Source organism: Strongylocentrotus purpuratus, unplaced genomic scaffold, assembly GCF_000002235.5.
Source record: "Strongylocentrotus purpuratus isolate Spur 01 unplaced genomic scaffold, Spur_5.0 spur5_scaffold_6, whole genome shotgun sequence".
Classification (NCBI taxonomy): domain Eukaryota; kingdom Metazoa; phylum Echinodermata; class Echinoidea; order Camarodonta; family Strongylocentrotidae; genus Strongylocentrotus; species Strongylocentrotus purpuratus.
Window position 1 is genome coordinate 55,866,361 of NW_022145612.1, and position 212,287 is coordinate 56,078,647.

Consider the following 212,287-nt stretch of genomic DNA (forward strand, 5'->3'; position numbering starts at 1 on the left):
CTACACCCACTATCAATGCTTCCGTCCATTTTACCAAGAAAATAATGAATATTGTATAATTATCTTCTTTTTTAAAGTCATTCCTTATTTCTTATTCCTTATTTCCTAGTTATAGAGAGTGTTGAGGGAATATCGAAATTAATTCAAACAACATGCATCATTCCACTCTATCTGACATTCTCTGTATCGCTCTCTTTATCTCATCAATTCTCTGTTTTCCTGTCGTTCATTTCTCCTCTTCTCTTCTTCACGTTTGTCACTTTGATTTGATGCCTTGTTACGCTTGAAGAGGAAGACGCCACTTTCTTTCACGTGATTACACCACACCACTCCACCAATCTTTAGCGACTAATCGCCAGAAAACTCCACGACTCAACTGGTGTCAACCGAAATCATCCAGTCGTAGACGCAGGCAGGGACGGACTTCACGACTGTCAATACTCTGCTCTTTAAAAAAATGAGGCTGAGATATATTCATAAACGAGCGCCAACACACTATAGGTTCCAATATACACCTTCAGATTCATTTCGTTAATATTTTGATTACACTCTTGATACCTCAGGCATACCGCCGCACCGACCCAAGACCTTTTAGATACAACCAAACAGCTTAAAAGCTGCGAAACGGATGTGAAGTTCGTGCGATGCCCCTCCCCCCACCCCCATTCCATTCGGAATTGACGCTCATCTTCACTCTTTACATAACCTTCCTCCCCTCTTGATATTCTCCATCGCTATCTCTTTCGGGCCCCTAGCTCCCCTCCATCTATCCACAACAACTAGCTTGTAGGTTCATCACAGCGCAAATCTATCCTCCCTTACTGATAAACAAGAACGCGCATCTTTTTTTCGCGAATGGCTGACACATTCACGATCAGAGAACCAACATGAGGGTGGAAAAAAATGGAAGATTTATCACTGGTCATAGGAGAAAGGCGTCAACGCAGAGCGAGCCTGGATGCCACTTCAACTTAAGATAAACGGCCCGTTTGAACGGAAACACGAATGAGAAAGCCGATACTCGTTTAATAATTGAAAGAAAATCGACCGGGGATGAGAGCCCAAGTAGGACCATAACATGGATTTTTACGACACTCTTTACGTAATTTGAGGATAACAGATATCTTCTTGGGGGAGACAAACAAACTCTTTGAAGCGTATTTTTATTCGTGTGCGTGAAAGTTGTAAAGTAAAGCTGTCAGTCGAAAAGGCAAAATGATGAGGAAAAGAGTGTTAACGGATGTGGTTTAATGATGCAGCACGTCACCACACTCTCTTTTCTCTTTCAAGTTAAAGATTTTTGTTTTTAAAGAGTAAATCGTCATCAAGTTGACATAATTTACGAAACACAAAATCAGATTGGATATGTTATTGTTATGGTCATTTTCATTTTCATTTCAACAATTTCGCAAAAAATGTATATAACGCATCGATGCAGTTGGAAAGGCACTAGTATATCAAATGTACAAAACAAGAATGCATTCTTTTAACATCTCTGAATATGTTGATACAGTACATCTTAGAGTTGATTAAAGCCCTTTTAAGTCTTCCCAAATCTCTGTCGAGATTATTTTCTGCATAATTCATTTTTTAACCCCCAAATGCAGTTAAATTTGCTCTTAAACCAACGCAAGCGTATTCTCGTAGGCGTAAATAATCAAGCCAAGCTGTGTATCATCTAGGATAATTTGTGCATTACCAACACTAATTAGATCATATCTTTTAGAAGAGTTACAGAGAAAATAAGTAATTAACTTGACCTGCAAAAAAATGGTCTTCTCAAAAATATCATGGGTTTAGTTATAAGTATATAAGTTATAAGTATAAGTTATAATATCTTTAAAGCGCTCAGAGTCATCGTAGATGTATTAGCGATATATAAAAGCGGAATATTATTGAAAGACAAATTGAAGCAAGGCAAATGCATGAAATGTCCACGTTGCTTTGAGGAATTGTGAAATACTAAGTGAAGCCAATATAAAACGGAAAAAACAACCACGCTTTCACAAGTACTTTGGAGTTTTTAAAAATAATTATTTCGTGTATGCAACATTCTTTAATACTTCAATTTTTGTTTATTATGTTGAAAGAGTTCTTCTATATATAGTTGTTTCATAACATCGACGACAGCGCTCGTGTCAAGAAAATGTATGAGGTAAGGGCGAACACAAAGTGTGCCCAATTTTTCGCTCGCCTCGGGACAGGGCAGTGTGACAGGACGGAAATTAGCCATCAGCATCGATTGGTCAACTGAATAGGGTGTCTTTCTTATTGACAGGTCGACAAGATCACGTGATCAGGTCGTCAATGTGAATCAGATGGTCAAAAACATAACTATTTATTTCCCTTTAAAGAAGTCTGCGTTTGAATTCTTCTTTATACTTCAAAGTTAAAATGAAAATAAAAACAAACAAATAGAGAAACAAACAAAATGTTCTTAACTTTGGCATTGTAATATGATTTCGCCTTCGTGGAATTGGTATATTCCTACAGGATAGTCGTCTGAGTATGTAAGATGACTTAAGATGACTAACTCATAAATAAACATATTCATCTGGCATCAATAACGCTAATAAACTAAAGCACACTGATTTTTAAAAATAGAGGAATCATTACGGATTGCACGATTAAACCGCCCTTATAGTATTTTCTCATCCTCATTAGAGAAAGTAATCTGCAATTCATTGGTTTTCAAGGGCAGTGTAAGCTCATTGGTTAGGCATTAATCACCAGTGGTTTTAAAGCTGTACATCTTTAAATTATAAATTCATCATGCAACCAAGGAGTTGTCTTCTTCCATAAAATGTTACATTATAATGAAGTCAATACAAATTCTACAAGCATGACAAGAGGAATAGAACAAAAAATATAGAAGAAAAACTGGTTGAGTAAGTGGGGAAGGGGGAAAAGGTTTGGGAGGGAAGGAGAGAGGGGTAGAGATTCCGAATCGAAATAGGAAAAAAGTGAGGATGAAAGCAAGGACCATGATGACATGACAAGAGAGAGGGATGGGGACAGACAGACAGACAGTAGGTGGACATACAGACGGCCATAGAGACATGTATGCAGTGAGATATAGAGACATAGAAGAGAGACGGACAGAAAGAGGGAGACAAACAGAGACTACATGCATAAGGAGGACGAGAGATAGAAAAGGGGACGCCGCTGAAATTAGGAGACCAACCACAATGCACGCGATATTTTCTATTCACGGAGAAGCAAAAAGCAAGGTAAGATAAGAAATACCAAGGCCAAATATTGCATATTCATTACAATATGGTTAAGGTGTTCGTCTAATCGACAGGTAGATCATCATTTTCTACCATTCCCGTGAAGTATGGCTCGTTTCACTTCGGACTCCGAGACAAAGTGACAGTCGTGACGAGAAAAAGTCAGCCAAATTCAACTGCTCAAGTGCTTTTGAGATGGGGTTTCGATCTAGCATAACCGTTCTGTCTGTTCGTTGCATACCGCTATGCACTCAGTGGCAAAAAGGGATGCGCCGAATGATTTACGCCCCTCCCCCCCCCCCCCCCCATGCATCCATCGCCCCTTTAATAATATTCCTCAAAATGTCGATTACATCTTTACTCCGTTTCTCATCTCTCGCTCTGTCCATTTACTTTTTTACTTAGCAGAATAGAAATTATTCTTTTTGAGAATCCTGTTTATGACGGTGCCTTTATATACAAATTTCGATATCTTTATCGGTCAAAATGTGGTATCTAGATTTAGAATTTCATCTTGCATGGGTGCAGAATAATCTACTTTATAAAAATGCGTATGGTGGCTATGATGTTCCAATAGCCATTATCATATTGATAGGAGTGTTTGTATGTGTTTTTGTTTTGCCATTAATGTCATTTAATGTTGATTCACACCCCCACACACCTAAACACACCCAAATCCCACACCCCTCACACACATCCACTATCCCCTCCCTCCGACCCTAGCAGTCGGACGGACATGTCAGAGCATATTTTACTCTGCTTTCCGAGGCCGCCACCGCCGCTCCACTCACCTCTCTCTGATAGCTAATGTTCCTCCCCACATCCATTAGTCGGCCATAGATACATATAACTAGAAGATAAAAAGCGGGGAAAGATAAAATGAGCGAGTGAGGGTACGGTATCGATTCACCCCTGTTGACCTACTCAAACCAGCCCACACCAGGCTGACTTTACGCAAGTCAATTTCAAACAAGAGTCGAACTTCGTAATGGCATTAGGGGTCGTGATAAGATTATTGACAACCCTAAAGAGATCAAACTTGGCTTGACCTCTGGAATATCATGGATTCTGAAGCGTTAAGCTGGTGATTGAAATCCAAAGTGAGGAGATAAGTGGCGCCTAAGTTGTGTACCACCTCTATCAGCCTGTTCTTCATCTGCAGGTGTGCTGATCTGATAATGTTGGAAAGGGTAATCTTGTTGGTTTATTCTGACATGCATAATGTCACATGTCGGTCGTTCGCAGAAAATTCAAACTTTGCTCTTTTTTTTTTCTTCTGAATATTCCCACCACGTAGGCTACTTTGGATGAATCAAAATTCTCTATTTTTTGCGAACTGTTTCAGTATTTCAGTCAAGTTTTTTTCCTGCATGGGCATCGTTTCTTGAACCGTCATAAGAATAATTACACAGACATCCAACTGAAACGCGTGTTAGATCTAATACACGCGTTTCAATGGGTTGTCGACGAACTTGTTCATAATTATGACGGTTTCTTGAAACGCTGCCCTTAAAATTGATATCGATGGTTTGTGGTTGAATTTAAGTTCATTCACCAGCAGAGACATATTTTGCGGTGCCATTTTTACAACAAAGTGAACAAAATATGTAATACACTGTCTATCGGTTTAATCACTTTCTTTCAACAGTCCGTTCACGAGATTTCTCAAATGCATTCTCCTTCTAACAAAAAATAAATAATAACATAAATTTGCATATGTAGGGAGACAGAAGAACTTTTGTGTTAATTTCAAACATTTAATGGGTAATTAAAATCATAGAATCTAACATTGAGGGTAACCGTCTCCGAAAACGACGAGTCATAATTTGAAAGTAGTGCCTTATTCGAGAAAAAAAAACACTTCAAAATGATTCAGAAATGACGATTCCTTTAATTCTGATACTAGTACAACAAGATGACTAAAAATGACTTCCTATTAATCACAACAGCGACTGTTGATATCTAAGCCCTTATATCTGCTCACTTTGCTGTGAACATAAATATGGGTAGTAATCACATATTTTCACATCTATTGTAATCTAATTAAGAAAATTAACACTTGCCAAATACCAATGCACAACTTCTTTAAATTAGGTTAACAGCATTCCTTTATTTATATTCCCACTATTCTCCTAACCGCAAAATTCAATATCCCAACCACCATAATTGTTCATGTAAATTCGGAAAATCGTGTGGTCTACACACCAAGCGAAGTGACGGAAAAGTTCCAATTACCATGATAATGACATATTATATCCTTCGAGTGATCCATCAAGAAGTATAGAGCTTTCTGTTACCGGTAATTTACTGATGAAACAAGCGTAATTACCAACTTCAATACACCGGAACTGAATTAGACCATTTCCCGCCACTCAAGGCACGTGATACCACTTTAGTGATTGAACGTCAAATTTAGGATTGTCCAAGAATAAAGCAACGCCGTGTATCGTATGACCATTACTCTACATTAGTTGTGTTTCGGGGAACATTGACAATGTACTGTAAAATGATTGAGGGTGATTTAGCATGAGATCAACATTTTACACAAGTTGATAATGAGCTACGCCAAGGCCGAAACAAAATTCATGAAAAATGAAAGCTTTTCCCTATAACCAAGGGATAAATTTGCAGCAAATTTGTATTAAAAGCTATTCCTTTTTAATTCAATCCTTTTCTAGTGTAATGATCAAACTTTCATTGAAATAACTCTTGTATTAAGTTCATTGGGCATCAAAATATCTGAGACATCTTTTTCTTCATACGAAGTATTATTGTTCTTAAACACATCTTGATTCATTGTACAATGCAATGGTATAGATTATATTACCCGTTTGTCCTTTTGAGTGTATTGCAGTGCCCATTATAATGCAATAGCAGTGTAAAGGAGAAGACACCAAATAGTCACGTGGTCACCGGGGACCCACCAATGAAAGAGGTCGATGAGTCTAATCACGCTGTATATGCGAACGCATATTATCGACGCGGTGCGGGGGAAAAGGTTTCATGGTTCTGCACGTGTTTTTTTGTTTGGCACCACAGCTACTCTCTATGATATATATTCTTCAAATCTTGTTTTGATACTATCGGGTTTGTTTTAAAAAATCAGTCATTAGGCACTAAAACCATGATGATTGATGGAATGAAATATGATTGTTGGGTTGTGAATGAAATCTATTTACTACGGTTGTGTCATGAATTTGGACTATACTTAAAGGAACTCGCATGCTAGTCCATCGATGTACATCAGACACAATGCTGATATAAACATTTTAGGCTCAATAAAAGCATGATATCTGAAGATTTTATTGCAAGCTTCTCACATTGAAACATTTACCTTTACATGAATATTAAAACATCGATGATACAAGATGATTTTGTTATTCTATTTATAGAAAATATTTTGAAAAAAGTATTTGTTTATAGGTTTTACATGTATTAGAACATCGATGACAGAACTGGGTGATTTAATTTTATGAATACAGTCTGAAAATTATCTGTTTATGGGTTTTACATTAATATTTAATAATAATAATAATAATAGTGGGTTCTGGTAGATCGTTTATGTCTGCCAGACTTAACATACCTGGAGCTCCACAATATATATCCCGGCCTTAGCATGTATGGGTGCCATTATGTCGCTCTAGCAATATCAAGGAATGAATTCCTGCCAGACATCCATTTACCTAACCTTCGTGAAGTGTGGCAAATGTCGATTATTGTCTTGCTAATGGACATTAGTGCCGCGACTCGAACCGCGAACTTGAACTATGATCCACAGTCCGATGACAATGCCGCTAGACCATACGACACCCCCACTGTGAATAAAAATAAATATTCACCACAACATTTCGTGTCCTCTTTTATGAAATGTATCGATAAAAGGCATATTACATTCACGTTAGCAGAGCTCTAGTGTGAGAGATGGTTTGATTGAGGCCCATGCATATCATGCTCTCATTAATTTTAGCTCACGGGTTTTTAAGGCGCGGGTAATGCTAAATAACCACAAAAACCACATCCATTACACGTATCCCTGAGCACAAATCATTTCACCGGGTCATCAAAGTCCAACATTTCATCAAAATGTTGCATTAGTCATGAATAAAAATGGTATTTTGCAAATTACGATTTTTCCATGGACTGGGTGAAATACAAAGTGATAATAGGCTAATTGGATATTGGACAATCATGATGAACAATGAATTAATCTCTCAGTTTTAAACCGTGGGAGTTGAAATGGCTCATGAGTCCTGATATCAGGAGTGCAGACGTATTCCTTAAAATCGCATATTTAGCCTTCAATTTCAGATCTTTGTTCTAGTATTAGTCTTGATGTCTTGAAGTCATGAAACAAGATCAATCGAAATGTATGAAAGGGGATGAATCGTGACAAACTAAGGAGTACAAGCACTAACACACTAAAGTGTAGTCATAGAAATCGGCCTAAATAACCATCAAAATTATGAACCCTTTCGCGTCTTTGATTCGCTCTTTTTGATGTCCGACCAAGCATCAAAATGGACTGTCCTGAATTCTGAAATGGACCCTAAAATCTAATAAGAAAAAATGAAATGGAGAATAAAAAAGGAAGAAAAAAGAAGAGATCACAATGGTGTTCCATCCAATTGTTGGTGTATTTGGATTACGGTGAAGTTCATCGTTAATCAGAAAGCGACCGCATCCGTCGATTAAAGAGCGGAAAAGAGAAACGAGAGCGAGCTGAGCGCGAAACCCTAAGGGAGAGGAAACCCAAGACTTAACTCCTCCGCCTAATCACACCCAGACTCAAGCATAGCTGCCAGACACTGCATCCATCGGCGATGGAGCCCCTAAAGCCCTCCCAACAGGTCCGCGTATGATTTGTGAGCAATCAGATTTGCTGCTCCCGACATCATTTAAGCACGCTAGATGAGATTGGTAATCTCGTAGAGGGTATTAAGGAGTCGAATCGCGTTCTGATCGTTCATGGAGAAAATCAGTCACTTTTTGGAGAATGATCTCGCAGTCGATCTAGCACACCGGCGTCATCGAAAATAAAGAACTGAACACTGTGCGCAGCAGATCGTACTCCTTCCCAAGACCATCAGAGGTCACGGTTAGAAAATGAGGCCATTCTTTTTTGTTAATATTTGATGTTATTTGAATCATTGGCGTTGGGGCATTTTTTTAAAGAAGTGGGTAGCGTCAGAAAGGCACTTGTGGAAAGAGAGGGTCACTGATGACAAAAAGTAAACAGTGGACAGTTAATCCATCACAAACATTCACTTTAAACCCCTCCTTTTCTTATTCATGCCGTCTTTTATGATACAGGGCAGCTATAATTGCAAGCAAGCAAATAATAGAGAATTGTTTGGCTGACAGCACAATTCTAGTTTACATTTATCATTTGCTATTTTGGTGTGTGTCCCAGACTCCCAGTGCTATAAACAAGATAATGTCTGGTGAGTAGAATGGGTTAAAGTGCCCGATTCAGAGAATGCAAAATAACGGCTAGAACGCATCAGAAAATTAGTTGTTTTTTTTAACCCGGAAGCATGGTAAAAAAAAATGGTAAAGGGTAAAGAAGAGACGAGAGACGAACTGCTTTTACGTAATCCGACAGTATCTATTCCTCGATGGGAAGTATCATGTGCAGTTATGAACCATCATGATTGTGAGGTATACGTGAACCATCATGATTGTGAGGTATACGTGAATTATCATGATTGTGAGGTATACGTGAACCATCATGATTGTGAGGTATACGTGAACCATCATGATTGTGAGGTATACGTGAACCATCATGATTGTGAGGTATACGTGAATTATCATGATTGTGAGGTATACGTGAACCATCATGATTGTGAGGTATACGTGAACCATCATGATTGTGAGGTATACGTGAACCATCATGATTGTGAGGTATACGTGAACCATCATGATTGTGAGGTATACGTGAACCATCATGATTGTGAGGTATACGTGAACCATCATGATTGTGAGGTATACGTGAACCATCATGATTGTGAGGTATACGTGAACCATCATGATTGTGAGGTATACGTGAATTATCATGATTGTGAGATACATAACAGCAATTTTTCGCGTTCGAACATCTTGCCATATAGTTCGTCACCAGAAAGCAATCATGGGGCAGATATTGGCACAATAGTCTTTTTCTATAACAAAGTGTATTGTACAATCCAAATAGGAGTATCCTTGGCAAGGAAATGTGCACAAAAGGGTGCGGGGAGGAAATGAAAAGAGTGTGATGGCCTGCGTGTCATGTGGTGAGATGGGAAAGGGTAGAGTGGCCATGTTGAGATGAATGTGTAGCGACTCTTCAGGCAACATCCATTTTCGGGTCAACGAAATAGGATCGTACATCACTTCCTGGTTATAATTTGTTGAGATTTATCGACCGACTTATATACAGACGATATGAAATTAGAATGTAAATCCACCTATGATTTCCGCCGCATGGTGGATAGGAGAAGGGTGATACAATATCCGAGCCCCCTTTACCTTCCCCGGGCGATTAACCCGCCTTATGTTGCCGGTGAGTATAAGCACATATTGTGATTGAAAGGCAAACAGCATGGTCGTGCTCTGAATGGCTTCACTGTTTGACGTGTACTCCCCTTGGACTAGTTATTTCTTACACCTTTCTATTCACCAGGGCGAAATAATGAAGCTCCCAAAACGTAACATTGTATTACCTCTGGCATTCCGTTACTCTAATCGAGAAAGCGATATACCCCAAACACCGTCAGGCTACACCAAGTTTGACGGACCCTTTGACAATTCCATTTTGAAGAATTCGAGGTGTCATGGTTACGGCCGGTCTCTCGATAAAACTTCATACCTCACGAACTTGTTGTAGGTAATACCGATTACCGGTATTAACGAAAAGCTTCGCGATGTAACGTATTCTATGTCATCCTAGATGACGATTAAGGTCTACGATCAAGCGGAAATCAGTAGCGAAGGCGTGATGGCTCAAATATCGTTGAGCAGTGTTCTGCTCTACCGGGTTTCGAGAGCTCCCGTATGGTGGCCCTGAAGGGACATCGCGAATAGACTAAATCGTGAAAAATATGCGATAAAATTCACGATATCGTCAATTTTATCGCATATTTTTCACGAAGAAATTCACGAAATTGACGATATCGTGAACTTTATCGTGAACTTTTCACGATGAAATTGACGATATCGTGAATTTTATCGTGAAAAGTTCACGATATAAAGTTCACGATATCGTCAATTTTATCGTGTACTCTATCGTGTACTCTATCGTGTACTCTCCTGACGGGCGCTTCGTAAACAAAACCAGCCCTAGCTGGGGGAGACAGAGAGAAGGAAAAAAGGGAAAGGGAAAGAGAAGATAAAAGGAAAGAAAGAATAATAAGAAGAAAAGAGGGAAACGGGGGGGGGGGCGAAGGGCTCTTGCCTCCTCCTCACTCCCCCCCCCCCCTCCCCGCCAAAAAATAAATCAGAGAGAGAGAGAGAAGGGAAAGGGAAAGAGAAGATAAAAGGAAAGAAAGAAGAGGAAGAAGAAGAAAAGAGGAAAACGGGGAAGGGCGAAGGACTCTTGCCCCCCCCCCCTCCCCCCCCCCCCGCCAAAAAATAAATCAGAGAGAGAGAGAGAAGGGAAAGGAAAAGGGAAAGAGAATATAAAAGGAAAGAAAGAAGAGGAAGAAGAAGAAAAGAGGGAAACGGGGGCAAAGGGCTTTTGCCTCGTCCCCCCGCCCCCCGCCAAAAAATAAATAAGAGAGAGAGAGAGAAGGAAAGGGAAAGAGAAGAAAGAAAGAGAAAAACGAAAAAGAGGGAGAATAGGAAAGAAAGGAAAAGAAAGAAAAGAAAAGAGGCAAGAGCCCTTCGCCCCTGTTTCCCTCTTTTCTTATTCTTTTTCCTCTTCTTTCTTTCCTTTTATATTTTCTTTCCCTCTCCCTTCTCTTTCCCTTTATGGCGGGAGGGGGAGGGGGAGGTAAGAGCCTTTCGCCCTTCCCACGTTTCCCTCTTTCCGTCTTCTTCTTCTTTCTTTCCTTTTATATTTTCTTTCCCTTTCCCTTTCCCTTCTCTCTATCTCTCTCTCTCTCTCCTATTTATTTGTTGGCGCGGGAGGGGGGAGGAGGCAAGAGCCCCTCTTTTCTTCTTATTCTTCTTCCTTTCCTTTTTTATTCTCTTTCCCTTTCCCTTCTCTCTCTCTCTCTCTCTTATTTATTTTTTGGGCGGGGGGATGTAAGAGCCCTTCGCCCCCGTTTCCCTCTTTTCTTCTTCTTCTTCCTCTTCTTTCTTTCCTTTTATCTTCTCTTTCCCTTTCCCTTTCCCTTCTCTCTCTATCTCTTATTTATTTTTTTGGCGGAGGGTGGGGAGGGAGGAGGCAAGAGCCCTTCGCCCTTCCCCCGTTTCCCTCTTTCCTTCTTATTCCTCTTCTTTCTTTCCTTTTATATTTTCTTTCCCTTTCCCTTCTCTCTCTTATTTATTTTTGGCGGGGGGGGGGGGGAGGAGGCAAGAGCCCTTCGCCCTTCCCCTGTTTCCCTCTTATTCCTCTTCTTTCTTTCCCTTTCCCTTTTCTCTCTCTCTCTCTCTCTCTCTTATTTATTTTTTTGGCCGGGGGGGGGGGAGGTAAGAGCCTTTCGCCCTTCCCCCGTTTCCCTCTTTCCTTCTTCCTCTTCTTTCTTTCCTTTTATATTTCCTTTCCCTTTCCCTTTCCCTTCTCTCTCTCCTTATTTATTTTTTGGCGGGGGGGGGGGAGTGAGGAGGAGGCAAGAGCCCTTCGCCCCCCCCCCGTTTCCCTCTTTTCTTCTTATTATTCTTTCTTTCCTTTTATCTTCTCTTTCCCTTTCCCTTTTTTTCCTTCTCTCTGTCTCCCCCAGCTAGGGCTGGTTTTGTTTACGAAGCGCCCGTCAGGAGAGTACACGATAGAGTACACGATAGAGTACACGATAAAATTGACGATATCGTGAACTTTATATCGTGAACTTTTCACGATAAAATTCACGATATCGTCAATTTCATCGTGAAAAGTTCACGATAAAGTTCACGATATCGTCAATTTCGTGAATTTCTTCGTGAAAAATATGCGATAAAATTGACGATATCGTGAATTTTATCGCATATTTTTCACGATTTAGTCTATTCGCGATGTCCCTTCAGGGCCACCATACTCCCGGGTTCGAAATCAAGTCGATGTGCTAAATTGCCCTTTGGTATTGCATCAATCTATCCTCGTTACCAATTCACTAACCTACAAGTCAAAATAAACGACTTTCTTTCCCAGCAGTCAGTTGAAATTAGTCATCTTTCATTCATCATTGGACACTGACACCATACACACTGGAACAAAGAACAGAATGGACTTCCATCTGAAATGGGTTATCACTAGATGGAGACCAAATCTAAACAGCGTTGGGGAAAAATCGATAATTAAAACAAACGTTGACTGTAATATTTTACCAAAGAAATTATGTCTCTATTACATTTCGGCCATTTTAATCGTCTACGTCTGCCAAACTAATTCTGAATTGAAAAAGATCACTCTTTTCACCATCCTCATGGGACTACATTTAAGACATCGTTGATTGACACGTTGGTCTGCAATGTATCATAGCCATGATGTATCATAGGCTAGCCAAACACCCATAAAAATCCAACATGAAGACACTTTAGGATGATTTATCATCTTTGCTCGAGGAAAAATAATCGTAGCATGTTTGAGACCAACGGCATACGGGCCCAAAGTTTGCTATGGGGGCATGGAGAGGAGGGGAACTGTAAAAGTAAAACGTATACATTTTCTATGGTGATAGCCACTGTTTAGTATTAAGCTCAGCCCCCACCTTCCAAGACGGAAATAAAAGGAGATTGCGCATGTGTGTAGGTGTGTATGCGTGAAAGAGAGAGAGAGAGAGAGAGAGAGTGCGAGAGCTTGAGGGGCTCCCGAATCGAATTTAGTTTTTTTTCTGTGCAGCGAAGTTATTGGGAAAATGGCATATCTTGCCGGCAAAAGTTCTTTCTCCTCTTGTAAACGTCCTGGGGACGCTTCTCGCCATTATGTGCCATGCAACAAGGTTTATTGAAAGTTTATTATACGGTTGTAATTTCCCAATGTATCGCGTTTGGTGACATGAAAGATTGATGGGGTGTAATAAAGCAATACCCCATTCCCAGTACACGTACATGAGGTACATTGATCTGTTTGCATAGTGTGCATAGAATTTTACCCGTGAATAAAGAATGACATTTAAACAAAAAAATTATGTGTGCATATCTGCTGATTTATAAATATAAATATATTTTAATTGAAACATATTTATAAAGGATAATTTTTTGTAAAGATCAGCTGTTTTGCATCATGGTTCTTAATGTTATAGAGCCAAACTTAAATTCGTGGATACAGTTGCGAAACATCATGCCAAGTTGTTGAAGGGCAATGGTTGTACAGAATAGAAGAAAGATGAAAGGACAAAGCGTTCCATGTAGAAGAAGTGGAAGCTTGAATATATATTGTTCTTTCCCCCTTCTCGCCTTGTCCTCCCCAATCCTCTCTCTCTCTCTCTCTCTCTCTCTCTCTCTCTCTCTCTCTCTCTCTTGCTCCCCTCCCCCTTCCCCTCCCTCCCCTTCCACCCTCTCTCTTTGAATCCGATAGGGCACGTGCCTCCTATAAGCCCCACCCCAGACGCTACATCATTGTATTAATTGTTACTGGCATCTCGTATAAATTAAGTGTCGAAATATTTAATGCAAAATGAAGGATGATTATATTATGTGAAGCACAATAGATGTGAAACGAGAGATCACAGAGCTTCGAGCAAAGAAGGTGCTACTTTACGTCATTTCTACACTCTAAAAGTGCAAAATTGCTGTTTAAAAATGTTGGGTAAAGTATTACCCAACCTTGTGCCAAACAACAAGTCCCTTCGAAATTTCATTACACTTGCCACAGTGTCATATCAAAATTCGACTGTGCGCATTTCCGGGGTAAGAAAGTAACGATGCAGATTAATATTTGAACCACGCGTTGGGTAAACACAAGTTTTGACACCTAAACGTTGGTATATGACACAACTGATGTTAAAAACTTTGATTGTAGCGCTAGCGTGGTCGGTCGTTCCGAATTAGCTGTTTATCGAATTAATCGCGTTCAAGATCGACAGAGGATGGACGACTTTGTTCGAAATAGACTACGATCATGCACTTGTGTCTTTCCGCAGCATTTATTTGCATGAATGCGTGTAAATCTTCTCAATATGGACATGAAATTCCTCATAATTCTGGACAACACATTATTCGTATGGAGAATGTCATCCGCGATGCAGTCACCTACTGCGAGCACGCCAAGCGAAAGACTGCCTAGCCAAGAGAGAGAGAGAGAGAGAGACTTATGACTTCAATAAATGATGAGATACGCGTCCTAATTTTTTCTCTCGAAAAGTTCGAAAAAAACCTTGGTAAACAGAAATTGGCCATCATGTTTTACAGATTTCTGTTGAAAATGTTTTTCAAAAATGTCTAACAAGCAAAACTCCTCAGGGTTTTAAATTTTCCATACTCTATACACTCTTTTTTTTTAATGGGAAAAAGAGAGAACCGTGAATGTTTGTTGGGTAATCTAATCCAATATTTGGTCAAATAATGTTACCCGATATTAGTCGATTTCATTGAATATTGGGTAACAAAATGCATGATATCTTTTTAAAACCCAATATTGGGTAACATTTTCCCACTTGTTTTAAATAGTGTTCAGCTACGCTCCTCAGTATGTTTTTAAACGTGACCCTGCATCGGAATGTGGGGGGGGGGGGTGGTCATGCAAGTATAGGACTCATTAAATGATACCCCTTTCACCTAGTTTGAACTTGAAAGCAAACATGGCGACTATACGATTTGCAGCTCCCATCAAATATTAACTCGGCCTAATCAATCAGAGCAATAGAGTGGTTACCCGTGGAGTCATCCCTGGATCACATGCGTCTTGAATCACTAAAGACCCCCTCTGATGACCCCTTTCCCTCTACAGCGCTTTGATTATGATGTTCCTGCTATTATAGGTAATACACAATGAAACAAATTCATGGTACCACTGTTTCGTTGAAAGTGATTTTTTTTAAAAATCAAAGTAATAATACCGAAAGACACGTAAAATTCATATTCGCTATACAATATACCATAATTTGTTTTAATCAACTATATACAAAATATAACTTAATTTTTAAAGGAATATAAAGTATGTTGCATATTATGTAGCGTCATTTCGATTGCGTTGTTTACTTGCGTTAATCAAGGCTGTGAATTCAGATATACGCCAGCAATTCAAAGCAATGTTGGCAATGTTCATTTTACGATCACTATCGTGTACGGCGTGTCACTCTCCCGGCGCGCGTCAAAGACTGGCCGTTGACGCAGTCATACGTACGACAAAATGACACCTCGTGTACAACAGGCATAACAGCGTGCATCCGATTCAAATTAATCAATGGATCTTAACCCATTGCCTACGGGAACTAGGTGGTTCCTGTACGAAACCTATGGAAATTACGGAATTCAGTAATACACGGGTAAACGCTATTCAGTTTGTATGTGCGATAGCATCTCTATGACAGCATCTCCAGGGGTAGAATGCATCATCTGCACATTATTTGTTGCTCTGCCGGGCAAGCCGCAGAAAAGCTTCGGTTCACCAAGATTCCTCAAGGAATAGCATATTCGTGAAATCAACACCCTACCTTATTCCTTCCTAGAACAGGGATCGTAATGAGAAAAGATAGAAATGTAATTCTTGAGGTAGTCTTCGATTCCAATGTCAAGTGTCGTCATCGTATGGTACGTTTGTTCTCATGGCGTTTTTTCCCTATTGATTCTCCCCTTTTTAATCGACTATTATCATCACCTAACTTTATCCTAAAATATAAATCGATACTGAGTGAATATCATTTCAGCTGATTCATGTTAAGGATTTTGTTGTTGGATTTGATTAAGGTCTAACATGTGTATATCGACATTTCAAATCATGATGTTTATCTTATGTTTTTGTTCATCACTTTCTGGGATGCTGTGATGTTCTGTGCACCATCCAGCGATTTGTGAGAAGTAGCCAAATTGAATCGTCATTATGTTACTGATATTATTATTATTATTATTATTATTAATCATTACATCCTCATTTCGTTCTTATTTCATTCTAGTCGAATATTTATCGGTAGGTGATAGAAACATTTATTTACAATTTGCATTTTAGATCGGAAAGTCTTTCAGTTCAGTACGCTATGCATAACCATGGACTGGCGGTAGTGAGACGTCAAACTTAGTCGTAAATTTAAAAAATTAAGATATCTTTGAGCACAAGCATAAAGCCTTGGAAAATCACTTCCCAGAAACCAATTCACAGTAGACCTGACATTTAATCTGATCGAGAGATCGTGCACTGAACAAGTCATGAAGGAGAAGAAAAACATAGAAAGTAATGATGATAAAGCAATTACGTGTCGTAGATCATAAATATATCTTTGATTTCTAGAACTATGTAGAATAGAAGTGGCAAAGCACTGCTTTTTCGCAGCAGTTTATTGAACAACTAAGAATCACTTCATACTCTTTTTTCAAGATTCCGATTTCAAGATGGTATACTTCTCTATGATTATAACTGTAATGGAAATTTACGATATAGTTAATAGTTAATAGTTAATGTCAGACAAATAGTTGTGTTTGATGTTATATTTTTTTATGAGAGATTGATACTATCCAGAAGAACAATTTTGTTTTTTGTTTTGTTTTGTATTACTTGCTTGGTAAAATAACCTTATTCTTACTGAGTAGGACTTGTTTCATGTAATTACACGAACTTTTACATCGCCTTAAAAGATTATCCACGTATCACTGAACTACTTTATGATTTTACTCTGTAAAGATGAGCATTTTAAGACATCAAGACTATTGTATAAAAGACAGTTATACGAGAACACAAGCACTTAAGCATTTAGCATTTATAAATTGGCAGAATTTTAAAATAAGCATATTTAGGATTGAGCCTTGCAGCAGCAAACACATTTACAGGTTCATGTAGTTTCATATGTATATAGAAATCTGACATTGATATTGTTCATACTTGACTGAACTCCATCCAAACATCTGAATATAATTGCCATGATATGTCACTAAATAATGTGGCTGAGAGAGAATGGCGCAAATACCTATCACCATCTTCATTCAAACGTTAATGAAAACGAATATATTAGCGTCACTTTTCACTATTCTTCTTCCCCTTCTCTCACTCTCTCTCTCTCTCTCTCTCTCTCTCTCTTGCTCTCTGTCTCTTTCACGCACATACACCCCACACACGCGCCTTTATCACATACTTTTGTTTTTGGTTCATGTTTTATTCCTCCAAATAAATAGAATTTTCGAGAACATAATTACGCATCATAATATACACCCACGCGCACCCCACACACACACATAATTCTCTCTCTCTCTCTCTCTCTCTCTCTCTCTCTCTCTCTCTCTCTCTCTAAATCAAGCATCTTCTTGTCTCTGTCACAGTTCCCCCTTATTAAATGTGCCTAAACTCCCTTCTGTGCAGATTCCCATACATATTAACAAAATACTTCACACTGTGCATTACACTTTGCTCAATAATTATGTATATCTTTTTTAGCAATACCATGTTAACCCCTTCTAACTTTACCCTTTCTTTGGATGAATAATTGAGGGCGGGCGGGATTGATACCGCGTTGAAAGGAAACAAAGTTGCGACCGTGGTCTTGTTATGCGCAGGAAATGTAAAAGTTTATTTGAATTTTTGAAACGAGAAGAAAAACTATTTCAGCAGTTTAAATTACCTGATGAATATCTTTCATGTTTGCCTGTTCATGTAAAAGATCCCACAAAATTTTGAGAGAGACTACATAATTATTTGCATCTCCTCGGCATGATGTCAGACATTCAACGCGACATGGGGCCGCCATTTCTTCCTAATTTGACGTGCTGCGAATAGTATTCCATTTAATAAGGCCGCTGGACACGAGGCCTATTTTTTTTCTTGTTTAAATAAGGCACAAAATAGGTCCAAGCGCAATGTAAGTTTTAAGAGAAGGTTGAGTTCTGGGAAGAGGTGAAAAATAATTTGTGAACGTTATCATTCTTATTATGCAAGTGTGAAAGAACATCAGATAAGACATGTTCCCTGAAAAGCATGGCTCTTCAAATGCCTTCATATTCTAAATAAAAAATTATGTCATGTAACATCGTAAAAATCCAGGGTAGGATTATTACGCCGCGCGTTCGTGTAGTCCCATATACATCTTTCTGTGTACAGTGTTTGTAACTTTACCAAGACTTGGCCAAATTTCTTATCATTTTGATGATTCCAGAACCTTGCAATACACACAAATTCTTATATGCTAGATGATCAACTTTTTCTGGTCGATTCCACACCGTTTCTTTCACAATGCAATCGCATGACCAGAACTCAACTTTATCTTTAAGCAGCCTCATGAAGATGCCATCATCATTATTACAAACAAAAAAGTCCTATATGTTGTATGCTAACCCTCTTTATGTGACTAAAATTAGACATGGACTGTTATTTATACGATAACGATTTATTTTTGTATTCTCGTAAATTAGCATTTGCTTGTAATGTCATTCAATGGTTCTTCAATATAATGTTACATCTAGACTACGTATATACATTCATTCCTTTTAGACTCAAAATATTGAATCTTTATTTTGTTTAATCAATTGTATGATGTAAATGTGTAATATCAAATGTAGAGATTGTATGAGGATAGCAAACGCGGGGGACGGTGTTGCATTTCACTTTTGTGGGGGCCGACAACAAATCTGAAAAACCTTTGACAAGCGAAATAAGAAAGGTTATTACATTCTTTAGATGCCCGTTCATGGTTTTAAATGGGGGCACATTATAATAATAAAGACCTACTTAAAGCCCCTATTAAGTGCTGGCAGTCTCAAATATTTGATGGCAAAATTTCACTTAAATTGTATAAAGATGTGGAGGAGGATGTCAATTAACACACAATTCTGCAAGGATTTTCAAAATATATAAATTTTAAGGCGAATATTTGGTGAAAGAATACAAAACCCGGATACTTGTATTCTTTCATCAATATTCGTCTTCAAACACATTCATTTAAAAACCCTAGGAGATTGGTGTGTTAAGTGACATCCTCTGTCACATCATTATATAATTTAAGTGAAAGTTTGCCATCAAACTGTTAACGCTCCCAACATTTTAGAGGGGCCTTAAGGTATGCAAGATTATGTTCTGGGAGCACATGCCCCCCCCCCCCCCCCTCACTGCCTACATGGATTCGCTGCTGAACTTGGCTGAAGGTTTTTTAAATCTTTGAATAATAACACTGCTTCCGTATTAGACGTCGACTTTTTTCCTTGCTCTATCTTTTTCAGCAGTAAAAGATAGAGTCCGGTGGTTGTAGGTGATTCCCTGGGCTCTCACGCGGTGAGCCGACGGCAGGCGAGGTGTGGCGATGAGTCCTATCATCTTTCACCGCTGATCTCAGGCGAAGTGGTGCCTTATAACCATAATCAAGCTATCACTTGACCGTCTCCTCTTTCAAAGCTGCGAAATAAAAACACCCTGAGAAGTCACAGACAATCATAAAGAAACAAACGTATTGGTTGAAGTTACAGACCTCAAGACTCTTAATACAATTTTCACCGTATTTCAGGGCGATTCGCGGACAAGGATACACTTTATTCGTGGAACAGTGCCTGGCTTCGTCCAGCAGGCAGAACGAGATGCCAAAGGTTCTCAATAAAACTGAGGTTTCCAGATGAATTCAACTGGTTGAATCGCTGATGTTCTCTTGAGCATTAATACCTTGAGCAAAAGAAGCGTCATTTGACTGGCGGAGGACTGCGTCAGCAACTAAGCGATTGACGCAACCTTTGACGCACCGTGTTGTCAAACAACAACATTGGTTTAAACGAATGGCGTATGCACTAATATTATTTCATTTTTTTAAAATTTAATATTGATTTTCTTCTGCATTCATGTAAGTATACAGTTTTTCGATAACAATAATGATTTTAAGTACAATAAGTATTTTTGTGACAATGAATCATAAATAAGCAAATACATATATATATATATATATATATATATATATATATATATATATATATATATATATATATATATATATAAAAAATTGTTATTTATAAAAACGAAATGATAAACTGTCATAAATACTAAATATCCTCAAACATTATAAAATTATTTGCTGAAGAAGGACTGTCATTGTATGTTTATGTTTTCCTCTCGTTATTTTTTGTATCAGCTGTATGAATCTTCCTTTCATTTCAGTCTCTCCTCATGTCTCTTTCTTCCCCCCCCCCCCCCCTCTCTCTCTCTCTCTCTCTCTCTCTCTTCTTTCTCTCTCTCTCTCTCTCTCTCTCTCTCCTCTCTTTCCGCCTCTCTGCTTCCATTTTACTCCTCTGATTGTCAATGTTTAGTTTGTTCCTCTCTCAAAAACTAGTTGCTGCTTGTGTTGCTCCTGGATGCGTCTATGTAAATACATTTAGATCCTGGGAAAGTGTCGAATTAACACTCAGCTTGTTGCGATGTGGCACTTTCAATTTTCAGTTATGTTACCGGCCTTTAAAATACCCATCCTGAGGATATTACATCAATAGTATATGTTTTCGTCATGCTGGAATCTGTTATATGCAAATGGTTGGATGCAGGCCCCATGTAGAGTTATCTCATGTCTTTGAGTGGAACAGGTGTCTGATGGGTTTGTTTACACTCATGTGTATTATAACGATTACAAAACATCGACCATCATATTTCATTTCGATCTCATGAATATCGACTTATTGAGGACTGGCAATCGACAGTTAAACAAAATACGCTGGCTTTCTGTAGATATTGATTTTGAATGAAAATTTAGTATTTAGTGCGAGTGACGCAAAAGACAATGTTGACAAAATATTATAACCTTATTTGCACTCTCTGCCTGTTGCCCCTTAATATAAACACATGCCTCACGAGTTATTTTTTTTGTGTTATACCTAAACATCTCTCAAAGTACCATCGAGAGTTCATTGCTATATTTGAAAGGCAAAGCGACCCTGAGTAAATTGATGGACGAGTCTAAAGTAGGCCTATTTGGTAATTTGGTATCTCATAAGTGTTGTTGAATTGTGAACATAACTTGACAGAAAATGTAACAGATAACTATATAACGGTATGATTCGAGTTGTATAACATGACGCAATGATCAGATGTACTTTTTTGTTGTTGTTAAATTATCCCTGAATAAAGTATAAGTTGTTTATCTTTACTGTGTGTTCCGTAACATATGGGACACAATAGCTCAGACTTTGCTTATCCCTGAATAAAGTATAAGTTGTTTATCTTTACTGAAATGATTTGTGCTGCGCCCTTCTCTTTGACACATCACAAAAAGATTTATGTGGTTGTAATGAATTATTGTATACTGCCGAAAGTCACAGTTTTACAAACATTTATTGTTCCGGCTTCCAGCAAGAAGGCCGTTCCATACTGCCATTGACAATACTATTAGGGATGTCGATACATAGACTATTTGCTTACGTATCTTGTTATACATGTCACGTACTGTCCTGTTAAATTTTCCAGAGACCGCGAAACACGACGTTAGCGTCGAAAACAATCGTCTGCCGTCAAAGACACCGTTGCTCAATGTGATTTACAATTTATATTTAGAGGGAGTATGTAATGTGAAATTAGCATGTGTTTGTTTCATACCACGCACAAATTCTTCTATTTTTCTCTCTTCTCAGAACCCATGAGGAATACATACAAACAACCAAGACAAGAAACGTGATCGAAACACAATTTAAGTACATTTCTGCCATAAACATGGAATTTAATGTGAATCACAGCCATCAATTATTCTTGTCTATACATTAATGCTACAATTTATATTCATAACCATGTGGAATTTCGCTGAAATTGTGTTTGCTAATGTTTTCAAATTGAGCTTCGACAATATTTTTATGTAACTATACAGCATTAAAATGACATTATACGCCGAATACACTGGCTAGCAGAAACCCAGCAATCATTTATTTTGTATCCGTTTTTCTTTTCATCTTCATGTTAGAATGCAAGTAGAGGTCAATAATAAATGTAGCTAGTATGAAGTCGGCGAAAGTTCTAGATTCAATTTATGGCGATATTACATGGGAAAATGTGCACATTTACAGCACATAATTACGTGTAAATATTGACAACATGGTTTGTACATCCACACACAACAATGCACAATCAATTTTCCATAGTCCAGGTTTTGTTAAATCTTACGTCTTAAAGCACTACAATCTGGTTTTAAGGGACACAATTAATCTGTCTAAATAAGTCGATTTATTCGAAAGCTCTACGTCATTAGCTAATAATCATGAGTATGTACACAGCTAATGATTGGAGGTTAGAATGGAGATGGAGCACATAAATACATCGGGCGACCTCTAAATGTTTCATATTGCACCATTTCTTACAAACTTCAGAACCTATACCGGCTCGGCATGTCGGATTTCTTCAACTCTTTCGGTCGTTTTTGTTGAATACTCTTTTAATCGTTGATACATCAATTTGCACTTTATATATGTATAATATAACAATCTGTATACATATCATTGAATACACATCGCCTTGTGTACATGTTAAGCATACATCATAATTCACCACATAAACTATATTTACATCGCTGTACAAGACATTTATCTATCCTTCATTGTATTATGAGAATCGAATAGAATATAATGAAAAATATCACTCTATTTTGGCATAATATGTACATTCATTAAACCGTTTATCTTGTAATGTTTGTGAATAAACGGTTGAATTAACGACCATTATTTCTACTGAAATAAAAGAGGGAATAGACAGCAAATGTTATAATTATTATGTGTGAACAGAAAAAACATACATGATTGGATGAAACATGACATATGTCATAACCATTACTTTGTTCTAAATATTAAGGTTGTTAAGTTGGGCAAAAAATGAAAATCTTGATTTTTAACGCTCAACATTAAATATTTCTTTGCAGATCTACAGTATATATACAACCTAGTTCATTTCAAATGATGGCACCAAAACTTGCAAAACAAATGTGCATCCTTCCCTGTGTCAAATTCTTTTTAAAAATGGAGGGCATATTGCTCTCATATCTGTCTGCGCCCTACCATACCATAATCCTCTCTTGCGTAAGGAGAGTAAAAATGTAGAATGGTGTCTTGCCAAAAGTAATGACCACAACTTGGACTCAAACTCGAATCAATCGAACCATAAAATTGCCCTATCTTAGACTTCGATACACTATACCCTATGTATATTCGTTATAACTCCAAGTATGAGTAAGTAGTAAATTTATTGAACTCAACAGATATACATCCGTAATACGATTAAGGGATTTATTTTTGCAGTATTACGTCAAAGGGCATTGAAAGAAACATCAATAGCGAGTACGAAATTGAAAAATGCTATGTCTTAGATGAGTTCAATTCATGGAATTCATCTTAATCACACAAAAACTTTTTTTTCTTTCTCATCTGAAGTATTGAATACAAACTGAGCATCAGTTGTTATATTCAAGTGATTTATAGATCATCAAAGTTAGTTAAAGTAATAACCAATCTATTAATCCCGCTGAAAATGTATATTGAATGTAATTAGCTTTGTAAAATATCACATTTGATAACAACGCAAAAAGAGAAAGGGAAAGAGAGGGGGAAAGCATAAAAATAGAAAACTAATGGTCCCTATGAGTTTCGAAAATGGTATTAAAAATATATCAGTAATAGAAGGAGTAACAGTAGTTCTACGGGGAGCAGGAGTGATAACAGTGACAATCAATGTGATAGAAGTCGTCGTATTTGTTGTAAGAGGAGTATAGTGTGGTGAAGTAGTAGTATAGTAGTAGTAGTAGTAGTAGTAGTAGTAGTAGTAGTAGTAGTAGTAGTAGAAGTAGCAGCAGCAACAGGCCTAGAAGGCCTTGTAAAAAGAAGTAGCAGTATTTGCAGCAGTATAATAATATGTTTTAGTAATATAAGTAGCAGCAACAACAATGGCAGTGGTGTTAGGGGAACTAAAAGTAGTAGCAGTAGTAAATGTAGTTGTTGATTTAGTAGTAGTAGTAGTAGTAGTAGTCGTCGTGTCGTCGAAGTTGTTGTAGGACCCGTAGGAAGAACATGCAATCTTAGTTTTGTTTGTTTTCTCTATCTTTTATCATTTTTAAGAAGAAGGTCATTGTAGGTCAGATGGAAATAAATGATTGAATCGTGAATAAGACATTTTATTGTCGCCATGTTCATGTGCAACTCCAGTCTCTTGACAGAGTTATCTTCAAAATTTACGATTCTTTAAGGTACTATGTCCCATTTGCAGGCCAACAAAAATGAAAAAGTTAAATTCCAACTGCATTTGAAAGATAATACTTATTTAGAACTTCCCTAAAAAAGGTGGGGCTTGAAAAGTCTTCAAGTGGGAAAATATGACTATTAGTTGTCAAATCGACTTTAGGGCTATAGAGCCCAAAAGTAATAGTCTTGATTTTCAGACAATTGTACCGAATGGTCATACGTTTTATGCTGCGCAAAGATTCAATCATTTTAATCTTGGCCATCACAAGAAGTGGGTTATTGATGTAGACAAATGCTCATGTACCCTTTACAACTATTTTCATGTATGTTATTACCAAAGAAGAAAAAACAGCCAGTCAGTCACTCAATAGTGTCTGACAGTGAAGTCTAGCAAGTAAACGGGTTTCCTTGCATAATTTGAATATGAGGACACTGCTAACGTTTAAATTTCACAGATAGGACATACATGACATATTCATAATTCCTGCAAAGTTCTACAGAATTTGAGGTTGGCTGCAAAAGAGACATAGTACCTTTAACAGAATAATCATTAGAAACTGGTTGCCTTAATTTGTACTTAAATGGCGAAAATCACAAAACGTTGGTCGTGCCTCCAATAAGTAATTCAGCAGTACTGACACAAAACCAATTAAAAGGGAGAGATAAAGATACAGAGAAAGAGAGAGAGGGGGCGGTGAGCGAAGAGTGTGAGAGGGAGAGACAAGAGAGAGAAGAGAGAAAGAAAAAATATTCAGAAAGGAAGACGAGAGCAAAATGTGTGATTGTTTTCTCTGCGTTTTAAAACCTTCAGGTAGATTGAATTCAAGCTAGACATCCCATTCTAAACAGAGGAGCATGAGTTATATGAAACAGAGGGCTCAGGGGCAACAGCCACCTGAGAATTTTGAGAGTCAAACCTGTCTATAGCGACCGCCCAAGGGAAACACAATAAGTGGTCTTTGTAGACAGGTTCCTTTAGTATACATTTTTTAATGAGAAACCGTTTTCAAGGGAAACAAAAAATGTGGTCTTTGTAAATAGATGGTCACTAAGTCAGGTTTTACTGGTACCAGCATTCAAGCAACTGTCAAGTATACTCGGGAAGCGAGAAGCAGCTTCGTTGTAACTTTGATATATTGCCTGATATGATCACTGACAACTTTCCATTAACGCATTATTATGTATACATAAAGCACCATCAGTGGTTGCGACACAAAAAGGTCTAGAGTTTTGTCTCGCTCGCTTCGTTCGCTTGTCATAACATTTCAGAAACCACAAATACATAGATGACAGCCCTTCAAAGAAAATGTACCCGTACATCCAAGATCCCTACTGCTTTATTATTATTTCTGATGCATTTATTCAAGCCCCGAGTTTTTTCGCTTATTGTCCTTTCTCTTGTACGTAATTCATTGAGAGCTCAATTTGGGGGTTACGTTGTGATCTCTAATGCTCATGCGACTGTTAGCTCATTTATTTTCGTCGAATAAATCCTAACTGTCTCCAACTTTTTTTCTAAGTAATGGATTTGTGAAAATGCTTTTTTCTTGATGTATCTAAATGATATGTGACCGAATTGATAAACTGCTTTCCCCAATTAATTAAAATCAACAAAATACTAATTTCATTCCTGAATTCCAAATTTTTCGAAAAAACATCATCAAAAATGCTATCATTAACTGTTACTTTCAATCATTCATGAGCAATAATATGTTGGAAATATAATACTTTAAAAATGTAAGCACATTTAACTTATGTTCATGTAAAGTTGACAAAAAAGCGTCACATGCCAAACCAAATCAAAGCATTTTAAATCGAATTTCGCAACGAGGGATGATTCCGCCAAACACGAGAAATGTCTTGATGACCGGAAATTAGAGATGATCGCTACAACTCACCGCACCACCTTCTAAATATTTATTTCTACTCCCAGGCAAAACTGGTTCTTTCTCCGAAAACTGGAGTATTTATCTCTCTTTGACATGTAAACTAATATTACAGGATGACATGCAGGCATAATAATAATTCATTACAAAATAAATCTTTCAGTTGTTTTATACATGTAAGAGTTGTTGTCTTAGACCGACTGGTAAATTAAACTCAAGCGGGCAATGATGAAAGAGAAAACGTATGTGCCTATTCATTAACTTCAATATTTGTGTGTCCAAATCTTTAGATTATATTAAAGGGATTACCAGACCGGGGAGATTTAGGAAATGATAGTGAATGTTAATAACATATAACAGGCACGACACAACCAACCTCAAAGAATGAACCATAATTATGATTTGACAAAAAATATAATAATATATTATGTGATCTTTTATGCCATATTATTTCCTGCATCTAATACAGTTTTATCTTACTTTGTTTTATGTCAATCTTATTTTATTGGACCAAGAACGTCAATAGGCAACTTCTTGTAAGAGATACCCAAATTAAATACGATTGAACATAAACTTTCAAATTCACATTTTCAACAATTTTCAAATTGCTCGACATTCATTTATGTTTTATGCTTGCAATTTTCTTTTCAGCATCAATACATTTCGAAAACTTCTTTACCAAATACTAACTACCGCTTTCTTGTATCTCGGGTATAAGGGAATATAGTGTATAGTCTCGGACGCTGTCTTAATTATGAATGGCCGTACGGACACAATTAAAACATTTTCCAAGCATTCATTTTACACTTTCCAAACCAAATTAGGTAAAACAAAGATTGTTGAAAAGGGACACTGCTATTTCCCCCCACATGTCCTGACCAGTTTAATCATTGTCAATCGCCTTCCGTTATTACATGGTTTCAAACTTTCATCGTTAATACTTACCGGGCAAGGGAGGGAAACATGGGTGCGAAACGAGCGAGTAACACTTTAGAGACTTCTTTTTAAGCTGAGAGTCACTGACGATTTGTATTATGTATTCATTTATACTAAAATTAAGATTAAATTATCAGTTGAAGGTATCAAGTGAGAAATTTCTTAAGTTTGTTACTGTACACCTGCTATTCCAATAAGCATTTCGGGTAAATGAACTACCATGAAATAAATAACGCTGTGGCTTACATACATACATGTATGACGATGATAACTCGTGTGCCATTAATTAATGGTATGTTTACCGATTATTTGTCTTTGATACAGAATAAAACGACGACAACTCAAGTGGTGAGAGTGAACATTAGAGTCGTATCTTACGATCCAAGTCAGATTATACCATTTTGCTTGTAGAATTATCTACCAAAACCTCTTCAACATTGTGGATTGGTATATTCGATTTCCTTAGTAACTTAAAACATGTAGCATAATTGATTGTGTTATGTTTAAACAATCTCTTACTTTTGAGGGAGATGATAGCTCAGAAATATTACATGTAAAAAAAGAATACAATTATTTATACAATGCGTGAATTACTTAGCAATGGACTGCTTCATCCCAATCCACCCCCCCCCCCCCTCCACACACACAGACTTAAAAAAAGGAGACGTATATCATTACACTTGACCACTCATTTGGCTATTCTAAGTTTACGTAAACAAAATAGAGGATAAATTATGTCAGTACAAAAGAAATATATGCACATTCCAAATTTGATAGCTATTGCTGATGACAGTGCTAAGATAAATTAACAGTCAAATATACACATTTAAACTTTTTAATAATGCGTATCCAGTCATACCTGAAAACAAATTTGCTTTTACGTTGAAACGAAATTGTGACATTAATGCTCAGTAAATCATATTTAATGTCGTGTTTTTATGTTCTGATCAACTTATCTGAGTTCGTAGTTATAGTTCCGTACACCTGGTATTACGGGATCCCGACCTGCTGTCGATAGGCTGCTTGACCTTCTCTCCTGGAATCCCGTTGGCCGATCGCGTGTGAGCCACACTGGTGATGGTGGTTTCTGCTTTCCTACACCTAACACAAATCATCAAGGCCCTCCGATGGCTCGTGCTCATGGCAAAGATTATAATGGGGTTGAGGCAAGAGTTGGCTAGAGCCGAGAAGTAGTAGAGATTCCGAAACTCAGCGACGCCGGCCATATGGACGAGCGAGGAGTGATCGAGTTGGAACCAGACGATGTAGATGTAGTAAGGGAGCCAGAAGATTCCAAAGAACAAAGCTAAGATGAGGACAGTCAGGGCGAGTCGTCTGCGGGCCGAGAAGTGCCTCGCTCCGGGCTGCGTCTCACCTGCAAACGCTCCTGCACTTTTCAAGAGAGTCTGTGCAATAACTGTGTAGAGAAAGGTGATGATAGCTAGCGGTAAGAGGTACATTACCAGTGATCTTGCGACTTCGTAGATTTTTGCCGCTCGGCTGAAGAGCTGTGTGTACTGGCATACGGGTGCATCTCCACCGGAGATGTGAGCGTAGGCTAAGATGGGTGACGCCACTACTGCTGCGATAAACCAAACGGCGAAGGCAGCGAGGATGCCTCGTCGCATACGACCACCGTGTCTGATGGTGCCTCCACGAACCAACACCGAGTAACGCTCAATACTAAGGGCAGTCAAGGTGTATACACAGACCCCTTGCACCATCACTTGTGTGAAATTAACCAGTTTACACCCAGCCAGTCCGTACTGCCAACAGGAATGCAGCTCATGCTCCAGAAAGAAAGGTCCAGATACCATTACGTAGAGTAGATCACCCATCGCAAGGTTTGTCAGAAGTATATTTGCTGATGTACGTAGACGCGGGCTGCTTAGGATCACCATCATTAGACAACAGTTTCCTAGGAAACCAACCAGAAAGAAAATGCCCAGAATGGCGGCATCCCGCATGAATTTGGGTCCCTTGGACAGACAGAGGTCCCCTTCAAAGACGATGCTGTATTCGTATAGTCCATCTTGGACGTAGGAATCGTTAGAATCGAACTGGTCAGTATTCAGACCCTCCATTGATGTCATTGGCAAAGTTGACTCCATTGTTGTAATCACAACTGGCAGATGAAACGAGTTTAATATTCTCACTCACTTGTCTTTCTTTAGAAAAGTGAAATTTTGGAAGCGAAATGTGTTGGTGTTAACCTGATCACTTAATAATCTCTAGATGCTCAAGAACATCATTTTGTTCCTTGGCAAATACAAACCTTGCTTTCCCGGTCTGTTTCAGTCTTGCCACTAGTTTTTGTAATGATAAATCTTGTAGAATACAATGTCCACACATCAGCACACTTTGCGAAAATATATACGAACGTGAATTCGAGGTAAAATACTTAATGAATTGAGTTCACCATACTGTTTGCAAAATTACTCATATTCCAACTCACAAACAAAATATACAAGATGTATCGTCATATGTTGGAAACTGAAATCAATCCCAAACTTTTTAGTCAGCAAAATGTTGTCAGTGACCATCTACATACACTCTCCATCTCTCCCGTGACACTTACTGAGGCAGACTGTTGAATTGAGATACTCTTTCGGTGGTACTGGTGCATTGCGAAAGGCATGTCCATAACTGAGGTGGATTGCGTTAGAGCGTCGCACTTGCGCCGAGCGAGTTTACCGCTTTCGGCGTCGAAGGAGAAAAGGAGCTCTCCGATCCAATAATGCTCTCTGATTGGCTGATTGGCATCATTCACATGAGCTTAGTTTACTCCAGATAAGCCCCGCCTACTCACGAAACTGCTCACTTTTGATGTCGTCATCGGTTTCCTTTCTGAGAACTAGAAGCTGTAGGTGACGTTGGTTTATGTATTTTTGTTTGTTGGTTATGAGATTGTGTTGGGTATCTGTTTTTTCTCATTCGTCAACCCCGATTAACATTGTTTTTCAGTTTTCTCGAAATATTAGGTAATCCCTACGAAATAAGTCTGTTTTGACGAATCTAATTTCTAAATTGTTCGTATTTCTAAAGATATCACTAATAACAATTTTACCATCTCTAACTTCCATGAAAATCCGTGTTCGACATCAAAATGTGTTTATTCCTGACTATATTTGTGACTTTCCACAGACAGTATCAACATCAGCATCTTTTTTTTTAAAGCTTTGAGCTATAATTAAATAATAAAATAATAATTGATATATTTGACGAAAGAGCTCATCTGGAAATGAATTCTGTATTTCTAGATGTCAATAAAAACATGTCCCTTCAAATAGTCACGTATACTTCTTCTTCTCCTTCTCCTTCACTTCTTCTTTCTCCTTCCTTCTCTCCCTCTCTTCCTTCTTCTTCTTAAGAAAAACAAATCTCAACTTACCCTTTGATTTTTTCTAAAGAGATTTTGTGTAGGCCTATTTTGTATCCATAACCAGAAAAAGATATTCTATTTTCTTATCTTTGACCCGCTTAAATGACTTTACTTGTGATGGTAGATCTACTTGTCTGTTCCCACAGAAAATGTGGATCTATATTCAGTATATCGAGACCCCCCCCCCCCCCCCCCCTCGTCTTTCAGGCAACAGAATCGAAAATGGAAGTGCTTGAAGAGGGAAGAAAATCAATTTTGAAATTTTGAAATCAATATCAAATTCGTTTATAAAATAGATAGAAATATTCCCATTTTCTTATGAAAATTATATTTTCATTTCTTTTTAGCTTGTTGAAAACAAATATGGAAGCACATTAAAAAAGTTGAATATCTGGGGACCCTTTTCACTCCCTTGTCGGCGACCACCCCCCCCCCCCCCCTCAAACTAGCGACGGCCCCGGATGCCCGAAGTCAGTTAAAATTCAACTCCTAGACCGAGTTGTCTTGACGAGGGCGGAAACTACTTGCCAATGCCATGATATAGGACGGTCCATTACATTAATGGTGTGATATCGATAAAAAGATCGCTCTCAAAGGGGCCTCTCTCAAGAGCCCTTTGGATTGCGAATTAAATTGTCAAAAATGACGGACGCCCCTTGTTTCTTCGATTTAATTATTCATTATCATTTTGGGGATAAGTTAAGGGGAGTAGTTTATTGTCCCTCTCTCTCTCCATTTCTTTTGTTTTTGATTTTGTTTGTTTGCTTGTTTAAGGGAGGGGGTTGGAATGATTTTGCTTCAAATGAATTAATTTGAGGCCAACATTTGTAAACCTCAAAGAAGTAAACTCCGTGTTTATATACTTTATACTTAGAAAGGGCTTTAACAATTTTAAAGGTACGTCAGTCCAGTCACTTTACACGACATTTATTGTCTGCTAATGATATATTGGAAAACTGCAAAATTGGTTTTGTGTTTCTGATAGTATGACTCTATTATCAAATAAACATTTACTTTACGTGTACATGTATTAAAGAGAACTGTTGCTGAGCTAGCGCCATAATCGTCCCTGGACGGTGTGTGCGCTCTTTAAGTTTACACTATTATATCTTTCATATAGTATCCACCTCCTTCATTTCTATATATCTCTCATTCTCGGTCTTTATCAGTGTCCTCGTAAATTATGCATATGCCATAATATCGCCGCCGGGGAGAGGGGCGTATCAACTTTTCGCTTCTAAATTCCGCGAGCAAGTACGGAGAACCATAAAAGAAAGACACTTTATCATACTGATAATATAATTTGTATACGGAGAGGGCAATACGGAGAGGGCAGAAACAAAAGGGAAGAAATGATGATGATGATGACAATGATGCTGATTATTAAGAAGGACAAGAACAAGAAGAAGAAGGGAAAATAGAAGAGGAAAAGAAATATAAGAAGAAGGGGGTAAGGAAAATAACAGGCAGACTAATAATCATTCTCAAAATGAGAAGGAAAAGAAGTTAGAAAAGTAGGAGTACAATGAATATCAAGAAGCTAGAAAAGAAAAAGAAGTAGAAACATGAGGAGGAAAACGCTGTTCTTTCGTGAAAACTGTGGTCTCTAATTTCAATATGTGAGATATTAGAGTTATGATTGCTTACAAGATTATGTGTGAGATATTAGAGCTATGATTGCTTACAAATCGGCTTATAAACTTCAGAACATGTCCTATTAGGAGGGGTCAATTACAGCCTGTTTCAAAACATATACTATACAGCGGGATCATTATATGTGGGGCAAAGTCTAACGAATTATTTGATAACCTGAAATAAAACGATAAAACAAATCTCGTCAGTAATCTGTTGTATAAATAATCATTCAAAACCCTGATGCTGTGTTGCACCGCTTCAGCTCTCAAACATAGTAAATAACATATAGGGTATAACTGGATATTCGTTTTGCTCTTATTCATTATTCCCCCGCCTTAGACCAGTTTTAATAGAAGGAACGGGATGATGTTGCGATTTGTCTCCATTGGGTTATGGCTGGTTGCCCTGGGGTGGACCTGCAGTGGCCAGCCCGACCCATGTGACGTTCCGTTAGTGACGGACAGTGGGCACAAGGACAACTTTACCGTGGTGGATCTAGCCCGAGAGCTCTATGCTTGTACTATGATCAAGATGATAGAACGGGCGGGACTAGGACCCATGTTCCGCGAAAAAGGTGCTATAATTATATTACTATACTAATAATGAATGAGATTTTCCTAATATTAGAAACTATTAAGCATAATGAATAATGATAGGTTTAAGTTTTGAAAATGTTTATCTCTTTTAAGTATAGTGTGCTAATTAATATTGATTTAACATAATGATTAATAAGGATATGAAATACATAAATGTGTGTGTACTTGTCATCTTATTTATATAAAAGATTAAGAACGGAAACAGATCAAGGGACGAACAAGGGAGACGTTAGAATATTTCCAACAAGCGGTGGTGGTGGAGTGTTGAACCAAAGTTGCCTAATGCTTTTGGGCATCAAATACCATGCCCCCACGCCCCTGAGGAAGGTAATACAGGGTGTAAAACAAAGCCATCAGGCCTTTCCCCCAACCCAGGATGATCCTGGTATATGGTATACATGCAGTTGAAGACATTCGATCAGCATAGAGGAAAACACACCTTAAAGAACAGTCACCCTAGCTTAGCCTGTAAATCAAGTCTTTCACCTTATTATCAATACAACGACCTTTTCTTTTACCAGGCCCCTTCACCCTCTTCGCACCGTACGACCTAGCCTTCGGTTTCCTGCCTGATGACATCTGGAACAAGCTGATGTCAAACAACACTTATCTTCGTGAGCTCCTCCTCTTCCACACCGTGCCCCGTCTCATCGGGAGCATCGACAACGTGTACAATGACGAGCTGATCGAGACCATGCTCCCCGGCAAGAACATCCGACTCAACGTCTACCAGATCGGCAAGATGATGGTTGGTGGGCGTGGCGCAGCTGATCAAGCAATGGGGGTAACCGGTGTGAGTTGGTGGTGAATTGGTGGTGGGTTATACTCTACTGGTAGATGGTGGTGATTCGGGATTGGCGGGTGAGATGATATTATGTATGAGAGAGTGGGAGTAAATACGGTGGGATGAGAGAAGAGAGAGAGGGAGAGAAAGAGAGAGAGAGTGTGTGTGTGAGAGAGAGAGAGAGAGAGAGAGAGAGAGAGAGAGAGAGAAAGAGAGGGAGAGAGAGACGAGAGTGGCAGAAAGAGAGAGAGGGAGGGTGGAGATATAGACAGAGAGACAGAGAAAGAGAGGATAAGAAAGTGATAGAGAGGGAGATGAGTAGGGGCGGCAGAGAGAGGGAGAGAGAGAGAGAGAGAGAGAGGGGGGGGGGGTCGTTCAACTCGTTTATACTGAGATAAGTGGAGTTGGAGACAAACGTTTGAATAATTCGCTTCGATTATGCAGATTGAAATTTTGTCGATTTAAAGCTCCGAACAGAGAAAGAAAGTTCATGAGCTAGATGGATGAGACCCTTGACTTAAATCTCAATCTTACTATCATATTTGATCACTATAATTAATCTATAATCTGGTATATATATCTTTTCTTTGTGATTATATCTAGCGGATTACAGCATGTGGTGGGCCTGTTATTGATGGTGGAAACGCTACTAATGGTGAGGTTCGCATCATTTCGAATGTGATGCACCCAGTACCACCGGGTGATATCATGGATGTTATTGACAATGACAAACAATTTACCGAGCTCAAGAAACTGGTCTACCTGGCAAAGCTACAGGATTACCTAAAAGGTATGTGTGATGCCCAAAAATTGCAGAAATTAGTTTCTTTAAAACAAAAAAATACACGGGGGCTCGGAGCAAATTAGCCCCCGAAATGCCAAAAAAGCCCCCGAAAGTCAAAAAAGAGCCCCCAAAAATATGCATAGAGTTCAATGCAAAACAACTTAAAGAGTGTTATTTTCATGCAAGCAAGCTTGAAAAGTAGCCCCCGAAGTATTTTTTCCCTGATGTTGTCTGTATAATATATTGTGCAATTGAGAACAATAGCCAGTTCAGGTATCAACAGATAATTGATCAATTTAAACCAGATGATGGGTTAAGGCTTTTTGTTCAAAATGGGATTTGACAAAGTTAGTTAGTCCAGGGAGGTGAGACTTTTAACTCACATGCCCTGGTTAGTCTGCTCTCAAAATTTTCCTTTTGTTAAACTCGATAGTAGAACGAGGCCTAGAATACTGACCAAAGGGTAAGTGTTATAGTCGGGATATTAGATTAGGGTTATGGTGGTTTTCGCACATATTCTCTCTCATTTCACGTAGTCTCATTTTCTTCTTCAAATTCCTTCTCAAACAACATGTTTATTTCTCTAACTGCATTTTCGATTTAAAAAACAACATTGATGTTACCTTTCTTTTTGGTCGGGGTCGAGTACCATTACTTTCTTTTCATACCCTTTATGTGTTGTTTTGCAAGGTTTACCCTATTACAGGGCAAAAATATACAGCTTATGTACGTTCTATACGGAGCTTTTTTCATTCTTGATTCCGAAATAAAAGGGGGCTGTGAGAAGAAGTAGCATCGATTCTGTTTCCTGACATTACTCGTTTGACATTTCCTAGGGGCTTTGTGTACACATAGGGCTCGGATTGCGACGGGGTGAAAGGTAGACCGAATTTTCCGTCTCTTTCGTTCGTTAGCCTCTTATTATTGGGGTAGGGTCGGCTCTCTCTTTAGAGACGGAAGCCGTTTATACACATGTCCTTGCTAACGCCACGGCCAGTTCTGGTCGTAGCGTTTTGCCCCCAAAATCCCCCAAAATGTCATTTTACCTTGAGCATGTTATATTGTAAATTAGGCCTAGGCTATAATAAATCAGTTCCACTTACCAACTTGACTGAAATAATCAGTTTAATAGTCCCTTTTTAGGAAATTATGGGTCAAAATCGGAATCCATGTTGAAAAAGATTTTCAAAATGGATTTCGATTTTGACCCATAATTTCCTAAAAAGGGACTATTAAACTGATTATTTCAGTCAAGTTGGTAAGTGGAACTGATTTATTATAGCCTAGGCCTAATTTACAATATAACATGCTCAAGGTAAAATGACATTTTGGGGGATTTTGGGGGCAAAACGCTACGACCAGAACTGGCCGTGGCGTTAGCAAGGACATGTGTATAAACGGCTTCCGTCTCTAAAGAGAGAGCCGACCCTACCCCAATAAGAGGCTAACGAACGAAAGAGACGGAAAATTCGGTCTAGGTGAAAGGTTGCTTTGGTATCACGTTGGACCCTGGGTTGAAGTCAGGAATTGACCGAGAATCTATTGTCGTAGGAGCGTAATATAGTGATGGACGTGTACATTCGTGTTTTCTAATATATTCTCATGTTTATGAAATCTTTTTCTTCTTTTCCTCTTTCTCCTCCTCCTTCTCTCGTCTTTTTCTCCAGCAGGGGGTCCGTTTACGTTCTTTCCTCCAAATAACAATGGCGTTGATAAGCTGTCTCGTGACGAATTGAAGAAACTCGAACATAACACCACGTTACTACGCGAAGTGTTATTGTACCACCTCTTAGATTGGACGCTCTATGCGTCTGGGAGCTATGATGGGGAAGTATTGGTCACTGTGCAGGGAGAGTCAATTAATCTTACTGTGTGGTATGGTATGTACAACAAAAACTACATTAGCAGTTTCCATGTCTTGTGTTCTTACAAATTAAATAAATATCTGTGTACATTCACAAATATATGCAGTGTATTTCATGTACATATGATGAAATACTCATGGCATCCCTATGTGATCTAAAATAATCAACCACAAGCTCTAGAAAACAAAAAATATATCAAGAAGCACAAGGAAAAAATACATGGATGGGGCCTCGAGGCAAATTAGCCCCCGAAATGCCCAAAAGTTTTAAAAGAGCCCCCAAATTTTGCTTAGAGTTCAATGCAAAACAAATTAACGAGTGTTATTTTCATGCAAGCAAGCTTGAAAAGTAGCCCCCAAAATTTTAAAAGTAATGTTTTCCCTGAAGATGCAGAAATTCACTACACCATTGCGGACTATTTTACAATTGGTATACATGTATGGTTCTAGGACACCTACCCCCTGGATAACCACCCCCCTAGGGCAACCCACCTCTAGGACAACTACCCCCTAGGATGGTTGTCCTAGGGGGTAGTTGACTGGGGGTGGATATCCGGAGGGTGGATGTCCAGGGGGTAGGTGTCCGGATACGATACATGTATATGTGCAGGATATGTACTGACATACATGTATGTTCATGCAAGAGGGTTTATTCAAACCATATTATGAGATTTGGGGGAAATAGGGAGGGGTGATTGCTCTTGCAGATAACTGATAAAATACGATTGAAACGTGTTTCAGGCAAATTTGGGAAAATTTAATTTATGTTGACATTTATCTAATCTTGTCAATTACCATCATTTATCTCTTCTTCTCTTTCCTATTCTGTTAAAAACATATGCTCTTCACCAATTCCCTTGTCCCATAACTCTTTATCGCCTTTATCTCTTTCAAATTGTCTCTCAAACTGTTCTTGATTTCACAAACTCTCTAATCGGTCTTCACGTTCATATCCACATTCTTACTTAAAATTGTCTCTTTCTAGCTCCATATTTTCTCACAATTGTTCCGTTTCTCTCTCTCTTCCCTGGTTTTATGCAACACATCAGACAGTCTATGGGTGAATGGACACACCAACGCCAGGGTAGTCTACCAGGACTATAATATCTACAATGGTGTTCTGCACATCATTGACAAAGTGCTCATACCACCTATCATCTGGCAGAAATACAACTGAGAAGCGTCTCGTTTGCTTACTAAAATACACTAATGATGATTCCCAAAGACTCATTTCTATTTTGATACATCTTCATAGAGCATCAAAACAGCATTACGATATGCTCCCTTGAATTGGATCGTTTGTGCGCACATCAATTTCATAAAGAAACTCCAAGTCCTTATTATTAGTGGATACCATGTAAAAAATTTAATTTGTTTTATTTGTATTTGTATTTTCGTTTAACTGTTTGTAAGGAAATTTGGCAGCACATGCAATTTCAGTGAACACCATTAAAAAATATAAATCAGAAGATGTCGCAGAAGCTCACAAATTGAAATGAGATATAAATTTCGACATATATGTATTCTGGAATATTGTCTGATAATAGTTTGTAGCACAAACAATAACTTGGAAATCAAGAGTGAAACGTGTTTGAAAGTACGGTGTGAATAAAAAATCTTTGCTTCTCAAATACATGTAGAATATTCATGTAGAATGTCTTGTGAATTCAGATTTCTCATCGATAAATCCTTCCGACATTTTTTATTTGCTCTTTTACTCTACACTTGTTTGGTTCTGGCTACATACTTTTTGATAATATTGGAAGAACTTTTTAGTATGTCATGTTAACTCCATATACCTGTAGAACCAGGATTATAATTTCAGAACTGAACTTCACAATAGATTCTAATTACTGTTTTCCTACCAAGGATCTTTCTTAAATTCCAAAACCTTGTTTTTTTAATCATTATATAACAAGACAAAACTTATGCAGTTCTAAACCACTTGTGAATTTAATGAGGTTTCTGGTTTTTACAGTAATGAGACGGTGTTTTTTTTTCAAATAAAAATTTGATTCTGCTATCACATTTACCGGTAATGGGAAACCACAGACCTGACAAACAAGTCATATATTGCATGAAACAAAACTGTGATAGTTGATAACCAGCATCTCTTTGCACGGCTTTAATTTTAGGGTTAGTTTCCGTCAGAACACAACAACACTCACATACCATGAACTCAAACCTCGAACCTTGCTGATGATCACATGACAAAGGAAAAACAATCTTGACCACATGATTGCATTTTTTGTAAGCCTTGTTTATTGAATTGCTGATCTTACAGTCCTGTTGGTGTTGGGTCTTTTAAATTCAAGGTCTCACATGACACAGTGTAGAGTGAGGATAATAAGAGTCACTATGTCCATCACAATGGATATCTATGTGGTTGGCTTTCTACTTCTTTCCTTTGCCCTTGGCTGCCTTTGCCTTGCCTTTGCCCTTAGCTGCTGGTGCTGCCTTCTTGACCTGTAGGCAATTGAAACAAAGGAAATGAACAGAAAATGAATTATGAGTTGAAAATAACACAACAGGCACCAATGGCAATTATGAATACAGACTCAATTCTGAAATAGAATGTGAAAAGTGTACTTTGTTGATCTACTATTCACCCAGTGTCTTTGCCAATCTCATGTACTTTCTACTGCAGCAAACAAAAATAGAAATAAAATTGGTATTGGAATAATCCATATGAAAGTAGACAGGCAAGTTACAATGGCAGTGTTTCTGTCCGTTGTGCATGTCGATCCGATTTTGACATTCAATCAAACACTATGAAAAATTGGCAGTTTTGGAAATGGATCTAGTGTTCACTATCGGCTGTCTGTTCAGGCATATGAATCCGCTTTGAAGCATCTTGGATATATTTACATGTGCATAACAATTGGTATTCCATAGCAATGTCAACTAACAAGTAACATCACTAGGCAGATGCATTAAAGTTCTAGAGTAGGCTTGCGAACCAAGGTTATGAATACAGCATTGCAGTATATCCCGAAAGTTTTTAAGTACAGCAGGACACAAAGTATATTAGCAGTATTTTCTATTCTTTCAATTTCTGCTGAAGAAGTAGCAGCCTGGAATTTGTGACATGATACAATGCCTTTCAAATGTTATGTGTTTAATTTTTTCCGCAACCACAACTTTGGCTGTTTTTTTCCCCTCAACTCTTTGGTAAAAGTGAAACAATATTTGAAGTCCCACTTATCCCATCAGTCTCATTAAATCAGTTTTCTAACCTCCATATTCAATGAATTCAGGTAGAATGGAACATCATTTGGGATACAGACTCTGCAATACATTTACACATGCATAACAATTGGTATTCCATAGCAATTTCAACCGACAAATAAAATCACAAGGCTGAAATACTATTCTAATATGAGCACACAAAGAGTAGACTTGCACAACGAGGTTATGAATACAGCATTACAGTATATCCCCTAAGAACACAATACATACCCCCCTCTTCTTGTCGAGGATCTCCTGCCTCTTGGCCAGTGCCCTCTCCTCATCCAGCTTGGCGTTGCGCTTCTGTGCCTTGGCATAGGGGTTGAGCTTGAACATGACCCTAGCGTTCTTCAGAGGGTTCTTCTTGAGGACCTTGCGCTTGGATGACGTTGTGTTGACCTTTCTGAGGGAGCGACGGATCTCCTGACTCCTCAGCAACCTCCTCAGGTCGGTGTTGGTCATCTTGGGCATAGGGAGGCTAGGAGAAGAGAGAGGGTGATGGTGGTTTACAATTAAAGTTTGGAATATTAACCCTACAACAGCATAATATGAGATGTGCAGAAGCCTACAACACTTTTCAGTGCAATTCTTATATCAGTGAAAGGGTTTTCATTTCTATTTAGGATGATTTACTAAATACTTCAAGCAAGCCCTTTCTATAACACCACTTGCATTTAGGCACGTTTTACCGGACTGATGATTAAGAACAATTTAGATATTCAAAAATGAACATTTTGAGTTGCTGTTTTCCTGTGATTCGAGTCCAAAAATTTGCTATGTCAACTATTGATATTTATGCATTCTTGCTCCTCAGGTCACGATCACTTATTACTATTAATCTTTGCTGCAAAATAATGAGTATAATACTACCTTACAAAGAGGATAGATCTATCTGATTTCTTCATAATTTAAGTGGCCTTTACATTACAAATGTAATAGGGACACCAAATGCAAGAAGTTTTATCCATATAAATGCATCATGTGTTTAAAAAAAACAAAAAAACTCTCTCAACTGTTCGTTATGATTCAATCCCTTTGTCACATAAACTTTTACAAAACCACTCTAAGCAACTCTTTTTTTTCTAAACCACTCATTGAATTTGCGAGCATTTCATGCCACTCTGTGAACTCACTTCCAGTTGGACTTCTCTGAGGAAGCCTTCTTCCATGTGCCGTAGAGGCCATCAAGCTTGTTGAATGCAGACTCTGTCCATACGCAGAACCGTCCAACATGGCCACCGGGAGCTAGCCTCAAGAGGTTCAGTCTTGAGACCTGGAGAAGTGTCACACCTAAAAATGAGAAAGGTTTACAATCATTCCAGCCATGTCAACATTCTGTGATAAATAAGAGAGCATCATCTCGTTTCTATTGTCACATAGTTAATTCCCGGTATTTTCTTTTCTTTCAATTTCTGCTGAAGAAGTAGCCACCTGGAATTTGTGACATGATACAATGCCCTTCCACAGGTTATGTGTTTATTTTTGTCCCCTGCAACCAAAACTTAGGCATTTTTCTCCCTCTCAACTCTTTGGAAAAAGGGAAACAATATTTGAAGTACTATTTATCCCATCAGTCTCATTAAATCAGTTTTCTAACCTCCATATTCAATGAATTCAGGTAGAATGGAACATCATTTGGGATACAGTCAGAGTCTGCTATTGAATACTAGTGTAAGGAATTGGTCCAGCCCTTTTTTTTTTAATCACTAGCTAAGATTTGGGTATGTGATACCTGTTTTACAACTGCTAGCACTGACTATGGATTGAAAAAACCTTCACGAACAGGAATGATCAGATATCTCAAAATGTCATCTGACAGTTTCCCTTCTTACAGGTTATCTTGGATAACCACACTGTAACGAGTAAAACAAGTCCAAAGAAATGAATATTTTGTTATTGGTTTAGCTCTTAATTTGTAATGTGATGAGCAGAGGTGCTGCAAATAAAACCAAATATTAAGCTGTGCACTCACCTGGGATGTTCCTGAAGGCCCTTGTGATGCCGTTGTCTTGATCGTACACAACCAGGGGACCGAGACGTCTGACGAACCTCCTGTTCCTCATCTTACCCTTGCCTGCCCTCATGCGACGAGACTTGTACACCTAAGGTACACAGAACAACAAGGACCAACAACATGGTAGATTTACAAATATCTTCTTTCTATTAATTTGCATTGTTACACACGCAACTGAAAACCAGTTTTTTCAAACTGGCATACTGTCGAACCACTTCATGCTTTTATGAAATGGTACCTAGTTGTCTCATTCAAATGGTCTTGGACAAGAACAACACAAACTGGTTATACAAAGCAGTTGTCAATGAATCATTGCTTTCACCCTCTAGATCAAAAGCAATGCGATGGACAAAGCATTCCCACAAATCCCATCAGTCTCATTAAATCAGTATTGTTATCCTCCATATTCAATGAATTCAGGTACAGATAAACATCATCTGGGATGGGAATACAATATAAATGGATCATAGATAAAGGTCTAAGAATTTAAGTGACTGCAATGTTGAAATAAACATTTTGAAAATAGTTCATGAAATAAAGGGAGAGCATGCACATTAGATTCAGAGAGAACCCTCTAACTAGTTTCCAAGAAGTGACAGTATTCTCACAAAGTGTTTCCATCTACTGCAAAATATGAGGTTGTGAGGGGAAAACAAAAAGTCACTACCTAATCACTACCTATTTTAGTTTTTACCTACAGGTAAAGGGCCTCTTAACTATAATCTTCTTCTTAAATTAAAATAATTTGTTGGTATTTACCTTCTTGATGTCTTCCCACGCCTTGAAGCGCTTGAGGAAGTAGACTGCTTCCTTGGTCTTCTTGAAGTCTTGGACTTTGTCACTGACAACAAGGGGTACTTCTGGTGTGCCCATGATCATGTGACCTGCAATTAGCATTTAATCAAAGAATGTTATTAACAATCACCATGATAAAAAAGTGACCTCAAAATGTGAGAATACCTTGCAACTACCAACCATCATGGTCAAGGATTACTTAGAAATGTGAATTGTTGAGGCATATTCATGTAGAATATTCATATCATGGTGATGATCAAGCTCTCCTTTGTGTCAGGCAGATACAAAAGAAAACTGAAGGAAATTTAAATCTTGTTTCCGAAACAGAGCGCATCTAGTTTGTATTCATTTTGTTGCCATACTGAATGAACATTTAAAAAGACAGCAAAACTATTTAAAGTTACAAAAAAAAACTGTTATGGCAGCCTTTTTAAAACATGCAATTACGCATGTCAAATATACGATGACAGCTGATCTCCCTTCCATTACCTTTGGACATGACGAGTGCTGGGACTGCCGAGGCAGCGAGAGCGGAGCACATGGCGAAGCGCTTCTGGCTGATGTTGGTGCGTGTGTGCCACTTACGCCAGATCTTGGTAGGGGCAAACATGCGTCCGCCACGGCACATGTTACCGAAGGCTCCCTGACCAGAGCGGTGGGTACCACCACCCCGGACACGGGGGATACGGGCGACGGCACGTCCTGTACCCCAAGATTCAGCACTGGTCTGGTGACCTGAAAGAATGGACGTAACCAAGGAGCTCATATTAAGTTTGTGGATGTTTTCAACAAAATAACACATTTATATTACGATTGATGAAGTTATTAGCAATATGACCAACTTCCCTGCAATCAAATGTACAAAATCCAATTTTGTTGTCCATCATACTAACATTATGAAAGCTATCAAAAACCCTTACCCATCAATCTAATGTTTGAGCAGAAGCAGTTCAACTAATATTAATTTTAAGTTTTCCTTGGAAATTTGCTTAACAAGTGGGCATAATTTCAACTAATTATCTCCCTACAACCTGGCATAGAGTGTCAAGATCACTGGTTCAGAACTTCATTATTATCAAGGTCATTCAAAAACACGGACCTGAAGTTGAAGTATCATCATACAATCTGTCCAGGGGGGTGTTTCACAAAGATCCTAAGTTGAACTTATCTCTAAGTCGGACTTAAAATTTATGGGAAGCCATTAGAATCCTTGAAAACATTTTGTAATTTTTTGTTTAGAAGGCATAAAATGTTGATTCAAATCATTCATATTTTCTATTATCATGGGAGATTTCATGTTCTTGATGTGGAATTGATGAAAAGTCTAAAATACTCCAATTTTTGCTTTTGAATATATTTCATTTTAAGGCTCCAATGGCTGTCCATACTTTTTAAGTCCAACTTAGTGTTAAGTTCTACTTAGGATCTTTGTGAAACACTCCCCAGGGCTCGACACAAGCAGGTGCCCGGGGCAAAAGGGTACAACAACAAAAAGAAGTCGGGGGCCCTATAATTTGATGATTTTTACCTAGGGCTCATGCACACCGACTCTAAAAAGTGAAATCTGACCCCCTTTCCAAAATAGTTAGTGTGGAGTCCTGCCATCACTCACTCACTCACCACTATTCAAAGTTTTTCGAATATCTGCAAACTGCATTAATTGAGATACATTACTCTCTATAAACAAAATTCTTTTTCCCCAAAAGCTGGACTTCACAAATTCCACATCTAAGAAAAGGCTGAGCTGTGGTGACGTAACTACAAACAACTTACCAGCGATCCTCTTGACAGCGTAGGGCTGACGGCTGTTCTTCCTCATGTTGGTGTGGGCATAGTTGACAATGTCAGGCCTGATTGGTGCCTTGAAGACAGCTGGGAGGGTCACATTGGTTCCGGTAACCTCATTCTTCTCATTGTACACTGTAACAAGTGGTCTTGCAGCTGCAACAGCCTGTAGAAAAAGTGATAGTGAAAAAAGTCAGTCTGGTTTCAAGAGTGAGAATCAATTGGGGGGGGGGGCAGGGTGGACATGTGGAAAACTATTAATAATATTAAATCATCTCGAGGGATTTGGGGATTGAGATTACCAGTAGGGGCACTGGTCTGCAAAAAATCTGCAAAAATGTGACCGATCCTTTTTTTTTGAGAAGCGATTTGCCGGCGTTTACGAAGTTGATCCTCGTTTAGGCGGACAATCCTTATTCTCAGACCAGCGCCCCCTACTAATCACAGTCAAAACTCTTTCCAACAGACCCAAACCATGTTTTTCACCTGTCAAACATGATTAAAAAATGTTGTAACTTCTGTTTACACAATTTATCGGAAGACTTGTTGTGCTATCAACTCTCAACATTCCAAAAAATAACTAGAAATCTAACCAAGCACAAAAACACTCATCGTTAATAAACAAACCTCAAAATTATTCATCATTCATGCACACATCACTTAACACAATTTAATGAATCAAGCACAATTCACAAAAAAAAATCATTTTCAACATCGTGTTCATAATCTCTAAAGCGTAATGTGCATTGTGCGAGGTCTGGAGGTAGCACACGTGCATTTCGCACTGCCTTTCATATAACTGTGCTCAGCTACGTTGCCTTGCAAGATAATTTGCATTAGAATACCCGTACGAAAATGAACGACAAGAACGTGGCGGGACATAACGGTGCAAATGTGGCCTAAAATTTGAGCTACAAGGGCGTTGACATTAAAATACCACGTAACATAGAAATATAAATTCATTCATGATACAGATTTTATACTATTTTTTCAAATCAAAGAAGATTAAGTACCATTTTGACTGTATTTGCTAGCAGCTTTCGATCGTAATTTAGACACGAGAGCCACCACAGGCGAAAAGATCGTACATGAGAAACATGTGATTGGGCTGAAACAGTCGGAACTATTTAACAATACGAATACAAATCTCGCCTTATTTTTGCGTTTATAAGATAACATTTAATACATCTAATGTCTAAATTGACTCTTTATTATCAATGGATGTTCCACAGTTACATATCTGGAGCTGAATTTAGAGGTTAATCAATTAATAAATGAACTAATTTAATGCGCGATATGACAGTCCTAAAGAAAACTCGATCTGATAATTTCTCGTCCCGTATAAGTTCGACCTACTGAAATTCGAATGCTCCGCCGTTCATCGAACATCACATCAATCTTTTTCTACATCGAATGGTTAGTTTCTGGCGGGGTTTCTAGTACACGTTATCCCTCTAAATATTAAGTCAACATTTTTTTTTTGCAAAGGTTAAATAGTCAAAATGTAGATATGCTGGCAGGCTTGACCCGGGGGGGGGGGGTATAACCCCCCCCCCTTGAGTTTTTTTTTTTATATGTATGTTTTGTGTAAGTTTTTCTGAAAATACCCCCCCCCCCTTTTGATTATTATTATTATTAATAGAAGAAAAAAAAGAAAGATGATGCCAATGGCTGACCTAAAAAAGGTGACCTTACCCCCCCCCCCCCCCCAACGGAACAAAATATCAAATTTTCAAATTTTAAAACAAAAAATATGCATCACCAACACTCTTACATGTTATATGCAGGCGATCAGGTAGAGTGCAGTTAGCAATGCGAGTGGAGCATAAATTGGCGTGGGGCCGGGGGGGGGGCATCCACGGGAAGTTCAGGGCTTTTAGGCATTAAATAACGGTCAGATATGCATATTTAGGCATACATACCTTATTTGTAGCGCTGGCATAATTATGGTCAAATGAGCATTCAGAGGCCGATATTTGGGCCCCTTGTAGGGTCCAGGGGGGGGGGGGAGCCCCGGGAAGCTCAGGGGTTTTAGACATTTAATTACGGTCAGATGAGCATATTATTACCTAATTATTTGTGACACTGACAGGGCACTAATTGGCGGGGTGCAGGGGTCTAAGCCCCGTGAAGCTCAGGGGTTTTCCTTCAATTACGGTTTAGATAAGCATCCAGGGGCCTTAATTTTTTTCTTCCAAATTCGTGAGCAAATATTTAGTGTCGAATCAACACCTACCCCCCCCCCCCCAATGCGCCAGGGAGAGGGGGCCCGCTTCTTTTTTAATTTAAAGTGTAAATTTACTTGTTTTTAGGTCAGGGGAGGGGGTCCAGGCCCCCTATTGATTCGCAACTGCCCATCAGTACGACAGTGTCCACCGCTTTCCCATCCTCTCACAACAATTCTGCGATATGCACGTTTTCCCTGCATTGCTAAGTTTAGGGTCCTGTGGAATGTTTAGGAAATTCAATTCCTGTTTATTCTCTTTTTCTTTGGATGGAATATAATTTTTTATGTGATTCATGTTTTTGTTTTTTGTTTTTGTATTTGCTAAAAAAATATAAACCATTTTCACTCCTTTACTGCTAAATTTATTTTCGGGGGGGGGGGGGCAGTTTTTTTTGTTTTTTGGGGGGGACGAAAATGTGTTTTGCCCCCCCCCCCCCTATATAGCCTTATGCTAAGTTATTTCTGTCACTCGCGGGAGCTGCAAGACTACCTGTCGCCGCCTCTGATGATTAGTGAACCGACTGCTAAACTATACTTTTCAGGCCAAACCCAGGGCCAGCCACTGAGACGAACAAAGGCAAATCTGCCATATGCTTCCTAGAAAATATCAATGCTTTGTTAAATCTCTTATTTTTAGTATATATGGAAGGTAAATTGGCAAAAGCATAAGAGAGCCTTGAGAGGATACCATTATAACACGAGGAGAATTTTGAGGCTTTCGCTGGGGAACAGGGGGGGGGGGTGGTGGGTGCGGTGGATATAGTACTAATTTGACACCGAAGTTATATTGGCCACATATAAGAAGTTTGACATCAATCAATTGTAATAGTGAATTAATCGAGATAAATCATGGATTCTAAAACGCAGTGCATGTTTATGAGAGGCTAAATGGTGGAGCCGTAAATTAGAGTGAATATCAGGACATAGACCGTATCAACCCCCGAAACCGGAAAATCCCTCATAAAATTCTACCCCCCCCCCCCCAAGCATGGTTCTAGGGTGAGGTGAATCGCAAACTTAGTTATCATATCGCCCACTCCCCGGAAAATTACCATTAGGTACACTACCACTAAACTACCACCCGAGGACCCTGGAAAATTCCCCAACCCTCCGCGGGACCAGTAGTGTACGCAGGATTTTTTCAAGGGGGGGGGGTGTAACATTTTTAAATCTGGACGAAAATTTTGCAACGACTCAGCCAGCCGCTGAATAAGGGGGAGGGGGGGGGTAAAGGATATATATATATATATATATATATATATATATTTTTTTTTTTTTTTTTCTCGAAAATTGAAAATTTGATATTTTGCTCCGTTGGGGGGGGGGGGGTTGCTCCAAAATACACACATTAAAAAAATGAAGGGGGGTTTAACCCAACCCCCCCCCCCCCCCAGAAAATTACCCTCCCCCAAGGACGGTTCTACCCCTGGACAATAACCCCGGCCCCCCTGAAAAATTACCCCCATGGACAACAATATTACCGGCCAAGACAGTTGCCGAGCAATTGGACAAGATATCATGTGAGACCCCCCCCCCCCCACCCACTCACACACACACCCACACCCGGGATTGATTTTCATAGCAGGTAATTGTCCTCCGGGTAATTGACCGTGGGGGGGGGGGGGCAATTTTCCAGGGGAATAATTGTCCTCCGGGAGTGTTTTGATAGTGGTGGTAATAAGTGGGGGATATGATAAACCAGTTTGCGATTCGCCTCTTGTTCTAGCGCTGTTACGTTTGGTAGGCGAATTTTCCGTGGTCGATGTGTGTAGCTTGCGGAAACAATTCACTACTACAGTACTAGTCTGCAAATTCAGCCGTCACGCTCGAGCCGAATAAATAATCGTATCGAATCGAGGCTGATAAAGGCAGTTTCTCCATCAGGCACCATGAGCAAGTGGCCGAAAGTAGTTTTGTTTGGTGACTCCATAACACAGGTAATGGCTTCTAAGTTCTAGTTAGATCACTCAGCTGAGGCTGAGCTGAAACGCTGGGACATTGGCAAGGCCATGGCAGCAGTTCCCGCGATCGCGAGCGCTGTGTGCCGTGAGCTGTCACCTTCTGCTCCTATCCCATGCAATCTCGCTCTCAGATCGAGTCGACAGGGCAAGGCCCATTGACCAGTGTTGACAGCGAAAAATTCGTTGATTTTATAGCAACAATTTCAATGTTCATCATGGATTAATAATCAGGGCTGAATCAGGGCTGTCATCTTTAGGGCACTGCTTCGAGGGAGATTCTATGCAAATTTTTTTTTGCTCAATGGGGGGGGGGGGGGGGGGGGGGGGGGGGGGGGAGGGGAGGGTACCTTTCGTCCATTTTTGGAGACATACCAAAAATCAACTAAATCTTCATCAATTGTTTAAATAATGGTCATGATTTAAAAGTTGTAATGTTTCTTACCTGTTTTGTGTCAATTTATTCATAAAAACCAAGTCCTTTCTCACACTTCAGTCACAGGTTTCATGCACTCCGAACCGCTGCACAATTACAATACAAATTACAATTGCATACCGACAAAGGGCTGCGGGCGCTGGGCAGGCCTGCGTGTGTGAAGTTAGGGATCATCAAAATGGTTGTCATCGACATGATGTGGACTACATAGAGTCTACATGAATATAGATCTAATGAGGATCTGAGATTACAGTTGATAACTTAACGCACACTTGTGCGCCCGCACCACGCGTGTCGGTCGGTATGCAATTGTATTGTAATTGTGCAGCGGTGAAACCTGTGAGAAAGTGTATATTGTAATGTCTTCGTTTTTAGGAAAAATACTCCGCAAAATATAATGACTTTATATCATGACCATTATTGAAAAAGATTTTTCTTGAAAGCCTGCAAGTAGTGGGTCATTTTCAACTCTTGTAAGGACTAATGTCTATTTTCATGCTGACACCGCTTGAATGGCTGTTCTGAATGCAGATGCCTTGCCAGGTGCCAGCATTATTGAAAAGGGGTCATAACAATCTGTCCTTTAAGAGTACTAAATCAGAATACATTACAAGGCATTGGTATTAAATAAATATGTTAATTTCACCTCCAGTTTTACAGAGGGCAGTATGATGATATGTGTAAAGAGCTAGACCAAATCGAGTGGGAATCTGAATTGGAGAATAAAAGTGTAGAGGATGCTTGGGAGTTCTTTTTAGTCACCCTGACTGAAAAAATGGAGAAGTTCATACCGAAGTCAAAACCCAAACACCGCAGAAAGAAACAGAGATGGATGACTAGAGAGGCACTGAGGAAACAAAGCCAGAAACATCGAGCTTGGAAAGAGGCACAGAGGACCAAACATCCTGTGGACATTATGAGAGCAAGGAGATTAGCCAAGCAGCTGCAAACTCTGACCAAGCAGTTATGTAGGAATTTTGAGAAAGACCTGGCTATGAATGTGAAATCAAATCCCAAGGCATTCTGGAGGTATACAAATAGCAAACTCAAAACCTCTTGCAGACTAGGCGAACTCAGAACTCCGGACGGTGAACGAATATCAACTGATAAAGGAAAAGCGGATGCATTGAACACCTTTTTCGCCACTACATTCACTGATGAGGATAAAGGGCACATTCCAAAACTCCCACCAAGACACAAAGGAGAGACATTGACATCTATCTCAATCTCTGAAGATGATGTTTATAAGAAGCTTGTCCACCTGTCAAAGTACAAATGTGCAGGACCTGATGGCATTCACCCTTGCGTTCTAAAAGAAACAGCCGCCTCAGTTTCAGAGCCCCTCTCCATAATCTACAATGCATCATTGAAGGAAGGCAAACTACCAAGTGCATGGAAGGTCAGTCATGTGGTACCTGTCCACAAAAAAGCCAGTAAGATGGATGTTAAGAACTACAGACCAATCAGCTTGACATCAGTACCATGCAAAATTCTGGAGTCACTCATTCGAGATGAGATAATTGCCCACCTGATGGAAAATGACCTACTGTGTGATGAACAGCATGGCTTTGTTCCAGGACGCTCTTGTGTGACACAGCTTCTGACTGTCATGGAGGCATGGACTGGGATGCTGGATAAAGGAACCCCTATTGATGTGGTATACTTAGACTTCAAGAAAGCTTTCGATAGTGTACCTCACCTTCGCCTTCTATCAAAACTTGAGACATACGGTATATGTGGCCAAATTAAGGAATGGATAGCAGACTTCCTCCAAGGTAGATGCCAGAGAGTTAGAGTCAATGATAAATTATCTGACTGGACAAAAGTAAGGAGCGGAGTGCCGCAGGGTAGTGTTCTCGGCCCAACAATGTTTGTCTTGTGCATCAATGACCTACCAGATGGACTTCAAGGGTCTGTCAAGATCTATGCTGACGACACTAAACTGTATGGCAAAGCATCCACCAAAGATGATCTGTGCTCAATCCAATCTGACCTTGATGCACTAATGGAATGGAGCAATACATGGCAAATGCACTTCAACACACAAAAGTGCAAAGTACTACACATAGGCCCAGGAAACGTCAAACACATCTATGCCCTTGGAGATGATGTCCTTGAAGCTACATCAGAGGAGAAAGATCTCGGCATCCTCATTGATGACGAGCTAAAGTTCCATAACCATGTGGCATATGCTGTCAAGAAAGCCAATGGAGTACTCTCCTGCATCCGTCGCAGCTTTGAGTGCAGAGACAGGTCCACAATTCCAAAGCTGTACAAAGGCCTTGTCAGACCTGTCATAAATTACGGAGATTCCATATGGTACCCTCGCTTCAAGACAGACTCCAAAACCATAGAGAGGGTGCAGAAGAGAGCTACCAAAATGATTTATGACATCCGCAACCGTCCTTACATAGAGAGACTTCGGGCGCTCAACCTTCCCTCCCTCGAATATCGCAGACGGCGAGGCGACATGATTCAGGTTTTCAAAATCATCCATGGACTTGAACGCATCCCAGTTGATACCTTCTTTGAACACTCGACTAGCAACACAAGAGGCCACAGTCTAAAGATCGTAAAACAAAGATGCTCAACGAAGATTAGACAGGATGCATTCAGCCAACGTGTCATCAATGACTGGAACACACTTCCTGAAGAGGTAGTCACTGCTACCACGGTGAATGCCTTTAAAGCCAGACTGGATCGAGTATGGAAGGACAAGTGTTTCTGCTCCCCATATGAGTAGAATACCCGACGCAGAACTGAGCCAGACACTTACCAAGAAGACACCCAACTACGAGAAGGAAGAAAATGAAATTGAACTGGAAGCCCGACTGCTGAGAACACAGCATTCTTCCAGAATCTCGGGTAAAGGTAAAGGTAAAGAAATTTTATAAAACAAGGCAATTTCAGTTTTTACCTACATGTTGTTCGAGATACCTTACCTTATAAATCCAATTATTATTACATTTTGCTTAACTTTTTACAGCGTTCCTTTGAGCTAGGAGGATGGGGTGCATCGATAGCTGATCAACTTCAGAGGTAAACTACTTATGATTTTTATGATAATTGTGAATGAATATTAAATGTTTTTTAGGGAGGCAGCTCAACCCATTTATTTCTGTTTAAAAATTAATTTAAGAGTTTGCACCTTTGAATAGATTAAACAAAATATAGCATATGAATGTCTAGAATCATCACAACCATGCAACACAAGTATAATCGTCAATATACTACACCCAGTACTACCACTACAATCATCATTTGCATCAGCATCAACATTGTCATCATAATTGTCATAACCATCATCATTGTCATCGTCATTTTCATCATCAATATTACCACATATCATGCTTACATCATCGACATCATCATCATCAGCATCATCATCACCACCATCATCATCACCATTGGTAATGATCACTACCACCACCCTTAACAACATAACCATCACTATTACCACCATTATCATCAGAGAGCAGCAGTACCATTGAACATACTCATTATCATCATCACTATCAACACCACCACCACCACCACCACCACCACCACCACCACCCCCCCCCCCACCACCACCACAACACCACACCACACCACACCACACCACACCACACCACACCACACCACCACTACCACATCCCTTCTAATCACCATCAACAACAAAACTCTGTAATACATTATTGATCACTACCAGAACATAACTTGTAATCAGGACAGATATTGAGATAAACATTCTTATTTTATTTTTACTACATTCATTTTTCATTTCCATCTCCAGAAAATGTGATATCATTTGTAGAGGAATCTCTGGCTACAATACTAAAATGGCACGTACTGGCATTCAGTACATTCTTCCGCATGAATTGCTGCAAAATGTTGCCATGGCAACTGTATTCTTTGGTGCGAATGATGCATGTTTACTAGAACTGCAGCCAGATAAGCATGTGCCTGTGGAAGACTATACAGTAAATATAAAGGTATGATTGTGTGATATCCAGACTAGAAAGCAGTCTTTCATTTGTCAGCAGTAATCCTAGACACCTGCTAGGGATGCAAAATGACATTTTGAGCAGGATGATGTAAAACTCTCAAAGATTCACTCATATTTTCTCAATCTCCCTGGCTGCATGTATGCTTGCATTTTTTGTATGCTGTGCATGCTTGTTACTTTTGTTAGCACCAATATTTGATGATATTGTACTGAATTGAATAATGGAGATACTGTAATAAGTGATCAGTGTTACATTTTGTATCCAAAATGGATATATAAAAGACTTTTAGAGCAATCACATCGCTAAGGAAATCTCCTTTTTAACAGATAAAGCTGATCTATGCAGGTATTTATTTATCAAGCTAAAACATGGCTTAAACACATTTGATTTTATTGAGAGAAAATTAAATTTCTCCTATTTTGGATCTTTCAGGAAATGTGATATAGTAAACAGAGGGTTTAGCGGGTACAACTCCCGTTGGGCTCGCATGATCATGCAGACTGCCTTGCCTACTGAACTCCTCAAAGATGCGGTTGCCATGACAGTGTTTTTTGGTGCTAACGATGCTAGCTTGCAAGAGGTGTGGCCATGCCAGTTTGTAGGTGTTCAGGATTATGCTGATAACATGAAGGTACTTAGGATTTAATATTTAATGCTTTGTATGTGCTTTTGTACAATCCTGGTGTCATTGGCCCAAATTCACGAAGGAGGCTTAAATTTAACCCTTGGTTTAAACCCTCATTTACATAACCCATGGTTTGAAAATTAGCGCAAAATAAGCGTACCTTGCCTTGCGCATGTCTAATATTAGACCTCTGATTGTCACGCTTATTTTACGCTAATTTTAGACCATGGGTTATGTAAATGAAGATTTAAACCATGGGTTAAATTTAAACCTCCTTTGTGAATTCGGGCCAGAGGGTTCTACAGTACTTAGGTTTCACTAGTCAGCTCGCACTGACTCTATTTCACACTAAACAGAATTCCATAAAACCAACAAAATTTTGTGAAGCGTGCCCTAGCTGAAATTCATCAGTCTGTGGCTAAGCAGCTTTAGCGCAGGGCATATATGGAACAGAGCCTATATTCGTTTAGCTGAGATAATGGGTTTTGCATAATGGCTGGCAAAGAATTTTGTGTGTAAACTAGGGTTCCAAGGCCCTGTTAAGCTATGTTTATATTAGGGTAAGGTATAGATTTCATGGTAAGTGTTGTACAAAATCATCTTAGCACCCTGTTTGCACCTGGGTAATTGTAATTAGAATTTGTTGCTAACTGTACTGTTCTTATTTATTAACACAACTCATTTAATCTATCTTTAAGTATCTTCGGTTTTATAGTATCCTACCAATTCAAATTATTTTGGTAATTCTGTTGCATTTATTTTATGCAGCCAGTTGGCAGACTGACTATGAAGTAATACATATCTAAGTCATTTGGCAATGCAGGACAGTATGCTCAGCTAGTGATTATTGTCATTAAAACCCAAATACTAATTTGATTGTTCAATTGTTGATACATTTTTGCTTTGACTAAAAAATACAAATGCCATGTTGATTTGGTAGTCTACTGACAAAATTTGAGAAATGTAATTAGAGATCCAACTTTTAACTTTTGTTACAAATACTTTCCAGTGCTACTGATCTCTTTTGCTTGCAAATAAAAAATATCTGATAATGTGTGATCTACACTGTATGAAAACTAGAAATTCTTGGTCTTTCTTTTCCTTCTTACAGGCAATCGTGAACTATCTTGAGAGTAATGGCATCCGCAAGGAGAAGATACTCCTGATCACACCTCCTCCTATAGATGAAGCATTGTGGGGTGCAGGCTGTAAAGAAAAAGGTATATAAATCTATAATTTCCACTCTCCACCCAGGTGTAGTAAATGGGTACCTGGCAGGAAGTACTCTTGAATGCTGGGCTTAAGCTTTGAAGGCTCCTTGAGCACCCCCTGGGATTGATATGTGTGCAATATAAATTTCATCTTTTAGAAATTGGCAGAAGCCTGGACTGTAGGGAATATTGTTATAAATTTGTCAACATTGCTTGTTTTTTTTATTGAAAAATCTATCACAAACATGCTGTCTAGTCACCTTGCAGCCTTTTCAAAAGTCAGCATATATGAAGTCCATTATTTTAGAAGTTCCAGTGCCTGGTTAACAAAATGCCTGTTGAGAAACTGAAAGATATTAAATCAGTCATTGGCAGATGATATAACCTAGTATGTCTGAATGGATTTAATCTCTGTAGTCAATCTTGGTATGAAATAAAAACATTTTTTACAATAAATACTGAAATTTGTTGTGACATTTGTATATCCTACTGAGAAATTTATTCTGTGAACTTCAATCCCTGTGAAGTACTCAAGCTACAGATGGTTTACTCTATTCATCAAGCTATGGATGATATACCTGAACTCGGCTTAGACTGTGTTTTTCATATCACTTAACCCCCCCCCCCCCCAGTAATTCATTATCCATTACAAAACAAACTGCTAGTTTGGTGAAAGAGTCAATCAAAGACATTTGAAAGTAATTTCCATAAATCAAGACTCATCAAATCATTTTGATTTTGTCCCAAAAGTCTCCTACCAGAGAGGCATGTACTGCTGACCCAAACCATCTTTGCTTATTTTCCCCCACCAGGTACAGCTCTGAATAGGACATTAAAGAACTCAGGGATTTATGCCAAAGCTTGTGTGACCCTAGCTCAGGACTTAGATGTGAAGGTCATTGATATATGGACTGCAATGCAGAAAGAAGAGGTAAGGGATGCAAGAAAAAAGGTAACACCATTCTTAAAAAGCACTTGCCCCATGGCAAAAATTACCCCCTCCCCCCCCCCCCATGTTTATGATGATCTAGGTTCCAAGCCCCCTTTGTGCAACCCCTTGTAGATAGACTGTACCTTTTCATTCTCATTCCAGCAGTAAGAAGGAATAGCCTACAACTCCAGACTCAGTGAAACTTATTTAGAATAGATAACAGTTTTATTCCTCCTTATATCTTTGCCGTGCAAATGATAAAGTAACATACTATACAATTTATTCACTTTAGTAACTCACGACTTGATATTATTTTATGAACTAACCTGCGGCATGTTTCATAAAAGTGTTTGTGAATAATAAGGAAATATTTTTAAATTGTCTATCTTCTTAAATTTTTCAATTCTGGATAGCTAAAATATGGTCTTTTTTATTTCAAGTGTACATTAGGTTTTCTAAGAGCATCTTCAAAAGATGATCTCTCATTGAATGATCTTAGCAGGTTAAACGCCCTCCTCAACAAAAAGACAGCGATCAAAATTGTCAAACTCACACCCAGTTCTTGTGTTTTTATTTTTAATTGATTCTCCTTTCCCTCGTTGTTATTTCTTGTAGAACTGGGGTCCACGATTCCTTTCGGATGGTCTTCATCTCTCAGCGGATGGAGCTGGTTTCCTCTACAAGCAGCTCTCTGGTTTTGTAGAAGACTGTACCTCCTCTCTATCTGAGCAGTTCCCTGACTGGAGTGAAGTAGATTATGCTAATCCAGAGAAGAGCTTCCAGCAGAGTTGACGATGCGGTGCTCCCCCATGTTTTATTTTCTCTCCTCAACAATGCCATTGACGGAGGCCATTAGATCAACTGAAATCTTATACTAATTACTGTGTATCCCTCTCTGAAATTTTCTTGTCTACAAATTGGTCATGAGCGAACATAGAAGAGCTATCCCTCAACTATTTTAAAAATATTTGTGACAGCAAAGTAAGATATATATATATATATATATATATATATATATATATATATATATTTTTGAAACTATACTCCCCATTTCCTTGGCAACATATTCAGTGGACAGCCATGCTCTGGCTATTCCACATAATAACTCAAAGAGGCACTGGCTGAGATGTAGGTTCTTACTTTCTTGTATGATAGTCTATACATGAGATAACTTGTATTTCATTATTAAATCTATTTAGAGTTTTGTGACAATATTTGTTGCTAAAAGCAGTCTATGAATGTCTCAAATACCATTTGTGTGTCTTTCAACTTTTTTTTTAAAGCTCTTGTTTTAAAAAGAAAATTAATCTTTGTATTCATAGTGATCTTTTTCATTTTGCCAATTTAATACCAAGCACTTGGCTTGTCCATTTCATGTGAAGATAACAAGATACCACTTTATTGAAGTATGTACCATGGTATGTTACAGTCCTTATCAGAATTCAAAAGAGCACTAATTGTGGCTTATAGATTGAAACTCTATTGTAAAAATGTTTAAAGTATACCGATCACCCAAAAAACATATTTTGTTCTGTATATTAGTAGTTCCCTGTCATAATACTATGTTCAAAATATTAGTTTCTAACCTAACTTCTGTAAAAAGATTTCACAAGTTTGAAGTCTCAATTAACATTAAAGCAACAAGTGAGGGTAACAAGTGAATAAAATAGGACCCACGCGGTGCACAATTGTGTTATTCTTTATTTTCTTCATCTGGTACTCCTTATCCGTTGGCCCATAGAAAGCCATGTGAAGTTATTTGAGGTTGATTTTATACATTCTAGCTGTGCACAAAATATTTTTTCTAATTCACAGCGTTTTGAAGTGTTAAATGAAGTAATAAAATCTGCAAGACCAAAGCTTTTGTTCTTTTTTGGATAGCATCACATTCTGTGCAGCTTCATGGAATAATAAATGGTGTGAAAGAACAAGGCAGTATTGCATCCTGTCTGGCCCTAGAGAAATTCAATCTGGCTCTATAGCAATTTAGATTCAGTAGGTGTTAAAGGATTATGATAGGCAATGGTGAGGAAGTTTAACAATATATCAAACTGAAAGTCAGAGTCATGGATGTGACAAATACCTGCGTTTGTTTTCGATCACCTTTGTAGCAGGAGTAAAGGGCTGGTGACATCTAATCAAATAATAATGATAACACTGGTAAAGTTATGTCACTTTCCAGTCCCAGAAGAAATAAAATGTTTAGTGTGCTTTAACCAGTGAAAGTTCAATGTTCCGCGTTAACCGTATGCACAGGGTAGCTAAGATGGATTTGTTATCTTTTTCGTCGGCCGGCTGGCAGAAGGGCGTTAGTGCGCGAGCGACTCGAAAACTACTTTTCGAATTATTCGCATTTAAAAATTTGTTTTATATTCAAACTGCTTTCCGTCTGGAAACGTGGTTTAAAACTTAACAGACTAATAGAAATGTTATAGTAGAACACGGCCACAATTTTTTTTTTTGAAGTAAGTAAGTTTTATAAAAGTTTGTGGTGGTTTATTGCTAACGCCCTTCTGCTTAATGTTTCATTTTTGACCTGAAATTCGAGCTAACGCCCTTCTGCCACCCAGGCGACGATTTATGCAGGGGATATTATGTTCAATGGTTTTATGGTCATAAAAACTTCAGTGAATAAGGATTAAGGTCCTGGTAGTAGGCATTTCATTTACATCAGCACAAATTGTTTTTCAAATACGTGTAAAAGGTATGTGACTAATTCCATCATTTCCAAATAGATATTTCATTGAACATTATAACAGGTTTTGTGAGGGTTATATTTTTATACTCTTTATTATTAGACAACATACATGCCAACTGTTCAGATTAAAGAGGAACATTCCTCTTTTTGGGAGAAGATAATTATCATTTTAATGCAGGTGTTCCTCTTCCTGTACAAATTTGTCTGTAGTATTGAATAGGAGAGTTAGGATTGTTCCTCTTTTTTTTGAAAATAGCATAATTTGTACAGATTTCTGATTTTCAAATGTTGGCATGTATGAGACAATATTTTATACACTGAAAATTTTGTAGAAAGCTATTAAAAAAATGATTATACAAAATTACCTGTCTTCCAGTTTACATTGTTTCTGTCTGCATTTGTATTTGATTTATACATGTAGTGAGCAAGACTAGATATTGCAGCCTGCAAAGTTAAGTAATGCACTTTCAAAGTGAGATAATAAGTGCTTTTTGTCTGTGTGATCAGTAAGAAACCAAAATTAGATTTTTATGTGGCAAAAATCTCATTTCCTTCTAGGCATTTCCTTTCGTCTGTCCCACTTTCTTGTTATCTTGATATCTCAAGAACCACTAGAGATATGGGGTTCACATTTGGTAATAGTATGTATCATACATAGGAAGACATTCTCATTAGATTTAAGGTATGTATTTCAAAGGTCACAATGATAAATTTTTAAAACTAAAGGTTTTGGGCCCTGCTACTGCAATGTCTAAACATGGTGACAGTATTACTTTAGGAAGATGATCAAAATTCAATACATTTTGGGGCTAACGGGTCAAGATCATAGTCGTCAGTTGACATTTGATTATAGGCTTTGGGTGGTATTCTCGAAATCGGACTAACTTTAGTCCATGGTATAATCCACCGACTAAGTATGGAATGACAAGTGTCCATAAGAATTTATTTTTGAATAATTTGATATGTCCCTAAATTACAATAACATAATTATATCAGTTATATTGTTGTTTATTAATTTAAGTTATTACATTTTAGTTTAGTTGAGTGACAGCTTCAATTATTCAAAAACATATAGACTCTTGGCATTCCATACTTAGTCGGTGGATTAAACCATGGACTAAAGTAAGTCCGCTTTCGAGAATACAACCCTTTATGCTTTCATTGTGATATGTCACGCATAATTCCATCTATTCCTAATGACTAATTCCTATGCTGAATTTGGGTTGGAAGCATATACATGTATACATGTAGTAGGAGACGCAGTTGCATTTGTTGTGTCTATTACACTGACTTCAGGGTATTTGATCCCTACCCTTCACACCACCCTCTCCCTCCACCCCACCCTCCCCTCTCCCCCTTCATCTCTCCCCTCTCTCCCCTCCCCCCCTCTATCTCTCTCTCTCTCTCTCTCTCTCTCTCTCTCTCTCTCTCTCTCTCTCTCTCTATCCCTCTCTCTCTCTCTTTCTCTCTCTCTTTCACTTTCCCTCCCTATGGGTTGTAAAAATTATTATTTTATTGTTTAGGCCAAAATTTCTTGTTTTAATCAAAATCAAAGATTGAGGAGGCGCGTTAGCTCAGTCGGTAGAGCAGTGGTCTCGTAATCCGGTGACCTGGGTTCGAATCCAAGGCGATGCGCTAGTGCCCTGGGCTGGTAAGGCATTAATCCTCATTACCAGGTCCCTCAGAGAGGACCTAAAGCCGTCGGCCGTCTGGTTGCTTACATACAAGCATTTATGCTTTCTTAGCAGTCAGGTAAAATAACCACTACCACCACCAAAATGAAATTTTCTTGAGCATATTATGCTCTTGTAATGAGCAGCATCTTGGAAGTGCAGGCAATTCAAGTTTGAGGATATTAATTATTATCCCGACATTTACTCAATAATGTACTCCCTTGTTGAATCGAACAAGAGAGTAGATGCAATATGCCCTCTGTTCTTGGCCCGATCCTGGCTTTCCTCCGATTAAGGAAGTCCTGCATGTATAAGATACAAACAAAAAAGAAAAATCTTGAGTTGGATACCTGGATAACATTATGATTGATTATAACTTGAATTCATTGTACCTCATCCATAGGATACATAGAAGTAGAGGTAGAGGGTGAGAGGAAAAGAGGTAGAGGAAGAGAGAGAGAAAGAGAGGGGGAGAGAGAGAGAGAGAGAGAGAGGGGGTGAGAGTTGGATGTGCAAACCCATCCCCCTTAAAAAGTAATAAGATGAAAACTTGGACGACAAGTTTTATAATCTTGGATTCATCTACAAGACAGAGGTATTATGATTGTTGCTAATGAAGAGAGAAATAGTGATGGAGCTATAGTGACAGAAATGTAGATGTGATTCGTTGTCTTGTGAAACAAAACAATACAAACAAAAGTTCTGAGGTTGAAACTTGGATAATGTGATTATATTATGAAATACATAATACTTCATCAAAATGTTGAAGCTATGGGTTGAGAGAGAGAGAGAGAGAGAGAGAGAGAGAGGGGGGGGGGAGGAAGGAGGGAGAAACGATGAGGATGTTAAATTAAAAAAATGCATCAAGCATGACATGAGGATGAAATTACAAATTTTATGACTCGTATGAAACGTATTAAAAATGAATAAGTTGCAATTTAATTAGGCCTAGCTAGTGCCTTTTCCACTACTGATACAAAGCACTAAAAATTCATTCGTCTCAAAGCATGAGCTTTTCCATTGGCGTCGAACAATTTATTGCCATCATTTTGACAAATTACAAACCTCCACTGCTACCCAATGCACCCCTAAAAGGCGAATTGGAAACAAACAGTAATTTGCCCCTCCCCCGAATAAAGTCATTTATGAAGAGGTCTTCAAAATGTACAATAATATTCATTTTTTGGAAAAAATAAGCATATATACGGCCTACAAGTTTCTTGAAAAATGAACAAATGAATCATTGCCATTTTTTCAAAATGTTGATATTTGTGGGTTGTGAGTAATTAATAGTAACCTATTCTTTCTTTATGGAATATAGAATAACAATCATTTCTAAAATAATCACTATAATATGCTTCATATTGGGGTGATTATTATTTTTCTTCTCCAATTGCAAATAAGCCAAGAATCACGGAGTGAGAAGTTTTTAAAGAAAATTACAGAAACGGTAAGCGGTTCTCCTTAGTTCTGCTTTATTCTTTCGACAGATGGGTCTTGGAATCATAGTAGAGTTCGATTTAACAGGAATATCATGCTATGGCCATGCTTGGTAAATATCTATGCCATTATAGCCTAAGTTGGGCTATAACGGTTTGTGGGATTTTGGGAAGCCTTTTTGTTCACTTCAGCTAGTCATGGACATGGTTGGATTATTTGTTTTGTGATGTCCTTATCATCGATTTGAACTAACTCCCTCTTCCGTTGAATGATCAATACAATAGCAATAATGACGTCACACATTTGAAATCGGTCAACATGGCGGTACTCTCGATACTAGTCAAAACACTAATGGCTAGCTACTAACGACGATTGCACTCGGCTTCCAATGAAAATATGCACGAAATTTGGAGCTTAACAAGAGGATTGCATTCTACAGTGTTAACAAAGGAGGGTGAGTAACCATCATATAAATGCTATGACCAGTTTTTTTGGGTGGTAACCAATGTTAAGTCCGTCAAAAAAAAAGCCAGTGTCCGTGTACAGCTGCCGTGATGAGAGACTGTGTGTTGTGTGTGATGTATATGTGCGAGGCCGAGGGAGGGCATCGGAAGCGGATACCAGCGCGGAGCTAAGGCCAACTGCCCTGGGCTTGGGCCCGTCTCCTCCGAGTTCCAGAGCGGGTCACACTGGTAGTTAGTAGCCGTTGTTGCCGACTTTGGCCCGCCTGAGCTTTGGGTTAGCACAGCCGTACTAGGAGGTCCACTATGCTCTACATCAATTTCAAGGTTTTAATGAGGGTGTTTCTTTTTTCAAATCTGCATTCAACGTGTTTTCCTCAGGTTGATTGGCAGATGTTATCAAGTCGATTTGGTAAAAATTATTTCAATAGGGTCTAGAGTAAAGGAGCCGGTAATCGGCCAGCTCCAGTTTTCGGCCGATTGGTTGGATGCGAGGTAAAATCACTCTAAAATACATCGCATAATAGCATAACACATATCCCACACATACCATACCATGCCAGTGTCACTGAAGAACCACATTTGCAATGAAAAATATATCCTAAAATATCACGTTTTAGCGATGTAATCAGCGGTCCCGCTACCCGAATCTGAAAAATCGAGTATCTTACGCGTGTCTGTAAGAAATATGGGTACCATAAAATGAGCTTTATTTCAAGTATTTTTCAGATTTAGAGCCCGATTTTGTGCTAGTCGCAAGCTCAAAAGTATCTCATCGCATGTATTAAATCAATGCAGCCGCACACCGCAACGCACACACGATATGTCTGTCTAATTCAGATTCCAACTTCCGATCACCGCTGTGCCTGTCTTTGGCCAGGCAAGCACCAGGGAGCTCCGGCGTGGGATACCTGCTCCGCCCGCTTGTGCTGTACATCAGCGCGGAAACGCACGGCGCGCGCAAGCGCTTCCTATTGACTTTGTACATGTGGCTGTAAACTGAAACGCTCGGCCGATAACGCTCCAAAACAGTGAAAATTGAAATGAATATTGTCATGGCAATTCGTGATTTTTTTCTGGGATTCTTTTTTTGTTTAAATAATAATAATATTTGCTTCATGATTTGAACAAGAAATGATAATAAATAGGAAGTAAAGAGTCCAAAAAATAGGATTTTGTCTTAAGTGGCCGAAAACGGGCTCCTTTACTCTATTTGTTTTGTTTTGTAAATTTGCCTATCTGTTTCGGTGGTCAGAAGCCCAATAATTTTTTGAGTGGATCATGTTACAAAAGCTTATGAAAATACAAAGTCGACAGTTAATATTAAAAGTAGAGTAAAGGAGCCGGTTTTCGGCCACTTAAAACAAAATTCTATTTTTTGGACCCTTTACTTCCTATTTATTATCATTTTTTGTTCAAATCATGAAGCAAATATTATTATTTTTTAAACAAAACAAGAATCGCAGAAAAAAATCACAAAATGCCATGACAATATTCATTTCAATTTTCACTGTTTCGGAGTCAGTTTTCGGCATAGCGTACCAGTTTTCTGCCGCATGTACAAAGTCAATAGGAAGCGCGGGCACGCGCCGTGCGTTTCCGCGCTGATCTATAGCACTAGCGGGCGGAGCAGATATCCCACGCCGGAGCTCCCCGGAGCTCGCCAGGCTGAAAACTAGTACTGCGGTGATCGGATATTGGAATCTGAATTAGACAGAGATATCGTGTGTGCGTTGCGGTGTGCGGCTGCATTGATTTAATACATGCGATGAGATACTTTTGAGCTTGCGACTAGCACAAAATCGGGCTCTAAATCTGAAAAATACTTGAAATAAAGCTCATTTTATGTTACCCATATTTCTTACAGACACACGTAAGATACTCGATTTTTCAGATTCGGGTAGCGGGACCGCCGATTACATCGCTAAAATGTGATATTTTAGGATATATTTTTCATTGCAAATGTGGTTCTTCAGTGACACTGGCATGGTATGGTATGTGTGGGATATGTGTTATGCTATTATGCGATGTATTTTAGAGGGATTTTACCTTGCATCCAACCAATCGGCCGAAAACTGGAGCTGGCCGATTACCGGCTCCTTTACTCTAGACGATCAAATATTTGATCTAGATGATTATGATAAAAGAAATGTTTTTGAATATGATATTTCTACTGACTAGATATTAATAAGTGTATGTTTAAGGCTATTTCAATTCGGCTGATAAAGATTGCGCTAGTGTACTTTCATATTCATTTTTTTACCCGTAACTCCGGCGTAGGGTCTACTCCGTACTAAAACATACCAAAAATCAACTAAATCTTCATCAATTGTGCAAAATAATAGTCATGATTTAAAATTCGTTATGCTTCTTACCCATATTGTGTCAATTTTCTTATCTTTTTTGGAGTATTTTTCCTAAAAACAAAGACATTATAATATGCACTTTCTCACAGGTGTCACGGCAAGCTGCTGCACAATTACAATTGCACACTGTGCGTGAAGCTGGCGACCATAAAAACTTCACACACGCTCGCAGGCCCGCACCCCTTCTTCGATCGTTACAGTATTATGCAATTGTATTTTGGACTGTGCAGTGGTTTGGCTTGAAACCTGTGAGAAAGTGTATATTATAATGTCTTTGTTTTTAGGAAAATACTCCAAAAAAGATAAGAAAAGATAAGGAAATATCGTTTTGATTTTAATAGGGTCTAATATCCAAAGAAAAGAAAGATGTGTACAGTGGGAGACAAAAAAAAGTTTACACCTAGAAAATTGCTAATTATTATATTAATCATCTATGAACAGTAAATTAGTATACATCCTATGAAAGAGTGCTTTATCCCAAATCATTTAGTATCATTTTTGTGTGGTATGACTTATGTGTTCATGCTTGGATGAACAGGAGGCATTGTTTGCGAGAGTGCAAACATCGACTTGCGCCAAAGTTGCTTATGTAATGTTTGAATGCAACAATTGGGATTTGGGTATTAATTCGGTCATTGCAGATCCAAATAACATCCCTATTAAACATAATGAATCATGTCACACATAATATCACATAGACGTAACAATTGTGCGCGCGTGTGTGTGACTTTGCTTCTGCAAAAATATGCAATGCATCTCATTTGATACATTCAATTCATTCTCTCACTTTAATCCCAACATATCACATACTTTAGGCCTCACTTTGGAGCAAGTTGATTTGTGCACCCTCGCAAACAATGCCTCCTGTTCATCCAAGCGTGAACACATACCACACAAAAATGTTACCAAATGATTGGGGATAAAATGCTCTTTCATAAGATGTCCAACAATTTACTGTTCATAGATGATTTATAAACTAATTAGCAATTTTCTAGGTGTAAACTTTTTTTTGACTCACACAGTAGTGACAGAAAATCTTTCCGCTTATACATTGTACATGTACAAATTAAAGGGTTCATGATTAAAGACCATTTAACAGAAAAAAAACAGGATTTGATATATAAGCCTGTATGAAGGTACCTTCAGAAAAAGTTGCCAGAAGTAATCATCAGCAACAACAAAAAATATAAAAGAAAAAAAAGAAGAAGAAATTTTAGAGAAGAAAGTGAAGAACATGGATCAAGTTGTTTTGGATTTATTACTTAAAGTTAAGGGATGTTATTTTGAATATTTAAAAAAAAAAAAAAAATCTTTATTTTGGTGATATAATTTCAGTTTGGCTCAATACATGGCTTCCCAAAATTCCTAGCCAATATTTCTGAAAATTTCACAAATTTTCTTTTCTGATATTTTGCTGTCGTGTAAGGTCTGACTAAACCATACATTTGTAAAACTATTATATATTATAGAACACATGTTCTAATGTTTATACAGGCCAGTAGATAAAAAAAGTTGGACTGGTATTTCTAGGCTCCATAATCAACACAAACAAAATAATACTCTAGATTAATTCTCAATACAAAAACAAAAACTGGGATTTTAGAAAATAGTTCCCAATTGCAGCAACTACAAAGGGTAAAATTTTATTTTAAAATTCAGTACAATACCAATATAGAACCCATGCAGGAGGTCAAAGAGTTTCCAAATTGTTGCATTGATTCCAATGTAAGAAAACAAAACTTAACTTTTTAAATTTACCTTTCTGATTGTTATCGGACATTCCACAAATGTTTACTGAAATGTGCTGCTTTTACTGTATTAAACTTAGGAGGGAGGTTGTCACTTAAAATGAATACCCGGTATGCATTTCCTAATCAGTGTTGATTTGTAGTTGAATAGGAAAGGTGGGTCCTTTACACATTACTAAATATCAACTAAACTGGATATTCCTTAGCATTACTAGTATCAGACGAAATAAAATTGAATTGAATTATACAACATTTATCAAAGATCAAAAAGTGTCCCTGTTTGTTTTGTTTTGTTTTGTTTTGTTTGTATGTTGATAACATCCAGTAGATTATTAGGTGCACACCCTACATGTAAATGTCAAAACTCATTCTTCCACTCATAGTACTCAACCCAATGAACCCGTACAACAGAACGTATGATAACTTGGCCTCAACTTAAATATCAGCATGCTCATGGATAAATAGATTCATCAAGAGCACTATGAAGTCATGATCAAAGTAAAGGGTTGCCGGTGCAGACATCTGGTCTTGTCACACAGTGTTGATCAGCTGTTAAACTTAATGGCTTTTCGTCTGTGGCAAAATGATATTCAAATCACTAGCTACATGTACATGTACATGTACTGTACATTGTAGGTCTGTTTAAGTTATGAAGTAAATCTACTCTGCCATGGCTCCATAGTTCAAAATATGATCTGTAACTGAAAGTATTTTATTGTATATTAATTTAAAACGTATTGTGAGTTGATATTTGGAGTTGTCATTTGTAGTTCTACACAAACTCTTTCAGAAAGGATTTGGAATGGTTTGTCTGAATGAAGCCCCTGTTTAAAATTTGAGGGAGTCATAATTTTGAGACCATTTAAAACTGAACCATTCAATATTTTGCAAAATGTTTAACAGGAAACCGAAAAAAATAAGAGATAAATTAAAGTCTGTCCATAAGGAGTACAGTATGTGGCTATGTGCATGAAGTACATTAGAGGAATGTGTACGGTACTGTATGTCAGTGGCGAAGCTTGTTAGATGTTGCATGGTTTCAGGAAAAAAAACATATGACTCAGCCCTAATGTAAGTACACATATTTAAAGCTGATGTCACTCAGCATGAATCCCCAAACATTAATCAGTCATTGGTCTTCTATTAAAAATAAAAACAGCCCTAAATGGAACTGAGGTTGTTTAAAAGCTTTTTTGAATTACATGTAAGAGATGATTTAATCAGTACATTTAATTGCCTTCAGGATAAGAAGTCTGGTCTTTAGTGATCCGTGATACTGCTTTCTTAAACTCTTTTAAATCAAAACTAAAAAAATACTTCATCTGTTTTTAAATCTATAATAATATTTGCATGTTAATACGTCTCCTATGTTTTGAACACTGTTTTGTTATTGTTATACTTTTTATAGCCAATTGTTAGAACTTGTATATGTATCTTTTAATAAAAGGGAGCTGCCTCGACAGAACCTTATGGTTTTATTTGCAGTTTCCCCAATTCATTTCTATTGCTGTTTAACTTTTTATAACTCCGATATATTTGTAGACATGTTTCCATTTTGTGTGTATTTTGTGTTTTCTATATTGTATATAATCTGTATCATATATGTTTTTATGGATTTGAATTGAAATAAAACTTGAACTTGAACTTGAACTTGAACTTGAAAATTCTCTATTAAAATTGTTGGATTGTATGAATTTCAACTTATTAGCAGACATTCATACTGTTGAAATGTTACACTTGTTGACATTAACACTATTTTTTCTTATTTCTACAGATTACATGTGAACACCCTGTTGTCTGAAGAGGGAAATACCTTCAAGTGCTGCTATTTTAGGTTTCGTTTATGATCATCAAACCGGAAGTCACACAGGAAGAGTATCAGTATACGTCCATCTAATCTGAGAGAACATTAATAGTTCATAGCTGCTCAATAGTAGGAAGAAAATAGATCAGACACTGCAGAGACAAGATACATATAAACCATGTAACAAAAAGGGTTTCCTGTCAAACAATTTCCAGACTACATGCATTTTATTCTTTGAGCTCATCGCCCTGCAGAGGAAATATCTATCCTGTAGTGCTGCAGGATTTTTTATACTCGTGAATTTGCCTCCTTTGGAGGGGCCAGACTGTGGACATGGCAGGGAAGACGTTGGATGACATCTTCAATGATGTTCTGAAGCAGGACACTACGTCCAAGTTTCAGGCTTCAGAGGATTTGCAGAACTATCTCCAGGACAATGAGAATTCTATGCATTGTGACAACATGGACAGATTGGTGGATGCCCTGGCAGGATGGGTCAATAGTAGCAATTTCAAGGTGAGCATTTTCCCATGCAACCCCTTCTTAGTTTAGAGCTAGAAGAGCAATAACTTCTATACTTTTTAACCTAAAAGTTAAGACTGAACCGCCAATAAAATAATACTCTCTGTTTGTGCAGTATTATTACCGGTAAAGAAAAGGGACAATCATAGAAATAATGACAGCGAAAGAAGAAAAAAAGGAGGGAATATTTCTGGTACACAAGTTGCAGCAAGGAAAAAATTTGTTTCATTTTTGTGAATATATTCTTTCCCCCTGAGATGCCCTTCATTATTTTTTTTTGCCTACAGGCAAAGCATTCTAATATATAATTTGTCAAATGCTGTAAATTATGCCCAGTCGCAGTGCAAGGCATGCACAACAAACAACAACATAAAGGGGAGGAGAGGACTTTGGGATCCCTAAACTCCAAATTCCATGATTTTCATAATTTGTGTGCATAAATGTATGGGAGGTAGAAGCTCCATCACAAATGTGATGCTATCAGCTGATAATGCATAATTCTGCCTGGCAGACAGGTCGACATCTAGCCAAAGTGTGAATAAAATGGAAATGATGCATTTAGCTTTCAGAGCTCTAGTAGTACGGTAGCCTAAATTCAAGACCCTGGTTCATATCTATTTGATGATAAAGCTCCCCAGGAATAAATCAAGTGTCTGCCTCTATTACATGTAACATAAGTACATAACCTCTCTTCTTATTCGTGCACTAGTCTAGTACACATGTACAGGTGTACAACGTACATGTACATTTTGCACACAAAGTGAGAATTTTTCTATTTCTATCTTCAAGCAGATTCTTTCACTTTCATTATTTTGGACTACATCTGTCGATTATGTATGTAGCATATAATTGGGTGTACATATCTGGGTAGAATCTGTATTTACATGTAAGGCCTTCACATAGCCATGCAAATCTCATGCCTTTCTTTTCAAAAGATGGATGATGGATCTCATAGTACCATGAATCAAAAGAAGGAAAGCATTCTTGAATGACTCATTTGTTATATTAAACATGAGAGTGATAATTCGCTGTGCATGTCACTATCCACTATGTCTCCAGTACATAATGTACATCATGATGTATATTTGCGAAGGTGTGGTTGAAGTACCGACAGGGATGAATTACAATGCACTTGCCCGACCTTGACAGCACTCTATGTGTGTAGAACATACACTGTACGAAAACTACTACATGTACAATAAACTACAAATATTTGATTTCTAAAAATGAAACACGCATCTAAGATGTACGTGTAAACATCTGATTTTTTAAAGTCAGAATTTGTGCATGTGTACTGTATGTACACAAACAAACAGTCAAACAGTCCTGTTTGGGTAAATGTACAGGGTATACAGTCGTACATGTATACTGCAAATTTTGTACAAGGGGAAATGGGAGAGTCTCATGCTATTGCAGGTGTCATTCATGAACCAACATAACAACTTATCTAAAGATTTTGATGTACAGTTTTTAATGTCAGAAACTGATATTTTGATGACATGCAAAAGTGCTGACGGAACTCTGTGCTTGTAGTCCCCAAATTTCATACCACAATACATAATTTTCAAATCACAAATCATAATTTTCACATGACAAACATTACATTTCAACATACGCTTTGAAAATTATGTTAGCTTTTCAACAAAAATGTTTATTTTCTTAACGTTCTTGTTTTTTGCTTTTGTATTCAATTATTAATAAAATGATTTATTAGTACTTAAAATAAAAAATGTTAGATTAGTTGTATTTACAAACATGTACATGTACATGTATTGTATATTTATTTCTTTCCCACATAACATCTTGCAGTAGGATACAAAGCTTACATGAACATGTATGTTTTCAAATGTTCTTGTGATTGTTGGGTTGAGTTTGTATTATTGTATTACAGTATTTACATGTTTATCTTATTTATCTTGTTTCTCAGATATCCCTCTGTGGTCTTGAGTGTCTACTGCTGCTTGTCGATAGAATAGGAGAAAAATTCAAGAATCATATAGGAACAGGTAAGTTTATGACATCAAATTTTGTTTTTTTCAACCCTTTAATTAAAACCCTGCATGTGAAATACAAGCTCACAGTTATATATATGTTCCTGAGAATTTGTAGGATTGACACAGTAGTGGAGGTGCTCTAATGGTAAGGGATTAAGGGTGTGATTAACAAAAATGCAGCTATTTCTTGGCAATATTTGAGAAAGTATTTTTCTAATAGGTAACATGTCATCTTTTGGGAGCTACATCAGAATGGTAAAACTTCTAACTATTTTAAGTTTATGCCCTTCAGTTCACACCAGACAATCTGCCTAGAGAAAATGTATATTTTGATCCCGTTACAGCTGTCATTAAGATGAACAACCAGCCGTACATCTGATCTATTTTATTGTAAGAAACAGTGAGATAATGTTTATGTACACATGTCCACTGCATATACAATGTATTGTAGCCTTAGATTACCACCTTAATGTACAGTGGTAGGGAAATTTCCGGTCGGTAACTAATCGTTATAGGTGTGGAGGTTGATAATGGAGAGAATTTAACTAATTTCCTATTTACTTCACTTCAGTGCTAGGCCACTAACCCTTTTGCACTTAAAAATAAACTGACCACTACATGAAAGCATTTAGTTGATAACGAACTAAATCTTATGTGTAGGCCTTACATTGGAGGTGAAGAGATCGAGCAAGTGTCATACAATTTAGTTTTTTTAAATATCTAAATTTCTGAATATGAAGTTACTTGAATAAAATCCTTTAGTCATACATGTATGTATTTGAAAGTACTGCAGAGATGAAAAACTAAAGAAATTTATGAAGTGAGTTGGAGGATTTGACCTTGCTTTAAAATGTCACATGCCCTCACTGAAATAAAACAAAATGTATGTATTTGTACATGTGTGTAAATGAATGTCAAATATTGTAATAAGGTTAATGTGATTGCATACATTTGGATGATTCTGTCAAAGTTATTTAGAATTGTAGCTACATGTCTGTTGATTGATATGGGATCACAATTGAAAATTAATACCTGGTAAACCCTCTCTGCCATTGTGAGAATTTTTTCATGAATAATTTAAACTATTTTGATTTATTGTCTCATTTGTCTGAAGGGTATTTGTACATATAACAAAGCATTGCCCAAACATTTGCATTCAGCTAGCTCATAAGCAGTGTTATGAACTGTTAGTATGGCAACTACAAAGTGACAAGTGGATTCAATTCAAAACGTACTCTTACATACTGTACATAAATGTTCAGGTAAAGCTAGTTATTTGAGCCTTTAAAAGCAAATACAAGTTAAGAGGGGAAACCTGCACAAACAGATCTATCAATTCAATTCCTTGTTTTGTTTTCCCCAGGGAATTTGTGTGTGTGTTAAGTACACATAGTCAAATTAATAGTAGGTGCAGTTTAGTCAGGCCTTACTGTTCTTTCATTGTTCAGGTTTACAGTGAATTAAAATATTAAAAGAATTACATGTAGGTTAAGCATGTTTTTGGAAGTTGCTTCTGACTTCAAATAACAATAGGCCATGCTACATGTATGAGTATGAGCCATGTTCTACGTCATGATTTTCAAAAGTAGAATTTCCTAATGATTTATGTTTTTTGTATTGTTATTGTTATAAGTATTGGTGTGTACTGCAAGGTTCTGGAATCATCAAAATGATAAGAAATATGGCCCAGTCTTCGTAAAGTTACAAGCATTGTACACAGAAAGATGTATACGCACACGTGCGCGACACGTGCGTTTATCTCTCACAGACCATGTAGATAAACTAATTTACCAAGTATATCAATTAGTAGGCGGTTTCCCGGCAAAATTGTTATCATCATGTATTAGTCAAAACATATTCTTTCACATGATTGGTAATAAGAGCTTCCATTTCATTTTTTGAAATTGGGGCGTTTCCAATACTGGTCTTTACCTTTAAGGAAACATTTATAAGGAAGCATTCATATTTTAAAATGCATTAAGATCTGCAGACTTGCAGTGCAACATTTATTTTAATTGTACATGTTCCCTTGCCGCTAAAGTGTTGATTGTAATTCACAAAAAACATTCATTGCAGTGTTTTGATCAAGGGAACTACCTTTGTTTTATCATAATTTGATCATGAATCACATTTTCAGTGATTGGAAATTTATGAATTATGAGTCACCACCGTAGCAGACTTGAGACGGAGTGGGATACTAATATGTACAGTATAGCAGTCCAGGGTGAATCATGTTGTGACGATATTTGAGAAGCGGTGAAGTGGTCTCCCTTAGGACCACGATTCTGTGGGTTTATGGGGTGATAGCTGATCATTATCATGGAATACATTTGTTAGCATTAAAAGATGGATATACCTCTGAAACAGACTTTTCAACCATCATTGTACAAAGATTGAAAAAAGAAAGGAAAGAAGAAAAGAAAGAAGAAGGAAAAAGGGCCTTTTTATGGGGGGGGGGGGGGGAGAGGGAGGTATACTTTTCAGTGTTCAGTGTAGTCATAGTATATGATTAAATAAAGCAAAACAAAAGAGAAATCAAACAAAACATCCCTCCCCCCCCAAAAAAAAAAAAAAAATAATAATAATAATAATAATAATAGTAATAATGATAATAATGCTAATAATAATGCTAATAATAATGATAATAATAAAAAAATCAAATGAAAAAAAGAAGTAAATAAAAAAAATTTAAAAATTCAACATGACAAAATGTTTGACCTAAAACAAAGTATGCATGTTTGATTCAATACACCTGCATGGGTGACTACAGGTATCTGGATTACTACAGGTACATGTATCTGGATTCTGCAAACTACATGGACATTTTTACACAGTACTTGTGATGGAAAATATTGATTCATACTGTACATGTAGCAGCCTAGATTTTAGTTAAGGTGGATACATGTAATGTATTGTATCATGTCCTTGTACATGTACTACATGCTTGTGTTAGTATTTTTAAAATAAAATGTAGTATGATTTCCCTCAATACAATTGGCAGTAATCTGTACATCTTTTTTTTTTTTTGGAGAGATTTATGCAGTTCTTACACAAATCTTGAACCAAAATGTAAATTATGGATTGTTTATTTTGTGTACATGTATATGAGCTTTAGCAATTCATTAATGTTTAACATCGATATTTGCCTGCTGCTACTGTACATTATGAATGTGCCACAGTATTGGTGTCCTCACATACACAACCGTGGCCGAGACTTGTAAGAGCATCTTTTATGCAGTCAGCATACAGTTTACGGAACCCTAGACAGAGAAAGAGATAGAGCGAGAGCTCAAGACTGTTGGTGAAATGCTAATGAGTCGTTATTGGGGCACGTACAAGGTTGTTCTTCTCCAAGCTCTCATAAACTCACAGAAAGATTTGTCTAAGCTTCAACAATGATTCCTTTTCCTCAACTACTGCTGATCAATTTGCATTATGGCATAAGTAATCCACAGTTTTATTCCACTTGAATTACAGGTGTCTCTTTCATCTGAAGTAACACATATTGACTTTTCTTTTTTCACAGAATAATGTACATGTGTACTGTATTTTATTCATTTTCTTTTAATATCCTTACAGTTTTACCGGCAGCACTTGACAGATTGGGAGATAGCAAGGAGCAGGTGATTATAACATTATGGATTTAATTGTATTAAAGAAAATCTGTCTTGACATTTAGGCTATGGTGTGAATTTGAGTAGAGGAACAACCATATAGAATAAATGATTAACCATGGACATCTACATGTAAGTCTAAGAGAGGGGAAGAAGTAGGGAGGGCTGTGAGGTGCCTCAGAGAGAATGTGAGGGAAAAGAGATGAACAGATTTATAAAAAAGTTAATCCTAAAGAAGTGTTTTCTTACAGAAGGACAGTACAGGAACTACTTCAGTTCCTCTGGAATCAATGTTTTAAAGATCCATATCTATTGATTGATTCCACTATAAATATGACAAATATTTGAGGTTCTTTAGAGATCGTTAAATTGATTTTTCTTTCAAATATGACTTTCAAAGGTCTGTTTTCAAGGTATTGATATTAATACTGTGTTATAACAAATACTGTTATTTTCAGACTTCTTGATTTAAAACAATTCTTGTTTTCCATCCAGGTTCGAGAACATTCTCAAGCTCTCATTCAAAAGCTGATGTCACCTGCTTCTGCACCACAGGTATGTCCAACAATACTTACCAATGAATTATTTCTGTCAACCAGTCGGTACATCAAAAAGTAACCTGATAAACAATTCTACCAATAATTAAGCAGATTTTAAATCACCAACCACTCAAACAGGTACCATACTGTATATGCTTTATACTTTCATTTATTTAAAAAAAAGGCTAATTATGATATCAGAGTTATTCAAACTGATTCTGGTTGAGTACGGTGCATTGTATTATTGACAAGATATCAATTTAGAGTGCACCAATGTTACACGGCAAGGTCTCTGTAGTTACCAAGCATAATAGGCTGCTTATTAAAACAAATGAGGCCATATGGTGCACTCAAAAGAAGTACCGGTATACAAAATTATTTTTAAAAATGTTGACAGATTATGGTGAAATGTTACACTTTTGTGATTCAACTTTTTGAGCAGACCTGAATGCAGTTATTAATTCAATCAAGTCCTTCAAAATCTGTCAATTTCTCTGTACTGTCAACTCCACCCATCAATTACTCCTTCACACATTAAACTAATCAATATGTCTACCGGTAGACAGGTAGATCTTAGTAAGGGCAGGAAGGAAGGGGGTGATATCATGTAGTTGATCGGTCTATTGTACAATCTAGAAAACAGTTTGACATCTACATGCGCCCAACAAAAACCTAAAAATCAGATGTCAGGGTCAGTACCATTTTTCTCTATTGCAATCTATGAAATTCATGCTGGGCTTGAGAAAATAGCTTCAAGGGTGGCGCTCAATAGTTCTTTGAAAACTTATGGCTTTTCTGGGTTTTCACCATTCAAATCAGTGTGCTAAGCAGCATATGGGACACATATTTTGAAGATTAAAAGTATTTGGAGCGACAGTGTATGAAACTTCTAGCCATAAGGTTATAATGCATACATATCTTTCCTGTATACGGCTTCATGCTGTGTAAAATTGTACTTTTCAGTTCATTTTCAATCAGTCACATTTGAATATATATGTGTATATACCTGTATATACCTGTACAGTTATAAATGTACATACTATACTTGTTCCATCTTTACAAAAAAGGACTGTCTCACTCTCTGTGTCTCATACTAAGGATGAGTGGATTTCAATAACCAGTACAAACATCACACTTCATTAAACAGGCCTACCCATAGATGTAAATGTATGCCTACATTTAGAAGGTATTTGAAGGAAGGACAAGAGGGAATGGGTCCTTGGGTAGGAGATAAGAAGATGACAATTGAATGAAGAAAAACCCTGATGTGTGCATGTAAATCTCAAATTCTATTGCATGATACACATATGAAGCTTATATTAGGAACACTGTTTTTAGAAGGGAAATGGTTGAACATGTATTTTTCCAACATTTTTACTTTTTTGAGTCCTCCATAGCTCTACTCCCACCCCTTTATCAAAGGAGATAAGGGATTTAGAAACTCTGGGATTTTATATGTTTGACATGAGTCACATGACTCGTTCTAAAAACAGTATTTTTGTTTTGGTGTACATTAGAATAATCTCAGTGGTTGGGTTTTGTCACGGTCTATTTGCTTAAAGGCACGAGTGAATTTTGTTTGGTGTTTGCATCGTCGACCTATCTGTAAGAAAGGGCGTGAAGTGGCTCTATGTGAAAAGTTGACCTTTATCACTGTACAAGATCATAATTTATTTAACTCCTGCATGAAACAGTAAAATAACCCTTTATTTTGTTTGTAAACTTGGAAGGATTACAAATTTCAGGAATTATATGAGATTATTACTTTTATAACCAGCGGGTCACTCTTGTCATCTTGTATTCCTGCCTGCAATGTTATGTATGGCTTAGTTTCAAGTCAGACATTTAAACTTTGGTAGATCTATGAAAAGATATGGCTGTCCTGCTGAAATTTGGTCACCTGTAATATATTAACCCCCTTCTTCTATTATAATGGAATTCAACATCAAGTCGAGGAAATTTCTTCACAATGTTGTGATAGTGAATTTTCATGAACGCCTTGGGTCCTATCATTGAGTGCCTCTTCTATGCATTGTAAATGCAACACACTGTTTGCCTTTCTGCTTGGTAATATTAGCTTGCTTTTCATCCAGTATCAAGCTCCATCATGCATGTACCTCTTGAAAACTTCTTTACTGTATTGTGATGTGTCCTGTGTCCTATCTTTTATTGCCTCTGTGCATTGTACACAAACACACACTGTTTATCCTCCTGCTCTGAAAATATTTTCTTACTTTTCATCAAAGTGTTGAAGCTTCAACCTGCCTAGAATCAATGATCAAGTTGCAACGTCCAATTTACCTTAGGGATCTCACTGATCTGGGTCAATCAATATTTGATAGCGCACCAATATAGACAGGTTCTTTTCCTCTTCTGACTCTGCATGTTTGGTGGTGTCATTTTATTTGGGGGAATCAACATTGTGTTCAAGAAGTTGTGATGTACAGTGTATACACTCTTTTGCAGGTTTGGGGCCAGGAAGAGGGATGGCAGTTATTATTTGAAATCATTGATTCTGTCGGATAGTTTAAGTGACTATTATTATGTAACATGATGGATAAAACTGTTTTGATTTAAGTTTGCAAGAGTAGATTGTTTGTTTATAGTGTATGTCAGGATATTATTCCTTTATAGTGATTTTTGTTAAGATAAAATGGAATAAAAACTAAAACTGAAATGTGGCCGTAAAAACGGCATATTGCACATGTTATTTTAATAAATACATGTACAGTGTGAATATTCAACTGTAAAATATAACAACTGTCTATAAGAAAAGTAAATACGTTTATTTGCAATTCTTGCCACAGCTCAGTATCAAAACACAAATTCTGTTAAAGAGGAATGCAATGGTGTATTGCACATCAATTGTATCTTGGTATATGAGAATAGTTGTAATTGTCACAGTTGGTATGCAGCATAGAACTTTTAGACATTTTACCAAAAACTAAGCCAATATGTTTACAATGAATAAATCCAAACCTCTAAAAGTAACTGTACTATGATGAAAGCAACCGCTTCCGAGAGCAAATTTCAACTTCATGGATCAATAAGCTCTAATACATGTAAAATACTTGCACTTCATACAGGTGCATTGACAAGTGAATTTACCTGCATGTGTTTGTATGAAGCAGTGTTCATAATAAATGGCATTAAGTGACAATGAAACATGAGATTACTTGGATTAAAATTACTGTGTACATGTATCCACATTACCTGGATATAGACATGTTTTGGAAACTTCCTGAGCCCGTAATAAAAATATAGACCTGACATGTAGTCTTACATAGTTGCATTGCATATTCTGTAAATTTACAGTATTTTTCATCAAATTAAATGTATCTGATATGCTTTTATCCTGTTTTCCTCTTCCCTGTTTATTTTGTTTACAAAAAATACATGTAGCATATGCTGTTATGTAGTTACGGTACACATTTTAAAGACAGTTCTTCTAGAAATCTTCAAAGGGCTTTCTGTATAGCAACTATGCTTAGAGTTACAATGAGGAATATTAATGGTAGTCACATTTGTAGGAGACTTGTTGGGAACGTGGATGCAATCAGAATTCTTGCTATCACATTGCAGTCGTGCATGCTCATTTGCAAGGGGGCACAGGTATGTCTTCTATGTTCAGGGGCATAGATACATTCATATGTATTGGCCTGATGGAGAAGAAAAACGCCTGCCCAAAGGTATTACAAGGGATCCCTATGATGTGTTTCATTCATGTTGGGCTGTTGAGATACAAGTATGTGCCGTGAGCGTTGGTGAACGATCCCTCCCACATTAGTCAGTGGAGTAGATTGAGAGCTCTTCCAGTGTAAACATCTTGTCTGTCCCATCATTGGACCATGAAACATATAGTCTGATATCAAGACTTCTTAACATAAGTATGACATTTAGAGTAAAAAGCTAATTATTAACCTGCTGAATACTAATGTGGAGATAATTTGGGCCAGAGTAGTCTATGGAAAGTGCATTTTTATAAAAAAAAAAAATTGTAACTGAAAGATTTACATGTTATCCCTTTTCTTTTCTTTTTTCAATTGGCCAACATATTTTTGAAGAATGTAATTTCATTTTTTTCTTGATCTATTATCACTTCTTCCATATTAAAAAGCAGTGAATTTAGGCTTATAAATTGCTTTAGTTCTACATTGATATTATACTTTGCTTCTTTCTATCTCTTTACAGTTTGTATTTGAGAGGCTGATGAAAGGATTTTCGCACAAAGGCTGGCGTGTTCGAGAGGAAGTTCTACTATGTTTAATGCAGACGATTAATGTGTAAGTATTCTTCTTTTCCTGTATTTCCTTTCAATGACTATTGACATGTCTGACAAAACTTCTTTATCCTTGAATCAAGCTCTTTCATGAACATTTTTATTTCATGCATTTTACTCCCGACAATGGGGATGATTCGCTTGATAGTTTTACTGAGAAAAAAACTAACAAAAACATTCTAGCAACGAAATAGCTTCCTGTGTGTGTTTTTCTTTCATTCTCCTCTCTGTCTTATTTGTACACGATTCAGCTACTTTGAGATCTGCATGTGCATGTTCTCTGGTGTATCTCCCTTATTTTGCAGCAGTGTATTTTCTGTGATTTCTGTTTTGGGTTTTTTCTTTTTTTACATGTGTTTGCCTGATACATGTGTATGATTAGTGGGAGACTAGGAGTATTTAATGAAATTTAAGAAAATATATCTTTTTGGATGCCTTCGGATACCATTCCAGTCATGTAGAACCGGTATAAAGATTTTTGTTCAAACTTATTTTTTCAAAACAATTGATCATTTATAGAGTAGGCCTTAATCTAAATAGCATAGGGAAGATTCCTTATTCCTTCTCATGATATGGTTCAAGAAAAAGATGTTTGTATCAGACTTTAGGCATTTCCAGATTTAAGCCCTTTTTTGGTTGCACCCCTGTCTTCTTTCAGGTTATAAGGCAGGGCACTCAAAATAATGTCTTTTTATACAGCATACTTGTTCATTGAATCCTAGAATAGATACATTTTCCAGAAAGATGCATGTTCAAATTTTAAGGCATAAAAATTGATTATTTTTTTAGCAATATGCTGGGTTTATTCTATGTGCACCTGTGTGCATTCACAATAATTTGAATGATAAATTGTCCTGAGACTTGGGTTATTTTGTGGAATGTATTCCCCCTCCCCTCAGTGTTGAGTTACTATCCTCTAATGGATCCCCCACAGAGAGAGAGTCACTGAATTAAGATTCTAGTCTAGTCAGGTAATTGCAGACATCTTATAGTGAACACGTTATAGTGGACAGTTTATTTCATCTCTATGTAAGGAAGGGTGAAACTATGCAGATCTGAGTGAAAAACCTCTTTTATAGTCAAGTGTAACGCATGATGAGACAGTCAAGATGATAATTGATAATTATCTGTTTTGTTTTATTCATCCCCATATCCTATGAAGAATAAATAATTGAATAGTATGGAAACTGGACTGGTAAACCCGGATGTAAATAAATGTCATTTTGAATAACCAAATATTTGTGAGGTTGTACATTGACAGATAATCATAGTCATTAATTAGTTTCAGTGATTAATTACTTTTTCATTTAAATGTTACTCTACTGTTTAGGTACAAAGGGAAATAAGAAAGATGTTCTTAAGCTTTTCATGTTCATAGCTAGAAAACCGGTCAAGCAATGATTTGTCTCTGTGGACCGCAAGTCATTACCCTCAGCTAGATAATCAGCTTTTTTTGTTAGTCCTTTTTTTATTAAATTTTCAATTTCAATGTACAAGTTGATTGAGTGATGATGTCATCCTCCATAATCAGTAGGGAATTCCCCTTATGGAAAAATCTCTTCTACCAAAATAAATGATAATGAGAAATGGGGATTGTTATTTTGATGAGCTTTGAAATAAAACACCAAACTCATCTGAAACAATCTCTCGAGAGGAGGAAGGGGGAGAGAGGTAGAGAGAGAGAGGGAGAGAGAGAGAGAGAGAGAGAGAGAGACGTGAAGGCTTCCATTATTCAACCCTCCAATGTCAAGTCTTTAGAGAGAAAGCCTAGATGGAATGAATTTTGAGTCACCCTCTTTGGCTGTATTGGGCATCATTGCAGCTTACTGATTAACTGCACAGAAATGGGCGGCCTGCCAGTACCTCCTTCATGCGTTATTTGTTATGTTGATTGAAACGATCATTCATGTAGTGAAGTGCCTTGTGTGGGGAATGGGTGTGCGCTCATTAGCTCTATAATAATGCAGGTGCATTGAGCCCCAATGTGAAATTGATTGAAAACAAGAAACGTTACTGTGTCTGAAAATAAATTGTCCTTTCATATCAATAAGTTTCTACCTGTGGTGAATTCATAATTTGGGCCTTTTGAGTCATAATTCCCCATGCCTTGAATATCAATCACACAGCCTTTAGAATGAGAGAAATGGGAATAAAATGGTACTCTATTGATTGCTGAAATGTTATGACAAGTCATATTCAATGAAAAATGCTGGAAGGCGAATACTTAAGATCTTAACCTTTATACAAGGATATATTTGCACTAGTGTAGGATTAATCTGATATTATTAGAATTAATTAACTATCCTATACTTCCTTCTGTTTTAAAGGGGTAAATACACTCTGATATCAAGTATGGTTGAAAGACAGCCGAATAATTTTAATATAAAGGCAAATCCAATAAAAGATAGTAATAAAGGTACATGTGTACATGGTTATAGTATTACATGTATGTATAATTTACAGCTATAGTGATTAATGAAAAATGTAACTATGATTTTCTTTGCAAGATTTAGCTATTTTGTATAAGAATTTTGTGAATTCTTCTCCTAGGAAAAAAGATTCTGATTAGTATGCCTGACTATATCTTCTGCTGAGGGCAAATTCTAATACTCCATCACAGAGTTAATACTCTTTTGCCTTTCAACAGACGAATAGTTTGCTGTTCATCCCATTTGAAAGAAGTATTTATCAACCATGAAATACAGAAATATTTGAATGATTCTCTGGAAAAGAAGATAAAAAAACATGCAGAAACCCAACAAACAAACAAATGGAGGGTCACTTATGGAAAAAAAATATAGAATTTTCAATTTCAATAGTGATCTTCAAGCCTCCATTAATTTTGTTATTCTCTTTCTTATCCTTTGTCTGATTTCCCTTTTATTCACCGTTTTGCTCCCGCCATTTTTCTCTTATTCATGGACGAAACCAAGCCTAGAATGGACATCCACTCAGTATAATTGCTATCGACCTTCCTGTACATAGTAAATCTATGGCAATTACTCAGAAATGCTAAATTTTGCTTTGAGTCCTTTTTTCTTGTTGGTATAAAAATACCAACGCAATAAATAGACAGTTGCAAGGTACAGTGACTCGATAGAGACAGGGCAAACATCTGAATTAGTGTCCTTTATTATACCACAGGGTATGGGTATCTTCACCTGGAATTAATGGATGAATCACATAATTAATGAGTGTCTCACCTAGATAGCATGCAATGTTTGTCAAAAGAAGCTCTTTTTGCCTCTCCCTGAAAATTGACATGTCTGGAGGCTTAATGACCAAGTGTGGAAAATCAGTGCACTTTATGATTGAAGTAATGGCCAGTAGGACATGTAAATATTGACTACTGAGAGCCAGATGGGTGTTAATTCATATACTTTTACATGTATTGAGAGTTAACATCCTTCTGGTTCTCGGCAGATATATGGAATAAGAATTATTTTTGTTTCTATTTGGAATGATGGAAAAAGAAAGGGTTATGAGTCATTACATAAACCCAATAAACTTGTGTTTTTTCTGCAAAGCTTCTATGTACATATATGTAAGCCTACATCAGTTGATAGGAAACTGTTTATGATGGTTTGTATTTCACATAAACATTTTTTTCTTTCTAGATCATTAGTGATTTCCTGAACTTCTCTCTCTCTTCCTATGAACGGTCTACATGTATGTTTGTATCTTTGTTGTATAATGTGTAATTGCATTTTCTACAATGCCTCTGAATGTCATGCAAAACGAATATATTATACAGGGCACACAGTGTTTATAGCATAGCTAAACAACTGCTTGTTGTGTAGCATCCCTCCATGAATATTATGCAGACTCTCCTTACATTGAACTATGAGGGCACACTTTGCCTGGGTTCTAATGAGAAGGCTCTTCAGAATAACGAGTCATGACCTTTCTTTAGCAGCCCCGCCAGGAATGATTCATTCAAACTCGGCTTGTAATAGGAGCTACCGATATCATACTCTCACAGCGTTGCTGTACATTATGCAGTGTAAGCGGTGGTGCGATGAACACTGTGAAATGCTTCCTCTTCAAACTGAAATACTGCCCTCTTTCATCCCCTCTCTGTTCAATGTCTGCACACACATACAAACATGCAATACACAGAAGCATCAGCTACATGTATCAATGTACATGTAGGCTAGGGAAGCAGGTGTACTACAATGTATTATTTTCTCAAGAGATAAACAAATTCCGCCTATCATGAATTTGTTGATATTTATTGTGGCTTAACAGAAACATTTGGTACCTATAAGCAATTCCAGTAATGATATGTTTTACATATAACGCTTTTTTGATGAATTATGATGAAACCACTATCTAACTAGACTGTGTGCGCATTTATATTTGTACATGTACAAGTATGCATTTCATCTGTGTCTACTGGTATTGTATTTTGTGGTTAAATTTTCAAGGCTAGAAACATTCTGTTATGTGTTAATGTAGCGTGAGAACATTTCTTTTTAGAATCTGCAAATACAAAATAGATTTATAATAAATAAAGGTGACTGGAAACATAGCATGTGCATGTACATTGATTTATGGTCTATTTGATTCAACTAATCAAAGAATTGTTAAGCCAACTGTGAAAATTACAAGGACAGTGTACAAATGTGCCTACTCAAGTGTGTATACCTTTACAAGCATTTAGGCATGTACATGTACAAATGTAGCTGCTGTGTACTGTTTGTATACCGGTAGTAGTTTCATTTTGATGACAAGAATTGTACACATGAATTAAGAATTGGTGAAATGAGTTAAAGTCATTAATTTTTTTTTTAAATTGCATTCTTAATTGATTTAATTCGTCTGTGTGTGGGGTTTCGCTCTAACAATTTTCTTCATCTGTGAGGAGGTTATGCTTGAATTTAGATAAAGTCATTTCATATCGTTCTTTACTTTATTAAAGGCAAAGACCAGTATTGGACGCCCCAATTTCAAAAAATGAAATGGAAGCTCTTATTACCAATCATGTGAAAGAATATGTTTTGAATATTACATGATGATAACAATTTTGACGGGAAACCGCCTGCTAATTGATATATTTGGTAAATTAGTGTATCTCTTGCCTGTTGAGAGATACAAATGCACGTGTCGCGCAGGTGTGTGTAGTCCCATATACATTTTTCTGTGTACAGTGCTTCTAACTTTATGAAGACTTGGCCAAATTTCTTATCATTTTGATGATTCCAGAACCTTGCAGTACATCTATGCTAGATGATCAACCTTTTCTGATCGATTTCACAACGTTTCTTTCACAATGCAATCGCATGAACATAACTGGTCTTTAGCTTTAACCAATACTCAACTCCCGCCCCCCCTTCTCTATTCCATGCTGTACAAACATACTGTACCATTTAGATATAAAACTGCCTGATTTCAGATTTCAGATTTCCCCCCCCCCCCCTTTAGTTGTCATTTTTCTTAAATTAAAAATGCCAGGAACATTTAAAGGCTCCCTCATTAGATTTACACCCCTATAATTCAATTATAGAATTATATGTTTGTGTGCTAGGTAATGTAACTACATGTTCATGTGTTTTTGTATTTGGGAAAAAAACCCAGATACAATGTACTTGTCTAGTTTTTTAAAGCAATTCTTACTTTTTTGTTATAAATATTTTATCTTTTCACAATTATGTAAGTTATATAATTTCTGATAACCTAATAACCAATACATTAATTCTCTTTTTATCTTCCAGATTTGGTGCTAATTCATTATTACTAAATAAAATAGTTCCATCAATATGCAAGCTTCTCGGGGATCCCAACAGTCAAGTAAGTAATCTACTTGTTTACTATACATGTATGTCTACTTGTTTTCTTTGTAAACCATAAATAAATGATTGTGGAAGGCAACTGATTTATTTTTTTCTTTCAAGAAAAACATATTCTTTCTATTTAAAACAAGAAAATGATGGTCGAATTGATCTTGCTTCAATGTTTATTAATTCTACTTATCAAAAGTCAATTTTGTGTTTTTTTTAATAAAGTTTTATGTATTCTGCATCAGAATGTTAGGGTCAAAGCTTTTCATTACTCTTTTGCAATGTATATATGCACAGTTAGTGTCCGCGATTGAAAAAAAATGATTAGACATGTGTACCCATATGTGGATATATGTTTACATAATCCATTAAATCTTAATGATTCATGTTAAATCTTGTTCATTTGCAGGTAAGAGACACAGCAATCAACACTCTAGTTGAGATATACAGACATGTAGGAGAGAAGGTTAGGATAGACCTGGGAAAAAAGGGCATTCCATCATCAAGGTTAGTCACTCTTTAAAGTCCTCTTTATTTTCAATCATTTGTAATTTTCATCATAACTTTTATCACTATTGTTAATATTTATAGATCAAGTGAAACTCAACTAAAAATACATATTTGTTTGTCTTTGTCAACTTGCTATTGGCAACAATGTGTATATGTGCATCTTCTGTAAATGATAATGAAAAACAAACAAACCAAAAGCAAACAAAAATAAAACCCAAATAAACCACACACACAGAAGTTTTATCTCTTCAGCTGTATTTTCTTCATGTTTGTATAATTTCATCATATTCTGGTTCTATCATCTGTTGGTTTTTCAACTGTTTACAACCTGTTTGATTGATTTTTTTTTCTATAACTATAGGACAGTGTAAATATATTATGAAAGTTATTATGTATATTCTTAATATGCATCTGATCTATCGTTTACAGGTTATCTATTATTTATGCCAAGTTTGATGATGTGAAGCGGTCTGGACAAATGTTGGTGCAGCCTGAACAAAGTGGTAAGTTATAAGAATGCAGTAAAATAACTAGATTGATATGAAGGAATTTAATGCAAGAATAGAGCCTAGTTTTTGCATTTCTTTTATAGTGTAGCATTACTTCATGTCCTATCTTGAGAGGGTGCGTGTTTTCTTCTTTTCTTTCTGCATATGTGAATCAGTGTAGCATAACTTGGTTTATTGAAAAACCATATGATGAGGTGCATCTGCTCATCTTGTTGTGCGTGTTTGCGTTAGGGGATTCAATACTTTAAACCAGAAAATTTTCCTTCAAATGACAAGCTCCTATTATGACAGTTTATAGGTTCTGTGAATATCTTGACATTAATAACAATGCTTAGCCTTACCCACACATACATTGTCACATTGAAAGACTGGAACTCAACTTTGTCACGATGAAAGACTCATCTAGGTCCTTTCCTTTCTAATGAAAAATTTTCTTGTGAAATTGAAATGCAATCTATTTCTATGCTTGCATTAAGAAGAAAAATATATGGGGGATTCCTACCATTGCAATAGAAACCTACAAGTGTGAGAGAACTGTCAGATCTGACTGAGACCATCCTTGAATCAAACCCAAAAATTTGTGTTTGTCAGGCCCCTCCTTTTCCAAGCAAACAAATAATCTTCATTGTTAATGCAACCAATAAAGCAGCCTCATAGGATATACTCACCTATTGTTCTGTCAATGAATAGCTTGAATGATTCCATTGTGCTTCTTTACTATATCCCCTTGTCTAATTCTATGGCTGAAATAACTGTGTTCTTGTTAGTTTTTAAGGCTTTAATATACTTGGCACAAAACCCAACCAACCTTCCTTCATAGCAAGTTATTCTGTATAAAAAAATACAAAATTAGAGAAAAGGCTAACCAGCGAAAAATAATTCAACTACATGTACATCCACAACCGGGAAGAAAGTTATCACAATTCAAAACAAATGTCCTAATTTGATTATTAAATTGAAGGTCATCCTATGATTGTGTTGTCAGCAGGCCAATATTGGTGTGGTTATACTGGTTTGCTTTATAGGAGATTTTACATCTACACTTTTTTAATATATTGGATACAACTTATTTTTGTATAACATACAAGATTCCCGATGGGTTTATCTCATGCTCTAATAGTTGTAGCCTGTATGCCCTGTTGTGTAGGCTATATGAAGACACTATAAACATTTTTTTAAAACACAAAACAGGTTTTCTTACATATATGCACTCGAATGCCTTGAGCCCAGCTTGAGACACACAACACTTCATAGTTGAGAGCGAAGAGCGTGTTAACCTTTTGTTATATGTTATGTCTGCTACCCTATCGGCTTTTCATTTCATGGGGAGAAAATATCTTTTTGTGATCATACCGTGACCAAAAAAGTTAAAAGAGAAAGGTTTCTAACCTTGGGATTTGTGGCTGAGTATGAAAGGCTTGAAAGTGTTTAGCTGGTGTGGATAAAGAAAGGTGCGAGGACTGGTAGAAGAATAACAAAAAGGAGACAAAGATGAAGGAATAAGAAGATTACATTCAAGAGATGGATTGGAGTGAATAAAATGAAGGATTTTAGTTCTGAGCATTACCAGAATCTGTATTCTAGCAATGAAGAAATATAGATCAAAGACATAATATGGACACACAATGAAAATAGATCATATAGACATATACTGTTTTTTGCATGCTTTGTGAATAGTGTAATATCACAACTGAATACAATGTAGATTTGTTCTGTTGAACACTGCATGATCAATGTCCAAATATTGTATGCACCATGCCACCATTTGATGCCTGACAGTTCCCAATTAATGGGAGATCCCGCTGATATTTAGTTCTAAAGATATCCCTGCATAAATTCTGTAGCATCCATTACTGCAAACAAATCTTAGAACATGGAATCAACTTACCCAGATAGCTTTCAAAGCGAAAGTTCTGAAGTTGAGCGTGATGATGGTGTACATGATGTAGTACTGCTGACATGGCGAACTTGTCAGCCATGTTGGTTTGATCAAATACAGCCATGGTTCATATGAGTCGCTATTTAGCACTCATACTCTGCCGGCATTTGACAAGTGTAGATGGACCGTACCCAAGCAAAGTGTCCGCTATGCAAACATCTCTGGCCAATCACATCACTCAAAAGCGAGGAAGGGGCAAAAAGGTGTCGCATGGGGGTCTCTTCCTGGATGCGGTAATTTGTAGAGCGGAAGTCTGCCGATAACGAGTAGCGGCCTGACTGAACGAGAGGATGCCACTGATTCTCCCCCTCACAGTAGCAAAGACTAAAAACTTTTTATGTATCTTTCTAGAGAGCTGCATAAGGGGGGCCAGCGTAGTACCGTGTGTGTTTGTGCCATCATAGATATACGCTTGTCTGACACTGTAAAGTCTCTCCTAATCACAATAACAGCAGTGAGCATGAATCGATTGGCCTCACATGGCTTTCACCCCAAGTACTGTGCCAACGTCATAGGATTACTCTGATAGGTCGATTGGCTTAATGTTCTTTCTATCACACTTGGATCGGAAGAAAAAAAACTTTCACAACTTGACCTTGTCAGGGATAGTTTTGTCATTCTTTTGGCAACTCTTCTCTTAATCAGCACATATTGGTTTGAAGTTTGGAAACACAATCACTATACGATTGCTTGGTAGACTACTTTTTGAATGAAAATAAAACCTGATGTCATTGTTAATTTGTGGAACAACAATAGAGAGGGAATTATAGATTTATATTTCATGCAGTGCTGTGTTTATGGAACTTTTCAGAGGAGAGACTTCAAAGATATCGAACTATACGGTATGCATATTTTTTTTGCTGAACTGAAATAGTGGTTTACATAGACAAATAGAAAGCCATTCCTTTCTTTATTGTGTGGTGTTTGTTCTAGACAACACATTTCGGACAAAAGCAAGGGTACTTTATTTTGAAAAATGGCTTCTGGTAAGGATTCTGGTGGTAAAGATGGCAAGTTTGAGAAGGACATTTCACTGATCGTCAAGTGCCTCTTGAAAGGACCGCTTCCATCCAAGAAGAAAACTATGAAGAACGGAAAGGGGCGGGACCAGGACAGCCCTGATTCAGGATTTGATGAGGAGCAGACAAAGAGACCCAAGAAGACACCACCTCCACCCCCTCCCAGACCCAAGCCAGCCCCACCCTCACTGCCCCCTCCCCCTCCACCACCTGCTAGAGAGAAGGAAACCCCACCTCCCTCTCCAAAGCACCCCACCCATCCACCACCAGTGCCACCACCTAAGAAGAAGGAGGACAAGAGCACAAATAAACTAGCAAAGGATCAGCTACAGAAGAAACAAGAGGAACAAAAACAAAAGCCACTTTACATAAAAAAGAAAGGTATGTCATTATATCTAAAGATTTTTGTATGTGTAATTACAGGAGGATATATGTATATCATTAATTGATTCTTTGTTTTCTAAATAGTTACTTCATGGAATTCTCTCTTGAACAAAATAAAGGTACAATGGTAAATTGTTCTTTGTTATTTTCCTGACTTGCGGGTTAACAAATAGTATCATTTTTCTTCAAACAAATCCTATGGAAATAAATATCTGTAGATATGCAATGATTTTTGCAGTAAGAACATACATATTACACATCTTTTGAAGGCTAGAAAAGATATACATTTCTTAATCTTTGTATCATCAATTCTTGGATTATTTGCATTTTTTTTTTAAATGGAAGTTTATCGAGATATTCAACTTATTCATGTAGAGTAAAACTCAGTCCATTATATGTACAGTGTGGAGAATAGTCATACAAGTTTAGAAGGAGAAGGCTAGCCATAGACATTTTTTTAAATTTCAAATTTAAGGACTTCTTTTTGCTGTCACAATCTAAATTCAAATTAATATAAAATAATCAGAGATATAAAGGTTAGGTGTATATCTTGCCCTGTTTCTTTTTTCCTTTCTTTTAACGGAAAAGAACAGATGTATCTGCATCACTACCGGCTCTCCTTTTGGATGGAAAGGAAGTGATACTAATAATCAATTATGACTTTACATGACACTCCTGTTCCATATAAAGCCACTATCACATTTAATAAGTAGTTGATTTGTCGTAGCAATCGTTGGTCGCCACTGGAGTCACCAGGAATCAAACAGGAGACCAATTCATAGGATGTGATAATTAAAGTGTACCTTGTACAGTCTGTGCAGGAAATCCCTTTCAGCTGATGGGTGTACAATTTTTAGTATTCCTCACAAATGAGAAGACTTGCAGTAGAAATGATGACTTTTATAAAAAATGTTTTTATCAAAAGAAATCATTCATACCCATGGCTTGAAACTAACAAGAACAGGGTGCCCAATTTTTAACTTCGGACTCTTAATGTAAACAGACCCTAACCCTTCAATTCTGGATCCCCTTAGAATTGAAATGATTTGCTTATTTCATTGAAGTGTAGAGTTAATTTTTTGGGCCATTGTCCTTTGAGTATTTCTGAGTATATGTTTTTAAACTGTAAATAGAATCATTCACATTTTAATTGCACTAGGATGGAACCTCTTAAAAACTTCTTGATCCTCTAATTTGAATTATTGAAATATAAGCCTTTTATATTTCTTGTATTTAGGAGGGGGTGCATATACTCAAACATAAGCAAATCATATGTGCATTGACCTTGGTCTTATGAGATCATAGTTTATTGGCAACAACGCAACAGTTGTTATTCACATGCATGATAAAGAATGAAAATAGGTTAATGAAATAACCTTTAAAATTACGCACAGAAATTTGCTGATATTGATTGACACTTGTTACTAGGCAATACACGTAGCTTCTTAATGAGCATAAGGCAAGCTGTTTCCTGTCCTTAACTCATTATTTTAGGTGGAAGTGTGCCCCCTCTTGTCAAGATGCTGAACATAGAAATAAGTTGCTATTGCCCTTATAATCTGCATTAAGAAGAATTGGGATATCTTTGCTATTAAAAAATTATTGTATGCTTCTCTCATTTAACCATGGTAAAGTTTCTACAGATAATTGTGTTATGAAGATATAGATTGTCTTAACTTTCTGGTGAGACTGTCTTAGTGAATCAGAGCAAAATGTTCAAAATTTAAATGAAAACATACATGTTTTGAGTTTACATTTCTCTACTTAATTGTAAATGGTAATAATAATTCAAACAGTTATGTTCCAGCCACCCATGCAAGAGTTTATCATGATCAGAAACCAATAAATAGGCTGGAAATGCAAATGTAGTTCTTTATGTTCAACTACTTCTGCCCCTAGGCCTCTTCCTCCATCCATCTGCCCCCCCCCCCCCCCCTCACAAAAATAATTAGGGGAAGGGGGTGGGGGTGGGTATAACAATTTTCTTATTGTTTTTGTACATGGTTTGTGTTTATCCCATTGCAACATGCAGCCACCCATCCATCCATTGTAGCAGGTGTCCTTGTTTCATTGTCTAGACAATTCTTAGGTCCACCTGTCACCAGGAAAGACAATAGCCCCTTATTTCATTTTCACACCTGACACATCACGATTGTTTGAGGCCGGAAATCTGGTTCTTGATAAATTTTGAGTCATGGGATGACATCGGGTATCTGTATGCCTATATTTATATATGCTAAAAATGGGAATTTAAAGAAGAAAATGACTCTGTACCACATACTGCTTCACCCATAACGCATGATGATATATTGTCATGACAACATGTTTTTTCTATTGATGAGATATCACAAGATTCTCAGGCTTCAGATAACGACAACTTTTCTGCTATTTCCTTGTCATCGTATTAAAGTAAAACGTAGTTCAAAAGATTTTGTAAGACAACTAGATAATGCGCATGTTTCGATGATGAAAGCAGATTTTCGTTGGCAAAATCTTTATATGGGGGAAATATTTGTTTGCAACAAAGGAATTCCCAGGCCAGCTATAGGGCTGCCACGTACTGAAAGCGCTATATCAAATCTAGGTACACTTGAAGATCTGCAGTCTGCATCTAATTTCCATGGAGATTTCCAGTCAGTAGCAGCCTTGCTTCAAACGCTTACAAGACGGGAAGCTCGCGATTTCACTTTGAGTGAGGCAAAGTCTCAAGAACTTCCTGGCCCCCCAAATTACGTCTTGGCTGTCTTCCTCGGCTTGCAATGTCTATTTCCTCCTATCGCTAATCTCTCACCCTCTCTCGCTTTATCGCAGTTCTGAGTGCTCCATTTTTAGTACTTGTGAAATGTGTGATATAGATTCCAATTGTGAGAGACATTTGTCTTCGTCATAATTTCCATTTTCACATAGGCTAAAGATAAAATTTTGTACAGTCACGTCATTTATGATACGTGAGTGTCTGTGTTTATTGTACATGTTTATAACACTCTTACTTTATCAGCAGTAGGGCAGATTGAATGAATAAACAGTTGCAGAATACAGAGAGAGAGAGAGAGAGAGAGAGGTCCAATAGATAATGACCAAGTGAAATATACTAATGTGCTATGTTTGAGCTGTGATGCAGATGAGTCACCTGGCTTGGATGCCAAATGTAATTATGTTTCTGCTGATATCACAGTGTGTCAAGCAGCTTGGTATCGATAACCCAGAATGGTAATAGGTCATTATGCAATGGCCTGTGGGAGTCTATAGAGTAGTAGGAGGATAAGGAAGTCATGACCCTACATGATGGCAACATTGTTGTGTCTCTGTTAGGCTTTTTCATGATCTGATTTCATCCATGAAGAAAACATTCTAAGTTTCCTTAAATGTGATCAAAAGTTCTCCTCTATAGTAACATCTGTAAAGTAACCCTTGAAGGCAGACAAAAACAAAAACAGAAAAAGAAAAGAGGCAACATTTTCTTCTGCTAGCTAGAAGGGTTTTAACTCACTGCACTTAAGATACTCACCTTTCTGGCTCTCACGAGACGATTCGTCTTGATAAATGTCCACAGTGCCACTTTGGGGCACTTTCCTATCATTTTCCATAGAGTTATGGAATATAATCATGTGGTACCAGGGATAGGGTTTGACACTCAACTGACTGATCAATGTAATCCATGATTTCATTATTACAGATAATTATATGCCCATCATTTCTAACTTCTAAGATGCAGAAAACTTGCAGAAACTGAATTTATGAGTTCATTATTATTTCACCCCTTTAAACAAAGGCTAACCCAATACCACTCCAGATGTTGAAGTATTCTGCTCTGTGGAAGAATCCACAGACTTCTGGAAAACCGATCCATTCTATGTCACCTTAGATCTGCTGCTCCCTTAGTCTGTGTTTGAAGAAGGTGACACAGTGTCAGTTTCAGTTAATAACAAGAAAATGAGCTCCTTTGTACACCCGCACTAGTTTATAAGAGAGTTGAAGTAAGATAAAAGTAAGGTTAGAACAAGATGTTCAAAATTCTATCAAAACTTTGCTAGAAATTACATGAAATGTAATTTTGAGTTATAGTGACGGCAGCATGACTGCTACATGTACTGTATAGTGTTTTATGTGAATCTACATTTTAATACATTTGTTGTTGTTGTTCAGGTAGTGGATGCAATGCAAGACAGTCACTGAAATCATCATTGATTGTTGCAAGTTATCCATTTGCGTTTTTAATTCCTTCTCTTCCTGAAAACATGCTATTTTGCATGAGTAATCGATATCTATTTGGCAAAGGAAAGAGGGAGAAGGAGAATAAAAAGACAAGATATTATATGGGGGCAGGATAAGCAGAAGAGAAAATGATAGGGGCTAAGGGTGATTTGCCCTCGACTGTTTTTTAAAAGCCACTGAATTAACTGAGAGAACAACATGGATGAATGATATTCCTGCCAATGAGTTTTATTGTACAAAATCTTTGAAAACAACATTTTGAATTAGAAAATAGTCGTTGTGAACAAACTTGTAATTCATGTGGGTGGAAGAGTCAAGACTCAAGGATGTAACATTCATTAGAGGAGGGAGCTATAAGTAGATAGAAGGGGCAGTTACACTGTCATCCAAACACGCCAAAAAATGCCAAACCGGAGCCTGGCCGCGATGTTACCAAGGGCAACTAAGCTTTACCGGCAGACATGCCAAGCTCTAAACATTCCAAAACGAAGTGTGATCTTTTGGCGTGTTTTGGCGTGTTTTGGCGTGTTTGGCAAGTATAACCGCTCGCAGTTGTAACATCGCGATGTTAGGCACGTGACTTCCGGCACTTCCGGATTGTTACCCGCGCTCTTTTAAACCACGTTCTTCCCGTGTGATATTTATAGCATTTCCAACGTCGCGCGTGTTATCCGTTCATTCAGCTCCGTTTGTTCCAATTCCGTTAACTCATCCTTTATTCAATCTTCGTTATTCCCGTCTGGCCATATCTGTCTAGTAGTAGTATTTGAGTGTTTTGTTAGATTAATTAATATGGAAGTGAACAATTCCCATTGGACTGATGATGAGATGAAGTTCTTGATTTCGATGTGGAGGCAGGGAGAGCTCCTCCACCAGACTTCCAAGCGTCCCTGCAAACGTGGGGAAAAGGGCTTCAGAGAAATGAGTGAAAGCATGAAATTAACAATTAACAACGATGATTTTCTTAACCTTCCCATATCGTTTTTACTACTAGATTTCGATTGAATTTGGGAAAACTGAATCAGCAGCCGTAGTCCGTACTTCGTAACTTATCCACTCTTGCCTCAAATACTACACGCGAGATAAACAAAACATATCGCATGCATGCGCATGGGATGTATCGCTATTTAGCTAGCTATAGCGCTAGCTGGAAATTGCGCGCGCTAAAAATCTTATAGCAGGCCGGGGTCAAAGGTCGGGAAGACTGCACATGCGCATTACCGACCGAAACACGCCAAAACATCGCTGAACAGCTCCGTCGGTGATGTTTCAGCACAAGTGTAACCGGGTGCACGAAACATCGCGACTTTTCAAAATGAGGTATTTGACAGTATAAATGCGCCTAGAGAGAGAAAGAAATGAATGAGCAATGTGATGGAGTGGAACAAATGTGGGTGGAGATATAAACATTTGTCATATATTGGTGTGAGATGCGACACCAAACATCAAGCCCTTAAGTACACAATATATCTGTCAATACACCAACCCAACAACAATAAACGGGTTTGAATGGAATTTATAAGAGTACAATATAGATTAAAGTCCATGTTATTTGGTAATCTGGCCATTTAAGTGTTGATTTAATTCATTACCTTCTATTATTCTACTGTTTGTTTTTAAAGTGACAGGTAAATGAAAAGATATGCTCAAATGCACTACCTATCTAAGTTGCCTTTCAGTCAAAACTTCATCTATGGGGGGGGGGGGGGGTAGTTATTTATTAGAAGTAGTTATTTGAAAGCTATTGAATATTTATGGAGATGCTTCACTTTACAAGAATTTGAAAATTCCTGTCATGAGTTGCATGATAATATTGCCTGTCAGAATTATTGACAGGAAGGCCCCAAATTATGACCTAAGTTAATGAAAAATATGTTATCAACTCAATGCAGTGTGAACAGTATTTTACAAATTATGTGTACCCACTTTTGCTTGCCCTTTATTGATATGTTCGCATATTTAATGTTCTGTTTTTGGACTGAGAGCAAAATTTGAGGTTATTTTGCCAAAAAATGCCAAATTGGCAAGAATACGCATAATTTTGTTTTTGAATGCATTCATGTCTTGGTATACTGTGCACTATCATAATGTCATTGTATTTTTTTTTTAAATGGCAGCTGTTTTGTTATAACAATGGAGTAGTATCCAATTTGTTTTCACCTGGGACATATTGATCTGAATCATCTGACTCATATCATAGTTGTTTGCGCTTTGCAGTGCACAACTCGCTTTGTTTTTACTTTCAAATGATAAATAGAAAAATCACCAGCTGATGAATAGGGGGCCCCCACTTGTTCACCACAACAACACGTCCCATTGCCAAACTGCCTACAGATGTGCTAGAGAAAGATAACTGAATACATTTGTGGGTGTCGCATTTCTGGCATGCAGACTGGAATGTAATTGGATACACTGCATTGCTGTGTTTGTAATGTAATATGTTTCATTTTTCATCTAAATCGTAGAGTATTACTTCGAAGGAGTTGATATTTTTGTTTTGGCATTGAACTTGATGCTAGTTTGTGACTGTTGGTCTTTCGAGCCACAGGGGCATTGCTGGAGCGCATACTTCACATTGTTATTTAGTACATTTACATCTATATTTCGTGAGGCCATCACCCAAGACGATTACTCAAGACGCTCAAAGTTGAATCATACAAGCAAAGTGTGAGAAACATTTTTTCCAGGCACTTCATGCTGTATGGACTTCAGAACTAGATTCTTCTCGATTTGTTTCTCGTTATTGAATTAGAGATTCTGTTTGAACAAGCCTTGTGGACCTTTGAACAACAAGTATCAGTTTACCAACTTTTCAAGCCTTTTGCATATGAAGTAATAAGGACTTCAAATAATCGTTCGTGACCGTCCCATCACTCACGCCTATTATCAAAGGACAGTTTTTCACTCTTGCCTATTTCAGAGAACAGTTTTGTTTGAGCTCTTCATGACAGTGTCAAGTAAATTGGATAAGTAGATCTAGTTTGGGATGGACAAAGCTCAAGAAAGAACTTGAGAGGCAGCTATCCATAGTTAGGCCTCTCTCTCAACTGTGGTAGTAGTCTTGATGTGGAAACTTGAACTTGATATGCTATTGTACTGGATAGAAACGATAATACCAACATCATATTTTTCTCCTCAGTTGTCATGCCTTGTTACAGCTCAAGAAGTTTGGAATAGGCCTACGTTTGGTATCTTGGAATAAGACTGTAACATCCTTGTTTGTTTATTTGATTTTTAAGAAAACTGGGAACCGTAAAGAGTCTTGCAACTGGTGTATGAATTGGGGAAGGGAACCCAATGACATACATTAGCTCATCTGTTTTTAATATCAATCAGACCCATGCAGGATATCCAATTTACTGGTCGACACAAAATTAATGAGATGGACAGTGTTTATTTCGTTGAACCCTCGGTAGCCACCCCTCTGCATCAATCAGACAAACGTGTGAGATTCCATCATTGTCTTTGCACCGTTTGCCCATCTTCTGCCTGTGTAAGTGAAAGGTCAGAAGCCCTCAAGATTCTCCATCGATGAGTGACTGTCGTAGGGGGATCCTTCCACTACCAATATAGAACTCCCCCCACCATCTGACTCTATGTATCCCCATTGGATGGGCGGGCGTGTGCATGCATCATTCTATCTAATAGATTCTATTGCTCGTCACATCCAGTCTGAGGTGTAGGAGATGCAGCCCATGGTTTTAATCAGCTCACTCTTTTTTTGGATTTGATTGATGTGGATGCCGTTCCACACAAGGTCAGACTTTTTTTAAACTAATCTAATCCTACAAATTTGAGGACTGAAGTTTGCCGAATCCAGACTATCTGTGATACCCCGAGCATTTGAGCACCTTGACTCGACATCGTGATGGTTTGACTCAGAGGGGATTTACCATACCCATTTTATGCCAGAAATTTTAAAGACAGGATTATGGATCATAGATTAAGACATCTCTTGGATTAAACGCTTAGCTCAGTCATGGTTCTATACTCAACCGTGATCAGAGGAAGTTCCAGCTCGGTCTTTGTCTTACGCGGAAGCTACGTTGAGTTATAACTTACTGCCAATAGTGTTACTCTTGTCAGTTTGATGTTTAAAAGTACAGGCGACTTCAGTCATTCAATTTACCTACTTCTCATGTTGGACTGCCCTTGTTTTATTTTGACGAGGTAGAGATAGGATGCAGATAATGAGGACTGAGATTGAAACGGCTTCATTCACAGCGAGTGCTGTCTCAATCTGAATACATGCCAGGGAGAGATAACATTGCTGCCAGACATATGTGAATTCAATTTAGTCACCTTATTCTCCCAATTTACGCTACTCCCATCTGAATTTGTGTTCCAGCTTGTGAGATTCTTCATGACAGTCTGCATTCGGAAACCAAATTGTGTTTTTGGCTGTGTGACAACATTTTAGTTTGAAGAGTTGTTTGTTTACGTCGAAACTTAACAGTTTTTCCATTCATCAAGATAATTTATTCACCATCTCATAAGTTTTCAGGAAGAAGCCCTCAATGATGTCAGTTGCTGCATACTAGCTTCTACTTGTATTCTGCTGGTGATTTTAATTCAGAGCCATTTTCCTTGAGGCAAAAGGAATCAATCAATACTCTTGAGGGATAGAAAGGTCTCATATATGCAATCGTCTTCCCACCAATCCTGTGAAATATTTATTGGATTCTTGAGAAAGAGCTTATATGTTGCTTTTTAGGCAGTGTATAGAATCTGTTGAGTTACTTGTGCAGATTTTATCAAATTTCTTGGTGCTTTGACAATTTTATTGGATTATACCAAACATGGATTATAAGTCTTCGGCAATACCAGTGTCACGCAAGTCGCTGTTCACTCCTAGATATCGTAAGTATATCCTGGCACTTTTTCAGTGCAACCTTAAATTTGACTTTTTTCAATTCACCCTTGAATTTCATTTTCTTCAGCTGCATTGATGCTACATTGTATCTTTTCCCCTTGATATGTTTTTGTTGATCAAGGATGCATGGTACCTGCAGAATTCTTTTTATCATTCCCATAAACCAACTTGTCATTAAAAATGAAATTTATGAGGTGATAGTTATGATTAGATTTATTGTTTTCTTCACACTTAAAAAATCTACCATGTGAATTGTGAATGCTGTGTGATAGAAGAGTAATAGCTTGAAGGCAAGGGCAATAATGACATTGATGTCTTTTGAAGAAAAAAAATGGCAAAGTTATTTGGAGTGAGTAATTGCTCCTGTAAATGCATTGAAGGTCTCTGAAGACATATTATCGTAGAATTTATTAATGACAGACCCAAAATAATCTTCTCTTTTCATGGGTACGTTGCACTTCCCTCTAGAAAAGTCTCTTTCAAGAGGAGACATTTGTTTGTGTATAGATGTACAAAGTGCAATGGATATGAATAATGGCTCATTATAACACAATTATTTCTGTGGATGTCACGACCTTCACGCTATTTACAGGCGATAAGTCATCGCAATACCATTCCAACAAGTTAAAGGAATGCAAGGTTGGTTTGTTTGCAAAGTGCAATTTTATCCACTCGTAACTGTCAAGTCTCGTTTTTGTCATCTATTTCAATGCGTCTGTTTAATTTGACAGGCCCAAGTTTTGCAGATATTCCGCAATCCCATGAAAAAGCAATTTGATTTTGACGTTCGTTGACAGTATCGGAGTAATTGACTCACGAATAGATGAGCCTGGGCAGCTTGGTTCTTTCATTTATTTTCCATTATCTGTGAAATTGTCATTTTTTGATAAATTTCTGATGACGATGATTCATGATATTATTACTGAAGCAGATGCCTATGGTTAATAGACAATACTGTCCCCATAGCCAAACCTAATATTATCCTTTTGTTTGCTTGTTTGCTTAACATATACTATAGTTGTTATTTACACTACCGGTATACAGTGTAGATATTAAGTTATTTATTTTATTTCATGATTTTTCAGATAAATTACATTGAGATCCCTTTAATCATGCGCATTAAATCACCTTGCTGCATGTTTAGCTGGAAAGCAATTAATTTTCCTGTGGTCTGAATAATTTCTTGCATATTAATTAAACCACAGAGATGAATTTTCATCATAGCTATGGAATTGTCTAAAACAAATTTTCTTCTTTCTGTCTTCTTAAAACTAAACCAATATTTTCCCTATTGAAATAGTCATTGTGTTACCATTTTGCTTACTATATTTTTCAGATTATATACAATATTTGTATGAAGTTTGTATTATGTGACAAAGATTATAAGCAACAGGATTGAGCTACATGTATCGGCTTGTACATGACACAGGACATTTAATTGGAACCATGGTAGATGTGAGCAGTGTGTTTATTGAATACAGACCTTTAACCATGTGGAGTGGATATATAGGAATGCACACGCGACTGACACGATGTCATAAGTCTGCTAGAGAGATCCATCGTGGAACATAACACCCGGGCTGTAATTAGCTCTCAATATAGCCTGCCGAAAACCTTGATTCGGTTAACCCATTAGAGACCATGCCAGAGATAACTATGTTGAATTTCCATTGAAATGGCAGCCACATGTGTGTTATGTCCCATTTGCAGCCAACATCAAATTTTGAGTGTAATTAAATATGAAGAATCCAGAAGCAGGTTATCAATTTCTTTCAGCTGATATGTATTGGTCATGAGGATGTATATGTTACTATTTTGCTGCCAATTCAGAAGTACATTTCTTAAATGATTATTTCTTGTGAGAGATTGTCTCTTGGGTCTTATTAGTCCATTGATTTTTTCAGTAATATTTATCTACACTGTGGTTATCAATTTCTTTTAGCTGATATGTATCGGTCATGAGGAAAACCTGTCATACAGCTATATGTTGCTATTTTGCTGCCAATTAAGGAGTACATTTCTTAAGTGATTATTCTAGTCAGAGATTGTCTCTGAGTTATTTATTAGTCCATATATTTATTTCAGTAATATTTATCTACACTATATAAATAAAGCTTCTTAACAATCATGCAGACAAACCCTTTTAAAAACCAGTAGATTCATGGCCTTTTCAAAAATATTTTTTAATATTGTTAATTGAATAGTGCATGTGGAAATAAGCTTATTTCTATTTGAACTGATGTCGAGTAATGATAACCCAGATAAAGTATTTCCTCCAGATAACAATCTAGAATACAGCCTTTGATAGCTAGAAGTTCAATAGTATTGCAATCATTCTAATAATTCCTTTCTGTTGATAAAGATCTGTGATTAAAGTAGTGTGGTAATGCTGATTTATGTTTTTTGTGCCATTTAATAGACTCATTAGTAATGCTAGAAACTGAAGCTCAATTATGATTTATTCTTAACATATATTGGTTGTAGGATTGCACTCAAATTTATTACAGACCTGAATACCATGCAGGCATGCGAATTATTTCATAATCATGCATCCGATTATTAAGGTAAAAAAGAGTCATTATCTTTCGTTACAATTAAAATACATTTTGCATAAAATGTCATGGAAAACAGATCTCACTAAGGGTTAGGGTTGGTACACAAAATAAACTGCTCTTTACTCCCGTACATCATGTTTAGAATAATTGATTTAGGCAGAACATTCCTTTTCTTCTTTGTTAGTTACCATCATTCATAAACAATAGTTTTCATTTGTATGCAGATCTGGAACTGGGGCTTCAAGTTCAAGACCAGCAACTTCTTTGTATAAATGGGATTCTGTCAAAACAACATATCAGGCTTTATTTCATAGAAGTAATCCTTTTTTTCCTTTTCTCTCTTATTTATTTCAGCTCCTGCCAAACCATCAGCATCACAAGATGAGACAGACAGTAAGCCTGTAAGTATTCCATAATCAGTATAGTGGTTGCTAACTTAGAATCATTTGATGAGGAGTGCATGAGCATTGTGTCTGCTGAAAGCCAGAAAGGTGTTCACTCTGTTGAATGATATGAGTTACTGCCCTTTTTGCTCTTGGCTTTAAAACAATATTGATAACAAATAGTTTTAAAGAGATTTAGTGACATCCCATAGCAAGTTGAAAATTTAATTATGATTGAATACTATGACTGGAACATTGTGCACCATTGTCATCATCACCATCAAAATCATTGCAGACATGAATTTACAGCATTCTTTACATTTATTTGTTTTCATTATCACATTAATTCACCTTCAATTTATCACATTCATAATCACAGATCATTCATAAAAAAGAAAACAGTAGTATTTGTTTAATTTTTAAGAAATCAAACTCATTGATGAAGAGGTACAGTGTATATTGGACTCGATCTTGCCTCCTCCCTCCCCCCAAAATGAAAATAAACATCCTCACCCTGACACCTTTTAATAAACTGATCACCCATCATCCATCTTGTGTGCTTATCTCATCAATTGATGAAGCAATAACTTCATTTATGAATTAATCACTTGTTCACTGTGTAAATTGCAACACCATAAGCTCATCTTGTAGTTCATAAACACATCATTAGTGTACTACTTATAGTTCTGATCACTAGACTCCATACATTTCATTAAGTGCATGTTAGCCAAAAGATAAAAACCCTACACTATCAGAATTTTGCAGCACTGATACCTAGAGTTTGAAAGATTTGTTGCTATTCTTTGTACTCCGCTGTCTGCTCACACCTCCAGAAATGATCTAAGAATTAATACCAGTCAAGAAAGAAAGAAAGAAAGACAAGAAGAACAAAACTCTTTTAAGCAGAAAATAGTAGAGTTACATCATTACGGTTTGAGAATGAGATATTGATTGGCAGTTTGATTGGGGTCCAGACAACTCGCCACAAAGACAACCCGCCCCAAGACAACCCGCCACAATACCCTGGACATCCCGCCACAATACCCTGGACAACCCGCCACAATACCCTGGACAACTCGCCACAGCCTTTTCGGACAACTCGCCACACTTTTTCCCATCATGATTTCTAGATCTAAAATGAAATGAAACTGTCATTTTTCATGATTTTCGTGCTTTTATAAACACAGTCATTACAAAGAATAAAGAATAAAGTTGATTTCCCTAATTGTAACAATAATATATATTGAAATGAAATTGTCATTTTTCATGATTTTCGTGCTTTTATAAACAGTCATTAAAAAGAATAAAGTTGATTTCCCTTGTAACAATAATATACTTTTGATCTAGAGGTCTATAACAGCTGCATTTTTCTGTCCCAGAATTTTTTTATGGTAGGATACTGGAAGCACTGGCGTACTGATGGGGGGGGGGGGGGGCAGGTAATATTAGAATGTAAAGATACGCCAAAGATACATAGCAGCATATTCCTACCATTAAAAAGTTTCCTGAGACATGAACTTAAAAATCGTAGTCGTAACTCGTAGTCGTAGTACGCCTGGCTTGGGTTCGTCCAAAATAGATTCTTGTTGCAAGCGCAAGGAAAATCATCTTTATTCTTTAGAACAGCTCTCAAAATACTCACAATTTCCATGTTTCCTGCCATAACTGTGTTTATAAAAGCACGAAAATCATGAAAAATGACAATTTCATCTAAGATGGGGGATTTTAGATCTAGAAATCATGAGGGGAAAAAAGTGTGGCGAGTTGTCCGAAAAGGCTGTGGCGAGTTGTCCAGGGTATTGTGGCGGGTTGTCCAGGATATTGTGGCGGGATGTCCAGGGTATTGTGGCGGATTGTCTTGGGGCGGGTTGTCTTTGTGGCGAGTTGTCCGGGATTCGTTTGATTTCACCTTAGCTTTTATTGTTCAAAGGAAACAATTTTTGTAGAAAATTTGTGAAATTTGTATAGAATGACAGTGCAAGTTCTTCGTTCCAATGCTTTGTATCGTGTCTAAAATTCACCATGTCATTGTGAGCTACATGTACGCATGTATATGATGTAAAGTGTAAGTTGTTTTGTTTCAGTTTTGTTGTTATGTGCATGTACATTGTACAAGTTTTATGTTTGCTTTGTATGTTCCATACATGTTATACACATCAGTGATATTCCATAACTTATTTAATCTAATAAGGGATGTATTAACTTTGAGATAAGTTTGTTGCTTGTCTCATATAAATCCTTTCTTTTTCCAAAGAATGTATACCGTAGCCATAACGCTCATGTAACAGATAAAATATACAATTTTTATTTAGAGGGATTATTTGTTTGTTGCTACTAACCATTCATATAGATATGAATATCTTATTATCTTTATTTTATGTAGCATTTATGTATATTATATTTAGTCTACGTATTTAATATCTATAGGAATGATAGGAATCTTAAACCTGTTTTTGTTAAGTGATTTGTGTATTTTTTCTTTTTGTAATTTTCTTTTTATATTTAAGTACCCCCTTAAAAGTTAATTAGGCCAAATAATATAAAACTAGATGGAACTTCGACTGCGCGCAGTCGAAAATGATGCCTCCGTCATAGAGCAATTTTACAAACCAAAACAGAAGAAATTTTTCAAATTCAAGTTCAATTGTAATCCATTAAGAGGTTCTCAGAATATCGTGATTACAAGCAATTTCTCATATACATATATGACCCTTTGATCTTTGACCTGATGACCCTAAAATCTACTCAGTTCATTGGCTCTGCAAGATGTCCTGAGTTAAATAGTAATCCATCTGTCAGTTCTAATGAGAATGCGTTCACAAGTTATTTTTGGATACATAATGAGCCCATGACCTTTGACCTCATGACCCATGAATCTACTCAGTTCATTGGCTCTGCAAGATACATACATGATCGAAATTTGGCAGGAATCCATCAAACTGTTCTAATGAGAATGCGATCACAAGCTATTTTTGCATACATAATGAGCCCTGTGACCTTTGACCTTTGACCTCGTGACCCCAAAATCTATTCAGTTCATCGGCTCTGCAAGATACATACATGACCAAAGTTTGGCAGGAATCCATCGATCGGTTCTTGAGATAATGCGATCACGAGCTCTTTTTGCATACCTAATGAGCCCTGTGACCTGTGACCTTTGACCTTGTGACCCCAAAATCTAATCAGTTCATCGGCTCTGCAAGATACATACAAGACCAAAGTTTGGCAGGAATCCATCAATCGGTTCTTCAGATAACGCGATCACGAGCTGTTTTTGCATACATAATGAGCCCTGTGACCTTTGACCTTTGACCTCGTGACCCCAAAATCTAATCAGTTCATCGGCTCTGCAAGTAACATACATGACCAAAGTTTGGCAGGAATCCATCAATCGGTTCTTCAGATAACGCGATCACGAGAACGGGACGTACGGACGGACGGACGGACGTACGGACGGACGGACGGACAACCCGAAAACATAATGCCTCCGGCTACTTCGTAACGGAGGCATAAAAATGTTTACCATCCCCGCTCACTTCCTTTTTTGAGGCCGCCTGTTTTTTGTTATGCCTCCGCCACCGAAGGTGGTGCCGGAGGCATCATGTTTTCGGGTTGTCCGTCCGTACGTCCGTCCGTCCGTACGTCCGTCCGTCCGTACGTCCGTCCGTCCGTCCGTCCGTCCGTCCGTCCGTCCGTCCGTCCGTACGTCCGTCCCGTTTGACCGTTATCACAATATCTCAAGAACCATTTAAGATTTAAACTTAAGACTCGGGAATAGTATTTATCACCATAGGAAGACGATCTGATTAGATTTTGGAGTACGTAGGTCAAAGGTCACAGGTCACAGAGGTCAACTTATGAAATTCCTTGTATTGAGTTTGTTAGCGCGATATCTCAAGAACCATTTAAGATTTAAACTTAAGACTCGGGAATAGTATTTATCACCATAGGAAGACGATCTGATTAGATTTTGGAGTACGTAGGTCAAAGGTCACAGGTCACAGAGGTCAACTTATGAAATTCCTTGTATTGAGTTTGTTAGCGCGATATCTCAAGAACCATTTGAGATTTAAACTTCAAACTTAAGGATAGTATGTATCACCATAGGAAGACGATCTGATTAGATTTTGGAGCACGTATGTCAAAGGTCAAGGGTCACAGAGGTCAACTTATGAAATTCCATACATTGAGATTGTTATCATGATATCTCAAGAACCACTGGAGATTTAAACTTCAAACTTAGTGATAGTGTGTATCACTATAGGAAAACAATCTGATTAGATTTTGGAGCACGTATGTCAAAGGTCAAGGGTCACAGAGGTCAACTTATGAAATTCCATACATTGAGATTGTTATCATGATATCTCAAGAACCACTGGAGATTTAAACTTCAAACTTAGTGATAGTGTGTATCACTATAGGAAAACAATCTGATTAGATTTTGGAGCACGTAGATCAAAGGTCAAGGGTCACAGAGGTCAACTTATGAAATTCCATACATTGAGATTGTTATCATGATATCTCAAGAACCGTTTGAGATTTAAACTTCAAACTTAAGGATAGTATGTATCACCATAGGAAGACGATCTGATTAGATTTTGGAGCACGTAGGTCAAAGGTCAAGGGTCACAGAGGTCAACTTATGAAATTCCATACATTGAGATTGTTATCATAATATCTCAAGAACCACTGGAGATTTAAACTTCAAACTTAAGGATAGTATATATATCACCATAGGAAAACGATCAGATTAGATTTTGGAGTACATGTATGTCAAAGGTCATAGAGGTCAACTTGAAAATTTCAGACTACATGTATAGGACTTGTCATGATATGTCAAGAACCACTTGAAATATGTTCCGTTACTTAACCCGTACTTAACTGGGCTATTTTGAGCACCTCCCTGACTGGGGGGGGGGGGGGAGGGGCCGATTGCCTCGAAATTTGGCACGCGTCTTGAGAAATTGCGCAAAGCAAGAGACCTCACTATTATTTAAATTGCTCTATGGCGGAGGCATCATTTTCGACTGCGCGCAGTCAAAATTCCATCTAGTTTTTTAATGAAAAAACATCAGCACTGCTAGAATTATCTTTTTTCGAATTTTTTTCAAAAATAAAACATAAATACTGGCGGCCATCTTGAAAAATAGCCCGACTGGCTTGACATCGCTAAATGTACCTAGCGGCCATTTTGTAAAGAAATAATGAAGAAAAGGCAGGACGCTAAATATGATTTTTTATTTATTTGGCCTTTAATAGTGTATAAAAGTTCTAGTATGTCTTTTCTTTGTTGTATAAAAAAGCATGCAATGCTTGATATCCCTTCTTATAATACATGTAAAAGAACCACGCATATACATCCTTTGCACCTTGCTATTATGATTTGTATTTTGTTTTGCATGCTCTTTTACAAACGACACCACTTCATAACCCATAACAGTCAAAAAAATCTCGGCAATCTCAAATCGACACCTCTACATCGTCATGGAATGTAAAAGCCAAAAGTGCTGTTGCTAAGAAAGTGGCCATGAGGGCTGCAGCTGAGGTGAGAGCTTGCACTTTTTGCCTCGAAAACTAATGCTTGCAGTGTGAATCTTACTGACTTTTGACCTTTAATGGGAGCTCTTGTAGTTCAATATGAAAGGTTGAAGTCAATGCTGATCATGATCTCATTTTGGTAGTTGAAACGAAGAAAAAATATACAATCATCGGCAAGACTAACTTTTCCACTTCATATTTACATGTAGATGAAAGTTTCAGGTGTATGCACACTTTATTCTCTCTCATTACTAACTCATAACTTATGGTAATCATTGTTAAACTCTTAAACCAATTATCTTTATCTGTTAAAAAAATATATTATTACCAAGTTATTGTAACTCATAGTGCAGTTAACACAAAATCTTTTGCTTGTTTCTCCTTTTTAGAAGTATTCTCCTTGTTTTTCAAGTATTCTTCCTTTTTTCCCTTACAATTCCACACAAAATATTTATAGTCTTATATCTTTTGATGGCTTATATCTATAATTGGTGCAATGTCTTTATTATTTATAATCTTTTTTTCTCTGTTGTCAATACTCTTATCTTAAATAATAACAAGATTTATGTATTAACAAGGTACATGTAAACCAACCTTTCTGCATACTTGCTGTGATTTGATGTACCCCTGCTTGTGTGTAAACCTTAAAGCTTTATTAATACCAGTTTATCTTGGCTGACCCCTTGCTTAAACCCTTGTTTATACTGAAGATGGCTAAATCTGCAATCTGCTTCAATTTGAATACACCCATCATGGGGGTTTGAAATCATAAAGGATTGTGTAATAATCTAGTATTTGTCAATCCACAGGCTGCTGCACAAAAAACTGCCCCTGCTAAGAGGCCTACCACATCCACAACACAACGAAAGTCCATCAGTAGACCATCAACAGGTAGGAAGGGCATCGTCATCTTAATTTACTAGTACTACATGTACCTACCTACAGTGAAAGATAAAGCTGAAATGTGTATTATGATCAGAATACACAAATCATACATTCAAATCAACATACAATGATCTAGGCCTCCAGGTTAATGCTGTTAAACAATTATTGGTCAGCTGATGTATACTATATTGAAAAGATGTTCGAATTAATGTAAGTTAGAAAGTAGAGTAGTAAGTTATAAGCAAAAGAGGGAAAATTGCAGATTGAATGTTATTAATACGGTACTATTTGAGACTGTATTTACATGTACATGCGTTTAATACCTTTCAAGTAAACCTGGGTTTTCAGGTGAGAGGAATGATGATTTTTTTTCATTTGCACTCATTCTCTCCTTTTCAGAATTGATTAGTTTTAGGTAGATTCACTAGATTAATAACCTAGACAATGGATGCCTACCTGTACAGGTGATAAGCCACACCAAGATAATGAGTATAATGTTCAAAGTGACATAAAGACACAATTCTTGTTCTTATATAAAAAAACAAATATTTGTTGTTGCGTGTGATCAGGCGCAAGCAGTGGTGCAGTGGATGAGGCTCTCTTTCAAGCTTCCTATGAAGATGTCCCTAGTGTCTCAGTAAGTATCCTCTCATATAATCATAATAATAATTATATGTGCTTATTATATGTAATACTCTAATCTATTCTATCTCCCTCCCCCCCCCCCCTGCCTTTTTTTTTTTTTTTTTTTTTAATAGAACCCTGATGTACCCCTCCAAACATATACAATTGAGTTTATGAACTAGAGCCTATCGTGTGTCATGGCTATTGTTTTTCTTATTTGATTAGTTCATCATGAATGCAGATGTATTTTCATGTAGACATATCTAGTGTGTACACAGCAAATTTGAAAAAGCTTTTGGAATAGTAACCCAATCAGGGTGCGCCCATTCATCAAGCCCATGTGGCTTTTACAGATGCACCTTTTTTCATCCTATACTCTTTGTAGATTTAATCATGTCTTCTTTTTCTTCTTCCTTTTTTTATATTTTTTATAAATGTATATATTTCAATGTATTTTTCTTTGCCTATGTATTATTGCAACAATGTATAATGTCATTTTTTACTGTGATTGGAATCAAATAAGGTTCAATTCATTTCAAAAGGGATGGAAGGTATTGATTGATTTTTTTCAGGAGTATGAATGATAACAAATATTAAACTATAATAATATAGTAACAAGAGATATTGATCAAACTTGAGTTGCTGAACTTGTGTTCCTGTGTACATACATGTTTAATACTATAGGTAAGGTCTGTGATAGGCCTCTGTAGTTAGGTAATCATAAACAAGTAAAACAGTTTCCATAAGAAAGAGCTATCATTTGTCTAAGCCCCTTGTTCATGCCAATGGTTATTCTTTCTTTTGACAGATATTCACAACGAAACAGTTGGAGGATGACCTGAGTAAGATGTCTACTATTCTGAACAATGATAAAGCAGATTGGGAACTTAGAGTAACGGCAGTAAGTAGACATTAGTTTCTCCATTTACTAATATTTTTTTAACAAGTAAATTAAGCAGTTAAAGTATAACCATCACTTACGGTAATTACATCTTGAGTTTATGGTATTGAAATTGATTCTGTTTAAAGTCCTTTTCAACTATTTTAGGCTTATAAGATAAATATGAACAATATTTTTTGTTCTATGTGTGTATCGTGCAATTGTGAGCATCAACATGTAATAATTGTTAGCTGTTCATGCCAGCAGCCCTTATGAGCAAAGTCCTGACCGAAAAAGGCCATTCAAATTATTCTCTCTTGCTCAGATTTATTGCATGAATAAATTATTAAGATGTATTTTATTTTTCAACGAATTCTTTGTCTTGACCAACCTGATTACTTACAGGTACTGTCAGAAGGTAACTGCAGGAAATTATTATTATTTTTTTTTTTTATAATACCAAATGTGCTGAACTAATCATTGTTACAGGATTAACAGAATGACTAGTCATGAATTAAACCATGCTGTCTGTGGGCAGGAAGAAAAGAAAAGAAACACCAGAACAGTTCCATGTGTCTGTGGGATTGAATGATGAATTACTCCCAGGCAGTCGGGCAGGATACATTTAATTTAGAGTATACTCCAATGGATCCCCTCAAATTAGTTGAAAAATCTTGGCACTATAAAGAGAGCGGCGGATGTGAATTAGCGGATATGATTTTGGTCTTCAATTAAGTAATGCCAGTTGTCATGACGATTAATTACAACTCGTTGCGTCTAGTGAATTAGGATAGAATTGGGCTGGTGGGGCCTGAAATTTAGGAGAGACATCACTTTGATTGTTTTCCACAGCTTCCTAGGAAACAACATCTATCATAAATCATGATTGGCTTGATGAGAAAAAGTAAAGTGCTAATTTTGGAGTAATAACTGTAGACAGAATTTTTTTTTTTGGATTGAAATAGCTTTTGTTGTTCAGTAATGAAATCAATTTTGACCTTGTACTTGATTATGTGGGCTATGAGTAATGCAGGAGTAATAAAGGTCATGAAATTCACTTTACTTGAGTTTTGTAAGTTATATGTATTCCTTTGTATGGAGATAAGAGCAAATGTAAGTCATATATAATTGCATTTAAAAAAAAAAAATTTAGTGTCTTTATAATATATCCATAATCAACAGGAAATTTGCTTTGTTTTACAAGTTGAGTCTAATAGTTTGGGGGAAGTGTCTTTAAAATCTCCATAACATTTAGCATTTGCTATCTTAATGCAATGGCTCAAAGTGTATTGTCTACTTATTGATTATAATAATTTTTCTGAATGCCTGATGTGAATGTTTTCTTGCTGTTTCTAATTGTTATATTTACAATGTACTAGTGTCCTCCTTGAAAAGACCACATAATTTTGATCTTCTTATCTTATCATCATGGTGCTCAATCATTTAATGGATTGTATTCTTGTATTCAGTTGAAGAAATTACGGGCATTCATCATAGCTGGTGCTGCAGAGTACGAATGCTTTGGTCAATCACTCAGACAGATGGAAGAGGCCCTCATTATGTCCGTCAAGGATCTAAGGTCAACGGTCTTGAGAGAAGCTTGCATCACATTAGCGTGAGTTCGCACACACTCTTGCTTTGGAATACTCATCTTATTACTTATCTTATTTATTTACTTCGTCTTTTTAGTGAAGTTCACATAAATGTGTCAGAATGGTGTATAGATCTAGTTTGTGAAATGTATTGGTGATAGTAAAAAGCAAGGTAAACCCTGAGGGAAGTTTTAAAATTAATATTGTGGTTGATTATTGATAGATGTATTATCATAATTTTGTGTCGTACACTGATATACCATTTGTGGTTGTGAGGTGAGTGAGGTGAATGTAACTGTGCAGGGAGCCTACATGCTGATAAACATGATTCTGTACTGTATTTAGACATTTTTTTTATTCTGATATGATGTTACAGGTTTTTGTCCATTCGTCTGAGGCGGCAGTTTGACCACGCAGCAGAGGCAGTCTTACCCCATTTGTTTACCCACATCCAGAATAGTGTAAAGATTATGGCAACATCAGGCATCGTTGCAATAGATGTTATCATTAGGGTGAGTAATAGAAAATAAGAGCATAATAATAACCTTTACCATACATCACCAACATCACAAGCCCTAATAGTTCTTGGATCAGACCAACAAATGCCACTTTTGATATTGGTCTTTATGTCTTCTTCTTCTTCTTCTTTGCTTTTGGTAATATATGGTACAACAAATGACCTAATACTTGGACTTGTCCATAAGGTAGAAAGTTTGGCAATGTTATTTTATCAGCAGAGAAGAAGAATACAAGATTGTTTACAGATCTGAGATCATTTTTTAATACTTTTTTTCTTCTTTCCTTTGGGCATGTAGACTTGATGGAGCACCCAATACTGCAAGTTCATTAGAACAAATATTGAGATGTTGTCGTTTTTTTTTTAATTTTTAAAAGATAGATGGGTAGAATAGTAGAGAGGAAGGAAAGGAAAAGATCAGAGAGAAAGAGAGAGGGGAGAGAAGGGGGAGAGAAGGGGGATAAGATGGAGAGAGTGGGTAAGACAAACAAATAATGAATTCAGAGCTGAATCAGAATATGGACAAAGATATAACTTTTTGCTATTGCTTCTTTATAATTATATTTGTCACTTTCCGGCCCTTTTCTTATATTTCTTATACATTCTTTTTATTTACAGCATACACATTCACCTAGGCTTATATCTATTATGAAAAGCAACGCAACTTCTAAGTCAACTGCCATTAGGAAGTAAGTACTGGCACTCACTTCATTATTTACTTGATCTGTAGAATTATACATTCTCTTTCTTATTTTGATCAACATGTTTCTCTTTTGTATTAAGAACGCAGCATTTCCAAATATTTGTATTGTACTTCTAGAGAACTTTAAAATACATTTCAAAATTGAATGAAGGTGTCCATTTTTTTAATGTTTAATATCGATGTTGTATTTATTACATGTAACATAGGCATATAAAGAGGGAGGGGAAGTTATAATGTATGATGTAATCTCGAGGCAGTGTGATGACAGGCATTCACAGCATGAGTCTTTGTGTAGACTAACATTTACTTACTGCAATGCTTATTCTCCTTTTCTCATTATTCTTAGGCAAACATTTCAATACATTAACACGGTTTTGAATGTATGGGACACACATACATTGGAGAGGCATGCTAACCTACTCTCAGAGGCCATACACAAGGGTATTGAGGATGCTGATTCAGAAGCAAGGGCTATCTCAAGAAAGTAAGTTTACCTAAACTAGCAAATTTCGCCAATATTCTTCAGAACCAATTTGAAAAGCCTGGGCCCCTTCTTACATGTATAAAGAGTTGATATTAATCGCAACTTATTTGGGATTGATATCAATTGCAACTATGTACATAAGAGATGGGAGACTGCAAACTTGCGATTGATTTGGTTCAATTGCAACTCTTTATAAGACATGACTCAGGTTTTTAGTTTCATCTCCATGCTTTATTTTAAGACTGTACAGAATAATATGTTAGGAAATAAAACATCATGACGTATACAATGCTGTAAAAGTTTAATATTCAGCAGAATATGGGAGTACTGAAAGGTTCAAGTTGCTCTGAAACTGAATTTTGTATAAACACTTCTCATTATCTATTCAATTCATTTACTCAAATTCTTTTGTGTTTGTTTTTATATAGAGGATTGGTGCTTTCACTTTCATACACAAAATGCTCATGAATAAGAAATTGGTATGAAAGAGTATGTGCATATTTGTATATTATAAAGGTGTGTTAACATCCCCAAGTAGATGGTAAGAGAAGTGTGAGCTGCAGATATGAAAGAAACATGAATCAAAAGTTCTTATCTTCGTTTACAAAATTTGGTTTCTATTTGTTAAACTTGTCATAAATAATTATCAATCAATAATATCATTTGTTGGTACAAGTAGCAGCTGCCTTGACCCTAAGCCTGTCCTTTCAATCCCACCATCCTCTCTCCCACCATCCTCTCCTTCTAACAGAGCATTCTGGAAGTTCTCAGAGCACTTCAAGAGCCATGCCGACAAGTTGTTCAACAACCTGGATCCCTCCAAGCAGAAGATGCTACAAGGAGAGCTCAGCCAAGCCTCCAGCTGTACCTCTCTAGACGGCAGGCCGCTCTCACGCTCCGCCACCGCCAGCTCGCATGAAAATCTAAGGTTGGCTAGGGATTACAAGTACGCACACCAACCCCCTCTTATATTATCAGTTGCGGTTTTATGATTTATGAGGTTTTATTTGCTTGTTTCGCACCCCTGCTTGCTTGCTAGAAATAGAACATCATTTCATTTGTTTGGTTGATTTAGTTGGTTTTATATTATTTACATCTTATCTCTCTCTCTCTCTCTCTCTCTCTCTCTCTTTCTCTCTTACATTTAATAGTTTTCATCTGATACAGAAACCCTTGTCCGTCTTTAAATACTATTGGCATGCTCATTAAACATTTTTTTCATTCCCTCTCGTTGTCTCTCCCCTCTCCTTCTCTCTACCTTTCTCCTCCTCTTGATTTGATTCTTGAAGCATTTCAAACACTAAGGAGATTAACAACAAAATAAAGATCAGTAATTTCTATGCAAGAAATGCCTGAAATTTTGTATAAGTTATTTTAAGTTGAGACAACATGAATCCTTTTCAATGATATTCTTTCTTGGATAACATGTTTTGTGTTTGCTGATGTCCTTTGTTTGGCTCCAGATTTCTGTCTCAGTCCAACCAAGGTTGTCTCTGATTCCTTCCCTTTCATTTCCCCTCTAAGTACTGATCTTCCTTGTCTCCCAATCCCTATCCTCTTATACTAGTTTCATTTCCATTAGCATGATCTAAATTTGAAAAACAGGACTAGAGCTGATCATTATCAATGCTTCTGTGTTGCATTTTGAAGTTGCCATGGTTTCTAGATATTAACATTTATTAATGAATAATCTGTTTTCTCATGTGTACCCTGTTAAGTTTCATTCAGATATAATGTGTAGCATGATATTGATAAAGGGGTTTTGTATAATCTCTGCCCATAATAAAGAAAGGAAACGAATGTTCAGTTGAGGGGTGGGAATGGGCCACACACAGACTCTTTCAAGTCATTTGTAGCATGTCAGATATGACAAATTTCATCTGTGACGATGGTCATGATCACTATTTTTCAATTCTATGTTTAGCTATTGGTACGCTAATGGGTTGTCAGATTTATTTTGCACATAGCCACCCCCAGTGTTGATGTACCAGTTTTTACCAAAAACAAAACAGAATAAAACATTTTTGATGGGTCATCCACAATGTCTGAAATGTATGAAGAAAACAATTTTTTTTAGTTACTTTGCTACTCACAAAGTCAAAAATTTGATTTGTTTGTATTAACAATTAATTGAAATGATACTCTTGTGCCCTGTGTGAAATACTAGTATATTAATGTTGTTCCTATACATACACCTGTAGTCATACTCATACTAGATGAATATGAAATGATACCTATTAACTGTTAATAACATCCCTATTTCTTCCTGATATAACTTGCATTAACCAATTCTCCCTGTATTGAAATTACCTCTATGTGATTAACAAGGATGTTTTATGTTTGCATTGCATTTAATTCTCTCTTTTCTCCTTGGGTGCTTTCTCTCTCTCTCCCTCAATATTCTGCACGCTCTCCATACAATATGACATCGTATATACAGCACGGTGTAAGTTTACATGTCCTTCTCAATCATGGTTTCATGGGTTGTGGTCAAAATAGTGTAGTTGGATTGTTAGTTGTTATCATCAAAGTTATTGCCACACATATGGTGTACCTAATACCATGTCACACTGTCACAAACCGACTCCAAACTGACTTATTGTTGGCTATCAGGCATGTAACTGTTTGTACAGTCTAATGTCAGTTTGGTGTTTGTCTTGAGAGTGTGACTGGGGTGTAATGCATTCATGCCATTTTTCATTTATTTATTTCTTTCCTGATATTGTAGCTCAAATTGTTACCTTCTTATGTAGTTTTTGGTTAATTATCTTTAAATGAGCTTACTTTTGACTAGCATAAATCTCTTTCATTTTGAACTTAGGCTTAACATACAATTATTGGGACTACACTTTACATTAAAGTGTTTCTATTTGAGGATGAGGGATGTAGCTATTCACAGTCCAATCACATTGCCTAACACAAGAGTCTTAGGGCTTGAATGCTTCCTACAGTGTATGTGTGGCATGGGAATGGTTACTCTTATTCACTTTTTATTGTCAATTATTAATTTATTGTCAATTATTATATATTTCATTCTGAAATAAAATCAATGAAATCAGTCGATGGCTTTGTAAACTTTTGTTTTCTGTCAAAGTATTTTATTTTTCAATGAAATTGTGAAATCTTTTGATCTTAATTTTTTTTTCTTTCTTCATTGTTGTGTATGATTTTAAAATCTTGGTCATTTTACTTTAATGTGAATTGTTATTTCTCATCTATTTGGTAGTTTGTTTATGTTCTGTGAAATGGTGTCATATAGTGATATAATCATTTATTAAATGATGAACATGTTGGGGCAACTATCTTTCACAAGCTTACATCAATTTCTATATGTAGGACTGCCAGCTTGCCAAGGAGATCAGTAGCATCAAGGTCAAATCGAGCATCAGAGTCTTGTAAGTATAGCAATGTTTTCCCTTTCATATGCTTCCTTTTTTTTTCTCTCTAAAACTTGTAGCATTTTAGAATCAAAAGAATTCAATCATTACAATACATTTACTTATCCATTACTTCAGCTCCCTGGTGAGTTGAAGAATGTAGCATTGACAAGTATATAAACAGTTGGCTATTGTACAGAATTGTTCTCTCTTGTTGCTGTTGTTGTTGGTAGAACATGATTGATACAAGGATTATACATGTCATTGAGATATCACACACACAGTTTGATACCATACCCCAAATATAATCTCCCTTTGTTTATTATTTCTTTGTCCACCAAAGTTCGGACCAGAGGTATTTATTGATTTATTTTGCTAATTGCTAAAAGAAATCACTTAATGTAGTGTTTCTGGCCATTAGGACACTGACTGACTAGCCATGTTGTGAACATTGATGTGACACTAAGCACTATGTATGCACATATTTTGTATGCACATGGGAATTCAGCATCTATGCTTGAGACACATTGCACAAAACCAGGCAACAATCACAGGAAACATGAGCTTTAAGTGGGATTTTCAGCCTTAAATCATATTTTTAGCTGACTTAGATGGAAGTTGACCTTCCCTTGAATCCTGGGAATCAGAAACCGTTGCACCCATATTGAGTCATCTATTTTTCCCTATGGTTTATTCGGATTTTCCATTGAGTACGGTGTAACCTGTGATTAGCAGCAATGGGTTTATTCTGTAGAAGAAAGGAGAAACAATCAAGACAAATGTAGAAAGGCATCACAACCTAATGATACTTTTTAATTTCCTAGATTAAGTGAAACTAAATTTTACAGAACATATACATGTAAACATATACGGGATATGTTATATTTTACATTTTTTCATTATTTTTGATGATTATGTAGCATATATTCAAGATGTATGATGCATGTTTTTGTATGCAAGTAGTACATTGTAATTGCATGGCTGAAAATGGTTGAATTACACCATTATGTAAAGATACTGGTATCTGTTACAGGTCCTTAGCAATTTTTTACCAAACATTTGTATCGGAAGGACATTAAACTTAACATCCTGCATGTGCACATACCTGTACTCTACCTACTTGAGAAAATTCAGTCATTTCTTTTTTTAGACATTTTTTGTTGTAATTTGAAGACTTTTTATGCTTCATCTGGATTTTAACACAATTTTTAACACATAAACCAGCTAGAAAAGACATTTTCAATAAAATATTTGGAATAAAATTTTGAAATGCTAAAATAAATAAAGCAACATGTAGTGTGCTGATGTTTAATTGCTCTCCTTAGAGCTATTACATGTATGAAAGTAATTGCATGATGCCTCTCTGCAGCAGCAAAATAGTTTTTAAATGATCAGTCATCTGCCCCGAAAGATGGCGTTAATATTTTGTGATGTCGTCATCACATTGAGAACATATTTTTGAGCTCTTAATACGGACACTCGTTTACCTTTAATATTAATATCACTTTGCTACCATCTCTAATGCCTTGCTTGTTCTTGAAGTGTATCTGATACTAATTGCATGTTCATGTAGGCCTTTATTAACAATAAAAAGTAGAAAATATGAAATTCTTCACATGTAGTAGGCAAACCATTTATGCACACTAATAGCTCATATCCTCATTAGATTACACTGTAGATACCTTCTATGCTATATGTACAGTTTGTACACCTATTCATTTATGGCAATGGAATCACATAATTATAGAGTGTTAACATTATAATCATTAGCAGTTCTTGAGACGAAGTATTAACTTTGTTTTTATTTTGGAATTATTTTCATCTTGTGGAACTGAACACAGCACGTTAAGTGAGAAGATTGTAATTTGTTTAAAGATGGCTTTAGTTGTGATTTCAAAACATTTTTTTAGGACTTAAAATCTAGACAGGTTTCTTTGAATTTTTCTATGCAAACTTAGTATATAACATTGAATTAGAATTCAATGGCTATCAAATAATATAAACCAATGCTGTTTATCTTGTTGCTATGGTTTCTTGAACCTGTCCTATTCTATGCTTTTAATTGCAGTGCTAACATGGGTTTTTTGTGTTTCTTACAACCTTCCCCTCCTCTCTGTCTCTCTCTCTCTCTCTCTCTCTATCTCTCTCGTTCTTTTTCTCTCTTTCTTTCTCTCTCTGTCTGCATAATGGACATTCTTTCCTCATACAATATCATATCATCATTCACTGATATTCCTACGATCATCCCCACAAACCATTATCCATCGTCCATACTGGCGTGCTTCATCTACATCTCACATGCATACGCACAGCGGACAAGCCCGCCCTCTTGAATCAACGTTCCAGCAGTGAGATCAACTTGGCGGCTGCGTCACGGGCCCGATCGCGGTATTCGTCGGCAGGTCAGAGGGCAGCCAGCGGGGCGGCGGCAAGAATTTCTAGATCTAAATCCACCTCTCGGGAGAGCTTGGGTAATTTTAAATCACTCTTCTTTTCTTATTTTCCTATTAACATGTATAAAAAAGCAATTATGCACTAACCTTATCTTACAAATTTCATTTTTAATTGAAATTTTTGTAAACCATATATATGTACTCTAACAAAACCAGAAAAATGATTTACTAGATTGTAAACCATAAGTAGTTGAAAGCTAAATTCAGCATCATTTCAAGCTTCTAACAAGTTTTGCACATTTAATCCATGATGTAATTTCTTTAATCTAATCCACACATAGCAAACGACCTAATTTGTGGAACGAACAGTCGGGTACATGTACCTTCTACCCCTTTGTCACCAAGACTTCAAGGTAGCGAGACAAAAACACTCATCTTTTTATGTGTGCTTTTCCTGCCTGTCTGCACTCTAGGAAATATGATTTAATCATCTATTAATTTCCCCCAACTAAAAGATTTTTTTTTAAAATCAACAAACCGGTCAAGATAGTGAAAAGAGTCCTGCCCTGATTTTTATTTTACTTGTTTGCCGTCATCGTGGAATAGCATTAATGTTTCGCCTTTTTAGTTCTTGTTGGAAATTTTATGTTAATTTGTGTTGCTTTTGTACTGCAATGCTGAGAAAAGTTTTGATTTCTGATATTTATCCAATAGGGAAAACTATATTCACTTATCCACATAGGAAATCTACTTAGCGGTAAACATTATTTTGATGTCAAAGTCATCATTATAGGGAGCATACATGTAATTGTAGTGTTCTATTTCAAATAGTAGTATTAGAGCCTCATCAATGAATCTATGTACCTGTACTTTGCAGAATAGCAAAAATAAAGATTAATATATATATATAGAGAGAGAGAGAGAGAGAGAGTGGTAGGGGGGGAGGAAGGGAAGGAGGGAGGGAGAGAGGGAGGAGAAGAGATAGACAGACATATTCAGTAGGGATCTACTGCTTTTTAGATAATCTGTCATTTTCAATTATGGTTATCATTCCATGATCACTTTCCTGCATTTTATAAGATTGTGAAAATCATCCTGACCTTGATGACCCTACCTTGTTGACCCCATATGGTTTGCATGATAGTTTTATTGGTTTGAGAATTTGGGTATGGATTGAACTTCATCAACATCCATTATCATATACTTAGCTGGGAATCTTGTACATTAATTGGAAAGAATACAACAAATATCTAAGAATAACTATTAAACTGAATTTATTTCTTGGGGTGAAATTTTCTTTAAGTATTAATTTCAGGACATGTATTTATTTTAAGGTAAAAAAGCCTTTATAGTCAGGAATGAAGTTCATTTCCTCCATTATTATTATTATTATTATTATTTTTTTTTTGGGGGGGGGGGGGGGGTAGAAAAACATTAGTTTTGATTGAAGGGCTTCGGGCAGTTCTCTTGCATGGTTATTGTAAAATTTATCTGAAAAGAGTGATCTTCAGGCTCTAATGTATAGACATTGAATCATATAACACTGCAGTAATATTGAGTTGGTTATAAATCTAATTATGGTAGGCTATGTTATCACACTGCATGCATGATCGCACAAGTATTCTGTGTTTTATATAAATGCGTTATCTTAATGTGTAATTATGTTCATACAAATGTACCTGCTATAGAGATCACCTGTTTTATACACCTATTCTTATACATATCGCTTTTCTTGTCTCTATAGAGTTACGTTTTATACCTAAATGTGCCTGTATAGTCAATACCTTTATATTTATAGATCCGAAATAGGCAGTTTTTTATGTTCTTGTTTTTTCTTCTTCATTTCATTTGAGTGTTATTTCTAGATGTATGTGTAGATGTAACTGGAATAATGCTTAACATGAATCACTTGTTAACATAGCTAGACTCATAGCTACCAGACAACAATCGATTCAATATTATTGTCTGCATTCTGGATCTCAACCCTAGAAAGATTATTTATAAAAACAATATCACATTCTGCTGAGAGCCAGAAGGGCTTTAGTTCATATTACTTTACTTTATGTTAACGCCCTTCTGGCTCTTAATGGACAATGTAACAAAACTGGCCTCATTGGAATACTGTGGGAAACATGTTGCTCCACACAATACCATAAATAACTCACTCATTTCGATTTGATAATGGTTGCATTGCACAAACAAAGATCAAGATGAAGAAAAATGATAGTACATTGATCCATTATTTGTTACAATTATCTCATCTTCTGCAGCCAAGCGGAGGAAAAGAGGTCTGAATTCCAACTGTCGTATCTCCATTTTTTTCACGCCTAGTCTGTGTAATTGGTCTTTATGATTTCTAGATGTGCAGCTTCCCTTTTTCTTTTGATGATCCTGTCCCCCAGCCTTTTGATTTTAGTTGATATTGATTGTTGTCTTGTACTTGATTTTAATTTCATGATTTCTTTGAGTTTTTATTTATCTTTTAAGGTAATTATTATTATTTATTTTGTTATACCCCATCTCTGTTTAACACTATGACCGTAACTAAAACAACAATGTGCCCACAAGTAGTCATTTTTTTGTGTGCCTATGTTACGTTTGTATGGGGGCAGCAATTTTAAGTTTATTCATCATGAATTTATAATGATTTTAATGGAAACTATACCTGAAATCTGAAGTTTAAACAGGAATTGAATAGAATCTTAGGTTAATAAAATGTCACCTTCAGAGAAGTTTTTTCAATAATTTTTTTGTTGAAGTCAATATGACCTGTTTAAAGTGTATGCCTGATAAAAAGATAATAATTGCATGTGTGTAGCCCTATGACAAACTTAAGTGATTCTCTTAATTCAGATTTTTTTAAGGATTATAAGTATAGCTAACAAAATCTCTATGTATTACATGTATGTTGAGCATCGCTTCACTCTCCATTTATAATTCTTATTTTAACCATATTTGTTTTGGCAGCATGATATTGAAGTAAAAAAAAAACAACATGTGTGTCCATGTATATATGCATATCATAATGAAAGTGTGTTACAAATTTGATGTTTATCAGTCATCGTACTTCTCAATTGATAATATTTGTTAATGTTAATAGTGACTGTTAATCATCAATTCACTCTTATTGGTGCTGTGGATTTTTTTCAAGTACAATCAAATTGAATGAAATTTTCATTTTTCCTGTACCAGAACCCTGAAATTAATTGTGGTTGATCATGAAACAATTTTTTTTAAATAGAAATTTATTTTAATTTACAGCTTACCCTACATAATTTCAGTATTGACTTTAAGCTTTCTGCAGAGGATGGCACTGTGTTTAATTCTGTACTAACTTGTTTTGGTATTCTCCAATGGTTTCAGTCGACCTTGTGATCCAAATTTCCAATTTATCCGCATCATTAATAACTCTGCCAACCCTATTGCCTGCAGAATGATGGATAACATTCTTGTTTTTTGTGATCCAAAAAAAAAACAAAATAAGCTTGTGATTATGTTTGAACCTATGTAATTTAAGTGTATAATGCAAAGCAACATTCCATTTGGTAATTTAATTTGATATCAGGAATAATATTAAAGATTGATATTCTGTGTTTGAAGAATAGTTTGATCATGTAATGGAAATGCAATGATTTAATAAATGTTGCTAAGAAACAATCTGTGAATTAAGAAATAACACTTTTCTGTAACACTTTTTTTCCACATAAAGATAAATCCCAACAGCTTTCAACTTCATTTTCTCCTTTTGATAACTATGAATATCTTTGTATAGTGCAACAATGGTTTTGCTGTTATTGTTGTTTCTTTACCATCCCTCATCCAAACTTGATTTCCTATCTGTGGTTTTGATGGATCTGTTTATGTGACTCTTCTTGTTACTCTCTATCGCTCTTTCCAGCTGCCACTCCAAGAGGGTCCTCTCTCCTTCAGACTCCTAACGGTCGTGCAGGGAGAACACGATCTAGAATCGGGATTTCCCAATCACAACGTAAGTCAGATGCAGAAGACTGCATCTACAAAATCCCCTTATGATCACACAAAATAATCACTCACAAGATAGATTTAAGCTCCAGAAGATTCACTTGGATTTTATGTCGGCATATAGGGTCAATGGATAATCTAGCAAGTTATGTGAGATAAGAAAAAGACTGGAATCGTAAGAAAACGGAGGATGACATCATTGACTGCTGCATCATGGGAGTTATCTTAGACCAATATAAAGAGGAAAGAAACAATGGAAATAGAAGCCAGTCTTGGGTGGGGGTCCTATAGCAGCATATTTTTCAAATGCATTGTTTAAAAAAAGGAACTACAATAATTTTGAATACATGTAGTTCATATAAGAGCGGAAATCCCCTATTTATTTAAGCTTTTAATGATAAAAAGTGAATTGGTCCAATGTAACACAATTTATCAGAACCAATAAGTAAGTACTTTTGTTTTGCAGCCTATTGATGTGAACTTCCTTAACTCTTCTTTATGTTGATTTTTTAATGTTTGTTCTGTGCTATCTTTTAAGATATTGATAACCTTCTACATGTTTTTGTCTTTCCCAAAAACTGTTCTAACACATGTCATCACTATTTACCTACTCCCTTAGTAAACCATCTTTAGTTGGGTGGTTCTGGAATTCTTTCATTAAAAATGGCTGAATCCACTCTTTTTTCTTCTTCAAAAGGAACATCACATAAAAATGTATATTTATTATAGTGATACTGATGTCTTGTTTACTCAGGAGTAACCTCCTCAGTATATACATTATTCCCTACAATCATATGTTTCATGCAAATTTGCTCTCTCATTTATAGCTGGTAGCAGATCTAACAGTCGATCAAGCTCACCTTCGACAGTCTCCTCCAGATATTCCAACATCCAGACCAACGGCAGGACAAGAAGAAAGAGCGGTATCCCAGTGCCTCGCAGTCAGGGAGCAAGCAGAGAGGCCAGTCCTAGCAGATATGGATATGCTAGTGGTTCGTTTGTTATTTTTTCTTGGAAAAAATAATCTACTCTAAAATTAAGTGTAACTTGTATGTTAAGTCAGAAATAAAGGCTACCCCTAACATGTTTTCTACAGAGGTAAAGTTGAAGCATGTATTAATGAGACTCTCAGCTACATGTAAGTGCTCTTAATTTTTGTCATTATAAGTAAAAAACGATTCTAGGTATATTTGGAAAATCTTGATACATGTAAACACCTTTTATGACTAGGAGCTTGAGGGAATCCACCTTAAGATTATGTCTTATGAAAAATAAGCATTTGTAAATATTTCGCTTATAGAATGTGTCTGGCTGCTATATAGTCTAGTCTATACAAAACAGAGTTATTCATTAACCCCTCCTTTGCCCTCCCTTCATGCAGCACGAGAGAGGCGGCAGAGTGGATCATCTCTTGGTCCAGCCCAGAGGGAGCCTAAGGAGAAGCAGAACATCATGGCCCAGAGAGTCCTGGTCCCTGGTCAAGATGCTGAAGCTGCCCTAGCTGATGCTCTGGTGAGTAAACCCGACATCATCAGGTGGACAGTGTGTCTTGTCCTGTTGCTTGGATGAGGGTTGGTGGCCCAAGGTCCATCATACCCAAATTAAAGACAATTTAGCTTACATTAGGCCAAAGCTCCACCAGTCTCAAGTGGCCTTTAAGCAATGTTACAAAGATGGTGTCATTACTGTCCGTTTGTTATTTAGATACGGCAAAAACCTGTTCAGACCACTCCAAATAACCTTCCATAACCTAGTGATAATTCTCGAGTTATACAGGTATTGCAAAGACTGCAGTCCATGGATATGGAAATGATTTGTGATCAAGAATTTGATTGAAGCTCAGTAATCATCTTGAAGTTGGTATAGTACATACCTAGAAGGTAGCAATAGCTGCCTGCTCATGAAAGGCTTAATAGAAGGAGTTAAACATTTTCTACACTCCTGGACATGATTTTCATTCTGAACAGAACTGGAAAAGGAAGTAACATGCCTCAATACAGACATGTATCTGTATGTAGGTCCTCAAATATAGATCAGAGGCTGCATGAGTTGCATTCCTTTGGCAGTCTTCCACTATGCCCTAATGGCCATCATACACAGTGAATTTCACATGCGCAGTGAAACATGTGCAGGAGCAGGTGTGGGAATGCACCTTGCATCCCAGACGGGCGGAAATCTTATCAGAAGTGTGACCCCCTTGTGGGTGGGACAGGGTAGCCGATAACTTCCCCCCTAGACTTCAAACCTGCACCTGTGTTCCTCTCATGTTTGGGTGGGAAAACCCAGAAGGGAAATCAAATTAGCTTTGTTTCTAAAAGTATGGATGAATGTGCCAAACATGCATATCCTCACTGATGCTATTTGTGTACTCCCTACTGGTACGCAGTCTGGAGCCTGCATTTCATTTCAGTAAAATCCTAAAGCTTTACTTCATATTTATGATATACTTTCTCCTATTGCTTCTATTTTCCTTTGAAATGAGTATATATTTTTGCAGTGTTTTACTTTTTTCTTGTATGTTTTATCAGATACTGTAGTTTTTTTTCTTTGATTTTATATCTATAAAGGTTATTTTTATGCAGTGTAAACTGTTTTGTGGACTTTTAGTTTTCAATGCACACTGTCCTTGTATCAAAGCTTTGAACTTCTATATATAGTTTCCATTATGAGCTGGTACTATTCATTTACAGTGTGAAAAGTTGTGCTTTTTATAAGAAATTCCTTACAAAAAAGTTTTAATTGAAAGTTAAATTTCACACACCTCTGTTAAGTATCATACTTCAATGTCAATTACATGTGTTGTTTGTACTTCACTGTAAGTGTTTCATGCCATCAAAATTTCAGATTTCATTTCTTTTCCTGTACCTTTTGTACTGTTTATATGAAGCATTTGCTTTGCAATGATTGAGCCCAAATGTGTATTGGAGGGTTAGTTATAAGTCTGAAATGTATTTCATGTACCCAGAATAATTTGATCTGAGAGTGTTAGTTTCAAACATGTACAGTACATGTATACTCAACAAGACATCATAGCAGAGTTTGGATATACAGCTATATAAGCTGTAGCTGAATGTATTGAAATGCCAACAACAGGTGGATTCATGTAAAATCACATCAATAGCGTTTTGTCCAAGTTTATCTGGAGAGTCAAAAAATCTCTTTGTAAGGAGAAATCATGGTATTTTGCCAGAGAAACAAAATAGTTACATTTTCAACTGCAACCAGAATCAACAAATATAGAAAAGAGAGTTAAATAGTGACTTAAATGTCTCCAGGAATAATAAAATCATCAAGCTTGACAAGAGTCACAAATGATTGCAAACATTTTCTAAAATGATACAAGTTAAATGTATATAAATTTAAGACAATTTTATGTTGGAAAGAAGTAAAATTGAAAGATCGGAGCAAACGTTTATCGTGACAGATATCCGCCCAGAGAGCCCTCAGGAGCAACTATGGGTTCAGTTACGATTCCGATTACACCGACAATTTGGTGAGTCAAACTCTGCGGCCGACACTAATTGATGACAAACGGGATCGTAGTAATGAAGGACAGATATTAATGTTTCTTTGATTTGCATTCCATTTCACCACCCCGTATGTTTGGCTTGAATCATTGGTTTGATGGTGTTGCGTTGTGATGCATCTTATTGGAAGAGCCGGCCTGCGGATTTACCCATAATGCATGTGCACCTGTTGGTAGAATCGTGTGTAGGCATGGAAGTTGTTTTGTTGTTATTGGATGTCCATGTGGAAGGGCATGTCTTGGTTTGTTTCATAATGATACTGTCATGGTCTATCGTCCGATCTTGTTCTATTTAATCAAAGTTGTTGGGTGTTTGAGTGTTTTATGTTATGATCACGTCATACACGTACAAAGTACATTAGACACACAGCATTAGATGAGTCTCCTTTTGTTTGCTACCATGTAAATTGTATGAACTTGATTACCTTTTATAGAAGAAGTAAGAATCATTCTAGATTGTTGTTTATATCTGCAGTATTTTGGAATTGTTTATGATGTCAGATGATGATAATGATGAACAGCATTTGTATGGCGCCATATATCTGTTTCAAGAAACATTCAAAGGCGCAAGCTCCTCCAATAAAATTAGCCTTTAAATGTTTATCTGGCTACAAATGTTCTTGTATGTGTGGATTCTAAAGAAAAGTACAATATAATTTAAACAGTGCAAACATTTGCAATTCCATACTGCCACAAATTTTTGTATAGTGTACAAGCTACTGTTGGAAGAAAAAAAAGAGGAAAAAACCCTATTTACCCTTGTTTAGTTTTAAAGGATGCACTTTATAATCATGGAAGTGTTTAAGAAAATCTGTTTTGTGGTAAAATACTGATGTCTCTTATGTGTTTCTGTGTTTGTCCTGAATTTATTCTACAACCACCGTAGCGTTTTTTTAAAGACAATTTTTAATTATTTTATGCATGGATTACAGCACTGCTCTATTTCTTTTTAGTTGTTTATTTCTAATATTGTGTTTGCTTTCTTCCTTATTTGAAATGGAAAAGTTATGATTTGCTTGTTATTGTATTTTGTTTACATATAAATGTACATGTACACTGTTTGCTTTGTAGATCAGATAATTTGTATGTTCTCATTTTGATGCATCACTGTATCAGGGAAAATAGGTTGTCCACAATAGTACCTGTTGAGGTAGCTTTGTGCTTAGTGACCTTTGGGAAATTTTCATTTTTTAATTACGGTCTGCATTTCCGATGATGGGTTTCATCTTGAGCTTGCTTTGAGCTCGGGCTTCCCTTCCAGTTAGTGAAGATCCAGGGTCTATCTACCTCATAGGAAGGGTAGTAGAAACAAAATAAAAGCTATTGTTAGCCTAGTCTGGCTTTTTATTCATGCTACAATATTTGGGGTTCATAGGTTCATCATATACCGGTAGTTTTATTTGATTCCTCATTTTGTTTTGGTCTAATCCTTTACACATTTCTAGAAAATTATGATTTCACTAGAATGGTACAGATCATTTATTCAAGCATGCAGCCAAGCAACATGTGTATTTTGATTCTTGGGCATCACAAAGGAATTTTTATTTTACCCATAAAACCATCACAAGGCATCTTGATGCAATCATGCCATTGTATGCCAAACTTATGATTTGAAAACAAAAACCAAAGACACAATTTCACAAAGCATGATGGCAAGTGGATGAAATAACACCTGTGAATTCTTCAACTTTCTTTCTCAAATTAGAAGCATCTCAGCAAGTACTTACACGAGAAAGCTGAGATGGTCACTTTCAAAATGGATTTGGGTTTTCCATCCAGTAATTTGAGTTGGTGCATAGATTCTTTCTTTTTCATGAAATATGCTGAGAAAACATAATGTTCGTAAATGTACGAGATATTTACATGGCTACAGATATGTTGGTTGCAGTATCTCTACATTTTTATAAAATAACAATGAATGAACAGTGTCTTTTCTTCTTCTTACACAAATTTGGGTATTTTGAAGGATTGCAATATGTATACTATTTAGTGTTCCTTCCGCAATTCAAATTAAAATAAAAAATAAAACGCTTCTCAATTTCCATTTAGTAATCGTAATTTGCTGTAAACGTGATAACAGTTCAAAAAATAAAAATCATATTGCATGAACTCTTCATTTAAAAAAATGGAAATGATTTAAAGGTACTATGTCCCATTTGCAGGCCCCAAAAATGAAAAGGTTAAATTCCAACAACATTCAGAAGATAATACTAATTTAGAACTTCCCTCAAAACAAAAGGGCATGAAAATGTCTTTTTTGTGGAAAAATAATGACCATTGGTTGTCGAATCGAATTTATATAATCTGATATACAGACCCTTGTAGCGAATGGTTGTACGTTTTGTGCTGCGCAAAGATTCAATCACTTTAATTTTGGCCTTTAAAAGAAGTGGGTTATTGGTGTAGACAAATGCTCATGTATCCTTTACAGCTCATTCTATGTATGTAATTACTAAAAAAGACCAAAAAAAGGTCAGTCAGCAACTCAATAGTGTCTGACAGTGAAGTCTAGAAAGTAAACAGGTTTCCTAGCAGAATTTGAATACTAGGACACTGCTAATATTCAAATTTCACAGATAGGACATACATGACGTATTCATAATTCCTGCAAAAGGGATACATCACCCTTTTTATTAAGGGAATAAACTTGAAAAAATGTCTTTTCCATTGTCCTCAATTAAACCCCCTCTCCCCCCTCCCCCCCCCCCCCCCAAAAAAAAAAAATGTTCTTACCAAGGTAAGTAGATTATCACTGACAAAAGAGATTGTTACCAAGTTTTAGAAAAATGACACAAGATTGCAATGATTTGATTTCACAGGCCCAGAAGGTGATGCTAAAGAAGAGATATGATAATAACTTCTCCGACGATGAGAGCGATGCTTCCAGTGTGTGTTCTGTTGGATCGTATGGTTCGGGACCAGCAAAGATTATCGAGGTGAGTCTTCGAAATTCAATGAAATCATATGCACATGTAGGATATGAAAATACAATACCATTCATGCCAAGGATATGCGCATTTATTGTTAGACCAGTAATACCAGTTAGACCATTAATACCTGTTAGACCAGTAATACCAGTTAGACCATTAATACGATTTATACCAGTTAGACCAGTTATTTCAGTTACTGATATATCAGTATTAATACCAGTCAGACCATTACAACCAGTTATACCAGTAATACCAGTTAGACTAGTTATACCAGTAATACCAGTTAGACTAGTTATACCAGTTATACCAGTTATACCAGTTGTACTAGTAATACCAGTTATACCAGTAATACCAGTTAGACCAGTTATACCACTATAACTGATTGAACTGGCATAGCTGGTGTCACTGGTATAATATGATGCATGCAAATCAAATGTTTCTATCGACTAATAATTGTATTAAATTGATCAATGGATGGTTGTTCTGTATGCTAATTGCTAAATGAATAACATTGATTCATTATCTTCTCATTACTTTGCAGGATGTACCTGAAGTCCTAAATAAGATGGCAAGTCCTGCATGGTCAGAGAGGAAAGAAGGATTGATAGGTCTTCAGTACACCCTACATAGCAACAGAGCACTCAGGTACCTGTTTGTTGTGATAACACTGAATTAGAAAGATATTTGAAAAGGCACCAGTCATCATAGATATTTTTCTCTGAATATTAATAATAATAATAATACAATATTTATAAAGCGCAAAATATTGATGGTTCCATGGCAGTGTAGTGTTACTCTTTACCACATTTCAAATTTTGAACAAATATGTAAAGAGGTATTGCCAGTTTAAATAACTCTCTATATGAGGGGGAATTCCTGACCCATATCTACCCTACGTCTATAGATGAGACATGTATAGGTATTTTAATATGTAGGAGATCAGATCTTGCAAGACAATAGGTGGGATGGGGATTCACTCTGATTGCTGTTTGTGAAAAAATTTCCCTTTGACATTTGAAGATAGTTGTGAAGCTGAACACTGGAAATCCTTCTTTCAACAGAAAGAGAACCAATAACATTTTCTTGTGTTAGTACTAACTTCACTCAACTTCTTATTGGAGAAGTTGAAAATGTATTATGCTTAACTCAACCAAGACTGGGCCAAAAATTGTCAGTGAACGGAGCAGCTGGAGGGCACCGGGCCCCATCGGGCAGAGCTGAGGATTGAAATGGGTTAAAAAAATATTGCAAAATTATTTACTTTTCTTGTATCAAAGATAACTGTTGCTGAGCTAGCGCCATGAGCGTCCCTGGCGGTGTGTGCGCTCTATAAGTTTACATTGTTATTATTATTATTATTGTTATTCCAGAACCTTGCAGTTCACACCAATATGCTAGATGATCAACCTTTTCTGATCGATTCCACAACATTTCTTTCACTATGCAATCACATGACCAGAACTGATCTTTACCTTTCATGTGAGTTATTCTCATTTGAGAAAATTAATTTTATATTTACATTCGTTTATATTTTCAGTCGATCTGAAATCAAGAGAGTGACAGAGTTATTCTCAAGGATGTTTGCTGACCCATCGAGCAAGGTAATTCTTTTCCTTGAACATATTAAAACCATACAATAAAAAACTGTTAACATTAGTGTTGAGATATTCACTTAACACTGGCAGATAGTAAGAAGGAAGGGTTTTATTACGGCGTTATGCAGTAGATATATATTACTTTGCTACCTTTCCTCTTTCATTCCTTCTTCCCTTTCCTATCTGTATTTGAGTATTCATGTAACTTTCTTGATGTATGTATTGAAATTGTTATATGATGATATATGTCATGTGCGTTGCTTATGTTAGGCCAACGGAGGTATTTGTTTGCGCCTTTGAAATATGGATCATTGAATAATCTGAATAATTGTGCCTGAAGTTCGTGTCTTAAATTTAGCCACCTAGCTTAAAAAAGGTCAATTATGTTGGCCTCCATGATACTTTATTGTATGTTCATTTAATCTTAACACCTTGGGTGGTATTCTGAAATTTAATGTAATTTAATGTTAATAAAAAGATGCTAACTTTCATAACATAATAATAATAATAATAATAGTGGCTACTTGTATAGCGCACAGGTCCACCTTTCGGTGCTCATGGCGCATAGAGAAAAGGATAACAGACATAAGAAAGAAAAACAACAATAAACCAAAAAACAAAATTCGAAATTCTCCTAGACATGGTAAGACTCCTAGACATGAGGAGCGAAGACTTCGTGTGGGGTTGTATTTTGAAACAGAGTTGCTCAGGTATGTAGGGGAAGAAAGAGAATAAACTGAATGATGAACCAACCAGTAACATAATAACAAATCTAGGACAAGTCGTCGCTTAATTTCTGCGCACGCTTACAGCGTACACATAGATTAAAGAGGCATCTATGCAAGCACCAATTAAAGGTGATTATTCCACACAATTTTAATTTGCTTTGACAATTAACATGTCTATCACTAACATAAAAGATACCATAGTTCTCAGAATATAGCCCCTGATTGTGTATATATCTTTCCACTCATTGCAGACATTCAGCTTGTTTCTGGAGACCCTAGGGGAGTTCATCATTGTTCACAAAGCTGAGCTTCTAGATTGGTTATTTGTACTCATCACAAGGCTATTACAGAAGATGGGTTCTGATCTATTGGGTTCAGTTCTCAACAAGGTTCAAAGGACTCTAGAAATTGTCAGGTATTTACTTTTTATATTTTGTTATTCCTTTTTATATTACATAGCTCTAACCAGAGATGCCAACCAGTACTATTTTATTGTATTTAGTATGATAATACAATATCACCTCTTGAAATACAATTTTTCATCTTTAATTTTTTTTTTTTTTTTTTTTAAACCCATAAAAACTGCAGAATCGCATAGAAACATGTACAAGTAAACCCCTGCAACCCCCAAAAAAAACTTGCTTTACAGCTTTCTCATTAGATGTTTACGAAAGAGCAAACATTTTCCTGAAATTTTACTGTCAAGTTTTCGTGAAAATCTGATTTATTTATTTTTTAAACGCTATTCAATACATTTTTGTGTGTGTCAAGAGGTTGGCATCTCTGTCTTACATATACAAATGTAACCCCTTGAGAGTATATGACTCCCTTCGGAGGTCAAAACAATTTATATCACACATTCTACCAGTCAATATCTATAAAATACCTAAAGGTATAATCCAATTGTTAAACGGGAAACATCACTAGTTGAATTGTACTTAAATCTGTGTTCTTGGAATGCTTTAAAATAAACAAATAGGAATATTATAGTGATTTATAGGAGGAAATTTATCTTTTGCTGAAGTATTTCTTACTTGGACTTCAATGTTTCGAGATAACTTTGAATGTGATAAATTGAAAGATGGATGAAATTAGAAGAAAAATCCCTTAGGATGTCTAGTGTAATCAGCAATAACCTCAAAGGATAGATATGAGTACTAAATCAACTATATAGTCCTTTGAAGTCAATTGAATTTGTGAAATAGACTAACACTATCTACATTTATTCCTAATCTCTATTTTCACAGAGAAAGCTTCCCATATGAGATCCAATTCAGGATACTAACCAAGTACATCATGGACCAGACACAAACACCAAACATGAAGGTAAGAAGTGACAAACTTGGCTGAAATGAGAATTTAGTTGCAAGTAATATGAATACTTGGTCAGCTATACATAAACTAATTGAAGATCAAGCCACCTAGTCCATATGAACTGAAACTATTTGGAATCACTTAAAGTGACCCAGTAACATTGCCTAAGATTCTGAAACAAAATCCTGGATTTAGCTCATGATGCAAATCATAATTATAAACCTTTAGGTCAGTCAGGAATCCCATGACTTTTAGAAGCCGATCGCCTGTCTGATTATCAAGATATTTATGATTGGAAATCAAAATTTCATTTTTTGTTTTCCTAACAGTTTTTGTAACACTGCTGTCTTTTGGGCAAAATGAGTATGATAAAGCCGGTCACTCAAAGATTTTTACTTTTTTAGGCACTTCATGATTTTTAGGGCTTTAATATTACACCATATCGCAGACACTGATAACACGTAGGGCCATGCATCTCAGATTTAACATTGTTAAACGATGCCTGCAATATGTCACACAAGAACGGTGCATCTTGTATGATGACACAAGTCTCATTGCCTCAATGTCGTTGTAGTTAAGTTCTTAAAAAGTGGAACGATAACCCTAATTTACATTTTTGGGGTTATATTCTTGTACATTTGTTGGAGAATATGTTACGTAAATGTCTTACTTCTAAACTCTACAGGTCAAATGTAAGACCATCTCATGACCATCTCATGTACATCTCTTTCGCATGTTCTTTAAAACCATCTTTTATAACCATTCTTACAAGATTCAAAGTATTTGTAGTCATGGTACGATAATGGTCGTATTTCAAGACCATATAATTCCACATACAGCAAAGTTAAAGCATCTGTATTATTCCAGAACATGTAGAAGGTATAGTGGGGATTTAAACTTGTCTAAATAATCCATGAGAGGATGAGCCTAAATGTTTGTGGTAGTGTATTGAATATGATTTTTGTTTGTGTTTGTATCAGACAAAGGTTGCGATGCTTCGATTCATGGAGAGCTTGACAGACGTAATGGATCCTGCAGACTTCAGCAACTCAGCGGAAACCAGGCTGGCTGTGTCCAGGATCATAGGATGGACCAAAGAGGCCAAGAGCCCTGAAGTCAGGAGGGTAAGAATGGAACAGCTGTAGGAGAATCAGCCAAGTCCAGGGGGGTGTTTCACAAAGATCATAAGTCGAACTTAACTCTAAGCCATTTGTAGCCTTTAAAAAAAACATATTCAAAAGCGAAAATTCAAGTATTTTAGACTTTTTATTAATTCCACATCAAGAACACGAAATCTCCTTGATATTATAGAAAATATGAATGATTTGAATCAACATTTTATGTCTTTTGAAATAACTTGTACAAATATTTTCATAGATGCTAACGGCTTTCCATAATTGTTAAGTCCAACTTAGAGATAAGTTCAACTTAGTATCTTTGTGAAACACCCCCCTGTTGCACATGTGTTGTCCTTTCTATAGCGTCATTAACCCACGCTAATGGAGCCTATGAGGGAATTACAGTACTGCACCAGTATAATTCAATGCAGTGTTTGCACTGTTCATGTTGGATTCACTGGTTGTATGCTTTCACTCTCACAGGGCAAGCCCAAGATGTGCTAGGTGCTGACGCAGTCTTGTATAAGCCAAATGATGCCTTATGTGCGACAAGGCTACGAGCATAAGAGAAGAAGAGACAGGAATAGACAGTGACAGTGAAGCAGTGATATAATACTTGAGAGAAAAAAAAAAGAGTTTTGAAAGAGAAGGAAAAGAAGAATCTCCATCAGAAGGACAGTCTATTGCATTATGCTCTCCGTACAACAACAACAAATGATGATTTTGATGATGATTATCGTTATGCTTCACAAACTTTTTGATTTTCAAGTGTTACCTGAAGTGGACTTAGTGCAAACATTGTTTATCCACAAGTTGTTGAAAATATGCTAAGGAATGAGGTACTATAAATGCAAAACACACCTCCTTTCCACTCAAGTTATGCAAGAAAAATTATACTCTGCTTTATATCCAATCATGAATTACAGAACTCATGCAAGATACCAAAGTTCAAAGAGTGCTAGCTTACAATGTATTTTAGATGTTGTCATTTAAATCTATTTATTATTTATTCATTTATTTATTTAGGCAGGTTTTATTGTCGATGTTTTTTTTTATACACCCAGGCATCCCAAGCTGTGTTGATAGCTCTGTTTGAACTCAACACCCCAGAATTTAGCATGATGTTATCTGTACTACCCAAGACCTACCAGGTAAAAAACAAAACATCTCATGTCTCCTCCTCCTCCTCCTCCTTCTTCCTCCTCAAATGCATGTCATCTTTGGGTTCTCTGCCCCCTGGTTTATGATTTTGATGCCACACCAAGCTGACTGCCTTGTACTCAAAGCTGAATAATTGATACAAATTATTAACAGTCCCAGTAAAGCATGTTTGAACCAAAAGGAGAAGGAAAAAAGAAAAGAAAAATGTCACTGATGTCACTGACTATTGAAATCTACCTGCTGCAAATCCTGACTTGATTTCTGGTCAATAATATAAGAAATATCAGTTATCAATCAAAGTTGAAGGTAGTCTCCTGTTTGTATCAAAGAAAAGATTTGATTTACAGGTACTAGTAGCCCTTGCAATTTCTTGCTGTATCATGGAAATATTTTAAAGAAGAAAAAACTTGAAGCTTAGTGATAAAGCTTTTTCAATTGCTTTTCACTAATGATGAGAATTTATTTTGCTAGTCAAGTAATACACATGTTACTTCTTTTGATTTTTGTTTAATTTTTAAGCCATTATGGAAGATGTTTCCATGGAATTTTACGGGTGGTCAGTCAGCTCAGGTGTACTTCATGTCCTATTTTTATTTTGTTTTGTATATGATTTGCCTCTTTGTGCTTGTGCCTTAGTCTGCAATCCAAACTCATGTTTATGTTACGTGCTCTCTGCTTTCAATATTTCTAAGTTAACACCACTACCTTGAAGAGTAAATCTCCATCCTTTTGTATGATCTCACTGAAAAATCATTCATTCTTCAAAGTGCACTCATAGTGAATACCGCATGCACAATGACATTAATTTGAAACAAACATCAAACAGAAATTTGACTTGCCTGCAATTTTCAGCACTGACTTCTTTATGTGCCAAAATACAAATATATTGTGTCTTGATAGGGATAGATATAATAGAAATATTATTGATATATCTATGAATAGATGTTCCAAGATAAATAGAAATTCCATTCTCAATACAAACGCTGGAATGTACACAATGAGTATTTGATAAGTGCATCTCTAACTGTGAAACAAACTTGCGTGTTTTTTCTCTCTCTTTCCATGAATAAAAGCAGCAAATTCATTGAAATCTTCATGTATATTTTATTAAAGCAAATGATATCTAAGGTCACTTTAGGCAATTGACACTCATAAAAAACTTCCTTCCTTAGCGAAAGCCTAAATAACCTTCAACTTTGCCAAACAATCAAATTTGCACTTTGAATGTTTTCATTTCTCTTTAGTACCGGTAAGTGAGAAGATTATAGGAGTTTACTCTTCATTGTATGTGGTGTGGAATGGCCATAGCGCTACTATCCTGCATGAAATATGGTCTAGTGGTGCTGGGTAGTTAAAGGGGTTCGGTCCTTACACCTCTCCTATTTGGGGAATAATGAAGGAAATTGTTATTTTGTTTTAGGTTTATATGAGTTGCTTTTTAAGCCACTAATGTAGTTTAAATGAAACGTATTTGCTTTCTGGTCTTAGGAAGAATTAACTTTTTATTGAAGAATAACATGTCTTCTTTTGTAGCTTAATAAATGTGTAATTGCTTATTACTAATTTTTATTTTTGTTTACTATAATTTGATAATTAAGGTGAGGATATTGAAGTTGTATAAATAATATTTGTTTTTAGATAATATGCACTCTGTTATTAATAGTCTGACACTTTGATGAATATGCTTGGTTTTGGCTGCATATAGGATAGAGTTATATAAGTCATGTTTCATCAAAAAGAAAAATGTTGCTACTGTAAACAGTTCTCTAACAAATTTGCTCACAGTCAATCAAATGCAACAATTTAACTAAAACAATGAATGTAGTTTCCGATTGAGTTACATGTCTTATGAAACAGTGCCCTTTTAGACAGGGTTTGTAAACTGCCATTTCAAAACGGTCTAATGCTCTTAAAAACAAGTGGATAAGTAAATACATAGATTATTGCAGTGATAACGATAGTAATGACACTACTTATCAATTGTGTGCAGTGCTACATATGTGGTGTTGACATTCATTTGCTGGTCATCAAGCCTCATCTAACCAACAGAACTATATAGAGTAGACGGCACCAGTTTTATGAAGAGAGATGTTTGTAAATATGATTAGATGCCCATTTACATCTGCAAACTCCAACTATGGTTTGTTTGTGAATATATCATTGCATATGATCGCCTATTCATGGTTCTGCAAAGATTTGTGGGGAATTCACCTCACTGGAATTCAATACTTTAAATGTCTTTAATCAAAATACATTACACAATTAACAAGCTTAGATGATACATAGAGGAACCTTGACGTTATATCCTGACTGATGGATCCTGTCAAGTACAGACGTAGAAGCATAAGAGGAATAATATTAATACAGTAGGAGTCATGATAACCATGATAATGGTAAACATAAATTTATAGTGCCTGTTACAGAGTGTTTCTATGCCCCTGGAAGACAATAATAAGATTGTTTTTGCTGTCAATAGCCATCTGGCCCCTGGAACTATCTGGTTCCCAACTTACCTAATCAGACATGTGGCTCCACGGTGAGATTATAGTATCAAATTTCAACAGATTACAATTTATTAAAAAAAGAAACTATATATGAAACCATATAACCATCAGAAAGCTCTATATTCTTCCATTATTTGTTCAACCCCTAAATAATTCACGTCATAGCTGTTAATGTTTTATTACAGAAAAAAAGAAATATAATTGTATTTTATTCTAATCGGATTGCAAAGGCCTAATTGTTGTCCTTTCCATGTTATAGTGGTACTTTATCCGGCGCAAAGAAGCAAATATACACTCATTAGCAACATAAAGGATTATAAGTACATATATTCTGGTATTTATGGATTATATCTACATATTTTTATTTTCCTGTTTCTTCTTCTTTTTGTCTTCTACTTCTCTTATTTTCTTTTTCTCTTTCTATTTTTTCCCCTTTTTTCTTCTTCTTTTTATTCTTCTTCTTCTTTTCTTTTCTTATTTTTCTTCTTCTTCTCCCCCTCTCTCTCTCACTCACCCCCCCCCTCTCTCTCTCTCTCTCACTCTGTTTCTTTAAACTCCCTTTTCCCCTTCTCTTAGAGGTGATCTGTATTACTAATTCCAAGCAGCTGATATCATTAAATATGCATAAGTCACAGTTGACCGTTTGAGGAAGGCATACATGTATGCTTATCATGCAACATAGTAACATTTATTCCCATCTGTTCTGTAAAGTTCATTGTCATTTAATAGCATTATTAAATTGACCTAATTTCTAACATCTTCAGGTACTTTACAGAGAACTTTTATTAGGTTATTGATTAATACGCCAGTGTGGCAATTAGGATATGCATTTGAACCCACTCACTTTTCTTTCATTTTTGTTTTGTAATTAGATGGTGAGAATAACCATTTTCAATATGCTAGTATGCAAAGCATACATGAAATTTTATTTTTGTTAAAGCCTATCTGCATTAGTTTAGCCAGGAGGGATTAGACAACCCTGCATGGTCACTGGCAGGTGGTTATCTCATCAAATCAGCTCTTAATTAACGTGAGAAAAAGGGGGCCATGGTGGATCAACGGGTACCACTTAAGCTATGGTCACAAATCAGAGCAGCGACCGACCTATCAGTAGCCTGCTCGGTCGCTGCTGGAATTAGGCATCGCCCAGCGATTAGGTCGGTGCCCGGGCGGCACCCGCCCAGGCACCGAGCTATTTTGGGCGGCGAGTGAAAAGTGAGCAGGCGCCGCCCAAATTTTAACTCCGCGCTAAAACTTCAGCGGTGCCTGGGCGGCCGCCGCTCGGTGGCCGGGCAGCCGCCGGGCAGAATTGGTTAAAAACTCACCGCTCGGCCGCCGAGCAGGCTACTTTTTGGTAATGTGACCATAGCATTAGGCATTGTTGGCTATATAGAGGGCACAAGTAGCTACAAGTAGTGCAGTCCCGCACTATTATTTTCATATCTATTCAAGCGGGTTCTGTCTAATTTAACATATACTTAAGTATTCTGTATGCAAAGTTCTTTGCCCAAATATTAGATTTACCATGTTTGCAGCTAGGAGTAAAAACTAGGGCAACTTTTGTGGAGGCTTGCATGAAAGAGGTTTTTTTAATATTTATTTTGATGTCAGTCTATTGGTATTTGCATGTCCCAATAGCTTTTGTGTCTATTGTAGTTTCTGTTCTGGAGTTATTCTTAAATGAAGCAGAGTAACATTGATCAAAGTGCTAGAGGCAGCATGATAATGGAAAAACAAAAGTCAATTTGTAATTGAAAGTACAGTAGTCTGCCTTTTCTCAAAGAGAAGAGGGTATATATTTTTTCTTTTGTAGATAAATTTAATGTTTGCCACTTTTGTTTATGACTGCTGTTTTTACTTATTTGTGTACTATTATTGGTGGCTGTAAATGGGTTCATATTGCAAATATTCTTGTTTAGATGACATTTTGAAAAGTTTTTTTCAAAATTATTGGATCAAGTCTGAAAAGCAAATGTTCCCAGATTATGAATTATCACTTTTGTTTGAGTTTATGGTTGCTTTATCAATATTTATGTTGCCTTTATAGATACCAGCATTTTATTCCCAAGTCCACCCAATTTAAGAAAGCATGCTGCCTCCTCCATTTTGTTAAAATATTTGACATGACATTTACTTATTCATTTTCTTGTACATGTATGTAGCAAATATGATAACAAACAAATAATGTTCTTGGTTTCATTTTTAGAAACGGGCAAAATTTTCATTAATGAATGAATCAATGAATACATGTATGCCAGCAGTTGGGAACACCAGCAGTTGGGAGCTCAGTACTGAGAGGAAAATATATTCTTAAAGATTCTGAATTCCTGTAATCAAGAAGTTCTAGAGAATGCCTTACTTCCTTTTTTTTTTTTTTTTATTTTTTTTATCTCTTTACCTTTTGTATAATAGTATAAAATGAAAGAAGGTGAAATACATCATCACAAAAACAACAAAAAAGCAAGGGAAATCTACCAAATTGTTTTGTATTTTGCATTGTCTAGATGGAAGTAGCAAAATCATTTTAACAGAACAAGGGAAATATTTATGAATTTGATTTGATGGCCGCAGTTGTACACATTTCTTCCCTACAGCTTTTAGATATTTCCGCATTAAGTTTCATTCTTGTATTATAACTTTACAAAAATTACCTTACATGATACAAGTTACCATTTTTAATCCTTCAAATGTTGTTTATGTCTCTGTTCAAAGGGGTGCTTGTCAGCTCTATAAACATGTACATGTATCAGGACAATTACCCCCTGGACAATAACCCCCCCCCCCCAGAAAATAACCCTATGTCCTAGAACCGTATAAAGAAAAAAATTCCCTTATGCCCTGTTTTTGCCTTTCTGGTACTTTATCCAGAATTCAGGTTAATCTGTACCACTGTACATTAGATTTCATATACAGATATTAAAGTAGTTTTTGCGGTATGAAAATTGAAAGAAAAAATTTCTCCAGCATTTCTAATTTGTGCAATGTGCAATTATGCTATGTACAATTGAACAGATGGTCTGTTTTTGAGTTAAGTTAATATTTCAGGGGAAAAACCTTATTGTTACCAAAACATTCTGTTTAAATGTTGACATACGTAATCTGGAAAAGATTAAAACAACAGTAGGAGTAGCTGATTAGTAGTAGGTTAGAGAAAATGCTTCTTTTAGGGCAAACAAGCAATGACTAATTGTAAAAGGCAAAGACTAATTCACTAATCAACAATAGTTTCTTGGAATTAGTTAAAGATATTAATTTTATGATAGCAGTGATTCTTACACTGTATGTGTCCTTTTTTAGATGTATTATTTTCCTGACAGGGATTTTGCAACTGATTTTTATTTTCCTCTTTTGTAACTTAGTTTCTTCCCGTCTTGAATTCAAGATTCTAAAATATGTAAAGTCATTCAAACGACTTGTACACTCATAAGGGTTTTCAAACTAATTACACATTCAGCTTTTACATCCTGCTAATTTGGCATTTTTAACTTGAATAAAATAGGAACCTGAGTCACACTTGTAGTATTTCTGTAGTGGATACAGGAGTTTTATGTTATTCTGAGGGATAGGTTGCAAGGCATTCATTCATTATTTTTTGTTCACTTAAGAAGGATTGTGCTAACATAACTGTTTATAAGAAAATGGTAACATATATATATATATAAGTGCATCTCAACTAGTTTAAGAGATGTCTAATTTCTGATTTTAAGTCTTTTCTTCCCCTTCTTGAAAAAGAAACCAGTACGAGTTAAGAATATATATTTAAATGTATGTGATGTACTCCTGCTTTGAATGTAATGAACCTATTTGCCTATAATATATATGTACCAGTATATCCATCTTCTAATGTCAGAAAATCATTTGCTAGTTTTTTGTTTGGGCAAGATTGATTCATATGGGTTTATCGTGTCTCTTTCTTACTTCTGGAAGAAAAAAAGAATTGCACTTTGACCTTTTGGTAATGGTGCAGTTTTGGGGGCATTCACGTTTGTCACATGGCATTTTCAACTTTTAACCCTTCTTTTTTTTTTTTTTTTTTTTTGGCTTCATGGAATCTCTAAGAATCTTCAAGGTCTTCTTTTAATTTCACAATCTGACAATTTATTTGTTTGTTTGTGTATTCTTTTGTCTGTCTCTTCCACTCTTTTTGTTGTTGTTTTTTCTTTATTTTTTTATTGTGTCTCACACTAGGAGGGGGCGACCAAGCTCTTGCGCAATGACCTGCGTATCGCATCCAGCATTGATGATGAGGTAAAGCAAAGCTAAAGAGGAAGAACTCAAAGCTGTGGGGCCACCTAGCAATGATAATCCCAAAAGCCATCCAAACAATGTAGCTCTATATTACCTGGCTTCAAAAATTGCTTTATCAAATATTTACTCCCCCTCTAGCTTCAAGTCTTCTTGATTTTTCACCCTTTTCTCATGTACTCTACGTAAAAGGTCTCCACTGTTATGTTTGTAAAACTTTTTTCAATAACTTATAACAAACTTTCAATTGATCCTTATGGGTTGCTATACAGCACAAAACATGGCACCTTTCCTTAACCATGCCATGATAGATTGAAGAAGAGTCTGTTTTACTGATTCTAGAAGATGATTCTTGATAAGTTGTTTCAGTTACATATATCAAGCTTATTGTTACACTGAGTCAAAGGAGAGTCTTGGGGTTTGTGTCGGGTTTTTGTTAATATAATATCTTTCTGTGTTTCTTTGTGCTTGCCTTTGTCTTGATAGTGCACCATTCTGCAAAAGAATGTCTTTTAATTAAAGTGTTTGCCTCTTACTGCATGCTGTGAGATGTTCTCTGTTGCATGTCTTACTTTCTTCTAGCATGTCGTCCGGATCTTGTCTTGTAGCCCTGTCTGTTTCGTTCTCATTGCGCTTTCCCTTCTTTGATAATTAATCAGATTACTCTAAGTATGAATTATATTCAGGTGTACTTACTTTATATTATATACCGTATATTATTATCATCACTATTATGATTATATATGACACTAATATGTTAATATATATCTAGTTTTATAATTGACGGCCTTTCCCTCTGTGTAGTCATAAAGCATCTGCATGATTCTATGCACCCTCTAATCATTATTATTGTTTACTAGGTTATGCGTTATAGGAACTATATATATGTTTCACACATACATTGTCACTTTTTTTTTTTTAGCTCGGTGCTTTGAAAATCAATCATCTTTTCATAACAAGTTTATATTGTTTTAAACCCTCCTAAATCACCATAATACTTCCATTTGTTCCTTTGATCAGTTTTTTTTGTCCTTTTTAATTGAATTGATATCATTGTGCATTCTTATTTTGATATTATTATACAGTTATGTCATTGCTGTTCATGAATTTATTCTACTGTCACTGTGTTTTGTTTTAGTTCATTGCCATGTTATGTTATTCCTTCATTTCAGCATTATTTGCTGATTGCTTCTCCATAATGATAATTATAGATGTTATTTAATTACATTTAAGACTGCTACCCATCACTTGTAATGCAAACCATCTTAGATTTGTTATAATTTTATTGTGTGAACTTTTGCAGTGCTATTAATCCCTAGATTTCTAGAGTAATGTACATCTTATTTTCTTAGTTTTAACCAGAATAGAAACGAAAGTGTAATAAACAGAATTCTTTAGGTATTTTGAATAGTTCTTGGCGTTTACTCAGTTTTTGAATAACGAAGACTTGACTTTTTATTATTTAGATGGCATATATGAGATCATATATGACATCTTTGTATTTAATGGTTGAATTGCAGATTACTGCTCAGGAGTACAGGAGTAAGGCATCTCCACGGTCAGTCCTGAAAGCCTCCCCTCGATCAACAGGTTCCTCACCCCGTGGGAGCTATGCCAGCAATGGCCCTCCAGACACCGAGTTCCTCAACTCTGAAGACATCTACGACTCACTGCGCCGAACCACCGCCGAGATTCAGAACTATATGCACAGCAGCCGCGACGACCTGGACCATGTGGCTGTCACCAAGGACACGCGGGTGGACAGTGATGAGGTATTGCCTGACCTGGTGCCAGGCATTAGAGTGGACAGTCCCGAGGGCAAGGTCAAGGAGTACCTGGAGTACCGTATGGTATCTGACCCAGACTCCATGCTGTCACCCCCACCAATCACCCACAGTAGATCCTTCGGGGACTACCGTTCAGTAAGCGGTGCACGCTCTCCCACCCCACAAAAAAAGTTCCATGCTGCCTCCTCCTCCTCCCAAGCCGAGTCCCGCAGCAAGGGCAGACCAAGACTGAAAATCCCTTCGGCTGACGGGCGGGGATCGCGCACCCAATCCCCTGCTGCCCAGAACAGAGCTCGTGCACGCTCCTCATCCCCATCTCCTCCTGCTCTTGCTAATCAATGTTTCACAGATTATGACTCCTCCTCTCCTACCCCACCTGTCTTCTCTCCAGATGCCCTCTCTGAACCTGTCTATAATCCCCTCCCTATGCCCACCAATGCTTTGTATCGTGAGTCTGCTTCACCTGTCTCTTCTCGTAAAAACCCTCCTTCTTCCCGGGTAAATGAACTTGTTAGTATTTTCAAATTTTCAATTTCTAAATATACGTAACTTTCACTATCTATCCAACCCATTTACTGTATATGTTTCATGTCATTCCTTCTAATACACATTGCTCTCTATACTTTATTTCCACTTTCCTACCCTTTTTTGTATACTCTTGGTGCCCTCCTCTATCTGAATGTTGCAGATCATACATCTATCTACCTTTGTCACAAACACACATTATCTCTGACAGATAGTATAAGGCCTCCTTCCTTCATATATTCTAACATACAGGACACATCATTAGTATTCAGTCTATTTATCAATGCTTAAAATCCAATATTATTGCAATCCATTTTAATCTTATACATTCTTGTAGGGTATAACATAAGCTAACAAGGAATGCATGAATACTATTTTGAATTTTCTTTCTGTTATGGATTTTTTTTCCCCCCAAATTAAAAATTGCTTTTTGTGAAAGCAGGATTGATTTTCTCCTTTATATATCCTTCATATAAAGAATTTTGAAATATTTTTCATACAGCTACCTGCAAGATATGATTTTGAAATATCTTTAATGTTATTGTCATCTATTTCTTATACTCTTCCTTATATGGATTATTTCAATTTAAACTTTCCAATATGTCATTTTGCTTACCAGCACATATCCAAATCCTTCCTTTATTTTTCACCATCCTTGTTACACAAAGTCTTTAAGGTACTATGTCCCATTTGCAGGCCCAAAAAATGAAAAGGTTAAATTCCAAGGGCATTTGAAAGATAATGGTAATTTAGAACTTCCCTAAAAAAGGTGGGGCTTGAAAATTTCTTCAAGTGGGAAAATAACGACTATTAGTTGTCTGACAGTGAAGTCTAGCAAGTAAACGGGTTTCCTTGCATAATTTGAATATGAGGACACTGCTAACGTTTAAATTTCACATATAGGACATACATGACATATTCATAATTCCTGCAAAGTTCTACAGAATTTGAGGTTGGCTGCAAAAGGGACATAGTACCTTTAAAGTACTTTTCTGAAATAAACTTATAATACATATATATTTAAGATATAAATCCAATTACATTTTATCAATTCAAATCACTAGAATGGATTGGCAATACATAGAAATAATTATATACCACATATGAAGATTCTAGACCACTGATTGGTCAAAACTGCTGAAATGAAATTTGCTAATGGCAGTGAATATTTTTATATTATGCAATTATACAAAATCTGTCAATATCTTTTCAATAGGATTTAGAAAATAGTAACAAGAGGTTTAGTCCTTTGCTTTTCTTATGTACCGGGGTATTGATTTTCTTTTCTTATACTTTTGAAACAAGTTTTCTATGAAGGGGAAAATCCTCATGTCACACTCCCCCTACTAACCTTATCTCCTCAACACCCAGCCCTACTAATCCTACCTCTATTAACCCCACCCCACCCCTACATCTTGACCAGTCAAACTCACCAGCTTGACCCTTTGACCAGTCAATACTGCCGTGCACCATGGCCAATATCTGCCTTGCCCTTAAGCAGCTGTCCACTCTTCTTTGGCATCATCCAGAGTTTGTTTTATTTTCAGCAAATAACAATTGCACTACCAAAGACCACCGCCAACCTTATGACCGGAATATGACTACAATTCGAAAGAAACCGCTTCAGTATTGTACATGAAATTCTAGATGGCCTCTCATCCTGATTACATTCCTTAATAGAAATAGTGCATTTTAAAAGAGTGGTATTTCATGCCTTCCAGTTATCAGCTGCAAGTTGGTGGTCAGTCATGTAACTGCATGACCTTGATACAAGCAGTTTGGATGTTTTCTCCCCAACTTGAAGGCTTGAAATACACCTACACTTGTTATTGCATTAAATATTATCAATAAAGATCTTATTTAGGAGAAAATTACACTTTCAAAAATGACTTCTCATTACCTATTGCAATTTCTTTCAAAATTGAGTCGTATTTTGATCATACGGTGAGCAGTGGTCTCGGGTCATTTGATTTTGTCTCTGGAAGGGAGAATTTTTATTTAATACTTTACTTTTGTCAATTGATTTTGTTAATTAAGTCATCTCTACAATTATTTTGTCATCATTTTCTAGTTTCTATGTTATTTTAGTTTCTGTAATCACATCATTTTGTTTATGAATACAATATGCAGTCTATCTCTTTACTAACAGAGCCTTGAATACAAGATTTACATGTATTTCAATGGCTTTATGCATCCCCAAATATTTATATGACATTACTGTTACTCAGAAAAACATTAACAGCATGAATTCACCACAAGTAAAAGAAGAATATCCAATTATTTAATGAATTATTTATTCTACTTTGTCAAAATTCCCAATACAATACTTTCTCTGTACAAAGATTAAGCTCAAGTTGAAAACTTGTATTGTAAGTACTTTATGTAGGTAGTAACAAGTACTTTTATTGCATTTAGTAATATGTATAGTAATGTATTTTGTGTTATTCGTACATGTACATATTTATTCATTTGTAATTGTTAACATGATTCATTCTTTTGAATTGTCAAAATGATTCATTTGTCTTTCTATTATTATTTATACATTGTTTTATTTATCTCACGTTGTATATGTTGCAAATTATGATTTGGAATATGGAAAATTTGTTTCATTCAAAAAGTTAAAATCTTCCTAAGCTCTCCAATCCATTGCCATACATTGTGTATTCATAGTCTGTGGGTGATACTCTAGGCAGGCATATCTTAATTTATCCTTCTAATATCTTATGGAGATGCTTGTCTTTAATATAGGGATGCCAGTTTTCAGACTTGTGCCTGATTTCAGGCTCTGGCTCCTTTCTGTTCAAATCTCTTAGACTGTACGTTATACAAATCCCAGGGGATCTTACAAGTATACATGTAGGTCTATTGTCAGGCTCATTGAGTAGATAAAAACTAGTATCCTTTTTCGTCATAAGTATTGTTGCAATGTTTTCCTTGAGATGTTATTCATTTTAACTTGGAATAGCCAATACTTTGGCAGGCTTATGACACATACTGATATCCATCAGTCATTTTGTTAATGATTGAGATGTATGATGTATTTACAGGGCATAGCAGATACCATGGGTAGAATGACAGTGACCGACGGTAATTACGAGGATGAGACTTTCCCCGAAGGTAAGCACTAAATCCTGCTTTGATGACTAGGTATTTGCTTTGGTTTGTTTTCACTTTGTTTGTATATCATCAAAGATACAGTGTTAGGGTTAAATGTGCTTTTTGGTTAGGTTTGTTTTGTGTCAGTGTTTGGTTCAAGGTTAACATTAGGGATTTGGTTAGCGTAGGAAATCAACCAGGGAACATTTCTTTCCTGAGCACATGTGGAACCAAAAATAAACATATTTTATACCTGTAAAGTCAAATATGTGCAGTGCAGATTAAAGGACACACTGAACTATCTCTCTACAGATAGTAACCCCTGTAGGACTAGATCCTGCCCTCTTTAGTATTTCTTGCATAACAACCAGTTCTCCTTGCACTAGGTTGTGAAATTGTGACCAGTCATCAGGCTTACCAATTCTGTTCATTCAAATGACATACAAATCAAGCTGTTCCTCAGGGGAAAAAAAGGGGGGGGGCATTTTGAGATGTTGTACCCATTAAGTAAATTAAAGAAAAGGTTGAGTTCTGGGAAGAGGTGAACAATTATTTGTGAGCGTTATCATTTTCGTTATGCAAGTTTGGAAGAACATCAGATAAAAGAATGTTCCCTGAAAAGCATGGCTCTTCAAATGCTTTAATATTCTAAATATGGCATGTAACATCATAGAAATCAGGACGGATTTTTACACCACATGTTCATGTAGTCCCATATACATCTTTCTGTGTACAGTGCTTGTAACTTTACCAAGACTGGACCAAATTTCTCATCATTTTGATGATTCCAGAACCTTGCAGTACACACCAATACATATGCTAGATGATCAACCTTTTCTGATCGTTTCCACAACGTTTTTTTCACAATGCAATCGCATGACCAGAACTCAACTTTATCTGTAAATGGATGTCATCTGACAATTCTACAGGATGATGTTTATAGTTAGATTTTCTGATGTGAAAGAGCTAGTGATCATCTGATGGTAAAGGTGATTACAAACCTTCTTACATAAGTTCCCTTTCTGAATTTCCAAGGAGAAGAATGTCTCCACTCACATGTTGCCAATCTTATTTGACTTCTCTCTTTCTATCTCTCAAAGTAGATCACCAAGATATTCTGGTTCCTCTTTTGACTGAGCTGTCCAATCATAATGGAAGGTAAGTGAAAAGATTCTTTGATATACCTTGTGGTAAAATGTCAAAATATTGTAAAATTTCTTCCTATTCAAGATGGAATAGTTTCAAGCAAACTGAAATATAGAAAATGGTATAAAGATCCATTTTAAATTGAGGAGGCACGATAGCTCAGTCAGTAGAGCAGTGGTCTCGTAATCTGGTGACCCGGGTTCGAAACCAAGGCGATGCGCCAGTGCCCTTTGGTAAGGCATTAATCTTCATTACCAACTCCCTCAGAGAGGACCTAAAGCCGTCAGCCGTCTGTTTGCTTACTTACAAGCATTTATGCTTCCTTGGCAGTCAGGTAAAATAACAACCACCATCAAATTGATCCATTGGATGAGATACAATTTCTTTTTGGCAAATAAACATTTTCTACAAATACTATTGAAAAGAATGTAAATTACATAACTGTAATATATGTGATGAAATGAATAACCTGAATGATTGGTCTTGACTCTTTGCAGGTTTGAAGAGAGAAAGAATGCAATGATGCAGCTAATCCGTCTCACCCGGTCTGAGAGCCTCTCGCTTTGGGATGATCACTTCAAGACGGTGCTCCTTCTTATGCTGGAGACATTAGGAGATGTAGAGGTGAGTAGAAAGGCATTGGTCTAAATTCTCAAAGGAATTCAAACCATTGTCAGAACCATGGTGTAAACTTCTCCTATCAAGTTAAGTGAGGTTTGTAATACAATTATTGCATGCTCCAGAGGTCAAATCAATGCTAAGAATTGTATGAACCGACATATTTCCCTGAGTTATGTAATATTTTACGAAATCATTATTATTCAGATTTAACATTGTTAAACGATGCCTTTAAGATAAACCTATTACCATGAACCTGTAGCTTATACCTACCCTCTTGTATTTCTATGTTACGATTAAGCGCAAATAAAAACATTAAAAGCAAGTCCCAAATACACGTTCCTCATTGGTTGAAAATCATGTTTGGCTTAACGTTTTTAGTTGCGTTTAAACACAATATTCTTATGCAAGAGGGCCAAGGATTTCCCTAGTGCCCTTAAAAGTTTAGTCCAGTAAAGTTTTTATTACCCTACTAATGTTAAGAAAGAGATTGAGTCAATTTTGTTTCCTTCCCGGCAGTCATCAATCCGAGCCATGGCACTGCGTGTCCTTCGAGAGATCCTCCGGAATCAACCTGATCGCTTCAAGGACTATGCTGAGCTTACAATCCTCAAGATATTGGAGGCACACAGGGATCCACACAGTGAGGTATGTCAACATCCCTTCTCTAGAGGGACAGTATACAGGGATGAGATTCCCCCGCCGATTTCAAGATGGGGGGGGGGGGGGAGAGACACTTAAACTTGTTCATCTACCATATTTTCCTCTCTTTTGAACGAGTCCCTTTACGTAAGATGGGTAACAAATTTTTTCTCAAATTAAAAATTTAAATGCAAGGAAAACGTGTCCTTTTATGTAAATGTATTCTAAAGTTTTCTGCGAAAAGGGGGGCACAGCCTCCTTTTATCCCCTTTTACATCAGCCACCCTTGCTATTTTCATTGCCCCTAGACAGTGTGTAAATGTTCTGCACGTATGTCATATCATCCAGACTGTTCACCACCCTTCATGTAACATTTCACTCCATTGATTTGATCTTATTGCAGGTTGTAAGACAGGCAGAGGAGACTTCAGCCACCCTGGCTATTTCCATTGCTCCTAGCCAGTGTGTCCGAGTCTTGTGTCCTATCATCCAGACAGCTGACTGCCCCATCAACCAGGCTGCCATCAAGATGTTAACCAAGGTAAGACTAGGACACACTTAAGGCATGTTTAGATATGGCATGACAAACAGCAGCAAAAGAGCTGCCGCATTTTTTAAATGTGTAAATGAATGGAAAGTTCGCGCAACAGAGGACCTGCACATCTTCATTGAGCTCTGTGTTTATAAGATACATAAATGTGAAGCGTATGAAACAGCACCATAGACAAACCGCTGTGATTATGCCCTGTCATATCTGAACTAGCCTTTAGTCTATAGGCTGAAGCTTTATTCTCACTGATGCAATTAAATACTTATAACATATGTGAATGTGCATTAACCAAGATGTCACATGGGCAGACCTGCCAACCAGTACGATTTAGTCGTATTTAGTACGATTTTTAGAAGCAAATAACGACAGTACGATTTTCCTCAATAAAATACGATTTAAAAAAAAAAAAAAAAATTTAAATAATTTTTGTTGTTGTTGGTATCTTGTGTATGTGTGTGCCATTTTCAATGGCAAAATGCCCATTCTGTCTTATAAAGCATCTCACATCGGCAATTTGGGGATGTTCGTTGGTTCATCGAACACACCAGTCGTGACGAAATCATGCATATTCAACCAATGATCCATTACAAAAATTCTTCCTGTATGTAGGAACTGTAAGAGGCATTGATCCGCGTAACAGTCCGTGTTTATTCTTAAGAATACAACTTTTGTCAGCAAAATACAACTTTTGGGATTAAAGAATACAGTTTTTGAACTCCAGAGGTTGGCAGGTCTGCATGGGATGAAAATAAGTGAAGGTAAATCTGTATACACATTGTGCTGTATAATTTGAATTATGTGTTCTCCTATAGATATTCTAAAATAGACATTTCTTAGTGAAACATATCAGGACAATAAAGTTGTCTTTCATTTGAATACTGAAAGTCATCTGTTGTCGTATTTATTAATAACGGTAACTGTCTTTCCTGACTTTACGGTTCTTGAATTAATGCATTATTCAACATTAATGGACTGCCTTTTATTAAATTATGTATTTGCTCATTGAAAATTCTGAAATGCACACCATTCTCAAATTGCTACATGTGTCTGTTGTGTTACTTTTACACGATTGTATTTTCCATTTCTCAGGTTGTTGAACTGATGTCAGAAGCAGACGTACTGGAAATCTTACCCGAAGTGATTGTAGTTCTACTCAAGTCGTATGATCACACTGAGAGTAGTGTCCGAAAGGCCAGCGTCTTTTGCCTGGTGGCCATCTATAACATCATAGGAGATAAACTCAAAGAGAAGCTAGCGGACCTACCAGGGAGTAAGGTGAGGGCACTCATGTTTGATCCTTGGATTGTTCCTCTGATTGGTGGTTGCCCAAGGGACTTGGTTATGGAGGGAGAATGACTTATCTGAGGCAGTGCTCTATCTGTTGAGTTTGGGCATCTTACAGAAGACTGTTAAAAAATATTCAGTATCGTCTGTTGAGAGCGAAAAGGGTGCCCACTAATACCTTTTACATTGAATTTGTTTTCAACTAGAAGACAGTTGCTGTTGCCAATGGATGTTCTTCTGCAAGTCCATGCATACTGGTACATAAAAAGACATACCAGTACACAATGCATTCATTTTTGTTTATGAATAGAAATGCTGTTGTTTGAACATGACATCAGATAAATACATCAAATTCTTTGAACCAGTGGAATTGATAGGAATTTAGTGATTTGTATAAAGATGTTTAATAGTGATATTCAGTACGAGTGAAAAGGCTAAATGTTTTGGTTTTAATTGTAGTATTGTGTGCATCTCCTTGATTCAGATGAAGCTGTTGAACCTGTACATTAAGCGTGCTCAAGCCGAGAAGGAAGCTCAGACACCCTCTCCCAGTAGTCCTTCAGCTTTATCCACTGGCAGCAGATAGTAGCCGTCCCAATATCAGACTGTACGCACTAACAAACACATGCCCCTGTGGATGGGACTGTTATTAGAGACCTGAGCAAGAACTCTGAATCGGTGCACCATCAGGATACATTTACATGCCATAAGTGTGTAATGAATTCAATAACCTGCAAGCACTCTTCTCAAGTAAATGTATCCGCAATTAGCTGACCCAGAATCAGATTGTCACCCGCAGCACATATGGGAATCAATGGATGGGACTATTAGGAGAGAACTGATCAGGAATTCTCACAGGTAGTGCAACATCCATGACTGTAGTATAGGCTGTTAAAGTGTGATCTACTCAGAATCCCATCAGTTCTCTCTTCTGGTAGTAGAGAGTAGTGGATCAAACTATGTTAACTAACACATACTCCTTAGGGTGGGACTGTTAAAAAGACATGATGAAGAACTCAGCTACTTAGTCTATTATGACACTGCACTATATTTATGTGTGTCTAGCAACATCTTTGAAAGCGACAGGGAATTCTCTACAGGTTTTCCTTCACTGTCCGAAGATCAGACTTTGTAAACCATCACACTCGCACGCCTGCACCCAACTATGGATAAGACTATGGGCAGAAGTAAGGTGATTAGGGATTCATGTGCCACTGCTTAACATGAGACTATGCGAGCTGTCTGTCAGGATCTCTTAATAATGCACATTCTAAATCAATGATCTCATCAGGATTTCAACCTTTGTTTAGCTCCCTCTTAAGAAATTAATCAGCTCACCTGCTGAGAGCAAGAAGGTCACTAACTCTATGCAAGTGTATGTGATTAACTCCCTACTGGTTCTCAATAGAAAATCCCTATTTGTCAATGCCACTATTGGCCATTGTTGGAAATAATGTCAATATGTTCTTTATGAGAGGCATGTATAAGGCTACAAGTCATCCTTTCTAAAGGCTTTTAAGGTCACAACACTTTGGAAAAGTCATCAAAAGTTCCTGCAACAATGTAGCCAGGTGCATACTTGTCAGTATACATTGTACATGAACTTATGAAAATAGATCAATGCAGTTATGGATTACAGAAGATTAAGGCACCCTTCTATAAAAGTATTGAGTGCATGAGGTACATCTGTACTTATGTAAGGTAATATTGCGCAAAAGATAGGACATTAGGTGGTATTGATTGAAACTTGCGACCCTTGGTGAGCAGTTGAATTTAGGTAGCTAACAACATTTTTGTATGAAATATTGAACCTCACTGCCATTTATGTCAAAGCTGTGGTGATTTGAGAACAATCTCTTAAGGGAAGATGAACTATAGTGTTATTGGCTGGCCAAAGTTTGATCATTTGTATTCTTGATATTATCAAATATAAACTCATTATTCTTTCATTTTGATGACTTTTTTCTCAAGGAAACTTTTAAAATTGACTAATATACTCAGATTGAATTAATATCATTCACAAATTGAAGATTCTAGAAGCAGTGTACCAATTGAACACGAGAATTTAGATATTTGATAATAGTGAAAAAATTCCAATAGGATATACAAAAATATATGACTCACAAATAAGGAGAGTGTTAGCGGGCAAGAAATTATCATTATTATTCATATTTACATAATGACAAACACATATCTTTGGGAAAAGGGGCCTCCTTATTATATTTTGTATGAGAAAGTTGGCATCATTATTTGGGGGAATGAAAGAATTTTTGATTGATTTATTTGAGGGCCAAATCAGGAAATTGATAGAGCAATGGTTTTCAGTCCAATGTAGAATGGTTTTGAATAATGTTGAATTCTGGTCATTTGGTTTTGATGTTACACGTATCTGAAATTAACATGTTTATGGTATAGACACCAGAAAGATAGATTGAAGGAAATATGTATATAATTGCACAACGAAGAATGATTTGGGCACTTTTCGTCTGTTTGTTCACATACATAATGGTATTTTAGCAAGCCTTTGAAATGTCAAAATTGTATTTATTGTATGCTATGATAAAAAGTATAACAACTTGGCAAGGACACAATAAATGTCTATTTAATCAAGAACAACTTCTTCATTCACCACTATCACAACCATTTGCCCAAATGGTATTGAAATCTGGATCAATTTAGCCAAAGAAAAACATGCAGCCCTTTTTGTCCCCTGCTCATATGTTTCAATGTGTATTGTTTATTTTGTATTATCTCTTTTTGGTCAGGAGATTCATGGTATAAATTCTACATAGCTTATTTTTAATATGTGCCTTCACGGTTTTTCATCTCAAAGCATCAATGGACATCTGCTTAGGATGGAAGTAAATTTTCACCTTCGCCGCGATCAGCAATTTTTTGTTGGATTTTTTGAGAATTATATGCATTGCATTAAACCTGTTGATATTCATCTCATGGTTATATTTGTTTTTATAAATAAAATCAAACAACATAAGAGAGGGTTTTAGAAAAATTCTAACAGAATCCAACAAAAATCGCTGAATACTCATCTAAAACCCTCTCTGTGTTATTAGACTTTATGTATAAAATAAATATAACCATGAGATGAACATCAACAGGTTTAATGTAATGCATATAAGTTGACATCCTATGAGGAAGTAGCACCACCTTTAATGGAAATACATTTAACAATGCCTTTAAAAAATACACTATTGACTGCCAAATGGCTCAAAATGGTTTGGAAATCACAATACAGATAATGATTCTACAATTAAGGTTTTCACCTGTCATTTGATACCCAAGGAACACTTTTTTTTTATGGGGGGTGGGGGGGGGGGTGGGGGCTAAATCTAACTTTTTAACAAGGCAAAATGTTCAATGTTGAAGTGCATTTCAATTGCGATATCTATCCAGGCCAGATGGATATGGTAATTTACCAAATATATCAATTAGTAGGCGGTTTCCCTGGCAAAATTTGTATCATCACGTATTAGTCAAAACATATTGTTTCACATGATGGGTAATAAGAGCTTCCATTTCATTTTTTGAGAGGGGGCGTTTCCAAAACTGGTCTATACCTTTAAGTCTGTGGACAATTCATGCACTTGTGAAGAAGAAAAAAATCATAATGAGGTCAACAAGCAAAAAGAATGCCAAACTTATTATTTTTAATCAAATTTTAGTTTGATAACTTGTACATTCACCACATCTTTTTCTCCAAAATTGATTTTGTGAGTAAAAAGAATGACAAGAAATATGAATAGACGTATAAACCCTTTAGAACGGACAATAGGTCATTCAATAAATGAAGGCATGGGGGTAAAATGTTATTTTTTAGAAATGGTTGATAACCAGTCTGAAGACCCTGCTGTATTTCATGATTTGGCAATGTCTATACTAATCTACTTTTTACATTTATTGTTGCCAAACACAATGGAGAGATTTTAGAAATAGCACTCAGAATTTTTAATCCCATATATTTAAAGCACCCTACTAAACTATGTTTGTGTGTATCAGGTAAGGGGAGCACATATTTAATTTTTATGTTTAGATATGCAAAAATTAACATATACGATAGGTTTCAGAAGTATGCTCATTACGCACTCAAGATAAAATATATCTCACTAAAAAATCTCAAATTCATATGCTAAAACTTGACAGAGTTGTAATTTCTATTGCATTAGACTACCGGTACATTTGGTAAGATTAGAGGATATATCCTCTCCTTAAAATGTTAACTATTACCTGGAAAAATATGAGAAATACAACATTCAATTTTACTAATGTATTTTGCCTTTTACCCATGTTATGATTTAAATTGAGGGGACCTTCTTTTCTTTTTAACCCCTGTCAAAAGCGTGTTTGTCTGGGTTTATTCAGGTGCACATAGAGATCTGTAATGTAGCGTAAGATGAAATAAACTTGCCTTCTTAATTGTATTTGTGTTTAAAGTAATCATGAATGCTCTGTTCATGCTTTTCATCACCAAATTGTACAAAGTGTAAATGAATGACATATTTAACATAGAGAAATTTTCAAATGATTTACATACTTGTATAGAGAAAGACAGATGCATTGTGACGTGAATTGCATTGTCTGAGGATTCCTGTTTTCGCCCTTGTATTAAAACGTATAGATGTATTTGTGGTCTCTGGTCTAATATGGAATAACTAAAATCAACTCAACTTTTTATATGTGTCTTTCAGTTGTACTTTAACAGGGCTTATTCAAAGATGTTTTTAGAGGTAGAGGTCAATGACATGTCAGAAGCAGTTAAGCAAGAAGGAAGAGAATGATTTGTAAATATGTTGATTTTTTTCCTTACGTTGCTGTCGGAACTGTTCAGAACTGTTCAGATTTACCCAAATTGATCTGTACATTGTATAATCATGTATTGATTTAACCTAATTTACAGAAGTGTCTTCAAACTTTTTTTATGTATAAATTGAATGATTGTGTGAGATTGAATTATACATTGTCTACAGAAGTGCTATTATTATGCTTCCAGACTGAACGGTGTAATGAATGTAGGTTCTCTCTGTTTGCAAACTACACTTTACATGTTTCCTTACAGGTGCATCGATATGAAAGGTGGGAAGGGGATGAGGGACAGATATACAGACAGGAATTTACATATATCAGGTGCTACTTGTGGCCCTTGTATAATGATTTGTTTCTGTTTTTCTTTTCATTTTGAAGGGACCTGTCATGTGTGGTGGTATTCTACCCACTTCTAACTATTTAGTTTAATCAGGGACATGATAGAGAAGGACTGGAATCAAGCAGGCGAAACTCATGTAATTTATTTAACGCATTCGTGAGTTCTAAAGCGTAACAATGGGATGTGTTACATTCCACTCGGCTTTGAAGTTCCATGCTCAGAACTGCGCTTCCACTGCGGGGACTTTCAGAAGCCAGGCACCAGTTTTACATTTATTACAAAATATATAATTACCGACAAAATTTCAGTGTAAATCAAAAACTTTACATGGGGATTGTATTGGGAATAGTGCATCAACACATTTCCAAATTTAGAACTCCGTCCTTCCTATAATTTTTGTGCCAGAGTTGGTAAAAGAAAAATTACATCCTGAAAAAAACTTAATAATTTAGGATAATGCGCTAATTTGTGCTTTTTTTAATGTCCCGTTATTTGATCCATGATTTACAATCTTCAATAAGTTTGCTAATGCGTGTTTTTGCGTGTTTTTTGTATTTTTGAAGTTACAAAAAAGGATGAAATTACACAAGTTTGTGTTCGCTTCTTCTACTCTTTACACATTCAACAATGGACGAGAAATCATTGAAAGGGACAGCGAACAGTTGCTGTGATACCATTTTCTGATATAGGAATTCTAAATCCTGAAATTCATGTGCTCTTTTATCTCACCACCTTGTCAGCAGTTGCAGATTAGCGCATAACTTTCCGGCGGCTCGGAGCATGGGGTCAAAGGAGAGCGGCTTGATTCTAGTCCTTCTCTATCAAGTCCCTGGTTTAATCATCAACTAGAATGAGAGTTGGTTCTCTACATGTGCCCATAATCAAGAACCTGAAGATGAAAGTAACATTTCCCCTTGTTTTTCTCACTTTTAACTTCTTTTTAGGGCATGTTCTCCAGTTATTGTATCTGTCTGAGAAGATTTATTGTAAATATTTGAATGGGACAAGTCTAAAGCAAATGACTAGATAATGAAGTTGGATTTGTATATTGCTTTATAGATGTAGATAAGGGTACCTGAGAGTATGAAGAGAAAGAGAGTGAATGAGAGAGATGGATTAATACAAAGATAATATGTACATGTAGAATAAATTGTCTACTGGCTGTGCACACCAGTTATTGCAGCCCATTGTGATATGGTCAGAGCTTTTGAATCTATCTGCATGTTTTTATTTTGTGTAGTTCTCGAGCAATTACATGCAAACATGTGGCAGTGTTTTTTGTAAACAACAATTGTTTTGTGTGTCCTGCTTTATTTAATATAATTCCTTGTTACAAGAGAATGCAACATGATAAAGAAGAATGAGAGAATGACAAAAAGGACAGGTGATCTTTAGTTCTGATAAAGACAGGAAAATGATATACTACAGAAATGATCAAAATTTACACCGACTGTTCGAACCTACAAATACATGTAAATGGTATCTGCCATTTTAGTGAAAATATGCAATATTAGTGGTCATGATTTTTTTTAAATTATTATTTATGTATTCGGTTTAAAAACATCAACACGGTAAAGTTCAGGAACTCATGGTTTATTTACAGTGAAATTGAATAGTGTAAACAAAATTGAACCAAAAAATATACACTTAAGAAAAACGTGTTATTTTACGCACATGAACATAATATGGTTACAATACAAAATTCAACGGCTGGCTACATGTAGCAAGACCAAGGCGAGAGAAATGACGAGAGAAGGAAGGGGAGATATGGAGGGGAAGTGAGGGAGAGAGTGGCGAGAGAGAAAACGGGAGGGTAGAAAGAAAGAGAGGGAAGGGGAGATACAGAGGGGAAGTGAGGGAAAGAGAGGTATAGAAAAAGAGGGAAAGGGAAGGCGAGAGAAAGAGGGAGGGAGAGGAGAGATCTTTAAAAGGCAAAATAAAAAACAAGGTAGAAAAACGTAGCATCAACAGCTATAATAAAGTATTGCACCTTGTATCAGGTCTAAAGATTCATAACATGTGCAGCTAATTGTTAAACATTTGACACCTCTATTTAATGGAAAACCCGCATATTTTCAATGATTTTAGTTGAAATGTATGATAGTTGAAAATGAGCAAGGAAAGACAAGAAAATTGAGCTAGTCATTCTGATCTTTTTGCATAATTTTCGGTCTTGGAGGGATGAATGTGAATTTTGTTCATGTGTTTACTTACTTTTTTGTTTTGGTTATAGTAGTGAACCCGATGTATGTTAATTAATTCAAAATTTTCAGAATTACCGAGAGGCGATTTCTTTCTAAATGGAACTCGGAAGTCAAGATTAACCTTTATAAGTCGGGGGGGGGGGGGTATGATAGCGCTAATGAGAAATTGAAATTTGATGGAATATCCTGTTTGTGTGTGTGTGTGCATGTGTGTGTGTGTGAGAGAGAGAGAGAGAGAGAGAGAGAGAAACCGGAAAGGGGAAGGGGTGGAGAGAGAGAGAGAAATATCTTCAAAAAATGAACCTCGTGCTATTCCAATAGCCTTGTACGCCACCTGCACCCGCTGAAATGTATTAAAACGACACTGACATGTTACATGGAGGTAATAGAATAAGGTATTGAAATTACTCTTCAGTTGATTTCATAGAAGTCTCAAGGATCGTGTTATATGATCATAACAATAATAATAATAATAATAATAATAATAATAATACTTTCTGGATTTCCCCCGATGAATAATTATGTCCGCATTTATTGACTTTGATTATTTTGTTTGGAGAACCAGTCATCCAAAAAGAATTTCATTGAGCTCCAAAATTAGTTCTATTTGTCACTCGTACACAAAAAAATTAGAAAAAGATATCAAAGCAGGGTAAAGTCTCACCTCCCTGATCAAAGTAACAAATCTAACCCTTCGTCTATTCAACTACTTCTGATATTTATACAGGGCAGTACAGCTAGTCTCACCTATATAGACGGTCCCTGTTTCGTAACAACATTAAACTTCAATTATGATTGAAAAATCAAAGCAGCAACAAAACAAAATACAGAAGAAAATAAGTGTATGATCATATCAATTCCTTGGCGCGTCCTAATGAATTCTGTTTTTTTAGGTAAATACGGTTGACAATAAGACATCGAGGCGTAGTAGCCTAGCTAGCTCCTCCCAGATCCCGCCGGCCCGTAGTGGCGTAGCATGAGTCCGCCAACTGAGGGGGTGCTGGAACGATAGGGGCACCGGTCGTACTCGAAAAATGAAATGGCAGAGGGAGGGGTGTCCCCGTGCTCCATGGCCATGGCTACGCCATTTCCGCTCACCCCGGCACACGGTTATCCACTCTCCTTTCTCTCTACGTGACCTTCCATAATTGAAACTGAGCGTGCTAGCTAGCAGTTGTGCTGATTTGTATAGAATACTGCATGCTGCAAAACGATTCAAAACGATGCTTTTGTGCAAGACTTGTGTACATGGCAAAACCATTGAGGGATTTCATATACGTAAGTGTGTCAGATCAGAGGCTGTTCGAATGAACTAAATTTATACTCAACGGAGCAATTGGAGGTAAAATCAAGTTACCACAAATGGAATCGGCATGTATTGATGTGAAGGTAAGGTAGACATTTTACTTTTTCTTTAATTGTTATAGATTTTGAATTATATATATAGTTACTCCGACAGTTAATTTCAATGGAGATGGTCTCGATCGTCATGATCATGATCTCTCACAATGACTCTTTGAGTGAATAATCATATTTCCTCATATTTATGATCTATATTATTGTCTTCACATTTTTTTCTGCAATAAATTGTTCTAACCTAATGATAATCCCAAATACTACACGTCAGTTTCTGTGCTTTGCAATAATCTTTTTTTTTTCTATTTGTAGTTATGTGGTTTATATTTTTATATATTTGGTATGCAATCACACTGCCCCGCTTAGCTTAGTAAACTAGCCTTCTAGCTAAATGTACGTTCCCCATTTTTTAGCATGATGCAGAACTAGGAAACTACAACCTTTAATTATACGTATTTCAAGTTTCAAAGCAATAGCATTGATCTGCAGGCAATACTATGCACAATAACAGCTGTCGATCGTCTGCTTGTTTGTCTGCATTTGTTTGATGCATTGCTGTCGATCGGTTCCCACCCGCGCAAAACGCGGTTTTAGAATAGGCAACACAAGATATATTAGATACACATTGGGTAGCTGCATCATGCGGTATGTCTCCTTCCCTGTTTACTTCATTAGAAACGCAGGCATCTCAAGCTGGGCAGCTTGAGTTGAGTACACGGTTCCATAACATATTGCATGTCTATGAGTTACTCTCGCTGTAATGATACACACACACACACATACAGGTAAAACGTGCCAACTAACTGGGGATATTTATCTTTAACTATCTTTTACTATAACATTGGGGATATTGGAATTGAGGTGTTTTTATAAAGATTCTTTTTCTTTGACATATAATGCAATTCCATTCATTTATCTGGCGGCACAGAAGGAGCGCTCGAAAATGTGGCGTCTTAATTACTATGAAAATGTGGATGTCTTGGAACTCTTGCAGGCAATGGATAGTAGACTCCTCTCAGGTCACTTTTACAAAAATTAGCAAAAAATGAAAAAGTTATCAACTGGGGATATCCACAGTTGCCAGTGTATCCCCACTTGGAAGTTATGTACATGTATAATTATCCACGTTTCACACGTCTTACAAACCCACACACAACGCACGCATCCACACACACCTATACCCACCTATATATTGTTGATATAATTTCTTTATTTAAGAAAAGCTGATTCATACGGAGTAGAGAGAGAGAGAGAGGAATGAACAATATATAATTCAACCATTAAAGAGGGGAACAATTATTGGCTATTGTCCGTTTTCAACTAACTATGGTGATAGTACAGTGACCTTTCCACTCAAGCACAAACCACAAATCCTCTACGATGGAGATAATAGAGTCCCAAAATGCTATTTAAAAAACCCATCATATTCGCTCTTCGTCCAGGTTACTTGTTCTACAAAAAAAGATTCTGCGCATGAGGTTCACCGCGGAATCATTCAAGCTACAGACTGGAGCAGAGCAAATTCAGTGTTTGGCACAAAATTGTTTGGAACCAGCAACATTGACAATTTGGTCAATGTGACGTCACACTTCGGTGCTCTAGGTTCCTGTTATATTGTGCACACAATGAGAGGACTTTCAAGGCATGGAACCAGGGAATATACAGATATGTAATACGGATACATATACTTGAGAGTTATTGATATATATATATATAGATATTTGTTGTTCTCCAAAGGCGGAAGGAAATCGCTTCACGTCGTGAAGTTTAGTGGTCACTGTCTCGAAACAGGAGCTTACTCCGGCATTATAAAGATTTCCTTCAGCTCCGAGGTCAGTTGAAACTATCCCCAGGCCTCATCTCAATTCAGAACTTTATTTCAGACTCAGCTGCACAAGGCAGAGGTCCATAATAGGAAAAGAGCTGAGTATAATAACAACAATCTTTCAAAGAGTATAACAAACTAAACTATACACTACGTACGTATATACAATCTAAACTATAAGTGTAACATTATGTAACCTGTATCTCATCTTTTTTCTTCTTTTTTTTAGCAGATGTTTCTGCATTTATTGATAAATCAAATATAAAACATTCAAATAACAATAATAGTATATAATATAATTGATTTACATCAAGAGTGACAACTTAATACACACAAAATAAAATATTAAAGAAAAAAATACATAATTGAAAGCTTGAAAGTATGGAGGTAAGTAAAAATAATCAAGATAAATGCAGAGGCCAACTATCATAAGCAAGGAAGCTTGAGTCGATAGCAGCCGGAAAGGGGGGGGGGTACATGGCGCTGTTTTAGGAGAATGTAGGGGAATAGAGGGTCACATATAAAAAATTTGTTCAGAAAGTATCTGAATAAAAAGTGGAAAGAAATTAATAAAAGAAAAAGGAAGAAAAATATGTAAGTGGGTGTGTGCAGGTGAAGTAAGTGTTCGATTCGTATTGTTAATGAACTGGTCATCTAAAATTAATTTAAATAAACAATCAAAACCTCTGAGACCCTTATGATGTTTTTGATAGGTAGATATTAAATATTTTTTCATCGATGCTTTGAATGAATAAAGAGTTGCAGAGTGTTTAATATTGTCAGGTAAAGCATTCCAAATATCTGGACCATGATGTCTTATCGATTTATAGGCCATAATAATTTTGGGGTTTGTTAAGTGGAAATCGGATGAGTGTCGTGTGGGATAAGAATGTATATCACTATTGTAAACAAAAATATTTCGAAATGCCAAAGGTATAGTATTTATCCAACATTTATACATAAAGATTGCAGTTTGAAAACTGTGAATGTCAGCGATTTTTAATGTTTTTAGTTTACAAAATATTGGATCAGTATGGGCTAAATAATGTGAATGTGTACAAAGACGAAGTGCTTTCTTTTGGAGACGATATATTAACATCATTTTCATCTTACTACTATTACCCCAAACTATGTTACAATAAGATATGTATGACAAAATGAAGGAATTGTAAAGCATAAATAGTGACTTTTGTGATAGATAATATTTTAATTTATATAAAATGCCTATGCTTCTCGAGACTAGCATGCAAATGTTGTTAATATGTTAAAATTGTTAAACTTCTTTTTCAGTTATGGGCATGTTATCTATAAAAATATCATAATGAAGTACATGTTTAGAGTGTATGTTTTTGAAATAAATACAATTAGTCTTATTAATATTTAAAGAGAGTTTATTGGATTTGAACCAAGATGATAATTTATTTAGTTCTAAATTGAGGGTTGTAATAAGAATGTTTAAGTCTTTATGCGAATAAAATACTTTGGTATCGTCTGCGAACAGAACATATGTTAGGAGTGGTGATGCATTAACAATATCATTCATATATACTAAAAACAGTAGGGGACCTAATATGGAGCCTTGTGGTACTCCGCATTCTATGGTGGAAATATTAGATGTTGTAGATTTAAACACAACATATTGATGTCTATTATGCAAATAGTCTTCAAACCAAGAAAGTACAATCCCTCTAACTCCATATGCTTTTAATTTATGTATTAATATACGATGGTCCATGGTATCGAATGCTTTCGATAAGTCCATAAAAACACCTACAGTGTGTTCTTTTTTAGAAAGGGAATCAGTTATTTTGTCACATAATTGTAGAATAGCATAATCAGTAGAGTGGTTCTTTCTAAATCCATATTGATTAGGAATTAAAAAGTTATTGATATTTAAGAAAGAATATAATCGTTTATATACTACTAGCAGGACCCGCGGAAATCCGCGGGATCCTAGAGGGGGGCGGGGGGTGTAAATAGATATATAGAGACTGTCTAAATTAAAACCACCAAGAACTTTATTTGCCATTCAGGCCATTAAGAAATATACATGTTAAGCGTCCCCGCCCGCTTCCTTTTTGGGGGCCGCCTCCTATTTTTTTTTTTGAAATTTTTTGAAAAGTTTTTTTTTTTTTTTTTTTTTTTTTTTTTTTTTTTTTTTTTAAAAACAGCGTCCCCGCCTGCTTCCTTTTTGGGGGCCGCCTCCTATTTTTTTTATTTTTTTTTATTTATTTTTTTTTTTTTGAAAGAAAAAAAACATGAAAAGCACTGCTAAAATGTCTTTCTGATTTTAAAAAAGAAAAAAAAAAATTGTCGGCCGCCATCTTGAAAAATAGCCTGAATGTCAGGAAAAATGTACGGAGCGACCATTCTGAAAGAAAATAAAAAGAAAAAAAAAGGGCCTCCTCCTTCCCATTTTTCGAAAAAACAGGAAGCTAAACATGTTTTTTTTTTAATTTGGCCTTATATAAAAATAAAAAAAACGATCCAACTGTACCGGTAGTTATTCTTTAAGCCACTGGAACTGCGTAGAGTTCCGTAGTGTGGCGTACCGACTACGCAGAAATTAGGCTGCGTATTAATGGGGAAATAGTCCCTGCGTAGGTTATGCGTAGGCTGGCGAAAAAAATTAAACAGGTTGAATTGTTTACGTTCATCTTGCGTACCCCTTTCCGTCCCTCAGCATATAGTAACGTAGGCCAGCGTAGTTGTTACGCAACACTACGCAACTCTACGTATTGACCCCACGCCAATTAGTGACCCGCAAGTGTCACAAATAAAAGTATTAAAAATATGCTCATCTGACCCTATACACCTAAAACCCTCGAGCTTTCGGGGGTTTATGGCCCCTTGAAACCCGTGGACACCACGCCTATATTATATATACACTCAACTCGCTGCGATCTGATCTCTCCCCCCCCCCCCCAACTTTGAAAAACGTAACCCCCGAGCTTTTGGGGGTTTATGGCCCCTTGAAACCCGTGGACCCCACGCCTATATTATATATACACTCAACTCAGGACCCGCGGAAATCCGCGGGATTCTAGAGGGGGTGCGCAGGCAAAAAATTAAGTTTTTCATTTCGGGGGCTCCATTTCAAATTTTAGGGAAATTTTCGGGGGCTCTTTTTTCTGGGGCTACTTTTTCATTAATTCATATAAGGATAGGCCTACACTTTGTTGAGATTTGTTTAGTAGGCTATTAGGTTTCAGGCTTCCTACTTCATAATTGCCTATTTAAAAAAAAAAAAACATTTTTCTAGTTCAATAACTAAGTTTTCATGCATTGATTTGATGCAAGAACTGTAACATAATAGACCCTAGATTGTAATTATTTCTGACCATGAATTTCGATAATCATTTTTCAAAGTAAAATTTTCACAGGAAAATCAGACAGTCTTCTAAAAACGTAGACATTAGAGTCTAGTAATACTTTTACTAATTCTAAGCTCAGGTTTCGTAAATCTATTCACGAAACTATATTGAAATCGCGGCAATAATGATGCAAACCAACAGATAACAATTTCAAAGTGTCAAATCTCTTCGACTCGAATGCAACTCACACACTTTCAACTGCAACTCAGCTCATCTCACACACACTACACAGTGGCAATGCAGTTACGGTGATTTTGTCTGATTTTCTTTACTTTGAAGAAATGATTATCAAAATTACGTAAACATGGCGAGAACATCACAAAATAGGCTTTAATTTCATACCTCTATTTATGGAAACTTTATAATATTGCAGCAATCGTGAATTCGTGATGGAAATTGATTGCAGTTTCGCGATGTTTGGTGGTTCATGGTCTAGATTCAGCTTCTACCAAAACAAAATCGACCGCCAAAAACTCGAGCCCTACGCTCCGTCTCGATCTCGCAACTGCGAAAATGTACGTGTTTTGGCGTACTTGCGTGCGACATGGTAAGCCAGGTAAGGTATGGAATATGGTTCGAGTTTTTTTACGACCGATTTTTGTGTATACAATTTTATACGGATAGTCATCGGTCGTGTGTCAATGTTGAATATCCATGAGGTAGCTCTGTCGTCACGCATATCCTGCATTATGCATGTCGCGTCTGTTTTCGCCCTGGACGTCGACACGGAGGAGGACCTCGGGCGGAGTATAGCCAATTCGCTAGAGTAGACTCTCCCGCGGACGACGGCACCGGTCACCGGTACCCCGAGGGCAGGGTTCAGGAGGAGATAGCTGCACCAACTTGGGTCGGCGATCTCATTAAAAAACAATAGAATACATAGGCTCGCCGAGACTTAGCGTATTATTATTATAGATAGAAGATTTTCTCTAATATCTTTGAAATGCTTGGTAGTAAAGAAATTGGTCGGTAGTTTGAAACTTTAGAGTGATCATCCTTTTTATATATCGGAATTATTTTTGCAACTTTTAGTGGGTCGGGAAAAACCCCTTGGGAAAGAGATAAATTAAAGATATGTGATAACGGGGAAGCTATGAAGTGAATTATTTGTTTTAATAAAGATACACTTAGCTCATCGTAGCCACTAGATTTACTGCTTTTTAATGAACGAACAATTTCTAAAATCTCTTGAATATTTGTTGGATTAAAAAATAAGGATTGATTAACGTTATTATTTAAGTATTTGAAAAAATCATTCTTTTCATTGATTATTTTGGAAGCTAAATCCGGTCCAATATTAGTAAAGTATTTATTGAATGCCTCAGCAACATCATTTGGGTCTATGTGATGTCCATTATCATTAAATTCAATATTATTTGGAGTATCCTTTTTCTTCCCCAAAATGTCATTAACTGTTTGCCATAATGATTGATTATTATCTTTATTATTTTCAATTTTATTACCATAGTATAATTTGCGTGATAAACGAATAATTGAAGTCAATTTATTACGGTACTTTTTATATTTATTTAGATTTTCATTTGTAGGTGATCGAAGTGAGATTTTATATAAACGAATTCGGGTAGATATTGATTTAAGTATACCTTGAGTAATCCATGGTCGTTTATTTTTCTTTTTATTTGACTTAATTCTTGAGAGGGGCACATTTTTATTATAATGACAAAGAAGTTTGTTTATAAATTTGTCATATGAACTGTTCACATCTCTTTCAAAATAAATATCATACCAATCTTCTTGACTCAAGTCTATCTTTAGGGATTCAATATTACGCTTGGTTTCTTTACGTCGTGTTGTATGTTCTTTATTGGGAATCTGTAGGTGTTTATCATTAGGACCTATCGTAAATATTGGTAAATGGTCTGAAATATCATAATATATTATTCCATTCTGTTTATTATCTAATACGTTTGAGAAAATATTATCAATTATAGTATGTGTTAAGTTTGTAATCCTAGTTGGTTTATTAATGAGAGGTTTAAAAAAAAATGAAGATAATAAATTAGTGAAGTGTTGGCCAAGAACGGTAAAAGGTAAGGATATATCGATATTAAAGTCTCCCATAATATATACATCTTTATTTTCTCTAGAAATAAATTCAAGGCATGATTCTAATTCATCAAAAAATGTGTCGGCTACATTGTTAGGTGGTCTGTACATTACCCCAACGATTCTATTCTTATGTTTATCATCAATAATTTCTAAAAAATAATGTTTCTATTCCTTCCAGTTGAATATCATGTCTTATTTTAAATTGTACATCATTACGAGAATAAAAAGCGACACCTCCCCCCCTTTCCGTTTTTACGGTCTGAATGAATAAATTCATAATTCTCAATGTTGAATATTGGAGGAGAAGTTGAGTGTAACCAGGTTTCGGTAAGTCCTATCAAAGAAAATGAAAATGTGTTTAGGATAGATAAAAATTCTTCAAAATTATCGAAATTCTTTTGTAAGCTTCGAATATTGATGTTTAATAAACTAAAACAGTGAAGGTTATTATTGGGTCCCGTTGAATTAAAATTTGAATTAAATTCACTAGTAGTATAAAATTTACTCTGGGGTGTATAAACTTGATCGTTCAGAATATCATTTAAAGCCATTAAGATTAAAAAAGTGGTATTGCGACCAGTATAAATGAATACTATGTGTTTGGTGCGTGCATGTGCGTGTAAGAGTGCAAGTGCATTTATAATGGGTGTCGGCAAAAACCAACAAAATCAGGGGGTGTACATGATGTTCACTTGTGCGTGACTATCAGACAGACTCGGGGCCGGTGACAGCGTTCAAACGTGGTCATTAATTTTTTTTTTAAATTAAAAAAAATTGTAATTTAAGAAAGTTTTTTTTATTTTTTTATTTTTTGAGTATAAGCCAGTTCACGGTTGCAGTCTGAGCATGAGCAGATAAAGGTCATTGCAGAACAAATTTTGAAATACACGGAGACGAAATACTGGATACGTGTTCATGAAAGTTATGTAACATTATTCATTCATGCACATTCAGTGCCATCCATGATACACAGGTGGAAGTATTCTTTGAAAAGGGGAAACAAAGGCTATTTATATAGCACCTCCATCGCTGTAGGAGTGATTATTTCAAAATGTAAAAAGTGGGACCTCTTCATGTTTTTAAGATCTGTGGATATTCGGGGTCATTGCAGTAATGTGCTAACCGTGAACTGGTCTATTGTTATCGTTTAAATTTACAGTGATGAATCGTTTTCGAAACGTACTACCTTTAATTTACGGAAAAAGGTGGGTAAGCCTATGTGCTATACCTAAGGGGGTGAGAAGGAAACAACGTTCAGCATTAAGGACTGGATTATGATTGACATGAGAATAGGGATTTACAGGGGGTATGATAATACCTTGGCTTTAGCATAAGTAATACAAATAAGCAATAGTTAAGTTGAAATAAAATGAATTAACATACATCATGCCGATCCACGTCACACCGACGAAACACCGCCAGACACCGGTGAACTAGCATACCGCGGAGAGACCGCGCCACATGATAACATTAATTAGTCACGTCATCATGGAGCGCGAAATACCAACGATACGCCAGCCACCAGACCAGGCAACGAAACGCCAGAGCAGCGCAAACGCTACTTGTTGGTCCCTCCCTGACAACCGGCATGGCAACCAGTCCAGCGGGTGAGGGTCGCTGATCATCTAACCGTGAACCGCGGGCCACGCCCACAGACATGGTCGCCACGCACTACGTTTAAAACAAGAAAAACCATCAACAAAGAACAAGCGATAGTACACTAGTTTCGTGAAATCGACAATGATAATTATAATGAACACCGAGCATGGTATTGATAGCCAAAATTACCCAATTGTAACAAATAAAAATCAGTCGAAACTCGGCCAGGCATTCAAGTTAAAAGTCGATATATGTAATGTATAATAATTAAACTACAATGAAACAGTCACTACCGATTTGTTTTGGGCAGTCTCATTTGCATAGTTTTCAATGCTACACCAAAAAATAAGCCCGCATTACATAAGCACCTTAACCGGGCACTAGGTCGGAGGCACAAAAGTAACACATGGTCAAAAGCACAATTTAAGAATGCATACCAAATAGGGCATTAACATCTCCATCATGCTTATTCAAGCATTTTTGTGTATGTATTGGCAAAAACAAAATCAGCCATGCAGGCCAAAAAATGTTAAAAAGTCGAGTGTATGTAATGTATAATAATTAAACTTCAATGAAACAGTCACTACCGATTTGTTATGGGCAGTCTCATTTGCATTGTTTTCAATGCTACACCAAAAAATACCCCACATTACATAATCAATTTAACCGGGCACTAGGTCGGAGGCACGAAAGTTGATTGATGAGCACGCTCCAATCCAGGTCAAGACTGTATCAATCAGACCTGATGCGCCATGGTTTACCGATGATATCCAGGAAGCCAAGAGGCGAAGGCGTCGTGCGGAACGTCGTTCGATCAAGTCTGGACTTTTTGTTGATAGAGAGCTGTACCGCCGTGAATGCGAGTCATATTATGAGTGCATCTTCAATGCGAAGTCAGCGTATCTCAAAGATCTCATCAAGAATGCTGACACTAAAGAACTGTTTCGTCTTGTGAAGACACTCTCAACGCCCACTCAATCTTCACCTCTTCCAGATCATTCTTCTGATAGTGAACTCGCCAACAGATTTGCTACATTCTTCAGGGAAAAAGTCGCCAAAGTTGTATCCTCTTTCCCTAATGTAGTACCAGCACCAGCTTCAAGATCTTTTGCTTCAGGCCCTCGTCATGAACTCTCTGATTTCTGCCTTGTATCCCTCTCACAAGTCAGGAAGCTCATCACTTCACTTCCTTCTAAACACTGTAAGCTAGATCCGATTCCTACCTGGCTTCTAAAGGAAGTCCTCGATGAACTCCTTCCTCACATAACCAAACTGTTCAATCTCTCGTTATCATCCGGAATAGTTCCAGAGTCTTTTAAGACTTCTCTGCTTCTTCCCCTCCTAAAGAAGCCGAGTCTCGACACGAATGGACTTAAGAACTACAGGCCCATCGCAAACCTGCCATTCCTTGGGAAGGTTTTGGAACGTATTGTGTCACTACAGCTGAAAGCCCACATTGACAATCTCGGTTTGTTTCCAATCCACCAATCTGCCTATCGGAATCATCATTCTACTGAGACTGCAACTGTCAAGGTCCTAAATGACCTACTTCTAGCTGTAGATAAGGGTAATGAAGCTGTCCTCATCTTGCTTGATTACACTGCCGCATTTGACACTATCAACCACGACCTGTTACTCCATCGCTTAGAGAACGACTTCTCCATCACCGGCACCGTACTTCAATGGATTCGCTCCTATCTCATGCACCGAACTCAGAAGGTGATCATCAATGACACCAACTCGGAATCATTTCCCCTCATCTGCGGCGTTCCTCAGGGTTCTGTGGTCGGCCCCCTCCTGTTTATTCTTTACACCAGCCCTCTCTCAAATGTTATTAACCTTCATCAGAATATTCAACACACTATGTATGCAGACGACACCCAGATTTATGAAACTCTTCACCCAAACAGCAGGACAGTAGCCGCGAACAAACTCACCAGTTGCCTCAATGAAATCAAAACCTGGTCTTTTCAAAACTGTCTCTGCCTTAATGATTCAAAATCTGAAATGATTCATATTACTTCTAAATTTCGGAACTCAGACCCCTTTCCTGATCTTGTTATGAGTGATGGCTCTCTCAGTTGTTGTGCTTCTGTGCGTGACCTTGGTTTAAATATTGACAGCAATCTTACTTTCAAACAACACATTAGTAATATTTGTAAGTCTGCTTCCTTTGGTATATATAAGATCAGTAGAATCAGGAGGCTACTTGACCGACCCACAACTTCTAAATTAGTCCATGCTTTTGTCTCGACCCATATCGATTACTGTAATTCTTCTCTTTCTGGCCTCCCTCAGTCACATTTAGTCCCACTTCAAAGGGTACAGAATAGCGCTGCTCGGCTTGTGACTCTCTCGCGTAAATCAGAGCACATAACTCCAATATTGAACTCACTACATTGGCTTAAAATTCACCACCGCATATCCTTCAAAATTCTTCTCCTGTGCTACAAAGCTATCAATGGCTTAGCCCCCTCTTACCTTTCCGATCTCATATCCTTACGTTCCCGTACGTCGTCACGAACACTTCGTTCATCTTCCACATTACTGTTAACACCTGGACCCCGCACTAAAACCCGGTATGGTGACCGCGCCTTTTCAGTTATTGCCCCCGCTCTCTGGAACAAACTGCCCGCCTTTATTCACTGCGCCCCCTCTGTATCTCAATTCAAATCTCTACTCAAAACCTATCTTTTCAAATTGTAAATTGCAGTTGTGCGTCGGTCAATGGAGGTGCGCACCATATTTGTCTTTATTTAGTTGATTGCCACTGTTTTTCTTACCTTATCTATGTTACTTTTGTATTTTTGCTTTTTCTTCTAATTTAATTCTACGGGTTATAGTCTTCTCTTAATCAGAACACTGTGCGCTTAGAAACATCAGTATTAAGCGCCTAATAAATGTTATGTATTATTATTAAGTAACAATGGCCAAAAGCACAATTTAAGAATACATACCAAATAGGGCATTTACATCGCCATAATGCATCTGTAAGGTTGATATAGCAATCTAACTCTAAGCTGTACCTGTAAGATTAAAAGTACATATTGTATAACAATCTTTTGAAGATGTAACTTGTAATAATCTCTGCTCAACTAACCATAACAAAATGATAATAATATAGATCTATATCACAGAGACGGTAAATGCACTGCAGACTGACATGTATTCTTGCATTAGTTGAATTCTCGCGATACATTGACTTTCGACAACCCACACTGCACCGGTCAGGCAGGATAATTTCCTGCACAACTCTTGCGTTCGAAATCAGAATAGGAATATATGTTAAAACGGCGCGCTCAGTATGAATTCGTGCAATACTTTTGCGTTCGAAATCAATCACCATAACAATTCTTGATATCAAGAAATGAATTCTTTTTTGTCTTTTTTTCTCGTTCAGAACAACCTGTGCCCGTTTTCAGACGGAAATCTCTCCCATTCTCGTAGTGAACGCTTCATTGGTGAATAACTAAAATGGGAAGTCCTCCTCGAAACGGAGGGGGAGGACGAGGGCGCCTGTGGTTTCGTGCTCGATGGGGTTGGGTTGTGACCGCGGCCGGATTTGTCATCAATCTCGTCATCTACAACGTCCTCTATTGCTTTGGAATCCTTCTGGTAACGTTTCAACATGAATTCAAGACCGACACCGTGACGACAGGTATGTTTTGTTAAATAATGCAGGCCGATATTTATAACTGTGTATTAACGTTTAAACCCGGTTTAAACCCAGCTTTAGTTCATATTAAGTTACATTAAGTAATATTAAGCCCTTCATCCCCTAAAACGTAGCACAGATCTTTGGATCAATGATTCAACAAATATGAAATCAATATACGTTTTGATTTCATAACTTTTTAATTCTATTTTTTTGACATATCTTAGTTGCTTTATTTAAAAATGATGATGATGGTGACTGATAACACCATCACCACCACAACAACAAGAACAATAATAATTTTACTACTACTTCTACTACTACTAATAGGCTAAAAGTAGCAATAATAGTAATGATGATTACGATGATTATACTGATGATATTGAAAATAATTATTATATTTTTTTTTTACCCAGCCTAGCTTCATATCATCAGTATTCTGGAAGGACCTTCACTGCACTTTTTCTTTTAGTATGGCCTCAGTCTATTATACCCGACTTGTAAGTTACGGATTTTTAGAATGTACATAGTATTGTGATAATTATTCTGGCAGTTCATTGCCTCATAATTATATCTCATCCAATAAATACTTTGCTATGTCCTTTTTCTTAAACTCTCAGGTTGGGTGGGCTCGCTAGGCATCGGGGTGTCCTGCTTGTCCTCACCCATCGCCAACCCTCTCATCGAGCGGTTCGGCAACCGAGTCGTCATCGTCGTCGGCATCCTCCTTTCTTTCAGCTCCATGATGTTGACTTCTTTCATGCCCATCCTCGAGGTCATGTATTTGACTTATAGCGTCCTCTACGGGTTAGGTGCGGGATTGCAGCTCATGAGTAGCATTAACCTAGCCCTTCAGTACTTCCCTACCCGCAACTCCACCCGATCTGTCTGCATCATCATGGCCGGTGCCAACATCGGTAAGTGGTGTTGTATAATGCTCCTCGCACACTAGGTGTACGATCGTTTGCACTTTTACCTGCGCTTGTCGAGCCAGTGAAAGCAAATCACCAATACACCAGTAACGCAATGCAATGTTTGAACTTCGTTTTGTTCATTTTGCATTCACCATGGCAGTGGCAGATCCAGGGGTGGGCCGAAACGGCCTCTTTCTCTCTTTCTCTCTTATAGACAATTTTATGAGATGGAATCTTCAATCTGAAGCCTTTTTGTGCTCTTTGAAAATGGCACACTGAATGGGGCAGTGCAATTTAAATTTCAAGGGATGGATTAGAGTTTTTATTGCTCTTGAAAGTCAAATATCCCTTTCATTTCATTTTAGAAATAAATTCTAATACATTCCTTGATATTTAAATTGCGCTGCCCCATTGTGTCCTCTTTTTAAAGAGCACAACAGAGCCCTCAGATTAGGCAGCAAGTAGCAAAACAAACACTGGACACAACATTCAATGGGATGATATATGCCCATATCATTGAGTTTGAAACGCACTTCTGGTCAAGAATGGTAGAAGAAGCATCTGCATAAAAAGGATGAATCCTTCACTGAATAGGGATTCTTGCTATACACTTTTACCTTTGTGTAAATAATAAAAGGTCCACGGGCGTGGTTGTTAGAAGCTTAAACCAGGGAGGTGAAAGAAAAGGAGGCGAAACTCTTGTAATTTATTCAAACGCATTCTTGAGTTCTAAAGCGTAACAATGGAATGTGTAACATTCCACTTGGCTTTGAAGTTCCATGCTCCGAACCGCGCTTCCACTGCGGGGAATTTCGGAAGCCAGGCACCAGTTTTACATTTATTACAACATATTAAATTACCGGCAAAATTTCAGTGTAAATCAAAAACTTTATATGGGGATTTTATTAGGAATAGTGCATCAAACAAATTTTCAAATTTAGAACTCCGTCCTTCCTTTAATTTGTATGCCAGAGTTGGTAAAAGAAAGGTTACATCCTGTCAAAAACTCAATATTTTAGGATGATGCGCTAATTTGTGCATGCTTTAATGTCCCGTTATTTGATCCATGATTTACAATCTTCAATAACATTAAGTTTGCTAATGCGTGTTTTCGCGTGTTTTTTGTATTTTTCAAGTTTAAAAAAGGATGAAAGTACACAAGTTTGTGTTCGCTTGTTCTACTCTTTACACATTCAACAATGGATGAGAAATCATTGGAAGGGACAGCGAACAGTTGCAGTGATACCATTTTCTGATGTAGGAATTCTAAATCCTGAAATTTCATGCGCTCTTTTATCTCACCACCTGGTCAACAGTTGCAGATTAGCGCATAACTTTTCGGCGGCTTGGAGCATGGGGTCAAAGGAGAGCGGCTTGATTCCTGTCCTTCTCTATCACGTCCCTGCTTAAACTACATAAAACTCTCTCCAATTTTGCAGGGGGAGAGCCTTTGTCGGGAGTCTTTAATAATAAAAGGGATAAATCCTTCACTGAATAGGGATTCTTGCTATATGTTACCTTTCTTCGCTCCAGTGATCTCGAGGCAGCAGACAGCAAGAAATTGTGTAAATAATTTGCTGTTGCCGGGAGTCTTGCATGGGGCGGAGCCCCAGGAAGTTCTTGAACTTTAAAATTTTTTAGGAAATTCCAAATAGTCGTCATGAGCGATAGAAATTGTAATTTCCTCCTTGAGAGTCACATAACCCCTTTCATTTCATTTTAGAATTTAACCTCTCTTTCTCTCTTAAAGACAATTTCATATAACTTCTGTTTTCGTATTGTTGTACTTTCGTCCGCAGACTACTTAAGCACATGTCGATCCAACTCAGTCGGAAATGTAATATGTAGGCCTAAGTGTAAAGTTAAGTTTCATGTTCTTCCTTTTTTATGCCTCCGCCACCGAAGGTGGTGCCGGAGGCATCATGTTTTCGGGTTGTCCGTCCGTACGTCCGTACGTCCGTCCCGTTTGACCGTTATCACAATATCTCAAGAACCATTTAAGATTTAAACTTAAGACTCGGGAATAGTATTTATCACCATATGAAGACGATCTGATTAGATTTTGGAGTACGTAGGTCAAAGGTCACAGGTCACAGAGGTCAACTTATGAAATTCCTTGTATTGAGTTTGTTAGCGCGATATCTCAAGAACCATTTGAGATTTAAACTTCAAACTTAAGGATAGTATGTATCACCATAGGAAGACGATCTGATTAGATTTTGGATCACGTAGGTCAAAGGTCAAGGGTCATAGAGGTCAACTTATGAAATTCCATACATTTCAATTCAATTTTATTTTTTCTCATTTCCAGCAAAAGAATACAGTATTCATAGAAATATCATTACAATAAACAATCAAAGTAGTAACCATGCAATACAAAATATGAATTTAACAGAATTACATATTTGAATATCAAGAAATATTGCTGCTTAAAATAATTTATTAATGTTAAGCTGGAAACGGAGAGGTCCACTGTGAAGCGATGCTTGAAAATCGTGGACCCCTCGGGTGGTAGTATTCAATAATAGTAAGTTACATGAGTAAAATAAGGATAATTGCCAACAGAGAGGACACAAAAGGAGAAACAAAACAATACGCATAACACGAACAATGTACAAAGAAAACAAGGAGAGTGTGAGAGGAGAAGGGATACAGTAAAGAGAAAAGGTTTGCATGTGGACTACAGAAATAGATGAAAGGTGATAACAAACAGAATGAAGGTTGCGCGCAAGATCAAATTTTCAAAAAAAGAAGAACAGTTCAATGAGAGGAAGTACTTGGAAAACGAGTGGTGACGAGTTCTCTGGAGAACATAATACAATCTCAACAATAATGATCATAATTAAAATAATGACAATAGTAATAATCATGAAAATTCCTGCATATAATATACACAGGCAATAAAACAAGGAGCTAGGTTTTGTACGGGGCCAGTAAAGATTTCTTTAGATTTCTTTTAAAGACTGAGAGAGAAGGGGAGTTTTTCAAATCAACACGCAAAGTATTCCAAAATTTAGGGCCTTCAAAGATGAATGTTTTTTGTGCGAAAAATGTTCTCAAAAAAGGTAAATGAAATTCTTCTGACTGTCTTGTGGGATATTTATGAAATGTACGATTTTGTTTAAACATATCGTGAAACGCAAATGGAAGAGTACCAGAATTGAATTTATACATAAATTCACCTAGATGTAATAAGTATAGATCGTTAATTTTTAGGATATTATGTTCATTGAGATTGTTATCATGATATCTCAAGAACCACTGGAGATGTAAAAACTTCAAACTTAAAGATAGTATGTATCACCATAGGAAGACGATCTGATTAGATTTTGGAGCATGTAGGTCAAAGGTCAAGGGTCACAGAGGTCAACTTATGAAATTCCATACATTGAGATTGTTATCATAATATCTCAAGAACCACTGGAGATTTAAACTTCAAACTTAATGATAGTGTGTATCACCATAGGAAGACAATCTGATTAGATTTTGGAGCACGTAGGTCAAAGGTCAAGGGTCACAGAGGTCAACTTATGAAATTCCATACATTGAGATTGTTATCATGATATCTCAAGAACCACTGGAGATTTAAACTCCAAACTTCATTTTCGACTGCGCGCAGTCAAAATTCCATCTAGTTTCTTTCTTTCTTTCTTTCTCTCCCTCTCTCTGTCTCTCTCCTTTCCTCTATCTTCTTTTTTAAAAACATTATTCTTTCTTTTCTTCTCATTTTTCTGTGTGTGACATGCGTTACGCGTACGTCTATCAATGTCTTAATATGGTAGATTTACATTTTGATGTTTCCCTTTGTAGGTGCACCTTATATTCCAGAAAGTGCCCTATTTTGATGGTGCCCCCCCCCCCCCATGTATTGATCTTGATAAAAAATAACTTTCTCATTAATTCTTTTTCCAATATATCTAATACTTGCACTAATCTCCAATTTAAAAAAAAAATCGTCTACTTTCTCTCAAGACAACATTATATAAAGGATTCATTAATGCAAGGCTATCTCGCGAGTAATCTCTCAATTTCTAACTTCCTGCATTCCTCATCTCCCAGTCTCCCTTGCTTTAATATTCCTCGTTACTTCCTTCCAATTGAACTCCAACTTAATTGATGTTATACTCTGTATCTATTCTTCAACTACAGGTAGATGCAAATGTTACTCAAAATCCATTATATAAATCACACTCAGGATACAGCCAACTGACGAGAATTGCTTCAATCTATATTTTACATGTATCATTAATATATGGTTTTACAATGGCTATGTTGATGAGTTGTCTAGGTAACATGTTGATGTGTTTGTTAAAATGTATTACCATGGTGCACCTTCTTGGTTGGGTATGTATTAACGTAAGTTCGTGCCTTTACATATCACAGTAGAAATCAATGTTTTATATTTGATGCAGAATAATATTAATATTTGGAGATTAGAAACACAAACAGTTTCCATAACCGTTCAAGTGTTTCAAGAAAAAGTTAAGCAAACTTTCTCCTGGATGTAAATTCACACTAGCGTATAGCACTAGCGAGCTCTTTCCGATCTAGGCTAGACTCTTCGCGAGCGGTTTCATTGGAATTTTAAGCGGTTTCATTGGAATTAATCGAGAAATTCCCCTCGCTAGCGTGTAAATAAAAAATACGCCGGCCGGCCATACGTAAATGGCAGTGACGGTAACGACGGATTAGGAGAAGGGGTGCATACGTGAACTACAAGCGTAGTGGGATGATCATACTATCATTTTAGAGTGTGCAATCTGGGCCGGAATCCAGCATAATATATTTATAAAAAAGAAGTTCACATAAAAGCACTCATGATAAAGCCGCGCCCGGCCCCTACAACATCATTTTGGATTTTCAGATGATGGGCCGGGTGGCAGGGGTAGGGGGCAAAGTTCGCCCCACTCTTTAAGTACCCCCCCCCCCAAAGGGCCACTTTTACTTTGTAAAGAAGTGCCCCTTCCCCTTTTTAACTCGGATAAGCGCACATTTCATCAACACATGTGCCCCCTTTCCTATCTGATAAGGGCTATTTAGAAAAATGAGGCCCTTCATAAATAAAAAGTGTCCCTTTTCATCTCTGGTAAATGACCATTTTCATATATGAGAAGTTAATTCTTTTTACTTCAGTGTGCTCTTCACCTCCGATAATTGCCCCTATTCAAATCTGAGAGATGCTCGTTTTACTTTGAAAAGTACCCCTTCCCCTCCTGATAAGTACTCTTTTCATCTATGATGGGTGCCCATTTTCACCTTTGCTAACTGCCCTTTTATTTTGAATCGTGCCCCTTTTCCTTTCTAATAAGGGACCTATCCCCTTTTCATAAATGCCCCTTTTCACCTCTGATAAATCAATTTCTGATGGATGCCCCTTTTCCGTCAACAAATGCCCATTTCCCATACTCATAAGTGTCCTATCTCATTTCTGGTGAGTGCCTCCTTTTAGGTGTAAGAAGTGCCCCGTTTGAACCTTTGATAATTACTCTTTGTACCTTGACACATGCTCCTTTTCTTTTCTAATGAGTGTATTTATCCCTTTCGCACGTAGGCACGGGGGGGGGGGGGCACGTGCCCCTAACCTGCTCATCATTAGTCTTGCACCTAATTTAAAGCGACTAAGAGTAATTTCCCCTAAAAAGGTCGCTCGCTCGCTCGCATTTATAGATGATACAATATGTCACTTTAAAACAAATGTTTTTTCAGTCTTCCGTGATGCTTATAACCCCATCATGATTTGGTTTTTTCCTCTTTATAAGATGTAATTTTTCACTCTGCGACCTCACAGATCTTACATTTTATTCAGACAATCACACCCAGCCGAAAGTGTGATGCTTAAGCAATATCTTGTATGATATATAAAGAAAAACAAATATTGAAATCGTCCCTGATAGTGGAATCACAATGAAAGGGTATATACCAATGTCTAAAAAAAATGTATATTTTCGCTTTGAGATTTCGCTTTGTAGGTGCCCTTTTTTGTTGGTGCTTTCCACTTTGGAAATAGCTCCGCCGCCCCTGCTTACGCATTAGCGCCAGCGTTAATTTCACGCTTGCGTGCACAGGGGGTGTGTGTGTGTGTGTGTGTGTGTGTGTGTGTGTGGAGGGGGGGGTTCCTCTCTAGCTCTGTAGCTGATTTTTTTTTTTTACCTGGATTCGTGCGATTCGGTTAATACTTTTAGAGGGAGTCTGAGGGGTGATGTGCCCCCCTCTGAAGCTGACATTTTTTGGATTTTTGAAACAGGATTCGCGCGTTTTGGTTAATACTTTTTTTGGGAGTCTGATTTGATTTCAAAACACCTGCAGTTAATGCGGGATGGGGTTGCAGCCTCTCTTTCCCCGAAAATTTAAAAATTACCAATATGCATTTGTTATATCTTATCTCGTATATTTTGGTGACAATTAACACTTTTCACAACATACATAAGCTCAAATTTCCGCTCACTCGCCAAATTATTAAACCAGGAAATAGATATTGGGGCAAGAGGCTTCAGCCCCCACTGATGGAAATGTCAAAAAATTGCGCGCGAGCATAACTTGAAAACGGGGAATGTTGATATCGGACAAGAGATGTGACGTGAGCATGTCCCCTTTCCAAAATAATTGTGCCCGCTTGTAGGTACCAGTACACTATTAAAGTACAATGCTTCTAATATAACCTTGTCAGTATTGGTAAGTTTAAATAACGGTCTGCGCGAATTTCGATAGTCCAATGGCTTCTATTGGTAAATCAATAATGATAAATCAAAATCGATTTTAGCAACTGTCCACCGCCCCCCCCCCCCCCCCCATTGGAAAATCCTGGATCCGCGCCTGCATGGTAACGGTCAGGTGTACTCACTGATGAAGTACTCATTGGTGTTTGAGAATCCGTTATTTCGGCTTTCCGAAAGATAATTGGCAGCCACCAATGATGAATCGTTCCGGTAGAGGCATAATCAATAATGGAATGACACTGTCAAATTTATCTTCTATCTAATAGGCATGTTGTGTACGGGACCCTTCCTTCTGTATCTGGTGAAGACTGTTGGCTGGCGAAACAGCCTCCGTGTGATGGGCACGATCATGCTCGGCATAGGGCTTCCACTGACCTACGTGTACGACCAACCAAAGACCTATCTGCCTCATATCAGCAACTCCGAAGACACCAAGGATGTGTCAACGCGAGATGTTATACCACAGACAGAAGAGTGCCTTCCGTCAGGCGGTGAGGACGTCATCGAACTGAAAGTGTACTCCTCTGACATGAGCTCGGGGAAAGAAAGCGAACCTCTGAAGCACAGGAACCCAGATCTCCATGGATACGACAAGATATCCTCAGAGGATGGTAGAGAGGCAAATCAAAAGAAAAACTTATTTTGGCGTATCCTGGTGGCCTTAACCTTCCCAGATCTGTGGATGTTCTGTTTGGCCTGCCTCGGTTATGGTTCCTGTTCTTCTTTCGTCTACGTGCATTTGGTAAGTTGATTTGGTAGGCTTGTCGCCAGAGCTTTTGAAAAAAAGGGATAGGAAGAACGGTTGCATTTGGCCAATTTGCCGTCATTTTCGTATTCATAAAAAAAGGAAAACTATTATAGTTATCATTATTATTATTATTATTATTATTATCATGATTATTATTATTATTATTATTGGTGTTGTTGTTGTTATTATTATTATTTTTGTTAATTTTTTTCATTAAAATTTGTATTAAAATATGTCACTATTATAACTTTCACCTTTTTTTCTAAGGCTATAATTTCCAACAATTTCCTAACGTGAGAAGCACGATGTAATTAACGAAATATGTTTGTTGCGAGAGTCTCTTGGGAGCTCACCAAATAAGAGTGCAGTTCAAATGATAACCCATTCTGATTTTTACGCTCTCTAAAATCAGCTTGATTAGGGGTCTAATCTAACGGTAGAAAATGCCATACTCAGGAGCAACATTCGAATGAAGGCAAACATTGCAGGTTATGGTTAACACACTTGTTGTTGTTTGTTTGTTTTTATTATTATCACTTAGCTCATTGAAGTTGTTACCCCTGCGTGTGTGTATACTGTTTACATAATATAGGCCGGGTTCTTCCGCTCACGCTGGCAAAACTTCTCTCAGATATCGTGATTATTGCCTAGATAACATCAACTCTAGTCAACACTCTCAATGAGAATCTATCTGCGAATAAACATTTTATGCATACAAAGATTGCATGAAAGCAAACAATCGTTGTTTATCTAGTTGGATCAAATACATTGGATCATATAGATACTTGCTTGTGTAAGCAAATAGTAAAACCCTACTGCAAAACCGACTCCAAACCGACCGATTCTTGGCTAATCGAAGTAGAGTAATTCTTTTGTTGTCGGTCTGGTGTTGGTCTGGTGTTGGTCTGGTGTTGGTCTGGTGTCGGTCTGTTGTTGGTCTGGTGTTGGTCTGGTGTCGGTCTGTTGTTGGTCTCGTTGGTATGACTGGGGTATTATAACACACATGAATAACCTCGGATATCTTGTATTTGATGAACGTATTGACTGGAGCAAAACAAGTTTGCATGTACTGAAAAGAGTCATTCCTTTCATATGATCGCAAAAGACATTAGTGTACATCTGAGTTTAACGCAAAGAGAGTTGTATGTTACTGTAATGTAATTATGGAGGAACTTCAGAAAAGTACGCAATTATCATTTTCAAAAACTGCAAAATAAAGAACTCCGTTAATTAGATGTGGAGTGGAATGAACGCGCTCTACATAAGGTTAAAACCGCGCATGGTCTGTTGACATTCAATATTATAGTAGCGAGACGTTCTTAGTTGAAAGTTAAAATGATGTTGTCGAAAGAAAAACACACTCGTCCCATGTTTGCATGCCTCTCTCTCTCTCTCTCTCTCTCCCTCTCTCTCTCCCTCCCTCCCTCTCTCTCCCTCCCTCTCTCTTCCTCCCTCTCTCTCTCTCTCTCTGCCTGAATATTAGATATTCGATTCCAGAAGAATACAGTAGTCGGAGGGGAGGGCAGTCTATGAAATATAGCTCCTGAAGAAGACGTAGTGCAAATTTGAGCGACATCGATGAATGATGGCTTAATATCTGCGATATATCTGATTTTTGGCCAAATCATTATTTTATATTAAAAAAGTGACGTAAAGTGAAGAAAATTGCAGAACAACAATATTTTCAATGTTTCATGCGCAATGTCTTTATGAAATCTGTCAAAAAATAGAATTAAAAAGTTATGAAATCAAAACGTAAGCCTATTTTGATTTCATATTTCGTCGCTGTTTTCACGAAGTGACGGTAGTGAAAAAAAATTGCATTCACTTTGCGTTACGATTTTCCTCACTACCGTCACTTCGTGAAAACAAGGACGATTTGTTGATTATTGATTCAAAGTCTGAGACAGAAAGTATGTCAGATCAAAATGAACTTATATTAGTATTGTGCAATATTTCGGGTACATTAAATAGGCCTATGGTATGCTTTATTTTATGATGGATCAAGATAGGGCAATTATACCATTTCCTGAACCAGTTCAGGGAGGTGAAAGAAAAGGAGGCGAAACTCTTGTAATTTATTCAAACGCATTCTTGAGTTCTAAAGCGTAACAATGGAATGTGTAACATTCCACTTGGCTTTGAAGTTCCATGCTCCGAACCGCGCTTCCACTGCGGGGAATTTCGGAAGCCAGGCACCAGTTTTACATTTATTACAAAATATTAAATTACCGGCAAAATTTCAGTGTAAATCAAAAACTTTATATGGGGATTTTATTAGGAATAGTGCATCAAACAAATTTTCAAATTTAGAACTCCGTCCTTCCTTTAATTTGTATGCCAGAGTTGGTAAAAGAAAGGTTACATCCTGTCAAAAACTCAATATTTTAGGATGATGCGCTAATTTGTGCATGCTTTAATGTCCCGTTATTTGATCCATGATTTACAATCTTCAATAACATTAAGTTTGCTAATGCGTGTTTTCGCGTGTTTTTTGTATTTTTCAAGTTTAAAAAAGGATGAAAGTACACAAGTTTGTGTTCGCTTGTTCTACTCTTTACACATTCAACAATGGATGAGAAATCATTGGAAGGGACAGCGAACAGTTGCAGTGATACCATTTTCTGATGTAGGAATTCTAAATCCTGAAATTTCATGCGCTCTTTTATCTCACCACCTGGTCAACAGTTGCAGATTAGCGCATAACTTTTCGGCGGCTTGGAGCATGGGGTCAAAGGAGAGCGGCTTGATTCCTGTCCTTCTCTATCACGTCCCTGACCAGTTCAACCGGAAATATATAGGCATAGAGAGGTATCTAAGAAAATCCAAACTCTCATAAAGGTTTCCTTATGACCCAGTAACAATAGGGTGATTTAAGAATGTTGTGGTCTAATAAATATATATATATATATATATATATACTAAGGAAAGACAATGCAAGTTATTGGGAGTTCCAACGAAGCGTAACACGATGAATTATAATAATTACTATCATAAACGCAACTTTGAAAACCACTTCCCATAACTCACAATTTGAAACTAACCCCTATTTCTTCCTTTGAGCTAAAAAAAATGCATTATGTTGAGGAATTATATAATAGCAATATCCATATTTTGTCGATAGGTTCCTTACGTCTTGTCCGTGGGTTTTACGGAGGAGAACGGCGTGCAGGCGATCATGGCTATCGGTATCTCGACCCTGCTCGGAAAATTTTTCCTGTCGTCTGTTGGTGATCTAGTTCCATTTCCGAAAATTTTCCTTTTCTTGGTAGCCTCTGCAGTTGGAATCTCGCTCTCTATCTACCTCTTCTTCATCAGCAGTATCATCGAAATATTTTTCATAATCATAAGTAAGTTTTCAATAAGGATATTGATAATGATAATGATGATGATGATGATAATGATAATGGTAATATTAATAATGACACTAATGATAATAATAATAATAACAATAATTATAATGATAATAATCATAATTATAATGATATAAATTAAAGAAAAAAAGAAGAAGAAATGTAGACAGAGATGAATATAGAGTATCTATGATTTGCCAACTACACATGACCAATGTCTCAAGGGCGCAATGGAGAAGAAAAGTGAGAATATACAAATAAAGAAAAAAATGAAACAACTTGCAAGGGATAGAAGCTTCACCGAGCTTCCTACTCTTAAATAGCAGAGTAAGATTAAGTACTACATCATTTCGTAAACCATTTATATTTTGAGCTTGATAAGTTAAACAAATTCTAATATAAATCAATACCAATGTCATAAGAAAGAAAAAATGAAATGGCAAGTTTCTGAATGAATATGAATTCATAATCAAGAATGCGATTAAATATATTGCACGAATTTTTTAGGAATTCCGCATTTTCTTTTGTCTTTTCTTTTGTTTATTCCATTTAGCTATGGGCCTGATGGTTAACAGTATTTGCGACTCGTTGCCTTACTCTGTGTGCAACCAGGTCTTCGGGGTCGAGAAGGGTATGGAAACCTGGACAATAGTCACCTGTTTTCATGGTGTTGGGTATCTGATATCCTCCGTGTTTGGTAGGTCAAACTTCGTATCCTTATTGTTTAGTAGGTCAAAATTCGTCAATGTTTACAGAGGGTGCTGGGCTAATATCCGAACTAAAAGATCTTTCAGACTCAACCCGGCAAAACCGGGGCTTTTTATAATGATGACTTCAAGACTAATACTCGTCACATTCCTTATATTATAACAGAGAGTTCAATGAATACTTGAAAGTCCTTTTTTGCGTGCAGTAGCAATGTGGTAATTTTCCAGGGGGGGGGGGGTAATTGTTCCGCTGGTTACCGCGCAATATCTGAACAAGCTTTAATAGTGATTAATTTTTTCAGCGAGCAAGAAAATAACCTTTCCCCGGGCTGTAATTTGAATGAGGAGGGTGGTCGAAAGGACTCCTTGCGTTCTAGTTTGTGGGTTATGTGATTTTTATTTCGAAATGTAAACGCAATTAGAAATGTCACTTTGTTCATTGAACTCATATAAATATTCTTGTGATTGTTTGGTAGGACAAAGAAACTCATATCATCAGTGTTTAGGTGGGTCAATAGCGATAGATTTACCTCGTTAATCTTAATAACGTATCAAATTTTTGTCACCAAATAACCTCCTGAAAAACCTACAATTTCATAATTATTAGCAGTACACCTCCTATACATGTAGGTAACATACTTACGTTGTTTGCTTTGTGAAAAATATAGGGCAGAGCGTTGGCAAGGCAAGGACATTGGCGCATCCAGGATTTAATGAACAGGTTGATAGGGCAGGGGGGGGGCAAGGGATGGAATCCTGACGTGCTGTTGACCCAATGCTTCGAGAGGATGTGGAAATGATTGGGGAGGGCAATCGCTCAGTTTCTTAATTAAAATGGGATTTTAGATTTTTTGAGTCACAATGTCCCATTATACTTATTTTTTTCTTCTTCAAGTTTAATTTTTCCCCAATTAGGTCAGTGACGTTATGATCCGGTGGATAGTAGTCCCGGTTTAGTCATTATCATAATTTGTATGTTTTTAAAGTTTCTTATTACACAAAGTTTCTCTTTAAAAATGAGAAAAAACTGTTTTTTCTTCATTTCGATAAAAATAATTTTACTTGAAATTTGGAAAACTCGCACCTGTATTTGAGCTTTATAGTGCCTGCCTAACCGTTTCACTATTATAAACAGAATAATTCTGGCAAGAATTTTTTTTAAGTTTACGTCATTGTGCTCATATAAAATATTGATTGGGCCAAGACGCAAATATATCGTTTTAGCCAATTCATTTATCGATGTCGTTCAAATTTTCACTGCGGCTTCTTTAGGAGCTAATATATCAATGACTTGGCATTCTCTATCAATTAAATTGCAGGAAAGAGCGTTGATCAGACGGGGTCCTACAACGGTGCAATTTGGGCTACGATTGTAATCTACGCGGTTTCAGGTCTACTCTGTGTACTGGTTCCGGTCTATCAGAGACTGTTTGCACGCGAAAGGTTTGTCATGGCTGACTCATTGCAAAACAAATGCTGCTCCAGAAGATGTGGCCGGTGGGAGCGTGAAAGTAAAGAGAAGACCGATGAAAAATATGCTTGCTAAGGGAATGAACAATGTCCTATTTGGCACAAATGTCCCTTGGGGTGTGACTTGGTTGGTTGGTTGGTTCTTCGTTTAGATGGCGCTCTTCAATCTCAAAGATTATTTGCGCCAGTCAATTTCGTGTATAGCTTTGGCGTGGGCTTCGGAAATCAAGCCCACGAGCGACTTTCCATGGTGAAATGAAATTAATAGTGATATGGTTTTATAAAAAAAAAATTAAAAAAAAAAGCTGCAATATTAAAATTGCATAAAATGCACATAAAAGGCGTGATGGGAGTTAGTTGCAATTGTTCATGGAAAAACCGCAAATACTTCATTTTATATATTATTACAGGATCGACATAAGTTAAGGGGATCCCTGATAGCTTTAAAAGCTATCTAAAACGATTAGTATCGTATATGTAACCCAATAATTCACGAGTAAAAATTGGGTTAGACATCAATAATTGTTTCAGATTGGGGTTGTTCAATTTAATCCTTTCTTTTAAGAGACGTCTATCTTTGTCGTATTTTGTACAATAGAAAATAAAATGTTTAATTGTTTCATCTTCTTGACAAACTTCACAAAGACCAGTATCGTGTTGGTTAATTTGAAAAAGGTAATAATTTAAACTACAGTTACCTACTCTTAGTTGTTGTATCAAGCATTCTTCTCTGCGAGATAGGCCTTGTCTATGTATGGGCTTTGAAACGTCGCTATGCAAAGCATATAAAAATCTACCGTGTTCTGCATTGTCCCATTCTGCTTGCCATAATTTGTTATAATGGATCAAACGAGAGGCTGCCAATTCACTTCTTGTATTTGGTATAACTATGTCTATACACCTTTTCATGGCTCCTTTTTTGGCAGCCCGATCTACGATCTCATTGCCCCTAATATCGCAATGTGACGGAATCCATTCAAAAGCAACACAAACATCCTTAAACTGCAAAATATTAATTATGGATAAAATTTCATTTACAATAGCACATCTAATAAAGTATGAATCGATCATTTGTAAAGCTGACAAAGCGTCGCTAAAAATTACCACCGAAGAGGATTCAATAAATGTATTAATCCACTCTAGTGCCATTAGTATGGCCACTAGTTCTGCTCTCATAATACAGACATGGGATAATCTAAAAAATTTCACCACATTATAATGAGACACATAAAATGCGGCTCCTGTCTTCCCATCCTCGAGTTTAGAACCATCTGTATATATATGTAAAAACCCATTCCATGAATTTCCAATGCTATCTAGAACAATCGATTTTATTTCAAATGGAGGCATTTCCTTTTTTTGCACTTTGCCATGGTGTTCGAAAGACACTTGTGGTCGTGCTAACCGCCATTCTGGGATTTTCGGCAATAAGTTGGTTTGCCCTTCCACCACTACTTCGTCTCTAAAGGATCGCAGTTTAAAAGGTCCTTCTCCTATCTTCCATTCTAAGTTATTTAAATCATAGTCATCACCCAATACTTCTTTTGTTGGGTGGTTTAAAGTACTAGACAGTAAATAAACTCGAAAGTTATCATTTAACAACCTTCTACGATATCTCAGAGGCAGCTCCCCGGTCAAAACTTGTAAAGCCTCCAAGGACACATTGTGTATTGTGCCTGTAATAATTTTTAAGGCTCTGTATTGGATAGAGTCAAGTTTTTTTGTTAAAGATATACAAGCAGAATCATACATTTCACTCCCATAGTCCAAAATGGATAGGATAAGTCCTTTATAAATCATCATCAAAATCTCATACTTACTTCCCCAGGGGGTGCCGGAGACACAACGTAGCAAGTTTATTCTTTTCTTACATTTATCAATGATAGAATCTATATGGACAGACCAAGTTAAATTGGAGTCAAACCTCACACCAAGGAACTTATACTGCTCGCATATAGGCAGATTATGTCCTTTTATTTGTAGAAGAATATCTTTCTTTTGTTTGTTGGTAAAGACTAATACTGCAGATTTGGTAGGGGAAACGTTTAACTTCCACGTCCAACACCATATCTCAAGCTCATGCAGGGCCTCTTGTAATTTCCTGCGGGCCAGCTCTAAATCCTTATTTGAACACCAGATTGCAATGTCATCAGCATAGCAAGATAATTTAACATCACTTACATTTATCTTGAGATCATTTAACATTAAAGTAAATAATAAAGGACTTAATGAACTTCCTTGCGGGATTCCATTTTCTAACGTGTAGTGGCGAGACATATAGTTATTTATCCTCACATTAGAAATCCTACTCAATAGAAATGCTTTTATAAAAAGTAACATTTTTCCACCAATGCCTAAGATAGATAATTTTCTTAGTAGACCTGTTTTCCATAGCGAATCATATGCTTTTTCTAAATCAAGAAAGACCGCTACGGTATATTTTTTACTTTTCAAGGATATATGTATGTCCGTCTCCAATCTCACTAAGTGATCTTTGACATTCCTATATTTGCGGAAGCCAGATTGGATAGGATTTAATAGTCTGTTTTTTTCTAGAAACCACGTCAGGCGATTTTTTATCATTTTTTCCATAATTTTAGAGAATGTTGATATCAACGAAATCGGCCTATAAGAGGTCACTTGAGTCGGATCTTTTCCGGATTTCAAGATTGGTATTTGAATAACCTCATACCACTGATGTGGAAAAAGTGAGATTTTCCAAATGTCATTATACAAGTTTAATAAATACACGAGTGCCTTGTTCGGCAAATTCTTAATCATAATTAAATAAATATCATCCTTACCGGATGAGGAGTTTTTCATCTCCTTTAAAACATTCCCCATTTCACTCAAGTTAAAGTCATCATTGATACAATCATCATCATTTGTTGAAGAATTATTGTACAAGATATTTTCGTTTTCATTTTTAGTTACGGAAAGTGATTCATCAACCGATTTAAAATAGGTTGCCATTGCATTTGCTTTTTCCTCAGATTCTTTCAAGATATTTCCGTCTACAAATAGATTGTGAAAGATGTGCTTGTTCATTGTACTGTCCCGCATTCTTTTAACCTGTTCCCAGACTTTCCCAATGTCTGTAAATCTATTCATTCTACGGCAGTACTCTAACCAATAATCATATTGAGCTCTCCTGATTACCTTCTGAGCGACAGCTTTCTTCTTTAAGTATTTCTTAACATCATTTAGATCATAATACCTTCTTAACCTGTTTTTAAGAGACTTGGAGACAGGTGGATAAGAAGACGGAGAGGGCGCTCCATGTGTAATGGTTTTAGAACTGCCTACAAATATTAGTGTAGTGTACGAGTAATGTTTGAAACATTTTCCAAATGAAAATCTGTCAGATTTTGTAATTACAAACATATCACGTTCTTGCCTTCATTTAAAGGAGAATGCATTTATAAAATGGAATTTAAATGGTAACATATCTATATGAATGAATAGTTTATGGCAGATTTTATTTTAACACAAAATGTTGACGAAAATAAAATATGAATATAAAGGAAATTAGTGGTGTAGATAATTGCACGTTCATATCAAAATCATAAATGATACATTCGAGGCAGAAAGTGGACTATATATTTGTGTAGGTGTGTGTCCGAGTGTGTGTGATTTTTGTCTGTAAAGTGATAGTATTATTAGAAATACAATCTTACGAAGCGGAGGTTCAGGTCGGACAGCCATGTACAACTAATGTTGTTTGGTGGTCACATAATAGAAGACATATCTTCAAGCCAATTCCATGTATTGTATGTAGATATGTTCAATCAATGAACCTGTGTAAGTAAAAATATACAGTGAGGTTCACATTGGGACGTATCTCTAAAACAAGCAAAACCAAGGAAAATAATTAATCACTGACGTTCATTTTGCAAGCAAATACTTCTCCATAGCTAATATCACATTCCGTGAATAATTATTTAAAGAATTGAGACTCTAAAAATTTGAAGACATGGTCGCATACCAACAATCCACTACCAGGTATAAGTTTGTATTTCATCATCTCCCCAAATTTTCTTTGTAATAAGTTTTTATATTAATCTTAATATACATATCTATCACACAAGGTCTGTAAGAAACATTTACACACAAATATTCGTTTTACCTGGTACCAAACAACAATTTAAACGTTCGCTCTACATAGTATAAGGAAAATATTTTTTGGACAGTACAATTCGTAGAACATATTATAGTTGTTATAGGTAAATGTTTAATCATTTCATACTTTTGTATTTTGTATGCATTTGAATATTTTGGTATGATTGTATTTATATTATAAATTTTGTATAAGTTGTGAAATGTTTATGTATATGTATCACCTGGAAGGAAAGTTTCTTCATTCTTTGGAAGAAGACAATAAAATTTTATTCTATTCTATTCTATACACTTTTTCCATTTTGTTTGTTTGTTCCCGTCCCCCTTGTTTGTTTCTCCTCTACATGTAAATTATTATTATCATGTAATTTGTATGTATCATAATGTGTCTTTGTTATGAAGACCCCACCACAAGCCCTATGCTTTTAGGGAATTTTGCCTCCTCCCTAAATTGTAAATATAGGCCTATATTTCATATTATATTCACTTTGTTTTTGTGAATTAAATAATTTGTGATTGACTTGAATATGATATATAATACACGTGTGTATTATACACATGTTCAATATCTGAATGAAAGCAATGAAATATTTGCAAATACAGACGAGTTTATACTCATGTACATATGTAAAGGATGCATACTGATTTAGTGACAGAGAAAAAGAAAAGAAATGGGCGAGATGTGAAGAGAAGAGAGAGAGTGTGTGTGTGCAGAGGCGCCGGAAGTGGGGGGGGGGGGGGGGGGGGCAAAACGCATTTTTGCCCCCCCCCCCTCAAAAAAAAAAAAAAAGCAGTAAAGGAGTAAAGATGGTTTGTATTTTTAACCCAAAAGAACATACCAATAATAAAAACCTGAATTAAATGACGTATGAAATTCCAGTCAAAGAAAAGGAAAGTTAACATGAATTAAATTTCCTAAACATTGCGCATGCGCATGCTACCTACATTTATCAATGGACGTTTTTATAATAGCGATACGCGCATTCTTTTATAGGGGTGAGAAGCTTAAGAGCCCCTAAACGCTGGCGTACTGATGGGGGGGGGGGGTATTTTTTTATTCGGTACCAGTGATTTATAAATGTTGCTGAAATGACATGATTTTCTGGTATATTTTGTCAATTTTTTGTAAGTCATACCTTTTTATGCGTTTGTTGGAAAATTAGAAATTCCCAAATTTAAAGTCGGGCGAAAAATATGCTTATTTAGAAGCATTTGTGTTAGGGTCTGCAAAACGGCAAGGCTCGGGGGCTCGTGCCATTCTCACTTTTTGAAAAAGTTTGTTACAGAGAAAAAGAAAGAAAGAGAGAGATAAAAAAATAAGTGACCTGCCAATGTCACAAATGAGGTATCAAAATATGCTCATCTGACCGTAATTAAATGCCTAAAACCCAAGAGCTTACGGAGGCTCCGCCCCCGGACCCCACCAAGGGCCCACCAAGGCCCCTGTATGCTCATCTGACCGTAAAATACCTAAACTCCCGAGCTTCCGGGGGCTCTGCCCCTGGAATCCCACCAACGGCCCTTAGGCGGGGCCCTGGATGCTCATCTGACCGTAATTAAATGCCTAAAAACCCAAAGCTTACGGGGGTTCCGCCCCCGGACCCAGCAAGGGCCCTAAGGCGGTCCCCTGTATGCTCATCTGACTGTAATTAAATGCCTAAAACCCAAGAGCTTACGGAGGCTCCGCCCCCGGACCCCACCAAGGGCCCACCAAGGCCCCTGTATGCTCATCTGACCGTAAAATACCTAAACTCCCGAGCTTCCGGGGGCTCTGCCCCTGGAATCCCACCAACGGCCCTTAGGCGGGGCCCTGGATGCTCATCTGACCGTAATTAAATGCCTAAAAACCCAAAGCTTACGGGGGTTCCGCCCCCGGACCCAGCAAGGGCCCTAAGGCGGTCCCCTGTATGCTCATCTGACTGTAATTAAATGCCTAAAACCCCAGAGTTTACGGAGGCTCAGCCCCCGGACCCCACCAAGGGCCCACCAAGGCCCCTGTATGCTCATCTGACCGTAAATAAATACCTAAACCCCCGAGCTTCCGGGAGCTCTGCCCCTAGAATCCCACCAAGGGCCCTAAGGCGGGGCCCTGGATGCTCATCTGACCGTAATTACATGCCTATTACCCCAGAGCTTACGGGGGCTCCGCCCCGGACCCCACCAAGGACCCTAAGGCGGTCCCCTGTATGCTCATCTGACCGTTATTAAATACCTAAAAACCCCGCGCTTCCGGGGGCTCTGCTCCCTAGACTCTCCGCCAATAAGTGGCCTGCCAGTGTCACAAAGAAGGTATCTAAATATGCTTATCTGACCATAATTTTAATGCCTAAAACCCCTGAGCTTCTTGGGGCTCAGCCCCTTGACCCCCTACCGGGACTCAGGCCCTTGACCCCACGCCATTTTACGCTCTACCTGATCGTTAATAATCCACTTTGAAAAACGTTCCGCGGGGCCTGCCCTGCATGTAACGTGTAAGAGTGATGGTGATGCAGATTTTTCTTCTGCCCCCCCCCCCCCTTCCAAACGTTTTTGCTTGTTACGTCACATCCCTGGAAGGTGTGCCCCCTGGAATGTTTGCCCCCAATCCCAAACTGCTTCCGGCGCGCCTGTGTGTGTGTGTATGTGTGTGTGAGAGAGAGAGAGAGAGAGAGAGAGAGAGAGAGAGAGAGAGGGGAGACAGAATTATATACATATAGAGAGACAAAGAGGTTATTTACTTTATTATTTCACTTTTATCAAAGGAAAAATCTCAGATGTTGCAAACTTCTGCGGGGTGGCATCGGAAAAATATTACAAAATATAAGGAAGAGCGGTTCTCATTTCGATCTGCTTTCCATTATTGGGGTTTTAAAAATCATATCGGCTCCAAAGTCATACATATATGTTGTGACGATCTACCATTTCCCTGTCTTTTCTTTAACCATCTTTTGATCCGTTTTTCTTCCTACGATCTCATGCATTGTGTTCTGTAATTCACGAAGCCGGATACAGGAGTTGGACGAACTGGGGTCACATGCCCTGTAAAAAGAAGACATATGTTTGAATATAATTATGTGAATGTCACCCGCTCTTTCTTCCTGTCTCCTCTCCTTCTTTTGTAAGGCCGGTGTGACCGCGCCGTTTGTCCTACCAGTTTCGTTTGTCCGTTGGACATAATATGCGGGTTTTCTGCTCGCACGGATCGTCCGAGGGACGATCCGTGCGGATCCGTGCGGATTGCTATCCGCGCAGTCTGCCCCCCCCCCCCATTGTTTTACGTGTATATTTGATAAAAGGAAGAAACTCGGCAAATCAATGTATTTAGACTCATTGCAAATCATGTGGTTGGCATTTTTTCTAGAAATTACATAATGATAACTCTCTACAATTTTTTAAAGCAAATGGGCCAGTCCTTTTGAAAGTAGAAGTGAATATTTTCTTTAAAACCTTTATTCTATGAAGGCATACTCGTGATATCGGCCCCACAATTACTGTTGTAATCAATTGTACGTGGCTTCGTACTTACGGTTAGATGAGCATATTTTAATATTACAAGGCATTACAATTAAGGTCAGATTAGCATCCAGGGGCCAGCCTTAGGGCCCAAGATGGGGTCCAGGGGGCAGAGCCCCCGGAATTAGCTCAGGGGTATGGGCATTTAATTACGGTTACATGAGCATACTTTCTTTTCTATTTCTTTCTATTTAATTCTCTTTAATATACTTTTTCAAAAGTGTGGGGTGGGAGCTTGAGCCCCCAAGCCCGCCGTTCCGCGGGACCTGACGTGTCGGCCTCTAAATAGTAAATAAGCACATTTCTTGCCTGACTGTTAATTGTGATATATGTCATTCTCCAACAGACGCATAAAAAGTATAATTTACTAAAAAGCGAGGAAAAATCCCGGAAAATTAGGCCATTTCAGCAAGATCTGTATATCACTGGTATCAAATTACAAAACAAAAAAAAATCACTTTTAAAGTTTATATTGGTGGGGGGGGGGTAGGAACTGGCTGAATACTTACACCTATGGTGTCGAGGGGCTCTTTCTTCATTTTTTGTTCGGTAATAAATAAGGTTAGTTTTTTTGTGGGTGTCACTCAGGCGCGGATATACGGGGGGCAATGGACCCGCCCCCCCCCCCCCCCTCTTTGAAAAAATAAGAAAGGAAAGGAAAGAAAAAATAAAGAAAAAGTAAAGAAAGAAGGGCTAACAACACGAGAAGAAGACCCATCAGGCACTCACTTATCCGTATCAGGAGGAAAAATACACGGGGGCTCGGGGTGAATTAGCCCCCGAAATGCCAAAAAGAGCCCCCAAAAGTCATAAAAGTAACCCCCGAAATGTTTAAAATATATTTTCTCTGATCCGTATATAAGACAAGGCCCTGGGGCAGCTAGCCATACTCCGATATTTGGGTCGTTTTCCGATCAGAACTAGCCCTAACTATCATTCCAGGATTTTTTGTTTCAGAACCTAAGACAAAGTTACCCAATCCCTTTAAGTTTCAAAGAGTAGACTTCATTGAACTGTAATTAGGCTTAGGAACCGGGGGAGGGGGATTGGGGGCACAGCCCCTCCCCCCCCCCCCAAAAAAAAAAAAAAAAATTGCAACTGATCACCCCTACCTTTCTTCTTCCTCTCCCCCCCCCTTTCCCTTCCCTTACTTCTCTCTCTCTCTCTCACATTTAAGTTTGCTGAGGGAGGCAGGGGCCTTTCGCCCCCTCCCCCCGATCCACACGATTTTGGTGGGATTAATCGCAACTGATCTCTGCTTCTTTTCACCCTTTTCTTTTCTTCTTCCTCTTTTGTGTTCCATTTTAGCTCTCCTCTTTCCCTTTCCCTTCTTTCTCTCTTTTTTTGGCGGGGAGGTGGTGGGGTGGTCGGGGAGGGGGGCAGAGACAAAGGCCTTTCTCCGCGATCCACATCTTGTTTGCAGAAAAATTGCAACTGATATCCCTTCTTTTCTTTTCTTCTTTTGTTTCTTACCCTTTCCTTCCTTCTCTCTTGTTTTGCGGGGGAGGTGGGTGAGGCAACAGTATGTGCGGCAAGGCCCTTCCGGCCCCCCGATCTCCTTCTTTTCCCCTTTTTTTTTTGTCTTCTTCCTTTCCTCTTCTCTCTTCTTTCCCTTTCCATTCTTTTCCTTCCTTCTCTCTCTCTCTCTCTCTCTCTCTCTCTCTTTTTGTTTGCCAGGGGAGGGCAGGCGAAGGCCTTTCGCCCCCGATCCACACCGCGTTGGTGGGAAAAATCACAATTGATCTGCCGTACCTTTTTTTCTTTCCCTTTCCCTTCTCTTCCTTTCTCTCTCTTTTAAGTTTGCTGTAGAAGGAGGGGGGACAAGGGCCATTTGCCCCCCCCCCGATCCCCAACTTGTTGGCGGGAAAACTGCAACTGATATCCCCCTTCTTTTCTTTCTTTCTCTTTATCTCCTCTTTTCCCTTTTTTCTTTCCCTTCTCTTCCTTCTCTCTTTCTTTTTGCTTGGGGGGGGGGTGCAACAGCCTGGGAGGCAAAGCCCTTTCGGCGGCCCCCCCGATCTCCTTCTTTCCCCTTTTCTTTTCTTCTTCCTTTCCCTTTGTCTCTTCTTTCCCTTTCCCTTATTTTTCCTTCCTTCTTTCTCTCTCTCTCTCTCTCTCTCTCTCTCTATCTCTCTTTTGCTGAGGGGAGGGGGGAGGGGGTGACGAAGGCCTTTCGCCCCCGATCTCCTTCTTTTTCCCCTTTTCTTTTCTTCTTCCTCTTCTTCCTTTCCCTTACTCTCCGCTTTACCTTCTCTCTCTCTCTCTGACTCTCTCTCTCTCTCTCTCTCTCTCTCTCTCTCTTCATTTTTTGTTGGCGGTTTGTGGTCAAGACCCTCTCGCCCCGATCAGCTGCTTATTCATTTTCATTTTCTCTACATTCTTTATTTCTGCTTTCTATTCAAGAAATAATTATAGGTTTATAGATGGAGAAAGCTTAAACTTAATTTATTACCTAACTGGTAAAGCGCCATCTATAGCTGTAAGTTACCATCAACTCGATGGACTTCTCCGATTTTTAAGAGCATTTGGGTTTTGAGTTTTAGGATATGAGTTTTGCTGATGAATCTGATGAATTCATGTATGGCTTTTTTGATCTCATTTAGGTTCTTCTCACTTGTGCCTCCACTTGTTCTTTTTCGTTTTCTTCTTCATCTTCTTAGTCTTATTCTTTTTCCTCCTCCTCCTCCTCCTCCTCCTCCTCCTCCTCCTCATCCTCCTTCTTCTTTTTCTTCTTTTTCTTCTTTTTCTTCTTTTTCTTCTTTTTCTTCTTTTTCTTCTGTTTCTTCTTTTTATTTGCCTTCTTCTTTCCCTACTTTTTTCCTCCTCCTTCTTTATACTCTTTCTCTTCTTATTCTTGTTTGCCCTTCCTTTTCTTCGACTTCTTCCACTTCTAATGCTTCTTTTTTCTTCTCCTTATTCTTTTCTTCTTCGACTTCTCCCTCTTCTAATGCTTCTTTTTTCTTCTCTTTCTTCTTTTCTTCTTCGACTTATTCCTCTTCTAATGCTTCTTTTTTTCTTCTCCTTCTTCTTCTCTTCTTCTTCTTCTTCTTCATTCATCTTCGTCTTCCTCTTCCCTTAGGCAAGTCCATCTTGTTTTTCTTTCATTTTGTGTCCCATACGTTAACCATTATTCTAAGGTCTGAATATAATTAAAACTGAATGTGTCATTTCACATCATATTTGTTTCGGTCTAAGCTCAATCAGCGCTATATTAACTTATTACAGGACGTAGATTTCCTAAAAATCCCTTATTCTTTTTTTTTAATAAGGCATTTTCACAAAATAACTTGGACCCCCTCCCCTCCTCCTCCTCCTCCTCCTAATCATCTTCCTCCACCCTCTTCACCTCCTCCTAATCCTCCTCCTCCTGAATGAATAAGGCATTTTCACAAAATAACTTGGACCCCCTCCCCTCCTCCTCCTCCTCCTCCTAATCATCTTCCTCCACCCTCTTCACCTCCTCCTAATCCTCCTCCTCCACCCTCTTCTCTTTCGTCTCCTTCGTCTTATCTTTATTTTTGTCTTCTTCTTCCGCTCTTAACAATGGTCTTTCTAAGCGCTTTTCTCTTCCCTGTAATGCGCTTCATAATATCTGTCTTTGTATTTTCCTCCACGTTAATCATCATCAACATCATCACTATCATCATCATCATAATTGATTTGATCCCCTTCTCCTTTTCGATGCAAATCATTAATATCTGTACAAGTCACCTTTAAATTCAAACCCGGCCGATATTAAATACATATCTGCCAATGAGTTGAACGGAAGTTCTCCAAAAATGTGTCAGGTGAGATCAAAACAACTGATCGCTAAAACGGAAGTGCGTCAAACACAAACTGAAAATTAATATTACGTTCTGCACTTTGCCCTGACGATGGAAACGGAGAGTATGAAAGCTTTATATTTATTCATTACCTTTAAAAGAAGAGGAATAGCCTACTGTACCGGGGAAGATGCATCTTCATAATTAGGGTAATCATATATTGTCATTGCCTCGATTCGATGATTGCTCAGTTAACTTTATTGTGTCAATTGGATTATCTGCCGTACGGAGTAATCAATCATCTCCCATTGTTACCGATTCCACTGTTTCATGTCAGGTGCTGAAAATATCACCCAACATGGATGCTTTTAATTCCAGCAAATGAAGCATAGCATTGTGCTATTTATGATTATCTTTACGTTCTCGTAATATTGCCATTTCTTTTAACCTACAATTAAGGGTTTATTGTTTCAGGTTATTTTCATGATTAAGATACGTTTGAAAGAGATATCCCCAAAGCACTATCACTTTCCAAATTGCTGACACTAAAACGAAAAACGTAAGTTTTGCAAATTCTAAACAATTTCTGTATCCCTATCCAATTACAGATAAATTGTTCATTTCCTGAGCTCTTAATGGTATCTGTAGCAGTTACAAGAGTGAAAATAGACGTACAAAATGTAAGACATAAAACATTTCGGAAATCAGCAGTACCGTCTTGGGCTATGTTAATTGTGAAATTATGCAATATAGGAGAACTGGCGAAGTTCTGAAGAGAATACAAAATTGACCTGGTTTAACAATGGGACTTAACATCTTTAGATATTAGTAGAAAAAATAGAAATAAAAAGGTAGGAAGAGGAGAATGAGTAAGGAGAGAGAGAGAGAGAGAAAGAGAGAAAGATACAGAAAAATGAAGACAAAAAATCACGGAAGGGCGAAAGAGATCAAGATATATAGGTAGGGAACGAAGGGGAGAGAATTATATATGTATTCACACAAACACACACACACAAAACACACACACACTAACACACACACACACACACACGCGCGCGCACGCACACACACACACACACACACACACATATATATATATATATATATATATATATATATATATATATATATATATATATATATACATGTATCATATATTTTAGGAAATTCGGGAAAAAATTATATAAGATTGAAATATTTAAAGCTTAAAATTTCGCCATGTCAGTGCGCTTGTGGACTGGTAAGTTTGAACACTTTAAAGCTTTTATGTTTTCTATGAAATTTCAATACATCTGCTCGTCCCCAAAATTGGATTATGGTAGATTCGAAACGACCAGTAGCATCTGGTGCTTGATAATAATCTTGACCACTCTCATCCAGGCCAGGATGTGCAGATGACCGCAGGCTGGGCAGTCCGGCCATCGACAGGGTGAGATTATAAGCACATTGCAGCTGACGACATTGTGATGTTAATATAATTTTTGAAAGGTCAGATGAATTCGTTGACCCATTTAGAGGTAATCATTTAATGTGTTTGTGGCTCATTTGCTACGCTCAATATATCCCCAGTATTATGATCATCCAAAGGATAAGAGGAAGAAAGAAAAATGCTTTATAATTATCATTAGATAATTATTTCATCCTTCGAATTGACACAATAACAGACAGGTAATTCCTCGTAACGATATTATACGCTTTGTACAAAAGATGATATATATATATATATATACAGCACCATCCATGCAACAGGATGGTGGTATAGGGTCCCATGAAGCTTGATTTTAATAGTCTTGTAGTAACATAATATTTACTAGTATATCAAAACGGAGATATGAGTATTTGGAAATCTTTGTTCATTAGTATAGACATATACACAAATACCCTTATCATGTACATGGATCCCAATAATATTAATAGTTAATAATCAACCACTTTTAATTATTTCCGGCCTTTTAGTCTATCCGACCGCTACCGGGTTATTAAGAGACCAAACATTATTGAGGGTTATTCGACACATGCTCCGACGATAATTGCTCTGCGTCAATGCCCTACACTTACACAGTTCTTAACTTCAATTCTTGACCCCACACTAGAAATAACCCTAACCCTAACCCAACCGCTTAACGTAACCCCTTAAACCCAATCGCGATCTAAATCCTAACCCTCTAACCCTACTTTTGACGAAACACAGATCGGAATGGATATCTCCGAAGCATAGTGCATTACCAAGAGATAGCCCATTACAAATCGTTGATTGATATATCACCTCTCCTTGCAAAACAAGCGGTTCCGCTCCAAATATTCTTCAGGAACCAAACTACCCCCGTTCCCTTTCCTATCGTCATTATTACATCTATAATTGCTTCTTGAAAGCCTGTATGGTGGAATGACGCCGTTGCCTCTACGTCATGTTTACAGAGAAGATAAAACAATAATTAAACTAATTAAGAGATAATCAATTATCAAGGAATTATGCGGAGTTGTATGGAGTTGCATCACTTGACAAGACTGCTCATCGTTACAGAATGCCGAGGCTCTAACGATTTATTCCGAAGGGCAATCGTCTTCAATTTATTTAAATGCTGACGCTCGAGGATCGATTTTTGTTTTCTTTGTGATGTACATTATCGATAGTCTAGCCTATTTTAGACTATTTCAATCTTCTCTACTATTTCTGGAGGAAAAGAGCAAGAAAATGATTAATGACACAGACAGAAATGAAAACAAATTAGGTAACTAATGGTAACGGTTCATACGGCAAGTTCTACATCGTCTGGTTGATCATTCCTTGGCAAAATTATATACCGTTTATACCGACGAAGTCAAACGAATATTCACGTTTGAAAAAAGTGAAATATGAATGAAAGAATTTGAATGATCAGAAGTATTCGTTAATCTTTATGAATTATATGAAATCGACTATTAAAGAAATCGACTGTGAGATTCACTTTTAAAAATCAGATAATGGCGGATATTGAAGTTTCTCTTCGTAATCAAATTAATGGTATGGCCTATATTGTATGGTACACTGATATGTCATTGGCATATCGGGAGAAGAAACAAGTTTTGTTTGCTGAATATTCTTTGTATTAGATGTTACTTTATTCTTCTCAAGGACATTTTCGATGAGTGGCGGAAATGATGACTCAATACTTGATATGAACAAAGAACCAACACAGCAATTAAAAAATTATAGGCAATATTGACAGTGGAAACATCAAATACATTACCGATTCAACTACTTGTTGTGACCATGTATTAGATTCAACTTAGTTTTGGACGTCATATTTTTATTTCTATTAACTTAACTCATGAGGATACTATTTCAGACGAGATCTAAACAACAAATCCCAATACTAAATTTAGAATTGTATCACTTTACATGAATGTCACCAAAGCTGATCCCTAATATATGGGTAAGCCGGGAGAACACTCAGAATGCTGGTAAAAGGGGGCTCAAGTGGGTTTCCAAGTCGGAAGATCTAGTTTAACCCTTGGGCTTTAGGCCACAAAGAATCTCGAGCAACGGAGGATACTAGCTGATATTTATTACTATCAGGTTCTGAAAAACATCTAATTGAAAGAAAATCAATATATACACCTACACAAAGCATTTACAGCTGCATAACAAGGAAGGCACATGCCTATTAGCTTCTTTTTGTATGAATGGCGATAGCAAAGGGCAATTTTTGAAAATGTAATCTTAAGAAAAAAATGTATAAACATTTAAGTGGCAAAGAGATATGGACATAATATAGAAAAGAGACAGATGGAGATGTAGTCGGAAGGAAATGTGGGGTAGAGACGTGGAAGTATGGTGTAATGAATGAAAAATAAAAATGCGTGGATGGGACGAAAAAGGGAGATGTTTAGGGACAGGATGACAGGTACAGTGTGTGCCTGTATGTGTGTGTGGGTGTGGGTCAGTGGGTGAGAGGATGACTTGAGTGCCACGGAGGAGGTGTGGGCGGGTGGGTACGTGGGAACATGATACCAGATGTGTACGAAGGCCAATTGTGTCCATTCAATGATTGTTATTTAAAGTAAATCTATAAATAAAAACAGTCCTGTTCTTCCACTTCAACGAGAAAATAACTTTATTTTTCCCACATACAGTGCACTTGTCTTTGAAGTATATTTTACACACAGTGGAATTCACAGAAACGTAGAAATTATATTGTATTTTCAAAGTATAGTTTGACAAATTTATGAAAGAAAAATAAAGCATAAGTAATGATTCAGGTTTAAACAATGTTTAAAAAGTCCGGCACTCCAACTTTTTTCTTTCGATGCACTCCTCTTTTTAAAGCTTTCTAGGAAAATATGAAGAAACGCGGGATCTGATCCATCTTAAGTAGCACAATGATGTGGAATATACTAAATTAAAGTCTACTTTTCATTTTTTGTTATCAAGATTTTTTTTCTTAACCTGGGAATGAGCGGATGATAAGAGATTGATCTTCATGCTACCGTGATCAATCCTGTATGCGTTCACTACTTTCATATTACGTCACAATCATCTTCCTTTCAACTAAAAATAATTCGCTATTAATTCCCAATTTCACCTTTCCATTTACAATGCATGTTAGCATAACTTTACCAGCAATTTCCATCCCCTAATTATTCTTTTTATAGAACACCCTCGTCTGCTCTTTTTCTCCGAGTAATTAGTATTATAGAGTTTAGAGAGATTCTGTGTGCTCACACACGGTCCTTGGCGGAAATGGACCAGTAATTAAGCAAACATTCCATTAATGGGATTATTCATGCAAACTTTATTTATACAACGAAATGATGGTAACAGAGTCGAGTAGCATCATTCATACCTTCTCTTGGCGTCAAATGACCAGTTGGGAAGGAGAAAGGAAGAATTGCGTATGCATTAATAATGCACACACACACACGCACACAAAACGCACATCCACCCTCGCCCACACCCGGCACACGCATAACGGGTAGTGCGCACGGGCAGCATATTTGGTTCTCAAACGCCTCCATTTCAAACGTGGTTGACTCGATCAATTGATGTTAACGCCATTTAAAAAGTGAGAACTGATGAGAGACGATACAATTTGGCAGCGAACACACGCGAACTCAGGCGTAGTACAACGAAATAATAAAAAGTCCACAATTTCATTTGATTCTAGTGCGCAGCCGTGGATGCGAGGATAACTAATTCTTTGATTATCAGGTAGCCGAGGCTTACCTTTTCTCTTTTCTGCTTCGTGCGAGACTGTTCTAAGCAAGAATTAGCTGTTGGGTTCTCATTTTGAAACTGAAGGTAGAAACTGCCGTGGGATTGCACTGGCGAAAAAGGAGAAGGGGATTTGTCGGATTTCGCGTTTGATATCGCCTGAAAGTTTAATGTCTATTTGATTTTACGATAAAACGTTGATATAGTGAACAGTAAGCAAGAAGAGCATCTAGGAGGGGAACCAGAAAGTCGAGACGGAAGGGCAAGAGCGGTTGCTATTGAGTGGGATACGTATCATGGCCAAGTTATACCCAACCATTTATGCCTCTGTACTTTGTTTGGCGCTAATCTTCGTGCACACAGGTAAGATTTTAAACCGAACTCTCCTTGTCTCACAAAATAGCACTTTCAATGATTTATACAAAATTTGTGAATAATGATAGTAAGTGCTTATATTTCAAGTTCTGCTTGATGTAAACATGTATAAGGGATATGGGAGCAAAGGTTTATATTGGAGCCCAAAAGTGATTTTATTTCTGAATCATCCGGAGAAACAAGCCAATGTGACGAAGAAATTTAAAAAAAAACGATAAAACACTGACGATACTTCCAAACTAATATACTAATACAACATTTGCAAAACACAGTAGTAACTTAAAAACAAAACAGATTAAAACAATCTCAACTACACTCTCATAAAGAACAGGACCGGCATAGAAAACTATTTTTCGTTAGATTAGATGTGATACTTTGAACACGCCAGGTATTTTTTCAATATCTACAAATCTACGTATGATTTTTTCCTTCTAATTACTTGGATTAAGGTGGATAACACATTTAAGAAGCAAACACAATACTTATCAAATGATTTCAAGTTACAAAGCCATATCCTTTAAGTAGTTTTGAATGAATGAAATTCTAATTCAAACGTGAAATACCATCTTTTTTAAATACATGACGACAATCAAACTGAGTTATATAGCCCATGACATATCAACGAATGATTAAAAGAGCATATACCAGTGAAATATCCTTCCCTTTGTCAATTTACATGGTGAAAAGTGAACCTTGCCGTGCCACATACTCCGCCCTTTTAGGAGTGAGAGAATGTGAATGAGAAAGAATAAAGTAGAAGGAAAGAAAGACAAAATGAAAGGAGGGACAACATTGTGATAGGTAGAGGAATAGGGAAAGTGTAACACAAAGAAAGGGATAGAAAGAGAAGAGACGAGGGGAGAAAGAGACGAGGGGAGAAAGAGACGAGGGAGAAAGAGAGAGAGAGAGAGAGACAGAGATAGTGTAAGATAGAGGAGATAGGGGGAGAGAATAAAAGTATGTGAAATCATTAAAGAGTGTAATCTAACTGGGTATCGGCTAGCTTCAGTTTCAAGGCGAGATATTAAATAGCGCTCAAGCTTACTGAACCCTTACGCCGTGAATGAAGACCCTTTTCTGTCAAGGTATATCAAGAAAAACCCCTCTTGAAGCCGAGTTCATTTCCCCTTTGCCTGGGTAATGAAAATTGGAGCATTATCTTTTCCAAGCGTTAATGAAAATGATGTCATCATTATCGCTTACTTTAAATGGAACTTTGGTAGAAGATAATCCCTGTTTATTTTCATCATATTGTAGCTTTTCATGCATCTTCGTTCAAAGGGACTACACAAACACACCAGTGATGAGGTTTTTTAATTGATCTCGGCAAAAGGTCTTGATTTTCGTCTTAAATTTTTAATATCCTGTCTTTTCAAGGATATTTATTCACAGATTGACCGCAAAGCATGTTCTATCAGCTTTTATGTTTGAGGATTCTTAATACAAACATGTACTTTGTTCACCCAAACCCTGGCAAAATGTAAACCTTTAAACCTCATCAATTTCGTCATACATCTTGTAAAATTCAATTAAGGAGTATATTAAAGCGGTCTTGATTCGGCGAGTTGAAAGATGACCCATTTCTTCGTAATTTGTTCTAAATAATCCCTAAAATAATAATGATGAAATTTCACAAGACAATCAGTACAGGAGTGACTAATTGGTTTTAGTCAGAGGTCTCTGACGTAAAGAATTGATGAGTTAAAAGGGAAAACTTCGTAGCTCATGTGCAATATAAGTGATGTCAAAACAACACTAAATTAACGTTGAAACGGAGTGATAAAATGTACAATCAGAAGATGGTATCGGTGACTGTGTACTAAATGTGCGGTATTAAGAAATATGGGTCGACTTGATTTGATATGAATACCGACTAAATTGTAAAATTGGTAACTTGTCGCCCAATTTCTGATGTAACAAAATGTATGTTGTATCGATCTCGTACAATTTTGAATGGAAGAATTAAAGCATATCGACAACAGAGGAGTAGTTGATACTTATAGGTCACACAAATTAATAGTTTACATGTCATGTAATACAGTAGGTGTCGACGGATAAACGTCATATTTGATTGGTTAACGTGACGCAATCTTAGATTTCTACGGAATTTAACCGTCAATACTTTCACTATTATACCCCTTGAGTAGCATGCATTCAGTAGAATTACTTAACAACATGTTTTGTCTCCAAAGTGTCCCTTTAGGGCGTCATTATGTTTTGACGTTCCCTCATCATCCCAAAGTACTAATTTAAGAGCACTTACTTTGCTCAAATTTACTGGAAACAAAAATCATCTGTCATAAAAACATGAGAGAGAAAAAAGCTCCAGATTTATGTTGGTTGACATTGCTACGTCAATTATTGTCTTGGGATTAAATGTATCATTATCATGGCAATTTACATTACAACAAAAGGAACAAGAAATAGTTGGAAAAGCTATTTCAGAAGAAAAAGTACGTGTCTGAAAATGAAACTCATTATTTTACTTGTAAATCCTCTGGTGAAATCGAGAGAATGCCTCCTGGCTTTGTGTTATTCAGGGAGATTCCTGTAATCGCATGTCTTTTATTTTGACTGCACATAAGTAATTGCTATTAACAGATACATAGTATTGTTAATCAGCCAGAAGGTAAACAAGATGCTGAATGGACAGAGGAAAATAAAAGCTTTCTCAAAAAAAATATTGCAAGATGACAAAAAAGGAAACTATGCATTTTTTTAAATCTATAAAGAACATAGAATTGATACCTTAGATTCAAACATTGAGTTCCAAAATATATTGCAGTACGCAGGGAAAGACAAAATATTAAGTATAAATGTTTATAATACCAAATATTTTTTAGCCTTATTAAAATTTTATTCTCCCGTTTTCTTCAAGAACTCCTACCAATGACAAAGTAAAGATTCACAGCGCAAAATGAAATTGCAACCTCGGATTAAAATATTAGTATGTCAACTGATCTCTTCCACTTTGATAAAGCATTTTACATAAACCTCCCGGATAGCCATGATCTTTATACTTGAAATATTGTCTTTCTTCGTCATCAAAACCTGTATATTCCCTTTAATATCGGGTGCCTTAATGCTACGACCCCCGGTCCAGTCCAATAACCTTGGTGGCTGTGATGCCGACAATATTGTCATATCAACACCATGGCATGACGAAAGCAGTCATGGGTGGAAAAGGCCGTGCATCCACATTTAACCAACACACGCACCCAAACGCACCCACACGCACACTTACCTATACACACTCACACCCTCCCTCACCAACCTTGGGCTTGGTTGATTCGAATATGATTAAAATAGCCTCTAGAGAATTGGTTGTGCTTACGTGTACACGTATTATGGCAGGGTCTGAAGCTTCCAAAAATACCCCACGAAACTTCTCGGTGTTCTCAACCTCTTTGTATACAAAAGTGCTCAACCCCAGCATGGTTGTAGCAGAATAAAAATTATATTTCAGAATTGTGTAGATGCGATAAAATTGATACATGCTTTTTCTAGAAAAGGAAAAATGTCAATCGAATAAACCAACCCTTCTAGACGATATAATGTATAGTCGATAGGCAAAGCGACCACATGAACTTCTGATGTTGTATATCAGCTCGTACTATATCGATTTGATTTGCAGTAGAGGACTTCCAAGTAAGATGGGATTCTCAATGGGGGACGATTTTTAGTGAAATATTGCAGAACGCAGATTGCCACTCGTAATATGACTTACCGACATTTTATATACAAATCAAAAGCGACACTATTCTTTACTATGGAGGTTCAGTGTGATCCTTTCATCCATGGGATATAGACAATTTCTCAAAACCCTTTCGCAAGATACAACATAAAAGCATTTAGTTTATACTGTGAGTGGTGTTATTGAGTACCAATTTTAACAAATATCATGTAGTAAATCATACAGAAATTTAATGGGATCTCCTCACTACCGTTAAAAAATAATCAATTTCATTTTATTTTCTAATTTTGGAAATTTGTTTTGCCCACATTTTACAAGCGTACGAAGAATATTTTTTTTTAAATACATACATAATATATATCATTTACTATGACATAACAATCCTTGAGAATATTGCTAAACAGCAGTTTTCTTACGTTGTTATATACAAAATAAGTGAATTATTTTAAATGTTCGAGTGAAGGGGATGGCCCGGAAAGGTTACGAAAATTACACAACAGAAATAAAGAAGAGCGTAAAATTCAGGTAGCATTTTGAATGTATTTGCGGAGAACGGAACGAAGGAATTTAGAAAACGTTGAGCGCGACAGTTCATTGAACGAAGTCGTTTACCAGAACTTATAAACACATAGTATGAAAAGAGTGGATGATTTTCATTTTTCATAGTTTGTTTTACTTCTAGAATTATTTTGGATTCGCATGCTTCATTCAAATTTTAAATTTCTCCCGTGATCCTCTCTGCTTGTTTGGTGATTCTCTGGAGTTTGCTAAAGTCCTTCTTCCTGCACCTCCCGTACCAGACAACACAACTGAATAACATAACACTTTCGATGGTGGATTTGTAGAACAAAATAAGAATAGTCCTATCTACATGAAACGATTTAAGTTTTCTTTAAAAAAATACATCAAAGAGAAGAAAAGGGAAAAAAAAAAGAAGGAACACAAACAATGAACAAGGAAGGTAGAACTCCTTTTTGTGGTTCTTTTGTTTTTCTCATAACATCAGGGTTGTTTGCCTCAAGACTAGAGCAAAAAAAGGGACATGACTACGAAAGTGAGCCACAGACACAGAAGGCATGGAAGGTGGAACACTAAGGTGGAATTCTCTACCGTTGAGTTGCCCAATTTGAAAGCGTTTTCTCTTCAAATGGGCAAAAAGTGCTGAATGCCCATGAACTTTCGATTAGAAGATGGCTCTTCGGGTGAAGTGGACCTTTAGCTTGGCAGCGTAAAGTGGGCTATCAAGTTTCCTTCGCATCTACTCCCTACCCGTCAGGGCTCCAAAACCACCACGCCATATGCGTCTCTCATTTTGACGAATATCATCATATTTCAGCCAAAGTATGGTAAATTCCTAAACTCGCGAATGCATTGGGGAATAGGAAAGATTGGAACCCGCAGGTCTGAATTTCAAAAGAGATCTAGGGATTGTCCGACAGTTTGAGGGGTTAGATTTCATGGCATCCACAATACCCTTTTCAAACCTACCGGTATCGTTGACTATACTTAGGAAGATAGGTTGATAAACAAAATTAAGTATGCTTCACCGAATAGGTACACTAGACAGTGTAGGGCATATGGGGATGTGTTGTGGAATATAGCTACCAAAGATTATGAATAATGAGACAACAATATGACAGCGGAAGCCATGTATTATTCAATCAAATTGAAATTGAGATATACATACAGATAACAGCATGTTAGATTAGGAGACGAGGAGGGGGAACAGATGACGACTGAGAATGAGAGGCAGGAGGGGGTTGGAATATGCAGACAACCCATACATAGATGAGATCCCTACTTAATCAGGGTTTAGACTTTGCGTTACGCGTTCTCCTTATCATATATAGTTATTGTATGCGCTCACTCGCGGGACAAACCCGCACGTGGTTTAAGAATCCTATTAGGCCACTTGACTTAATCGTAATTGAGACACTCCTAGACCACCCCATGGGGATTAACTTAATTCCTGCCGGGCCATTGAGCCATTAGCTGATGACATATCAGAACACGTTATCATCTAACGTAGATTGTGGCCTTGTGAACATGCTGCAATGCAATATTGAAGGGTCATATGCGTTTATGACGTCCAGTTGTATTCGGTCACTCGCTTGGTAACTGAAGATAATATTATGGTCATTTTCGAAAATCTTTCTTATAGTTAAATTGCGCAAATGTGTCATATTCTCAACACGCTAAAGATGTATAGAAAGTTTCAAGCTCTGGAATATGGTTCAATCTCAGAAGTGATAGTTGAATGTACATTGGATTTTTAAAACATTCTATATGCGTTTACCAAACTTTTGCAGAACAACATGACGCGCATTTATACCTAGACATTCACAAATAGTTATATATGTTTCCCTCTATAGGTGATCAACTTGATATCTTTTTGTATTGTCGTTTCTTTTCATTCTTCATTTTTTAAAGATGTGAACGACTTATTAGAGTATTGCAATTAATTAGCATGTTTTCTTTGTCTTTTAAACACATTTCTTTTTTGATAAGGCCTCCTAATAGGGACCTGTTTGGTAGCAACTGATATGAATGGGATTGGTAACATATCGTAAGATTCACTGAAGGCTGGAAAAAGTAAGACTATCTCAAATTGTATTGACATTTCGACGAATAATTCTATCGCAACTCTTTTCCTCGTAAAGATATCATTATACATGTTAGTGTATCTATACCAATGTTAGGGAGGCGCATCTTTATCCTAAGATAGCTTTTACAATAAAGGTTGTAATCTCAGCTTGGTCTCCGCAGAGCTATCTCTTGATGTATCGTCTTCTCTGTTCTACTGTAGTAGTGTTACCCGTGGCAACCGAAAGGAGGTGTGGCTTGTTTGTGTGCGTGGGATGCATAGATTCGACCAATTGGAGCTGACTTAATACTTCGTAGAACCCCGCAACTTCGCTTTGTACCGGACGGAAACGATCTCCTCGTTGCTTCATGCTGGGTGATTATTCATAGTGATGTCGGCAATTGAGTGGGAGGGCAAAGAGTTTTTCTCCATCCCCAAAACACCCCTATATAGAAAAATGAATACAAAATGGATTTCTAAATAAATAAAATCCAAATGATGTTCAAATAATTTTGATTTAGAAATTGAGCATATCAAAGGAGGTTGTACTAGTTTAAGCCATGAAGAGATGAAGTCGTTAGCGTGGTCTCGAATGCTTTGGAAATAATGAATTTAATTTGTGATTGTGTTTGAATGTTTGTTAATTAATAGATTTGTAAAGTTCCTTCTGTGATACCCGTCATTTTTTTCAGTAGATTAAACTAAAATGATTTTATTTGATTAAAGGGTCATTCGGGTTTTTTCCATCTTGTAAAATACGTTATAATGAATCAAATTAGATGATATATAACATTGATTAAATCGCGATTCAATCTTACACCAAGTTCATCCACGAACTACATACACACGATGTGCGTAGGACGAGTACTTGTACTTGTTCTTAAATTTATTTAAGTTATAATGTAAATTATTCCCTTTAAATAGATACAAATATAATTATGCAAGATCCATCTTAGTGAAGTTCTAAAGATATTGCTTTAATGACAACAATAACAACAACAGCATTTATAAAGCCAAAACAATCACGAAGACCTTAAATGGAAGGACTCACTCGTCAGTAGAATAACCTTCTACATTTCACTACAAAAGGGCATAATGTCAGGCTAATGCCCTTAAAAACTATTTGTGGGGGACAGAAAAGTGTATAATTTAATTTGTATATCCTCGCGAGATTCGTTGTTGCATTTTCCCTTATTAATTCGAGCAATGCTTCATTTGTCATGTTTTTGCTTTTGTCATGTTCAATATCATATTTCTGTCGTTGAACTATTGCTCGACCCTCTCAAACAAAACCATCATATAGAAACAACTAACTGGTAACACAAACAAACAATCTCACCAATTAATTTGAATGTATTCATAGCGAAGCATATCATGACTTCAAAAATGCATAAATCCACCGGCGGGGCTATTCAATAATCGACCGGGCGTTTTATTACAATGTCGATTCTCGTCAGCTTTCTTTTGATCTAGAATTTGCTTATTAAACTAAAATAATTTCAAGAGCACGCCAATCAATAAGTTATTGACACCAGCCCACGTCAAGAACTCAATGGAATATTTCTCAAATTAACATATTCGGTCGACGTAAATAATAAATGTGCTTGATAATGATTAGAGTAGCCATGAGGACAACGGTTTCAATTTCATACGCTATTCCATGGTAAAATTGACTAAACCTTTTCAGATCAGAAGAATGCGTTTCCATCATGTAATATGTACGTAAAAAAGAGAAATGTGTCAGTTTAATCAAATATGAACGCTTTAATTTTGAGCGATGGGGGGGGGTCGTGTTGATGCTGCTGGGATATAAAGCAAACATTTCTACCACCGTGTTGCCTTACGGCATATACTTTATTGTCATCTTCTCTATAGACTATTATTCTGTACCCAGAGCAGTGCGCTCTCTTTCAACCACACTGAACAAAGAATGTACTTAATCATGTTACCTACTGCACTCTACGTCACTTGAAAGGAAAGCTTTTAATGCATTTCTCACAATATACATAATCCTTTATATCCATTGCAATCATATTAATCACCTAGTACACGGACCATTTTTATTTTCCATAATATTAAAAGTATTAAAGTGTACATATGAATAGAAAGCCTATATAAGTCGAACAACTGTGACAAATAGAAATACAATCAAAATGCAAAAGGAAGTTCGTCAAACAGTTATGGTAAGACGATTTAAGATTTTAAGAAACAACTTGTAATTTGATGGAAAAAAGAAAACATATTATATTATTGTGGAGGGAGCCAACACTAATTCATTTGAATAGAGCTAAATGCATTTGCACCCAAAATAGAGATACATGTAGTATTTGATTTGTGTATTATAATACTAAATGATAAATTTCGTTATGAATTTTATCTTAACTATTCAAGTTAGAGATAAAGCCAATCGCCTGCCTGTCGGTAGCGAGTCGCATGACAAGTACCACGTCACGACGATTCGCAGCCATTCATTAGTACATAAAGCATTTACGATTTTGACATTTTAACCTGATTTAATGTTTAATCTCAAAAAAGCGTACTTGGCGAGGTCGCAAGAAATATCATTGACATTAGATTTAACAAAATATATGATGCAAGGAATACGACACGTAACTATGTTTAAGTATATATTTGGCGAATTTGAAAGAGCATGGGTGGCTTAAATATGGCAAAGTACCCGAGCAACCTTGATCTTGTCATGCGAAAACCACGAGAATATATATTCTCGTAAACCCTTAAAAGATGGATGTATGCATGTAGAAGGATATAAATAAACTGTAATCCCATTATAAAGATAGCGGTATTATACTTTGTTAAAGACCATTTGAAGTAGAGTATTATATAAATAGAATCATGGCCTTATATATTATAGTATATTGCCCTGTCGAGACTATAATAGCGGAAATCTTCTTTGCGGTTCCCTTTTTACTCTGTGCGGACATCAAGTAATTGCTGATCTATCTACACTCTTTTATGAAAGCGAAATTTGTTTTGAATTAAAATCATTACTAATTCTCAGAATGACATAGATGCGAAATATAAATTATTAGGAAAGGAAAATAAGAGCAATTTATAAGCAAACACACAAGGGCGGAGACCGGGTACAAATGTCTTATATCACTTTGCGAAACTATCATGATTGAATAATTTTAACCATGAAAAATAATAAAGGTATACTTCCGTCGTCAAATATCCAATTACTT

General features: G+C 36.9%; 6 protein-coding genes and 4 non-coding genes across 32 annotated transcripts; 4 read left to right on the plus strand and 6 right to left on the minus strand.

The window, feature by feature from the left end:
* Positions 1-28,086: 28,086 nt before the first annotated feature.
* LOC100888815 (phe13-bombesin receptor) lies at positions 28,087-29,775 on the minus strand. The gene has a single exon (XM_003724561.3). The coding sequence runs from the start codon at positions 29,533-29,535 to the stop codon at positions 28,393-28,395; it is 1,143 nt and encodes a 380-aa protein (XP_003724609.1). The 5' UTR covers positions 29,536-29,775; the 3' UTR covers positions 28,087-28,392.
* A 2,882-nt stretch (positions 29,776-32,657) lies between these two features.
* Positions 32,658-37,665, plus strand: LOC100891108 (periostin-like). 4 transcript variants are annotated; one of them, XM_011665417.2, is made up of 5 exons: positions 32,667-33,015; positions 33,559-33,830; positions 34,425-34,611; positions 36,273-36,485; positions 37,519-37,665. In XM_011665417.2, exons 1-5 carry the CDS (start codon positions 32,805-32,807, stop codon positions 37,644-37,646), a joined length of 1,011 nt encoding a protein of 336 aa, XP_011663719.2. In that variant the 5' UTR covers positions 32,667-32,804; the 3' UTR covers positions 37,647-37,665. The 4 variants fall into 4 exon arrangements, with proteins under 4 accessions (XP_030828187.1, XP_030828189.1, XP_011663719.2 ...); XM_030972327.1 differs by lacking the exon at positions 37,519-37,665 and having other exon boundaries at positions 32,658-33,015; positions 36,273-36,631; XM_030972329.1 differs by lacking the exon at positions 37,519-37,665 and having other exon boundaries at positions 32,659-33,015; positions 33,559-33,785; positions 36,273-36,631.
* A 1,043-nt stretch (positions 37,666-38,708) lies between these two features.
* Positions 38,709-45,374, minus strand: LOC578192 (60S ribosomal protein L4). The gene is made up of 8 exons (XM_778380.5): positions 45,305-45,374; positions 44,280-44,457; positions 42,996-43,241; positions 42,471-42,595; positions 41,670-41,799; positions 40,831-40,987; positions 39,929-40,175; positions 38,709-38,935 (listed from the first exon to the last, which is right to left on the minus strand). Exons 1-8 carry the CDS (start codon positions 45,305-45,307, stop codon positions 38,864-38,866), a joined length of 1,158 nt encoding a protein of 385 aa, XP_783473.1. The 5' UTR covers positions 45,308-45,374; the 3' UTR covers positions 38,709-38,863.
* On the minus strand, positions 39,676-39,748 carry LOC115919564. Its single transcript, XR_004061916.1, has one exon. It is a non-coding gene; the product is annotated as a small nucleolar RNA SNORD57 (small nucleolar RNA).
* Positions 41,265-41,337, minus strand: LOC115919565. Its single transcript, XR_004061917.1, has one exon. It is a non-coding gene; the product is annotated as a small nucleolar RNA SNORD57 (small nucleolar RNA).
* On the minus strand, positions 42,080-42,153 carry LOC115919566. Its single transcript, XR_004061918.1, has one exon. It is a non-coding gene; the product is annotated as a small nucleolar RNA SNORD57 (small nucleolar RNA).
* On the minus strand, positions 43,561-43,630 carry LOC115919561. The gene has a single exon (XR_004061913.1). It is a non-coding gene; the product is annotated as a small nucleolar RNA SNORD18 (small nucleolar RNA).
* Positions 45,375-48,305: 2,931 nt separating the features above from the next.
* Positions 48,306-57,658, plus strand: LOC591412 (isoamyl acetate-hydrolyzing esterase 1 homolog). 2 transcript variants are annotated; one of them, XM_011665394.2, is made up of 6 exons: positions 48,306-48,455; positions 51,899-51,951; positions 52,688-52,886; positions 54,638-54,746; positions 55,550-55,668; positions 56,284-57,658. In XM_011665394.2, exons 1-6 carry the CDS (start codon positions 48,408-48,410, stop codon positions 56,458-56,460), a joined length of 705 nt encoding a protein of 234 aa, XP_011663696.2. In that variant the 5' UTR covers positions 48,306-48,407; the 3' UTR covers positions 56,461-57,658. The 2 variants fall into 2 exon arrangements, with proteins under 2 accessions (XP_011663696.2, XP_796067.4); XM_790974.5 differs by lacking the exon at positions 52,688-52,886 and adding an exon at positions 53,334-53,532 and having other exon boundaries at positions 48,308-48,455.
* A 4,108-nt stretch (positions 57,659-61,766) lies between these two features.
* Positions 61,767-153,812, plus strand: LOC581599 (CLIP-associating protein 1). Of its 18 annotated transcripts, none has more exons than XM_030973429.1 (42): positions 61,767-61,933; positions 67,829-68,374; positions 70,308-70,386; positions 73,954-73,997; positions 74,484-74,543; positions 78,719-78,810; positions 84,521-84,596; positions 84,996-85,093; positions 85,526-85,599; positions 100,945-100,991; positions 107,321-107,402; positions 107,966-108,033; positions 108,829-108,921; positions 110,370-110,515; positions 110,869-111,004; positions 111,628-111,698; positions 112,059-112,196; positions 112,948-113,142; positions 114,637-114,642; positions 115,533-115,591; positions 115,917-115,928; positions 117,886-118,044; positions 121,865-121,954; positions 122,775-122,939; positions 123,329-123,459; positions 125,372-125,440; positions 128,293-128,409; positions 128,945-129,048; positions 129,941-130,004; positions 130,978-131,141; positions 131,974-132,052; positions 133,021-133,164; positions 134,223-134,309; positions 136,796-136,855; positions 142,589-143,353; positions 146,428-146,497; positions 147,577-147,634; positions 148,120-148,246; positions 148,760-148,888; positions 149,286-149,423; positions 150,522-150,707; positions 151,201-153,812. In XM_030973429.1, exons 2-42 carry the CDS (start codon positions 68,192-68,194, stop codon positions 151,300-151,302), a joined length of 4,767 nt encoding a protein of 1,588 aa, XP_030829289.1. In that variant the 5' UTR covers positions 61,767-61,933; positions 67,829-68,191; the 3' UTR covers positions 151,303-153,812. The 18 variants fall into 18 exon arrangements, with proteins under 18 accessions (XP_030829289.1, XP_030829288.1, XP_030829290.1 ...); XM_030973428.1 differs by lacking the exon at positions 136,796-136,855 and adding an exon at positions 141,012-141,071; XM_030973430.1 differs by lacking the exon at positions 136,796-136,855 and adding an exon at positions 141,012-141,071 and having other exon boundaries at positions 147,580-147,634.
* A 5,058-nt stretch (positions 153,813-158,870) lies between these two features.
* Positions 158,871-190,588, plus strand: LOC763978 (monocarboxylate transporter 9). 2 transcript variants are annotated; one of them, XR_004066820.1, is made up of 8 exons: positions 158,871-159,467; positions 171,703-171,960; positions 172,578-172,874; positions 179,854-180,329; positions 183,460-183,685; positions 184,242-184,385; positions 185,715-185,992; positions 189,110-190,588. XR_004066820.1 is itself a non-coding variant. In XM_031000555.1 (8 exons), the coding sequence occupies exons 2-7, from the start codon at positions 171,777-171,779 to the stop codon at positions 185,939-185,941; spliced, it is 1,554 nt and encodes a 517-aa protein (XP_030856415.1). In that variant the 5' UTR covers positions 158,871-159,467; positions 171,703-171,776; the 3' UTR covers positions 185,942-185,989; positions 189,107-190,588. The 2 variants fall into 2 exon arrangements, 1 of the variants encoding a protein (XP_030856415.1); XM_031000555.1 differs by having other exon boundaries at positions 185,715-185,989; positions 189,107-190,588.
* Positions 190,589-212,287: the final 21,699 nt, after the last annotated feature.

Excerpts from the sequence above, each read along its gene's own strand:
- LOC100888815 (XM_003724561.3), bottom strand. The coding sequence starts at position 29,535 with ATGGAGTCAACTTTGCCAATGACATCAATGGAGGGTCTGAATACTGAC.
- LOC100891108 (XM_030972327.1), top strand. The coding sequence starts at position 32,805 with ATGATGTTGCGATTTGTCTCCATTGGGTTATGGCTGGTTGCCCTGGGG. Across the intron at positions 33,016-33,558 it reads ACCCATGTTCCGCGAAAAAG|GCCCCTTCACCCTCTTCGCA; the intron begins GTGCTATAATTA and ends TTCTTTTACCAG. Across the intron at positions 34,612-36,272 it reads GCTACAGGATTACCTAAAAG|CAGGGGGTCCGTTTACGTTC; the intron begins GTATGTGTGATG and ends CTTTTTCTCCAG.
- LOC578192 (XM_778380.5), bottom strand. Across the intron at positions 42,596-42,995 it reads AGCACTCGTCATGTCCAAAG|GTCACATGATCATGGGCACA; the intron begins GTAATGGAAGGG and ends TGCTAATTGCAG. Across the intron at positions 38,936-39,928 it reads TCCTCGACAAGAAGAGGGGG|GTCAAGAAGGCAGCACCAGC; the intron begins GTATGTATTGTG and ends AATTGCCTACAG.
- LOC591412 (XM_011665394.2), top strand. The coding sequence starts at position 48,408 with ATGAGCAAGTGGCCGAAAGTAGTTTTGTTTGGTGACTCCATAACACAG. Across the intron at positions 51,952-52,687 it reads ATAGCTGATCAACTTCAGAG|AAAATGTGATATCATTTGTA; the intron begins GTAAACTACTTA and ends TTCCATCTCCAG. Across the intron at positions 55,669-56,283 it reads CTGCAATGCAGAAAGAAGAG|AACTGGGGTCCACGATTCCT; the intron begins GTAAGGGATGCA and ends TATTTCTTGTAG.
- LOC581599 (XM_030973429.1), top strand. The coding sequence starts at position 68,192 with ATGGCAGGGAAGACGTTGGATGACATCTTCAATGATGTTCTGAAGCAG. Across the intron at positions 131,142-131,973 it reads AGGACTCTAGAAATTGTCAG|AGAAAGCTTCCCATATGAGA; the intron begins GTATTTACTTTT and ends CTATTTTCACAG. Across the intron at positions 136,856-142,588 it reads ATCAGACATGTGGCTCCACG|ATTACTGCTCAGGAGTACAG; the intron begins GTGAGATTATAG and ends GTTGAATTGCAG.
- LOC763978 (XM_031000555.1), top strand. The coding sequence starts at position 171,777 with ATGGGAAGTCCTCCTCGAAACGGAGGGGGAGGACGAGGGCGCCTGTGG. Across the intron at positions 172,875-179,853 it reads CATGGCCGGTGCCAACATCG|GCATGTTGTGTACGGGACCC; the intron begins GTAAGTGGTGTT and ends TCTATCTAATAG. Across the intron at positions 184,386-185,714 it reads TCTGATATCCTCCGTGTTTG|GAAAGAGCGTTGATCAGACG; the intron begins GTAGGTCAAACT and ends ATTAAATTGCAG.